Here is a 280,279-nt window from a genome sequence, read left to right as displayed (position 1 = left end):
GCATACACGAACTGGACCAGCGCATTGCCTAGCATGCTCAGGAGACTAGGCTACAAGTTGAACAATCAGCGAATGAAGTAAGGGCACATGCTAGAGAGATTGTTGATGAGCAGAGTCTGCGACAAAAGCAAGTCATGGAGGCCATCGCGAACCAAACCAAGCATACTGCATCATAATTTGCAGCTCTTTGCAACGAGGGGTCTAACCTTGCTACTCAAGTTGCCATGCATAAGGCTGAATTAGACCAGGCTAAAGAGGTTCTGAATAAAGCATTGGGAGATCCTAATGCCATCCTTGGATCTCTTGGTCAGCCCTCTAGATCCGGCAAGTATATACCATCGAATGCTCGGGAGCAGGCTAACAATAGCACCGCTATGCCTTCTACAGCCGCATCAGCTAAGAGTAAGGAAAAAGCCCTGGTAATTGGCTGCAGAGACAAGACCACTCCACCGGTCGTGCAGAATAGCAGAACTCTGAAATTCGGTGAGGGCACTCCTGCTGATCCTGTCGTGTTTACTCAATATGATAGCGATGGAGCAGAAAATGTCTACCAAGAGCTGCCAGGGAATTACTACAGGATTGATCAGGCGGGCAATCCGATCAAGATAACGGCTTTGGCAAAAGATGTGACTGCACCAGCGATTACTCTTCAACAGCCTAGTTTTTCCAAAACCATTCGCCTTGGGGAAGGAACAGAGACTACTAGCCAAGCTGCACCTCCTTTGCAAATCGCCCATCAGACTATGGCTGCGCCTCCTCCTCCTGGTCCAGATTATGTAAGACGCGAAGAGGTCAAGGAGATGATCAGGTTGGCTAATCCTAGGGCCCACCTTGATGAGGTATATGAGGGGCCTTTCCCGCCACATATAATGCTCGCGCCTTTTCCTAGAGGCTATAAAAATATCATATTCTCTACTTTTTCAGGAGAGATACTGAGAATGCAGCAACTCATCTGGCCAGGTACAAGGTGCAATGCGGCCAGTACCAGAATGATGACAGCCTCAAGTGCAAAATCTTTGGCACTTCTCTGTCTGGAGCCGCCTTTACATAGTTCTCCAAGCTTCGACTAGGGTCAGATGCAAATTGGCTAGCGATGGAAAAACTCTTCCGGGAAACCTTCGGAGCTATAGAGCCTGAAGTTGATTTGGCTTCCCTCACCTAAATGGCCCAATAGCCTATGGAGTCTGCTGTTGCTTATCTTCAAAGATTCCAGATTCAGAAGGCTAAGCTGAACATGGTCCTGCCAGAAAAAGAATTAGTTAAGATGGCAATTAAGGGCTTGGAACCACACCAGCTAAAAAAGAAACATGGCAACATGATCAAGTCAATGGGGGAGCTTATTACTGAAGTAGGCAGCTTTGAGCATCTTCTCAGAGAAACAGATGCCAGGAAGAACGGGTCCAAAGGGACGTATGTCTCCCGAAAACACGGTATAATGGCTGCCCTGAGCTACCAGCTAGCCACCTATGATCCCTATTATCATGGCGAAGATGTTTCCCAAGACGAAGATGAAGAGGAGGAGAATGATGTCTCCGCTTTTGAGCTGACCGGAAGAAAGAACTCGGCCCTGAAGCAGTTGAAATTAACTAAAGAACCAATCAAACTCAAGTCCGTAGCCTTCACCAAACCTGAGTTCGCGACGTATACATACGATGCCAATAAGGCACATGAGATTTTAGATGAGATGATAGCAGCGAAGATGGAGAAGACAGACTTTGGACCCCCAGACCAGAACAGCTAAAAGGAAAAAAGTATTGCAAGTTTCATAAAATGTGGAATCATAACATAGCTGACTGTGTAAAGCTGAAGGATCAGATTCAGGTATGGCTCAATAATGGTAGTTTGCAGGTAGAAGCTCCAGCGAAGGCGGTAACACTGGTGGATCTGAACCCTTTCCCTGACACCGGGGTCAATATGGTTGACGTGACTTGGACTAGAAAAAGCCAGAGGAAACTAAACCTAGATCTGACTACCAAGGGTCAGGAAATGAAGAATAAGGAGGACGAGGTCCTAGTGAAGAAGAAGGCCAGACCTATCAGCGAGGCCTCACTAGTGGTTCTATGCTCGCGATGTAAAGATGAGTGTGGCATCCAAGTGTCACATGAAGAGGTCGAGCAGACATTTTGTTTTGGCTCGCTCCCGCTAATCAAGTGGGCTTCGCCTTCGTGAAATTATCAACCTTCTAGCCCCAGAGCAAAAGGCAGGACAGAATCACCGCCATCCCCAAGGGATTCTAACTTGTTCAAGAAATTGAAAGCGGCTGCGGTCGAACAGAAACAAGAGGCGAAGGCTGGAAGCGAGCGCAAAGATATCTTGACCAAACCATACATACTGCCCTCCTCAACATCCTCTATCAAGGAGGGCAAGTGGTACACCAGAGAGAAGGGGAAGGCGGTAGAGATCAACCCTTCTAAGAAGAGGAAATTACAGCGCATGTTTGGAGAGGCTAAGCGAACACTAGAGGCTCTGGATCAGGGTCTGATCAAGCCTTCACAATTGATCAAATCTCCTGAACAATATCAGAAAGAGATGGAGGCGCTAGCCGCTAAGCCTGTAGTGGCTCCCCGTACCTTTCAGAAACAAGCAAGTTCGGCGTCAGGGACATCTAGGCCCAGTGTTTTCTGCAGGATCACCAAAGAAATGACACCACCGCCAGCTAGGAAGGAAAGTTTGCCATCCAGGCGGTCAAGCGTCTGATGCAGGTTATTCCGCGAAGAGCCTGAAACCAAATCCTCAGTTTTTGAGAGACTGGGGGGCGAGGACAACACTTCAGACACCTTGCAGTGGAGACCTAAGAAAGTTCAAAGCATGGTGGTCGCATCCCCAAAATAGGTCCCAGCAGCGGAACAAAAGCCGGGCCCACCAAGGCAAGCCGCCAAGATACAGGAACACAAGCAGGATGAGAAGTTGATCCCTGCGAAAGAGTCTTTGGTGGCTAAACAGTTCAACACCGAAATCCCAATTGATGAACCCAAGCTCAACCTTGAAGATGACATGGATGAGACGGAAGTAGTGGACACCACCTGCAATATGGTTTATATGCTTCTCGCCAAGTACGCTCTGCCAGTCGCCACCCAGGAGTGTATAGAAGTTGAGGAAGGCAGCGAGCAGCTTCTGCAGATCATTTCAGCAGCAATAACACATGTGGAAGAGGCGGTGTTCCTCGAGACTGAGGATGCTAATAGCAAGGGTCTCTTCATGAGCTTTACAAGACCAACTCTTACTATGGTACAACACATGAGGCCTTTGTATATCACGGCAGAGATTGGTGGCACAAAGGTCAGCAAAATCATGGTCGATACTGGAGCCGCCGTCAACATCGTTACGACAAGAACTATGTGGTTGCTTGGGATCAAGAAAGAGAAGATTCAGTCCACCTTTCTAACTCTAAAGAACTTTGCAGGGACTGTAACGAAGATATTGGGCCTACTGTTCCTGCCCATCAAGGTCAGCCCCGCAAATAGTGTTTACGCTTTTTTTTGCAACAGACTGCCACGCCTCCTACAGCGCCATCTTAGGCCGAGACTGGATTCACTGGAGCTATTGTGTTCCGTCAACTCTCCATCAGGAGTTGATCATGTGGAATCGAGTAACAAATAAAGCAGAGGTGATTAAGGCAGATCCTCGAACTTTCCTTGTATCCGCAAACTATAGATGCCAGGTACTACTTGGAGTCAATTACTCCATTGCAGGTCAGTGACATCGACAATAAGGGCCGCCCCACAGGGGTGAAGGCCTCTGAATTGGTACAGTGAGGGCTCAAGCTCAAAAAAAGACCTGGAAAGGCCTGGCCACGCTGTGCCCCATACACTGAATAATTAATGGCTTACGACCTTCCAGAGGAAGGGATACAGGCCTTTCATTCTCTGTACGAAAGGCTATCCTCGTAATTGGTGGAAAAAGAGGCCTATGATCGAGTCATGACTTTAGAAACTATTAATGAAGAGTTCTCTGACTATGAAGAGGAAGAAGAGGACATTCAACTCGCCCCAGCGACACTGGATGAGACGCCTCCAAAGGTTAGGGACCCTACTGAGAAAGTCAATCTGGGAACAACTGATGAGCCCATGGAAGTGGTTATCAACACATACTTAGAGCCTAGCTAGAAACAGAGACTCATTGAATTGTTGTTGGAATACAAAGACTGTTTCGAGGAAAAGTACGAAGACATGCCAGGCCTATTGCCAGACTTGGTTTGCCACCAACTGTCAACGCTGCCTGATAAGAGGCCTGTTAAGCAAGAGTCGCGAAGGATGAACTCTGAGACCCAAGTTCTGGTCAAAGAAGAGGTTGAAAAGATGCACAAGTCAAGCATTATTATGGTGGCTAAGTACAATCAGTGGCTATCCAATATAGTGCCCGTTCGCAAGAAAAACGGCAAAATCATGGTCTGCGTAGATTACAGGGACCTTAATTTGACTACACCTAAAGACGTCTATCCCATGCCGGTCGCGGATATGTTGGTAGATGCAGTAGCAGGGCATGAACTATTATCCTTTATGGACAAGACCGCAGGGTATCACCAGATTCCAGTCGCGGAGGAGGATAGACACAAGATCGCTTTCCGTTGCCCAGGTTTCGCCGGAGTTTTTGAATATGTGGTCATGCCCTTTGGTCTAAAGAATGCTAGGGCCATCTATCAGAGAGCTATGTACCTGATCTTCCATGACGTACTTGGAAAGATCTTAGAGGTTTACATTGATGACCTAGTTGTGAAGTCCAGGAAGCGAGGGGACCACATTACAGACCTTAGAAAGGTTTTCGAGCGCATGCGGCTACACAAACTCAAGATGAACCCTGCTAAATGCGTTTTCGGAGTTCAGGCAGGTGACTTTGTGGGTTTCATTATCCACCAAAGGGGCATTGAGGTCTCTGAGGATAAAGCGAACGCAGTCATCAATGTGTCTCCTCCCCGAACGTAGAAAGAGCTTCAGCGGCTACTGGGCAAGATCAATTTTCTGTGGCGGTTCATCTCTAATTCCGCTGGCAAGATTTAGCCCTTCTCCCCTTTGCTGGAGCTACAAGGACAAAATGAATTCATCTGGGAGCCTAAACATCAAGAGGCTTTTGACAAAATCAAGGCCTATTTAGTAAGCCCGCCTGTACTTATTCCTCCCAGGCCTGGATTCCCGCTAAAATTATATATTTCAACAGCTGAGGCTTCCATTGGCAGCCTACTCGCTCAGGACGATGAGGATGGCATCGAACATGCTATCTTTTACCTCAGCAGGACACTCACGGATTGTGAAACGAGGTACACTCCAATGGAAAAGCTATGTCTCACGCTATACTTCTCAGCATGCAAGCTGTGACATTACATATTATCCTTTACCACTTGCATCATCTCTCAGACCGATCTAGTCAAATATATGCTGTCGTGACCTATCCTGAGAGGTCGCATTGGCAAGTGGGTGCTCGCTTTGTCAGAATTTTCCCTACAGTATGTTCCGCATAAGGCAGTTAAGGGCCAAGCAATCGCGGACTTTTTGGCCCATCACCCTATGTTGGACGTCCCAGCAATGTGAGATTTAGAGGTTGCTGCTGAAATAGTAGATCGCCCAAACTTGGCGTGCTTGCTAGAATACGCTGCATTGTATCAAGCCACAATCTCCCTCCAACCCTGGGTGCTATATTTTGACGGTTTAAGAACGGATACACTGGCTGGGGCAGGGGTTGTTTTGGAGAACCCAGCTGGCAATCGGTTTTCCTATTATTTCCAGCTAGAGTTCTAGTACACTAATAACCAGGCTGAGTATAAGGCCCTTATCATAGGCCTAGAGGTGCTGCTGGAACTAGGAGTCAGAGACATCCAGGTCCGCGGAGACTCTTTGCTTGTTATTAATCAGCTTCGCAAGAAGTTTAGGTGCACGAGCTACTTGCTTGCACTATACTTGGATTGTGCCATTGAGCTGCTGGACCAATTTGATGATGTGGACTTAGAACATATTCCTCGCGAGCATAACTTTGCTGCCAATGAACTCGCTCAACTGGCTACATGTATCACTCTAAAATATGGAGTTCGCGAGCGCATCTTAAAAGTCGAGCTCCGCACGTTGCCTTCCTGGCTCGCGAGGCCTGACCCACCTAATGAGCCAACAGTGGTTGTTTTAGACCCTATTGACGTGGACTGTCGGGTCCCCTAATCACATACCGTAAACAACTAGACGGTGCGACTGACAAGAAAATTCGTTTTCTCGCGCTCAATTACTTTCTCAAGAACGACGAGCTGCGATGTCGCGGGGAGGACGACATAGACTTCAGATGTGTTTATGGCTGCAAAGCTAAGCGCCTGATGCACGAAGCACACACAGGTGTGTGCGGGGCTCATCAAGCGGGCCCAAAGATGCGTTGGTTGATCTAGCGACATGGTTATTATTGGCCCAGCATATTAAAGGATTGTATCGCGTTTGCGAAGGGTTGCCAGGATTGCCAAGCCCACGGACCAGTCTAGTACATTCCCATGCAGTCTATTATTAAACCTTGGCTGGCACGCGGTTGGGCCTTGGACTTGATTGGGATGATTTACCCTTATTCGTCTCTTTAGCACAAGTTCATCATCGTCGCCTCTGACTTCTTTACTAAATGGGTAGAGGCTGAGCCTTTGAAGGAGGCTTCTGGTGCGACCATTTGACAATTTATCTTTAATTATATTATTTGCATGTTTGGCGTTCCAGAGGTTTTGGTCTCAGACAGGGGGGCAGCATTCATGGGCCGTGACATGGAGCAGCTCGTGGCTGACTTTGGCGTACAATTCATTCATAGCACTCTCTATTATGCTTAATCCAACTGCCAAGCAGAGGCCAGTAACAAGATCATCATTACTTTGCTAAAGAAAATGCTGGCAGAAAATCCTCGCCAGTGGCATGAGACATTGTATGAAACTCATTGGGCCTATCGCACCTCTAAGCATAGCCCCACGGCCACGACACCCTATGCTTTTATGTTTGGACACGACGCGGTTTTACCGTTGGAGATCAATGTTCAGTCTCTCCAAGTGCAGGACCAACACCATCTGATCAATGAAGATTATGTCCAGGCTATGTGGCAAGAGCATGAGGATCTTGGCGAACAGCGCTTGGCGGCTTTGGATAGCTTGGTGATGGAAAAACAATGAGTCGCTCGTGCCTATGATAAGAGGACACGTGGCCGTAGTTATAAGGAGGGCGAACTTGTTTGGAAAGCGGTGCCCCTGTTCAGTGAGAAGTTGACAGGCTGCAGCAAGTGGACTCCGCGCTGGGAGGGACCCTTTGTGATTCACAAAATTTTGGATAGAGGGGCCTTTCAATTTAAAGATTTGGATGGCAATATTCACCGCAACCCAATCAATGGCAGATTCTTGAAGAAATATTACCCTAGTGTTTGGGAATTTGAAGATCCACCGAGTACCCCAGTTTCTGGGACAGGGAGCAAACATAGTCTTACTTTGTTCGCATCCTCCTTTACATTTAGGCCTACTCAGGGGCCCCACTCTTCTGTACTCACTTCACCTAGTAAGACTAGGGGGGCAATCCTCTACACATATGGGCTTTATTTGAGCGGGCCTTTAAATTTTGCAGAACTTATTTTATTTGTTATTTTGCAAATTTTCAATGTTAGTCTATTCTTTTGACAATAAGTGTTAAAAATATATGCAACAAGGCCTATACTAGAGGCTTTATTATAGACAATAAGAGATTGAAAATAGCAGAATATCATTGTATTTATAAAGTTGCTTTGCGGCCAGAAGCAATAAAGTACATTCGCGAAAGTAACATTTGCAAATTACAAAGCCAAAAGTGGCTGAAAGTCACAGGATTTCAGATCTTCTAAGAGCTTCTGGATCTTCTTGATTTTCTTTCAGGAAGGAGTCAGAGGTGATTACTCTTACTCTTTCTCTCGTCACCCTCCTCTCTTGAACCTTAGCTGCAGGCCTGCAGCTGCTATTGTTTGTACTGGAAGGAGAGGGAAGGAAATAATCATCCCAACCCTTCTAGTTGTCCATCCTCTGGAATGGAAGCAAGCATCAGAGGAGAGCGCAGCTAAGTTGCCCCATTTATCTCAAGGACAAAACGGGAGTTTGGTCCTTTAAGTCCAGGAGATAGGGCGCTGAAGAAGAGTGTACGACCTTGGGTGGCTTCCCACCCTTCCTTGGTTTGCTTCGCACAAGGGAACCTAAGGAGGGAGACTCCTCAGAATGTGGTATCCCATGTTAGGAGAGCCGCATGTTCTTCAGCCTATCCGAAGTTTAGAAGTTCCATCCAGACTTTCTGAGGCCAAAGACATGCGGCTAGCCTGAGATTAAGCCATAAGACCTATCCAAGACTGAGATTTCGCCATAAAGCCTAATATTTAGAGGCTAAAAGTGAGATTGTGAGGAGAAGATTTCAGAAGATCGAAGGAACAGAAGCAGGGCTTGCAAGGCTATTTCTGGGTTTCTCTGAGAAAATAATGTGGAACAGGAAGGGTTTATGGCTTTAGGAGACTGGAAGAGTTTCTAATGTAACAGGTCTGAAATGGCGATGGGATTTAAATAAGAGATTTTGTGAGGGAAACGATACGACGAAAAGGCGTTTAACAACTGAACAGATGCAAGCCTTCATTTATGGCCTCGTTTCTATCATAAGTCGTGTCGCTTAAGTCCCCTTCGATCAGTTACAATTTAGTGGGCCTGATCTCGAGACCTGGGGGCAATATTTGAGCTCAAAAGTATTTTTTGGCAAGATCGCTTTAGGGGATTTAGCGTAGCGGGCCGATACCCACAGCCCAAAATTAAGTCTACTTGGGTTTGGGTTATAGTTTCGCCCATTCCGAGATCCGTAAGGAAAACGTGCCCTTATTGTAATCAAGTAGCAAAGATTGAATAGGAAACTTCAATCAATAATCCTTCTATGGCAAGGAACAATCGAAACCCTAAGGGTATAAATACCAGGTTTCAAGGACGGAAAAAGGAGAACTCTCCAATCAATCTCAACGATTATCAAAATCTCTCCAGAGCAAACCGACCTTCAACCTAGTTGAAACCAGTGAAGCAAGAGTAACGCCCTCGCAACCCAGCAAAGCTAAAGTCATGCTTTAACAAACCCCGTGCTTTCTCCTACTTCCCGGTGATTGCTCTACTCTACAATACTAAGTATTGACTCGGTGACGCAAGAGATCACAACACAAGCCCTTATCTGTAAGGCAAGAAGTCATTTTCCAAAAGGCATAGAGAAGAACCTGGTGACGAGGTTGATGCTCTCCACGTCCACAGCGTTTGAGAAGAAGTCAGGTTAAGAGACTCCCCGACGACTACACCCCACTGTGCTAGCACGCCTGCGCACGCTCAAAAGAGACTATTTGCAACTAGATTGGTTTTGGAGCCAAACAGGATCAAATCCCCCAACAAGCACAATCATAGTCGGAAAATCCACACCCAAAATATCCACTGCATTTGGCCCAAACACATTCTCCACCGAATGGTCCCAATCCGACCCCTTCAGCAAAAACGCCTTCTATATCCAGTCAGTCCGCTCTATGTTCACCAGTGGCACCCTCTTCAATCTTGTCTCCAATTCCGTCAGTTCTTCTCCACCGAAAAACGGCTTAATCGCCAACATTCAGCTCCCAAAACTCGTGCCCGCTCGCTCTAATCGCCACGTGGTGCGCTATGTTCTCACTGGCGCAATCCCCGACCAGAAAGCACTGCCCGAGATTCGCGCCCTCGAACAAGCTGCTGTCTTCGATGAACTTGAGGATGTCTAAACTGTCGTCGTATTGGCACGGATACTGATGCTCCAGTGCGAGGTTGTAGTTGAAGGAGATGACGACGGCGGGGGGCACCCAAGTGAGGAGTTGACAGAAGTCGTCGTAGGGTTTTGAAGTGGCGGACATGAAGACAAACCCGCCGCCGTGGAAGAAGACGATGATGGGGAGCTTGGTGGTAGCAGCGGTGGGAATGTAGAGGCGGAACCGGAGGTTGCAGGAAGGGTTGGCGACAACGACGACGTCAGAGCTCTTGAGGTTTTTGTGAGGTTTTGTTAAGGGAGATGGTTTGTAGTCGGTCAAGTTAAAGAGACGACGGTGAGGTTTGTGTGGCGAGAGGTGTCGATTGCGAAGGAAGAGGCGGAGACGAAGAGGCGGACGATCCATGGCAGATCTGGTGAGCTTTAGATTTCGGCCATCTTGTTTTGCTGTTGACTATGAACAAAGTAATTAAGAGTGAAGCAGTCAAGCAGTGAAGATGATGGCGGAATGGTTTTATAATCAACTATATATCTGTCTACATTATGGTGGACTAGCAAAAATACCTTATACGCTCTGGCGTAGTTATGTATGGGATTTGCGGTTAGTGACTTCAGTCTATTATTTCATCATAGTTTTGGGTCTTACTTTTATTGTTTTAGGAGAAACTATGAATCTAACACAAGAAATTGCACTCAAGTTCTTTTGGATATGAATAATTTTCTTTCAGGTAATAATTAACAAGGTCATGGTTTGGATTGGAGAGATTGGCATCATTGATTAGCTTGGAGGAGTGAAGTGCCTGTGCTTGATACATCCCATAGATGTGTATAGAGAGGGCTTAATATCTTTGGTTGAACTTGATTTCTCAACTGGTGGGTGCCAGCACCGTGGGGTACAGTCGTCGGAGAATCCCTTGACCTGACTTCTTGATCAAACGATGTGGTCGAGGAGAGCACCAACCTCGTCACAAGGTTCTTTTCTCTGCCTTTCGGAAAATGACTTCTTGCCTTACCGGTAAGGGCTTTGGTTGTGATCTCTTCGCGTCACCGAATCGATACTCAACTTTGGAGGTTGAGCAGAGCAATCACTAGGAAGTTTGGAGAAAGCACGGGTTTGCTAAAGCGTATCTTTAGTTTCGCTGGGTTGCGAGGGCGTTACCTTTGCTTCTCTGGTTGAGATAGTATCTGTGGCGGTGGTACTGGTAGTCGGCTCCTGGGGAGACTGAGACTGGAAGTACGGTCGCCGGGTTGGTTTGGTGGCACTGGAAGTCGGCTCTTGAGGAGACTGAGACTGGAGTGTGGTCACCGGTAAGAGAGGTTACTCCGGGGAGACTTGGATAATCGTAGAGATTAATTAGAGAGTTGTCCTTTGCTGTGTCGTCTTTAGCCTCTATATATAGGCTGCTGCAGATTCTCCTTTCAAATAGGAATGAAATACTATATTTTAGGCCACAGTTATTGGCCTTGAATCAAATCAAAACTCTTAATAGTTTTGATAACTATCGTAGGCAATTAATATTTATCCTCCTCTATCGCCGCTAGAATGTAGTAAAGGATAATTGCCTCTTGGAGTCCTGGACGTAATATTCTCGGACGCGAACTGTTCGTTGCCATGCTTCACATATGTCCATTATATCCTTTCCTTAATTGAACCATGCATGTATATATGTTCATATATATCTTCGCGAGGACTCCCAGTCCAACAATCATGTTTGTATATGTATATATATATATATATATATATATATATATATAGCCCACTGAGCCATGCAGCTTGCATAATTAACTTGTATATATATCTTCCTTGATATTCGCGAGCAAGCATGATTGTTCAGCACCATAATTCCTTGCATATATATATTGGCAGAAAATAGTTGATGGCCCACCATGCTATGCCTTCCTTAATTGCAATATGTGAGTAGCCTTGATTCTTGCATGGATCATGTACGTCCATGATCCTTTCCTTGATTACCACAATCAACCATGATTGCATGCTCCTATATATGCCATTGCACATTAATTGCATGGGAATATATGATTATTGCATGGCCACGTGATTGCTCTCTCTCTTTGCACAATCTTAGTAATCAACCAAATAAACCACCATTAATTACTAAATATATGATAATTAATAGTAGATCGATGAATATCCAGTCTTGCTTCAAAATTGCTTGGCCTCCAAAATAGGCTCTATTTAGCCTCTAAACAATATATTTCGAACTTGTCAGAAATATACTGCTTGGGCCACCGATATTGGCCTGATTTCTTCGAGTCCCCCTCGTTGGGAAAAAATATTAATTTTGGGTTCAATCATTGCCTCCCAGACCTCGAAGTCAAAGTTCCCCGTCTTGACTGAAGAGGTCTTGAGTCAGCACTAGTCTTGCAATAACGTCACTCTAAAGCCACTTGCATTGGCTTCACTGATATCACTGGACTGATCCTAGATAGGCCCCTGATTAGGCTCTGAAGTATGAATGTCATCAACGTGCCCCCCAAGTGAAGAAGGCTAGCTTTTTTTGATCGCGAACTGCTTGCTGAAGAGGATGGCGGTGATTATGAAGCAAACCGTTCGCGAACCGTGATCTTTCATCTCTTCGCGAAGTGCATGCTTTTCACATAAAGTGATATGCTAACTGCGCACTGAGATCATGATTGAACCATGACCATCCTCTTTATGACACGTGGTCACGTGAGCCCACCACCATAACATATGCAGGCGCCACACTTGCTGGTAATAACTGAGACCGCAAGGGTTTCCAATTATGCTTAATTAACAGCCACCAAGCCACTATGCTGGCTCCGCTAATAAATTAATCCCCAAATAAATCTAGGCCACAAGAACTTTTCCAAGTAGTTTTGGTTTGCGAGCTTTTATTCACTATATGTTCATCTTGTCTGGACCTGTAAATGGACCGGATTTTGATCCGGACCCGCTCCAGATCCGTAGCTATTAAACGGGTTTGGATCGAACATTTTGATCCGTTGATCCGTTAATGATCCGAATCCGTTAACCCGTTTAATAAACGGATCGGATTTGGATTTAGGTCGATCCGATCCGTTAATGATCCAACCCGTTTTAGTAATAAAAAAATATTATTTTTTATTAATATATTATTATTTTTTTAAAATATAAAATATAAAATATTAAAGATTTCTAATATTACTTTTTTGCAGAAATCTAAGAGGCAATCTTCGTAATTTTATTTTTGGTGATACTCTTCATGTAGATCATGTGATTTTAATATTTTATTAATATCTTATGAGATATTATGATATAAATTTAATATTACTATTTAAAATTTAAAAATATTTGAAATTATAAACGGATCGGATTAGCGGATCGGGTATCCGTTAATCCGACGGATATGGATTTGGATCAAGGTATCAATGATCCGCCGGGTTAACGGAGCGGGTTTGGATCGAATTTTTTTTTTAGTACATGGATTTGGATTTAGGTTGATCCGATCCGAACCCAGTCCATTTACAGGCCTAATCTTGTCTTAATTCGCAGATTTCATGCGATTAATAGCTTGCTGCGAGGACCTTGTCAAAAGCTGTCTACCATCATTCCAAAGTTTTTTCCTCTTACCGTGAAGGTTGTTCCAAAGAGTAGATTAAGGCACAGGTGTTGGCCCCAGTGATATTAAGACAAAACAAGCCTTTATGACACATGACCACATGAGTTTTAATCATGCTCAATTAAAACCATCCGTCCACTATGTGGGCCTTATGCTTGTAGGAACTTTGCTATCATTCAATTAAAGAGCAGGAGGTTCTGTTGAAATTTCACAACAATCTGATGATCACGTGACACCATTGTCCCACCTCCACAGGTTTACGGTCATGACTTGTTTAATGTATTAAACAACAGTGGTGTTCACCTGGTCAGTTGCTGACCAAAGAATTTATACTCAACAACCCTTAGATTTACATCCAATGGTGGAAAACAAAACACCTCAACTTAATAATAATTCTCTCTGCCCTTGGATTTACATCTAAAGGTAGTTGAGCATTATTTTCTTGGTCAATAACTGACCAGGTGAACATTTTCGATTAAACAAATAGGCTAATTAAGCTGCTTTAGGGTCATTTACTACCCACCACCATTTGTAGCTAATAGAAAGACTAGGCCATGACCCTAAATAATTGCCAACAGGGAGCTGCATGACCCCTTAACACGTGTCATGACTTGGAGAAAGAAAGCTGAGAGGCTAGATTATGGGCACGTGCTTTTGGCCATTAAAGAATGGTGATCATGACTCCATCTGATTAGCACAAGTCTCTAGCAAGATCAATCATATATTATTACCTGCCCCATATGTTGCTCCCCCAAGCGAAAGGGACACTTGTGGCCTCGAACATGTAGCCTTCGCGAATAATCTACAGCTCTCCTTCTTAATTATATATGAGCAGCGAACACACATATATCAATCACCAGTTTTCCTTCGCGAACCATTCTTCGCGGGCCATGTAATTAAAGCCACTTTGCTGGCTCTAAGCGCAGCCCTCTATTTTTGCCTCCAATTACTGGCAAAAATATTGATTTGACCTCTTTCATTGCCGATACCATACTAGGCATATTAAATGCCTCTTGTATATGTGCCTAGGCCAAAACCAATGGCCTCTAAGTATATCAGAAAGTTCAAGCCATTGTTAGGCAAGAACACAATTTTTGCATCCTCCGCGACGCACAAATTTGAAACTCTTTTTGTATTTTTTTTTAATTTTTTTTTTTAACTAACTAAAAGAAAGATGCAAACTGAAAATTGACAGAGAATTAAAAGCAAAGAAAGAAAGAAGCTAGTGGTGACTCATTTGGCTAACCTCCAGAAGGTCACGGGGGAGGCCATCTATGCTTCACTCCAAGCTCCAATGCATCAAAATTTATGGCATGAAAATCCCTCTTGCGGGAGCTTATAGGAAAATAACAAAGATACTTCGCGTCGAAAACTTGAAAGATATTTGGCTCATAGGAGGAGTAATATTGCCCCCCAAGTATCTTTGTTGGTTGACGAAGCAAGATCTTCAATTGCAATTTTGGAGATAATAATGTCCCAAGATCGGCTTTGTCGCCAACCACCATGTCATAGAACATGGTGTCTTCAGAATTAGCCACAGGTTGGCTTTTGCATTTGACCACTTGTTGGTCTGAATTCTCATAATCAAGAGCCGCAAAGAACTTGAACCCTTGCATATGATTTTTAGAACCAATAATTAAATTATAATTATCATCATACTCATCATATATTGGCTCCGTGTTGAGATCATACTTGGAGTCACCAAAAAGTGGTGAATTAATCTCCTCTTAAAAAATAGGCATATCAAATATTTGTTTGCCTCTATAATCTTTCCAGGCGTCATATTGAGACGCCTCTATGGGCTGTTTAGTATCATAAACAAATTTCTCTTGCAAGAAATTTAAAGCTAGATAATTATAAACAAGAGTTAACTTGTATTGATGATACTCAAACTTACAGTCGCGAAGGACAAATTGGCCACTAGAATAATTATTCTGACCATTCATGCAACGTGGGTTGCAGATGTATCCTCCACATATATCAAAGTCACCACCTGGCCTTGAAACACAGATGAAGAACTCCAAGTTGAATTTATTAATAAAGCCACAGATTGGCTTTCCAAGGCCATAACTTAATTCATAATTAAGTTGGCCATGATTATGGCCACCTTCACCATGACGTCTAGTAGCATGGCCAAGGCAAAATTGATGATAGTAAGGTGGACCATGCCTTAATTGATAATTAAATGGATCATGCTCTTGACCCTTTGCATGGTCATGACGTCCAGTAGCAAAATTATAATTAAATTGCTCATGCATATGTTTCTGACTATCAAGGGGGTGAACATGGGCAATATCTTGCCCCCCATGCATCTGATCAATAGCCACGTATTTGGCTTGATCAGTGGAGAAATCAAGTATTTGTTCAGAGACAATTTTCTTGACAGAAGAACAACCTTGTTGATGACCTTCTCCATGCACAGCCTCTATGTAAGGTTGTGATTCACCAGTGAGGTCCTTAGATTGATCACCACCTATAGGCAATTCAGTCTCAAAAACAACCTATTCGCGAGCGGCTTCTTGACGTTCCAATTCGTCTTGATGCGAACTGACTTGAGTAGCCAAGCTGGAACCTTCCTCGCGCAAGGTCGCAAACTCCGATGAGGTCTACTTGTGCTGGGTCTCAACGACACTCACCGACTGTTGGTGGTTTTCTTGGGTTGGTTGGGCCATGCCGGCCAGCTGCACCCAGGTCTACTGCGACTCTTGACAAAGCTCCCAGGTCTTTTGCCTCGCCTCCATCCTCTTTTGCATTTCCGCAAGGACCTTTTCAAACTTCGCATAGTACAAAGCATTGTTCTACTGAAAGATAGCCATTCGCTCCTCTATGCTCGCATTCTCTGGGACAGGAATGCGCACATAGCCTTCTATCGTCGCCTCGTCATTTGCAACAGCAGCGTCACCATTAGTTTTATGCAGCTCGTAACTGGAGGTCTTGCGCTTTGAGAAGTTTAGGAATTTGCACTTCTTCTTCTTGAAAAAAAGAGGCATGACTTCAGGAATTTCTTTTGGTAAAGATTTTCCTCTGGCATCCCAATGATGGTGAATACAAAAAGATTCTAGTGCAATCCCACTGGGCGTGCCAAAATGTTTGGCTCCAAAACCAGTATAGGTGCAAACTATCTCTTTTGAGCGTGTGCGCAGACGTGACAACACCGTGGGGTGCAGTCATCGGAAAATCCCTTGACTTGACTTCTTGATACAACGATGTGGACTAGGAGAGCACCAACCTTGTCACAAGGTTCTTTTCTCTGCCTTCTGGAAAAGGACTTCTTGCCTTATGGGTAAGGGTTTTGGTTTTGATATCTTGCGTTCACCAAATCGATACTCAATGTTGCAGGTTGAGCAGAGCAATCACTGGGAAGTTGGGAGAAAGCATAGGGTTTGCTAAAGCGTGACTTTAGCTTCGCTAGGTTGCAAGGTGATACGTCTAAAAGATGTACAACTTAAACCTTGCTCTCAAATACCATCGTTGGTAATATAGTGATCAAGCAAGAGTCATTACCCGCTGAAGATTGTTCCTAAACTGCTAAACAAATGTCACAAACTACTCTAAACCATGCTACTAAATAGTTAAAGAAAATAAATTATTTAACTAACCTAGACTCGATGTAATTTTCTATAAATTTTACAGGACACTAAAGACACATTTAGTAACACGCATACAAAATTTCAGAACAATCGGAGTTGATTTGATATATGAAATAATTCATGTAAAACTGAATACAGTAAGATAACAAAGCAGAAACAGATTTTATAACTTTAAAACTTTTGACAGAAACAAAGCTAAGGACTCATTCTCCACCACCAAACACACTCAATCATATCAAAGCTCATTTATGGAATCTTAATTCTCAATTAAATTTACCCGAAGTTAACTCACAAACTCGAATTAACCCATTACCTTTTCTTAGTTCCTCGTTAAGTGAATACAAGCTCACCACTTAATCTATTTCCGATTATGCAACCTAGACACAAGCTCGCTAAGTTTAACATATCAAAATCATTAAGCAATAAAAGGGTTTAGATAAATCTAGGGGCACAAGTACATTGGTAGTCATGCTAAACCTAGGGTTTAAGTCACATGTAATTCAAGAAAACATTTTGTTACTCAATTGGAATCAACACACGACATATACGAATCTAGTGTTACTCCTAGCATTAGAACCTAACCTATTCATTTAGCTGCGCACCTAAACAAACAAGCAAAGATTCATCTTGTAGACACAGTGAAACAAACACTCAATTGCTAATATAGAAAACCAAAAACTGAATTATCATCAATATGAATTGAACATGTTTGGGGCTTTGAAATCGCCCCTAGCTACAAAAGTATTTAGATAGACATAGTCATGAACAAAACAAAAACTAGAAGAAAGGAAGAGGAAGAGATGGCGGCTAGTTGATGGCAGAAGATGTCGTTCTTTCTTTCCCTTGTGCGGCCCTCTATGTCCAAACTAATCACGTCCCTCTTTTATTGCTTAGGTTAGGAGATTTTCACTTCTTTTCCCTTTAGGAATCAAGTAGGTTCTCCTTTAAGATTCCTAATAATTTTCACCCATAAAAATATGGCATATATCTCTAATAAACAGAGATATTCAGTTAATACTCGTCGGTGGGCTTCTAAAAGGAATTCGGGCCTCAAATCATGGATTTCCGTCAAAGTGTCAGATTCTCGGATTGCTCGACCTTGCTGTACTAAATCGGCCATAACTTTTTGTAGCGAAATGGTATGAATGAACCGTTAAAAGTTCTGGAAACTAGACATCCGTGCCAAATGCACTCCAAAGATACTCCAATAATGCTCAAAGTCATTAGGAAACATCACTTTTCACAAACTGATTTCAGCTAAAACCTTGCAGCAGCTCTACTTCCGAGGTTCATATCTCATCCAGTACAAACTGGAATCCAAAGGTTCCACTTGGAGATGAAAGTTCATATTCAAGGCTTTCCATACATATGTGGCACGCATTCCAACTCCAAGGGATGTAGAAACTAGAGACCTGCAAAGTTAGCAAAAAATTACAGAAAACTGGTAAATTAAATGCTGACAGAATGACCTTCATCCATTCAAACCGGAATACAGGAAGCTATAGGGGTCACATTCAGAAACCCTTTGGTAGAAGTGAAGTAGACATCCAGGGCTTCAAATCCGTATAAGTTTTGTCTCTTTTGGACTCCTGGAAGTATCCCCTGTTTTGCAGTTTATGTGGCTCTGATGCCCAATTTTCTGCTTTTCTGTTTCGACCCTCCTGTACTCAACTGGAAACTGCAGAAGCTGTGAAACTTGAAATTGAGATCTGCTAAAGCCATTAGGAAATAGACACCTGGGGCTTTTGATCCATATATGGTACACCTGTTGGTTCCAAAGGATCTATGAACGACAGCTGTTCAAAGTGGACTGAAATCTGGGCGTAAAAAAAACTGGTTTGATAAAAAGTGACTCCTCTAAATCTTTCTCAACTATGACACCTGCACACACACACAAAAACATAAAACCGAACAAAACAAGAAGCAACAAAAGAGAAGAAAAGGAATTAAGAAAATATCCCTTAGAAAAATACCGCAATCTTCCTCCTTCATTCATTGGGTTGCCTCCCAAGAAGCGCTTGGTTTAACGTCCTCAGCCTGACAGCCGGGCCAATTCTTTAAGAGTAATCAGGAGGTTTTGGTCTTGGTTCCATGAGATGCTTGACCTTTTTCAAAGATGCTAGGTGATCCCTTGTAAGCAACTTGTGCTCCTTGGTAACAATGGAAAGATAGGATTTCAACTTTCTCGTTTTCTTTCTCTTCTTCCATTGTCTCGTTCTCTTATTATGTCCCACAAGCACGGCCAAAAGAATCTTCTTATCAGAATTGGGATATTCAACTGTCACCATCTCCACATGATCTACAAACTCAAGAGTTTCTTGTATGGATGAAACAAATGTAAAGCTCGAATGTGGCAAGTAATGGTCAGGTGGTCAGGCATGTGATAGAATTAGAAGCCCGTTTATAGGAGATTTGCTGGACCCCTCTTCTAAGCAATCCTCCATGTCATCCTTGTATTCTTGATCTTTATGAGCTATGATGATTGCTTCCGGCACTTGGTACTCATTCGCATGAAACTGAACCTTATTTTCTTTAATGTAAAATTCCTCATCTGTCAAGGACTCTTCAATATCACTATCTTCATATGCTTCAAGCTCGGTTGTATGGTGTGACACATAATCCTCACACGTCCCAACCTCAAGTTTCTTTTCATAGGGCTCATCTAAATCTGTATCCTCATCCTCATCCAAAATTGACTAATGGAATACATTATGAGGTTGAGGTAAGGCTGTGACTTCAAGGGACAGACCTAAAGTTGTCGTAGGTGTAGGAGGGCACTCCATAAGTACCTTGGCCTCCAAAGGCTCATTAGCTTATGCCCAATCTTCTTCCTCACTCATCAACACCTCATGATATGACTCTTGAACCCAAGATTGTGTTTCTCGTTCCTCTGTTTCTTGGTTCAAAGAATTAATAATTTGTTGGATATGTCGCTCAATATTCTCCACGGATTTGTCCATATTCCTTGATGATTCTTCCGCACTTTTTGCAACTTTTTGTACAATTGCCTCAAGGGAGGGCTTCATTGGATCAACCAAGAGGACTGGTACTTGATCTTCGTATGTGATGCGGCTAAAATAGACTCACAATTTAACCCTGCAAAATGTAATTGTCAGTATAGGATAAGCAGGGATCGTTCAGTCCGGGGATTGTAGGGTACACCTACACTAAAAGGTCAATTAACAAATAAAAGAATAAAATGGGGGGTTTTGAGATTTGGTTCTAATCTACTTAAAATAAAAACAAAACAAATAAAATTATCTACAATGGTCGACTTCCGTAACCTAGACCACTACCACTCGAAAATTACTAAGTGTAAAAACAGAAAATCCTTTTCAACATGCTACAAAAATGTGCCCATCTTAAATGCCTAAATAAGAGTCCAAATGAAAAGCCTTAGCGGATCAATCCATTTATCTAATTAGTTCTAATGTGGCCTTGGATCAGAAAAGTCCTTACCAAGCCCAATACTACTAATTTTCGAAAACACTTAGCGTAATTCTCTTAACTAGTAGTATTATTTAACCCTCGAATCAACTCACACATGCAAATTAACCATTACACATAGAATTTAACACGTAATTTCCAGAATCGTTTAACCATTGAAACATGATTTTTACCACTTTTTAGAACTAATTGCTACTTGTTTAACTTAGCGCCTTAACAAATAGCAATTACTCTTGGCAAATGAAGCAACACACAAGAACTCTCACCTTTATTCTAGCATGCAAACTTATCAATCTAACTCTGAAAATTACCTAAACACATAAAAGGGCACAAGATTGTAATATGCATCATCAAAGAATTCTCAAAATTAACTTAATAATAAACTGAAAATCTCAAAAATATGAATAAAAATATTCTGAAAATCTCATGTCTCCAATTACACAACTCACAAATCCAAACAAACAAAACCGAAACAAAGATTGTAAGTAGAGTCATAGTTACACTTTGAAGCTTTCCTTAGCGGCTTGGCAACAAGGTGAAGAACTCGTCTCCGCTATGGTGGTGGATCGTCCTTGACTTAGCGCCTAAGAACTCGTAGATTGATGGAAGGATGATGGTCACGATCTTGTAGGTGATGGAGGTTTGAGAAGTGAATTGGGCAGAGCTATGGAATAATTTTTTTTATCTAAGAACTGATAGGCCAGGAAATGATCTTGGTCGGGAAGTGATCATTTTGGAGTAGAGAATGGCTGCTATTTATAGTGGAATTCTCATCTCTTGTGATGCAATCATGGCCAATCATCTTGAGGTGATTTCTCCTCCAAATTTGCTTGATTTTCTCTTGACAAAGTCATGAATTTTCTGATTTCTTTTCCCCTTAATGGCTCATTGTATATGCCTTGAATAGCGACCAGATACATCCCTTATTCTTCTCCTTTGATTTGCACTAATTTCTTCCAAGAATTGTGCACACAATAAACTCCTACAATCAAGAAAAATCATAATTTAATTAGAGTTTATAATCAATAAGAAATAAGATAATTAGGAATAAATATTGATTAACAACAATCCATTTAACTCCTCGAATTCTTCCTGATTAATCCTTCAATTTTTCTTGATTTCATCACTCAAGAGTTTTTAATGGGATGGACCCTCATTAAAATAGGAAAATCAGAAATAGAAAAGTTCAAATGAAGAAAGTTTCCTAAAACAAAATAGGAAATATTTCCTAAAATGAAAGAGGAAAGTTTCTAAAATGACTTGTCCTTAATTTATGCTCATTTATGCCCTTTTTTACCTATTTTCACCATTTCCGACCTTGAAGTAACCAAAAACATAAACTTTATTATAATTATTAATTTTAAGAGAATAACTTAGCCAAATGAGGAACAATATATATTAAAAACGTCACACTTTGTGCTCCTATCAGTATGACGACCACATGAATGAATCAATATTGTGATGATAAGGATCATACATAGGGACTTGATAAGGTTGCCATGAGTTGAATGCTTCCGGATTCCCTGAAGAGTTAGCATTAGTCCAACCATTGTTGTAAATGCTTGAGTTGGGATCCTCCCACATTACAGTAGCTTGCTCAAAATAATTTTGGTATTGCATTCCACAAACAAAACAAAACAAAAACTAAGTTAGTATATTACAAAATTGAAAAACACAAAAACAAAACAGATTAGCAATTAAGGAAAACAATCCCCGGCAATGGCGCCAAAAATTGATACGTCTAAAAGATGTACAACTTAAACCTTGCACTTAAATATCATCCTTGGTAATATAGTGATCAAGCAAGGGTCATTACCCGCTGAAGATTGTTCCTAAACTGCTAAACAAATGTCACAAGCTACTCTAAACCATGCTGCTGAACAGTTAACGAAAATAAATTATTTAACTAACCTAGACTCGATGAAATTTTCTATAAATTTTAAAGGACACTAAAGACACATTTAATAACACGCATACAAAATTTCAGAACAATCGGAGTTGATTTGATACATGAAATAATTCACAGAAAACTGAACACAGTAAGATAACAAAGCATAAACAGATTTTATAACTTTAAAACTATTGACAGAAACAAAGCTAAGGACTCATTCTCCACCACCAAACACACCCAATCATATCAAAGCTCAGTTATAGAATCTGAATTCTCAATTGAATTTACCCGAAGTTAACTCACAAGCTCGAATTAACCCATTACCCTTTCTTAGTTCCTCGTTAAGTGAATACAAGCTCACCACTTAATCTATTTCCGATTATGCAACCTAGACACAAGCTCGCTAAGTTTAACATATCAAAATCATTAAGCAATGAAAGGGTTTAGATAAATCTAGGGGCACAAGTACATTGGTAGTCTTCCTAAACCTAGGGTTTGAGTCGCATGTAATTCAAGAAAACATTTTGCTACTCAATTGGAATCAACACACGACATATACGAATCTAGTGTTACTCCTAGCATTAGAACCTAACCTATTCATTTAGCTGCGCACCTAAACAAACAAGCAAAGATTTATCTTGTAGACACGGTAAAACAAACACTCAATTGATAATATAGAAAACCAAAAACTGAATTATCATCAAAATGAATTGAACATGTTTGGGGCTTTGAAATCGCCCCTAGCTACAAAAGTATTTAGATAGACATAGTCATGAACAAAATAAAAACTAGAAGAAAGGAAGAGGAAGAGATGGCGGCTAGTTGATGGCAGAAGATGTCGTTCTTTCTTTCTCTTGTGCGGCCCTCTACGTCCAAACTGATCACGTCCCTCTTTTATTGCTTAGGTTAGGAGATTTTCACTTCTTTTCCTTTTAGGAATCAAGTAGCACTACTAGAAAAATTGAATCAGACGACGCCACTCAGACGACATACTAGAGTTTTCCGTCGTGTGATTGATTTTTATTTTTTTAGACGTTGTTTTTAGAAAATCTGTCGTCTGATATGGAATTATGAATCAATTCAGAAGACGTATAAGGAGAGAACCGTTGTATGACCCTAAAAAAAATTTGAGCGCCAAGTTTGCCACCAAGTTATGTCGTGCCAAACCCATCTGAAGCCCAAAATTTTCCCCAACATGTATCAGTCATACGACGATAAACAAAAAACCTGTCGTCTAATAAATATGTCCGACAGAAAGGAGGGAAATTTCCCTCCTCCATCTTTCACCAGCTCCTCAAGGCGGGAAGTCCAATTAATAAGAGACGAGGCCTTTGATTCTATTCAGACGACGTTCTTACGTAAACCCATTGTGTGATTCCTTCTAATAAATATGTCCGACAGAAAGGAGGGAATGTCCCTCCTCCATCTTTCACCAGCTCCTCAAGGCGGGAAGTCCAATTAATAAGAGACGAGGCCTTTGATTGTATTCAGACGACGTTCTTACGTAAACCCATTGTGTGATTCCTTGTCCAAATTGATAGGGCCTCACAAATCCGGGTGAAACCCCAACACTTAGAGAAAAAAACATAACAAAAAAGAACTAAAAATGGCAAAACGCGCGTACCCCTCGATCTTTTGACAGCTAGCCCTTGCTAGCTCTATGTTAATTGACTCACCGGCCTCACTGTCGACAGATCCAAAAACAAGACCTAGCTAGCTCTCGCCCAGTTGCCTCCCTCTCGACACACCTAATCCAAAACCGGAAGCCTCTCTATCTCAACATACCCAAAGCCAAACGAAATTCCTCACTCGATCTGTAGCCTAGACCTCACTCTCCCAAACCCTCATTCTTCTCTCTAAGCAATCTCATCTCTCTGAGAATGAGATTGAGTCGGTGAACTGAGATTGAGTCGATGAACTGAGATGATGCCAGTTCGGCCTCCCTAGATCTAGTCGATTCCCTTGGAACGAAGCACTGTTAGCCTCTCCGACTGGTTCTCGTCGAACCCAGGGGCAAGTGGAGACCAAATTGTTTCTTTTTCCCGTCGCACCCAGCTACAAGATCAAATTTCTGGTATGAAGCATGTTCTTTCTGTTGATTCTCTTCGATTCTGTAACTCGGTTTTGCTATTACATCTTGTTTTCACTTGGGTCCTCTCAAGTTACGATATATTGTTGTAATTATCATGCGGTTTTCTGGAATAGAGAAGGTAAATTCAACCCAAGACAGAAAGTCTGGTTTTCTGGAATACCCAGCTAATTGATGATAATAGAATAGAATAGATTCTTTCTGCTGTTTGATTGTGGGTCTATTGTGTGCTTGATTTTGGTTAGATATGATGGATCCTGCTGTTCTTGGTATGAATATTGGGTTATTTCGGCTATTCTGGTCGAATTTACAATGTGAATTGGTTTCTGATGTTGGGATACATTACTTTAACCATGAAGCTTAATTACTTTTGTGAATCTAGTAGCTTTCTGTAAGCATATAGTTCATATTTTCTGGAGGATTTGTGCAGATTTTCTATTCTGTTCTGCTCTGTAAAAATACTTCTCAATTCAAAATTTATAAAAGAAAATATAGGGATTGGTTAGTGATTATCATCTAGTCATGTATGACAATCTTCTTGAGTTTATGCAGTGGAAACCATATTACTGAATCCTGATTCAAAATGCATAGTTTAATTAGGTAATTTACAGTTAAATCAAAATGGAAGCTGAAAAGTGCAATCCTCCATCTCTGTGAAATTGGGTTTTTGGCTTTTAGCTTATATTGAAAATGAACTCTTTATTACAGATTGAACTTTTGAAAACCAGAATCAACATCTGCTTGCATTATTGTCAACTAAATTTTCAATGCATGCATAAATAAAAGAACAATGAATTTAAAACAGAAGTAGACATCTAGTTATCCATTTGAGTATCGAGGATTGTTGATATATAGTTCTTGCATCTTGTCATTGTGGACAAAATGGACAGATTCTTTCAATTTTAAAATTACTTGCGTTGATCTAATATTCAGTTTCAGAATTTAGAGCACTTACTAGTGTTGTGGGTTTGCTCAACAATTAGTAATCGTAAGAATTGTATACTCATCAGGAATCGATGAGATGAACTCATGAGCATAAAATACCTTTACATGTACAGCCCATTCTATATCTTCGTAACCATATCTTATTGTTGACTTGATGTTAATGTGAAATATATTTGGTTCAAGACGAAAAATTTTATTGTCAACTCAAGAAAGTTTTGCTCATGAGAGGGAAAGTAGCAATAGATATTAGTGGTTAGTGAGCCTTCCTGCTTAACTAACATATATATAAATGGTGACTATTGTAATAGCTCAAAATTTACCCTTGACTTAATCAACCCCATTGTGAACTGTAATGTCAATGTTTAAAGCAAATTAGCAATTAAGTATACGAGTTCCACGCTTCCTGTCAAACATTGGAGTTTCTCTGATTCGCAAGTTTAATTTTTTTTTTTTTTAATTTCCTGTCAATTGTTTTTGGTCCTGTGAGTTTGGTGATGTTTTAGGTAGATAGCAATGCTATAATAAACTGCTAAAGTGCTACTGATGTCACTTTAGAGGTATTATCTATTATGGAAGATACTAAAATTTGGTGCATGGATGCACTCGGAGTATTATTATTTATTTGAGAATGTCTTTTTTTTTTTAATATAATGGTATCTCATTTGGACAGTAAAGATAAGAACAAGAAGCCGAAAACCTGATTGTTGTTCAAGTTAAATTCAAGCCTTTCTATTGAAGGTTGGAGATTAATTTTGCAACATAATAGAACTGTTTGGTCTAGATGAGTTGATATTTGTTGCTTTATTAATTTAGATTGAATGATACAGGGAATTTAGTAACATTGTTCAGAACACATGTGGTTAATCTTTAGGTGCCATTTTGATCTCTTATTTGAAATTCTAACCAAGATACTTGATTGTTGTTCTATTTGAAGGTTTTCTCAAATTCAGCAAGAGTTGGAGGCTTAGATGGAGTATTGATACCTTGGGCAAGAAGATTAAACACGGTAACTTTACTTACTTTATGATGTTCTATTTTCATTTGGTTGGTTAATGATTGAACAATGAGAAGTTGATGAGGATACATCAACCCTATATTTTCATTGCACTTACCGGTAGAAATTGCTAATTAAATCTTGATATTGGTTCAATTTTATAGTGTTTTGCATCAGTTTTGCATACTGCTCTTACTAAGTAATGATTTTATTATAAGTAAACTCGAGAAGTTTAGAGATTTTTTTTTATCTATGAGTGTTGTTACTTTCTTCCAGTCCACTAACCAAGGTTTATTTAAATGCTAGGATCCTGTAAGCATCCGTTTTGCAATTGGTTATGTACTAAAGTACCTCTTTTGTTACATGAATGACAGGAAACTTGTGGAGATTGCAAGGGTAAGAGAGAAAGGGAGCTCAAAAAGCTGCTGGAAAATTTTAATAGCAAACGAAGGTTAGTAAATTCAACCCTACAATTGATTCTTTGAACTTGGTTAATTTAATGGGGTTGATAAGTTGCTTTGTTGAATGCTTAAACTTTGTGGCAAGATATAATATGGGTTGTTGATGAGAATTTTATCTATATATATATGCTTAAACTTTGGATTTTGAATGTTGTGTATTTGTATGTGTTGTGGAACAGCGGAATGATATGCTATTTGTTGTCTTCTTTATTTAGATGGAAGATAGGTCTTGGATGCATGCAGATAAAAGATCTTTAGCTTATGAGTTAGGGGTGGGAAGTTTCTTGAAGTTTGCTTTAGAAAATGTGAAAAATCCTAACAATGTTGCTTGTCCATGTTCAAAATGTGGCAATATGGATTTCTTTCCTATCTCTGTTATCAAGACTCATTTGTATTATAATGGGGTTGATGAAACTTATAAGGTATGGAAGTGGCATGGGGAGAGAGAAGATACGTCTTCGGGTAGTAGTGAAGATTCAGCCTCAGGTTCAATTGAATCTGAATCTGTGGGTGGGAATGTTGGGGTAGATTGTACAATGGATGGGTCTGATGAGGAGGATGAGTTTTCATCAGAGTGCAATGATTTTAAGGAGTTTGTTGAGGATGCAAATAAGCCATTATACCCTGGCTGTGTACGATTCACAAAGTTGAGTGTGTTGGTGAAGTTGTATAATTTAAAAGCTAAACATGGAATGAGCGATGCAGCTTATTCTGATTGGTTGATTGCTTTTGGTGAGCTTCTTCCCGAAGGTAATGAAATTCCTACATCTGTTTACGAGGCCAAGAAGACTTTGGGGGCACTAGGGATGGATTATAGGAAGATACATGCATGTCCTAATGACTGCATTTTGTACAGAAAACAGTACACAGATAATGTCAATTGTCCTACATGTGGCGTCTCTAGGTGGAAAGTGGGAAAAAATTCCAAGGAGAGAGAGGGTGTACCCGCTAAGGTACTCTGGTATTTTCCACCGATTCCTAGGTTTAAGAGAATGTTTCAATCTACAAAAACATCTAGTAGTTTGACTTGGCATGCCACTGATAGACTAAAAGATGGGTTAATGCGTCACCCGGCTGATGCGTTGACCTGGAAATCAGTTGATGAGAAGTGGCCCGAGTTTGGTTTAGAGTCAAGAAACCTTAGGCTTGCGCTATCATCAGATGGCTTTAATCCTCATAGTTCCCTAAGCAGCAAATACAGTTGTTGGCCAGTCATTCTTGTCAACTATAATCTTCCTCCTTGGCTTTGTATGAAAAGAAAATACATGATGTTAACGTTGTTGATTTCCGGGCCTAAACAACCTGGAAATGACATCGATGTCTATTTAGAACCATTAATCGAAGATTTGAAAGTTCTTTGGGAGGGAGTAAAGGGAGTTTATGATGCCTGCAGCAACGAGTATTTTACTCTTAAGGCTGCACTTTTTTGGACAATCAATGACTTCCCAGCCTATGGTAACTTGTCTGGGAGCATTGTTAAAGGGTATAATGCATGCCCAATATGTCTTGAAAAGACATTACCAAAGAGGTTGGTCCATGGAGGGAAGATGGCTTATATGAGGCATAGAAGGTGGAAAGCAAGAAACCATCCTTACCGAAAGCAACGGGCTGCTTTTGATAACCACCAAGAACTTGAGGCTGCTCCTGTTCCATTGAGTGGAGAAGAAGTTCTGAAAAGGATGGAAGATGAAGTGTTAAGTTGGCCATTTGGGAAGAAACATCCTTCTCCTCCGTACAAAGGGGATGAGGATGAAAATAGACCTTGTTGGAAGAAGAAGTCCATCTTTTTTGAACTTGAATACTGGAAATTTCTTCCGGTTCGCCACTGCCTAGATGTGATGCATATTGAAAAAAATGTTTGTGATAGTCTTTTAGGCACATTGTTAAACATTCCAGGAAAAACAAAAGATGGCATCAAGGCCCGTTTAGATCTGGTTGAGATGGGAATTAGAACTGAACTTGCACCTAATCTTGATGGTCCGAAAAAAAATCGCTTTCCATTAGCGAGTTGGAATCTGACCTTAGATGAGAAGAAATTAGTTTGTGGTTGTTTTTGTTGTATGAAGGTCCCTCATAACTACTGTTCGAACATTCACAATCTGGTTTCAATGGATGATCTAAGGCTTAGTGGGATGAAGTCTCATGATTGTCATGTGTTAATGCAACAACTCCTTCCCGTTGCATTAAGGGCTGTATTAGACAAACCGGTTAGAGTTGCTGTTATCAGGTTATGTCTTTTCTTTACTGAGATTTGCAGCAAATCATTTGAGGTATCTAAGCTGCCCAAAATTCAAAGTGATATTGTTGAGACATTGTGCTTGCTTGAGAAGTATTTTCCTCCTTCATTCTTCGACATAATGGTACATTTGACGGTTCACCTAGTGAGAGAAGTTGAATTATGTGGACCAGTTTTCTATCGGTGGATGTATCCGTTTGAAAGATACATGAAGGTTTGTAAGGGTTATGTTCGCAATAGAAATCGTCCTGAGGGTTGTATAGCAGAGAATTACATTGCAGAAGAAGCTGTGGAGTTTTTAGCCGAACGCTTATTGTCCGACCAAACTATTGGAATTCCAAAACAGTGTTCTAAGGAGTGCAAGCCTACTTCTGGTGCTAAAGTGTCCTCTCTCTATGGTAGTGAGTTCAACCAAGCACATCTTTGTGTTCTACAAAACACCGAAGAGTTCAGAGCCTACTTTATGTAAGTCCAATTTTTTGTTTATCTTTTCTCTTCTCTATATTTAATATTAATCTCTTCATAAGATATATTTAACCCTGCAACTTTTTTTGGCTTTTTGTCTGCAGCGAGCATATGGAATATTTGAAGGCAGCTTTTCCGAGGTTCAAAAAGAATAAGAAGTGGCTTAAAGACAAACAAAACAATTCATTTGCAAATTGGGTGAAGATAAGGGTAAGGCATGGGATGTATGAAGTTCTATATCATCTTTTAGCTGCTTTCAATTAGTTAAATGATGCTTGTTTATGTAGGCCTGACTTAGTAATAATTTATCTTTACAGGTGGGGCAACAATTGGATGATCCTGAAAGCAACATATCTGAAACAGTTCGGTGGATTGCGGAAGGACCAAGCCATGAAGTAGCAAGATTCAACAGTTACAAAATCGACGGAGTTCAGTTTTACACAAAGTCACTTGACAATGTTCGAGTGTGTCAGAATAGTGGCGTCTACCTAGAGGCTGAAGCTATGGTTGTTGCTAGTGCTAGGGACAGAAAACCTGTAGATGATGATATGAGCTTCTATGGGGTGATAGATGAAATTTGGGAGCTGGATTATGCTAAGTTTAGGCTGCCCCTCTTTAAGTGTGATTGGGTTGAGAGTTCAAAGGGTGTCAAGGTCGACGACCTTGGTTTCACGTTAGTGAATTTGAAAAGGATAGGCCATCTAAATGACATATTTGCTTTGGCTACATCTGTCTATCAAATTTTTTATGTCCAAGATCCTGTGGATCCTAGGTGGTCAGTTGTTCTAAGAGTCCCACAAAGGGATTACAATGACTTGGCTCATGATGATGAGCTTGGAGACACTATAATTGATCATCAGCCCTTCATTGATAGAATGCCATCTATTGAGAGTGGAGAGGGAGAAATAGGTTACATTAGAGCTGAAAGTGAGACCATTTTGGTTAATGAATAATAGAACTGCTCATTGTAATGTTACTTGAAGAATGATTAAGTTTGTTAATGCATGTAATGAATTTCATATTACTGTGCCTTATATGGTTGTTTGTACATGTTTATGTTGAAGTTGGAATCTGACCTGGGTTATTTAGCTAATTTGATTTTTCTTCATTGTACTTATATTCATGACTAATCGGTATTCATTTGAATGTATTTGGATGATGATTGATTTGTTTTTATTTAAATGCTTAGTAGGTAAGCGTCCATTTTGCCTAACTTTTGTACTAAAGTACCTATTTTGTTATATTTTGGCAGGAAACTTGTGGTGATTGAAGGGTAAGAGAGAATGAGAGCTTAACAAGCTACTGGAAAATTTTAATTGCAAAATAAGGTTTGTCAATTAAACTCTACAATTGATTCTATTAACTTTGCTTAATTTAATGGGGTGATAAGATACCAAGTTGAATGCTTAAACTTTGTGGCAGCATATAAAATGGATTCTATGTTGAAATGAAATTACTATTTTATATATATATGTTGTGCAGAGTATAAGTACTATAGTTTCAACTTATTGGTTTTTTGCTTGGTATAGATAATGGTGCATTCAAAGGCTGTGTCATCACCAACAAAGAAGACTTCAAAATCACATAAAGTAAGGAAGTCGAAGTCTTCAAAGACCAAGGATAGGGAATCTGTTTCACAAAGAGATTCTGCTGCAAGTGTGAGTAAAAGAAAGAAGCGCGGGAAGAAGAAGAAGACGCAGGAGGAGGATGAGGGATGTACTGGAGGGTTGAAGCTGCTCAAGCGTCACCGCGTTACAATGTCAAGGATGACAACGGGCAGGATTCTAAAGAAGAAACTTATTGTCCAATTTGATAAGAATGGGGATCCAATAGGGAATAATGCAGATGCACTACAATCCTACATCGGCGTTTTGGCAAGAACCAATATCCCAATTTCAATAGCATCTTGGCCTAATGTATCGAAGACAAAAAAAAACAGTCTATGGGAGAACGTTTTGGTAAGTGTTGATTAATTTTAGTGAGTTTTTAATGTTAGAGCATACTCTAATATTATTTATGCTACTGCAGCTTTCTTTGTTAATTCACATTCATGTTAGAGACATGTCCTAATATTATTTATGCAACTGAAGTTTCTTTTTATTAATTCACAAACATGTTAGAAGCATGTTCTTATATTTTTGCTGCCATCAATGCTTGTTTTTATGCAGACATCATTTGTATTGGGACCTGAATGCAAGAAGATGGTTTTAAAATCTGCTGGAACGAAATGGAGAGAATTTAAGTCAAGACTGACAACATTGTATGTGTTGCCATATTTAGATGCTCCTGAATCTTTACAATTTCCCCCAGATGACTATAGGTTTATAACGGTTGATGACTGGAATGTTTTTGTAAAGGAAAGGACAAGCGAGTCATTTTTGGTACGTTTCTTGATCAAATGTTTAACTACATTTCAGAAAGACATAAGAATAAGATGTGTGCTTATTTATGTAAATGAAATGCAGAAAAAGCATGAGGAACAAAAGGCAAGGCGCCGTAAAAATGTGTATGATCACCATATGTCGCGTAAGGGATACGCGGGATTGAGAGAAGAGCTGGTTAGTACAAATGTCAGATATTTTTAGCTGTAAGGCTACATCATATATCATTTTAATGTAAATCTGATGGAGCTTTTTTGAGATACAGTCTAAAATCGAGCCGGAGAAGGAAATCGATAGAGCAACGCTTTGGGTCAAAGCACGCCAAACCAAACAAGGAACTTTTAAACATGATGTGATTAAAGAAACTGCTGAAAAAATTGTATGTATCTCGTTTCATTTTGCTATTCTAGTTTGCTGTCATTATTGCATTTCTGATATTTAACCTGAAACCTATATTGCATATGGTAGGAGACACTGAAACGCAAGGAACGTGATGGTGAGCTGACCGTAAATGGAAGTAACGATGTGCTGACATTAGCTTTGGGGACTCCGGAGCACACGGGAAGAGTTAGAGGCATAGGGGGTTATGTGTGTAACCCAAATGGATACTTCAACCTTCCAAAACGCAGAAAGGACAACGTTAATGAGTCAATGAGACAAAGTGTGAGGAAGATACTTGAAGAAGAGAAACAGAAATTGGAGGATGAGTTGAGGGAGAAGATATATGCTGAAGAGAGGGAAGTGATAGCGGCCGAGGAGAGGGAAAAGATAGCGGCCGAGGAGAGGGAAAAGATAGGGGCTGAAGAGAGGGAAAAGATAGCAGCTGAAGAGAGGGAAAAGATAATGGCAACTGAAAGGGCAATCTTACTTTCTAGGATTGAACAATTGGAAGCAAGAGTAGATGTAAGGAGCCATGAGGCAGTTACCACTGTTGGCAAAGGAAAAGTTGTGGGCAATGACCACACATCTGGCCAAGCAAGTTGTTCACATGCAAAAGATTCATGTCTTAAGGCTGCTAACAAACAAGACAATGTTGTAGAAGATGGCGCAGTGAAAAATGTTTTGGATGCAATGGAGAAAGAGTTGCTGCAAAATCAGAGGAAGAAGACTTCCAAGGTCAAGGAGTCAGACATTGATTTTGAAGCAGCAATTGAAGAAGTTACCCATGAAGATAATGCCGGGAAGAATCAGTTGCATATTGATAGGGTGATAAATGATAAAGAGGAAATAGAATCGGTGGATTTGACCTTGCTTGATCAAAGAACAAAGGTATATTTAGCTGCATAATTATTTACATATTGTTCTAGTTGCATCTGTGTGTGATTTAATTCTGGAATTCAATAATTTCTAGGCTGGGTTTTTATTATAGTTGATATGTTGAATTGGGTAGCTGCCCAAAATCTGTTGATTGACCACTCATGCTAAAAACAGATTGTTCTTATATTGTTGAACGAGTTTCTGCATATATGTGTGCTCAAGACTGACAAGTGTGTATTATTATTTACTCAATTGTTGGTATATATAGGTAAATCCTACTGAGAAGAAATGCAAGTTAGCATTGGGTTCAACTGACCATATTGTTGCTCTTGCTACGGTTATCACAAGCGATGGTCCATTAGAAGTTTGTCATGGGACTTCATTGGGAGATGACAGATTACGTGTTTCTGTTTATGCTGCTTTGGAGGAAAAGGCTGTGATTCCATTTGTTGTGGAAGATGAGATAACAACAGTAAAGCAAGCTATGGGGAGCTGGGTAATGTGGCCAAAAAAACTGATCATATTTGATGAAAAGGTACATATATTTGTAAATGAACAGCGAGTTTTTATTTTGATATTGTGAGGATTTTCCTATTGGTAACTATCTTGTTTGTTCATTTAGAAAAAAACAAGTGGTAAAGCAAGTAGGAAGCAGAAAAGGAATCATTTTGCGGAAGATGTAGAAGAAGAGTTTGACTTGCAGTCACTCGAATCAAGCTTGCCAGCCGCATTGCAGAAGTTATATGAGTGGGGAAAAGAAGGATTCAAAGATCGGAAAGCTGTTTGCTTTTATAAAGAAGAGCTCGTGTTCGGTATTAATGCTAAGAGCTATCTACTTGGCTTGGATGTTAAAAGGCTTGCAAACATGGCGGAAGTAACAGGAACCATCATAGTGCTGTACATGAGGTAAATTTATTAAGGTAACATGAAGTTTAGAACATTTTTTAGTTATTCGTTAGTATGTGATATATGTATGTTCCCTGTGCTTTAGGTACTTATATGATGTGCTAAAAAAGTCCAAAATGGTAGACATGGTTGGTTTCGTTGACCCAGCCTTGACTGGTGAGATAGGGTGTGGGAGTGCAACAACGAGGTCCCGAAGTATAAAAGATCGCCTCATAAGTGCTTCTCCAAACCAGATTTTCTTAGTGCCTTACAATGCATCGTATGTATATGCTTAGACCAAAGCTTTATTATTCATATATTTGCCGCTTTTACATGCACATGGTTATTTTCCTAAAATGATTTTAATGAACTGTAGTGCTCATTGGGTATTAACTGTGATCGATCCGGACAATGACACTGTCTATTTCATGGATCCGTTAAAAAGACGCCTTGGAGGTAACGGAGAATGGAAAGATATTGTTGACACGTAAGTTGCTCAAAACTTACTTGTTCACTGGAAGTTTGTTCAACTATGCTAGTCCTTTCTATTGTTGGTCACCTTATACATTAATTGTTGGTCTTTTCTAATGTTGATCTGCTTATATATAGTGCCATATCAATGTTTAGAGCGGACCGCAACAAGAAAGGACGAGGTTTTCCTCAATGGAAGAACATGGCAGTATGTGTTTGATATATTCATTTACTTTTGAATAATACTTCAGTCAATAATGAGTAATATATGTATATGTTGTTAATTGATGTTGCACGTTGTGTATTTTTGAAGGGTATTCCATCACAGCCAAATGACAAACAGTGTGGCTATTTTGTGATGAGATATATGAGGGACATCATACATGATACAAACTTGGGTTTTGCAGAAAAGGTAACTGAAGCTTTTCATTTTGAAATAACAAAGTCTACAGGTTTGCTGTTAGTTTTCAAAGTAGTTCGTAGTATAGTTTCAGTTTATCAAATGGCATGGCATGAGTTTAATTTGTGATTTTTAAACTATTACAGTGGGGTAGGAGAGCTAACCATGTTTATAGTCAAGTGGAAATTGATGAAGTCCGTAATGAACTCGCAAGTCATGTGTTGAAGAACATCCTGAAGTTGTAAAGTCTGCAGTTGCTCATGGCCTACACCCTCTGATGTGAAATAGGCAAGAAATGTGTTTTTGTGGTCTGAAGTGATGATTTAAAGTACATTTCTTCACTTATTTTTCCATTGGAGTAGCATATATAGATGTGCTCCTTATTTTGCTATTGGAGTAGCATATACAGATGTGCTCCTTATTTTGCATTGTGTAATCCATTTAGGTACAATCATGTGGGTTATAACAATATTAGATTGATCTATATATACATTAATCTAATTACTGTTCATTTGGTAATTACTGATTTTGGGACTGTCGTGTGAAAGCCTACATCTAGCCAATTTTCTATTATCTGAGTTCAAAACAGACAATGGATGCTTACAAGCAAAAAGAGTGGTGTGAGTAAAAGTCCGACAACGCGCACAAAAAATAAACAACCGTCGTCTGAAAACAAAACAGACAATGGATGCTTACAAGCAAAAAGAGTGGTGTGAGTAAAAGTCCGACAACGCGCACAAAAATAAACAACCGTCGTCTGAAAACAAAACAGACAATGGATGCTTACAAGCAAAAAGAGTGGTGTGAATGAAAGTCCCACAACGCGCACAAAAATAAACAACCGTCGTCTGAAAACAAAACAGACAATGGATGCTTACAAGCAAAAAGAGTGGTGTGAATAAAAGTCCCACAACGCGCACAAAATAAACAACCGTCGTCTGAATTCAAAACAGATAACAGCTGCCTTGTAAAGAGCGTTGTGTGACTTAAACTCACACAACGGCCACAAAATAAAGCGACGTGTAATTTGCAATCACACAACAGCTGCTAAGTGTACCCGTTGTCTGAATAATAGTCACACAACAGCTAATGCTGTCGACAGGCTGCCCACATGCTGCCGGCACGCTGCCGAGCCCTTCACACGACGGTTCTCTACAATCGATCTTCATCAGACGGCGCCTCGATAGACGACGCTTTACCTCCATATCAGACGACGGTTTTTAGCCGTCGTCTGATTCAATTTTTGTAGTAGTGTAGGTTTTCCTTTAAGATTCCTAATAATTTTCACCCATAAAAATATGTCATATATCTCTAATAAACAGAGATATTCAGTTAATACTCGTCGGTGGGTTTCTAAAAGGAATTCGGGCCTCAAATCATGGATTTCCGTCAAAGTGTCAGATTCTCGGACTGCTCGACCTTGCTGTACTAAATCGGCCATAACTTTTTGTAGCAAAATGGTATGAATGAACCGTTAAAAGTTCTGGAAATTAGACATCCGAAGCTTTCCAAGCATATAAAGTTCACTGTCTGATTCATGCTGAGATGCTCTCAGCTTCATGTCGAAGTTGATTGATCTGCACAGGCAGATTTATTGATTTAGCTTCCTTTCTTCTACTTTGCTCCATAACACCTACAAAACATAAAAGTAAAGTAAATGACTCAAATAGATGGAAAACTAGCTAAGAAAACTTGAAGAAATCAACACAAAATCATGTACATTTATGAGCGTATCACGAGGGCGTTACCCTTGCTTCACTGGTTCGCAACTAGGTTGCAGGTAGGTTTGCTCCGGAGAGGCTTTGATAATCTGTTTGATTGATTGAAGAGTTGTCCTTTGTTGTGTCGTCTTTAGCCTCTATATATAGGCTGCTGCAGATTCTCCTTCTAAATAGGAATGCAATACTATATTTTAGGCCACAATTATTGGCCTTGAATCAAATCAAAACTCTTAATAGTTTTGATAACTATCGTAGGCAATTAATAATTATCCTCCTCTGTCGCCGAAAGGATAATTGCCTCTTGGAGTCCTGGACGTAATATTCTCTGATGCGAACTGTTATATATATATATTGCCCACTGAGCCATGCAGCTTGCCTAATTAACTTGTATATATATCTTCTTTGATATTCGCGAGCAAGCATATATATATATTGGCAACAAATAGTTGATGGTCTACCATGCTATGCCTTCCTTAATTGCAATATGTGAGTAGCCTTGATTCTTGCATGGCTCATGTACGTCCATGATCCTTTCCTTGATTACCACAATCAACCATGATTGCATGCTCCTATATATGCCATTGCACATTAATTGCACGGGAATATATGAATATTGCAGGGCCACGTGATTGCTCTCTCTTTGCACAATCTTGGTAATCAACCAAATAAACCACCATTAATTAGTAAATATATGATAATTAATAGTAGATCGATGAATATCCAGTCTTGCTTCAAAATTGCTTGGCCTCCAAATAGGCTTTATTTAGCCTCTAAACAATATATTTCGAACTCGTCAGAAATATACTGCTTAGGCCACCGATATTGGCCCGATTTCTTCGAGTCCCCCTCATCGGGAAAAAATGTTAATTTTGGATTCAAACAGTGGGATTGGGAAAATGAAGACAATGGAGGTACCATGGAATACTTTATGCAACATCTGATAGTTGAGGTTCTGTCTGGTAATGTTCTTATTTTTGTTTCTAAATGAGGTTTGAGGAGAAAATGTGTGAATGATAATAACGGGATTGGAGAAGAAAGATGATGGACACGAGGAAGGAGCAAAAATAAATGTATATGCAAGTCATAGAATAAAAATGAAAATTAATTGAAGGATGATCATGGGTTACCACAGTAGAGAATATTAGACAATGGAGAAAATCTGCTAAACCTTCCCGCTGCTCACCCAGTTCGGACCCATCCATACTCTTCTAGATTTCTAGTCTTCTTCTAGAAAGCACTGCGTTCCAACATTACTGCTCAGGCCGGTTCTTAGTTAAGCGTTTCAATTTCAAAGGTGTTGCCTTTTCCAAACATAGTAGCAGGTTATCTGGTTTGGCTTCCGAATTCCCACTACCACTGCCGAATTTCCAAACATAGTAGCAGGTTATCAGTAGAATGATATGTAAATGGGCAATAAATGAAAAATCAGTAACTGTTTTTAAAGGTTTTAATTTTCTAATGTGTGCAATGATTTCACATTCTCAACAGTCACAGGAGTAACATTGGTAGTTTGGTACGGTGTTGGGATATAACTCTTGGATGCTATAAATGACTTTAGGACATTTTTGAAAAAAATTTACTATATACTAAAGCTCCTACACTATTCATTTTACTGTTTATCTTGGGGGTGAGAAATGACGCTTTTGTCCTCTATTTTTCCTCAACTTACGGCGCTGCCATGATCGTACGAATATCTGTTTTCAATTGTTCTGGAAACCTCCATTTACACCGACTTCAATTATCTCGATCTCTAACTGAGTCGGCGATGTGAGTGATGGGTTAGACTTTCAACTCTCGCGTCTGTTTCTGATCTTCTTTCTTTTTTTATAAGGGATTATTAGTCTTTGTCCTATCTGATCCAAGATAGGCTTGATGTATTTCTCTTTGTGAGCTCTTTTGGGAATTGGAGGAGGACGAACACAATATTAAAACAAATTGATTGAGGTATGAAGCTGTGTTTTTGTTTCTGTTTTAGAACTGGGTATTTGGTTCAAACTTATCAATAAAGCATCAAAATTTTGACCACAATTGATTTTGATTTTGATCATCAAGATTGAGATTTTATTGATTTTGATAGGTCATTGAAAGGGTTTCCATATTTTTGTTTTTGCAGGCAATGGAAGAGATGAGTTTTGTAGGCAATGGAAGTCTCGCTTTATATATAGAGTTTTAAGCCAAAGCAGCCACCGAGGCCTCTCCATTTCCATTGATTCAGTCTCCCCAAGCTAAAACTCCCCCTCTGAGGTAAATACCCATTTTTCCCTTTCTTTATTTACATTTCAAGGTATGTGCTTTTGTTCTATTGCTCTGTTTGGCTGCTCAGAAACTGAAATAACTGTAATTTGGATTTCACAGCACTTGGGAATTCATCAAAGTTTGGTTTTTGATTAAAGGTTTCAACTTCCTTGCCTCTAGAACTGAAATGAATGAGTATATTCATAGTGTTTAGTGATAATTGGACATACAGTTGCTTAGTAATTACTGTAAATTGTGATCATAGGAAACAAGAACAGCATAATGTTATGATTTTGGACAAAAATTGTTTACTTTTAATGAGAATTGATTTCAAATTATTCCTTCAACAACAACAAATAGTGATAACCTTTATGCCCAAGATTTAGATATAAGAAAGAAATTATCTGCATTCTAGGTGTTTAATAATTAAATGGGTAAGGTTGGGGGATCTCACAAAGTTCAATTTCTTTATTACTTGACAGAATTATTTGTTTGCTTTTAAGAATCTTATATTATTTCTCTCCAACAACAATTATTAGATTTGTAATTGGAATTGAATAATAGCATAAATGGCATAAACAAAACCACAAAGGAACCTAGCTAGCTCAATGACAATGTCTTTCTATTGTGGGGACTGTGAACAGAGCCTTTGAATCGTTTTGTTCGATGAGTTGGTCCAGGATAAAGCCGTCAAGATATTGATCAATCTAATGGCTCTCATGCATGTTATTGGAACTTCCTCTCAGGTTGGCCTCCTCAAAATTCATTTGGGTTAACTGAAATTGTGGGTATTTCAGGTTCATTTATTATTCGGAACTAAATACTATCTTCAAATTTTACTGGTATGACACATCAGCAACTTATTGATCATGGACACCAAATGATGGATGAGACTGATCAAGCGATTGATAGAGCACAAAGGTTGGTTCATCTTCAATATCTGATTTCATCACTAGACAAACATTTGTTCCTTCTCCGAGGCATTGTTATAACTTTAATTCATTTTTAAGTTGAACTTTCCTTCTCTCTCTTTATAATAGGTTCTTCATCAGACTATCAACTGAGGACTATGACTTTGAATGCTTTTGGGGTTTTCTACAGTATATGCAGGTTTTAAGTTCTGATTTTTAGTGAAGATACTACTAAGGTAAAGACATACTAATTTCTCTATTTCCATCATTTTTCCTCTTTTTTCCCCCTAATTCCTTTCGAATTTTTATTTTTGTCAGCTGGTTTCGATATTTTTTGTTATTAGTATATGTTTATTTCTCAACTGTTTTTATGTTGTTACCTTTTCTACAGCTTCCTCTGCCATATCTTAAAGTCTGATATCTTACTGTACGACCAGTATGGAAACCAATTGCATGTCATAGTGATTGGCTATGATCACAATTTATTTTTAACAATGAAGGGATTCAACAGGTAATTCTTTATATCGATTCATAATTCTTCATTTATTTAGTGTGTGTATTAAGAAAAGAAAAATTACGTGCACACCTAAACCCTATCTAAATCCCTTCAGCAGGTCACCAAGGGTGACGAAAAGCAAGCAGAAGATCAGGAGATACAGTTATGAAAGTTAATATTCTAGATATATGTTCTGTTACAGTTTGGCACCAGATATGAGATCAATGAAATTTATGTAACGTTTTTCTCCTTGATTGATAAAATGATTAATCACTGCAGCTATTGGTCTCTGTTACTATACTTTGATAACATTGCAGACTAGAAATTGTCCCTCTCTCCTTCTCTCGCTCTGTTCAACATTTTCTTTCTTTCTTTCTGGGCTTTGTGCTCTGAATTTGAGTTTGTTTTCTAATTGGTTCTTTGATTTTTATAAGGGATACCAAAGTTCTTGGTTTATGGACCCAAAGCAGGGATACAAAGAAGAATGAAAATCCTAAAAAGGCTTGCATTTAGGTTATTTGGAAGCCTAAAACATGCCAGAGTGGTGAGTTTTTGCAACTATGTTTGTGCTTTAATTTGTTGTAATTTGCATATAGTAGCTAAGTTTGCTAACTAATTTTGGTGAGTCTTGTTATTGCTATCAAAGTTTTGCTAGATTTTTTGTGCATGATATAGGAAAAACATAAAGGGAATATGAGATGATATTGAAAAAGACCTTGCAAAGCATCTGTATACTGACTCTCAATCCAAACACTACGACCTCAGTTATTATCCAGGTGCGGTGGTCTTATATCATGCAAAATAATTTATTCCTTTGAATCGTGAACATTTTGATTTCCACTTGAAGTGACTGTAACTGAGGACTTATAGTGAAAATTCCTTTTCGTTAACACACAAGTTTTGTTTATCTAAATTAGTCCATTCTTTTGAAAATCATTTTTAAAGATTGTTACTTTGATGGGGCTACTGATGGTAAATATGTTGTGAATATGGATATTGGACTATGTTACTTAGAAGGTAAGAGTTGCCAAGAACTGGAACTCTGTTTTGGTTTTAAGCCTTGGCATGGAAATGCTTCTGCCAATTCAAAGTTATGTATTAAAGACAAATAAGCAAGATACTACTGTACTTTCTCCAACCCATAAGATTATTGATTCTGCATTAGAATATTATGCGTTATGAAAAAGGAAATGATGAAGGAAAGCCCACATTACACTGATGGGGTTCACTCCTCTCTTAGAGCGTGGTGATTCTTCATATATTTTTGAACCTGATCAGTCTGATCTTTCCCAAGATGAGGAAGAAAACTTGTGCAAAACCCTATTGCCACCATACATCTTTCCAAAGCTTGAAGATGTCGTTTATACAGACCCTCCTGCAAATTCATATAATTTTGGGTTCCCAATGGAAGATCATGCCTTTTGGTCCTGGTCTGACTAGGATTTCTTTGGTATATATAATTCATGCGCTATAGTGTTCTTATTTGATAGTATGTCATATAAGTGAGAATAAGTAATGAAGCTAGCCAAGCAGCATCAATGGCACCCTGATCTAGATGTGGTGGTGGGTTTAGGTTTCAGTTGAAAGAGAAAAATTACCGTGCTTGCCCCATTTGTAATCTTATCAAGGAATTGCGGTTCTGTAGTGTTTCATCGCTTCATGTACCATTATTGTATGAAATGTAATTAAATAAAAGTTCTCTTATGTAAGTTAAGCTTGATAGAAATGCCATTTCATTTCAGCTCCACACCTCCATTTCTCATGTCTCATTTCTTAAGCTCCCTTGATCAATTGCCTTTTTGTTGTAAATTAGTCAATAATGTTTAACCAAATAAGGAACATGTAGATGATTGAGATCCATGATTTTTTGTATTAGTGGGATACCATTATTGTTTAGTAGTGTTCTTAAGCTTATGTTATGATATCATTGGATCTGGTCTGTAATATTGAAGCAGAGTGTCACATGTACATATACATCCAAACTCTCACATCTGTGTGATGCTTCTGTAAAACAATACAATGGAGTGCCATTTGTTATCATTATTACTAGTCTCTTGATCTTGACAAATGAATGCATTCGATTTATTGTCATGCTTCAACTAGATGAATGAACTCATGAACAAGTCTTGCATACAAAATTGTTAACAACAACAAATCCCGCAGCAATGCGCGGGTATCATTTCTAGTATCTTACTATACTACATGAAGAGCGAGGAACAGGAGGGAATCCGCACCATTTTTACCACACTTAGGCCCAGTTTGGCATTGCTTCCTGAGCTGCTTTTGAGATCAAAAGTGCTTTTGAGCCTAATCTAAGCTGTTTGGTAAAACTCCTTAAAGCTGATTTTGATCGAAGTAGCTTCTCCCAACCGCTGTTTCTGAGAAGCAGCAATTCCTAGCTTTTAGGATTTGCTTATGCGGAACCGCTCCGACAAAACACGGAGCTTTTAATGAAATATATTCAACTACTTATTTTGTTCCTGTCCTTTCTGAAAATCACGTTGAACCCAGCAACTCAATCTTCTCTCTTCATCGCAGATTCGCAGATGCATCGTTCTTCAGTTCTTCTGCTCCTCTCTTTGTCGTCAATCCCTAATCCTTATCGGAACAAATGGGAAGAGAGGGCCTCTACTTCCCTCCTCTCTCTAAGAAGTATCGTTCTCATCAGAAACACGAGAGGAACTCTATTTGTGATTGTCGTCTCCTTCTTTTTCCTCTACGGTCATTGAACTGTTAAAGCATCAATTATCCTCATCAAAAACTGGGTAGAGCAGCGTTGTCCCCCAATTCTAAAAGGTAAAACCTCTTACCAACTCTTTTACAGAAATATTTGGTCTGATTTAGATTTGATTTTTTTTTTCTGGGTTTGCTAGATTTTGGGCTTATCACTCTTTGAGCTTTTTTTGTCTTCTGTTAATGCAAAACGTATTTTATGCCTTTCAATAGTTGATTTCTTCATCTTTCATATATACGGGCCAAATGAAGGACCACTCTTTCATTGCAAGAATTGTTTATGGCGTGTACTGTCCATGAGAATTACATGAGAAAGAAGGGGGGACTCTGGGGTGGAGAAAAGTACGGAAGATTCCTGAATTGCATTGTTGCAAATGTGCAATTAAAAAGGGGAAATGTTTGTTTGATTGTTTGGACGGGGAAATGTTTTGCTGTAAACTTGAATCAATTTTTGTGCTTCTTAATTGAGAATGCTGTAAGAAGGATGACTTCTTTGAGTATGCTTTGGTCTTTGTACAAGTCTGTGTGATAATTTAATTGAGAATCCTGTTTGTGCTAATGGAGGGAAATGGTCTTAACTTTTTCTAGAGGCAAATCTGACGATTCCTGGCTGTGTACGGTATGGTCTAACCTGCAAGTGCTGTTCTAGGTTGAGTTATGGTTAAATGTGTCCTCTAATTATTTGTATTTACTGGTACTAGTTGCAAGCACTGAAGGAATGGATGGATTTCAAAACTTTTTAATTAGTGCGGAATTAGTTTAACCATTAAACTACTAACTAAACATAAAATTCATTCCTTTAACCCATGATCTTGGCTTATTGTGATATGTATATAAACATAGCATGCATAGTAAGGAAGAACAAAGAGGTAGTTTATGTTCTACTCACCCTTGGAGCGTGATTTTAATCCGATCCAAGTGAACTACCAAAGTTCCTCTCCTTGATCTCTCCTTGTGTGTGTTTCCTCCACCTTGAAGCACCTTGAATTAAGAACTCCTTCTTGTGCTTGTAATCTTCTCTTTGATGTAACAAGTAAAGCCACAAAATGATATGGCCTCTAAGGATCTTCACCAAGTGAATCAAGAGATGAAGAAAGATGAAAGAAAAGAAGAAATTATGCAAGTGTTCTTCTTTCCTTTAATTTTGTGATGGACCAAGAGAGAACTCTCTCTCTCTCTCTCTCTCTCAAAGCTGAAAATAATAGTGTGGAGACACTCTTATTATTATGTCCATGCTTTCACTTTTATATAATAGGAAATAACTCCAATTACTAAAAGAAAAATATTGGCTTTCATAAAGCCAATATGTTGGCTGGTCCATACATGTTATTGGGCACTAAAAATGTGTCTTGGGCTTTCATTTAAATCTCATTTAGTGAAGCCCAAGTCCACACCAAAAACCCGACAATCGTTTAGGCCTAATAGGTTCGGTTTTACCCGAAAATCCTAATTATGTCCAAATAATAAATCTAATTAATTATTTGGTCATAACCAACTCTTGTTTAATCTTCTTCATATACAATCTCAATGATCCACTTATATGGTGTGCGATCTCTTAGGTTCTAATTAACAAGGCAGTGAAGTTTATAGAAACCATTCTATTTTGTTTACGAATCAAAAACTCCATTTTTGATTCTCCCTTGTTATTAGGATTATAAATGTTTATTAATCCTCGGGGACTTCACAAGTCATGAGTGACGTCTTGCAACATATCATGACTACCCTAGTTAATGTAGAATGACAAAGAACCTATTCAATTGGAATTACAATACAATACGGTCATTCTCTAACACTATGTTCTAAATCACATCATCGGGGTATGGAATTGATATGTCAATCCCCTAATGTGATTTTCATTCTTATGTGATTCTTAGAATGTGATTAGAAACTCCTTTTTAATCTCATTCAATGCTTTGGCCAAAGACTCATTGAATCACATCTTTGAACATACACTTTATTTACTTAAGGATAGAGATTCCTTATTGTACACTCACATGTCTCCATGACCGAATTGATTATACCAATGAATGCATCTATTATATCCATTAAGGGACACAATATTATTGCATCATCAAGAAATAATCAATTCACTCATAAGACAACTATGGTGTCTCAGGTCAAAGGACTAATTTGTATTATTGCAATTTAGAGTTCAAGTTTGACATGTAAGTAAGACTCCATACAAGAACTCTAATGATCGCGTTCAGTGTACTCTTTAAATTAAGAGCACCCACATACTTGTATTAGTGTCTCCACACAAATGACAAGAGACATATCATCCTCCATATTGAGCATACATAGTATGTGCTAGTCTTTCCGGATTATCAATGTCCAAGTGATAATCCTATGACTAGGAACCTTTTAGGATAAGAGTGTGAAAGAGTAAAGGTCTCACACATCTAACTCTTTAGATTACTTTCTCTTTAACTCATATTCCTTGGACCTTGTTCAATCAAATATCAAATATAAGCAATGAACAATAAACTTGCCCTTTTGATTAATAATAATTACAATAATAATTACATCAAAATGATTGTTTTAGGACACAATTCCTTCAAGCACTGATCGGGGAACAGTTTGATCATGGAGATGAAATATGTGGAGCAATTGTCAATGTCAGAAATAGGCAAGAAAAAATTGCTCTTTGGACCAAGAATGCAGCAAATGAGGCTGCTCAGGTAATTGCTATGTCCTACTCTGTGTGTTTGTTGGGCTGATCAAAGTGAATTCATTTATCTAATCACCAACTACCTATTGCCTTTCAACTATTTCCTTATTACAAATGATGAGATACTTCTAGGCGAATCACATACAATCCTTTTCATTTATTGCACAAATACAATATTGATCAGCTAAGGTGTAAATATAAGATCCCAAAAACTACTGTGAAATTATATCTTTGTTGCTTTATGGTATTTGCATATTTGCATTCTATTTTCCCAAAAACCAAGTATTACTGGTTAATATGGGCACCATAAAGTTTCACTTATTTATACCTACGAGTTGGATTTTCTTAACTGAAGTTTGGAGATATATCATATCCTCTTTCTTGCACTGGTGAGCATTGGAAAACAGTGGAAGGGCATTCTGGAGAGCAACGAAACTATAGGGTTCATATTTCATGTAAGGATTTCTATACATGTATGTTATCTGTTGATTTATTCAAATCATGTTAAGTTATATAAGTAATAATTTATGTTTTGGTCTGATTGGTTCTGCAGGAAGATGCAAGGCAAGATGAGAGCAGTGCTAAGAATAGATACAGAGTGTAGTCTCTGTAGTGCTCTGTGCTAGTAGATGTTTTCTGAACTTGAGCATTGTCGACTTTAGATGCGAGAAAATGTAGTACTTTGCTCTAGGAGCTTCTAATTTTGTTGTTTTACAATCTAAGCTTACTTTGTGCTTAGTTTACAACCTAGGTTGACTGTGGTTCATTTGGTACAAATGTCAATCCCAGCCCAACTATTCATTAATTAAAATCAAGGTTCAGGAATGTGTTTGCCAAACATCAATGGAAATGTATTCATGGTACTGTTCTAAGAAACCATATTTATTGGCCAAGCTCTTCAATAACTCATAAACCTGATGCATATAAGGCCTATCATTCTCCATTTCTTATTCGATCTTCAATTTTCATTAGAAATTCTTGTAGTTGTATTTGTAATGGATTTTTCAATTTTATATTTGGATTTCTAATCAATCCCCTCCCTCCTTTTTCTCTTTGCCCACTACATGGCCTCGCTCTGTCCACCTCCGTCATCATCACATGCCTCCTGATCTCCTTCCCTTTGTTGTCAAAGATCGTAGTGTTTTTTTTTTTTTTTTTCACTTAGAAGGGTTGGGGGTGAAATAGGAATATAAAAATGTAAAAAAAAAATGGGATGTGTATTTAGCATAAAGGATTGTGTATATAAAATTTCTCAAAACAAAATTATGGATTTTAGTATCATATATTAGCATGTATGACAATTTTGGTAATTATACCCAATCAAAGCACTTTTGTCTTGCAACTTACCACACACCTAGAAATTGCTTTTCATTCTCACAGCACTTTTAAAAACAGTTTACCAAACACCTCAGCTGCTTCTTCTCACAGCAAGTTCGGAAGTGCTTCCTCTTACAGCAAGTTCGGAAGTGCTTCTTCTCACAGCACAGCGATCCCAAACTAAGCCTTACTCTCAAGAAAAAAAAAAAAAAAAAAAAAAAGACAGGGAACCACACTAAAATATACTTTTTGACTGAAAAAGGAAACACTTTTTTTTTTTTTTTTTTTTTTTGGGTCAAAAAGGAACCTCACTGGGAAATACATTTCTGTTTTCGGAGAAATTAAGCAAGGATATCATTCTATCCTTTTGTAGTTTTCTCTGAGCCAGTCTTCTGCCAGTCTCGCCCGTTGCTTGCTTGCTTCTCGATCGATCAACTACTGCTTATCGGGACAAATTAAGCAATACCTGTTCATTTATCGATCAACTACTGCTGCTTCGTGAATCGTGATTCGAATGTTTGAAGTCTGAACCGCAACTTCAAATTGACCCCAAACTCAGGTTAAAGCTTCATTTATCTTTATTTTTCAGCATAATATTTGGTCTTTTTCTTTGCTAGTATTTCTGCATCTCTGCTGATGATTTATTGTAAAAGAGGCTTCAATGCCAATTGTCGATGAATTTCTATTCAAATTTTCTTATAATAAAATTAGTTTCCCACCACAAAGCAAAGCAACTAATGTTTGTCGATTCGTTTATTAGAATGAATGTTCATATATAGTGGATTTACAAAGAAATCCATCATTATTTCTATTTTCTATGCAGCAGGACAGTAGGTTCAATTGGAAATGAGCACAGAGAGCTCCTCAACTCCTCGGTGGAAATATGATGTCTTTTTGAGTTTTAGAGGCGAGGATACTCGAAAGGGTTTTACAGACCATCTATACACTGCATTGGATGACAAAGGAATCACAACTTTCAGGGATGATCCTGAAATTCACGAAGGGGAAGCTATTTCTCCAGCACTTTCTGCTGCAATTGAAAAATAAAAATTTGCCCTCGTTGTTCTCTCACAAAATTATGCATCGTCAACATGATGCTTGGATGAACTTGTAAGAATTCTTGAATGCATGAAAGCAAGAGAAACGGTGCTGCCAATTTTCTATGATGTCGATCCCTCTGATGTACGAAAGCAAACAAGGAGTTTTAAAAAAGCCTTCGAAAATCATGAAAAAAGGTTTTGGGATGACGAAGAGCAAGTGCAAAGGTGGAGATATGCTTTAACAGAAGTGGCAAGTTTCTCAGGGTGGAATTCAAAGGAACAGTATGCATATACTCTTTTCTTTTTGTCTCTTTCCATTTCATTAATTTACAATAGTTGATTTTGCACTGTTTAATCTTTATTATATTGTTCAAAAATAATATAGGCAGATGACCAATTGAGCTTATGAGGCTTTTTAAATGTCATTCTCAGAATATATAAGAAATCAAGTCTAATGTGGATACATTTTCATAAACTGAATCTTCATATCAATAACCTGATGAGTTTAGTCTATTCTGTGTTGTAGGTATGAATCAAAGCTCATCAGAGATATTGTTCAAGTTATATGGGGAAAATTGCAATCTACATCGTTCAGTTATGCAAGAAATCTAGTTGGAATTTACCCAAGATACCAGCAGCCACTCAATTTTCTTTTAGGTGTAGGGGTGGATGATGTCTGCTTCATTGGGATATGGGCAATGGGCGGGATTGGTAAGACAACTATGGTAAGAGCGGTGTATGAGATAATCTCTCGTGAATTTGAAGTTAGTTTCCTTCTTACTGATGTTAGAGAATCAGTTGAAAAAAGTGGTCTACTTAATCTGCAAAAGCAACTTCTCTCTGGGATTTGGACAGAAGAGGCTGACATATCAGACCTTCATGAAGGAGCCACCATAATAAGGAGGTTGCTACGCCACAGAAAAGTTCTTCTCATTCTCGATGATGTGGACCATTCAAGTATTGAACCGTTGTGATTTTGCTGCGATTATTGGAATACAAGTTCTTACCAGAAAATCTCTCTTGACTGTTTCATATGGAAGACTACGAATGCACGATTTGCTCCAAGAAATGGGTCGGGAAATTGTCCGCTGGGAATCTTCTAACGAGCCAGGCAGGCGCAGTAGGTTATGGCTTCCTGAAGACGTCAAACACGTCTTGACAAAATACTGTAAGAGATTTAGTTTAAGACAACTTTAGTTATATTTGCTAATGAAAAGGTAGTCTAATATTCTTAATTTCTTAGCCCTAATATTTTATATTGGTGATGTTTAATAGGGAACTGAAGCAATAGAAGGCATTGTTCTCGACTCAAGTGAGCCTAGAGTAAAGGTGGACGTGAATGCTAAATCCTTTTCGATGATGAACAGATTGAGATACCTTATCATTAAGAATGGGAACCTATCAAATGGGCTTGAATGTCTCCCTAATAGTTTATGAATTCTTGAATGGACAGGATATCCCCTGAAATCTCTCCCATCACATTTTAACCCTGAGAAGCTACTAGAACTGAACATGTGCCATAGTTGCATTGAACATTTTCTGTTGGGAATAAAGGTATCAAGTACTAAGTTGCATATTATTTCATTACTTACAGAAGAAATCGTTGAATATAAAAAGCTAATTTTCTTATGCTTTTACTTGACAGTATTTATACCAGTTGAAAACCATTAAACTCAGCAACTCTTTGAATCTTGTCAACACCCCAAACTTTCAAGTTATGCCGTATCTTGATCTTCTGTTTCTTGATGGTTGTACAAGATTGTATGAGGTTGACCCAGGAGTTGAAGTGCTTGAAAGACTTACGATGCTGAACTTAAAAGATTGCAAGAATCTCGTGCATTTTGCAAGCAGTGTACGTGGCTTAAAATCTCTCAAGGTTCTTAATCTTTCTGGTTGCTCAAAGCTTAAAAAACTACCGGATGACGTGGGTCATTTAGAAAGTTTGGAGGAGCTTCAAGTGAATGGCACTGGCATAAGAAAATTACCTTTCTCTATTGGAATGCTTGAAATACTTCCTCTGCTCAAAATGGAAGATTGCAAAGATCTCGTGTGTCTTCCAATTAGTGTAGGTGGCTTAAAATCTCTCAAAGTTGTTAATATTTCTGGTTGCTCAAAGCTTGACAAATTGCCAGAGGACATGTAGCGTGTTTGGAAGAGTTTGATGTGAGTGGAACTTCTATACGAGAACTACCTTGCTCTATTGGCATGCTTGAAGGACTTGTTTCTATGTCCTTGAGAGATTGCAAACATCTTGTGTGTCTTCCAAGCAGTGTAAGTGGCTTAAAATCTCTCAAAGATCTCAATCTTTCTGGTTGCTCAAAGCTTGATATATTGCCAGATGAGTTGGGTCTTGTTGCCTGTTTGGAGAAGCTTGATGCGAGTGGAAGTGGCATAAGTGCTCTTCATTAGATACATTGTCCAATCCAATAGGACAAAGCAATGCGGTGCTAGAAGCAACATGTGTTAACTGTTTCGAACTGGTGAAGAATGAAAGATGTAAGAGTATAGCACTTTCATTGCTAACATGCTACCTGAAGTTTCAACAATGTGGTTCTTTTGTACATCCTGAAAAAGCTAGATTTCACTTTGTTGCTCCTGGAAATGAAATTCCTGAGTGGGACAATTACCAAAGAGTGGGGTCTCTGATAATTGTACTGCTGCATCCAGGTTGGTTTAGTAACAAGTTTATGGGATTCGCCTTGTGTGTTGTTTTTGGACTCCTGAAACCACTCCCGCCTTTGGCCGAGTGGTCCGTTAGTTGCTCACTGAGGGTCAACGGACAATTCTTGGGGCCTTTTGGTATATTGTTTGGGGGAAAGTGGGGTCAACCTGTTTCGGATCACATTTGGTTCTTCTATGTGCACCGTGATGAATGCTGTAAACAAGTGTGGCAGGATATCTACTATGAGCTTGTATTCTCATTTAAATCCATGTATCAGGTGGAAAAATTTGGTGATGAAATTGTGCAAGTGAAGAAATGTGGGTCCGTATGATATATGAGGGGGATGTTGAGGAGCTTTGGGAAACATTATTGAAGCAGAGCAGTACCAAGCAAGGCCTTCAACACTACTATGATGATGATGATGCAGCATCTAGTAGTACTGGCAATACCAAGCGAGGCCGTCAACACTACTATGATAATGTTAGTTACTGACTACTGTATATTTTGTATCGAATTAATCTCTAGGTGGAGTTAAAGGTTTCAAAGTATCAAAATCAAGTCCTTGTATATGGCATAGAGGGAGGCTTTCCTATGTTTTTTGATATTGACGGGCGTGGCAGAGAAATATTTCCCACAGTTATCATGTCCTTGTTTTCCGTTCTCTTGTCCTTATTTCTTCTTGCATGTCTTGCATATTTTTTTCCTTTCTTTCCCTTTTTTGTAGTATGTGGTCTGCCACACTTGACTAATTAGTTATTTTGAATGACATTGGTCTTAGCTTGACCTTAAATGGGTCTCAAGACTATTTGAGAGGAATAGAAATATTGGGTCAACATAACATAGGCATTAATCTCACTTCCTGCTTTGGGCAATGAAAATATGAAAAAGCTCTGCTAGCATATCTGCAAGTTATTTACAGCTTTGTTTGGTTGATTGTTTTCTGTTTCAGTTTATGCCCTCTGGAAGGTCCCTGATATATTGCCTTCTTTCATGCTGAAAGGGGGCGAGGTTTCTCGATATGTTATTGGAGGGGCGGATTTGATGTTTCCTGGTATCAGCATAGCTGCTGAAGGTCTACCATCATTTATAGCATGGGCGGTTAAAGTTCCAGGAAATCCAGCTCCCATTGCTGTAAGCTTCTGTGCAAATGGTATATGCTATGTTTTGAGACAACCGTTGGTTCATCTATTTATGTAACTAAAGATTGGTCATAATCTTCTTACTGGTCAATATCTTTACAGGTGGGAACTACTACTATGAGCTGCACAGAAGCATTAAAAGCTGGGTTGCGTGGAAAAGCCTTAAAAATTGCTCACTATTATGGTGACTTACTTTGGTAAGTATCTGTGGGAATTGACATAGAGATATGAATCATATGATCAACACAGAAAAAATTTCTGTTGGTTAACATTGTTATGGAATATTTTTTTTTCAGGGAATCAGTTGAGGGCCCTTATGTGCCAAATGCAGGTTTCTGAGAAGATGCTGTTTTTGAGGATCCTACCTTGTCATCAGCTCAAATTTCTGATTCATATAATGGTGCAAATGATGGATCACATGATCAACTGAATGGCATTGATGATAAAGAAATGGGGAAACATGTTGATGTTGCTGATGTGCAGTCTGAACCAAGTTCTGCTTCGGTTGCACCGATTGATGTTAGGAATGAGATTGCTGAGGAAGTAACTGCAAATGTAGGTGATCTGAAGCTAACAGATGATGATTCTGCTGATCAGTCGACTGGGGAGGATCAATATCCTCTTTCTGCTGAGGATGTGGACATGCTTTTGGAAAAATGCCTTTTGCAAGCATTGCATACAACTGTCAAAGACAAAGACCTTCTCATGCCTGGAAGCACTCTATGGTATGGTAAAGATATAATCTTTGTGAAACTTTGCATGATCTCTCTCTACCCTCTTTGTGCATATACTTCATTTATAAGAACTTGTGATTGGTTTTGTGGTTCTGCAGGTCAAACATAAAACTATGTTTTACCTTGTAGGCCCTCAGGCATCACACTAGACATCAAGAAATCATCATACAAGAAATTATCAAAGTGGTTGCAAGCTAAATGTTCTACAGGATTGTTGCGTTATGCTTTCATTTTCCTCTTTCTCATAAGTGACCACTTTTTCAGTTTTAACCTAGTCATTTTGAGGGTTATCTATATTGGTATTTTGGTAGTTTTGATTCTGAACACATTCCGCACATCCTTATGGTGTTGTCAGCCATCAGCACCTTTATGTATTAATGCATGGTTTTGTTGCTCTGTATCCTTGACAATATTTGAAAATTTCATTTTTCTTTTATATTTCTACCAATTACTGATCAAGTTATAGTATAAATCTTTATTATATTAAGGCTTCCTGAAGAATTGGGTTATAGTATTTGAGAAGTATGCACAAAATTGTTGAAATGATTTTGAGCATCAGGAAAGGCATTATTGGTTTTACCTCCACTCAAATTCTCCCTTTGTATATGTTTGTAAAAGTATTTTATGCCAAATTTGTATGAGCTTTCTGAAGTTAATACATATGAGTTAAAAAACTATAGAATCTTTTGTTACAAATAACCAGTTGTATAGTCAATAACCTTTACCTTATTATTCAGCAGTATTTTTTCTTTTTAGTGATTCTTCATTGTATTTGATAGTCATAGTATATAATTGGGTTGTTTAAACTTTTAGACATGTGCAAACTTTGTCAGTTTAGTTTAATAATGATTCATGCACAACTACTGTTTAAACTTTCTTCTGTTTAGTGTATTTGGTAGTGGCAACTTGTGAAGACTTCCGAATCTTGTTAATAATGATCTATACAATAGAAGACCACTGTGTAAACTTTCTTCAGTTTAGTGTATTTGGTAGTAGTAACTTGTGACAACTGTAGAGACTCTTTCATATCTCAGCTTAACTCTCTGATACATTCTAAAAGGGGCTGAGGTTTGTAGCCAGAGTAGAGAGTGACAGAGACTGGTTGAAGTAAGCTTCCTGTGATTTAAATCCATATTGTCTTCGCTGTTGGTTTTCTTAATGTTGGCACCCAAACATCTCTGCAGATTAGAGTGAAGGAAGATAAATATAAGGAGTCTGTATTACTTTCTGTTAACCGCAGCCATCCAGATTACTCATCTTTCAAGCCAGAGAAACGACAAGTTGAAGAAGCTGTTCAAACTGGTATTCCTGCTGTCAGTGAAAGTCGGTCGGTCAAAATCCTTGAAGTGGCTGAGATCTATAAACCAAGTGTACATGCAAACCCAGTAGATGCTTCTGTAGGTGCACAGGCGAGCATTACAGTGCTTCGGATGCCACTGACATTGTGTTTAAATATGTTGAAAAGGAAAACTTGGTTAAGCCGACAGATAAATCCATTGTGATTTTGGATGCAATATTGTGTGATGCACTGTTCAAGGGGGCCATAAAGAAAGGTTCAACATACCCTACAGAAATCCATAAAAGAGACATAGGAGCAGCATTTGTGAACCGGATGCAAGCCCATCACATTGTGTCAAGGGGAAATGATTCGGTTGTTCGTAAAGGTGTCTGAAAACAGTCCAGATAATGACAGAAAGGCGGCAAGGTAATAAGAAAATGACTAAGTTATCAGGACTGGAAACATTTTTAGTGGATCCTGAAGCTTTGGCATCAGAGCTGCAAAAGAAGTTTGCTTGCAGTACAACGGTGGCAGAACTACCAGGTGTGTACTGTGTGGCACAAATATTCACACTGAATTAGTTTTTTGAGTATCTTTTCTCTCTTGACTCATTATGTGGACTGCAGTATTTTATTAGACCGGTTAACATTTGTGAAAATTTTAGTGTAGATTATGCGTTTATTTATATATTTTTTTCATGTGACATAGAAGTGATTGTTTGTATATTTTTTTTTAATTTTATGTACTTATTATTATTTTTTAATATTGAATTATGGTTTACACATGTACTTGTATATATACACATATAACAACCTTTCTCCCATACTCCAAATGCTGTCTAGTCGATTTGATTGTCTGGGGATAATATTTATTGTCACATTATGAGGATTCCTTCTGAGAATTACTGATGATACACTTGTGTTTTTCCTTTAGGTAAGAAGGGGCAGGAGGTTCTGGTTCAAGGTGGAGTGATTGAGAATCTGGTAACACACTTGATTGAACAATAGGGGATCCCAAAGAGATTCATTGAGGTTCTTGACAAAACCAGCAGATGAGAGGTGGAGAAAGGTTAGTATACTTCATTCTTCTTGATGGTAATGAATGAGAGGCAAGTTGGGAAATTTTTTTCTTTGGCATGTGGAGAAATTGTTGCTTATCAATTGTAAGAACCTTTTTGGTTTATGTTTATGATTTTTGAAGAGGAAGAAAAAGGGAGACACGACTTTTTTATTAATAAGAACAAAGTTCGAATGGTTTTTTGTTTTTTTTATTTTATGTACTCTCATCCTCTCCCCCACCCCTTTTTCACTCATCTCCTTTTCTTTCCTTAATACGAAACAAAAATGTTATTAGTGGCTTCCTTAAAATTATTGGATTTGCATTGTCCAAAAAATAAAAATTATAGGAAGCTCTCTTTCCCCTTGTCTTTATTGTTCTGCTGGCATCTGTGGACTGGCAAAAATACCTGATACGCTCTTGCGTGGTTATCTATGGGATTTGTGGTTCAGTGACTTCAGTCTATTATTTCATCATAGTTTTGGTTCTTACTTTTATTGTTTTAGGAGAAACTCTGAATCTAACACTAGAAATTGCGCTCAAGTTCTTTTTTTCTTTCAGGTAATAATTAACAAGGTCATGGTTTGAATTGGAGAGATTGGCATCATTGATTAGAGTGGAGGAGTGAAGTGCATGTGCTCGATACATCCCATAGATGTGTATAAAGAGGGCTTAATATCTTTTGTTGAACTTGGTTTCTCTACTGTGGGATTTGGAGAATGAAGAGAATGGAGGTACCATGGAATACTTTATGCAACATATTATAGTTGTCTATTGAGAGAGCATAATATTGTAGTTGAGGTTCTGTCTGGTAATGTTCTTATTTTTGTTTCTAAGTGAGGTCTGAGGTGAAAATGTGTGAATGATAAGAACAGGATTGGTGCAGAAGGATGATGAATAGGAGGAAAGGAGAACAAATGAATGTATATGGAAGTCATAGAATAAAAATAAAAATTAATTGAAGGATTATCATTAGTTATGACAGAAGAAAAATATTAGAGAATGGAGAAAATCTGCTGAACCTTTCCCAGCTCATCCAGTTTGGAATCACCCATACTCGACGAAACTGACTGCTCAGGCTAGTTCTCAGTGGAGCTTTTAAGTTTTAAAGATGTTGCCTAATGTTGCGTCTTCCAAACATAGTAGCAGTTTATCGGGTTTGGCCTCCGCACCCCCACAACTGCTGCCATAGCTGATGGGCAGTGCCCATTCGCTTGTGGACTAACCCGCTTTATTTTCATGATATATAATGAGCATAAATCAATGGGCAATAAACGGAAAAACCCAAACTCTTTTGCAAGGCTCTTGGAAAGAACATGAAGAGCGAGGATGACATGAGGGAATCCGAACTTATTTTCTCTTTCCCTCTTGTTAAAGGCAACCCCACTAGTTGTTTTATCGTCCTTTTGTCAAAAGGTAACGTGAGCGATTGACATAGGTTCGAGCCTGCTTGCAACAACAAAACAAATGCGGTGGGCCCCAGCTGACTTGGATCGCATTGATTGACTGGTAAAGTCTGAAGACTGGAGTCTCCTCCTGCTAAAGTCTTTCACGATCTAGATCCATCCTCACCCATCTCTTTCTGCTAGTCTCTCTCTAATCTCACTAAATCTACATCTTGTTATATTTTCTGTTCAAGTACTGCTGCTACGTGATTCCCATATTTGAAGAGTGACGACTGAACCTCAACTTCAAATTGACCCCAAACTCAGGTTAAAGCTCCATTAATTTCTCCTTACGTTGTTTTGCTATATATCTACTATTCCTTCCAGTATAATATTTGGTGTTTTTTTTTTTTTTTTCCCTAGTATTTCAGCAGATCTGCTGATGATTTATTGTAAAAGAGGCTTTAATGCCAATTGTTTATGAATTTCTATTCAAAATTACTTGTGATCAAATTAATTTCCGACCAAAAAGCAAAGCAACTAATGTTTGTCACTTCATATTCGATTCGTATATTAGAATGAATGTTCATATATAGTGGATTTACAAAGAAATCCATCATTATTTCTATTTTCTATGCAACAGGACAGTAGGTTCAATTGGAAATGAGCACAGAGAGTTCTTCACCTCCTCGGTGGAAATATGATGTCTTTGAGTTTTAGAGGCGAGGAGCCGAGGATACTCGAAAGACTTTTACAGACCATCTATACACTGCATTGTATCATCATGGAATCACAACTTTCAGGGATGATCCTGAACTTCACAAAGGGGAAGCTATTTCTCCGGCACGTTTTGCTGCAATTGAAGAATCAAGATTTGCTCTCATTGTTCTCTCACAAAATTATGCATCGGCAACATGGTGCTTGGATGAACTTGTAAGAATTCTTGAATGCATGAAAGCAAGAGGACCTGTGCTGCCAATTTTCTATGATGTTGATCCCTCTGATGTACGAAAGCAAACAGGGAGTTTTGGAGAAGCCTTTGCTAATCATGAAGAAAGGTTTAGGGATGACAAAGAGAAAGTGCAAAGCTGGAGATATGCTTTAACTGAAGTGGCAACTTTCTCTGGGTGGAATTCAAAGGAATGGTATACAAATACTCTTTTTCTTTTTTGTCTCTTTCCATTGCATTAATTTTCAAATAATTAATTTTTGCGCTCTTCATTATGTTATTCAGAAGTAACATAGGCAGATGATCAATTGAGCTTCTGATGCTCTTTAAATGTCACTACAAAAATATAAAAGAAATCGAGTCCAATGCAGATACATTTTCATAAACTAAATCTTCATATCAATAAACTGATGAGTTTGGTCTATTCTGTATTGTAGGTATGAATCAAAGCTCATTAGAGATATTGTTGAAGTAATATGGAAAAAACTGCAACCTACATCATTCAGTTTTGCAGAAAATCTAGTTGGAATTTACTCCAGATTGCAGCCACTCAATTTGCTTTTAGGTGTAGGGGTGGATGACGTCCGTTTCACTGGGATATGGGGAATGGGCAGGATTGGTAAGACAACTATGGTAAGAGTGGTGTATGAGAGAATCTCTCGTGAATTTGAATTTAGTTTCCTTCTTACCGATGTTAGAAGCTCCGTGGGAAAAAGTGGTCTACTTAAACTACAAAAGCAACTTCTCTCTGGAATTTGGACAAAAAAGGCTGACATATCAGACATTCATGAAGGAGCCACCATAATAAGGAGGTTGTTAGGCCACAAAAGAGTTGTTCTCATTCTCGATGATGTGAACCGCTCTATCCATTTGAAATATTTGGCAGGAAACCAAGAGTGGTTTGGTTCAGGGAGTAGAGTTCTCATCACAACTAGAAATGAGCATTTGTTGATCGAACATGGAGTGGAGAGAAGATTGAAGGTCGAGGAATTTAATAATGATGATTCTCTTCAGCTTTTCAGCTAGAAAGCATTCAAAAAAGATTACCCTGAAGAACAGTTTCTTGGTTTGTCTAAATCTGTTATAAATTATGCCAAAGGTCTTCCTTTAGCTCTTGAAGTACTGGGTTCTTTTTTGCATGGAAGAGATCTAAGTGAATGGAACAGTGCATTAAGAAAACTAGGAAGAGTTTGTAACTTGGAAATTTTTGACATACTTAAAATAGGTTATGATGGTCTAGATGATGAAGAGAAGAGAGTATTCCTAGACATTTCATGCTTCTTTTGCGGAAAGAAAAAAGATCGAGTAACAGAAATGTTGATCAGTTGCGATGTCTCTGCAATTATTGGAATAAAAGTTCTTACCTAAAGATCTCTCTTGACTGTTTCACATGGAAGACTACGGATGCATGATTTGATCCAAGAAATGGGTCGCAGGGGCGGATTTACATAGAGCCCAGATTAGGCAGTTGCCTAGACTGGGTTTTGGGTTTTCGAGTTTACACTGATTTGGTGTAGGCAAGGTATGTGAAAATGGCAGAAATTGGGCAAAAACATGGCAAAATCTTCATAATTGCCTCACAAAAGCATGGAAATTGTCGGTCGGGAATCTCCAAATGAGCCAGGCAGGCGCAGTAGGTTATTGCTTCCTGAAGACATCAAACATGTCTTGACCAAAAATACTGTAAGAGATTTAGTACAAGAACAATTTTAGTTACCATTTCCTAATGACAAGTTAGTCTAATATTCTCAATTTCTTAGTCCTAATATTTTTTATTGGTGGTTTTTAATAGGGAACAGAAGCAATAGATGTCATTGTTCTGGACTCCACTGTGTCTGGAGTAAAGGTGGACGTGAGTGCTAAATCCTTTTCAATGATGAATAGATTGAGATACCTTGTCATTGAGAATGGGAACCTATTGAATGGGCTTGATTATCTTCCTAATAGTTTACAAATTCTTAAATGGACTGGGTATCCCTTGAAATCTCTCCCAGCGCATTTCAACCCTGAGAAGCTACAAGAACATAACATGTGCCATAGTTGCATTGAACTTTTTCCGTTGGAAATAGAGGTATCAAGTACTTGCATAATATTTGATTACTTAATGAAGAAATTGTTGAATATAAAGCTAATTTTCTTATGCTTTTACTTGACAGCCTTTATACAATTTGAAAACCCTTAAACTCAGCAACTCTTTGAATCTTGTCAACACCCCAAACTTTCAAGGTATGCCACATCTTGAGCTTCTGTTTCTAGGAAGTTGTACAAGATTATGTGAGGTTGACCCAGGAGTTGAAGTGCTTGAAAAACTTACGATACTGAACTTAAAAGAGTGCAAGAATCTCGTGCATTTTGCAAGCAGTGTACGTGGCTTAAAATCTCTCAAAGTTCTTAATCTTTCTGGTTGCTCAAAGCTTAAAAAACTACCAAATGACATGGGTCATTTAGAAAGTTTGGTCAAAGTTGATGCAAGTGGAACTTCTATACGAGAACTACCTTGCTCTATTGGGATGCTTGAAGGACTTGTTTCTATGTCCTTGAGAGATTGCAAACATCATGTGTGTCTTCCAAGCAGTGTAGGTGGCTTAAAATCTCTTAAATATCTCAATCTTTCTGGTTGCTCAAAGCTTGATAAATTGCCAGATGAGTTGGGTCTTGTTGCCTGTTTGGAGAAGCTTGATGTGAGTGGAAGTGGCTTAAGAGAAGTGCCCTCCTTTATTGGTCTTTTGAAGAACCTCGAAGAATTATCTCTTGGTGGATGTAAAGGGCAGTCACCTAAATCATGGAATATGACGTCGTTCAACCCTTTTCAGTTTTTTCGAGAAAGAAGTCACATTCCAGCAGGATTGTCGTTGGCTAGTTTGTCTGGTATGCATTCATTAACCAAACTGGATCTAAGTGACTGCAATCTTTCTGAAATCCCCAGTGATTTTGGATGCTTGTCCTTGCTAAGAGATTTAGATTTGAGCAAAAATCAATTTGTTAGACTACCTGAGAGCATTGGCCCAACTCTCTAGACTTGAATTTATTCACTTGAATTGGTGCCGCAAGCTTCAGAAATTGTCAAAGCTTCCAACTCGTTCATGGGTAAACATCAATAACTGCATTTCATTAGACACATTGTCCAATCAAATAGGAAAATTGATGGGGGTTGACTGTTTGAAAATGGTGGAGAGTGAAAGCTGTAAGAGTACAGCACTTTCATTGCTAACACGCTAACCGTGATAATAGATTTCACTTTGTTGCTCCTGGAGATGAAATTCCAGAGTGTTACAGTCACCAAAGTGTGGGGTCCTTGATAACTGTAGAGCTGTTTCCAGGTTGGTTTACTAACAAGTGGATGGGATTCACCATCTGTGTCGTTTTTGGACCCCTCAAACCATCCCAAGGCTCGGGTCTTAGGTTCGTTGGATGCTACTTGAGAGCCAATGGAATCCATGGGTCACGTTCCTCTAGCTCTTGGGGAAAAGTGTGGTCAACTTGTGTTTGATCACATTTGGTTCTTCTATGTGCCCCGTGATGGATTCTCTAGAAAATGCGAGTGGCAGGATATCTACTTTCAGCTTGAATTCCTTTTTTTATTGGACTGCGGTCTGCGGGTGAGTGAGGAAGTGTGGGGTCCGTATGATATATGAGGAAGATGATTATTGAAGCAGAGCAATCCCAAGCGAGGCCTTCAACTTTATGATGATGATGCAGCATCTAGTACTGCAACTCGTGCAAGTCTGGAAGAAGAAGAAGAAGAACCTCATCCAAAAAGATTTAAACGACTCGAGCTAGACGGTGCAGGACCTAGTGACCAGAAACATGGTTAATGCTTTTTTCTCATCTTTTTTCTTTTTGGAAACACTACCAGCTCCGCGTGTTTCCCGCGTTCCTTCGATCCCTCGTAGTACCTCTCCTGCCAATCCTGCAACGGATCAAATCCCCCAACAAACACAATGGTCGCCGGAAAATCCACCCCCGAAATATCCACCGCGTTCGGCCCGAACACATTCACCACTGGGTGGTCCCGATTCCGACCCTTCCGGCAAAAACGTTTTCCACATCAGTCCGTGAGCTCTATGTTCACCAGCGGCACACTCTTCAGTCTGGTCTTCCGATTCCGTCCGCTCCTCCGCCGAAAAACGGCTGAATCGCCAACATTCCGACCACTTTCAGATCCCGAAACTCGTGCCCGCTCGCTCTGATCGCCACGTGGTGCACTATGTTCCCGCCGGCGCTGTCCCCTGCCAGAAAACACTGCCCGAGATTCACGCCCTCGAACAAGCTGCTTTGACTGTCGTTGATGAACTTGAGGACGTCGAAACACTGCACGGATACCGATTCTCCGGCGCGAGGCGGTAGTTGACGGAGAGGACGACGGCGGGGAGCTCGCGAGCGAGGCGTTCAAGAAGGGAGTGGAAGCTCGGTCGCACCAGAGACTGTCAGGAAGAAGCTCAAGAGGACCGTCAAGGAAAGATTTCCCAGAGCTTTCGACGCCGATATCGATGCTTTATTCCCCCCAAGGTACCTCTTACCACTTTTTCCTTCTGAATCATTATGCTTCATTGGTTATGTCCTTGCTTCTTTTGCATTTCTCCAGCTGCGAATGGTTTCACTCTGATTCTGGGTTTCATTCCAGGAAACCGTATATATGTTGTATTCATCTCTTGCAAAATTTCATGATTTTTAACTTGCGATTAGTTGGTTTTAGTTTAGTTTGATTGCCAACTTAGGGTAGACATGTAGATTACCGGAGTTTACACTGTTATTTGGGTTTTACCACACTTCTTTATCCTGTATGATTCTCCGTTATGTATGCTTGTCATTGGAATAATTCCTGTACCATTTTCCACCTACAGTGTTCATTGCAATCAGGTTGCACCAAAATACAGACGAAATAAGTTGGACAAGTTTTGGTATAGGATTTATTTATTTTGGAATGGTTTGAACTGGGCATCATGTAATGTTAGTTACTCACTACCGTATATTTTGTATCAAATTAATCTCTAGGTGGAGATAAAGGTTTCAAAGTATCAAAATCGAGTCCTTGTATATGGCATAGAGGGAGGCTTTCATTTGACATGGGTTCGAACCTGCTTGCAACAACAATACAAACGCGGTGGGCCCCTGCTGACTTGATTGCATTGACTAACTAGTAAAGTCTGAACTCTGAAGACCGGAGCCTCCTCCTGCTAAAGTCTTCATGATCTAGATTTATCCTCACATTTCAGCTAGTCTCTCTAATCTCACTAAATCTACACTTTTTGATCTCTGTCTCGCCCTTGCTTGCTTCTCAATCTTGTTATATTTTCTGTTCAAGTACTGCTGCTATGTGATTCCCATGTTTGAACACTGAACCGCAACTTCAAATTGATCCCAAACTCAGGTTAAAAGCTCCATTAATTTCTCCTTATTTATGTTGTTTTGCTATATATCTACTATATATCTACTATTCCTTTCAGTATAGCATTTGGCGTTTTTTTTTCCTAGTATTTCTGCAGCTCTTTCTGATGATTTGTTGTAAAAGAGGCTTTAATGCCAATTGTTTATGAATTTCTATTCAAAATTACTTGTGATCAAATTAGTTTCCCACCAAAAAGCAAAGCAACTAATGTTTGTCGCTTCATAGTTCATACTCAATTCGTTTATTAGAATGAATGTTCATATATAGTGGATTTACAAAGACATCCATCATTATTTCTGTTTTCTATGCAACAGGACAGTAGGTTCAATTGGAAATGAGCACAGAGAGCTCTTCACCTCCTCGGTGGAAATATGATGTCTTTTTGAGTTTTAGAGGCAAGGATACTCGAAAGGCTTTTACAGACCATTTATACACTGCATTGGATCATCAAGGAATCACAACTTTCAGGGATGATCCTGAACTTCACAAAGGGGAAGCTATTTCTCCGGCAGTTTTTGCTGCAATTGAAGAATCAAGATTTGCCCTCATTGTTCTCTCACAAAATTATGCATCGTCAACGTGGTGCTTGGATGAACTTGTAAGAATTATTGAATGCATGAAAGCAAGAGAAACAGTGCTGCCAATATTCTATGACGTTGATCCCTCTGATGTACGAAAGCAAACAGGGAGTTTTGGAGAAGCCTTTGCTAATCATGAAGAAAGGTTTAGGATTGACAAAGAAAAAGTGCGTAGGTGGAGATATGCTTTAACTGAAGTGGCAAGTTTCTCTGGGTGGAATTCAAAGGAATGGTATGCATATACTCTTTTCTTTTTGTCTCTTTACATTGCTTGAATATACATATAGTTAATTTTTGCGCTCTTCATTAGGTTATCGCAAATAATATAGGCAGATAATCAATAAAGCTTATGAGGCTTTTTAAATGTCATTACAATAATATAAAAGAAATCGAGTCCAATGCAGAGACATTTTCATAAACTAAATCTTCATATCCAATGCAGAGATATTTTCATAAACTAAATCTTCATATCAATAACCTGATGATTTAGTCTATTCTGTGTTGTAGGTATGAATCAAAGCTCATTAGAGATATTGTTGAAGTAATATGGACAAAACTGCAACCTACATCATTCAGTTATGCAGAAAATCTAGTTGGAATTTACTCAAGATTGCAGCCACTCAATTTGCTTTTAGCTGCAGGGGTGGATGATGTCCGCTTCATTGGGATATGGGGAATGGGCGGGATTGGTAAGACAACTATGGTTAGAGCGGTGTATGAGAGAATCTCTCGTGAATTTGAAGTTAGCTTCCTTCTTACCGATGTTAGAGACTCCGTTGAAAGAAGTGGTCTACTAAATCTACAAAAGCAACTTTTCTCTGGGATTTGGACAAAAAAGGCTGACATATCAGACCTTCACGAAGGAGCCACCATAATAAGGAGGTTGTTAGGTCATAAAAAGGTTCTTCTCATTCTTGATGATGTGAACCATTCAAGCCATTTGAAATATTTGGCAGGAAGTGAAGAGTGGTTTGGTTCAGGGAGTAGAGTTCTCATCACAACTAGAAATGAGCGTTTGTTGATCGAACATGGAGTAGAGAGAAGATTGAAGGTCAAGGAATTTAATAATGAGGATTCTCTTCAGCTTTTCAGCCTGAAAGCATTCAAAAGAGGTTACCCTGAAGAAGATTTTCTTGATTTGTCTAAATCTGTTATATATTATGCCAAAGGTCTCCCTTTAGCTCTTGAAGTACTGGGTTCTTTTTTGCATAGAAGAGATCGAAGTGAATGGAAAAGTACATTGAGAAAACAAGGAAAAGTTTGTAACTTGGAAATTTTTGACATACTCAAAACAAGTTATGATGGTCTAGATGATGAAGAGGAGAATATTCCTAGACATTGCATGCTTCTTTTGTGGAAAGAAAAAAGATCGAGTAACAGAAATACTGATCAGTTGCGATGTTTCTGCAATTATTGGAATAAAAGTTCTTACCGAAAGATCTCTCTTGACTGTTTCACATGGAAGATTATGGATGCACGATTTGATCCAAGAAATGGGTCGGGAAATTGTCCGTCGGGAATCTCCTAATGAGCCAGGCAGGCGCAGTAGGTTATTGCTTCCTGAAGACATCAAACATGTCTTGACAAAAAATACTGTAAGAGATTTAGTACCAGAACAATTTTAGTTACCATTTGCTAATGACAAGTTAGTCTAATATTCTCAATTTCTTAGTCCTAATATTTTTTATTGGTGGTTTTTAATAGGGAACAGAAGCAATAGAAGTCATTGTTCTGGACTCAACTGAGTCTGGAGTAAAGGTGGACGTGAATGCTAAATCCTTTTCAATGATGAATAGATTGAGATACCTTGTCATTGAGAATGGGAACCTATTGAATGGGCTTGATTATCTTCCTAATAGTTTACGAATTCTTAAATGGACTGGGTATCCCTTGAAATCTCTCCCAGCGGATTTCAGCCCTGAGACGCTACTAGAACTTAACATGTGCCATAGTTGCATTGAACATTTTCCGTTGGAAATTGAGGTATCAAGTACTTATATAATATGTGATTACTTAAAGAAGAAATTGTTGAATATAAAGCTAATTTTCTTATGCTTTTACTTGACAGCCTTTATACAATTTGAAAACCCTTAAACTCTGCAACTCTTTGAATCTTGTCAACACCCCAAACTTCAAAGGTATGCCACATCTTGAGCTTCTGTTTCTAGAAGGTTGTACAAGATTATGTGAGGTTGACCCAGGAGTTGAAGTGCTTGAAAAACTTACGATACTGAACTTAAAAGATTGCAAGAATCTTGTGCATTTTGCAAGCAATTTATGTGGCTTAAAATCTCTCAAAGTTCTTAATCTTTCTGGTTGCTCAAAGCTTAAAAAACTACCAAATGACATGGGTCATTTAGAAAGTTTGGTCGATTTTGATGCAAGTGGAACTTCTATACGAGAACTTCCTTGCTCTAGTGGGATGCTTGAAGGACTTGTTTCTATGTCCTTGAGAGATTGCAAACATCTTGTGTTCCTTCCAAGCAGTGTAGGTGGCTTAAAATCTCTTAAATATCTCAATCTTTCTGGTTGCTCAAAGCTTGATAAATTGCCAGATGAGTTGGGTCTTGTTGCCTATTTGGAGAAGCTTGATGTGAGTGGAAGTGGCATAAGAGAAGTGCCCTCCTTTATTGGTCTTTTGAAAAACCTCAAAAAATTATGTCTTGGTGGATGTAAAGGGCAGTCACCTAAATCATGGAATATGATGTTCAACCCTTTTCAGTTATTTCGAAAAAGAAGTCACGTTCCGGCAGGATTGTCGTTGGCTAGTTTGTCTGGTTTGCATTCATTAACCAAACTGAATCTAAGTGACTGCAATCTTTCTGAAATCCCCAGTGATTTTGGATGCTTGTCCTTGTTAAGAGATTTAGATTTGAGCAAAAATCAATTTGTTAGACTACCTGAGAGTATCGGCCAACTCTCTAGACTTGAATTTATTCACTTGAATTGGTGCCGCAAGCTTCAGACATTGCCAGAGCTTCCAACTCGTTCATGGGTAAACGTCAGCAACTGCATTTCATTAGACACATTGTCCAATCAAATAGGAAAATTGATGGGGGTTAACTGTTTGAAAATGGTGGAGAATGAAAGCTGTAAGAGTACAGCACTTTCATTGCTGACACGCTACCTGAAGTTTCAACATTGGACTTCTCCCGGATGTACGGGGTGTTTTAACTTTGTTGCTCCTGGAGATGAAATTCCAGAGTGGTACAATCACCAAAGTGTGGGGTCCTTGATAACTGTAGAGCTGCATCCAGGTTGGTTTACTAACAAGTGGATGGGGTTCACCTTCTGTGTCGTTTTTGGACCCCTCAATCCACCCCCGCCTTCGGGTCATGGGTTCGTTGGATGCTACTTGACAGCCAATGGAGAATCCTTGGGTGACGTTTGGCTAACTTTTGGGGAAAAGTGGGGTCAAGCTGTGTTGGATCACATTTGGTTCTTCTATCCGCACCGTAATGATTACTTGATGCGGGATCATGCGTGGCAGGATATCTACTATCAGCTTGAATTCTCATTTAAATTGGACTGGGGGCAAGTGAAGAAGTGTGGGCTCCGTATGGTATATGAGGAAGATGTGGATGTGCTTTGGCAAACATTATTGAAGCAGAGCAATACCAAGCGAGGCCTTCAACACGACTATGATGAAGATGCAGCATGTAGTAGTACTGCAACTGGTGCAAGTCAGGAAGAGGAAGAAGAACCTTATCCAAAAAGATTTAAACGACCCGGGCTTGACGGTGCAGGACCTAGTGACCAGAAACATGGTTAATGCTTTTTTTTTGTTTGTGAATCTTGCAATCTTGCAACGGATTAAATCCCCCAACAATCACCATTGTCGCTGGAGCGATGATGGTGATTGTCGGGCAGTAGTTGACGGAGACGAAGACGGCGGGGGGGGAGAGAGAGAGGACTGTCAAGGAAAGATTTCCTAGAGCTTCCAACGCCGATATCAATGCTTTACTCCCTCTCAAGGTACCTCTTACCACTTTTTCCTTCTGAATCATTATGCTTCAGTGGTTATGGCCTTGCTTTTTTGCATTTACCCAGCCGCTAATGGGTTCACTCTGATTCTGGGTTTCATTCTAAGAAACCGTATATGTGTGTTATATTCATCTGTTACAAAATTTGATGATCTTTAACTTGCGATTAGTTGGTTATAGTATAGTTTGATTGCTGCCAACTTAAGGTAGACATGTAGATTACCGGAGTTCACACTGTTATTTGGGTTTTACTACACTTCTTTATCCTGTATGATTCTCCGTTATGTATGCTTCTCATTGGAATAATTCTTATACCATTTTCCACCTACAGTGCCAATTTCAATCAGGTTGCACCAAATTACAGAAGAAATAAGTTGGACAAGTTCAGGGATAGGATTTATTTTTTATTTTGGAATGGTTGGAACTGGGCATCATATAATGTTAGTTACTCACTACTGGAATTAATCTCTAGGTGGAGATAAAGGTTTCAAAGCATCAAAATCGAGTCCTTGTATATGGCATAGAGGGAGGCTTTCCTATGTTTTTTGATATTGATGGGTTTGGCAAAGAAATTTTTCCACAGGTATCATGTCCTTGTTTTCCGTTCTCTTCTCCTTATTTGTTCTTGCAAGTCTTGCATATTTTGTCTTTTTTTTTCCCCTTTTTCTAGTATGTGGTGACTTAACTAGTTAGTTATTTTGAATGAAGTTGGTCTTAGCTTGACCTTAAAGGGGTCTCAAGACTATTTGAGAGGAGCAGAAATATTGGGTCAATATAACAGACATTAATCTCACTTCCTGCTTTGGGTCAGTGAAAATATGAAGAAGCTCTTCTATGATATCTGCAGGCTATTCACAGCTTTGTTTGGTTGATTGTTTTCCGTTTCAGTTTATGCCCTCTGGGAGGTCCCTGATATCTTGCCTTCTTTCATGCTGAAAGGGGGCGAGGTTTCTCGATATGTTATTGGAGGGGCGGATTTGATGTTCCTGGTATCACCATACCTGCTGAAGGTCTACCATCATTCATAGCTGGGGAAGCATGGGCGGTTAAAGTTCCAGGAAATCCAGCTCCCATTGCTGTAAGCTTCTGTGCGAATAGTATATTCTATGTTTTGAGACAACTGTTGGTTCATCTACTTATGTAACCAAAGTTATGTCATAATCTTCTTACTGGTCAATATCTTTACAGGTGGGAACTACTACTATGAGTTGCACTGAAGCATTAAAAGCTGGATTGCGTGGAAAAGCCTTAAAAATTGCTCACTATTATGGTGACTTACTTTGGCAAGTATCTGTGGGAATTGACATAGAGATATGAATTATATAATTGACAAATAGAAAACTTCTGTTGGTTAACATTGTCGTTGAATATATTTTTTTTCCTCAGGGAATCAGTTGAGGGCCCTTATGTGCCAAATGCAGGTTTCTTAGAAGATGCTGTTTTTGAGGATCCTACCTTGTCATCAGCTCAAATTTCTGATTCATATGATGGTGCAAATGATGGATCACATGATCAACTGAATGGCATTGATGATAAGGAAATGGGGCAACATGTTGACGTTGCTGATGTGCAGTCTGAACAAAGTTCTGCTTCAGTTGCACCGATTGATGTTAGGAATGAGATTGCTGAGGAAGTAACTGCAAATGTAGGTGATCTGAAGCTAACAGATGATGATTCTGCTAATCAGTCGACTGGGGAGGATCAACATCATCTTTCTGCCAAGGATGTGGACATGCTTTTGGAAAAATGCCTTTTGCAAGCATTGCATACAACTGTCAAAGACAAAGACCTTCCCATGCCCGGAAGCACTCTATGGTATGGTAAAGATATAATCTTTGTGAAACTTTGCATGATCTCTCTCTACCCTCCCTGTGCATACGCTTAAAAGAACTCATGATTTGTTTTGTGGTTCTGGAGGTCAAACTATGTTTTACCTTGTAGGCCTTCAGGCATCACACTAGACATCAAGAAATCATCACACAAGAAATTATCAAAGTGGTTACAAGCTAAATGTTCTACAGGATTGGTGCGTTATGCTTTCATTTTCCTCTTTCTCATAAGTGACCACTTTTTTAGTTTTAACCTAGTCATTTTGAGGGTTAGCTCTATTGGTATTTTTGTAGTTTTGATTCTGAACACATTCTGCACATCCTTATGGTGCTGTCAGCGGTCAGCACCTTTATGTATTAATTCATGGTTTTGTTGCTCTGTATTCTTGACAATATTTGAAAATTTTATTTTTCTTTTATATTTCTACCAATTACTGATCAAGTTATATTATAAATCTCTATTATATTCAGGGCTCCTGGAGAATTGGGTTATAGTATTTGAGATGTATACACACAATTGTTCAAAAGATTTTCAGCATCAAGAAAGGCATTATTGGTTTTACCTCCAATTCTCCCTTTGTATATGTTTGTAAAAGTATTTTATGCCAGATTTCTATGAGCTTTCTGAAGTTAATACATTCAAGTAAAAAAACAATAGAATCTTCTGTTCTAAATAACCAGTTGTATAGTCAATAACCTTTACCTAATTATTCAGCAGTATTTTTTCTTTTTGGGGATTCTTCATTGTATTTGATAGTCATAGTGCATACGTGGTTTGTTTATCATAGTGCATACGTGGTTTGTTTAAACTTTTAGACATGGGCAAACTTTGTCAGTGTAGTTTAATAATGATCCATACACAACTACTGTTTTAACTTTCTTCAGTTGAGTGTATTTGGTAGTGGTAACTTGTGAAGACTTCCGAGTCTTGTTAATAATGATCTACACAATAGAAGACCACTGTTTAAACCTTCTTCAGTTTAGTGTATTTGGTAGTAGTAACTTGTGAAGACTTTTGAGTCTCTTTCATATCTCACCTTAACTCTCTGATACATTCTAAAAGGGGGTGAGGTTTATAGCCATAGTAGAGAGTGACAGAGACTGGTTGAATTAAGCTTCCTGTGATTTAAATCCATATTGTCTTTGCTTGTGGTTTTCATAATGTTGGCACCGAAACATCCCTGCAGATTAGAGTGAAGGAAGATAAATATAAGGAGTCTATTACTTTCTATTGACTGCAGCCATCCAGATTACTCATCTTTCAAGCCAGAGAAACGACAAGTTGAAGAAGCTGTTCAAACTGGTGTTCCTGCTGTCAGTGAAAGTCGGTCGGTCAAAATCCTTGAAGTGGCTGAGATCTATAAACCAAGTGTACAGTAAATCCAGTTTTTGCTTCACTAGGTGCTGACACTGGCGAGCTTTACAGTGCTTCGGATGCCACTGACATTGTGTTTAAATATGTTGAAAAGGAAAACCTGGTTAAGCCGACAGATAAATCCATTGTGATTTTGGATGCGATATTGTGTGATGCACTGTTCAAGGGGGCCATAAAGAAAGGTTCAACATACCCTACAGAAATTCATAAAAGAGACTTAGGAGCAGCGTTTGTGAACCGGATGCAAGCCCATCACATTGTGACAAGGGGAAATGACTCTGTTGTTCGTAAAGGTGGTTTGAAAACAATCCAGATAATGACAGAAAGGCGGCAAGGTAATAAGAAAATGACCAAGTTATCAGGACTGGAAACATTTTTAGTGGATCCTGAAGCTTTGGCATCAGAGCTACAGAAGAAGTTCGCTTGTAGTACAACGGTGGCAGAACTACCAGGTGTGTGGCACAAATATGCACACTGAATTAGTTTTTATTGAAGAGTATCTTTTCTCTCTTGACTCATTATGTGGACTGTAGTATTTTATTAGACCGGTTAACATTTGTGAAAGTTTTAGTGTAGATTCTGCCTTTATTTATTAATTTTTCATTGAGACATGGAGGTGATTATTGGTACATTTTTTGTTTATTTTATTTACTTATTTTTTAATATTGAATTATGGTTTACATATATACTTGTATATATACACATATAACAACATTTTACCCATACTCCATATGCGCTTTAATCGATTTGATTGTCTGGGGATAATATTTATTGTCACATCATGAGGACTCCTTCCGAGAGTTACTGATGATACACTTACGTTTTCCCTTTAGGTAAGAAGGGGCTGGAGGTTCTGGTTCAAGGTGGAGTGATTGAGAATCTGGCAAAACACTTGATTGAACAATGTGGGATCCCAAAGAGATACATTGAAGTTCTTGACAAAACCAGGAGATGAGAGGTTGAGAAAGGTTAGTATATCTTCTTGATGGTAATGAATGAGAGGCAAGCTGGGAAAAATTGTTCTTTAGCATGTGGAGAAATGGTTGTTTATCAATTGTAAGAACCTGTTTGGTTTATGTTTATGATTTTTGAAGAGGAAGAAAAAGGGAGACACGACTTTTTTAGAAATAAGAACAAAGTTCAAATGGTTTTTTGTTTTTAATTTTATGTACTCTCATCCTCTCCCCCACCCGTTTTTCACTCATCTCCCTTTTTTCTGCAGTACAAAACAAAAATGTTATTAGTGGCTCCCTTAAAATTATTGGATTTGCATTGTCCAAAAAATAAAAATTATTGGAACCTCTCTTTCCCCCTTTCTTTATTGTTTTGGTGGCATCTGTGGACTGGCAAAAATACCTGATGCGCTCTTGCGTAGTTATCTATGGGATTTGTGGTTCGGTGACTTCAGTCTATTATTTCATCATAGTTTTGGTTCGTACTTTTATTGCTTTAGGAGAAACTATGAATCTAACACAAGAAATTGTGCTCAAGTACTTTTATCTATGGGATTTGCGGTTCAGTGACTTCAGTGTATTATTTCATCATAGTTTTGGTTCTTACTTTTATTGTTTTTGGTTCTTATTTCATCATAGTTTTGGTCCTCCTCATTATTATTTTCTTCTTTTTGAATTTTGAATTTTCGAGCAGCAGCAGTGTATCCGAGTAAGTAACTCCAAGATTCTTCCATAATTGCACAGATTTTTCATTTTTCATTTTTGATTTTTCGAATTTTGAATTCCTTTTCCTGTTGAATTTATTTGCTTCCACTGCTGGTTTATTTTTCTTGACCGTTTGGAAAAAAAAGAAAGAAAAAGGAATCTCCGAGAACCTTTCTTCGTTTTCCTTTTTCTGCTTTGGCTGCTCAGAAATCTGAGCAGATTGACTGATTGAGATCGAAATTTCTCTCGTAAAGAAATTTTTACGAGACTTGGCTGGTGATTTTTCTGTAATTCTTGGCTGAAATCGCTGCAAGTGTGAGTATCTTTAAGTTTCCTTGGAAGTTGATCAGTTGTTGAATTTGTTGAACTGAAGAATTTCTTGATTTTCTTGATTTTTCGAGGTCTAAGTTGCAGAAATCGTGTGCAAAATAGTGTCGAAACTATTTTATTTTTTATTTTTTATGTTTCAATTTTCTGGAAATGTTGATTTAATTGATTGTATATGAGTGATTTAGATATCCGGATCTAACACAAGAAATTGCGCTCAAGTTCTTTTTTTCTTTCAGGTAATAATTAACAAGGTCATGGTTTGAATTGGAGAGATTGGCATCATTGATTAGCGTGGAGGAGTGAAGTGCATGTGCTTGATACATCCCATAGATGTGTATGGAGAGGGCTTAATATCTTTTGTTGAACTTGATTTCTCAACTGGTGGGATTGGGAAAATGAAGAGAATGGATTACTTTATGCAACATTTTGTAGTTGTCAACGGAGGGGTACCATGGATTACTTTATGCAACATTTTGTAGTTGTCTACTGAAGTATTGAGAGAGGAAAATATTGTAGTTTATGTTTTGTCTGGTAATGTTGTTATTTTTGTTTCTAAATGAGGTTTGAGGAGAACATGTGTGAATAATAAGAGCAGGATTGGAGCAGAAGGATGATGAATAGGAGGCAAGGATAACAAATAAATGTATATGCAAGTCATAGAATAAAAATAAAAATTAATTGAAGGATGATCGTTAGTTATGACAGAAGAAAAATATTAGAGAATGGAGAAAATAAAAATAAAAATTAATTGAAGGATAACATATCTGCTGAACCTTTCCCATCTCATCCAGTTTGGAATCACCCATACTCCAAACTGGCTGCTCAGGCTAGTTCTCAGTTGAGCTTTTAAAGTTTTAAAGATGTTGCCTAATGTTGCCTCTTCCAAACATAGTAGCAGTTTATGATGGGTGGACTAAGCCAACCCGCTTTATGTTCATGATATATAATGAGCATAAATCAATGGGCAATAAACGGAAAAACCCAAACTCTTTTGCAAGGTTTTATTTTTCTAATGCGTGCAGCGATTTCACATTCTCAACAGTAATGGCTCTTGGAAAGAACATGAAGAGCGAGGATTACATGAGGCAAGCCCACTAGAATACATGTGACTGGAAAAGGTAATGTGAGCGATTGACAGGGGTTCGAACCTGCTTGCAACAATAAAACAAATATTGCGGTGGGCCCCAGCTGACTTGGATCGCATTGATTGACTGCAAATGTCTTCACGATCTAGATCCATCCTCGCCCATTAGAGTCTCTCTAATCTCACTAAATCTACACTCGTCGATCTCAGTCTCGATCTTGTTATAGTTTCTGTTCAAGTACTGCTGCTACGTGATTCCCATATTTGAACACTGCACCGCAACTTCAAATTGACCCCAAACTCAGGTTAAAGCTCCATTAATTTCTCCTGATGATTTGTTGTAAAAGAGGCTTTAATGCCATTTGTTTATGAATTTCTATTCAAAATTACTAGTGATCAAATTAATTTCCCACCAAAAAGCAAAGCAACTAATGTTTATCGCTTCATACTCGATTCGTTTCTTAAAATGAATGTTCCTATATAGTGGATTTACAAAGAAATCCATCATTATTTCTGTTTTCTATGCAACAGGATTTTGGAAATGAGCACCGAGAGCTCTTCACCTCCTCGGTGGAAATATGATGTCTTTTTGAGTTTTAGAGGCGAGGATACTCGAAAGGGTTTTACAGACCATCTATACACTGCATTGGATGATAAAGGAATCACAACTTTCAGGGATGATCCTGAGCTTCACAAAGGGGAAGATATTTCTCCAGCACTTTTTGCTGCAATTAAGGAATCGAGATTTGCTCTCATTGTTCTCTCACAAAATTATGCATCGTCGACATGGTGCTTGGAGGAACTTGTCAGAATTCTTGAATGTATGAAAGCAAGAGAAGCTGTGCTGCCAATTTTTTATGATATTGATCCCTCTGTTGTACGAAAGCAAACAGGGATTTTTGGTGAAGCCTTTGCTAATCTTGAAGAAAGGTTTAGCGATGACAAGGAGAAAGTGCGGAGGTGGAGATCTGCATTAACTGAAGTGGCAAGTTTCTCAGGGTGGAATTCAAAGGAATGGTATACGTATACTCTTTTCTTCTTGTCTCTTTTTATTGCTTTAATATACATATAGTTAATTTTTTGCGCTCTTCATTAGGTTATCACAAATAAATAGGCAGATAATTAATTAAGCTTATGTTTAAATGTCATTACAAGAATATAAAAGAAATCAAGTCCAACGCAGAGAGATCTTCATAAACCAAATCTTCATATCAATAACCTGATGTGTTTTGTCTATTCTGTGTTGTAGGTATGAATCAAAGCTCATTAGAGATATTGTTGAAGTAATATGGAAAAAACTGCAACCTACATCATTCAGTTATGCAGAAAATTTAGTTGGAATTTACTTAAGATTGCAGCCGGTCAATTTGCTTTTAGGTGCAGGGGTGGATGACGTCCGATTCATAGGAATATGGGGAATGGGCGGGATTGGTAAGACTACTATAGTAAGAGCGGTGTATGAGAGAATCTCTCGTCAATTTGAATTTAGTTTCCTTCTTACCAATGTTAGAGACTTCGTTGAGAAAAGTGGTCTACTTAATCTACAAAAGCAACTTCTATCTGGGATTTGGACAAAAAAGGCTGATATATCGGACCTTCATGAAGGAGCCACCATAATAAGGAGGTTGTTAGGTCACAGGAAAGTTCTTCTCATTCTTGATGATGTGAACCATTCAAGCCATTTAAAATTTTTGGCAGGAAACCAAGAGTGGTTTGGTTCAGGGAGTAGAGTTCTCATCACAACTAGAGATGAGCATTTGTTGATCGAGCATGAAGTGGAGAGAAGATTGAAGGTTGAGGAACTTAATGATGAGGATTCTCTTCTGCTTTTCAGCCGGAAAGCATTCAAAAAAGGTTATCCTGAAGAAGATTTTCTTGATTTGTCTAAATCTTTCATAAATTATGCCAAAGGTCTCCCTTTAGCTCTTGAAGTACTGGGCTCTTTTTTGTATGGAAGAGATCTAAGTGAATGGAAAAGTGCATTGAGAAAACTAGGAACAGTTTGTAACTTGGAAATTTTTGACATACTTAAGACTAGCTATGATGGTCTAGATGATGAAGAGAAGAAAATATTCCTAGACATTTCATGCTTCTTTTGTGGAGAAGAAAAAGATCGAGTAACAGAAATACTGATCAGTTGCGATGTTTCTGCGACTATTGGAATAAAAGTTCTTATGGAAAGATCTCTCTTGACTATTTTGCATGGAAGACTATGGATGCACGATTTGCTAAAAAAAATGGGTCGGGAAATTGTCCGCCAGGAATCTACTAAAGAGCCAGGCAGGCGCAGTAGGTTATGGCTTCTTGAAGACGTCAAACACGTCTTGACCAAAAATACTGTAAGAGATTTAGTATAAGACAATTTTAGTTATATTTGCTAATGAAAAGGTAGTGTAATATTCTCATTTTCTTAGCCCTAATAGTTTATATTGGTGATGTTTAATAGGGAACAGAAGCAATAGAAGGCATTATTCTGGACTCAACTGAGCTTGGAGTAACGGCGAGGGTAAATGCTAAATCCTTTTTGATGATGAACAGATTGAGATACCTTGTCATTAAGAATGGGAACCTACCGAATGGGCTTGAATGTCTTCCTGATAGTTTACGGATTCTTAACTGGACCGGGTATCCCTTGAAATCTCTCCCGTCGCATTTCAACCCTGAGAAGCTACTAGAACTTAACATGTGCCATAGTTGCATTGAACATTTTCCGATGGAAATAGAGGTATCAAGTATTTACATAATATTTCATTACTTACAGGAGAAATTGTTGAATATAAAAGCTAATTTTCTTATGCTTTTACTTGACAGCCTTTATACAATTTGAAAACCGTTAAACTCAACAACTCATTGAATCTTGTCAACACCCCAAGCTTTAAAGGTATGCCACATCTTGAGCTTCTGTTTCTAGAAGGTTGTACAAGACTATATGAGGTTGACCCAGGAATTGAAGTGCTTGACAAACTTACGATGTTGAACTTAAAAGATTGCAAGAATGTCGTGCATTTTGCAAGCAGTGTACGTGGCTTAAAATCTCTCAAAGTTCTTAATCTTTCTGGTTGCTCAAAGCTTAAAAAACTACCGGGTGACATGGGTCATTTGGAAAGTTTGGAGGAGCTCCGTGTGAATGGCACCGGCATAAGAGAACTACCTTCCTCTGATGGAATGCTTGAAAGACTTGCTCTGCTGAAAATGGTAGATTGCACAGATCTCGTGTGTCTTCCAGTTAGTGTAGGGGGCTTAAAATCTCTGAAAGTTGTTAATATTTCTGGTTGCTTAAAGCTTGACAAATTGCCGAAGGAGTTGGGCCGTATAGCGTGTTTGGAAGAGGTTGATGCGAGTGGGACTTCTATACGAGAACTACCTTGCTCAATTGGCATGCTTGAAGGACTTGTTTCTATGTCCTTGAGAGATTGCAAACATCTTGTATGTCTTCCAAGCAGTGTAGGTGGCTTAAAATCTCTCAAAGATCTCAATCTTTCTGGTTGCTCAAAGCTTGACAAATTGCCAAATGAGTTCGGTTTTGTTGCCTGTTTGGAGAAGCTTGATGTGAGTGGAAGTCGCATAAGAGAACTACCTTGCTCTATTGGCATGCTTGAAGGACTTGTTTCTATGTCCTTGAGAGATTGCAAACATCTTGAGTGTCTTCCAAGCAGTGTAGGTGGCTTAAAATCTCTCAAAGATCTCAATCTTTCTGGCTGCTCAAAGCTTGATAAATTGCCAGATGAGTTGGGTCTTGTTGCCTGTTTGGAGAAGTTTGATGTGAGTGGAAGTGGCATAAGAGAAGTGCCATCCTTTGTTGGTCTTTTGAAAAACCTCAAAGAATTTTCTCTTGCTGGATGTAAGGGACAGTCACCTCAATCATGGAACATGATGTTGAATCCTTTTCAGTTATTGCGAAAAAGAAGTCACACTCCGGCAGGATTGTCGTTGGCCAGTTTGTCTGGTTTGCATTCATTAACCAAACTGAATCTAAGTGATTGCAATCTTTATGAAATCCCCAGTGATTTTGGATGCTTGTCCTTGTTAAGAGAATTAAATTTGAGCAAAAATCAATTTGTTAGACTACCTGAGAGCATCGGCCAGCTCTCTAGACTTGAATGGCTTTACTTGGATTCGTGCTGCAAGCTTCAGACACTGCCGGAGCTTCCAACTCATCCATGGGTAAACACCAGCAACTGCATTTCATTACACACATTGTCCAATCAAATAGGAAAATTGATGGGTGTTAATTGTTTCAAAATGGTGGAGAATGAAAGCTGTAAGAGTACAGCACTTTCATTGCTAACACGCTACCTGAAGTTTCAACATTGTACTTCTTCCGGATTTACCCGTGATTTTCACTTTGTTGCTCCTGGAGATGAAATTCCAGAGTGGTACAATCACCAAAGTATGGGGTCTTGGATAACTGTAGAGTTGCATCCAGGTTGGTTTACTAACAAGTGGATGGGATTCGCATTCTGTGTCGTTTTTAGAGTCCTCAAACCACTCCCGCCTTTGGTTCGGTGGTCAATTCAGTGCTCATTGAAACTTGAAAGCCAACGGAAAAGTCTATGCTGTTTCTGGTCTAGGTTTTGGGGGACAGTGGGGTCAACCAGTGTTGGATCACATTTGGTTCTTCTGTGGGCACCGTGATAAAGACTCCCATCAACTTGGGTGGCAGGATATCTATCAGCTCGAATTGGACTTCTCCACAGGAATGAAATTTGTGCAAGTGAAGAAGTGTGGGGTCCGTATGGTATATGAGGAAGATGTGGAGGAGCTTTATTAAAGCCGAGAAATACCAAGCGTGGCCTTCAACACTACTATGATGATGATGATGCAGCATCTAGTAGTACTGCAACTGGTGCAAGTCAGGAAGAGGAAGAAGAACCTCATCCAAAAGATTTAAACGACTCGAGCTTGACGGTGCAGGACCCGGTGACCAGAAACATGATTAAAGCATGTTTTTTGTTTGTGAAAATTTCTTCTTGTCTTCTAATGAACACATGCATGTTGATGCTCCTTATTTTTCATTTGGTTAATTATGCCTACCGGTGTGATTGATCCTTTGCTCCATGAAGCAGCGATATTTAGTTAATCCCAAATTGTGATTTGTCTCTTTTATTTTATTTTATTACCATTCAGGCATTCATATATCCTGGCAAAGCAAATTGGTAACATTAACTGATTGCAATTGCACGAAATCCCTGACTCTGTTAATAAAAGCAGAAGAGTCATCCAACTCAGGATAAGCATAGAAAGAATGAATGGCATTCGGAAACACCACCAGCATAGAAAGTATATATGTTCCTGCAATCCCTCGTAGTTCCTCTTCTGCCAATCCTGCAATGGATCAAATCCCCCAACAACCACAATCGTCGCCGGAAAATCCACCCCCGAAATATCCACCGCCTTCGGCCCGAACAAATTCACCACCGGGTGGTCCCGATCCGACCCCTCCGGCAAAAAACGCGTTCCACATCCATTCCGTCCGCTCTATGTTCACCAGCGGCACACTCTTCGGTCTCGTCTCCGATTCCGTCCGCTCCTCTCCTCGCTCTCTCTGATCGCCACGTGGCGCGCTATGTTCCCAAGGTACCTCTCTTACCACTTTTTCCTTCTGAATCATTATGCTTAATTGGTTATGGCCTTGCTTTTTTTTTTTTGCATTTCCCCAGCTGCGAATGGTTTCACTCTGATTCTGGGAGTTTACACTGTTACTTGGGTTTTTACCACACTTCTTTATCCTCGATGATTCTCCGTTATGTATGCTTGTCATTGGAATAATTCTTATACCATTTTCCACCTACATAGTGTCAATTTCAATCAGGCTGCACCGAATTACAGAAGAATAAGTTGGACAAGTTTTGGTATAGGATTTATTTATTTTGGAATGGTTGGAACTGGGCATCATATGATGTTAGTTACTCACTACTGTATATTTTGTATTGAATTAATCCCTAGGTGGAGATCAAGGTTTCAAAGTATCAAAATCGAGTCCTTGTATATGGCATAGAGGGAGGCTTTCCTATGTTTTATGATATTGACGGGCGTGGCAAAGAAATTTTTCCCACAGGTATCATGTCCTTGTTTTCCGTTCTCTTGTCCCTATCTGTTCTTGCATATTTTTCCTTTCTTTCCCTTTTTTCTAGTATGTGGTCTGCCACACTTTACTAGTTAGTTATTTTCAATGAAGTTGGTCTTAGCTTGACCGTAAAGAGGTCAATATAAGATAGGCATTAATCTCACTTCCTGCTTTGGGTCAATGAAAATACGAAAAAGCTTTGCTAGCATATCTGCAGGTTATTCACATCTTTGTTTGGTTGATTGTCTTCCGTTTCAGTTTATGCCCTCTGGAAGGTCCCTGATCTCTTGCCTTCTTTCATGCTGTAAGGGGGCGAGGTTTCTCGATATGTTATTGGAGGGGCAGATTTGATGTTTCCCGGTATCAGCATACCTGCTGAAGGTTTACCATCGTTTATGGCTGGGGAAGCATGGGCGGTTAAAGTTCCAGGAAATCCAGCTCCCATTGCTGTAAGCTGCTGTGCAAATAGTATATGCTATGTTTTGAGACAACGTTGGTTCATCTATTTATGTAACTAAGGTTAGGTCATAATCTTCTTACTGGTCAATATCTTTACAGGTGGGAACTACTACTATGAGTTGCACTGAAGCATTAAAAGCTGGATTGCCTGGAAAAGCCTTAAAAATTGCTCACTATTATGGTGACTTACTTTGGCAAGTATCTGTGGGAATTGACATAGGGATATGAATTATTCAATTATATGATTGACACATAGAAATCTTCTGTTAGTTAACATTGTTGTGGAATATATTTTTTTTCTTCAGGGAATCAGTTGAGGGCCCTTATGTGCCAAATGCAGGTTTCTTAGAAGATGCTGTTTTTGAGGATCCAACATTGTCATCAGCTCAAATTTCTGCTTCATTTGATGGTGCAAATGATGGATCACAGGATCAACTGAATGGCATTGATGATGAGGAAATGGGGCAACATGTTGATGTTGCTGATGTGAAGTCTGAACCAAGTTCTGCTTCGGTTGCATTGCTGAGGAAGTAACTGCAAATGTAGGTGATCTGAAGCTAACAGATGATGATTCTGCTAATCAGTCGACTGGGGAGAATCAGCATCCTCTTTCTGCCGAGGATGTGGACATGCTTTTGGAAAAATGCCTTTTGCAAGCATTGCATACAACAGTCAAAGACAAAGACCTTCCCATGCCCGGAAGCACTCTATGGTTTGGTAAAGATATAATCTTTGTGGAACTTTGCGTGATCTCTCTCTACCCTCCCTGTGCATATACTTCATTTATAAGAACTCATGATTTATTTTGTGGTTCTGCAGGTCAAACTATGTTTTACCTTGTAGGCCTTCAGGCATCACACTAGACATCAAGAAATCATCACACAAGAAATTATCAAAGTGGTTACAAGCTAAATGTTCTACAGGATTGGTGCGTTATGCTTTCATTTTCCTCTTTCTCATAAGTGGCCACTTTTTTAGTTTTAACCTAGTCATTTTGAGGGTTAGCTGTATTGGTATTTTTGTAGTTTTGATTCTGAACACATTCTGCACATCCTTATGGTGTTGTCAGCGGTCAGCACCTTTATGTATTAATGCATGGTTTTGCTGCTCTATTCTTGACTCTGGTGATTCTTCATTGTATTTGATAGTCATAGTGCATACGTGGTTTGTTTAAACTTTTAGACATGGGCAAACTTTGTCCGTTTATCCATACACAACTACTGTTTAAACTTTCTTCAGTTTAGTGTATTTGGTTGTGGTAACTTGTGTATTTAGTGTATTCAGTTTAGTGATTATTTGTATATTTTTTGTTTATTTTATTTACTTATTTTTTACTATTGAACTATGGTTTACATATATACTTGTATATATACACATATAACAACATTTTACCCATACTCCATATGCACTTTAGTCGATTTGATTGTCTGGGGATAATATTTCTCGTCACATTATTGAGGATTCCTTCCGAGAGTTACTGATGATACACTTATGTTTTTCCTTAAGGTAAGAAGGGGCTGGAGGTTCTGGTTCAAGGTGGAGTGATTGAGAATCTGGCAAAGCACTTTATTGAACAATATGGGATCCCAAAGAGATACATTGAGGTTCTTGACAAAACAAGGAGATGAGAGGTTGAGAAAGGTTAGTATATCTTCTTGATGGTAATGAATGAGAGGCAAGCTGGGAAAAATTGTTCTTTAGCATGTGGAGAAATTGTTGTTCATCAATTCTAAGAACCTGTTTGGTTTATGTTTATGATTTTTGAAGAAGAAGAAAAAGGGAGACACGAGTTTTTTAGAAATAAGAACAAAGTTCAAATGGTTTTTGTTTTTAATGTTATGTACTCTCATCCTCTGCCTCACCCCTTTTTCACTCATCTCCTTTTTTTTCTGTAGTACGAAACAAAAATCTTGTTAGTGCCTCCCTTAAAATTATTGGATTTGCATTGTCCAAAAAATAAAAAGTATTGGAACCTCTCTTTCCCCCTGTCTTTATTGTTTTGCTGGCATCTGTGGACTGGCAAAAATACCTGATACGCTCTTGCGTAGTTATCTATGGGATTTGTGGTTCAGTGACTTCAGTCTATTATTTCATCATAGTTTTGGTTCGTTCTTTTTTTGTTTTAGGAGAAACTATGAATCTAACACAAGAAATTGCGCTCAAGTTCTTTTTTTCTTTCAGGTAATAATTAAGAAGGTCATGGTTTGAATTGGAGAGATGGGCATCATTGATTAGAGTGGAGGAATGAAGTGCATGTGCTTGATACATCCCGTAGATGTGTATAGAGAGGGCTTAATATCTTTTGTTGAACTTGATTTCTCAACTGGTGGGGTTGGGAAAAGGAAGAGAATGGAGGGTACCATGGATTACTTTATGCAACATTTTGTGGTTGTCTGTTGAAGTATTGAGAGAGGAAACTACAATAGTTTTGTCTGGTAATGTTCTTATTTTTGTTTCTATTGAAGGATGATCATTAGTTATGACAAAAGAAAAATATTAGAGAATGGAAAATCTGCTGAACCTTTCCCAGCTCATCCAGTTTGGAATCACCCATACTCGAAACCGACTGCTCCGGCTAGTTCTCAGTGGAGCTTTTAAGTTTTAAAGATGTTGCCTAATGTTGCCTCTTCCAAACATAGTAGCAGTTTATCTGGTTTGGCCTTCGTACCCCCACTACTGCTGCCATAGCTGATGGGCAGTGCCCATTCGCGTGTGGACTAACCCGCTTTATTTTCATAAACGGAATAACCCAAACTCTTTTGCAAGGTTTTATTTTTCTAATCCGGGCAACGATTTCACATTCTCAACAGTCGGCAAGAGTAACAATGGCTCTTGGAAAGAACATGAAGAGCGAGGAGCATGAGGAAATCCGCACTTATTCTCTCTTCCCCTTTTGTTAAAGGCAACCCCCACTAGAATACACCTTTTGACTGGAAAGGAGCACTTTAGTTCTTTTTATCTTCCTTTTGTCAAAAGGAATCCGCAATGAACGGTTTGGGGACAAACTAAGCAATACCTAATGTGAGCGACTGACATGGGTTCGAGCCTGCTTGCAACAACAAAACAAATGCGGTGGGCCCCAGGTGACTTGGATCGCATTGACTGACTGGTAAGGTCTGGAGACCAGTCTCCTTCTGCTAAAGTCTTCTCGATCTACAACCATCCTCACCCATTTCTTTCACCTAGTCTCTCTCTAATCTCACTAAATCTACACTTCTCGATCTCAGTCTCGTCCTCAGTCTCATCCTTGCTTGCTTCTCGATCTTGTTATAGTTTCTGTTCAAGTACTGCGGCTACGTGATTCTCATATTTTAACACTGAACCGCAACTTCAAATTGACCCCAAACTCAGGTTAAAGCTCCATTAATTTCTCCTTATTTACGTTGTTTTGCTATATATCTACTAATCCATTCGTTTCAGTATAATATTTGGCGTTTATTTTTTTTCCTAGTATTTTATGCAGCTCTACTGATGATTTTTTTTTGTAAAAGAGGCTTTAATGCCAATTGTTTATGAATTTCTATTCAAAATTACTTGTGATCAAATTAGTTTCCCACCAAAAAGCAAAGCAACTAATGTTTATCGCTTCATACTCGATTCGTTTATTAGAATGAACGTTCATATATAGTGGATTTACAAGGAAATCCATCATTGTTTCTATTTTCTAAGCAGCAGGACAGTAGGTTCAATTGGAAATGAGCACAGAGAGCTCTTCACCTCCTCGGTGGAAATATGATGTCTTTTTGAGTTTTAGAGGTGAGGATACTCGAAAGGGTTTTACAGACCATTTATACACTGCATTGGATCATCAAGGAATCACAACTTTCAGGGATGATCCTGAACTTCACAAAGGGGAAGCTATTTCTCCAGCACTTTCTGCTGCAATTGAAGAATCAAGATTTGCCCTCATTGTTCTCTCACAAAATTATGCATCGTCAACGTGGTGCTTGGATGAACTTGTGAGAATTCTTGAATGCATGAAAGCAAGAAAAACTGTGCTGCCAATTTTCTATGATGTTGATCCCTCTGATGTACGAAAGCAAACAGGGAGTTATAGAGAAGCCTTTGCTAATCATGAAGAAAGGTTTAGGAATGACGAAGAGAAAGTGCGGAGGTGGAGATATGCTTTAACAGAAGCGGCTAGTTTCTCAGGGTGGAATTCAGAGGAATGGTATGCATATACTCTTTTGTCTAATTTACGCATAGTCGAGTTTTGTGCTTTTCATTGTGTTATTCAGAAATAAAATAGGCAGATAATCAACTGAGCTTATGAGGCTTTTTAAATGCCATTACAAGAATATAAAGAAATCAAGTCCAATGCAGAGACATTTTCATAAACTAAATTCCTGATAAGTTTAGTCTATTCTATGTTGTAGGTATGAATCAAAGCTCATAAGAGATATTGTTGAAGTTATATGGACAAAATTGCAACCTGCATCATTCAGTTATGCAGAAAATCTAGTTGGAATTTACTCAAGATTGCAGCCGCTCAATTTGCTTTTAGGTGCAGGGGTGGATGACGTCCGCTTCATTGGTATATGGGGAATGGGCGGGATTGGTAAGACTACTATGGTAAGAGCGGTGTATGAGAGAATCTCTCGTGAATTTGAATTTAGTTTCCTTCTTACCGATATTAGAGACTCCGTTGAAAAAAGTGGTTTACTTAATCTACAAAAGCACCTTCTCTCTGGGATTTGGACAAAAAAGGCCGACATTTTAGACCTTCATGAAGGAGCCACCATAATAAGGAGGTTGTTAGGTCACAAGAAAGTTCTTCTCATTCTTGATGATGTGATCCATTCAAGCCATTTGAAATATTTGGCAGGAAACCAAGATTGGTTTGGTTCAGGGAGTAGAGTTCTCATTACAACTAGAAATGAGCATTTATTGATCGAACATGGAGTCGAGAGAAGATTGAAGGTTGAGGAATTTAATGATGAGGATTCTCTTCAGCTTTTCAGCTGGAAAGCATTCAAAAGAGGTTACCCTGAAGAGGATTTTCTTGATCTGTCTAAATCTGTCATAAATTATGCCAAAGGTCTCCCTTTAGCTCTTGAAGTACTGGGCTCTTTTTTGCATGGAAGAGATCTAAGTGAATGGAACAGTGCATTGAGAAAACTAGGAAGAGTCTGTAACTTGGAAATTTTTGACATACTTAAAACAAGTTATGATGGTCTAGATGATGAAGAGAAGACAATATTCCTAGACATTTCATGCTTTTTTTGCGGAAAGAAAAAAGATCGAGTAACAGAAATACTGATAAGTTGCGATGTTTCTGCAATTATTGGAATAAAAGTCCTTATTGAAAGATCTCTTTTGACTGTTTCATATGGAAGACTACAGATGCACGATTTGCTGCAAGAAATGGGTCGGGAAATTGTCCGTCGGGAATCTACTAAGGAGCCAGGCAGGCGCAGCAGGTTATGGCTTCCAGAAGATGTCAAACATGTCTTGACCAAAAATACTGTAAGAGATTTAGTACAAGAACAATTTTAGTTACTGTTTGCTAATGATAAGTTAGTATAATATTCTCAAATTCTTAGTCCTAATATTTTTTATTGGTGATGTTTAATAGGGAACAGAAGAAATAGAAGGCATTGTTCTGCACTCAACTGAGGCTGGAGTAAAGGTGGACGTGAATGCTAAATCCTTTTCAATGATGAATAGATTGAGATATCTTGTCATTAAGAATGTGAACCTATCGAATGGGCTTGAATGTCTTCCCAATAGTTTACGGATTCTTAACTGGACCGGGTATCCCTTGAAATCTCTCCCAACACATTTCAACCCTGAGAAGCTACTAGAACTTAACTTGTGCCATAGTTGCATTGAACATTTTCCGTTGGAAATAGAGGTATCAATTACTTACATAATATTTGATTACTTACAGCAGAAATTGTTGCACGTAAAAGCTAATTTTCTTATGCTTTTCCTTGACAGCCTTTATACAATTTGAAAACTATTAAACTCAGTGACTCTTTGAATCTTGTCAACACCCCAAACTTTAAAGGTATGCCACATCTTGAGGTTCTGTTTCTAGAAGGTTGTACAAGATTATATGAGGTTGACCCAGGAGTTGAAGTGCTCAAAAAACTTACGATGCTGAACTTAAAAAATTGCAAGAATCTCGTGCATTTTGCAAGCAGTGTACGTGGCTTAAAATCTCTCAAAGTTCTTAATCTTTATGGTTGCTCAAAGCTCAAAAAGCTACCAAATGACATGGGTCATTTACAAAGTTTGGTCGAGGTTGATGTGAGTGGAACTTCTATACGAGAACTACCGTGCTCTATCGGCATGCTTGAAGGACTTGTTTCTATGTCCTTGAGAGATTGCAAACATCTGGTGTGTCTTCCAAGCAGTGTAGGTGGCTTAAAATGTCTCAAAGATCTCAATCTTTCTGGTTGCTCAAAGCTCAAAAAACTACCGAATGACATGGGTCATTTAGCAAGTTTGGTCGAGGTTGATGTGAGTGGAACTTCTATAATAGAACTACCTTGCTCTATTGACATGCTTGAAGGACTTGTTTCTATGTCCTTGAGAGATTGCAAACATCTGGTCTGTCTTCCAAGCAGTGTAGGTAGATTAAAATGTCTCAAAGATCTTAATCTTTCTGGTTGCTTAAAGCTTGACAAATTGCCAGAGGAGTTGGGCCATATAGAGTGTTTGGTAGAGATTGATGCGAGTGGAACTCCTATACGAGAACTACCTTGGTCAATTGGCATGCTTGAAGGACTTGTTTCTATGTCCTTGAGAGATTGTAAACATCTTGTGTGTCTTCCAAGCAGTGTAGGTGGCTTAAAATCTCTCGAAGATCTCAATCTTTCTGGCTGCTCAAAGCTTGATAAATTGCCAGATGAGTTGGGTCTTGTTGCCTGTTTGGAGAAGTTTGATGTGAGTGGAAGTGGCATAAAAGAAGTGCCATCCTCTATTGGTCTTTTGAAAAACCTCAAAAAATTATCTCTTGCTAGATGTAAAGGAGAGTCACCTCAATCATGGAACATGATGTTGAATCCTTTTCAGTTATTGCGAAAAAGAAGTCACACTTCGGCAGGATTGTCGTTGGCCAATTTGTCTGGTTTGCATTCATTAACCAAACTGGATCTAAGTGACTGCAATCTTTCTGAAGAAGCAATCCCCAGTGATTTTGGATGCTTGTCCTTGTTAAGAGAATTAGATTTGAGCAAAAATCAATTTGTTAGACTACCTGAGAGCATCGGCCAACTCTCTAGACTTGATTATCTCCACTTGGATTGGTGCTGCAAGCTTCAGACATTGCCAGATCTTCGAACTGGTTTATGGGTAAACATCAGCAACTGCATTTCATTAGACACATTGCCCAATCAAATAGGAAAATTGAAGTGTGTTAACTGTTTGAAAATGGTGGAGGATGAAAGCTGTAAGAGTACAGCACTTTCATTGCTAACACGCTACCTGAAGTTTCAACATTGGACTTCTTCCGGATTTACCCGTAATTTTCACTTTGTTGCTCCTGGAGATGAAATTCCAGAGTGGTACAATCACCAAAATGTGGGGTCCTTGATAACTGTAGAGCTGCATCCAGGCTGGTTTACCAACAAGTGGTTGGGATTCACCTTCTCTGTCGTTTTTAGACCACTCCCGCCTTCGGGTGATTGGTCCGTTGCATGCTTCTTGACAGCCAATGGAAAATCCGTGGCTCGCTTTGCTCTATCTTATGGGGAAAAGTGGGGTCGACCTGTGTTGGATCACATTTGGTTCTTCTGTTGGCACCGTGATAATCCCGATAATTATTATTACGTTGGGGGTCAGCTTAATGAGTGGCAAGATAGCTACTATCGGCTTGAATTCTCATTTAAATTGGAGGGGGACTGCTGTAGAGCATGTGATGGGAAAATTATGCTAGCGAAGAAGTGCGGGGTCCGTATGATATATGAGGAAGATGTGGAAGAGCTTTGGCAAACATTATTGAAGCAGAGCAATCCCAAGCGAGGCCGTCAACTCTATGATGATGATGCAGCATCTAGTAGTACTGCAACTGGTGCAAGTCTGGAAGAAGAAGAAGAAGAACCGCATCCAAAAAGATTTAAACGACTGGAGCTTGACGGTGCAGGACCTAGTGACCAGAAAAATGATTAATGCAATTTTTTGTTTCTGAAAATGTCTTCTTGTCTTCGAATGAACACATGCTTGTTGATCCCCTCCTATTTTTTATTTGATTAATTATGCCTACTGGTGTGATTGATCCTTTGCTCCATGAAGCAGCAATATTTAGTTAGTCCCAAATTGTGAATGTCTCTTTTATTTTATGACCACTTATATATCCTGGCAAACAAATTGGTACAGAATTGGAAATCGAAAAACAACAAAGGTCATTGTCTTGTTTCAGTAACATGAACTGATTGCAATTGCACGAAATGCTTGACTTTGTTAATAAATGCAGAAGAGTCATCCAACTCAGGATAAGCATAGAAAGTATGAATGGCATTTGGAAACACCACCAGCTCCGCTTGTTTCCCGCGTTCTTCAATCCCTCGTAGTATCTCTTCTGCCAATCCTGCAACGGATCAAATCCCCCAACAAACACAATCGTCGCCGGAAAATCCACCCCCGAAATATCCACCGCGTTCGGCCCGAACACATTCACCACCGGGTGGTCCCGATCCGATCCGCCTTCCACATCCAGTCCGTCCGCTCTACGTTCACCAGCGGCACACTCTTCAGTCTCTTCTCCGATTCGGTCCGGTCTTCTCCTCCGAAAAACAGCTGAATCGCCAAGATCCCGACCACCTTCAGATCCCGAAACTCGTGCCCGCTCGCTCTGATCGCCACGTGATGCGCTATGTGTTGAGAATATATACATCCCACATGGGAAAAATGGGACCTTGCCTATGCGTTTATAAGGGTTTGGGCCACTCCATCCATTGCCAATTGGTTTTGGATGTGAACCCCAGACTACTTTATCATGGTATCATCATGGTGAATATAGAAACTCTGTAAAAATCTGAAGAAAAACTAAGAACAAAGCCTAAATTGCAGATGGAGAAGATGAAGAACAATGAGAGAGAACAGAGGAAACTGATAATGGTTTTTCTCTAGGAAAATCTTTACACAAATGACTTGCTTACATATAGTAAAGCTTAACTCCCTATTTATACTAACTTGATATTGTTGACTTTGACCCTATACTCTTTAACATCCCCCCTCAAACTAGTTCTTGGTTAGTGCTTGGAGAACCAAGAACTAGTTTGGAACAGAGTAAATTTGACAAAAGTTTCAACCAGGAGAAATGAGTGGTAATTGCCATAGCTTCATAGGCCGACAAGCCTGCCTACAGTTCAGTAGAGGTCTTTCAAGAGAAGTACAAGGAAGCTGCCATGTGCCTTTTATCAATAGAGTGTCAATCCAACTTCCATCATTCGCCTCGTGGAGCTTGTACATGTTATTGCTCAAACAACTGAAGCTGCTCTCATCACTAACATCACTTTCAGTTTCTGCTTCTATGAAAGGAACCTCCGTCATATTACTCCCATTTTGCTTATTTATTTCTACAATTCCATCGGCATTAGTTGCAAGCTTGACCTGATCCTCAAATTTTTCACCCCTTTTTGAAATATCTGTATGGTTCACATCCATGGAATCATCGTCACTCTCAAGACTAAAAGAAACTACACCTTTAATTTGGTCTGATGTGTTCCCTGTACTTTTTGTAACCAGATCTTTAGAAAGATCTTCTGATGATGTCACAGAAGCTGGCTGATCATTACTGTTCACCACAGTGGTCTCCAATCGGGATGAAAATGTTGTTTTACCTGGAGTAGTTTCAAAGAAAATAGGAGATGAAGCGCCAAATTGAGTGCTACCAAAGGTTGAACTTGATTGGCCAAATGCAGGAACACTTGTTGTAGTACCAAAAGTCGAGCTACATTGACCAAAAGCTGGGTTGGTGTAGGTACTAAAGGCTGTGGTATTCGTTGAACCAAAGGCTGGGAGACTATTAATGTCAAATGCAGGTTGAGTTCCAGAGGTGGTGCCAAACATATTGGAGAACCCTTGCTGCTGCGAATAGTTGTGGTGAAGAGCAGGAGCATAACCACTATTTTGAGCTATGTGTCCACCATTTTGGGCCATAAATCCACCATTTTGAACCATAGAATTATCATTTTGAGGTGCATAACCATAAGAGGAAGCAGATGATGAAAAGTAATTTCCATTTCCAACACTATTATGTAGCATATATCCAGAATTAGATATTGACTGTGGAACATCAACATTGGTAGTGAATGGGAGCAGGTCTTGACAAATTGGGGGAGCATTAGGCACACTAAGAGCTGAACTTGATAACATGCTATTCTGTGGTATCCCAAAAAGTGTAGTAGAGCTAGGTGATGGAGCATTATAATGATGAGCATTACAGGCACAAGATGAGGTATCATAATGGTTATAAGCAGGTACACCAGGAATCAGATTAGTATTGGTAACATTAGGCAAGGAACCAACATTTGATGCAGCAGTGTGTAGAGCATGTGTCATAGAATGTTGGAAAGTAGAGCAAAATTAGCATCTTGTATAGCTGTTAACATTTAACACATTCACTCTATATCATCACATTGATTCTATATTATTAGACATTAATAGGGCTAGAATAGCTTTCTTGTTTTGTATCCTAGAATCAAGCTGTGTTATTGTATATATGTGCTACAGATCAATAGAGCAATTATCTCTCCAGCAAATCTGTCTTTGTTGTTTTTCATGGTATCAGAGCAGGACTCACAATCCTGACTCTTCTCTAGCCTTCCTAGCAACAAATTCACAAAAGCCATAATCACCATGGCTGGTGATAACGTCCCATTACCACCACCCAATTCCACCAAGTCAAATAATCCAACATCTGATATCTCAAATCCATTCTTCACTCACCATTCAGATCATCCTGGATTGGTCTTAGTCTCCAAACCATTGAATGGAGACAATTACACAGGTTGGAAGAGGGCTATGACAATGGCTCTCAATTCTAAAAACAAGCTCGGTTTTGTGAATGGTTCAATCAAAGTTCCATCACCCGAAGCTGACCCAGAAGGATATGCAACCTGGTCAAGATGCAATGACATGGTCCATTCATGGATCGTTAACACAGTCAGTTCTGAAATTGCTAACAGTATCATCTACTATGCTACAGCTCATGAGGTATGGGAAGATCTAAGTGAGCGTTTTTCACAAGGCAATGCACCTCGCATATTTGAAATTCAGCGAGACATCGCTTCACTCAGGCAAGAACAACAATCAGTTTCTGCATACTACACGAAACTGAAAAGTTTATGGGATGAATTGGCATCCTATTCAGAAGCATCACAAGGAGCACAGACAGATCAACAAAAGCTCATGCAATTCTTGATGGGATTAAATGAGACTTACAGTGCAACCCGCGGTCAAATCCTCTTGATGAATCCCCTTCCAAGTGTCAGACAAGCATATGCTGCAGTTGCACAAGAAGAAAAACAACGTTTCGTTGCAGCGGCGGAGTCCAGTTCAAGCACCGCCGCTATGGCTGTCCGGAGTGGCGGCCGGCCGAACCAGATCTGCAGCAGAGGAGGTCGTGGTGACCGACCGAATCTTCAGACCGGTCGAGATGCCAAACGCGGCTTCACCGCTCGTTTTGGTTCAGGTCGAGGAAGGGGAAGGCCGCATTGTACCTATTGTGGTGATCCAGGACATTGGGTCCAAACATGTTTTCACCTAATTGGTTTTCCTCCAGGTCATCCCAAAGCAAAGCACGGATCGGGAAATTTCCCCAAGAAGCACACCGCCACACCAGTCGCGCCTTCTATCGCACCCTCTCCTTCTGCTAACCAGGTTCATGCGACAGGCATCGTAGAAGAGGAGAATGGATCAGCAATTACTTTATCTGAGGCCCAATTCAAACAGTTTTTAGCTGCTCTCCAACAAGCCCAAAAGCCCAATCCAAATACTGACTCGAGTTCTAAGGCAAATGCAGTAACGCAGCCAGGTTTGTCTAGAGTCGCTTCCCGCAATTGGATAATTGATAGCGGGGCGACAGATCATATTACTTCGTGCTCTAAATTATTGCTTCCCAGGTCCCTCCCACGCGTCCTTCCTGTCCTGCCATAGACGCCAATCTTGGCGCTTCCTCTTTACCACCTCCACCTCCGCCTCCTCCTCCCATCCGTCAGTATTCCAGGCGTCCCAAGCCGCCTGCCCCACCGCCCCTTGTCCCACCTCCTTCGTCCTTCTCCACCCCTGTTCCTACCCCCCTGTCGTCCCCGGTGCCAGGATGGGCCCCATCCCCACCATCTTCTCCGTCTCCTCCTCCCTCACCTCCACCTGCAGCTATTTCCGACCCTCCTCCTCCAGGCCCACCACCGATCTGTCGCTCCACCCGCTCCACTGCACCGCCTGCTCGGTTCGCCGATATCGACTTCTCCAAGCCTCAATCCAATGCTTGCTCTTACCAATCGCCCTCTTTCCTGCCAGGTCCTTCCAAAGGTACGCGGTATCCATTGGCAAATTATGTCTCTTATCATCGTTACACTCCTGCCTACTCCTCTTTTGTGGCTCAGCTTAGTGCCGTCTGTGAACCGACCTCTTATTCTGAGGCGGTTACTGTTCCGGAATGGAGGGATGCCATGAGTTCTGAATTGGAGGCCTTGCAGGCCAACGGTACCTGGACCCTTACCACGTTGCCCCCTGGGAAGATCCCTATTGGTTGTAGGTGGGTTTACAAGGTCAAGCACAAGTCTGATGGTTCGATTGAAAGATACAAGGCTAGGTTGGTGGCCAAAGGCTTCACACAGTTAGCAGGTATTGACTATCAGGACACCTTCTCTCCTACTGCTAAAATTGTTACAGTCCGTTGTCTCCTTGCTTTCGCTGCGTCTCGTGGTTGGTCCCTTTATCAACTCGATGTTAATAATGCCTTTCTCCATGGCAACCTGGATGAAGAAATTTATATGTCTCCACCGCCTGGGCTCCGGAGACAGGGGGAGGAGCATTTGGTTTGTCGGTTGCATAAATCATTGTACGGTCTGAAACAGGCTTCAAGGCAGTGGTTTTCTAGATTTTCAGAAGTTATTCGGTCTGCTGGCTTTGTGCAATCTAGAGCAGACTACTCTCTTTTTACCAGGAGACAAGGCAAGTCTTTTACAGTCTTATTGATATATGTTGATGATATATTAATTACTGGCAATGATCCTGTGAGTATAGCTGATGTCAAGAAATTTTTGCATAAAACATTTCGTTTGAAAGATCTTGGCAATTTAAAGTATTTTCTTGGCATTGAAGTGTCAGCATCTAAGAGAGGGATATTTATTTGTCAGCGCAAGTATGCGTTAGAAATTATAAAAGATGCAGGATTATTGGGTGCTGCTCCTATTGACACACCCATGGAACGTGGATTAAAGTTGTCAGATAAGACTGAGTTACTCAAAGATCCAGAGAAGTATAGGTGTTTGGTTGGAAGATTGATTTATCTCACAGTGTCAAGGCCGGATATTACATATCCTGTTCATATATTAAGCAGGTTTATGCATTAGCCTCGAAAAGCTCATTGGGAAACAGCTTTGCAAGTGGTACGCTACCTCAAGTCAGCTCCTGGTCAAGGCTTGTTCTTTTCCTCAAATAGTGATCTTCGACTACGAGCTTTTTCTGACTCAGATTGGGCAGGATGTCCACTTACAAGAAGGTCTACTACAGGGTATTGTGTGTTCCTAGGGCCTTCTTTAATTTCATGGAAGTCAAAACGTCAGAAAACAGTCTCTCTTTCTTCAGCTGAAGCAGAGTATGGTGCTATGACAGGAGCTTGCTGTGAATTAACTTGGCTACGTTATTTGCTTCAAGACTTGGGGATTTTACACCAGGAAACGGCATTGCTCTATTGTGACAACAAGGCTGCTTTACATATAGCAGCAAATCCAGTGTTTCATGAACGTACAAGGCATATAGAAATGGATTGTCACTATATCAGGGATAAGATTCAAGATGGTTCAGTGGAGACACAATTTGTGAGTTCTGGAAATCAACTGGCTGATGTTCTAACTAAAGCTCTTGGCAAGGAGGACTTCGAACTTATGATTCGCAAGTTGGGTGTGCAGGATATCCACTCTCCAACTTGAGGGGGAGTGTTGGAAAGTAGAGCAAAATTAGCATCTTGTATAGCTGTTAACATTTAACACATTCACTCTATATCATCACATTGATTCTATATTATTAGACATTAATAGGGCTAGAATAGCTTTCTTGTTTTGTATCCTAGAATCAAGCTGTGTTATTGTATATATGTGCTACAGATCAATAGAGGAATTATCTCTCCAGCAAATCTGTCTTTGTTGTTTTTCATAGAACAATTTCCAATATAATGAGATGGAAAGATGGCTTGAGATGATGTCCCTGTACTTGATATCCCATATTGCATACTTTGAGATGAATTGGCAAGACTATTTTGTGCAATCATAGCAGCAAGAGTGGACAATGACAAAGCTTTATGCTTTAATTCAATCTCATACTCAGCAGATAATAACAAAGACCTAACTTCCTCCATTCCAATATCATTTTTGCCTCTGATAATCTGTCTAGTGGGACCATATTCAATAGGAAGACCAGCAAGAATCAAACCTTTAACATCTTGATCTGATATTCTAACACCAACAGAAGCTAATTGATCTCTAGCACTCTTAAATTTCAGCAAATATTTTTCTATACAGTCAGAACCCTTCTGAATACTTTGCAATGTAGACTTTAATTTCATAATATGCAACTCTGAAGTACTAGCATATCTTTGTTTAAGAGTAAGCCATACCTCCATTGATGTCAGACAACCAACAACTAAAGTAAGAGCGTCTGGAGAGAGTGTAATGATAATCACAGAAATAACATAACTATCTTGCTTCATCCATTTTTCTCGATCAACAGAGTTATTCTGGAGAGAGCCATCATCAGCAATGAGAAATTGAGGTGGACAGGGATGAGACCCATCAACATATTTCAGTAGACCATGGCCACGAAGGTAGTGATGCATCTGGAAAACCCAGGTGGGGTAGTTTGTTTCGTCAAGTCGAACAGAGATAGCATTACAAAGTTGATTCGAGGTCGCCATTTCAGATCTTGATGAGAACAGCTACAAGATTGAATCTTGAAGAAGAATGGACTTGAATCTTTGAACGAACTTCGTGAAAAGTAAAGCAACTGAGAAATTGAGAATGAACAGCTACAAATCTATTAGAAACTTTGAGATTTCTTCACTGGTAATTATACAAATCGTGCTTTGCTTGATGATTTTGCTTCGTAGTTGTACAGGGAATTTGGTATTTGTACAAATGATGAAAAAGATGCAATTTCTAGGGTTCTCAATTCGGTGATTTGGGAATTTATGTTTGGTAATCAAAGAAAAAAGAAGAAGATTGCAGCGGAAAGAAACGAGATGAGCACAGGTCAGGCCACCATGAGCTTTGATCATGTTAAAAATCATGGTGAATATAGAAACTCTGTAAAAATCTGAAGAAAAACTAAGAACAAAGCCTAAATTGCAGATGGAGAAGATGAAGAACAATGAGAGAGAACAGAGGAAACTGATAATGGTTTTTCTCTAGGAAAATCTTTACACAAATGACTTGCTTACATATAGTAAAGCTTAAGTCCCTATTTATACTAACTTGATATTGTTGACTTTGACCCTATACTCTTTAACACTATGTTCCCGCCGGAGCTGTCCCCGGCCAGAAAACACTGCGCAAGATTCGCGCCCTCGAACAAGCTGCTTTGACTGTCGTCGATGAACTTGAGGAGGTCGAAACCGTCGTCGTACTGGCACGGATACCGATGCTCCAGCGCGAGGCGGTAGTTGACGGAGACGACGACAGCAGGGATCTCCCGAGCGAGGCGTTGACAGAAGTCGTCGTATGGTTTTGAAGAGGCGGACATGAAGGCGAACCCGCCGCCGTGGAAGAAGACGATGATGGGGAGTTTGGTGGTAGCGGCGGTGGGAGTGTAGAGGCGGAACCAGAGGTTGCGGGAAGGGTCAGCGGCGACGACGACGTCGGAGCTCTTGAGGTTTTGTTACGAGAGAGGGTTTGTAGTCGAACAAGTTAAAGAGGCGACGGTTGATGGTGAGGTTTGAGCGGCGAGAGGCGTCGGCTGCGAAGGAAGCGGCGGAGACGAAAAGGCGTACGGTCCATGGCAGATCTGGTGAGCTTTGGATTTCGGCCATCTCCCCTGTTTTGCTGTTGACTATGGACAACGTAATATTTAAGAGTGAAGTATAAGCGAAGGTGATGGCGGATTTGTCTACATTATGAGGATGGATGGATGGATGGATAGGATATTCAAAATGTAGCCCCACCCGCCACAAAGTCCGGATTGATGACAAATAGACGATCCCCGTAGGCACGACTTTGCTTCCACTTGACGAGCACGCTTTGCATCGGTCAAGTGCAAATAAACTGTGAAAGAGTAAAGGCGTAATTCTCCACTTCCAGTACAAATTATTATTCTACTGCATGCAACAGCAAGCATTCATCACAGAATTTAATTAGCAATGCGCTGCTATCTAAATTTTGGCCAACACCAACAATTTGATTTCAGGGGACACCGTGCCAGTAAAAGAGATTGTTAGTGTGATCAAGTTTTTTATCAGATTTGTCACAACAACTTATCTGAATCTAGAAACGGACGAGATTGATCATCATAGTTCTCCAAATCACAAAACGGATGATCTCTTTACTGATCATCAAGACATCAACTACTGACCAGTTTTTCCTCAACTCCAAAATTATGCTCTCTCAATAGACAACTACAAAATGTTGCATAAAGTATTCCATGGTACCTCCGCTCTCTTCATTTCCCAAATCCCACAGCAGAGAAATCAAGTTCAACAAAAGATATTAAGCCCTCTCTATACACATCTGTGGGATGTATAAGCACATGCACTTCTTTTGCTCCACTCTAATCAATGATGTCAATCCAATCCAAACCATGACCTTGTTAATTGTTACCTAGAAGAAAAAATGAACTTGAGCGCAATTTCTTGTGTTAGATTCATAGTTTCTCCTAAAACAATTGAAGTAAGAACCAAAACTATGATGAAATAATAGACTGAAGTCACTGAACCACAATCCCACAGATAACTACACCAGAGCGTATCAGGTATTTAAAAAAAATAATAATAAAAGAGTAAATGAGGGAGTCGGCACCAATTTTCTTTCCCCTTTTGTGACTGTCAGAACTCAGAAGGGAGCTGCACTAAAATGGGAACACTTTTTTTTTGTCAAAAGGGAATCCACACTGAGAAATCTCCTTTTGTTTTCTGACAAGTTCCACGTGGTTTTTGACAGATTTGTTCTCAATAATTTTCTCTTCAGCCTTATCAAAACCATATATCGATGATCCAATTTTTTTCCGATGACATATTGATGATCCAATTTGCTATCGAATCTTGTTCGAAATCAGGGAGATACAATTAGATATTGATTAAATTAACACACATGCTAATGACATTGAGATTATCTCAATAAGAATAAAAAAAAAATGTAGCTAGAAAACATAAAGCATGTGAGAGTAATTCAGAGGTTAGTGGGATCCTAGATATAGGCTTTGCCTATATGCAAGCTTTTTTGATTTTATTAAAATTCGACATGTATATCCTGAAGAGTGTAGCTCATCTGAGGCTCCTGCATTCTTGCAAGGTGTACTTTATGAAGACAACTGTAATGCTTCTATACCATGGGGTATAGATATTACGTCCTGCCCGTTGCAACAAAATTTACTTAATAAATAACATGGACGTGGGGAGCCTTCCAGTTTGACTGAGTTCTAAACCCTATTATTCAAAAAAAAAAAAAAAGCATTTCCTATGCAATTTCATTAAGAAAGAGAACAAATGAAACCGTGTTAGTGTTTTGTATCCTCTCTATAGTCATCTTGTGTGTTTTGCTATGTGAGTCATATTCGAGACTTGAGAGCTTGTGTTACTTGTAAGCTGTAACCTTCTTATAAGCTTTTATCATAAGTCATGAAAATTGCTTTGTTGAATGTTTCTTTAATCTGAATCCATCTAGCTTGTTTAAACCGGCAAGTTAGAAGGAAGCCTGTTTCCTTCAAAATTACACATCACTAAGTCAAAGACTACCACTAACAATTTGATCCCCACATTTCTTGGTCAATCATATCTATAACTTGATCAGAACCAGAACCAATTCTTGGCTGGCGCGGAACCATAACCCATTTCCCTTCTCTTTCTTTCTGCGAAGCAAAGAAGGAGACTCTCACTTATATGTAACTAACCCAAACATTATTGAAGCAGAGCAATACCAAGCAAAGGCCTTCAACACTACTATGATGATGATGATGCAGCATCCAGTGCTACTGGCAATACCAAGCGAGGCATTCAACACTACTACTATGATGATGATGATGATGCAGCATCTAGTAGTATTGCTACCGGTGCAAGTCAGCAAGAGGAAGAAGAACCTCATCCAAGAGGATTTAAACGACTCAAGCTTCTTTTATTTATTTTATGTTTTATTTTTTATTTTTTAAAAGATGACTCGAACTAGGCCTCATCATTTGACTCGCGAATTAAGTGAGCCAATGGAGACCCGCAAGGCCCGCAGGCTTAAAGCCCGGCCCGACCCGCCTCGGTGGGTAGATGGCCAGGCTTGGGTTAGGGGTTTAAAACCCGGCCCGACCCATCAAAATCTCCTCAAAGCCCGCCAGGCCCTGCCTATAAAATCCAGCCAAGCTCGGCCCTGAAAAGCCAGTAAATTAATTTAATTAGCTTAATTTTATTTACTTTACACTTCCATAAATTGTTAAAAATAGCTCGGGTGTCCAAAATAATCAAAGAAAAATTTCACAAACTCGTCATGTAGTGCGTGTTATTATTGTATCCGAAGCCTCTTATCCGCGATCATCACGCCATCGGTCAACTAAGAAGGAATGCAAGTGACGACGGTTGACCAATTCGATTGAATTCGAAAATATAGTGAAATTAGCTAAATTTTTTACCACACTCATAAATTATTAATAATCTCATCCAACGGTCGGTTTTTCTGTTTTCTTTAAATTGATAGAGATTGCTCTTTGGAGTGTATGATATATATAAATATAGGTTTATAAAAGTAACCAAGTTTGACGTAATTGATCGAATTCGAAACGATAACCAAATTGGCTGGATTTTTTTCAACAACCATAAAACATTACAATCTCTCCATCGAGCGGTTGGTTTCTCCAAATTCATTTTCCACTTCATGGTTGCTTTAGAATGAACCTCAACAATTTAAATGCAATGTATAAGTCATACAACTGTAAAAGGCAAATTGGTATAGGCTAACGTCTTTGTAATTAAAATTGAAATTTTTATCTTATGTCCACTCACATCCATAAATGAAATATTTACAAACGTGATGTGAAAAAATAAGCACGTTTCGCAGTCGCCACGCCATCTGTCAACCAAGAAGGAATGTAAATGACGATGGTTGACCTATTCGATCGGACTAAAAAATATAGTGAAATTGGCTAAATTTTTTACCACACTCATAAATTATTGTAATAATCTCATCCAACGGTTGGTTTTTTCATTTTCTTCGAATTGATAGAGATTGCTCTTTGGAGTGTATGATATATAAATATAGGTTTATAAAAGTAACCAGGTTTGACCAAATTGATCGAATTCGAAACGAGAACCAAATTGACTGAATTTTTTACAACCACCATAAAACATTACAATTTCCCATCGAGCGGTTGGTTTCTCCGAATTCATTTTCCACATCATGGTTGCTTTAGAATGAACCTCAACAATTTAAATGCAATGTATAAGTCATACAACTTTAGGTGGCAAATTGGTATAGGCCAACGTCTTTATCATTAAAATTGAAATTTTTATCTTATGTCCACACGCATCAATCCATGGAATATTTACAATCATAGGGAAAAATTCACCAACAGTGTCTGGACACTTTGGTGACTTTCACAATGATACCTGAACTCTAAATGTTATCAATGTGATACCTGGACTCATTTTTTCATATCAACGTCGTACCTACGACCAATTTCCGTCACGGAGCAGTTAAATTTTGCATGTGCAATGCACGTGAGTCACTTAATAAAGACAAAAAACCGATTTACCCTCGGTAAAAATCACTAACGGTGTCTGGACACTTAGGGGACATTCAGAATGATACCTGAATTTACAAAGTTATCAATGTGATACCTGGACTCATTTTTTCATATCAACGTCGTACCTACGATCAATTTTCGTCACGGAGTCATTAAATTTTGCACGTGCGATGCACATGAGTCACTTAATGAAGACAAAAAGACCGATTTACCCTCAAAAGTTTTTTTTTTCCTTTTCTTTTCTTTTCTTTCTTTCTTTCTTTCTTTATTCTTCTTCTTTTTCGGTTTCTTTATTCTCTCCTTCTCTCCTTGCCAAAACGACCGTTTTCGGAGAACCCACCATCGAATATGCAGGAAGAAAAATGGGGGAGAGCCACAACAACCTCCACCACTAGCGAAATCGTGGAGGCTCGAGGCCACATTCTAAGGGCCACCGGCCGGAAGGACCGCCACAGCAAGGTCTGCACCGCCAAAGGCCCCAGGGACCATCGCGTCTAGCTCGCCACCCACACCACCATTCAATTCTACAACGTGCAAGACCAGCTGAGATACGACCAGCCCAGCAAGGCCGTCGATTGGCTCATCAAGAAAGCCAAGGCCGCAATCGACGAGCTCGACGAGCTGCCGCCGTGGAACCCGAACTCAACTTCTGTTCAGACAACATCTTCTCCGACAGTGCCGATATCCGCCGAGCAGGACACGCAGAACGAGACCCTCCATTTCTCAATGGTGGAGGCTCCGAGTTCTTTGTCTGTTAATCGGCGAGGAGCAATGGTGGGTAGCAACGGAGTGGCGAGCTGGTGAATCAGAACAGCTCGAATTTTCTGCAGGTGAGGATGGTGTGGAGGCTGAAGTTGTTAATCTTTGGCTGCCTACAATTACCTCTTATCGAAGTTGGGCTAGAGGCCGAAGTTGTCGGATAAACAGATGAAGTTGCAGGTGAGGATGGTGTGGAGATGGTGTTGCATGTCGGGAACGACGGAGAGGATGGGGGGGTGGGATTGGAGCTGTGATTTGAGAGTAGAGGGCTCGTGAGGTCTGAGTTTCTGATCAATGGTGTATAAAAGGGGGTCGAAGGAGAGAATGAGAGTGGTGATGGCTAAGTCGTCGGCGGTGGCAGCGGGGATGAACTTGGAGCGAGCGGCGAAGCCTCAGTGCACAATTGCAATTTGCTGTAGGATTTGAAGTGGGTGGAACCAAAAACATCTGCGGTGCATGAAGGTGGATTGAGACGCAGCAGCGGTGTTTGATCAGCAATCGGCGGTGGGAATCAGACAAGCAAGCTGATGATGATTCAAATCAGGGGAAGAAGAAAGAAAGAAAGAAAGAAAGAAAGAAGAAGAATAAAGAAAGAAAGAAAGAAAAGAAAAAGAAAAAAAAAAAAACTTTTGAGGGTACATCGGTCATTTTTGTTTTCATTAAGTTACTCACGTGTAAAATTTAACGGCTCCGTAACTGAAATTGGTAGTATGTACAACGTTGATACGAAAAAATGAGTCCAGGTATCACATTGATAACTTTGTAAGTTTAGGTATCATTCTGAAAGTCTCCTAAGTGTCCAGACACCGTTGGTGAATTTTTTCCTAAAACAAACTGAGGGCAAAAAAGTTTTTGCCCTCATTTTTGAGCTCATGTGAGTCACACGTGCTCACAGTTGACTGAGACGTGATGGAAGTTCGCCAGAGGTACGACGATAATACGAAAAGTAAAGTCTAGGTATCACATTGATAACGTTTAGAGTTCAGGTATCATTTTGAAAGTCACTAAATTGTCCAGACACCGTTGGTGAATTTTTCCCACAATCATAATGTAAAAATCAATTCTGGATCAAATCCCCCAACAAACACAATCGTCGCCGGAAAATCAACCCCCGAAATATCCACCGCGTTCGGCCCGAATACATTGACCACCGGGTGGTCCCGATCCGACCCCTCCGGCAAAAACGCCTTCCACATCCAGCCTGTCCGCTCTATGTTGACCAGCGGCACCCTCGTCAATCTCGTCTCCGATTCCGTCCGCTCCTCTCCACCGAAAAACAGCTGTATCGCCAACATTCCGACCACCTTCAGCTCCCGAAACTCGTGCCTGCTCGCTCCGATCGCCACGTGGTGCGCTATGTTCCCGCCGGCGCTGTCCCCGGCCAGAAAACACTGCCCGAGATTCGAGCCCTCGAACAAGCTACTTTGACTGTCTTCGATGAACTTGAGGACTTCGAAACCATCGTCGTACTGGCACGGATATCGATGCTCCGGCGCGAGGCTGTAGTTGACGGAGACGACGACGGCGGGGAGCTCGCGAGCGAGGCGTTGACAGAAGTCGTCGTAGGGTTCAAGAGAGAGAGAGGGAGGACTAAGGAGAGATGTTCAAGAAGGGAGTGGAAGCTCGGTCGCACCAGAGGCTGTCAGGGGCTGACAGGAAGAAGCTCAAGAGGACCGTCAAGGAAAGATTTCCCAGAGCTTCCGACACCGATGTTGATGCTTTACTCCCTCCCAAGGTACCTATCTTACCACTTTTTCCTTCTGAATCATTATGCTTCATTGGTTATGCCCTTGCTTTTTTTCATTTCCCAGCTGCGAATGGTTTCACTCTGATTCTGCGTTTCATTCCAGGAAGCCGTATATGTGTGTTATATTCATCTCTTGCAAAATTTCATGATCTTTAACTTGCGATTAGTTTGCTGCCAATTTGTTTACGCTGTTACTTGGGTTTTTACCACACTTTTTTATCCTCGATGATTCTCCGTTTTGTATGCTTGTCATTGGAATAATTCTTGTACTATTTTCCAACTAGATAGTGTCAATTTCAATCAGGTTGCACCAAAATACAGAAGAAATAAGTTGGACAAGTTTTGGTATAGGATTTATTTATTTTGGAATGGTTGGAACTGGCATCATATGATGTTAGTTACTCACTACTGTATATTTTGTATTGAATTAATCTCTAGGTGGAGATAAAGGTTTCAAAGTATCAAAATTGAGTCCTTGTATATGGCATAGAGGGAGGCTTTCCTATGTTTTTTGATATTGATGGGCGTGGCAAAGAAATTTTTTCCCACAGGTATCATGTCCTTGTTTCCATCTCTTGTCCTTATTTGTTCTTGCATGTCTTGCATGTTTTTTTTTTTTTCCTTCTTTGTTTCCCTTTTTTCTAGTATGTGGTCTGCCACACTTTACTAGTTAGTTATTTTGAATGAAGTTGGTCTTAGCTTGACCTTAAAGGGTCTCAAGACTATTTGAGAGCAACAGAAATGATGGGTTAATATAACATAGGCATTAATCTCACTTCCTGCTTTGGGTCAATGAAAATATGAAGAAGCTCTGCTACCATATCTGCAGGTTATTCATAGCTTTGTTTTTTTTTTTTTTTTTGGCATTGAAACAAAGCAACGAAACAACCGAACAAAAACGAAAATAAGCAAAGAAACTAAAAAACACAGAAAACTGAAACTCCAGCAGAGACTTCAGTGGGGAGGACCCGCTGCATCAAAGAGAAGAATTCGCATTAGGGAGGGGGGAGGATTGGACACCCAGTCATCCGTGCACACCCTGCGAGATGCCAGAGCCGCAATAGAGTCCGCAGCACAATTAGCATGTCTACTGGTCCAAAGCCAGTTAACACGATCGAAGTGGCCAGCCATAGCTCGAATCCGAGAGACGATTTGAGTTGCAGACCAATCAATCGAAGAAAGAGGGTTTAACAAATGTGAAATCAAAACCAAGGAGTCTGATTCCAACTGAAAAGAAGAAAGGGAGAGGGATGAGGCAAGAGAGAGACCAAGGACAATAGCCATGGCTTCTGCTGCCAGAGAGGACATCGCATGTGATGATTTGGCTAACCCCCCAAGAACAGCACCCTTAGAATCACGAATCAGGGTACCCAGACCACAAGATAAGGAATCCGCATTCCAAGCCGCATCAGTGTTTATCTTGAACATACCAACGGGAGGGGGTTTCCAAATTGCCGAAACAGATGATTCAGAGGAGGAGGATCTCACATCACCACGAATGGAGAGGCATTTGGGGATCGATAGAAATTCCATGGAAGCAGAGAAGGCTCGAGAAGCAGTAAGAATAGAATCCGAGGTATCATGGTTGAATACACAATTGCACCTATGTTTCCAAATAGACCACAGTAAGAACAACACATGAGTTTGGGAAACCAGATCAGGTAGAGATGATGACGAATCCGGGGAGAAGATCGCGGAAATCCAAATATCAAGAGAAGTCACGGCTTGGGGGTCAATCCTGTAAGAGAGGGGATGGCAGAACCACGTTCTTCTTGCCCAAGGGCATAATAAAAGAACATGTTCAATTGTTTCAGGATGAGCCTCACAGAAGGTGCAGAGTGGGGAAGATGCAAGGTGCCTTTGATGTCTGTTGTGGTTTGTTGCTAAAGCACCCGAAAGAGCTCGCCATAGGAAGTGTTTGATTCTTGGTGTAACCTTAAGATTCCAGAGCCAATTCCAAGTGCTTGAGGGGATTGAGTGCGACCTGTGAGGATGAACAACAAGTGAGGGCATGGAGTCTTTGATTTTTGCTTCATAACCCGTCCTAACGGAGTAAATGCCCGATGAGGTTGGCGGCCAAAGAATAGAGTCTTCATCTTCCGGATTTCCGAAAGGGGTAGCGTTAATAGCTCTGATAGCATCCACTGAGAGGAAAGGAGAGACCGCATCCAGATTCCATGTGTGATTCAGAGAGTCGACAAACAAACTGACCGGGGTTTCCGGGGTGTTGAGAGGCATAAAGTCTTTCAAATTGCAAGACGGTAGTCGGGGGATCCAATTGTCTCTCCAGAAATCAATAGAAAGACCAGATCCAACCTGCCAAATACAACCATCCGAGAGAATATGCCTGGCATCCAAAATGCTGGCCCAAGCCCAAGATGGTGAGGATCCCCGAGTTGCTTCAAAGAAGGTGCAGGAGGGGAAGTAACGACTCTTCAGAACACGGACCCAGAGTGCATTGGGATTGGCAAGGATTCTCCAACCCTGTTTGGCAAGAAGGGCATAATTGAAAGATTCAATACTACGAAAACCCATACCTCCACAAGATTTAGGCAACCCCAGAGAAGACCAATTTTTCCAGTGTATACCCGTAGTGGTGTCATTTCCCCACCAGAAATTTGCAAGCGCAGAGTTGATTTGGTTGCAGAGAGAAGAAGGGAATTTGAAGATCGACATTGGGTAGGCAGGGATTGCCATTGCCACTGATTTGATCATGATTTCTTTTCCAGCTTGGGATAAAGTGGAAGTATTCCACCCCGAAATTTTCTTTTCGATGTGCTCTTTAACATAAGCCAAAGCCGAAACTTTTGATCGGCCCCAGATGGTCGGCAGACCAAGATAAAAGCCCGGATTCAAAACTGGTTGCATACCCAACACCATGCTGATGAGGTTAACAATTTCTGGAGTGGTGTTGGGACTAAAGAAGAGAGAAGATTTGTGGAGATTAATGGATTGACCAGAGGCACTACAATAGTGATGCAAAGTATCGGAGAGTACTTCGCAATTGTACAGTGTAGCTTTGAGGAAAAAGATGGAATCATCTGCAAAGAAAAGATGACTAACCATTGGACCATTCGAGCTCAATTTAACAGCATCCAGTAAGTTAGCGTCACATATTTTCCGGATCATGGTAGATAAAACATCATTGATAAAAAGGAAGAGGAAAGGGGAGAGAGGATCTCCCTGCCTGAGACCACGGGTTGGTTTGAATTTGTGACCAGGAGCTCCGTTGACAATAATAGCCATTGAGACAGAGGTAACACAAGACATTACCAATCTCACCCAATTTTGGTGGAATCCCATCTTCAGAAGAACCAGCTCCAAAAACTTCCAGTCCACACGATCATAGGCCTTGTTCATGTCCAGTTTAATTGCAAATTCCCCGACTGAACCTGACTTGAGTAACTTGAGGTGGTGAAACATTTCATGGGCCACCAAAATGTTGTCCTGAATCTGTCTACCAGAGACAAAAGCAGACTGATTCTCAGAAATTAGGGATGGCATAAAAGGCCGTAATCTGGTAGAAATGATCTTCGTCAGGATCTTGTAAGCAAAGTTGCAGAGAGCAATAGGGCGAAAATGGGAAGCTTGCTGAGGGGTTTCCACCTTTGGAATCAAAGCAATGAAGGTAGCATTGAACTGGTTCAAGACAGAGGCAGAAGCAAAGGAATGAGACGTTGCTTCAAAAACAACTTTTTTGACAATTTCCCAATAAGATTGGTAGAAGGTACCAGGGAAGCCATCGGGGCCCGGTGCTTTAAGTGCACCCATGTCAAAAACTGCATCCCTTACTTCTGCAATGGTAATTTCGGACAACAGAGCATTGTTCATATCGGAGGTTACCACCGGGTCAACAAAATCCAGAACAGTTTGCACGTGGTCAGTTGGAGAAGAAACATACATGTCACGAAAGAAGTTATTGAGATGATCAACAATATCTCTCTCATTTGTTAACCAGTGGCCAAAATCGTTTTGGAGTCTCAGAATCTTATTTCTTCGACGACGCAGAATTGTTGCTTGGTGGAAGAAACGGGTGTTGAGGTCGCCATGGGCTAGCCACGAGACTCGTGATCTCTGTTTCCAATATAATTCCTCCAAGGCCCAATGGGAAGCAATTTCATCAGACACAGCAGTGATTTGTTGATGGGCATCAGGAAGATCAGAGTCCAAAAGAGATTGGATTCTACTTTGGCCATCAGATGCAAGTTTGCCAAAATTGGGAAAGGTATTTTTTGCCCAAGAGGATAGAGAAGTTTGGCACTCATTGAGATTTGAAACCCAGTTTGTAGCCTGAGATGGGGAGGAAGAGTTCTGCCAGTTGGCTTGGACAATCTGAGTGCTAGTTGGATGTGTGGTCCACAAGTGTTCGAACCGGAAGATAGGCGGAGTCAGACGCTCTGTGGGTTTAGTGTCCAGCATGATTGGGCGATGATCAGAACCAAGTAAAGGAAGGTGAAAAACCTGGGAAGTCGGCTGATTTGCAATCCAAGCATTGTTGCCAAAGGCGCGGTCCAACCTCTCCTTGATAACGACCTTGCCATGTTGGAAGCAGTACCAGGTGTAATCTGGCCCTTGAAAAAGAAGATCCATTAGGTGGGCATGGTTCAGGAAGTTTTTAAACAGATTAATCCTCCACCGAGGCTGAGGAAGGCCACCCCATTTTTCATGCAGCCACATGATTTCGTTAAAATCCCCCAAGCACAACCAATGTAAAACATGAGGGGAGAAGACAGTGTACAAAGAACGCCAGAAGACCGATTTTTGATTAACATGGGGGTTCCCATACAACCAAGACACATTACAATGGAAATTTTCAGAAATAAAATACAGACTAGTATTAATATAATTAACCGTGCCGATAATACTGGAGACTTGGACCGAGTTGTCCCAAAAGAGAGCAAGACCACCACCCCCATTGTCAGTAGGATCAACGACAAAGTAATGGTCAAAACAAAGTTGACGCATCCAAAACTTGAGCACTGACTCTTGCTGACGAGTCTCCATAAGAAAAAGCATAGAGGGGCTATGACGTTTAACCAAACGTCGGAGAGACTTTCCAGTCAGGGCCGCCCCCAGACCCTGACAATTCCACGATAATAGCCTCATGATGGGCCCGTGGCTGCATCAGGCCAGCCACCGGTGCCTTGATCCCCCGGAGGATCGGGATCAGATTGAGGGTTAGAAGACATTGCAGCTTCAACAGTGAGAGTAGGAGTTGCAGAGACATGAATGGAGTTGACCACCTCTTCCAAAGCAAGGACAGGTGGGGGTAATATTTGTCCATCTTGCACATCGGTAGAAAGAATGTAAGTCTGGGCCGGAAATTGATCCAGAGGGGAGGTGAGAGGGACTCCATCAAGAGCAGAGCTAATAGGTGGAGTGTTGTGATTGAGAGACTGATAGCTTGATAAGTTGAGATCCCATGGGAGTCCAGTAGAAAGAGAGTTTTCTGCAAGAATTTGATGAACAGCAGAAACACCCTCAGCAGTAGCAAGGGCTTCCCTGAGAATAGTGTCCCTCTGAACTGGGGGTAATGGTGACACAGGGGTTGTCTTCCGACGACTACCGCGACCACCTCCTCTAGCACCCCGACCCCGGGGCCTAGTCCTACCAGAGGAGTGGGATTTTCCCAGTGGAGTAGAGCCCGTTAGAGCCTGATTAGTGAAGTTACTATCCGAAGTAGGGGCAAGAGAGAGCTGCGGATCAAGGGAGGCAATGGATCTGATCCTTGGTTTCTTCACTTTCAGATCAGATGAGGAAGGAGTGTCATCGGCAATGCGCTTTAGGCGTAACTGGTCCAAGAATTTTGCAACCCCTGAAATGGTATTATCCTCCGATGGTGATTCAGGAAAAGTGGGGTAGGTAGAGGCAGAGGAGCATGGATTTGCACCGAAATCGGAGCCACCAAAGCTTCCAGAGAATCCTTTGCATAGGACTGAGAGTTTGGTGTGGGAGGTAGTTGAGAAGGTGAGTAAAGGGTATGAAGTGGGGTTTGGGTATGATTGAAAGGATAAGGTTGTAGTGGTGTAGGGATCGGAACAAAGTCACTAAGAGAGTTGTCAAAAAAGAACTGAGTGTGGCCCAAATTTATTTCCCCCGAAAGGCCCAAGGTTGGGTATAGAGTTTGGTCAGATCCAATGGGCAAACACGGCTCTGCAAAATCAACATTATTCACAACTAAATCCTCCGCCGGAAACAACTTTGCCTTTCCTTTATCCCGGGGGCCGGAAGAGGAAGAGGCGACAAAGGTGGTTGGAGGCAAATCAGGTGTGGGGGCGTCCCTCACAGGTGAAGGGGACTTCTCAGATAAGACCAGAGTGGAACGGTACTGTGGTGGACCCCGGAAAAATGTCTGACTCGCAGCTTGAAGAAGGGGTTGGGTAGATGGGTTTGAGGCAGAATACTGTTGGCTATTTTGTCGAGATTGGAAGCATTGTCTCTGGAATCTATCCCAACCTCGCTCTCCATCAGGTTGGGGGCCCGAAGTAAGACGTCTAGCCGCAGGAGTAATCATCCAAACTCCCAGTCTCTCAGCTCTTGGGGACCGAGGTTGATTGCAAAAACGTTCACTATGACTGAGGCGGCCACAGTTATAGCAGAAGAGAGAAATCCTCTCATATCTAAACTCCACCCACAATGGAGGGTTAGATCCGCACCTGATCCAGACACCCGGAACCAGTGGGTGTTGGGTATTGATGTTCACTCGGACTCGGACAAAACCCCTCCAACCATTGACCGTGTTGGAATTCTCCACCGAAAGAACGGTACCGGCAACAGCACCCAGCAGATGAGCATTGGCATGAGTCATCTGACCTCGCGGAAGACCATGGGCTTGGATCCAGATAGCCAGCTGGTGGACCGGAACATCCTCTAGTCTATCATCAAGGGGCCAAATGTTGATGCAGATTGTATGTCCCATAACAGACCAGGGACCACGATTAAGGATTTGCTGTCCAGTTTCCCACTCCATTAGAGTAATGGTGAAGGTACGGTGGTCACGGATAGCCTCGATATGAACCTCGCCAAACTCAGACCAGGCTCGAGTGAGGATGCGGATCACAGCCGCAACATTGAGAAATTTGTCAGCTATCAGAAAGCCGAGAAGAGTAAGAGGTTGATCAGCATGAGGGTCAGGTTGATTGAGGTCCAGAACCTGATCAGCATTCAGCAGGATTTGGTTTGGCCAGATTTGGATTATCTGGGTTTGGGTTTGGATTGCCAAAGTGATCTGGTTCCATGGAATGGTGTGATATTTGTGAGATCTTAAGAGGGAACAGATGGAATAGGTTTTGTGGCGAAGTAAACTGGCTGTGCCTTGACCGGATGAGGTATATTTTTGCAGGTTGTGACAAACGAGATCTATCCCTTAAATAGGGGAGCAAATCCTGATGGGTAGAGAACATTAAGTGAAGTGAGAAGATAAAGGTGGAAGGATGATTATGCCTGGAGAATGGATCTTCGAGCAGATTGTGCCGAAGTAAAGGCAATTGTGTACTTGGACTGAAAATTGAAGAGCGTTGGTTCATCTTGTAGGGGACAGATGGTAAGTGATGAATAAAGACTTGAAATGATAGTCTGCAAACAGAGAATTTGCAGAGGAATTGAAAGCTAAATGGAGAAAAATCTGGGTATTGACATGACCTGAAAAACAGAGGAAAAAAGCGAGTGGTGGATCTCTTAGTATTGAAGCCGGATTTCAGGATTGAAAGATCTCATGCATTGAGGCTGGGTGACAGGAGGAGATCTGTGTTACAGAGTGAGATCTGGGAAAGATTGAGATAGGGACGCAAAGGTATTATGGTGGAGAGAGAAAGCAGAAGATGAACTGATTTGTGGGTGGTAGTAGTAGATCATAGAGAAGAAATGGCGGATTTGATTGATAGGACCGATAACAAACTCCGAGTTTTGCAATTAAGCTCGGTGGTCGGAAAGAAAAATTCCGGGAAGTCCACTGTTACGTGGGGAGTCTCTAAAACTTAGAGAGAGACGCTCTCAACCTTAGTGAGAGGAACTAGCCTTGGACCATATGGCTATTGGTTAGAGGGTTTTTATTCACAGCTTTGTTTGGTTGATTGTTTTCCGTTTCAGTTTATGCCCTCTGGAAGGTCCCTGATATCTTACCTTCTTTCATGCTGAAAGGGGGAGAGGTTTCTCAATATGTTATTGGAGGGGCGGATTTGATGTTTCCTGGTATCAGCATACCTGCTGAAGGTCTACCACCATTTATAGCTGCGGAAGCATGGGCTGTTAAAGTTCCAGGAAATCCAGCTCCCATTGCTGTAAGCTTCTGTGCGAATAGTATATGCTACGTTTTGAGACAACCGTTGGTTCATCTATTTATGTAACTAAAGTTAGGTCATAATCTTCTCATTGGTGAATATCTTTACAGGTGGGAACTACTGGTATGATCTTCACTGAAGCATTAAAAGCTAGGTTGCGTGGAAAAGCCTTAAAAATTGCTCACTATTATGGTGACTTACTTTGGCAAGTATCTGTGGGAATTGACATAGAGATATGAATCTTATGATTGACACATAGAAAACCTCTGTTGGTTAACATTGTTGTGGAATTTTTTTTTTTTTTTTTTTTGGAGAATCTGTTGTGGGCCCCAGCTGACTTGGATCGCATTGACCGACTGGTAAAGTCTGAAGACCGGAGTCTCCTCCTGCTAAAAGTCTTCACGATCTAGATCTATCCTCACCCATTTCTTTCAGCCAGTCTCTCTAATCTCACTAAATCTACACTTGTCGATCTTAGTCTGGTCCTTGCTTGCTTCTCGATCTTGTTATATTTTCTGTTCAAGACTTCAAGTTGCTGCTACAGTGCTACGTGATTCCCATATTTGAACACTGAACCGCAACTTCAAATTGACCCCAAACTCAGGTTCAAGCTCCATTAAATACGTTGTTTTGCTATAATATTTGGTGTTTTTTTTTTCCCTAGTATTTAAGCAGATCTGCTGATGATTTGTTGTAAAAGAGGCTTTAATGCCAATTGTTTATGAATTTCTATTCAAAATTACTTTGTGATCAAATTAATTTCCCACCAAAAAGCAAAGCAACTAATGTTTATCGCTTCATACTGGATTCGTTTATTAAAATGAATGTTCATATATAGTGGATTTACAAGGAAATCCGTAATCATTTCTATTTTCTATGCCACAGGACAGTAGGTTCAATTGGAAATGAGCACAGAGAGCTCTTCACCTCCTCGGTGGAAATATGATGTCTTTTTGAGTTTTAGAGGCGTGGATACTCGAAAGGCTTTTACAGACCATTTATACACTGCATTGGACCATCAAGGAATCACAACTTTCAGGGATGATCCTGAACTTCACAAAGGGGAAGCTATTTCTCCAGCACTTTCTGCTGCAATTGAAGAATCAAGATTTGCCCTCATTGTTCTCTCACAAAATTATGCATCGTCAACGTGGTGCTTAGATGAACTTGTAAGAATTATTGAATGCATGAAAGTAAGAGAAACAGTGCTGCCAATATTCTATTACGTTGATCCCTCTGATGTACGAAAGCAAACAGGGAGTTTTGGAGAAGCCTTTGCTAATCATGAAGAAAGGTTTAGGGATGACAAAGAAAAAGTGCGAAGGTGGAGATATGCTTTAACTGAAGTGGCAAGTTTCTCTGGGTGGAATTCAAAGGAATGGTATACATATACTCTTTTCTTTAATATACATATAGTTGATTGTTTGCGCTCTTCATTAGGTTATCACAAATAATATAGGCAGATAATCAATTAAGCTTATGAGGCTTTTTAAGTGTCATTACAAGAATATGAAAGAAATCAAGTCCAATGCAGAGACATTTTCATTAACTAAATCTTCATATCAATAACCTGATGAGTTTTGTCTATTCTGTGTTGTAGGTATGAATCAAAGCTCATTAGAGATATTGTTGAAGTAATATGGACAAAACTGCAACCTACATCATTCAGTTATGCAGAAAATCTAGTTGGAATTTACTCAAGATTGCAGCCAGTCAATTTGCTTTTAGGTGCAGGGGTGGATGACGTCCGCTTCATTGGGATATGGGGAATGGGCGGGATTGGTAAGACAACTATGGTAAGAGCGGTGTATGAGAGAATCTCTTGTCAATTTGAATTTAGTTTCCTTCTTACCGATGTTAGAGACTCTGTTGAAAAAAGTGGTCTACTTAATCTACAAAAGCAACTTCTCTCTGGGATTTGGACAAAAAAGGCAGACATATCAGACCTTCATGAAGGAGCCACCATAATAAGGAGGTTGTTAGGTCACAAAAAAGTTCTTCTCATTCTTGATGATGTGACCCATTTAAGCCATTTGAAATATTTGGCAGGAAACCAAGAGTGGTTTGGTTCAGGGAGTAGAGTTCTCATCACAACTAGAAATGAGCATTTATTGATCGAACATGGAGTGGAGAGAAGATTGAAGGTTGAGGGATTTGATGATGAGGATTCTCTTCATCTTTTCAGCTGGAAAGCATTCAAAAGAGGTTACCCTGAAGAAGATTTTCTTGATTTGTCTAAATCTGTCATAAATTATGCCAAAGGTCTCCCTTTAGCTCTTGAAGTACTGGGCTCTTTTTTGCATGGAAGAGATCTAAGTGAATGGAATAGTGCATTGAGAAAACTAGGAAGAGTTTGTAACATAGAAATTTTTGATATACTCAAAACAAGTTATGATGGTCTAGATGATGAAGAGAAGAAAATATTCCTAGACATTTCATGCTTCTTTTGTGGAGAGGACAAAGATAGAGTAACAGAAGTACTGATCAGTTGCGATGTTTCTGCGATTATTGGAATAAAAGTTCTTAGTGAAAGATCTCTCTTGACTGTTTTACATGGAAGACTACGGATGCACAATTTGATCCAAGAAATGGGTTGGGAAATTGTCCGCCGGGAATCTCCTGATGAGCCAGGCAGGCGCAGTAGGTTATGGCTTCCTCAAGACGTCAAACATGTCGTGACCAAAAATACTGTAAGAGATTTAGTACAAGAACAATTTTAGTTATTATTGGCTAATGACAAGTTAGTCTGATATTATCAATTTCTTAGACCTAATATTTTATATTGGTGATGTTTAATAGGGAACAGAGCAATAGAAGGCATTGTTCTGGACTCAACTGAGCTCGGAGTAAAGGTGGAGGTGAATGCTAAATCCTTTTCAATGATGAACAGATTGAGATACCTTGTCATTAAGAATGGGAACCTATCGAATGGGCTTGAATGTCTTCCTAATAGTTTACGGATTCTTAAATGGACCGGGTATCCCTCGAAATCTCTCCCATCACATTTCAACCTTGAGAAGCTACTAGAACTTGAAATGTGCCATAGTTGCATTGAACATTTTCCTTTGGAAATAGAGGTATCAAGTACTTGCATAATATTTGATTACTTACAGAAGAAATTGTTGAATATAAAAGCTAATTTTCTTATGCTTTTACCTGACAGCCTTTATACAATTTGAATACTATTAAACTCAGCGACTCTTTGAATCTTGTCAACACCCCAAACTTTAAAGGTATGCCACATCTTGAAGTTCTGTTTCTAGACGGTTGTACAAGAATATATGAGGTTGACCTAGGAGTTGAAATGCTTGAAAAACTTACGATGCTGAACTTAAAAGATTGCAAGAATCTCGTGCATTTTGCAAGCAGTGTACGTGCCTTAAAATCTCTCAAAGTTCTTATCTTTCTGGTTGCTCAAAGCTTAAAAAACTATCGAATGACATGGGTCATTTAGAAAGTTTGGTCGAGGTTGATGCGAGTAGAACTTCTATACGAGAACTACCTTGCTCTATTGGAATGCTTGAAGGACTTGTTTGTATGTTGTTGAGAGATTGCAAACATCTGGTGTGTCTTCCAAGCAGTTTAGGTGGCTTAAAATGTCTCAAAGATCTCAGTCTTTCTGGTTGCTTAAAGCTTGCCAAATTGCCAAATGAATTGGGTCATATTGCCAGTTTAAAGAGGCTTCATGTGAGTGTAACTTCTGTACGAGAACTACCTTGCTCTATTGGCATGCTTGAAGGACTTGTTTCTATGTCCTTGAGAGACTGCAAACATCTTGTGTGTCTTCCAAGCAGTGTACGTGGCTTAAAATCTCTCACAGATCTCAATCTTTCTGGTTGCTCAAAGCTTGATAAATTGCCAGATGAGTTGGGTCTTGTTGCCTGTTTGGAGAAGCTTGATGTGAGTGGAAGTGGCATAACAGAAGTGCCCTCCTTTATTGGTCTTTTGAAAAACATCAAAGAATTATCTCTTGGTGGATGTAAAGGACAGTCACCTAAATCATGGAATATGATGTTCAACCCTTTTTAGTTATTGCAAAAAAGAAGTCGCATTCCGGTAGGATTGTCGTTGGCTAGTTTGTTTGGTGTGCATTCATTAACCAAATTGGATGTAAGTGACTGCAATCTTTCTGAAATCCCTAGTGATTTTGGATGCTTGTCCTTGTTAACAGTGTTAGATTTGAGCAAAAATGAATTTGTTAGAATACCTGAGAGCATCGGACAACTCTCTAGACTTGAATATCTTCACTTGGATTGGTGCCACAAGCTTCAGACATTGCCAGAGCTTCCAACTCGTTTATGGGTAAACATCAGCAACTGCATTTCATTAAACACATTGTCCAATCAAATAGGAAAATTGATGGGTGTTAACTGTTTCAAAATGGTGGAGAATGAAAGCTGTAAGAGTACAACACTTTCATTGCTGACACGCTACCTGAAGTTTCAACCTCGGGTTCTTCCAAATATTCTCCCCCTTATTTTAACTTTGTTGGTCCTGGAAATGAAATACCAGAGTGGTACAATTACCAAAGTGTGGGGTCTTTGATAACTGTAGAGCTGCATCCAGGTTGGTGTACTAACAAGTGCATGGGATTCGCCTGGTGTGTCGTTTTTAGACTTCTCAAACCACTCTCGCCTTTGGTTCGCTGGTCCATTAATTGCGATTTGACGGTCAATAAACAATTGCGTCCTAACATTAGTCTATGGTTGGGGGGAAAGTGGGGTGAACCAGTAGTCGATCACATTTGGTTCTTCTGTGCGCACCGTGATGAATACTCTCATCAACATGAGTGGCAGGATATCTACTATCAGCTTGAATTCTCATTTAAACTCACCATGGACGAGGAGGACGGGGATGCAGTGGAAATTCCGCAAGTGAAGAAGTGTGGGGTCCGTGTGATATATGAGGAAGATGTGGAGGAGCTTTGGCAAACATTGTCAAAGCAGAGCAATACCAAGCGATGCCTTCAACACTATGATGATGATGATGCAGCATCTATGACCAGTCAGGAAGAGGAAGAAGAACCTCCTCCAAAAAGATTTAAACGACTCAAGCTTGACGGTGCAGGACCTAGTGACCAGAAACATGGTTAATGCATATTTTTGTTTGTGAAACTTTCTTCTTGTCTTCAAATGAACACATGCATTTTTGTTTGTGAAGGTTGAGGAACTTAATGATGAGGATTCTCTTCTGCTTTTCAGCCGGAAAGCATTCAAAAAAGGTTGCCCTGAAGAAGATTTTCTTGATTTGTCTAAATCTTTCATAAATTATGCCAAAGGTCTCCCTTTAGCTCTTAAAGTACTGGGCTCTTTTTTGTATGGAAGAGATCTAAGTGAATGGAACAGTGCATTGAGAAAACTAAGAACAGTTTGTAACTTGGAAATTTTTGACATACTTAAGACTAGCTACGATGGTCTAGATGATGAAGAGAAGAAAATATTCCTAGACATTTCATGCTTCTTTTGTGGAGAAGAAAAAGATCGAGTAACAAAAGTACTGATCAGTTGTGATGTTTCTGCGATTATTGGAATAAAAGTTCTTACCGAAAGATCTCTCTTGACTGTTTTGCATGGAAGACTATGGATGCACGATTTGCTCCAAGAAATGGGTCGGGAAATTGTCCGCCGGGAATCTACTAATGAGCCAGGCAGGCGCAGTAGGTTATGGCTTTTTGAAGACGTCAAGCATGTCTTGACCAAAAATACTGTAAGAGATTTAGTATAAGGCAATTTTAGTTATATTTGCTAATGAAAAGGTAGTGTAATATTCTCATTTTCTTAGCCCTAATAGTTTATATTGGTGATGTTTAATAGGGAACAGAAGCAATAGAAGGCATTATTCTGGACTCAACTGAGCTTGGAGTAACGCTGAGGGTAAATGCTAAATCCTTTTTGATGATGAACAGATTGAGGTACCTTGTCATTAAGAATGGGAACCTACCGAATGGGCTTGAATGTCTTCCTGATAGTTTACGGATTCTTAACTGGACCGGGTATCCCTCGAAATCTCTCCCGTTGCATTTCAACCCTGAGAAGCTACTAGAACTTAACATGTGCCATAGTTGCATTGAACATTTTCCGTTGAAAATAGAGGTATCAAGTATTTACATAATATTTCATTACTTACAGAAGAAATTGTTGAATATAAAAGCTAATTTTCTTATGCTTTTACTTGACAGCCTTCAGACAATCTGAAAACCGTTAGACTCAGCAACTCATTGAATCTTGTCAACACCCCAAACTTTAAAGATATGCCAAATCTTGAGGTTCTGTTTCTAGATGGTTGTACAAGATTATATGAGGTTGACCCAGGAGTTGAAGTGCTTGGAAAACTTACGATGCTGAACTTAAAAGATTGCAAGAATCTCGTGCATTTTGCAAGCAGCGTGTGTGGCTTAAAATCTCTCAAAGTTCTTAATCTTTCTGGTTGCTCAAAGCTTAAAAAACTACCGAATGACATGGGTCATTTAGAAAGTTTGGTCGAGGTTGATGCAAGTGGAACTTCTATACGAGAACTACCCTGCTCTATTGGCATGCTTGAAGGACTTGTTTCTATGTCCTTGAGAGATTGCAATCATCTGGTGTGTCTTCCAAGCAGTGTAGGTGGCTTAAAAGCTCTCAAATGTCTCAATCTTTCTGGTTGCTCAAAGCTTGATAAATTGCCCGATGAGTTGGGTCTTGTTGCATGTTTGGAGAAGCTTGATGTGAGTGGAAGTGGCATAGGAGAAGTGCCCTCCTCTGTTGGTCTTTTGAAAAACCTCAAAGAATTATCTCTTCGTGGATGTAAGGGACGGTCACGTAAATCATGGAATATGATGTTCAACCGTTTTCAGTTATTCCAACAGTTATTCCGAAAAAGAAGTCACATTCCGGCAGGATTGTCGTTGCCCAGTTTGTCTGGTTTGCATTCATTAACCCACTTGGATCTAAGTGACTGCAATCTTTCTGAAATCCCCGGTGATATTGGATGCTTGTCCTTGTTAACATATTTATATATGAGCAATAATCAATTTGTTAGACTACCTGAGAGCATCGGCCAACTCTCTAGACTTGAAGTTCTTCACTTGGATTGGTGCCGCAAGCTTCAGACATTGCCAGAGCTTCGAACTGGTTTATGGGTAAACATCAGCAACTGCATTTCATTAGACACATTGTCCAATCAAATAGGAAGAGTGTCGAGTGTTAACTGTTTCAAAATGGTGGAGAATGAAAGCTGTAAGAGTACAGCACTTTCATTGCTAACACGCTACATGAAGTTTCAACATTGGACTTCTTCCGGATATACCCGTAAATTCAGTAATTTTCACTTTGTTGCTCCTGGAGATGAAATTCCAAAGTGGTACAATCACCAGAGTATGGGGTCTTTGATGACTGTAGAGTTGCATCCGGGTTGGTTTACTAACAAGTGGATCGGGTTCGCATTCTGTGTCGTTTTTAGAATCTTCAAAGCACCCCCGCCTTTGCTTTGGCGGGACACTTATTGCTCATTGAAGGCCAACGGAAAATCCTGTGGTTATGTTTCTCTAGGTTTTGGGGGAAAGTCGGGTCAACCAATGTCGGATCACATTTGGTTCGGCTGTTGGTACCGCGATCATAACTTTCATTCTCATGAGTGGCAGGATATCTACTATCAGCTTGAATTCTCATTTGAATTGGTCGATGGAGAAAAGGATATGGATTTCTTTTTTACCGAAGTCCACAGTGCAATGGATGGGGAAGTGAAGAAGTGTGGGGTCCGCATGATATATGAGGAAGATGTGGAGGAGCAGGGAAATACCAAGCGAGGCCTTCAACACTACGATGATGATGATGCAGCATCTAGTAGTACTGCAACTGGTTCAAGTCAGGAAGAGGAAGAAGAACCTCATCCAAAAAGATTTAAACGACTCGAGCTTGACGGTGCAGGACCTAGTGACCAGAAACATGATTAAAGCATTTTTTTTTTTTTTTTGTGAAAATTTCTTCTTGTCTTCGAATGAACACATGCATGTTGATGCGCTCCTTATTTTTCATTTGGTTAATTATGCCTACTGGTGTGATTGATCCTTTGCTCCATGAAGCAGCAATATTTAGTTAATCCCAAATTGTGATTTGTCTCTTTTAAAACCATTCAAGCAAAGCAAATTGGTACAGAATTAGAAATCGAAAAACAACAAGGGTCATTGTCTTGTTTCAGTAACATTAACTGATTGCAATTGCACGAAATCCCTGACTCTGTTAATAAACATAGAAGAGTCATCCAACTCAATCGCTCCGCTTTTCTTCAATCGCTCGTAGTAAGGGATCGAATCCACCGCGTTCGGCCCGAACACATTCACCACCGGGCGGTCCCGATCCGACCCCTCCGGCAAAAACGCCTTCCACATCCAGTCCGTCCGCTCTACGTTCACCAGCGGCACTCTCTTCAGTCTCGTCACCGATTCTGTCCGCTCTTCTCCGCCAAAAAACGGCTGAATCGCCAACATTCTGACCACTTTCAGATCCCGAAACTCGTGCCCGCTCGCTCTGATCGCCACGTGGTGCGCTATGTTCCCGCCGGCGCTGTCCCCGGCCAGAAAGCACTGCCCGAGATTCGCGCCCTCGAACAAGCTGCTTTGACTGTTGTCGATGAACTTGAGGACGTCGAATCCGTCGTCGTACTGGTACGGATACCGATGCTCCGGCGCGAGGCGGTAGTTGAAGGAGACGACGACGGCGGGGAGCTGGAGAGCGAGGCGTTGACAGAAGTCGTCGTAGGGTTTTGAAGTGGCGGACATGAATACAATCCCGCCGCCGTGGAAGAAGACGATGATGGGGAGCTTGGTGGTAGTCGCGGAGGTGGGAGTGTAGAGGCGGAACCAGAGGTTGCGGGAAGGGTCGGCGACGGCGACGACGTCGGAGCTCTTGAGGTTTTTGTGAGGTTTTGTTAAGGGAGAGGGTTTGTAGTCGAACAAGTTAAAGAGGTTTCTCGATATGTTATTGGAGGGGCGGATTTGATGTTTCCTGGTACCAGCATACCTGCTGCTGAAGGTCTACCATCACATGATCAACTGAATGGCATTGATAATAAGAAATGGGGCAACATGTTGATGTTGCTGATGTGCAGTCTGAACCAAGTTCTGCTTCAGTTGCACCGATTGATGCTAGGAATGAGATCGCTGAGGAAGTAACTGCAAATGTAGGTGATCTGAAGCTAACAGATGATGATTCCACCGATCAGTCAACTGGGGGGGATCAACATCCTCCTTCCACCGAGGATGTGGACATGCTTTTGGAAAAGTGTCTTTTGCAAGCATTGCATACAACTGTCAAAGACAAAGACCTTCCCATACCCGGAAGCACTCTATGGTATGGTAAAGGTATAATCTTTGTGAAAATTTGCGTGATCTGTCTCTACTCTCCCTGTGCATATACTTCATTTATAAGATCTCATGATTTTTTTTGTGGTTCTGCAGGTCAAACTATGTTTTACCTTGTAGGCCTTCAGGCATCACACTAGACATCAAGAAATCATCATACAAGAAATTATCAAAGTGGTTACAAGCTAAATGTTCTACAGGATTGGTACGTTATGCTTTCATTTCCACTTTCTCCAAAGTGACCACTTTTTCAGTTTTAACCTAGTCATTTTGAGGGTTATCTATATTGGTCTTTTTGTAGTGTGGATTCTGAACACATTCTGCGCATCCTTATGGTGTTGTCAACAGTCGGCACCTTTATGTATTTAATGCATGGTTTTGTTGCTCTGTGTTCTTGACGATATTTGAAAATTTCATTGTTCTTTTATATTTATACCAATTACTGATCAAGTTATAGTATAAATCTCTATTGTATTAAGGGCTCATGAAAAATTGGATTATAGTAATTGAGATGTATGCCCAAATTTGTGCAATTGATTTTTGAGCATCATGTTTGGCATTGTTGGTTTTATCTTCACTCGAATTCTTTCCCTTTGTATATGTTTGTAATCTCTTTGCATTGGGGCTTGAAAAAACAGGCTTGTAAAAGTATCTTATGCCAGATTTCTATGAGCTTTCGGAAGATTAATACATATGAGTAAAAAAAACAATAGAATCTCTTGTTGTATAGTCAATAACCTTTACCTAATTATTCAGCAGTATTTTTTTCTTTTTGGCGATTCTTCATTGTATTTCGATAGTCATAGTGTATACGTGGTTTGTTTACTTTCAGACATGGCCAAACTTTCTTCAGTTTAGTTTAATAATGATCCATGCAATTACTGTTTAAGCTTTCTTCAGTTTAGTGTATTTGGTAGTGGTAACTTGTAAAGACTTCTGAGTCTCACTAATAATGATCTATACAATAGGAGACCACTGTTTAAACTTTCTTGAGTTTAGTGTATTTGGTATTAGTTAACTTGTGAAGACTTTCGAGTCTCTTTCATATCTCAGCTTAACTCTGATACATTCTGAAAGGGGGTGATAACTTGGTTTATAGCCAGAGTAGAGAGTGACAGAGACTGGGTGAATTAAGCTTCCTGTTATTTAAATCAATATTGTCTTTGTTATTGGTGTTGTTAATGTCGGCACCCAAACATCTCTGCAGATTAGAGTGAAGGAAGATAAATATAAGGAGTCTGTATTACTTTCTGTTAACCGCAGCCATCCAGATTACTCATCTTTCAAGCCAGAGAAACGACAAGTTGAAGAAGCTGTTCAAACTGGTGTTCCTTCTGTCAGTGAAAGTCGGTCGGTCAAAATCCTGAAAGTGGCTGTGATCTATAAACCAAGTGTACATGTAAATCCAGTATTTGCTTCTGTAGGTGCTGACACAGGCGAGCTTTACAGTGCTTCAGATGCCACTGACATTGTGTTTAAATATGTTGAAAAGGAAAACCTGGTTAAGCCGACAGATAAATCCATTGTGATTTTGGATGTGATATTGTGTGATGCACTGTTCAAGGGAGCCATAAAGAAAGGTTCAACGTACCCTACAGAAATCCATAAAAGAGACTTAGGAGCAGCATTTGTGAACCGGATGCAAGCCCATCACATTGTGACAAGGGGAAATGACTCAGTTGTTCGTAAAGGTGGTTTGAAAACAGTCCAGATAATGACAGAAAGGCGGCAAGGTAATAAGAAAATGACCAAGTTATCAGGACTGGAAACATTTTTAGTGGATCCTGAAGCTTTGGCATCAGAGCTGCAAAAGAAGTTCGCTTGCAGTACAACGGTGGAAGAACTACCAGGTGTGTGGCACAAATATGCACGGTGAATTAGTTTTTATTGGAGACTATCTTTCCTCCCTTGACTCATTATTTGGACTGTAGTATTTCATTCGACAGGTTAACATTTGTGAAAATTTTAGTGCAGATTCTGCCTTTATATTTATTTTTTTCAATGAGACATGGAAGTGATTGTTTGTATCTTTTTTTTAAAAAAAAAAAAACTTATTTTGTTAATATTGGATTCTGGTTTGCATATAGACATAGTGAGTAGTGTTCACCTGGTCAGTTGCTGACCAAAGAATTTATACTCAATAACCCTTAGATGTAAATCTAAGGGTGGAAAACAAAACACTTAAACTTAATAATAATTCTCTCTGTCATTGGATTTACATCCAAGGGTGGTTGAGCATTATTTTCTTGGTCAATAACTGACCAGGTGAACATTTTTGTAGACATAGTATACACATTTAACAACCTTTCTCCCATACTCCAATTGCTCTCTAGTCAATTTGATTGTCTGGGGATAATATTTATTGTCACATTATGAGGATTCCTTCCGAGCGTTACTGATGCATACACTAATGTTTTTCCTTTAGGTAAGAAGGGGCAGGAGGTTCTGGTTCAAGGTGGAGTGATTGAGAATCAGGCAAAACACTTGATTGAACAATATGGGATTCCAAAGAGATACATTAAGGTTCTTGACAAAACCAGGAGATGAGAGGTTGAGAAAGGTCAGTCCTTGTTAACAAATTTAGATTTGAGCAAAAATGAATTTGTTAGACTACCTGAGAGCATCAGACAACTCTCTAGACTTGAATTTCTTCACTTGGATCGGTGCCGCAAGCTTCAGACATTGCCAGAGCTTCCAACTGGTTCATGGGTAAATAGCAGCGACTGCATTTCATTAGACACATTGTCTAATCAAATAGGAAAATTTTTGGGTGTTAACTGTTTCAAAATGGTGGAGAATGAAAGCTATAAGAGTACAGCCCTTTCATTGCTAACACGCTACCTGAAGTTTCAACATTGGACTTCTTCCGTACGTTTTCATGTCCCTAATTTTAACTTTGTTGCTCCTGGAGATGAAATTCCAAAGTGGTACAATCACCAAAGTCTCGGGTCATTGATAACTATAGAGCTGCATCCAGGTTGGTTTACTAATAAGTGGATGGGATTCACCTTCTGTGTCGTTTTTAGACTCCTCAATCCACTCCCACCTTTGTTTCAGTGGTCAATTAAGTGCTCATTGAAGTCCAACGGAAAAGTCTATGGTAGATGTGGTACAAGTTTCGGGCGACAGTGGGGTCAACCAGTGTTGGATCACATTTGGTTCTTCTGTGGGCACCGTGATTACTTTATACATCGACTTGAGTGGCAGGATATCTATCAGCATCTTGAATTCTCATTTAAATTCAACCCTGGGGAATGTCAGCAAGTGAAGAAGTGTGGGGTCCGTATGATATATGAGGAAGATGTGGAGGAGCTTTGGCATGTTGAAGGAAAATCAACTTAGTGTGTCTTATCAAACTAGGAGTAGTAATAGGAGAGAAGGTTCTAGAATTCCTAATCCTAGACGGATTAGTATTCCTTGTAATATTAAAATATGTACTTTGGAATCCCTTTATATAGGGCTCCTATTCTCAATAATAATATACAATTCTCTCATCAATTCTCTCTCGAATCTATTTTACTTAAACACGTTATCAGCACGACTCTAACCACAATAGCAAAAAACCAATAACCCGGAAGTCCTTTTTCACCACCGCAGCCCCTAGCCCCTTGCTAGCCCTCCTGCTCCTGCAGCTCTCTCGGTCAGCATACCTCCTGGCCTGCTCGCCTGCCTGCCAGCTCTCTCCCGCGCCCAGCCGGCTGACCTGTAGCCCCGCGCCCATGCGCCTGCTCCGCGCTGCCCCTGCAGCGTTCTTGTAACTTTGCCGCAAGTCTACTGCCCCTGCAGCCCGCTTCCAGCCATCTGCCACGATTAGGATTGCAAACTGGTTGCAATCCTAACTTAGGATTGAACTGCTACTGTAATCCTAACTCCGGATTGTAGCCCCGTCCGCCAGCAACGCAACCTACCGGCCACACTCTCGGCCCCATCCCATTTGTGCACAAGCCTAGCACCGCCGAGCCATTAGCCACGACCAGGATTGTAAACAAGTTACAATCCCAGGTTAGGATCGAACATCCACTTCAATCCTACCTTAGGATTGAAGCAGCATATGCAATCCCGACCCAGGATCGATAGCACACCTGCAATCCTACACGTCTGCATCAACACGCGCGTGTATTGAGAATTTCAAATTCTGAAATTCATGAGTAAGTTTTCACTAGTAAATTGTTCCCATTTTTGAAATTTAAATTTATTTTAATTTTTCCGGGGACTTACAAAATCCTTTCTTCTACATCCCACCTTTCTGTAACGTGGGTTCGATTTGCTAAAAGCGGAATCGTGGGGATTCACGCTATATACGAACTAAGAGCGTTCGTGATCTTCGGACTAAGAGCGTCCTTGAGCATCAATTTTTACGAACTAAGAGCATTCGTAAGCATAAAAATTTGACCATATAAACGTCATTGGTTTCAATCCAAATCCAAAAAATTTGGAAACTATCAACAAAGACAGTGGTTATAACTCTTTCTCACTAGGCGTACTCAAGAGTAATTGTGATGTCTAAGAAAGGTTTGAACTGAGAGAAAGGTTTAAAAGTGAGCAACGCTCCACCAAAATCTCGCCTTACCTTACCTGGTCACAACCAAATTGGAATTACCAAACAGATTGAGTCACTACTACTTGTCTATGCTTGATTATCCTTTTTGGATTAAATTTAGAAACTTTGACGTAGTCATTGGCTTTCATTGCAATAAAGTGTCGATTTTGATTCGAACTTTATTCATTCAAGTATGTTTCCCGAAGAGCTAGAATGCCTCGTGGATAGTGCTACTACGCACACCATACTTCGAAATAGGCAGTTACTTCTTGAGATGATGCCTACTCAATCTTCAGTGACTACGATGGCAGGGTCATCTAAATTGATTCATGGTCGAGGACCAGCTCAATTCTTGTTGCCACATGGCACAATCATTAATGTCACTGAAGCTCTCTACGCTCCTAGGGCTGAAAGAACCCTTTTGAGCTTCAAAGATATAAGAGCCAATGATTTTCATGTGGAAACACATTGTGAGAATGGACAAGAGTTCTTTTGCATCACCTCTAATCAGGGCCGGTCCTGAGAATTCAGAGACCTAGTGCGAAAATTTGATAGAGGCCTTATGTTCATTGCATAATGATTTAAAAAAAAAAAAATGGGTAAAATAAAAAAATGTTATGACAAGATCATTCAATAATATAAAAATTATTCTCAAACAACTAATCAAAATAACTAAGAAAGTTTCAAATAATGTTAGACGAGACTATAACTCCTAATTCATTCATGATGATAACAAACTTCATATGTATCCCTCTCCTCCGTAAGCACTTGTTTGCTGCACCACCCAATAAGCTACCATACGTCCTGCCTTTTATTTGAAGAACTAAAACTCTTAGTAAACATTTGTACCAAAAGAAAAAGATAGAGAGGCACAGCCAATGCAATATTAAATTCTGAACATTGATCTTCTTGCATTTTTTGCAGCAAAGTCATCAATAAGACTTTCATAATCAAGGATATCTAAAAATGCACTTTCAATTGAGATCAGAGCTAATCCATTTAATCTCTTCTGCAACATGGTTGATCTCAAATAAGATTTTAATAGTTTTAGTTTTGAAAAACTTCTCTCTGCAGATGCAATAGTAACAGGAATAGTTAGTAATATTCTGTATGCAATGCATGCATTTGGAAAACAATTCATCTTTTTCAAAATATTTAATATTGCAATGGCTGTATTTTGCTCTTTTGGTAAATGGTTTTTCAAGAGTTTCAATTCTGCAAATAAGTCATTCCCATCTATATCAGACTCGTCATTTTTCAATTTGCTTTCAAGATGTAAGCAACGCTTCTTCAAGTCATCATCATCCAAAGAACATAACTTATCTGATGTAAATAGGAACCCAAAAATATCCTCATATTCTTGATATTGTTCAAACCTTCTCTTCAAAGAACCAATAGCTTGATCAATTATGAAAAAAAAATAGTGTACTCGAAAGGATTCTTCAGCAGATTCAGGAGGAGCTGATCGGGACGACTCATTAGCAATCTCATCAAAGTGTCTTTTTCTACGTATTTGTCTTTTTTCAGGAAAGACGGGATCAACTTCCATTCTAGCTGCAATTTCTTTAGCTCTAGTCATTGCTTGTGAAAAGCCTGTTTCTCTGTATTCTTCAAAAAAGCTAATCAACTTTTGTACTAAATCCATAGCGACATCAATAAGCATGTTTGCAGACTGTAGTTTCTTGCTAACTATGTTAACTTCGGCCAAAATGTCATACCAAATGACCATGCCTAGTAAAAACTCGAAATTCCCAAGTTCATTTGTTGCCAGAGAATTAGCTTCACTTGTTATTTTGGAGTCATTGTCACTTTCTGCCAATTGAAGTAAAGCTTCTCTTATTTCTAGAGCTTGAAATCTTATTGCTTTGACACTCTCAATACGACTTTCCCAACGAGTAGCTGACAATGATTTAAGAGTCAAACCTTTGGCGGTAACATTATCTTTTAGAATCTTCCATCGCTTTGTAGAATGAGCAAACAAAGTATAAACACGTTGTATCACTCCAAAAAAATCTTTTGCCTTACCACAGGAGTTTGCCACATCACAAAGTGTTAAGTTAAGAGAATGACAACCACATGGCATGTAAAATGCTCTAGGATTTATCTCTAAGAGTTTCTTTTGTACACCTTGGTGTTTTCCTCTCATATTTGATCCATTGTCATATCCTTGCCCTCTTACATTGTCGATATCAAGATCAAGACTTTTTAACACATCTTGCAACTTTTCAAAAAGTCCTTGTCCAGTTGTATCATGCACGTTCATAAATTCCAAAAAGTACTCTTCTATTTTAACCGAAATCGCAGAGACATTCACACATCTTATTATCAAGGTCATTTGTTCTTGATGGCTAACATCCGGAGTACAATCAAGTATCACAGAAAAATATTTAGCTTCCTTAATTTTCTTAATGATGACACTTTTGATTTCAGAAGCTATCAAACTTATCAACTCATTTTGGATCTTATGACTAAGATAATGATAATGTATCTCATTTTGTTCCCTTCGCTGATCGAAGATGTTCCTTCATCAATAAATCCCACTCTGCAATCATTTCAACTTGGCCCATAAAATTTCCATTACTCTCTTCATAAATCTTCTCTTTTGTTCGACGAAATGCCAAATTCTGCTTTGCAAGATATTTCACAATTGAAATCAATCTTCGCAATAAATTTCTCCAATGTTCTTTCTCTTTCTTGATCCGTTCTTGAACAACCTTATCAATAGTTTTATTGTTTTTCAGTCTAATTCATAAATCAATCCAAATGCTCATATGATTGACATGCTCAACACTTGCCTCATGATCTTTCAGCTTAGTACTCAAATGTGCCCAATCTTTAGATCCTTCGTTTGCCAATTGAGTATGTTGAGGCCTAGTTTTGAATAATTTACAACAAAAGCAGAACACTTTATCAAGCTCCTTTGAGTACACTAGCCATTCTCTATCATGCTTTTCTCCATTCGCTAAATAGCGAATATAACAATTTGAATTGAAACGCCTACTTAATTGATCTTTAGGACCTTTCCCTGTTAACAGGTCCCTGACAGGACCTTTTTCCACTAAAAGATCTCTCCACTTGGTATCAAGAGTTTCCCAATTTCTTGGATCAAAAATGTCTACAGGGATGCGCTGACTTGATTCTTCATTCACTAAATTAGTATCAACCTCATCTTCATACCCATCACTATCAAATTCTTCATCATCAAAAATTTCGTTGTGATCACTATCACTATGGCCAAGATCATCTACATCTTCTTCAACATTGATATCGGTATCATCTACTTCCTCAACAACATCAGTTTGTTCTTCATTCACTATATCTGCACTTCCTTGATTCTGAGGTTGTTTAACAATAAATCTATCTAGTGCTCCTCTTTGGGATTCCAAAAATTGTTTGGCTTTTCTCCTTTTCACTCGTTTCTCGTGGCCAGATTGAAATTTTCTAGTAGGAGCCATTAAAACTTGGTATTAAGGGTAAAGCACAGCTTCAAATTTGTGTTGGGTTTAGTTTTATTTCTTTGCACATGTCCCTCTTATAAGGTTAATAAAAACCTAGTAACAAAAGGAAAAAAAAGAAATCTGATTTGCTGACTTACCAAAAAAAAAATCTACTAACAAAAGGAAAAACAAAATCCTAAAGGAATGTGAGATGTTAAAAAAGACAAAGAAAAAGAGAATCAAGGACACGGGGAGTGAAAGAAAAAAGGAAGATTAAAAAGAAAAAGAGAAAAGAAAAAAAAAAAAGGGACACGGAAGGTTTAAAAAAAAAAAAAAAAAGGAAGAGAAAAGAAGATTAAAAATGGAAGTCTGGGATTCGAACCCGTGACAGGATATAAAAACCAACGCACACCTTGGCCAGGTTACCAACTGGACTACACAAGATTGTATGTATGGATAGGGAACTAAATTAATTATATTCATTTATACCTATATATACTAGAAACTCAAAGTCGGAGGCCTCCAATTTTCGGAGGCCTTGTGCGGCGGCACTACCTGCACACCCTCAAGGCCGCCCCTGCCTCTAATGTCTACGGACATAAACGAGTATTAGAGAAACTTATGTGTCGATCTAGTGGGTTGTATGCAACCTCTATTCGAGTCATTAAATCCAACCATGTCATGAGAGATGATTTATGAGATTCTGACACATATAGGCTTTGGCATGACCGTTTGGGACACCCAGGTCGTGATATGATGATCCGTATATTAAAGACTTCACACGGACATCCATTTTTCAGAACGAAAAGAAGTAAAAATCGGTTTTTGGACACCGAAAGAGCCTCTGCGCATCACGGCGCCGTTCACCCCCAAAACCGGCCATCCTTGGCCGGCGCCGTCGTCCCCCTGCGGCCTCAAGGTGGCATTGACGCCACCAATGCTCTTTCTACTCCAAATTTTGCTTCTAAAGTCAATTGTGACGTCGTGACTCAACCAAAATCCTCATTGATTGTTTCTAAAGCCCATCATTTGTTCTGCAAAGCCTGCTCTTTAGCAAAATTAGGATCGAGACCATCCTATGCAAATGACACTAAAGAAAATATACCATTCTTGCAACTAATCCAAGGTGATATTTGTGGACATATTCAACCACCATGCGGACCATTTATATATTTTATGGTGTTGGTTGATGCATCGACACGCTAGTCACATGTCATGCTATTGTCCACTAGGAACGCTGCATTTGCTAAACTCCTAGCCCAAATTATTAAGCTAAGGGCTCACCACCCTGATCATCCTATTAAGTCTATAAGGTTAGACAATGCTGGAGAGTTTACATCAAAAAATTTTGATGATTATTGCATGTCCATTGGGATTGAAGTTGAACATACAGTTCCTCATGTTCACACCCAAAATGGTCTCGCAGAAGCCGCCATTAATTTACTACAAATGGTTGCTAGGCATTGGTAATGCGCACCAATCTCCTTATTTCTGCTTGGGGCTATGCAATATTGCATGCAACTGTGCTTATCCGTCTGAGACCCACTGCCACTCAACCCTTATCTGCATCCCAGATGGTGACTGGGTATGAGCCTAATGTCTCACACTTACGCATATTTGGGTGTGCAGTTTATGTGCCTATTGCTCCGCCACAGCGCACCAAAATGGGTCCTCAACGACGATTAAGCATTTATGTTGGATATGATTCTCCAACGATTAGCCGCTACATAGAACCCTTGACAGGCGATCTCTTTACCGCTAGATTTGCGGATTATCACTTCGATGAGACAGTCTTCTCGTCGTTAGGGGAGATAAGAACATCAATGTTCAACAGGAACGACAGGAATTGTCGTGGTCTATCCCCATTCTGTCTCATCTTGATCTCCGAACCGCACAGTCCGAAATTGAAGTGCGGAGAATTCTCGATCTCCAGAACGTAGCAGAATCGATGACTGATGTGTTTTTTGATATCACTAAAGTGACGAGATCACATATACCTGCTGCAAACGTGCCTGCAATGATTGATGTCCCTAGAATTAGAGGACATGACGCCACCTCAAGAGTACATGAGTCTGGCGCCAACGTCCCTACACTTGGTGGCGTTGTGGCTAGGCCCATGGCTCCTGCCAGGAAGCGCGGGAGGCCCATAGGTTCGATGGATTCTATCCCAAGAAAGAAAGCGAGTTTGGCACAAAATAATCCATTAATCATCGATGTAAATAATCCATCTCATGAGAATATTCCGGATTATGGTTATGTCCAAGAGACATCATTGGGGGACGCTCTAATGTCAGAACCAATTCCAGAGAATAGAGAGATCTCCATGAATTACACTAGTGTACATGAGATGATGGATAGAAATTCTATGGAAATTGATGATGCATTTGCATATCATGTTGCAAAAGGAATCATAGAATATGATGATATCGAACCTCGCTCTGTCGAAGAATGTCAACGAAGAGCGGATTGGCCTAAATGGAAAGATGCGATCCAGGCTGAATTGGATTCACTAACAAAGAGACAGGTATTTGGGCCTATAACGCAGACACCCCCAGATGTAAAACCTGTTGGCCATAAATGGGTCTTTGTTAGAAAGCGTAATGAGAAAAATGAGGTGGTTAGATATAAAGCCCGCCTCATGGCCCAAGGTTTCTCACAATGCCCTGGAATCGACTACGAGGAGACGTATTCTCCCGTAATGGACGTTATAAAGTTCCGCCACCTTGTCAGTTTGGTAGTTTCCGAAAAACTTGACATGCAGCTTATGGATGTGGTTACAACATATCTCTATGGGGATCTAGATTCAGAGATATATATGTAGGTTCCAGATGGACTTCAATTACCCAAATCAAGTGGCTCTAAACCACGGAGCGCGTTTTCAATAAGATTAAAACGCTCACTATATGCATTAAAACAATCCGGACGGACGTGGTATAACCGTCTAAGTGACTACTTGATTGGGAAGGGATATATTAATAATGAAATATGCTCATGCGTGTTCATTAAAAGAACAAGTTATGGATTTGCAATCGTAGCAGTTTATGTCGATGACATGAACCTAATTGGAACTCTAGATGGGTTAAAGGAAACTGCTAAATACTTGAAATCTGAATTTGAGATGAAAGATCTTGGGAAAACACAGTTTTGTCTCGATTTAGAACTCGAGCACCGTAGTGATGGAATTTTGATCCATCAGTCTGCATACACTCAGAAAATCCTAAGGCTCTTTAATGAAGATAAAGGAAAGACTGTGAGTACTCCCATGATTGGTCATAGTCTTGAACCCGGAAAAGATCCGTTCCGTCCAAAGGATGAGGACGAAGAATCATTAGAGGCCGAAGTGCCCTATTTAAGTGCAATAGGCGCATTATTGTACTTAGCTCAATGCACAAGACCGGATATCTCATTAGCAGTGAACTTGTTAGCTAGACATAGCTCTACGCCAACACGATGCCATTGGATTGGTGTAAAGACAATCTTTCGATACCTAAGAGGTACGATTGATATGAGTCTATTTTATCCCTACAGAGAGAATAGGAATAATGGAAGGATGGGATTGGACCATATTGGATCAAGAACCAACGTCCAAAACGCCATGGTTGGTGACATTGCCGCCACCGCCACCAAGGGTGGCCGGCCTCATCCTACTCCCCTCCATCAAAACGACAATGATGTTTTGATGGGTTTTGCTGATGCAGGGTACCTCTCTGACCCTCACAAAGGTCGCTCCCAAACAGGTTATGTCTTTACCATGGGAAGCACTGCGATATCTTGGAGGTCTACAAAACAGACCCTTGTTGCTACTTCCTCAAATCATGTAGAGATTATTGCTCTACATGAAGCTGTGCGTGAATGCATATGGCTAAGGTCTGTAATTAGACATATTCAAGGAAGTTGTGGTTTGAAGTCTACCATGGATGAACCTACATGCATTTATGAGGATAATGCAGCTTGTATTGAACAAATGAAGTTAGGTTTCATCAAGGGCGACAACACCAAGCATATATCGCCTAAGTTCTTTTATAATCAGTAACAACAATCACTTCTAAAGATTGAAGTGAATCAAATCCGATCAGAGGATAATGTAGCGGACTTATTCACTAAGTTGTTACCTAAATCCACCTTCGAGAAACATGTGAAGAGCATCGGATTGAGAAAATTATCCGAAATCCCACGATTGTAGCAATCAGGGGGAGATATTGACATCAGTGGGAGTTATGATGTCTACATGTTCGATCTTGAAGAGTGAAGGACGTGTTGTGCTCTTTTTGTCCTTCGACCAAGGTTATTTTTATCCCACAGGGTTTTTGTTACCTGGCAAGGTTTTTAACGAGGCAACGGATGAAGCGTCACCACCAAGTTTGAGCGGCACAGGGGGAGTGTTGAAGGAAAATCAACTTAGTGTGCCTTATCAAACTAGGAGTAGTAATAGGAGAGAAGGTTCTAGAATTCCTAATCCTAGACAGATTAGTATTCCTTGTAACATTAGAATATGTACTTTGTAATCCCTATATATAGGGCTCCTATTCTCAATAATAATACACAATTCTCTCATCAATTCTCTCTCGAATCTATTTTACTTAAACATGGCAAACATTTTTGAAGCAGAGCAATCCCAAGCGAAGCCTTGAACTCTATGATGATGATGTAGCATCTAGTAGTACTGCAACTAGTGCAAGTCAGGGAGAAGAAGAACCTCATCCAAAAAGATTTAAACGACTCGAGCTTGACGGTGCAGGACCTAGTGACCAGAAACATGGTTAATGCTTTTTTTTTTTTGTGAAAATTTCTTCTTGTCTTCGAATGAACACATGCATGTTGATGCACTTCTTATTTTTCATTTGGTTAATTATGCCTACCGGTGTGATTGATCCTTTGCTCCATGAAGCAGCAATATTTAGTTAGTCCCAAATTGGCAAATTGTGAATGTCTCTTTTATTTATTGGGTAGTGAAATTTGCAGTTTTTACAAACCACACTCCTTAGCTACTGAAATTCATAATTTGCTTCTATATTATCTCCCTCATTTTTGGACCGTCCCACTTCTTCCCCAGTGTTCCGTTTACTCTCTACCATATGCCTCTGCTTCATCATCTCAATAGTCATGGGTGTGAAGACGAACAGATTGGTGAGGTTGAAGGCCAACAAAGATAGCAAAAGCCGAGCTAGTACTTGTCTGCTATTGTGGAAGAGTTCCATGGATGCAAATACCCAAATAAAACTACTGATATTGCACAACAAATCCCCACCATTGTAAAATAAGATGGAAGCATCTTGCTTTGCAGATTACCGAACTGATGCCTCAGAAGTCTTGAACATGATTGTGTCACCGAGGAAGGTGACCTTGAGACTGGCGCCGAACGCGATGGAGAAGCTGAGCAGATGAGCCAGCTTCAGGTAGGTGGAAATCGAGTGCCGAAGACTTGGGACCGACCGATTTGGATCCAAAGGTCTACTGTGAGAAAATCACTCTGAAGGCTAAGAAACCCATAGCTGCTAGAAATCGAGTCAGCGAACCCAGACCTCAAATTTGTCTATGAAAGATTCCAATTCCCAAAATTTTTAGGGATTTAGCAGAGCAATGCATTGGATTGGTGGTAACCGTAGTACTCCAAATCTGAAAGAATCAAAACTTCGGTGTTTTTAGATGGGATTTTCTACGCAATTGTCATAGCTTAGGTGTTTTTAAATGTGAAAGAACAAAGATTGCCTCTTCAAGCAGCATATATGCTATTATGGCTTATGTTTCTTGAAGGTGGATGGAAAGAGTAGAACACCAGACACGAAGAAGAAGAAGAAGAGATGGGGAGTAGATTCAGGGGTAGTCATGGAAATAAAAATATTAAAATGAAAATAGGAGTGTAGTTTGTAAAAAGAGAAAAATGCACAAACAGTTCCTCAACTCTTGTGCACCGGCCAGTTTGATACCCAGACTCACAAAGATATCAATATGATACCTGGAGTCTTATATTGCCATCAATGACATACCTCCGTCAAATTTTTGTGACTGTTCTGTTAACAAATGACGTGGCAAGCACGTGAAAGGAAAAAAAAGGACAAACATGTCTTTTTACCCAAATGACAGAACTAATCAAATTTTTTTATTTATTGTTTTTATTTTTTATTGACAGACATATCAATAAAGGATAAAAAAGGAATAAATGGGCTGAAGTCTTCTTGGAGACCCGAAAGTAGACCCGAAATCGGCCCTTCATTTCAGCAAAACGCCGTCGTCTGTGCCCAACTTGCCGGAGGACTCCGATTCACTTTCTCGACAACCCCATGGTATGCTATGGCGATAGCCAAATAGAGACCTAGGACTCGTCGCTGACCCAAATCTACGACCAGGGCTCTACCTACTTTGGAGACCACTCCCAGAACCAAGATCTCAAGGCTATTACTGGGTTCCAATCCTTTTCGGCTAACTCGGGCTCGGATGTCGAGGACTTGGCTTCCATGGCCAGGACTTAGTTCGCTGGTACCTAGTTTACAGGTCACTTGGTTGAGTCAATTGGGTAAGCTTGGTATTCTGGGTATTCTGGGAAGTCAGAAGAAAGGAAGAACTGAGAAGTCTTGGTATTCTTGGTAAGCTTCTTGCTCCTGATCGATTCACCTATATTCAATCAAACCCATCTCTGATTTCACTTGAAACCAAAGGAAGCCGCAAACTTCAGATCAGATTTAGAGACCAGCAAAGACATTCAGGTCGATTTCGTTTCTGTTATCCAGTCTATATCAAGCTTGCTTGATTGGAAATCTGGGCAAGTCGTACTTAATCAAACAGTTGATAACATCAATTCCTGGGATCCTTACCTTAGAATCACGTTAACATTTTCTTCAACGAAGGTACAAATCACATTGACCAAAGCTTAATCGCAGATTCAACAATTGTCGAAGAGGGTGAAGGCCATCCCAATTCCATGATTACCTGTGCATTTTCTTGCTGCAGTGCTCGACATCAAGTTTGGTTTTCTGCGAATTGGACATGCCGTAACAGATTGTCTTGACTTCTTCTCTCTATTGGGTTAGTTGCTCTGCTTCTGCGATATCCGTCTCTCTATTGGGTTCCTCTGCTCCTACGATTAAGCTTTAGTATTTTCTTGATTCATCCTTCTTGGTTTCAATTGTTGAATCTGGGTCGAAGTCCACAAAGTTGTCAATTATCCAATAAACAACAATGATTACGAACTGAATCAAACCAATTCCCTCGTCCTTTCGTATACTTCCACTCACTTACTCTACCTTGAACCTTGAAGAATGAAAAGAACTCCGAGAATGAGGTAGGAAACGAAAAATGATAGAATAGGAGTGGGTGATACCGTGATAGTCATTCCAAAAAAAAAAAGGAGAGAGAGAGAAAAAAAAGAATTATCTAAATAAATAAATAATTTTAAGGGCAGATAAGTCATTTCTTCCTTTATTTTTCTCCATGTGTTTGCCACGTCAGTTTTTTAACAGAGACGTCACCGATTTTTGACGAAAGTATGTCGTTGGTAGTAATATAAGACTTCAGGTATCACATTGATAGCTTTGTGAGTCTGGGTATCAAACTGACCGGTGCACAAGAGTTAAGGGACTGTTGGTGCATTTTTCTCTTGTAAAAAAGGAAGTGCAACTTTCACTCTCCATATTTTATTACCATGCATATGTTCTGGCAAACAAATTGGTACAGAATTGGAAATCGAAAAACAACAAAGGTCATTGTCTTGTTTCAGCAACATTAACTGATTGCAATTGCACGAAATCCCTGACTTTGTTAATAAACACAGAAGAGTCATCCAACTCGGGATACGCATAGAAAGTATGAATGGCATTTGGAAACACCACCAGCTCCGCTTGTTTCCCGCGTTTCTTCAATCCCTCGTAGTACCTCTTCTGCCAATCCTGCAACGGATCAAATCCCCCAACAACCACAATCGTCGCCGGAAAATCCACACCCGAAATATCCACCGCGTTCGGCCCGAACACATTCACCACCGGATGGTCCCGATCCGACCCCTCCGGCAAAAACGCCTTCCACATCCAGTCCGTCCGCTCTATGTTCACCAGCGGCACACTCTTCAGTCTCGTCTCCGATTCCGTCCGCTCCTCTCCACCGAAAAACGGCTGAATCGCCAACATTCCGACCACCTGCAGCTCCCGAAACTCGTGCCCGCTCGCTCTGATCGCCACTTGGTGCGCTATGTTCCCGCCGGCGCTGTCCCCTGCCAGAAAGCATTGCCCGAGATTCGCGCCCTCGAACAAGCTGCTTTGACTGTCGTCGATGAACTTGAGGACGTCGAAACCGTCGTCGTACTGGCACGGATACCGATGCTCCGGCGCGAGGCGGTAGTTGACGGAGACGACGACGGCGGGGAGCTCCCGAGCGAGGCGTTGACAGAAGTCGTCGTAGGGTTTTGAAGCGGCGGACATGAAGACGAACCCGCCGCCGTGGAAGTAGACGATGATGGGGAGCTTGGTGGTAGCGGCGGTGGGAGTGTAGAGGCGGAACCAGAGGTTGCGGGAAGGGTCGGCGGCGACGACGACGTCGGAGCTCTTGATGTTTTTGTGAGGTTTTGTTAAGGGAGAGAGTTTGTAGTCGAACAAGTTAAAGAGGCAACGGTTGACGGTGAAGTTTGAGCGGCGAGAGGCGTCGACTGCAAAGGAAGCGGCGGAGACGAAGAGGCGGACGGTCCATGGCAGATCTGGTGTGCTTTGGATTTCGGCCATCTCCCTTGTTTTGCTTGCTGTTGCCTATGGACCAGGTAATATTTAAGAGTGAAGCAGCGAAGTCTGTGGATGGAGGGATAGGATATTGATATTCAAAATGTAGGCCCGCCCGCCCACCCACCACTAAACTTGGATGGATGACAAATTGAAGATAGCTGTGAGCGCGAGACGAGCTTGCACTGCGTCGGTCACATTCAAATAAATTGTGAAACGGTAGAGAGATAGTCCATCGCTTGGATTTAAATCATTTAATCCATCAACTTTAATTCATATTGATGGAAAGTGGTAGGTGCTGTGTGCCACTTTCCCTTGGCGCACACGACGCATTTCCTCCACAACTGATTGTGTCGCAACCAAACTTTTCATAGAGATCATAACTTGAGTTTGTAATTAACTCGAGGTTACTCCTTTGTCAAATTGCAGTACAAATTGTTATTCTTCTGCATGCAACAGCAAGCATTCATCACAGAATTTTGGCCAACATCCTAGTAAAAGAGTGTTGGTGTGATCAAATTTTATATCAGATTTGTCACAACAACTTATCTGAATCAAGAAACGGACCTTTTTCTTTTTATTATGCCAAAATGGTATTTTTGTTACTAGTTTTTCCAGTGAGATTGATCATCATAGTCTCCAAATCACAAAACGGATGATCTATTTACTGATTTATATTCAATATATTTAATCTTTCTAGATAATGGCAAAGGTCTCTCCCTCAGTGTCTCTACATTAAAGTAAAAATTCTATTTATTTCCTACAATCTTTTCTTACTATGTAGTTCCTAAAATTCATTTTTTCAAGACAATGAATGTAACATTTTCCTATTATGATTATGGGGTTAGGTGCTCTGCAACAACCTTGTTGATTACTAATAAGTGTAAGAAGTAATTTGGACAAACAAATTAATTACCTCAAGCATTGACAGTAATTGTGACTAAGCAGAATAAGTTACTAAGAGATCGATTTGTAATTTTGAACCTTGACTAAGTCTTGTGTTATCTGGATAGAATGCAGGATAAGGTAACTTGAAATGGCCTTAATATCAGGTCAGTTATAGGTAATGTGGTTATGGGATAGAGTTAGAGTAGGACTCAAACACTTTTGATGGGTTAGTGGATTGACATACTCTAAGCACTATATAAAGGGGGTCCCTGCAGTAGCTACAGTACGTGAGTTAAGCACTCTTCCCATTGAGAGTTCACATAAAGCATTCTGCAGAAGATCTTCTTTCTTACTAGCTCCAGTCTTCATCCTAGTTAGCTGCCTCAGTTCATCATAATGGATCCTCAAGGTTTGCTTCTATTACCTTAGGCTTAAGCTTGGATATTTTGAGTTACTTTTGTATTGGTCGTAATGGCTGTTGTGTTTAAATGTTTTGTGGCTTAACTTGATTGTAATATAAGGTTTTAACATGTGGTATCAGAGCCAAACCACAAAACTCTAAACCATTCAGATTACTTCAACCTTTTCCTTTTGAAAAATTGATTTAATACAAAAGCCAAAGCAAAAAGGACAAAAGGTCTGTTCCCCATGACCCGAATTTAAAAAAAAAAAAAAAAAAAAAAAAAAAAAAAAAAAGGAAGGCCCAAACCAAATATGTTTCTAAAGCCACAGAATGCGACGTTGTTTTTACAACGTCATTTTTTTTCTTCCCCAAACGTCTTCTTCAGACCTAGGTTTTAGGTTCTTCAAATAAACAGTTTCAATTAAGAAATTCGATGGGGATTTTGGCTGAATTTGTTTGTCTGAGCTTAAAATTGAATTGGAAAAGGCATTGTAGACATGAATTGCATCATGCTAACCTTTGTTTTGCAGCGCGGGAAAGCAATCTGGTATGTTTGTCTTTCAAAACTAAGATTACATATATATTCTTCTGCATAATCTATTGTAAGAACCCTAGAGCTCTCCTGGGGGGCATTTAAGATATTAGGTTGGTGCCCAGATGAAACTTACATTTATATTGTTTCACTACTACATAAAAACATTTAATGACGTTTGAAAAACGTCATAAAATGGTTTTCATGACATTTTTCAAACGTCATGCAGAACGTCGTCTCTACTGGTGCCGTCTTATGTGGCATGAATTGATGACAATCGGAAAACGTCATAGAAAGTATTTCTATGACATTTAGAAAACGCCATAGAAAAATTTTCCATGACGTTGGATAAACGCCATGAAAAGTATTTCCATGACGTTTCATAAATGTCATCAAAACTATTTCATGACGTTTATGAATAGCCATAAAAACTATTTCCATGATGGTTTTCAATTGTCATCTAAAGTGTCAAAGATGACATTTATAGAGTGCCATAAAAATAGCTTTAATGGCGGTTAGGAGTCGTCATGGAATAATTTCCATGACATTTTTTAGTTGCCATTGAAATGTTTTCATGACGTTTTGTGAATGGCATTCTATATTTTCATGACGTTTAGTGAATGCTATGCTCATATGTTCAATGACATTGACAAAGTGTCATAAAATAAATAAAATTTTGAAAAAAAAAATTATTCAATTTATTTAATATTTAATTAAAAAAATATTACATAAATCTGTCATCAAATATATCAAACATTGTTATTGAATTCAAAATACAAGATAGCTATATATATATAGCTAGCTAGCTGCTTATGCCTCGTCCAAAAAAGAGCTAGTTGCCTATACTTTGTCAATTGTCACAAAGAATAGGCTACTAAGTCAATTGTCACAAAGAATATACTTAATCATACTTAATCGGCCAAGTAACAATACTTCCAAGTGCATCTTCCATAGTCACAAATTCGGGCTGACTTCGATAGAATACAACATCAGGCATGACAACTTCCTCAATAGCAATTTTATAATAATCAGGTCCAAGTTTGTAGCCATGCACTTTTGATTCTGGGTGAATATCAGAAATGTGTCCTCTAGCCACTACTTCACTTGTACCCTCCCAGTTTAGCAACTTGCATATATCATTGATATAAAGTTGGGTGCTATCGTGTCCTGACTACAAAATCCAAAATGGGATATACACAATCCAAAGTTAACAACAGTTTCAAAACACGTTCCAAAATGGAGAAATATTACACAATCTCATAAACATGTTTCGGGGCTGGATACTATGAGATGAAAGTTTACACAATCTCATAATAGACCAAAGCAACATCACACAAAACCTCACCAAAGTAAAGCAAGAACAATCTCATAACAGCCAAAGCAATGTATCACATTTCAGCAAAGCAACAGAACACAAAACCTCACCAAAGAAAAACACAAATTCCAGTAAATATTTGATTGTCCAAATGTAAATGTACCTTAGAATTTCTAGTACCAGGTTCACCATGTCCATGTCCATTCTAATTTATATAAACAATGAGAACAGTATATATATGTGTAAATCAGATTCCAAGTAACAAAGTGGAATGCACCAAATTCTTACTTGTGAAGTACCAACAGGATCAGCATGCATATTTTCACCATCACCACCACCACAACCACGATGGCCATTTTGGCTCTTTCAAAACAATCACAAACAATTTCAGTTCGTATAATTACACCAAAGCAAGGGTTATGATCAGTTTAAATTTCATGATTAATCTCATCAAACACTGAATTCTATTGCTAACATAGAACTCAATCTTCACAGCCAAAGAAAGTAATTCAGACCAATATGGTTACGGAATTAGGAGAATCTGGAAAGTATCAAACTAATATGCATAACGCAGACTCAATCTGGACAGACAATACATAGATAATAAATACATCGTCCAATACAAAGTAATGAAAACTTACAGCTTTTTAAGACTTTCGCCGACAGAGGATAATGCAGATCTGCAGTACTTTATCAACCAATGAAGGAATCAAATAGGAAATAGAGCAAGAGGGGAGAGAATCCAGAGAGTTTGCGTTTTCTATATTCTGTGATTTCAAAAACATAATTAGAAGGGACTATAATAACAAGCCTAAGTTGAAGGCATAACATAGAACAAGCACATATAGGCATACAGCAACTGGTTAAGCATAAAATGTAACAAATACATTTAAAAAGAGATTTGGCTTACTTGAGCATTGATTTCTGTGATAGTGGTTGCACCTGAGTTATCGGAAGATGCCTTCTCGTACCTGTCTATAGTTTTCTTATGCTGCTATATGTCAAACAATATTCAAGACAATGTGTCAAAATCAATATTTCAGATATGAAACTTGAATGGTAAAGAAAATTACATTCACCAATCACTAACTCTGGGCCTTAATGCAAGTATTTTCATGTCCAAAAAAAAATAAATCACCAACTCTAAATCCAAATGAAATTGGAAGCATCGATTGGAACAACCCCCAACTAGAAATATCAGTGTGGGGATACTTGAGCATTGGAAGTAATCTTTATTATCATATGTTTTACATGAATATCTGAAGCTATCTAATAGACCAGATAGAAATAACTTCAAGTGTCTTAATCCTAGGAAATGATCAGAAGAGTAAACAGAAAGCGCACTACTCACTCAAGAAATACATGATATATCTCAATTGATAGTCATCTATCCTTTTGTGGAGGGCAATGGTATGCACTACTGGCCACCACAGCCACATGTATATGTGTCAATAAACTTACAAAAAGGCCAACAAATATTGATTTTTGACATTGAAAAATGGACATTAAGAATGAAGAAAGATATGGAACAATGAACTGGGTAACTGCAATTCCAGTACATGCAAAATGATGCAAGGAAGCTCTAGCATGTGGATATATAGAAGGGGGTCATCCCAATTGGTATGTATTATCTATTACTCTTTGCTGGTTCACTTTTACATTTGGAGAGCTTTTGTTAATACTTCAGACTTGAACTTGTCAATTGAATAAACTGTGATCACCATAAAGTCAACAAGAAACTAAACTAAAGGCAATGAAAAAAATGAAGAAAATTAGAAGGGTAAGTATGCATACCAGGGGAAATAGAAACAGTAGAAACCATCTAAATGTATTTGCATTTTCAAATCTAGGCTTTACTGGCTATATTTCTACTGAAACCTCACCGGGAAAAACAAATTGCATATACTAAATGGTATACAAAAGTACTACTTCCTTTAGCTGACATGAACCAGTAACTAGTATAATCATTTCTATCTATTATGGTATACAAAAGACCTACCTTAACTACAAAATTTAAAAACAAAAACAATTATGAAATAAAAGAAAAGATGGATAGTTTCTTTCGATCTGGTCTCCAGGTATGAACTTCACTCCAGAAAGCATATTCATAATAATCGACTCGGTACAATAAAAAGATCCACAGACCAACCAAAATCATCGGTATTTGCTAAAAGTGTACTAGTATTCTCATGAGTAAGATGAGAATCAATCTTACTAATAATCGGTCCGTATCAATCATACTAAAGTGTGCTTCTTGAGTTTTTGAATCAAATAAATCCAAGTAATTCAAAGACTATAACAATCAGTAAGAAACATATAGAATATCGGTCCAATAGAAAACCCAATTGATACAGCTAATCCAATTCCCAATCTGAAAATTAGGGTTCTTACCTGACCACGGTGAGAGAGACAATGAAGGTGATGGAGAGAACAGAGACGGACGATGGTGAGAACGAAGAAAGCGATAGAGAGAGCCCTTCACACAGTGTGGAGGAGATTCAGACCAAAGTAGAGACCAGAGAGAACAGAGTTCTGTTTCTTCTCTTTTTTAGTGAACCAGAACATAGATCGAGTTCTTTTCGAGATGAATTTTTCTTTTGTTGGTTTATCCGGCTAAGTGTCTTTCTTAGAATGGAAAGGCATAAAAAAATTAATAATAAAATAAAAAGGGCTATACATCAGATACATGAAATGGGTTAAGGCGCGAGGTGAAAATTTCGGCGCGGGATTTTTAAATTTTGGGCCAAATTGTTTTATGACCTTTATTAAACGCCATGATCCATTTCAGAAGTAATGGCACTTAACAAACGTCATATAAAATGCTTTCACGACATATCCCAAACGCCATGGCCCATTTCAGTCATGACATTTTTCAAACGTCATGAAAACATTTTTAATGACGTTTTCCAAATGCCATAGCCCTATGTCATTTATGGCATTTACTAAACGTCATGAGAACATTTTTCATGACGTTTTCCAAATGCCATAGCCCTATGTCATTCATGGCATTTACTAAATGTCATGAAAAGTATTTTCATGACGTTTTACAAACGCCATAGTCCATTGTCATTCATGGCATTTATCAAACGTCATAGAAATATTTTCCATGACTATTGAAAAACGTCATAAGGACAATGACAGTTAGAAAACGTCATCAAATAGTAAGACATACAATGACATTTGAAAAATGCCATAAAATTAAGACGAAATTTTGATCCATGACGTTTTCTAATGAAAATGTCATTAAAAGGGTATTTAATGACATTTTCGAGCAAATGTCATCTAAACATTGTCATTAAAAGTCATATTTGTAGTAGTGTTTGATGATTATTCACTGATTGATGTGTGCAATTGAATTGTTGTCTTTTTGGTGAAATTTTCTTACAATATGAGATGTGTAATTGTACCATGTTCTTATAAAGATTGTGCTAATGATTTTGTGGAATTTCTGGCATGAAATTGTTATAACTATTCTCCCAAGTTGATAATTATTACGTGTTCAGACTTTAGTCACAAAATAAGATTGAAAAATTTTCTAGCAGATAATCACTGTGGAATGAGAATGTCAGGAACATCAATCTAAGAGTTTTTCAAAATCGTCTTAATGTTTTGAGATATATATATTGCATACAGCAACATATTTTGAGATATTAACATGATTATCAAGTTTGAAAAACTGAAACTTGCTTTTGCTACTTAAAACTAAGTTTGTATCTTCAACAGAAGCTTTTAAACATTCATGGCTTTAACTTAGCAAAAAGGGCACTTAACATTGCAGCATGGGTCATATAAGGCTTAATTAGTTTATTTCTTCTTACTGTACATGTATTGAATGGACTAATTTTTAACATGATCTCTACTGCAATGGTTATGTGAAAAGGAAAAATGGAATAACATGTGCTTTGCCAAACAGGTAGACTTGTTATTGGAAATGTATGCAAATTTATTGAAATGTATTCTATGTTCTTTTCTTGGTTGGAAGACATAGTTCTTTGAATGTTTTATGAAATTCATATTTAAATTGAATACATTTCATACATAAAACTTAAAACATAAAACTTAGTGTGTTTTTGTTTCATCATTTCAGCGATGAACATGACAGCTCCCATTAGCATCCACACCATAATTCCCCTCAGTGGTAGCAACTATAAGAAATGGAGGGAGGACATAGATCTCTACTTCATTAATCAAAGTGTAGACTGGGTTTTGACTGTGGCTGCACCACCTGCACTCACTGATGAAAGCTCAGACCAGGACAAGGCTTACTACAAAGATTGGAGTAGAGCAAACAGAATCTGTAGGTTGACCATCTTAAAAACCATGTCTGACACCATCAAGGGTGGCATCCCTGATAAAGAGTTAGCTGGTGAGCTCTTGCAGGCTGTTGCAGAGAGATTTACGGTTAGTGAAAAAGCTGAGACCAGCATGCTGCTGGGAAAACTAATGACTATGAAGTATAACATGAACACCAACATCAGAGAGTATATCATGCAGATGATAAATATCTCAAACCAGTTAGCTGCCTTGAACATGGGTCTGGATGAACAAGTTATCATCACCCTTGCACTTAAATCTCTGCCAAACCAGTTTGATAACCTGCAAACTACCTACAACACCCAAAAGGACAAGTGGTCCTTGAATGAGCTGATTGCAGTCTTGGTTCAAGAAGATGAGAGAATTAGAAAGAATAAGGAGTACACTGCAACTGTGAATCTGATTGCAAAACCTCAGTGGAAATTTGGAAAGGGAAAAGGGAAAGTCTCTGCCTCTACTGCAAATACCTTTGCTGCTAGCTCCTCTAAGAACCCTAAGAAGGTAGTAAACATGAAAAAGAAGAGCTTTAAGTGCTTCTTCTGCAAAAAAGAAGGCCACATGAAGAGAAACTGTGAGGCATACAAAAACTGGGCAGTAAAGAAAGGTAATGACTCAACCTTTTTTATTGAGGTTAATTTAGTTAATGTTCAGCCTCATACTTGGACTTTAGACACTGCCTCACCTGTGCATATTTCAAACTCTATGCAGGGGTTCATAAGGAGCAGATTGCCAAAGAAAAATGAAGTGACGATTAGTGTGGGAAATGGGATGAAGGTAGCTGTGAAGGCTATTGGAGATGTTAGATTGGATTTAGGCTTTGGACAATTTTTCATTCTAGAGAATGTCTATTATGTTCCCTCTATGAAGAGGAGTTTAGTTTCTGTTGCTTTGTTGGCTAGAAAACATTTCAGCTTTTTTGTTGATTTCAATGGAATAAAGATATCCCATGGTTCCCGAGTTATTGGATCTGGTTCTTTTGTGAATGATTATTGGCTTTTGAACTGCTCTTATCCTAAAGAAGTAATGATGATTGAAAGCATAGAAAACTTAAGAGGTAAAAAGAGGAAGTTCAATGATAAATCAGCCTTTTTGTGGCACAGGAGGCTAGGCCATGCATCAAAAGATAGGCTGAAACAACTAGTTAAGCAGAATGTGTTACCTGAGTTAGATTTCACAGATCTCACAGAGTGTATTGAATGCATTAAAGGGAAATTTGTTAACCACAAGAAGAAAACAGCAGTAAGAAGCACTGGCTTGCTAGAGTTGATACACACTGATATTTGTGGTCCCTTCAATATAGAAACAGTGTGTAAGAATAGATATTTCATCACTTTTATTGACGATTTTTCTAGGTTTTGCTATGTCTATCTCATATCAGACAAGTCACAAGCCTTAGAAAAATTTAAGATTTTTAAAGCAGAAGCTGAAAAAGAGTTGAATGTGGAGATTAAAGTGGTGAGGTCAGATAGGGGAGGAGAGTACTTTGGGAGATATACCGAAAGTGGACAACACAAGGGACCTTTTGCATTGTTTTTAGAAGAAAATGGGATTAAGGCACAATACACAACTCCTGGAACACCTGAGCAGAATGGTGTTGCTGAGAGGAGGAATAGGACACTTTTAAACATGATCAGAAGCATGATGTGCGCTTCTGGCCTGCCTATTTTTCTATGGGGTGAAGCACTTAAGACTGCAAACTACTTGACAAATAGAATCCCAAGCAAGGCAGTGGATTTGATTCCTTTTGAAGCTTGGAAAAACAGAAAACCTAGTGTTGGCCACACACATGTATGGGGCTGCAAGGCTGAAGCAAGGCCCTATAATCCAAAAGAGAGCAAGCTCGATTCCAAAACAGTTTCAGGTTTCTTTATAGGGTATCCAGAACACTCAAGAGGCTACAAATTTTATTGTCCTTCACATTCCACTCGAATCATTGAGACTAACAAGGCTGTTTTTCTCAATGAGATTGAGTATTCTCATAGTTTTGAGGAATTAGAACTTGTTCTACAAGAGGAACCGGAAGTCACATTAACTGAAACTGAAATTTCAGCTCACCTAGAACCACTTCAAATGCCTGAAATACAAACAACTGCAGCAACAACAGCTCCCATTGTTCAAAATCACCATTTTGAGCATGAACAGAACATTGAACCAGTAGTGCAGCAAGAATTACAAGCTGAACCAGAAACTCAAGTTCAGAATGAGGCACAAGTTATTGCTGAACCACAACCTTTAAGAAGGTCACAAAGAGAAAGAAAATCAGCTCTTGCAACACTTGCAACTGATTTTCAGATTTATCTTCAAGAGGCTGATTATGATATTGGGGAAGTCACAGATCCTACCTCTTTTAGACAAGCTATAGAAAGTGAACAGAGTGAACAATGGAAGAAAGCAATGGTTGCTGAGATAGAGTCAATGGAAGCTAACCAAGTTTGGACACTAGTTGAGCCCTTCGAAGCACACAAACCCATTGGCTGCAAATGGGTGTTCAAAACCAAACTTTGTGCAGATGGAAGCATCGAAAGGTATAAGGCCAGGTTAGTAGCCAAAGGCTTCACACAGCGAGAAGGGGTGGACTTTAATGAAACATTCTCACCAGTGTCAACAAAGGACTCTTTTAGGGTGATCATGGCACTAGTAGCTCATTTCGACATGGAGCTACATCAAATGGATGTCAAGACTGCTTTTCTAAATGGTGAGTTGCAAGAAGAAATTTATATGAAACAACCAGAAGGTTTCATTGAGGCTGGAAAGGAGCATATGGTTTGCAAGCTGAACAGATCCATCTATGGGTTGAAACAAGCTTCAAGGCAGTGGTACTTGAAATTTGATTCTGTGATTAGTAGTTTTGGCTTTATAGAGAATCAAGTAGATGAATGTGTTTATATGAAATCAGAAGGTAAAAACTTTACTTTTCTGGTTTTATATGTTGATGATATACTTTTGGCTAGCACGGATATGAACATGCTGAAGAAGACTAAGTCTTTCTTGTCTAAAAAGTTCGACATGAAGGATTTAGGTGAGGCATCCTTTGTACTAGGGATTAAAGTACAGAGAGATAGAGCTAGAAAAGTTTTGGGGTTGTGCCAAGAGAATTACATTAACAAGGTGCTGAAACGTTTTGACATGTCAAACTGTTCTGGAGGATCAGTACCTATGTCTAAAGGTGACAAGCTGAACAAGGATCAATGTCCTAAAACTGAAAGTGAGAAAGAAAGCATGAAGAACAAGCCTTACGCTCAGTTGGTTGGTAGTTTGATGTATGCACAAGTGTGCACAAGACCTGACTTGGCATATGTAGTTGGCATCTTGTCGAGGTTTCAGTCAAATCCAGGCTGTGAGCACTGGATTGGGGGGAAGAAAGTGCTTAGATACCTTCAAAAGACCAAAGGTCATATGCTAGTCTATAGAAGAGTTAAGGAATTGGAGGTGATTGGCTATACAGACTCTGATTTTGCTAGTAACTATCCACATTCAGGAAAGTCTACTTCAGGTTATGTGTTTATGCTTGCTGGAGGAGCTATAGCGTGGAGAAGTGTTAAACAAACACTTACAGCAACTTCAACTATGCAAGCTGAGTTCATAGCAATATATGAGGGTGTATGTGAAGGCTTATGGTTGAAAAATTTTCTGGTGCAAACAAACACAGTGGACAGCATTGTTTCAAGGCCATTGAAAATTTACTGTGACAATTCAGCAGCTGTTTATTTTACCAGAAATAATAAGAGGTCAACTAACTCCAAGCATATTGATCTTAAATATTACAGTGTTAGGGAGAGAGTTAAGCATGGAGAGATTGAAGTGTTGAAGATTAACACTTTATCTCAACTAGCTGACCCCTTCACCAAGGCTTTGACAGTTGCAGCTTTCACTCAACATATCACTGAATTGGGAATTTTACCTGCTTTGGATTTTTGATTCTAGTGGGAGCAATCGCAGGATTAGTGGGAGTAATATTGCCATGTTTTTTGGATTGTATGTTTATCTTTTCAGTTGTTTTCATTGTATTCTTGAACTGAAAATTGTTACTGAGATTTTCTTTTCTCAGTTTTGAAGTTAATAAAGCTGATATTTTTATCCATCATTGCTGCAGCATATTGTTTTTGTTTTGAGCTCATGTTTTAAGTTATTCCTCCGTGAACAATCTGTGTTTGATAATTTTTTGGTTGATTGTTTTGAATTCAGAAGGAATAGTTCAGTCTAGAACTGAATGAACACATACGGAAGCTTTCGTATTGGAAGCTGTGTTGAGGCTCAGCATACAGAGCCATAAGGAGGACCAATTGTACATGCAAAATGTGAGTCCAGTTCGTATGTACTTACAGTTCGCATTACCAGAAGTGATATATAGTTTGATATCTACATTGTTAGTGATGCTAAATGAGCTGCATTTTATAATGCAGTTTTCTTTCACATTCTGCATTGTGGTTGTTGAACTTGAGTACCACTGGTTTACAAGTTATAAAATTGCATTGAAGTCTCATGTGCACTAAGGATAGTGACTACATCTGATCTAACATGATTTCTTGTCAAGTAATTAATAGTTGTCCAAGTGGGAGAATGTAAGAAGTAATTTGGACAAACAAATTAATTACCTCAAGCATTGACAGTAATTGTGACTAAGCAGAATAAGTTACTAAGAGATCGATTTGTAATTTTGAACCTTGACTAAGTCTTGTGTTATCTGGATAGAATGCAGGATAAGGTAACTTGAAATGGCCTTAATATCAGGTCAGTTATAGGTAATGTGGTTATGGGATAGAGTTAGAGTAGGACTCAAACACTTTTGATGGGTTAGTGGATTGACATACTCTAAGCACTATATAAAGGGGGTCCCTGCAGTAGCTACAGTACGTGAGTTAAGCACTCTTCCCATTGAGAGTTCACATAAAGCATTCTGCAGAAGATCTTCTTTCTTACTAGCTCCAGTCTTCATCCTAGTTAGCTGCCTCAGTTCATCATAATGGATCCTCAAGGTTTGCTTCTATTACCTTAGGCTTAAGCTTGGATATTTTGAGTTACTTTTGTATTGGTCGTAATGGCTGTTGTGTTTAAATGTTTTGTGGCTTAACTTGATTGTAATATAAGGTTTTAACAATAAGTAGGTCGGTTCCAAATTCCCCATATTCTTCCAACCAGACTCCATGTGCGCACATGCCTCGATCATCAATTCAACCCATGAACCCAATATTATAGTTAGCAAAATCATTCCAAAACCTCCACTTCTTCTTCTTCTTCTACTTCTACTTCTTCTTCTTCTTCTTCTTCTTTTTTGAGATCAATCTCAGATTCAATTCTCCGGCCAGTAACTATGATTTTGTCTGCAACGAAATCAGCAACGACGACATTCCTGCTGTCCATATCGTTGGCATCTCTCCTAGTACTATTTTACAGCGAGTACCATATCACAATGTCATGCTTGTTACTCATCGGAGCGTCCCTGGTTTTCGCATTGGTCGTGATCGCGGCCCGTGCCAGCATGATCGCCTGGATCACGGTGTTGGTGATGCTCACCTTCGCCGGAAATCGACGTCGGGTTTTGGTTCGACGGGGAAGCCTCATCACCTCCGATGTCGCAGTCCACTTGTTCAGGGTCGTCATCAAAGAGAGAGGGCTTCTCGCCGTCGCTTGTGCCGCACTTCTCAGTCTCACCGCCGTGCTCGGCTTAACGCTCTGAATATGCCATTGATTTTGTGCGATCGTTCGAGACAAAATGTTTCTGAATTTGAAATGCGTCCTAGAATGTAAAACCGGCATTCGATTCAGAATGTTGTCTTGTATAGTGTAGGTACTTCGAGTTGTTCTGCTACCAGCACATAACATACAACTATATATGCAAACTTGAATAGAAATCTGTACTGTTTTGTGGAATTACGCATCTCCTATGCTATCGATCGGATATTGCAACTCTTTTGGTTCCAGTTATTTCCTTCAGAAATTGACAATATATTCAGTGTACTAGTCGACATAAAATTAGGTGATTTTCGGCTCGAATGCTCAATATATATACAAAGTTAATTATACATGTAAGGATTGAATCTCAATATACTTGAAGTTTGTTTGGGCATACCCCAAAAGATTCTCAATGAGATGGTTGGTTTACCCTATACTCTGCAAGACTATTGGATACCACATTGTGGGCACCAGTACTTGCTCGGGTCAAAGTCGGTAGGTATTCGCATGCCCATATCTAAATTATTACAGAGAAAAGCATCAGACATCAGAATTTGGTTAGCAAAATGTTAATTTTCTTTACCAACCCATGAACTACACATATAACTAGCACAGGGAGAAAGATCATAGGCTACCTCCCACGCTTTAGAGTATCCGCCGGAGCTTTTAGTCAAGGCTCGACAAAGGGCATCCATATTGCAATACAGAAAAGCAAGGGCACTTCCTCCCCAATTATATTTAGCAATACTGCTGATCTTCTTCAAACTCGGGAGATAATACAAGTAAACCCTATTACCTATATCGCGAAAAATTGTTGACCCAAGAAACACGAGGATGAATACTCGTGTTAAAATTTCCTCTTATTTAGCCGTAGAACATTCATAGTTTTGATATAGGTAGTGTATCCATGGATACGTGACTCTTTTCTTTCCCAAGTTTGCCAGTGGATCCCCAACCAATGTTTTCATCTTGTTGGGCTTATTGTAAATTTTCATGTCATATTTTAGTCGTCTGCCGTTGACTAATCCAGTAATTGTACTGAAATCTTTAGGAGTTAGGATTAATTCTTCAATATTATCTAAACGAAAAATGTGGGTCGTGTCCCACCATTTCTCAGATAGAGCTGCAAGCAAGTATTTGTTACTTGCATTTCGATAACTTGTACAAATGGTTGAAATCCTGTTTCTCTAATTCTGTTCTTCACTCATTGGGGTAACTGTTCATACCATTCAACACATAGCCGTGCATTTCCATATTGTCTCGCGATCCAAGATTTACTCTGTTTGATAGATTGCAGAATGTAAAATGAGTACTAGAATTGTATATCATTAAACCAATAGTTCTAAAAAAAAATATATCAAAAAGGAAAAAAAAAAAGAATTTCAAACTAGGATCCCATATATTAATTTACTCCTACACTATATATTATATATATATATATATGTGTGTGTTAATTTTCAATGACCAAATAATTATAGATTTGGTTGATTTTTTGTAGACGCAGATTTGTATAAAAATCTAAATTATTAATGATTAAAATTGTTGAATTAGGTCGTATATTACTGAAAAATAGTAAAAATCATTAAATTTTAAGAGGAGGTCATTTATAAAACAGAAAGGTTAAGATGTGAATATGTAATCAAACGATTTCTATTTTAGTGACTTTTTGTACCTTAGAAGATAAATGATTCAAATATTATGCATCATATATGTAGATGAGTTTGGATGAACCAATGATAGGTTAAAAGTAGAAAATAAGTAATAAAGTAAAATACTGCAGTACTATGAAATTAGTAAACATAAGTGAAGCTTTTCTGAAGTAAATCTTTGAAAACATGCCGCTTACAAACACACTGATTGGTAAAAGAAATATACTCACAGAAACTAGGTAGTCTTCAACATATCCATGCTTGCATAGGAATCATCGATCTGCACCTCAATTTCTCTGTGCATGCAATTGAGCAATAAATTGAAAGAGCTAGCTAAGCGATCGATGACTAGTTCATTGATAGCAGCTAGTCCAGAATAATCGTCTATGTGCTAATGGATCAACGGGAGGCTGCAGGGCAGCTTCTCCACGAAGCCAGAGCTATTTTTATATAAATATGGAGGGATATCAGAAGCCGCTAATTCATTAAGGCCCAGTTTGACCCCGAGGTCTAAGCTGCTTAAGCTAGAGCTACTTATTCAATAATTTAAGCTGGATGAGGTGTTTGGTAAAACAAGAGATTATGGATTATAATTTAATCTCCCACTTCCCAATGTTATAATCCACAAGTTGCAAAAGTGATGCTTCTAATTAACAGATTTTAGAAGTTGAGATCATTTACCTATATTGCCCTCATCTCATCTATATTCCAGCTCCGAACTCAGTTTCCCAACACTGCCGAAACTAGTTTGAAGATGGACTGAGGATTCGATACCTACAACCCAGCAAGTTCGTGACTTCCAACTCCAATCGTGGTCAGCTTTCTTCCACAGATGCAACGAAGCCAGGACTAAGCCGAGAAGAGCCGGAAAAGTCGCCGGCATCAAGGAACCGCGACGGAGCAGTCTGAACTTCTCACCGTCGATTGTTCTTCGTCGTCTGGTGCATGGACGATCAAAGGCCACAAGCGTGACGGGTACGAGGAGATGAAGAGGATGGTGCCCGTGCGCCGTTGTGGGGTGGCCGGAGGTGAAAGTTTCGGTCAGGCTTCTCTTCCGGTAGGTGGCCTTCTGACTCCAAGCTCCCTCTCGCCTCGCTCGACAACCTGGTCTGTTTCCTTTCCTTTTAAAGCCAAATCAACGGACCAGATTGGATGGTGGAGGAAGTTGACGGCTCAGATCGCGCCACTTGATTTCTATTTCCTTAAATAAATTTTCAAAACCCCAGAACATCGGAAAGTCACGATAAATGGTCCGAGTATCCGAAAAATTCTCTGAAAATTTCCCAGAACTTCAGAAAGTCACGATAAATGAATGAGTAGAGTATAACTTATAAAGATAATAAATGTTATTATTTCTAAAAATATATATAAGTAACATCATTTTAACATCATGTCCTTTTTGGTCATTTTCGAAACTCACAGCACTTTTACACTAAAGTTTACCAAACACTTAAACACTGCTTTTGTACTCACAGCACTTTTAAAAGCACAGTTTACCAAACACCCCGCTACTTAATTTCACAGCTGATTATTCTCACAGCACAGCTAAAGCCGATTTTAAATTAATCACCTCGGGGCCAAACTCGCCCTAAGTTGATTTGGGTACCAATATTAATTAATAATTAATGTAGCGCATGCGATGAGTTTGATCCAGCGACTGGGCATTGGAAACCTGCATTATAAATTTATAACGAGAAATTCTTAGGTGGGGGTTTCCCTACCACGTAGCTTTAGGGCCCTCCAATAAAAAATCAGAAATTTTTTCTACTTTTCTAAAACTGCCTCTGCTTTTTAAATATACAATACCAAAAGACCCTCTGCTGGGCAGTGATTGGTCTGCCGGACCATGTGGCGGTGCGGGTGTCCCACGCAAGTCTCTCATTTATAACAATTAACACACCTCAGTACTCAACAGTCATATACTTAGAAACAAGAGCCTATTTCTAATTACATGCATGTAATGCTAGGTACCCAACTACCCAAATAAATATATAAATACAATCTCACAACAAATTCTTTTTCATAATTTAATACATTGTTAAATATTTATAGAAATTCATTGCATATTTGCATGATAGAAATTCAACTAAGTCATCGTTTGGTTCACGAAATTGGAGTTTGACAAATGAAACCTAATTTTTCTTTTTTTGTGTTTGTGATTCATTCCCTTTTGTAACACTTTTTTGAAGATAGAGAAAATATGAGGAAACATGTTTAATTCCATACCTCCTAGGGATTTATTTTCTTTATTCTTTTCCTTGCATTTATTACTCACATCTCATTATTTCATTAATTCCGAACTTTGTTATTAGTTTCTCGATAACTTTCCTTATATTACCGAACACCGGAAATGAAAATAGAAAATTACATGTAAGTGTCATTTTAAAACTTTAATTAGCCATAAGGCCACCTAATTTTTTGTACATATAAAGCCACTTCTATCTTCAAATTATTTTGTCTATGACAATTATGCCCTTCCACAATTTCTGACATCTCAATTTTTAATATCTCTCTCTGGTTTAAAAAAAATATCTCTCACTCTCTCTCTCTCTCTCACTCTCTCTCTCTCTCTCTCTCTCTCTCTCTCTCTCTCTCTCTCTCTCTCTCTCTCTCTCTCTCTCTCTCTCTCTCTCTCTCTCTCTCTCTCTCTCTCTATCAAGATGCTGTTGCAGACCTTACGAGAACGTCGACGACGACCTGGAGGCATGGCGCTACTATCCCTCACAAACCAAATCGATGTCGTTGCAGCCTCACGAGCTCGCCGGTGACGACTTAGAGGCAAGGCGCAACCGAAACGATGTCGTTGCATACCTCACAATCGCCGGTGATGACTTGAACACATGACGCGATCTACACGACTCCGGCTCTTCGACGAGGCCCTCCACCACCAATATCGCCTCCTCCTCTGCCTCACCTGCATCCGGTGACAACGACAAGACCCTCGACTTCTTCATCCCTAATCGAAAATCCCAACCGGAAAGTCTCTCCGGCTCTTTGAGATGGCCTATAGGTCAGACGGTGACTACGACTACCTCTTCAAGTTCGTCTTCCTCGGTGATTCCGACGTCGGCAAATCCAACCTCTTGTCCAGGTTCATTTCGCAACGAGTTCAACCTCGAGTCTATATCCACCATCGGTGTCGAGTTCGCCACTCGGAGCATCCATGTCAATGATAAGATCGTCAAGGCCCAGATTTGGGACACCACCGGCCAAGAAAGGTGATAAGCCTTTGAATTCCATTCATATTGTCATTGGATTTGGTTTAGTTAGTTTATCTGGATTTAATGAATTGAATCGAGATCTATGACGTCCAAGTCTCAGCCTCATTGTATAATCTTGAACTATTGAGCTTTATGTATTTTGGAAATGAAGGATTCTAATGTCTATAACTATGAAAAGTTTAATCCAATGATGGATTCTAAGGTCCTCTATCAGTGTTTTTGATTATTTTGTTGTGAAGGAGATGGAGTCAAATGGCCACCATTATGATTTTGTCTTTGATTTTTGGTGTCATTCCAATTGCAGAGCTTTTGTTTTGTATAGACTTTTTTCTTCTTCTTTTTGTCAGTGTTTTGTACAGCTTTTAATTGCTTCTTCTAATTGGGGAGGGGACATATGAAGCCTTGGTATTGCTTGTGTTGTGATGTATTTTGATTGATGAATAATGAACCATTTCTTGTATGTTATTTGTAATTTGTTGCAGTTAGTAACTCTCTATAATTGTTATAGCGGCTTTTCAACATAATGATAGTATCTTTTCAACATGATGTCAGTAGCCTCTATTTTCATTTTCATTATTTCAAGTTAGCATCTCCGTGTAATTGTTCTAGTGGCTTTTCAATATAATGATAGTAGCTTTATGTGTCTATGTTAGTATCTTTTCAAGCTAATGTCAATAGCTTTTGCTTTCAAATTAGTAGCTCTTTGTAACTATTATAGTGGTTTTCATCATAGCGATTGTAGCTTTCTGTACCTATGTTAGTATCTTATCAAGCAGATGTCAGTAGCTTTTCTATTTTCATTTTGATTGATTTTAAGTTTTTTTTATGTCAATAGTTTATCAAATTGGAAAATTAGGATTTTGTATGAAATTCAGTTTTCTTTATGTTGTGATTTCGTATCTCTAGCATTTCTTGTTTGAGATTTCTGTTACACTATCAACATGGATAATCAATTGGTTTTGTTGCAATTAGTATATATATCCGTAGCTTTTTATTACCAGTCTAGTACTTTTTTACATGTGTTATATTAGCTTTCTGTTTCTATGTGAATAGCTTTTCATTACTGATTTAGTAGTTTTTTCCGTGTTATAGTAGCTTTCTGTTTCTATGTCCGTAGCTTTTAGATTTCCGGTGAGGTCACAAAAGCTACGCTGGTGACAGTAGCTTTTGTGACATCGTTGGAAATCTCACCAGCGTAGCTTTTGTTTGTGACAGTAGCTTTTGTTGCTAGTGATATTAGTTTTGTGACCGCACCGGAAATCTCACCAGCGTAGCTTTTGTTGCTGGTGATAGTAACTTTTATTGCTAGTGATAGTAGCTTTTGTGACCTCGCCGGAGGTTGCCGGAAATCTCATTAGTGTAGTTTTTGTTGCTGGCCACAGTAGATTTTGATGTTAGTGACAGTAGCTTTTGTGGTCGCCGAAAGTTGGTCGGAGTCCCGCCGAAGGTCGGCCGGAGACCCGCCGGAGTTGGTCGGAGACCTCGCCGGAGAAGAGAGAGAGAGAGAGAATGGTTGTTGACTTTTTACTCTAGTGGCATTTATGTAAATATGTTGGTTTTTATATCCAAAATATAACACCATTTTTAATCTAGTGGCCTCATGAGGGAAAAAATTAGTTTGTGGCCTTATGACTAAAAAAACATTCAAATGTGCACTTATATGTAATTAACTCAAATGAAAATTCAAAGTAAATTTAATTTCTCATATCATGAGAAAGACAAATGAATTAGTTTCCTATAGGCTTTTTTGGATCACAAAGAAGAACGCTACACTCTCTCTATCTCTCTAGGGTTAGGGTTTTCACGTTCTGTTCAAGTTTCAACTGCCTCATCATGAGTTCCGTTGATGCCATGGCTGCCCGACTAGCCTCCTCTCTTGCACTGGCAGAGGGGAAGAAGAAGGTAGATCTCCGTCCATCGCAAGGCAAGGGCTTGCGACAATCTGAAGTTTTTATGGTTGGAAAACTCCTCACTGCTAGGGAGTTCAAGGTCCGTTCCTTCCTAGGTATGTTTCGATCTACCTGGAGGGTCAATGGGACGCTACAAGTTGAAGAACCTGAAGGAGGTAGGGTTTTGTTCACTTTTTCAGATCCTACAAACCAAGCTAGGGTTTGGAGGGGCGCACCATGGGGTTTTAACCGTGCTCATGTGGCTTTGGCTGAGTATGATGGGGTTATGCTAATTGAGAAGGTGTCATTGGTGAAATCCTCCTATTGGATCACGCTGCAGGGTATTCCACCTGCGTTTAGATCTGAAAGGGTGATAACGATGATCAGATATACGTTGGGAGATTTTCAGGAGATTGATAAGCAGGGGAAGAAGGTTGGCAAGTACCGGATTAGGGTTGATATTCCTCTGATCAAGCCATTGTCCTTTCAACGTTGGTATTGGGTGGAGGACACGGTGGAGTTTCTATGCAAATTCAGGTATGATAAGTTGTTTGGGAGGTGTGGAGTGTGTGGGTTGATCACCCATGTTGGACTGTAGTGCTCGGGGCCGCCGTTGAACGAAGAAGATGATGCTGCAGAGCGCATGGTATTAGGGCCGCCGCCGGTGGCGCAGGGTAATGCCATGCAGGTCGGGATAGGCGGCTTGACTACGGGATTGGGTTCTGAAGGTTGCAGCCATGAAGCTGCGTTCAATCCTAGGGCTTCTTTCAATGGGCACAGTTTGATCTTCAAGACTCAACTCCCTAGGATGATCCCGGAGCAACTCCTGTGCAATCCTACATATTTGGTGCAAAAACCACGTCGTAAGGTAAGCATTAGAGAGATAGATAAATCTTCTGGTATGGTGGAATCATTAACAGGCAAGTGTCGTTCTAGGGTTGAGGCTGAAATCACCATATCTCCAAAGAAACTCAAATTGAGTTTGGCAGTTGGTAAAAAAAATCTAGAGCCTGCTGATATGGGGATGGTCTCACTGCCACAGAATGTTCAAGGCATGGTGAAGACGAAGAGAGGGAGGCCAGTGGGAAGCAAAAATAAAATCCCATCTGGTACTGCGGCAAAGATGAAGGACTTGAAGGTAGATGGTGTTGGGAAGCGGCAGTCTGCTAAAAAGAGTCTGTTGTCTAACCTGAATGGTGCAGATGCTACTGCAAGCTCTAATCCGAAAGGAAAGGAGCTAGTTGTGGCATAGATCTTCCTTGCCTAGGGTTTCAAGCCTATGTAGGTTGGGAGAGCTTCTATAAGTTTTCTGAGACGTTTCTAGTTACTTGCTTGTACCACAATAGCGTGATTGGCGGGTAGGGACTAGTTGAATGATTTCCTTTCCTTAGAAGACGAGGTAATCCTTTCTTGTATAGGCTTGCATCAAGCGAGAGCTTTTAGAACTTTAATTGTTTGCATTTTCTTAGATAGGTTGTACCGGTTGTTACTTACCGGGGTTCTTATTTGAGGGTTTGTAGACTCTGGCCTTTTCATGGCTATTGATTCTAATGATATTAATTTCTATTAAAAAAAATAGAACTAGTTTCATTTTAGCAAACCAAACGAGCTCTAAATTAAATTTATTTGAAGACTTAAAGCTGATAACTAGATATTTTTAGAGGCAAATGAATTCATTCTAATTTCCTCCTTTTTATTCTTAAAAAAAAAAAAAAAAAAAAATCCTCGTTTTCTTTGTCATTGGATTTAAATCCAAAATTGAGCCCAAATGGGAAAATTTTGGGAACGTAATGAAATCATAGTTCTAAAAATAATAGGAAAAATTGGCGAGGCTGAAAGTGGGGCCAACAGGCCAAATTCATTAGGCAGGCCGGTAGTTTTGGTAGCACCGGAACCGGATCCGACGTGGCAAGAAGGTAAGGACCAACGGATTTCGTTTGTTTCTGAAGGACTGTACGTAACTCTCTCTCGCGCTCTCCGGAAGCAAGGAGAATGGAGACTGGAGAGTGAGAACGACCCCGTCAAGTTCCATCTCATATCCATTCCCTACTGAAATCCACGCCCTTCCTATATTATTAGTATACTCTGTCCAAACCAATCCTCTCCTCCTTCCCCTCTTCTTCTTCTCATTCCTTCCCTTGTTCAATTAATTCTCAACCAGTTTCCCAAGATCCGATTCAACCTACAGCTACCAATAATGGATCCGAACCCGTCCAACTTCCCCATCCTCTCCTACGTCATGGACCGCCTTTCCACCGTAGGATCCAAGTCCCCCGTCGACGACATCTCCGACCTCGAGTCCATTCAAATCGACGATGGCCAGCCCCAGTTGATCAAACCCCACCAATCATCCTCATCCTCTGCCCTCCTCCACCAGATGCCCCACCTCTCCGACCCCAAAGTCATCGCCGCCATGACCCGCGCCGTCTCCGACGTCGCCCAGACCCGCTCCGTCCTCCACGCCCTCGGCGACCGTCCCGACCACGAGGCCGTCGACGCCGCCAAGGCCAAGCTCGCCCACATCGAGTCCGCTCTCTCCAAGAAGCTCGAGGACCTCGTCCTCTCCCCCCGCCCCTCCGACGTCGACCGCTTCCAGTGGCGGGCCCACCTCGCCGAGCGCGAGCAGGAGTGCCGCGACGCCGCCGAGAAGGAGAAGCGCGACTGCAAGGCCATTCTCCAGCTCGACGAGCTCCACGCCTCCTACGAGAAGCTTCTCAAGGACGCCGAGGACAGGCTCACCAAGATTTATCGCTCCGCCGAGGACGGAATCGTCGAGGAGCCGCCGCCGGTCACCGACCAAGTTCATGAGGAGGTCGTCGGCATTCTGCAGCAGGCTTCCGGCACTGCGCTCGACCGGATCAACCTCTCCGGCCGCCGCCTCCGGTGCTTGCCGGAGGCATTTGGCAGGATCACCGGATTGCTACACCTTGATGTTTCCAACAATGAGCTCCAGGTTAGAAAATTCTTTTCTTGCAAAGAAATAGAAATTGTTACTTAGTCTATCGTGGTTGATTGATTTAGTGTGATTATGATTAAGAAAGAGGGGATTGTATATAGATTATGAATCAAGAAGCATTTTTCAACAGGTTATTCCTGATACAATATCTGGATTGGAGAAGCTACAAGAGCTTAACTTGTCTTCCAATCTGTTGGAGACACTGCCCGACACCATTGGCCTGCTGCAAAATTTGAAGGTTCTGAATGTCTCCGGCAACAAGCTGGCTGCTCTTCCTGACTCTATCTGTCATTGCAGGTAAAATTTCTCGGTTCTGAAGCATCTATGTTTAGTATTTATTTTCTGAATCATTACTATAGCCTATAGGATTGAGTTATGAGTGAGAAACATCTGATATACTTAAAATGAAATGTGATGGAATAAGGAAAGGATAAATTGAAGTTTTGTAAAACTTTAGGTCATTGGTGGAGTTGGATGTGAGTTTCAACAACCTCACATACTTGCCAACCAACATTGGTTATGAGTTGGTCAATCTTCAGAAGCTTTCCATGCAATTAAACAAAATCCGTTCCCTTCCCACCTCTGTTTGTGAGCTGAGGTCTCTGCGCTCCTTGGATGCTCACTTCAATGAGCTTCGGGGCCTTCCACTGGCTTTTGGCCGATTGGCCAATCTCCAAAGTCTGAACCTTGCCAGCAACTTTACTGACCTTACTGAGCTGCCCGATACTTTTGGTGATCTAACCAACCTCAAGGAACTTGATCTCAGTAACAATCAGATTCATGCTCTGCCAGATACATTTGGCCGCCTTGACAATTTGACCAAACTTAACTTGGACGGAAACCCTCTTGTGCTTCCACCCCCTGACGTAGTTCAACAAGGTGTTGACGCAGTCAAGCTCTTTATGGCCAAGAGGTGGTTGGAGATACTGGTGGAAGAAGAAAGGAAAAGCATGCTTCAAGTACAAGAAGAAGCAGAAACTGGATGGTTGACACGCAGCACTTCCTGGTTGACACGCAGCCTTTCAGGTGTTTCTGGATATCTGTCTCCAAGATCTCCAAGAGACCCTATTCTTGATCAGCAGCTATAATTTCATGGAATGGCTTTCTGCTGCACATAATTGTGCCAAACATTCTTTTTTTTCCTTGCTTCTTTTTGTTTACTTGTTTTGTTTCCTTTCCAGCTTGAAAAAGGTTAACACCTTGACAAATTTTGCTCCTTCGGTTGAATAGTTGGGAAGTTGAATGTTCACTTTACTCTCTGTAAAAAGCTTGTTCATTAAATTTTGATAGTTTGTTGACACATTTGTTGAATCTGAGGCCTCCAATTGTTGCTTAGTTTTGATGCAATCCCTTATTGAGCTCTTACAAACTGCTGCAATGACAGCCATATATAAATTTTCTGTCTTTTGTCAAGTATCTTTTGTCAACCTGCAAAGCTGTTCAAATATATAACTTGCTTCCTTGGCATAGCTATGATGCCTTGACAATAACCAAGGATTCAAATGATTGGGGATCAATATTAACCATGTTGGGATGAGAAAGGTGACGACATTGTTTTCTATTTCCTTATAGTTTGCTTGAGCTAAACTATGATGTTAACACAGGTTTCTCGTACTGAAGTTTCTACTCAGACTGTAATTCCTTTCAAGGTGTGCTTGCATAGGTTTTTTTTTTTTAGGAGGAGGTGTGCTTGCATAGTTGCATGCTTAACAATGTTATTGAACCTAAAGATTGGTGTAGTTTTATTTCAAAAAAAAAAAAAAAAAAACAAACAAAACAGAAGTTAGTGTAGTTTTATGATAAATCTGTATATTGGTTATTGAAATTTGAACTAGCGAGTATAGAAGTTCAGCAGTCTATATTCCTGTTTGGGTTGCTGCCTGTTTCTTTATTTGAGTAGTGATTATACGGTTTGATATTTTGGACTGATTGATTTCTGAAAGTTGCCTGTTCTCTGTTCGATCCGTTGCTTCTTATTCACTAATGACAATCAGTTTTTAGTAGAAGACATGCACAAAGAGAATTTCACAGCTAGAAATACGTTGTTAGGATGATTCCAAATTAGAATGCTGGCTTCCAAAATGTGGTTTTTAGCTCTGTCAAAAAAAAAAAAAAAAAAAAACGGATGAGTCTTGGCCGTATGCATGCCCACAGCACACCACCACGTTTATGCCAATCAGTTTGAAATGCTTCCCTATCATTTCCCTCTGTTAATACTATTCAAAACCCAGCGAGTATCTTAAGGATTGTCGAAGGAATTTAGAATGAAGCATTCCCGTGTTGGGGCCTGCAGGCTTTAGCAAGATGGAAAACAAGAAAGTCATTAGGTTGTCGTATTATTTGCAGAACTTGAACTCATAAAAGTAGTTATTAGCACAACTTGGTCGAGTAATAGGCCGTGTGTGCATGATGAGATATATTAAGACTTAAGAGAAAAGGTCACTTAATACTTGTGGGAGTTGTGGCGGCTGCTCCACCCAACGAAGCATCGACTATGCTTACCAATTAGCCGGCACTCACCCAGAAAGAGGAGGAGAGCATGTAGCTAGAAAAAGTCAAAATCTGCGTTAGGCTTTGGGGCCTTAATATAAAGCCTTATAATGAATCCTAGTCCTTTCAAGGCTCAATAATTAATCATTTGTTTAAGATTACTTAGGTGCACCGAGCAGCCTGATGTATTATGCATGGCGTTTGAGGTGTACGTACGTGCCGGTAATCTGCTTCACATGCAATTAGAGCGGATGATGGAGTCTCAAGTGTGTAACAATCAACTTGACATTAGCTTTCACTTGCTATGTCCAAGTGTGAAATGTTTCTTATAATTTCTCATTTTAAACTACTAACATATAGTATTTCATACACCAAATATTCCTCATCGATCAGTTTGCAGATAGTTTTACGCATCAAGAAAGGAACCTAATATTACTATCCACTTTAATTACTTGGTTTTCTCAAAACCTAAAATTCTGTGATGTCCCATCGGAACATGGAACATCTACCTGTTTGCATGCACTGATCCAGGACCAAATAACACCTTTTTGGTACGTCTCATCCCTAAACCTTGTGACTAATGTATTACTGATCGATCATAAATATGTAGCAACCTACTTTATTCCAAGCTAGCGGGCGAGGTTGATTCAACATCATTATCATGCATAGGGATCTTGTGACTCCTCTTGAGATCGAAAAGTACGTTCTGATTCTTCGTAAACTAATAGATCAGAATATAGAGACACATATTTAGAGTGGATGGCCTAGATGTGCATTCTATAAATATCAAGCAAAAGCTGGAATTATAAAAACAAGATCAAACCGTGCAGGCGTGCTAGCAATAGTAGACAATTAATTAATCGAGCATATACACAAGCATATATTCAAGGCTTTGAAGCCTACCCATTTAAGTGGCTGTAATGTCAAATAAGTGCACAAGTGGCTTAGATCGATTAGATATGGGAGCTCCATCGAGGCATCGATCAGGTTTGGAATTGAAGATAGAAAGAATTGGATGGCCAGAAATATGATAGACCTCCTAACCACATTGGATATTCCTGGAAATATCCAATTTCAATGGCATTTTTGCCTTTCTGTTTTCAGCCCCATATCTTATTATATGCTCTTCTTTGCCCGCCACTTCATCTATCATCTATTTTATGATTTTTATCATTCTGATGTCTACTTTCCCGACTCCCATCTTCATACACTACATCTCTTATTTCCACGTACGCCCTTTGATTTCCTTTTTTTTTTTTTTTCCCTTTATTTCCTTTTACTTCTAATGACTTTATGTAGTGTTTTGATTTTATTTTGTATTTTAAAATTTTTTATATTTTGAGCACTATAAAAATTTAGACAATTCTTAGGTTGACCCCTTGGAAAATTTTGGGATTAAATTAAAAAAAAATATATATATATTTTTAGGTACTGTGTTTTTTTTAACCTACAATACAACTACTACAATTACAATGTTTTTTTCCGCCAGCTTGATTATGATAATTTTGAAGCCTCTAGCTATAGCTAGGCTAGGCTCAGCCCTAGTGGTAGTGCACTCTTGTGGTGCTAATTGCCTTTTAAGGTATCTGATGCCTAGCCAACAGGATTACCTACTTCATTGATCAACTCATTCATCCATGGCAATTTGGTAGAATATTGGAAAGGTTTTATCTATCTACACATAACCAACGTCTAACTTTATTTCATAAACCAAAAGAATTTTAGGAACACTTCAACTTGATCATTTGGAACATTTAACTCTGAGACCTTCTTCCATCCCGATCTTAGCTTGAAAACATAGATAGATGCATGACAAGCAGTTAACTGAAAGTAATAAAATCTGAAACCATGCATGATAAAAGTGAATTGAAGCAACATCCTCGAAAAATTATTCTTATAGACTGATGGGTAGAGTATAAGATTCTTTCTTAGATCAATCAATATCACATGTCAGTTCTAGCTAGTTTAGGTTTTCTAAGCCAACTCAATAATTCTTGAGTGTTGTGATTGCCCAAATCTTAGTTTGTTAAGTAAACAAGGCAGTGATCCATACATAGACATCGAGCTAGAATAGAAAGAACTGTCAGTTATTGGGATTAAGACAAAAGGGTGAATTGAGTGTGTCTTCGTCGTCATGCAAAAATATTGCAAATTATGCATGTCACAACAAAACCTACATTAAAGCACGAAAGCGCCCGCCCCCTCCCTGGCCAATATGTTGCCCTTGGCTGATTCTGGCACAAATTTGTGAAAATGAGAATTTTTCAAAGATATTGATATTTAAGCGCGCATAGCTTTTCAAGATTCCTAAAAGGAGAAACACTCGAGGAGAAATTTAGCTCTTCTGAAATTTTGATCTCCTCTCTTTTTGACAAAAATGTACTTTAGGCTAACCAACATCGTGTAGTTTGTTATGCTCGAAACGATGTTAAGATGACAAACTGATGTTAAGTTGATCATGAATGATATCAATCTGAAACTTCAAGAAGTGTATGTAATTTATCTTTTTTGGCGCTCTACATAGGGTAAATTGTGAAATTGTAAATGAATTCTCGTAGTCAATATATTCTTTATTTTTAGGGTCAATTCTTATACTAGCTAGATTTGAACTAGAGAATACTAAAAGAACGAGGATGTATGTGTAATATAGGTTATACAGCTCTAAAAGGAAATGAGAGAACCAAAACCACCCAATCCATATTCACAAATTTGTCGACATGAATTTTTGAAAATGTTGTGGCCAAAAATTTAAAAGAGCGAAGCCTTTATAAAGAGCCTTGCTTATTCATCCAAGCTGGTTTCAAAGTTGAAGCTTAGCTTATTTGAAACCATCTCTGTTTCTATCCATCTCTTCCTTAGCATTAAAGTTTTTCAAGAGAGCATCAAACTATACATATTCTCCAATATTTTCAAGTATTCTATTTTTCTAATTGGAATTATAAGATTCCTGCCAAGAATTAAACTTTACATACAAGTATTTTTCTCATTTCTCAGTTCCTTTCTGGTAACATGAACTGATATATAAGCCATTCATACATATCTAGTTTTCACATACCAAAGCAGAGAGAGAGAGAGAGAGAGAGAGAGAGCTTCAAAGTCATCATTCTTCAACTTTCTGCATCAATAATCTCTTTTAAATCAACAGCGAGTTAAGATGGCGGGAAACGACTGGTTAAACGGTTATCTCGAGGCGATTCTGGATGCAGGAATTAATACAAGGAAAACGAACGATGGGAAGCAGAAGATTGCCAAGTTTGAAGAGCAAGTCAAGGAGGAGAAGTTGTTTAGTCCCACAAAGTACTTCGTGGAAGAAGTAGTTAGCAGCTTTGATGAGTCTGACCTCCACAGGACGTGGGTTAAGGTCTCTTCTCTTCCCTTTCTTCTTCACTCTGTCTCTGAAATTTCAATTGATTAGTAAGTTCATGTCAAATTGAGATTAGGGGAAATTAATCAAGCTCTTCAACTTGAAGCATTGCAATAACTCATGTCTCTTCCGTGCTAGCATTAACGGTGTTCATTATATTAGAAGTAGTAGCTCATACCTCACATGTCCTGCAACACATTCAGTCTAACCAAGTTTGGTTTGCCAAAACAGAGGTGTGTTTGCAGAGAATATATGTGGGAGGCAATGTTTGCTGAAATAGTGGTTATTATTCTTCTTGTAGCTTTTAGACCCCATCCTCATGATAATAATTTCGTTTAGGGGACCGCACATATAGAAAGATATGCTCCCATCTTCTTGGATCCAATAATTAAGCTTACATTCATGAAGAACAAATCAGTACTAGGAAGTTTCATTTATCAGTGTTTGCATTGATTGAAATCCTGAACTCAGGTACAAAATAATTTGACTTCTGATATTGAGTTGACTACGTACATATTGTACCCTTCTCTGATTGTTATCATGAACTTTGTTGTCTATTTCGAGTTTAATGGAACTCAGAGCCGGTTCTAAGAAAAATGACATTCAATAATATACGGGATGTTTGGCCGGCTTGGTGAATCTAATTAAACCCGAAAAACTAAAAAAGAACAATTAAGAAGGGAAAAGAGAAACAGAGAAAGGTAACTGCATTTACTTTACTTAACTGTGTGATGGTTGCACTTGCAGGTAGTAGCTACAAGGAATACCCGTGAACGCAGCAATAGGCTTGAGAATATGTGCTGGCGCATTTGGCATCTCGCTCGTAAGAAGAAACAGGTCAGTGTGACTCACAGAGTGCATATCATCGAGAATCATATTTCATTCTCAAGCATAAAGCTAAGGCTATAGCAAATTTTTCTACCCACTTACATATTCCGATCCTGATTCCATTCCCAATTTCAACTATGGAAAATGAAACCGCTAAATTTACTTACTGAATGACGTGTAAGCATACATGTATTACTGAAAATAGATGAAGTCAAAGCGAGCCTAAATTTGAAAAAAGATGAGAGTAATAGAACAAAATTTCTTACAAAAATTTGCAGATAGCATGGGATGATGCTCGCAGACTTGCAAGACGACGTCTGGAGAGGGAGCAAGGCCGCCATGATGCTGCGGAGGACCTTTCAGAGCTGTCTGAAGGGGAGAAGGAAAAAGGTGACACCAATTTTACAGAACCGCCTGTCAAGCAAATTGCAAGAATCAACTCAGAAATGCGATTGTGGTCTGAGGATGACAACAAGACTAGGCATCTTTACATTGTCTTAATCAGGTAACAAATTAAAGGAAGTATTTAGTCGAGTGTAACAACTGAGTTGATGGGTCATACAATTTGATCACTCTGTGTCCATGTTTTTACGTTGTAGTATGCATGGGTTGGTTCGTGGAGAAAACATGGAACTTGGAAGAGATTCTGATACAGGTGGTCAGGTAATAATCAATCAACAAAATCAGGTTGGACCATAGTTTCATAAACTAAGGGACTTGGACTTGATCATATTTATGTTTTCAGGTGAAGTATGTAGTGGAACTTGCTCGTGCTCTGGCCAATACAAAAGGAGTCTATAGAGTTGATCTGTTAACAAGGCAAATCACTTCACCGGAGGTAGACTCCAGCTACGGTGAACCTAATGAGATGCTCATTTGCCCACCTGATGGCAGCGGGAGCTGTGGAGCCTACATTGTCCGCCTTCCATGTGGACCCCGCGACAAGTACTTATAACTAGGATTTCTTCTCAAGCCTAGAGCATATGTGCTCAATATGAGCATTCATTTGATGATGCACATATGCTGCACTGCAGGTACATACCGAAAGAGTCACTATGGCCTCACATACCTGAATTTATTGACGGGGCTCTCGGCCACATTGTGAACATGGCAAGAGCTCTAGGCGATGAGGTCAATGGTGGGAAACCAACATGGCCTTATGTCATCCACGGCCACTATGCTGATGCAGGGGAGGTGGCTGCTCAGTTGTCTGGTGCCTTGAATGTGCCAATGGTGCTGACGGGGCATTCCCTAGGAAGAAACAAGTTTGAACAACTGCTCAAACAGGGGAGATTGTCGAGGGAGGACATCAATGCAACCTACAAGATTATAAAGAGGATCGAGGCTGAGGAGCTGGCTTTGGATGCTGCTGAAATGGTGGTGACTAGTACTAGGCAAGAGATTGAAGAGCAGTGGGGACTGTATGATGGGTTCGATCTCAAGTTGGAGAGGAAGCTCAGGGTTAGGAGACGCCGGGGAGTTAGTTGCCTTGGACGATACATGCCAAGAATGGTGGTATGTGAAAGTTTAATGACTAACACATCATGTCCTTAAGACTTTCTATTGTTTCCCAAAGTCTTGGGCATACTAACAAAAATTTCTATGTGAATAAGGTTATACCGCCAGGCATGGACTTCAGCTATGTTACAGTGCAAGATACTGAAGGAGATGGAGATCTCAAATCCCTGATTGGTTCTGACAGAGCTCAAAGCAAAAGGAATCTCCCTCCAATATGGTCTGAGGTAGCATACCCTTCCTCCACCCCTTTCACATCTCCCATTGCCTTCATTTGGTTAACTGTGTGTGTGCATATACACAATATACCACCTCCATAGTATTTCAATTGACCCGAAGCAAATGAGTGAAGTGAAATAAAAGAAAGATCCTTTTACATAACAGAACCTAGTCATATGCATGATATCGGTAACAAGTTACAAACTTACAAACATATTTAGTTTCGCTTCCATTTGGGGAACGAATAAAATAATTAGAACAGTTTGCCACTGATAATGGGTGATGCAATGCAGGTAATGCGATTTTTCACTAATCCTCACAAGCCCACTATACTTGCATTGTCTCGTCCTGACCCAAAGAAAAATGTCACTACATTGCTGAAGGCCTTTGGGGAATGCAAACCGCTTCGGGAGCTAGCCAACCTGGTAAAGTTCACACCAGTTCCCCCACAACTGAAACCCTCAATGCAGTAAAAGACTAAAAGGTATAGGAGAGAAATGACTACCAAGTATTGATCCCCTATTGTTTATGCAGGCACTGATACTTGGTAACAGAGATGACATTGAAGAAATGCCAAATAGCAGTTCGGTTGTTCTAACAACTGTGCTCAAGCTGATCGACAGGTATGATCTGTATGGTCAAGTGGCCTATCCTAAACATCACAAGCAATCAGATGTCCCTGACATATATCGTCTAGCTGCAAAAACAAAGGTACATATCGTGTGATGAGTGAGCAAATGAATGGTTCTCATGATCACTGACCTGTTATGTTACGCTAACACTAGTAATCACATGACCCTGATTATTGGTTTTATAGTTTGCATAACTTACCTCCTAGCCCTTTTCTTTGCAATACCTAGATTTCTAAAAGTGACACCCTATGGGGATTTCTTTTGAAGGGAGTGTTTATCAACCCAGCTCTTGTGGAACCTTTCGGTCTCACCATTATAGAGGTTAGTTTTCCACACTCAACTGGTGGAAATTCAGTGATGCTGTCATAATAGACTTGAATCTCCCCACCCCAATACGTTTTTTTTGTTTTTTTATATTCCTGTGGTTTTGCTTTCAGGCAGCTGCTTATGGTTTACCAGTGGTTGCCACCAGAAACGGAGGACCTGTGGACATTCTGAAGGTAACCAATACATGTCCTACACTCCAAAGTCAAGGAATGCTTTGTGATTTACCCTAACCTTTATATGCTTATGGTACTAATGGTGACCTAACCATGTATTACTAGGCACTAAACAATGGCCTCCTAGTTGACCCACATGACCAGAAGGCCATAGAAGAAGCACTGCTGAAGCTTGTTGCAGATAAAAACCTCTGGTTGGAATGCAGAAAGAATGGCCTGAAGAACATCCACCGCTTTTCATGGCCAGAACACTGCCGAAACTACCTCTCCCATGTTGAACACTCCCGAAACCGCCACCCTACCACCCGCCTTCAGATCGTACCAATTCCTGAAGAACCAATGAGTGACTCTCTAAAAGACGTGGAGGACCTTTCTTTGAGATTCTCTGTAGACGGAGATTTCAAGCATAATAGTGAGCTTGATGCAGCAACTAGACAGAGGGAACTCATTGAAGCTATAACCAAAATGGCTTCATCCAATAGCAATGCTGGTGCTACTTACTGTCCTGGTAGGAGGCAGAGGCTGTTTGTAATAGCCGTGGACTGTTATGACCAGAATGGAGATGGTACTCAGACGTTTCAGGAAATTATAATGAGTGTCAAGAAAGCAGCAAGCTTAGGATTTGGCCAGGGTCGTGTAGGCTTCGTATTGTTAACTAGTTCCAGCTTACAAGAAACCGTGAAGGCATTTAAAGGGTGCCAAGTAAGCATAGAAGAATTTGATGCGGTGGTCTGCAAAAGTGGCAGTGAAATGTATTACCCATGGAGAGATTTGGCAGCTGATGCAGATTTTGAAAGTCATATCGAGTACAGATGGCCTGGAGAGAATGTGAGGTCCATGGTGCCAAGGCTGGCCATTTTAGAAGGTGGGGCTGAGGATGACATCACGGAGTATGGAGGATCAAGTAGCTCAAGGTGCTACTCTTATAATGTGAAACCAGGAGCCAAGGTGAGAAACTTGCTATTCTGTATAAAAAAAAAGACTGACCTCAGCTTGCTACTCATAAATTTATGCTAATGACTGGTGTAAAAATTGCAGACTCGGCGAATCGATGACCTGCGCCAAAGGCTGCGGATGCGAGGCTTCCGATGCAACCTTTTCTACACTCGTGCAGCATCAAGGTTAAATGTTGTACCACTCTTTGCATCAAGAGTACAAGCACTGAGGTTAGATTTCCTTTGCTTACTATATTTTAGAACTCTATACTGATGACAGTTACCAGAATGTTTAGTACTGATCACTCATCACTGTTCTATCGTGTTATGTAGATATCTTTCGGTCAGGTGGGGAACTGATTTATCCAAAGTGGTTATGTTTGTGGGGGAAAAAGGAGATACAGATAATGAAGACCTGCTGGCTGGTCTCCATAAGACACTAGTTTTAAGAGGATCCGTTGAGTATGGCAGTGAGAAGCTTCTTCATAGTGAAGATGGTTTCAGAAGAGATGATGTAGTCCCACAAGATAGCCCCAACATTGCCCTTGTAGAGAGCTATCAACCCCACGATATCTCAGCCACTCTTGAAGCTCTTAGGATAAAGGGACTTTAGTTTTGCCTTTATCTCCCCTATACTATTATATTATATTTCGAAAACTCGAGAAAGAACGAGTGCTACACAGAAGAGAATATACATCTCAGCTTCTTGCAAGTAATTTCATTTATAAAAACTAACGGAAGCTTTATTTTTCTTCCCATGTATCCAAATATCGAATAGTTCCGTTTCTATATAATACACAAGGAGCTCCTGTTATAAAAATGCTGTTTAGCAGGCATTGGAACATACCCTATAGTTGTTTTCTTACACATTTGTGAGGCCATATGAGCATTTAATATAAAAACTTTCCTACTACATTGGGGGAAAAAAAATCAGACCAATATACAGGTGTAGAATAAATGGAAGATAGTTGGCTACAGGCTCTGTGCCTGTCACATAAGACATCAATTTTCCATAATGGTTAAGCTAGACTTATCGCAACTAACAGGAATCAATTCATACTTGGGATGTGACGGCATTTCATGTATTATAGAGTTTTCATGAGCAATCTGTCCATAGTTCAACCAACATCTATTCACAAATTACATTCAAGTTGCATTTACCAGCTGCTGAAGTAATGTCAATATGTTCCTACTGCAGATAGTTATACAATCAGTTTTGATTTTTTGTTTGCATGGTTACCTGAAAAGAATTCTAGCCAAGAGAAGCTTTCATTTCTGAGCCGCCCATCTTACCCCAATTCATGCTCGTGTTTCAAGTTTTTTCATACACAAGAGTCCAGTTCCACTTTGTATTCCTCTCCGCAAGCACATTTAAGCACATGAGATATACCCTGTAAAAAGCAGAGCACCACTGAGAGAAAGGATCCAGTTCTTTTAAGTCTTCTTTTCCATGAAATATGCACAGACCATAACCTCAATTGTTAAAAGTTCTAAAGCATGGAATTTCAATGCAACTATCAACATCTGCTAGATAAATTCTATTATTTCATGTCTGTCAGTGAGAACCCTTTCATGGAACTAGCCTTGACCATATCATCTAATGACAATATGGTTACTACATTCTATAAATATTTAAACACCCGAAGAAAGCACCTGCTATATAATTTACCTTTATTTTATCAATTTGGTCCTGCAGAGACTTCAAGTATTCAGTTTCTCCAGCTTTATCTGATAAAAGGGCACTGTATTCGTCCTCCAGGGTCTTTATGTCCAATGCCCTTAGCTCTGGCTAGAATGACCCATAACGAGAAGGGAAATGAAAAATTAAATTAGTGCTATCAGATCAACAAAACTGTACATTTCTGGGCAATAAAACTGAGGATACAAAGTCGGCATTAAACAAAGCAATCTTATGAATTATGATGCTAACCTCAGGTAGTAAGTTTAGCTTAAAATTTTAAATTTATGATTATTTGTCTGACATCTGCAATACATCTGACTAAACTAACCTGTATTGAGCAAACAACTGACCTTAAAATCATTTTCCCTGCAATTTAGTTGCTCAATAGCCTGCTTCGTCTGAATTGGCATCACAAAACAACATGAGAATATTAATATTTTAGAAAATATCTGTTTCAATAAGTTTATTTTGTCTGTTGTGTTTGCCTTTTGCTTTTAGAGCATGTGTTAAATGTAATTGAAAACAATACCTCTGCAAAAAACTACACATACATTACTTTTGTTTTCAAGTAGGAAATGTAAAGCCAACTAAGGTCAGTAAATACTGTTTCAAGGGAATAAGTTCAAATGGAAAACTGAAAAGAAGCTTTACAATGAAGAAAAATCACAGCTTGAGTTGTAAAACAGAAATCTCACACAGGTGTGAAACTTTAATTTATTTACTAAAAGGAAACAGTATTTTTCCAGGATGTGAGAAATAGAACAAACACCCTCACGTGGAAAGTTATCAATTTATCATACCCATTCAAAAGAAAGAATCAGCATATATTACTTCCAATGGAAAATAAGAATCCAATTTTAGAGGCAACCTTGTAATTCTCTCCGATAAGTTCAGATTTCATTCGTAGAATCTCATCAAGCTTGACTTTAGCAGAGTCAACCATCGCCATTAGGTTCTTTCTTGCATCATTGTCCTGTTATTTTAAAAATAAATCCAAGGATCTCTACTCCATACATCTGAAGGATCAATGGAAGTAAGTTCTTACCTGATCATCCATGTAGAGGTGGTCACCAATGCTAGCCTTGCCTGCAAAGAATTCCAGTAAGAATAAAATGAATTCATTAATCACTACGCATCAAAGTCTTCATCCCGAATAGAAAAAAAAAAAATAATAATAAAAAATTCCCCCTTTTGCATCACATAGAGGATGCCTTTCCCTATATTAGTGTTTACTTGCTTCAACTTAAACAAGTTTCCTTAACAATACCTATTTTGTTCAGCTGGTTTTATAAACCAGAATTTATATACTACCCAAGTATGGGATATCATGCAATTGTTGCATATCATTTTGTCCAGAAAAGCCTTGCTTCATTCTTAGACTGAATGATTAATACATAGCTGCATTTGGCAGAAAGCTTCTAAGGCATCGCAAACCACTCACAAACAAGTCTCATCAGTTTCAGCATTCCTTTAGGTCTAAAGGTGTTGCGACATAACCAGATTTCAGAAGGAACAATAGTTTAAGTGCAATGGGTTAGGAATTCCCAGCTTGCATTCACATGGGCTTAGAATTACAAGGCATATATAACCTTTAGCTAACAGTAGCAATTTTATTTTTCTCATCACTATTATATATATTACAGAATTTGGTCATAGAGACACCAAACTAAGAAAGTTTGTATTAAGAAGCTTAAAAGACACACCTTGAATATCAACTCTTTGCTCATCAATTGTATCCTTAACCTGCATAGATTGTAAAAAAATGGCACAACTAATTTCTGCATGACTTTAAACCTTTGAAGCAGAAGCAACAAATAAAAAGCTAAAGAACTCAGAGGCAATTACATGGTTTGGGTCTACACAAGAGTTTTATATCTTCAGAAGAAACTGTATTCCATAAAACAGGAGTGAGGAGATTTACTTAGTCAAAGTCTGGGGATTTATGCAAGTGGATTTTTATTGCAAATATGGGATTCACCATTAATGGACTCGCTACATGTAGTAGATGCATGCCTTGTTACCTTCAAAAAGTATAAGGAAATAACCTCCCTAGTGCTACATTACCACAAAATAGAAGCAAACGAGGAAGAATTCCAGCAATACCAAAGAAGCAATCTCACATATGTAAATAAAGAAGACTAAAAAATCCGATGGTTTACCATTCCAGGTTCTCCAAGTTCTGTAGTAGTCTGGTGACCACTAATCCAATCCTGACCAAAATTCAGAAAGGAAACTATAAGTACAATGAACGTAGAAGACAAATATCCATGAAGGGAGCTCCAACAATCAAACCTGTTGTTGCTGCAATTTGGCATTGATATCACCTGACACTTTCAAGTAGTAAGTGCTGTTACGAAAACCAAGGCAAGTGTTATATTTTTAAACTAGGTGATTGTCAATCAATTCAGCAAGAAGATTGAGTTACCTCTTCTGAATAAGCTTGGCAGCCAAGTTGATCCTTTCTTGTTCAATAAGCTCCAGAGTCTACTTATTGCAGAAATTTTTGGGGGAAAGAGGAAGAAAACAAGAAAGGCATCCAATTATATTTATACCGCGCAATCAAGCATGTTATGAACTTATTCATTTTCTTGTTAAATAGACTTTTAGTCAGGCAATTGAAGTGATAAACAATACATGCTTGATGCAACTCATCTCTCTGCCCTTTACCCCTAGTCCCCTATACCTACTGCATTTAAGAAATAGAAAGAAAAACATCTTATGAAGCAAGCTTGTCTGTATAAACAGAAAACTTGGACTCTTGAATGCCATACATGAGGAGGTGCAAACCAACAAAGACACAAAATGTCATCATAAAAACATTTGAAAATGTTGAATTGTAAAAGACTCGGCATTTTTGCACCATGTTAGCCATGCATGCTTGACTAGTATAGTAAATAAAGCTCATCCTATAGAGAAGGTACAAACAAGCACACTAATTTACACACTTGAAGCATAAGCAAGGCTACAGAATGTTATAAAGAAGAAAGAAATACTGATTAAAACTTAGATTGTTGATATAGTTAAAGCAGAAAAATGATCAAAGTCCAAGTGTTGACTTGCAAATGGATCCCCAATCACAAGAGAAGTATTATATGGGCATTTTCTTGGATATGAGAAAATGGTGAGGCAACTCATGAGAAGAAACACAAAGCAGGTCTATGTGTTTCACTATTTTGCTTTCAAGTAAATTTTAAGCCTCAAGTATAATGTATAATCATAAATTCTTTTTCAAAGGAGTAGTAGCTTATAAGATGAATTTTAACAAAAGACACAAGGACAATGATGCAACTGTCACATTGTTCTGAAATCTTACATTTTGATTTACTTTTCCTATTTTGATTATTAGTCTATTACACCAAGTTTGAACCCTTACAGCCTACTTATATTCCACCCACTCCCTCCTCATCACACACATATAGACTGTACCTGGATAAGGGTGGATGAATCTGACTCCAAACAAAGTATCTTTCTCTGTCTTTCCAGGATCCGTGAGCATACTTGACCCTTAGCATTCTTCATCTGCTCAATGTCTTCCATGAATCGTTTTGTTTCGGATATTGCTGGAAAAATAATGAGTATACGGTTCAAAAGTGTTGAAAAATGAGGATCATAGAAAGGAAGCTTTGTTATGCAAAAATTAAATAAGAACATAGATTCACATTTGAGTTGATACTCAATACATCCAAAATATGTTTAATTACGAATCAACCAACTAACTGAAAAATAAAAGGAAAAATTTTATGAATGAGACATCCAGATAAATTTCTGAAGTTGAAAATTGAGAAAACCAAAAGGCTTACAGCTTGTCATGGTCTGTAAAATGATACTAAAGTGAACAACTCAACCCTTGCAATGCAAGGCTTATAAATAACTACAAGATTCAAACAAGTAGAACACAGTTCCATCTGAGCGTAGAGTAAATATATTTCACAATCCCAAACAACAACTTGGCACGACTCATGTAGCAGAAAACCAAGGGTAGCCAGTTTTTAGTATGGAATCAACACAGACTGCATCCACCGTTTCAAGTTCTCATGAGCATATGCATTTTTTGTTCATATGAACAGCTAAAAATTCACTTGAAAAGAGTGTACTGCAGTGAGGCGCTGAGAGCCAAAGTTGATGATGTAGCATATTCTAGAAGCAATAATACACTCACAACCTTGCTAACAAGTTAATTTTGATTGGATTATTTTCACAACAAAACGCATAAATCGAAGGGAAAGAAGCATAAATAAGCTTGTTTTAAAAAGATTTCGAGTAAAATAAAAAAGAGAATATAAGAGCGTTGAATAGGAGGAGGAGGAGGAAGAAGAACCAGAATTGAGATCGTTGTCTAAGGTCTGGATGGTGGTTAATTGCATTTGCTCCTCCACTGAGACCTTCGCTGCTTGATCCTCCACATCTGTTAAGTTCATAATCGAAGCAAAATTAAGAGAGAAGCGATGGATGAGATTTGTGCAATAATATATAGCAAACAGAGATCGGAATGCTCACCGTTCATTTGAGAGCGCAATGTCTTCATGTACTGCAGATACTCCTCCATTTTCTTTCTTCAGAGATCGAGATCGAGAGCGAGAATGGCTTCAGCAATTTTGGAGGGAAAGCAGAGGAGACGGTGATGATCAAGCTTTGGGTTGGGCTCGGGAGTGTGTGTCTGCTATTTATACCTATGAAAGCCTCTGTGAAATGTTGAAAAAGACATAATTGACCTTCTAATGATAATAAAGATCAAACACCTAAGGCTCCAGGCTCGGGGGATGTTTATGTAATTAACCGAAGCAGGACCTCTCTTCTTCTTCTTCGTCTTCTCTGCTGTGGGTATCCAAATCGAAATCGAAATGGCGATCTCAACGAGAGTGGGAAGGAGGCAATCCTTACATCAACAACAGCGGAGGTTTCCGATCAGGTTTTCTTCAAAGAGACTCTTCCGGACGATTCTCATCAGCCTCGCCTTCATCGCTCTCGTCCCTCCCCTTTTCTTCATCTTCAAGCTCAAGACCTTTCGTCTCGTAATCTCTCTCTCTCTTTCTTTCACTCTCTTTGTTTTTGTTATACTAATGATGATAAATGTGCCTTGAGCTCGTTTTGATTTATGGATGTGTGAGCTTGTAGTTTCAGTAAACCTGAGAAAATTACATGTTTGGAGTATTCGGCATCCAAGGAAATATGAGAAAGAGAGTAATGCTGGGTTCTGTGATGATCTCATGAATCGTTTTCTTTGCTAGGTCTTTTAGCTAGGCTTCCAACTTCTCCATTTAGTTTGGCTTCTAGTTAAGTAGCTTAGCTAGCTAGTGGCGCCAACAATCTGATTCTAAAATGGTTCATGCTAAAGTTGATTATTACTAGGCATATCACATTCTATATTGGTGCTGCCTCATGAGCAGCTGCTCTCTCTCTGAATTTTCTGCAAGATACATATACCATGGAAACAAAAATTATCTTCTACTCTTTGAGATTAATGTCAGGGGGAAAGAGAAATGACAACTTGTATTGTGGATACTTTCAGTCTACACTCAAATATTTACTTCACAAGTTTTTTTTTTTCTACAGACTCAGTTGCGAAAGTGTGGTTGGCTAAATAGTCCTCCTCTTGTATGTGCGCATGGCGGTGACTCAAGTTCCGCCTTTCCAAACACGGTAAGTTTGGGTCCTGACACATAGCAAGTTAGCAAGTCAAATAGATTCTAAACTCATGTTGTTGATTTATTCAGCCATAAACTGATTACATGCTTATCTTGTAAAGGACCATAATCTGCCTGATTCTCATCTTACTTCCATTGAATACGAACTTTGAGGATTCAAATTTAGTTTACCTTTTTTGCCTGCAACAGGTTATTTTCCAAAGGCCTGATTGTTGAGTGCCCCATCTCTCTTACAACTATTTTGTTGTTTTCCACAGATGGCTGCATATCACTCTGCTCTTAATTCTCAAGTAGACTGCATTGAGATTGATGTTTCTCGTTCTTCAGATGGAGTTCTGCTTGCGCTTCATGACAGGTGCAGTGTTCTCAGAGTTCTCTGGTTTCACCTCTAAGCTGTTGATTGTCATCTTACATCATTTGACTACCATTATTAACAATTGCTTTACACTTTTTTTTTTACCTCAAAGAACATGGAATCTACAATGTATTCCTCCTTATTGTTCTGTTTGATAGTTCATCAAGTATTGGATCGATTTCTTTAATTTGTCATCATATCATACCTTAGATAATTCCAATGGGTAATTTCAAAATATACATACTTATCAGAGTTTATCTAATAAAAGTACGGAATGTGCTTTTTTTTTTTTGTTATTCCGGCTGATTCAGTATCTAAAATATCAATGACATGTGGTTTTAATCAGTAATTATTCTTCCTTTTTCTGTTGAAAGGTGTTTGGCCTTGTTTACATTAATGATGAAGCTTATGCTTGTCAGTGCACTATTTACTAATTCAGTGTGCTACTTTAATTTGTACACACTCCTGTTTTGTTTAATGGAGGTTTTAGCAACTAAGAGTCCGTAAGGAGTGCAGATATATGGAAAGTGGTTTGGAAAATTCAGTTTCACCTTTGCAGAAAGAAAGAATGTAAAGAACTGGAACATGTTAAAGCCTTCTTTTGAGGTTGATCTATTTACAAACAAAAGATAGGGATTTAGGTGAATGGTACATCTTATTATTGATTTGCATATATTTACTAGTTTCAATTAAACAAACCCTTGCAAATAGCAAAAGACCTTTTAATATTGAATTGTTTTTTGCCATTGATAATATCACGAGTCAAAGTCAAGCTCCAAAATAAAGTTTTATATGTAAACTGCCCAATACTGCTTGCTTGGTATCAATGTTCATGACCAAGCTTGTATTCTAAGGATTTGTTGAATCTCTGATATGTCATCAAAACATTATATTCACTAGAATTTGTTCCTTTGGACCTTCATTATATTAGGTAGCATATTCAGAGTTTTATTTGAAATTGCTGGTAGATTTGATTCTCAAATGACACAGGCAGGGATTTGCAGCGGATATCTGGAAACAATACTTCGAAGGTTGGACACTTCAGCATGAAAGAGGTGAGTTTGCAGTCTATCTTTCTTGTAAATTATATTTAGCAACTTCTTACCAGGATTTGGTTAGAGGACTAGCTTATCTATATATTTTAGCTCTAAAGCTACGCAGTTAGGTATTTGTGATAATGTTGATTGAGAATATAGATTTAGTTTGTTGTTGTAGATAAAACATCTTGGTTCGGTGCATCAATCTGCAAAGTTCCACGATGCAAATATTCCTACAATTGAAGAGGCTCTTAAGGTAAGTTTGAAGATCCGCTTTAGTCATCTCTCTATCTCCCTCTTTCATAGAAAATACGATGTCCTCTTTGTAGGAGACTCTGTGTGTTTATCTGATAGTTTTGGTAAACATATACATCTATCCCATTGATCCTTTTGGTGTGCCTTAGCAGAAGAGGCCACTATCCATTGACTTCCATATACAAGTTTTTGTTGTTTTTATTATTATTATTATTATTTCAGTGTTTTTCTCTTTAGGCAGTCCACCCACATGGGTCTGATCTCTGACCATTGTGTTGATTAACGTTTCAGTTGGTATCAAGTTCAGTTAGGCAGGTGGTTTTAGATGTAAAAGTCGGGCCTCCATCGTATGAAAAAGGTCTTGCAAGGGATGTTCTTGCTGTTGTAAGTCTGTTTGCATCACCTTTCTCATTTGGATCATTTTAATTTTAGTTGACATGTTTTCCCAAGTTACCTACCTCAAGGTTGTCCTGTTTAACTTTTGCCAGATTGAGAGGATCCAGTGTAGGAATTGCGTTGTATGGGCCAAAAGCGACAATTTAGCAAGGGATGTGATCAGACTATCCTCAGATGTCATGGTAACAAGCAACTTACTCTTTCCTTTTCCTAATCTCTAGCATCGATTTCTCAGGGGGCATGCTGGAGTTTAGCATATGATGGGATAACAATTGCATTTGTTAATTTGATTGGTAGGGGAAGATTTGAAAGCGTGGTTTCTATATGTGCAATTTTGGTCAAGTTTCCTTAAGGGAAAGTGCTTGTCATAGCCAAACAAATCATCACTTCTGTTGACAAATGTAAATACTTATGGCAAGATTTTGAGATGATAAAGATGGCATCAGCATGTAGTTTTAAAACAGTTTTCCATATCCCTTTCTGATTCGGTTTCTAAACTTTTGGACCTCATTTGCATTCGAACCGTTTTCTTACTGATCAGGTTTAATCTATTTTGTTCCTCACCACAATGAATTTAGCAGTTTTTTGTAGGTTGGCTATCTTATTGTTTCTTTCTTTTTGTGCTTTTGCAAGTCTTTTTTGTATTATATGATATTATTAAAATAAGAGAGTTGAAGACCAATTTACACTTTCACCACATTACCCCTCTTGCCTAAATCTTCAGATACGTACATAGTTGGTGAACAATCAAGTATGGTGGCTCATCCAAAACATGTTTTCGTCAAGTGCAAAAGCTTTCGTGGCCTTTAGAGGCAACTTTAAGTTTGTAGAATCTTTTGCTTCAGTTTCTTCATGCACGTTGCCACAGGGCTTAGTCATGAAACTGCAGGGATTCTCATTAATAACATATAATGTCAAATTACTTGCAGAGATGATATTAACTACAAGTGAAAGCATTCGATACTAATGCCAGATTTCTCAGTACAAAAGGCGGTGACCTTCTGAGTTTATTGTTAATGTGATATTAATTATTGCAGGTGGGGTATATTGTTATGATTGATCAGTCAACCGGGGCTAGGACCAACTTACTGAGAATGAGAGATGCGCGTGTTGTTGGCGTTTACCATCCCTTGATTGATGAAAAGCTTGTGAGAATTCTGCATGGGTATGTCTTTAACTTGATGCATTAGAACATGTAGGGTACCTGTTATGAGAATTTGAGATTCACATGTGGGTATCAACAGGAGAAATAAGAAGGTATATGCGTGGACTGTTGACGATGCGGAGTCCATGGAAAATATGTTGTTTGAGCAGGTCGATGCGATTGTCACAAGCAAACCGAGGATGCTTCAAGCTCTAATGCAAGATACCAGAAGACAGTGTCTTGAGCATGGTTTCTCATTATCAGAATAACATCCATTTGATTGACGATAGACTTGAGATTTTTTGAAACTGTGAAAGTTACCAGTGTACAGAAAAACAAGGTGTTTCTCAACTACTTACTACTTGAAAGGTGATGGTTGTTGTATGAAGACGATTAGTTGCATAATATATGCATACTCCAATTCCGGTGATCATAAGTACCCTATCAGAATCAATGCTTTGAATTTCAGAAATGCGAAAACTTTGACAAATTATTTCATATCAGGGTAGAGTTTTGGCTGATCCATGCTGCAGAACATACTGAACAAGGGCATACTTAACAAGATTTGAAAATAACATTTTTCTTTTATAAAAATTGTACATGTCCATGGAAAAGCAAGCTCTACTTGGGATATATCACATAACATGGATTTGCAGATATTTCCACTCCCTGCCCTGATGTCACTCCAAGCCTAGGACTTCAATCTCAAAAACCAACACTGAATTAGGTCGTATCCCCCATGCAGTAAATCCACCAGATCCATAAGCATAGTCTGGAGAGCACTGCAAAATCATAGTCAATGTCGGGTAAGGTGCTTTATAATACCTCATATACAAGATGCATCCAAATGAAATGAAAAGATCTTACATCTTAAAGCAATTACTTTTGAAATGCCATCAGAAAAAAGAAAAAAGAAAAAAAAAATGATGCCAGAAAAATTATAGAAACCAAATGATGAGGACATCATAGTCAAACCTTTTAAGTTTAGAAGTTTTAAATTTTCCTTTATGAAATCTTTTAAGCTTCAGGTTCGGGAGTCAAGTCTTACTATGATTCTTTAATGCTAGTTAAATGTGAACTATCTGCTCAAGTATAAATAAGTGTAACCAAATGACCAGCTATGTCTTGATGAATAAATTTTTTTAGAGTATTTCTGAGTTTTCCTGAGATGGGAGTGTTGGTGTGAAGCCTAGTTTGGGTGAGAAGCCTGGGAGTGATTCCTAACTAGTTTCCTATTCCTATCCTACAAAATCTGTGTTATAAGCTCTGAACTTTAGAGTTTGTTGATCCTGGTGTCCAAGCAGTGAGTATACTGCATCACCAAAAGTTATAAATGAGATTATTAGAATCAAGAGAATGCTGGTATCATGTATTACAGACCATTCTTACATTTCACACATATTTTTGTATTGGGGGTGCTTTACGCAGACACGATTCTTGTTCTTTGGGGTGAAAATATACCATGAAGAATATAGAGATCTATTGCAAAACTAGGGAATCAAATTCATGATTTTGTCCCTTTTCCTATACAAAAAAAAATATATAAAAAGTTGATGTCAATTCCCAATGAGAAGAGTATTCTTATCCTAGAAAAGTAGGTCATCAACAACTTCACCAAATGATTTCCTCTACATTCACTGTACTTCAAAATCTAATAAATCATTGGATGTAAATATTAATAAATAAACTCAAATAAGCACAGAAGTTAAAATACCCTCAGACGAGCAACTTCTCCAACTTGCATTCCAAGGACGCCTTCATCCCACCCTGCAAATGGGTTCCAAAAAATAGTGAAAAAACACACCTGTGTGCGTTTGTATAATTACCTATACACCCAACACGCATTTGTGTACATCTACACACAAGCACACCCACACACACACACACACACATATATATATATATAAACAGGAAACAATGTAGTTTACCTTTTATAACAGAGCCTTGGCCAATTTTGAAGCTGAAAGGCTGCTGCCCAGGGTCCTTGGTGCTAAAAAAAAACAGAAGAAAAACGAAACACGATTTAATTTGACCAAATGGAAAAGCCAGAGAAATTGTAAATTAACTCTTTCCTTGAAACGGAATGCTCTCACCTCCAAAACTTGAGATTGAGATCACCATTTTTTCCTACAAAGAAGCACAGTAAATTAACCCACAAAAAACAAATCAAACATGGAGCAATTCAGAATTATAGACATGATCCATTCTTAGTTCAATGCAAAAGGAGGAAGTTTTAACGAAGAAACTGAACAACTAACCATAACCAGTGCAGTGAACGGTGACCTTTTGACCTGGCACCGGTTTGGGACCAGTTCCAGCGCTCAGAACTTCCTTCTCCACTCCCATCTTCTTTTCTCGCTGCTGCTTGCTCACTCTTCGATTTAGGGTTTCGGCCAGGCCACCTCACCTCTTTTAGATAATCTAATTGGGCTTTCGAACTAAAATCGGCCTCGGCCAGGCCCAGTATGTGTACTATTACTTGTACAATGGTCGGGTCGTTTTCTTGTTAGGAAGAAGAAGAATCCTATCTACCTGTCAACTATAATCCAGAAAATTGTACCCGATCCAGAAAAACAAATCATACAAACCTATCTGTATCACGTGAGTTAAATCGGGGCATTCCAACTTCCACGTTGCTCGATCTATTTACAGTTTCAATCATAGAGGGTGGTGACCTGGCTCAACATAAGTGGTTGATGTAGGCGCGAAGCCGTGTAATTCCCGCACCCGAACGCAACTGCTTCCCCTCCATAAAAGAAAAAAGAAAACTTGGTAGTCTGATCTCTATCAGCACAAACCGAACCAGAAAAGATCTCTCTTGATTTCGAAAAATCTCTCCAGATCTGAGCCGCAGTTTTCAATTCCCGCAATTTAAATATCTCAGAATGTGGAAAACCGAGAGAGGACACTAATATCTCAATTCTGCCCCATTTTGTTTATATTCTTTTCTCTTTCTTTTGTATACAAGAAAGGGGAGAGAGAGAGAGAGAGAGAGAGAGAGAAAGGAAGGAAGGAATTTGTGGAGATGGCAAATATTGGGCTGCTCACCATTTGGCTCAACAAGAAGATCGTCGAGCCTCTACTCGAAATCCTTCGCAAGTACTACTCTTCTAACTTCTATTGGGTCTTGCGAGCTGAGCTTGCTTCATTCGCATTCGAAATTTATTGGTAATCTTTTATTTCACTTTTTACAGGGGTGCCGAGCCTAAGCTGTTGGCCTTCTCTGCAGCTCTTGGCTTCACCATTGGATTGTTTCCAATCTGTGGTAATTATTCTCACTTCGGATTTTTTGGATTACCCCTGTATTCATATTTAGTTGTTCTATAAATAACTCATTACTCAAGAGGCAAAAGAGGTCTACCCGCACTCTATTAGTATGGTATGCAGAACTGGGTGCTAATATTGTTACTGGCTGAGGTTATGCTGGATTTCAAAAGGTTAACTTGCATACCCTAATCTCTCATTAACAGGGACAACTGTGATTATCTGTGGGTTGGCTATTGCATCTCTTGGATCCCACTGCCATGCGCCAACTGTCATGGTGATTAATCTCATTGCTACACCAATCGAACTGAGGTACTTTTGTGCTTTTCTATTAAGGATCTTGGTAGCTTATAGTTGAAAGGTTGAGTATGTTATGCTTTGTCATCGTCTGTGCATGTGCAAGTTTCTGTTTGTGTGACCTTGATCATGTGTTCGAACAATGGCAGTGTGTGGATTAGCGTCAGACTTGGTATTTCATTTGTTCAAACAGAATTCCATGTTTTACAGAGAATAAAACAACTCTCACAGCTTTCAGTTTCTCTCGTACCATGTCTTCCAACATTTCATGTTACATCTATGATTATATCCTGATTGCTGTTGTCTTTTGCTTTCAAGTTTAATGGTACCGTTCCTGCGCTTTGGTGAATACGTCTCTGGTGGACCTCATTTTCCATTGACTTCTGATGCTTTGAAGAAAGTTTTAACCCTCCAAGCTTCGCATGAAGTCTTATTAAGTATTGCACATGCGGTAGGTGGCCAACTTAACATCTTGTAATCATAACTCTTTCCCTCACACTGACAACTACACACACACGCACCCCTGCATATTCACTTTCATTAACGCTAGAGAAAGCGCACAATTTATCAATTCTATTCTTAAATTGTGATCTATTGTGATGTTTCTTTGGCATCTTAATGAAAGACAATAGTGTCTAATATCTTCTATCAATCTTTGCAGTTGTTGGGATGGCTTGTTGCGGCTCCTTTTATTTTTGCCGCAGTGTATATACTCTCTTTACCATTGTTTAAGGTGTTGGTTCACAAGTTTAGCACGCGTCCTTTAAGCCCAAAGAGATCACTTTCACCAACAGAAGGCAGGCTTAAGGTAAGGGATGCCTGATTAACATTGTAGTAACAATGCATTTGCTTGTCATCCCATAAATTGGTAACTTTCCTTACATGTTTATGACACTATAATACCACCTGTACATGTAACATCACTGACATTCTGCTCTCTCCCAATGTGTGTAAGTATCATGCTTTATGATCTTGTTGTCTTCATATTGGAATTGAACCGAGTTAGTTGAGTCCATGAAAATTTCACATCAACCAAACTAATGCATCTGTTTTCTATGCATCATCTGATGTATTCCGCTGAAAAATTAACTTAAGGGTTGGGTAAAATGAACCTTTTGCTAAAGTTGATTGCTGACTGCTTGAAGATTGGGGTTTGATTGTTTTTGCATTTAAGAGTTTACGTTCAAACGGTCAAAGGACAATATCCCCAATTGTTTCTTGACTTGGATAAAATATTTTTGAGAAGATTTAAGGACATACCAGACCCTTTGGTTATTTTACAGAGCTTCTTGCAAGAGGGAAGGCAAGAGACAATGGAGGAGTTGGAAGAGCTTCTGTTATGATTATATTGGAAAAGATCTTACATTGTGTAGATGGAAGTATTTAGTTCTAATAATCAAGTGTTCGATATTACCCTTCCGTACGTGATATATCATTTAACAGTATACGTACTAATGTCTTCCGAAATTCCCAAATCTGTCAAAAATTGTTCATTTTTAACAGAAATGTCCAAATTCTAACTTCTCTTGCTTCTTTTGACAGAAATGTGTGAGTCACTGACAAGGGATTTTTTATTTTTTATTTTTTTTTTTTTTTTTTTATTTTTTTTATAATTCCACTTGGTCTTTATCCCCAATTTTTATCTAATCAACCAGAAATGAAAAATTTTTACCCCAAATTCATTTGGTGATAATTCCTTCTGCATCATTAGAGATGGTGCCAATAGCAATGGAAATTATTCTATGCACCGACGGTGTAAGTGACCCAATCCTTATAAAATAATCTCAACTCTTGATATTTATTATCAACTTTATTTTTAATAAACAAAAAGTGTATTTAATGCAATCTAACCATTCATTTATGTTGGTGCAAGTGCACGGCGGTGCACTGAATAATCTCTCTTCAATTGCCCCACTTTTTTGGTTCATTCCCAGAGTACGCCTCACGATTTCACTCAGCTCGTAGTCCAAGGAAAAATCAAATAACCAAACTCTTGTTTCCTAATTAGAATTCATTCGGCAACGAGTATTAGGGCATTGGGTGTTCGAATATGTGTCTCAGTGGGATTCTAGACGGCTATCAACTTTTTTTTTATTTGTGTGTAATTATGTGGAGATATATAATGTTTAGTTATTTCACTCTCAGGATGACGAAAAAGAAATTTGATTGACAAGGTTGGAGGCTGAATGCATAGGGAGATGCTGACAAAGTTGATGATGCTAATCACGTGGTTTAATGATTGGGCAGGATTGATGAAGACGAGGGTTTGGTCATTAACTGTGCCATCATTTGGGCATTATATATTACTAGCCTCGTTAGCCTCGTTACCCGTACGATGTATGTATTGTTGGTGAAGGGATGAAGACGAGGGTTTGGTCATTAACTGTGCCATCATTTGGGCATTATATATTACTAGCCTCGTTACCCGTACGATGTATGTAATAATGTATTATTGGTGAAGGAATGAAGAACGTTGAAGTTTGAAATGACTTAATACCTCGAAAGAACAAATGTAGCACATCAAAATGCATTTCTCCTCCAAGTACCCTGCGATCACCGTTTTGTATGTATTGTTGCTGCATAGAAAAGTTGAAGAAGAGATTTCAAGTAGCATTCAAAGAATAGAAAAAGAAACCCCAAAAGGCCAAAACAAATGGCTCACCGTTCAATAATTTTTCTTCTCCTGCTCTTTGCTGATCTAAAAATGGGAAAACATGGGTTTGATTATTGATCTGAACTTCAGAAATATGGAATTGATTTGAACGTGGTTAGGTCTTTCATGGGATAAATGTTCAATTTTTGAATGATCATGGAAAACTGTGTTTGTCTTCTGATAAAATCATTTAAATTTAATATTTCTCCGAATTTTATCTCATTTGTGCAAGGGTATATTGGACAAATCATATTTTGGTGAAGTCTTTGACACTAAAACAGGTGCCTGCATTTATCAGTATATTTTCTCCCGAAATAATTTTAAAATAAGTTTTTTTTTTTTAATAAATGATAATTTCATTAATATAAAACTCATGTCAAGAATGTCATTACATGCCCTTCCGCAGTCTTGCTATCTACATATCAAGGATTTGTGATGAAGACCACAGTGGTACATAGGTATACACCAATTATATTCGAACTTAGCGCTCACTTATTTAAAGCAAGTCTATATACTATGGTAATACTAGAACAAAGTAAATAGACAAAGTAAAAAATCTTAAATACAACCCAGCCCCAAAAGGCTAGCCCACTTTCTTTGAGGCCCAGAGGCCTCAACCCTGACCCATATAAAGTAAGCCTGCCCAATGGGTGAGCTTGACTGTAGCTGTGACCCTGTGTCATCAACGCCACTAAGACTTTCGAGACCACAAGAGCCATTGTGCCATATTTTGGAGTGCCGACTTGCTGCACCTCCTCCGAGAAAGTTGGTGTACTTTTGAGCAAAGAACAGTTTGGTAAAGTGTTAATGCTATTATGGGCTATATGGAAGAATCGTAATACACAAGCATGGGATGATGTTAATAATACACAAGTATGGAATGATGTTAAACAACACCCTTGTGATGCAGCTTTGATGGCGTTAAGCTGGCTAGCAAAGTATGTGCAGGCCACTACCACCATAAAGCAGGCAAGAGCAGGCCGAGGCAGCTGGATAGTGGGTGCACTGGGCTGGATGAAATGTAATGTGGACGGGGCCTTTCTAGCATAGAATAATAGGGGAGCAGTAAGCATGGTTATTCAGGACAATGTAAGCTAATTCAAGGCTGCAGCAATAGCACTATTAAGGCACCTTACGTCACCATTCGATGCAGAACTATTGGCTCTCTTTGAGGGAGTAAAGATGGTTGAGTCAATGCGCCTTGATATAGTCATTTTTGAAACTGATTTCTCTAGATTGGCAACAGCTGTGAACCAAGAAGAACATAATTTTTCCATGCTTAGTTTTGTGTTAGAAGATTTGAAGGATCATATTAGTAGACATGCTAATTTTAAAGTTGTGTATGCTTCCCGTGAAGCCAATAAAGTCGCTCTTACTCTACCAACTAAAGCTCTTTGTAATAGTGATAGCCAAAATTAGTTTGATACTACTCCTGAATTTATAATGGATGTCACTCTAAACAAGTGTACTCGTTAAAAGTTACAATGAAATTCAGTTTCAAAAAAATAATAATAATAATAAGCAATGGCCCAAGAAGGGTACAAGGTCCATAATGGACGGAGTCTAAAAAGCATTACAACAGTGGGAACAAGAGAGTAAACAGAGGCCCAAAAATGGCACAATTAAAAAACTCCATGCCAGCATCAAAACAAAGAACCACCGACCCTCGTCATGTGTGACAGTGAGAAATAACAGCCAAAACCCGTTGAGTCTCTGTGGCAGAGGTGATTCCATGTCGACGTCAATGATCCATAGATCTCTGTCATCTAGATATATAACTCCATCTCAGGTCTCATCACAACATAAATCGGATGTCCCAGCAAGAAGTCAAATTGCTGATCTCATGGTGAGATCTCCAGCGAGATGTCAAACCAATAACCTCAAAGAGAGTTCTCGTCGTCCATATTCCCCTTCAGGGACTCCACAAGGGAGATTTTGGATCGAGCTGGCAACCAAGTTATCTTCTTTGTCTGCAAATGAGAGAAATTGCTAAATGAAAAGAAATAGGAGAAGATTAGAAGTCATTTTCCAAGAGAATCGATCCAACCAAGAAACGAGGTGTGGGAAAGAAAAAAAAAGTATGGAGGAATGACAAGAAAGTTTGTGGCATTTTGGTTCGAAAATCTGAAACAAAGAGGATGGATTGATATAGAAGCCCAAATAATGAAAGCCGCCCCAACTCTCAGACCTATTGATCTAGATTTGGTGGTATCTAGATCTAGGCAAGAGAGAAATGGGAGGAAGATGGTTTCATATCTATTTTCTCTCTCTAGGTTTTAGAGAAATAGAGAGATTCCCGATATTGTTTGCCTATGATCTAATTAATTAGTCATGTCAGGGATGAAAAGCTTTCCTACTTGAATGAACAATGTGGCATTAGCAGATTAGAGCTATAGAGTCTCCCAACTTGCTTGTGTTCATGTCAAAATTTGGTTCAATAAATAGGACGCATTGAAATGTCAAAAAGTTTATGTAGGACGCTGTTAGCATTGAAGCCACCCTCAAGTGCAAGAGGTGCAAGTTATAGAATAGGGGAATAAGTAAGGATGTCGAACCCATGAGGATTGGTAAATCCTTTCCTAGCTAGGAAAAACCTAAAGGAAAACTAGAAGAATATGCAAATGTACAATCACAAACAAAGGCCCACAAGTGAACCAAAGTTCATGGTGAGTATGTGCAAGATGGTGTGTAGAGATTTGATTTTGATTTTGAAATTGGTTTCTATTCAAATTGAAACACTGAAAGCAAGTAATATAAACTAAGCTAAACTAAACAAGTTGTTATCAAATGGATGGGAGTTAGGGCATTGGGTTTCACCTTTTGCCTCCCTTGCAAGCATTAAAGCAATTGAATATGAATGATACAAAGTTAATTGTCCAACTACCCTCTTAGCATCCGGATAGGACTACTAAGGCTTAAACCCCTTGTTTGATCCCAAAATGAGCATTTTGGCCTGACAAGGCGTGTCTTGGAGAAATTGAGCCAATGTCAGTGGCTCAAGCTATATATTGTCGACGAGTTTGAAATATATTATTTAGAGACTAAATAAATCCTACTTGCAGAATTATGGAAGATTAGGCGAGCTGCAAGAAAAGGACATGATGGAAGCATGGAAATGAAAAGTCAACTTTAGCACATTTTCCTACTTTGGCTAGGAGAAATCGAGCTAAACAAGGAAGAAGGGGCTGCAGACTAACCAAACGAAATCCAAATGAGCTAAAACTTTTCAGATTCATTCTACACATCACAAGAATCATTTCTTATGAATTGTTCAAGAGCTAGTTTGGAGTGGAAAACTTTCAAAAAATCAGTCAAGTTTTCTGAAAGACAAAACTGAAAAACCGGACATGCAAGGAGTCCAGCAGCGTTTCCGGCCCAACCACATGGAAGTAAGCTCTGAAATTTTATCAGAATGATCTAAACTTATGGTGGATCATTTGATATGAAGAAGTCGAAGACCCATTCTGAATTCTTGGTTGAGATATAATTGAAGGAATAAAGGAGCAGAAAGTGACTCAAAACCACTCCAAAACTCATTATTTTCAACTCCATTATCTCCATTTAGTGCTCCACTATCTCATTTAGTGCTCCACTATCTCATTTGTTTAAGGCCAACCACTATGGCTTGGTAACCTATATATAGAGGCTACAACAAGTAACAAGACAATTCATCAACAATAATCTCTAAGATTATCCAAGCCTCTCCAGAGCAACCCCTCTCCTTCTCTTACCAGTGACCACACTCCAGTCCCAAAATCCTCAGGAGCCGACTGTCAGTGCCACCAAACCCTCTGTCAATGTGCTTCGGTCCTAGTCTCCTCAAGAGCCGACTGTAGTACCGCGACCACAATGGTTACGGAACCAGCCAAGCAAGGGTAATGCCCTCGCAAACTAGCCAAGCTAAAGTCACGTTTTAGCAAGTTCTCCTCATTTCCTAGTGATTGTCGCTCTGCTCGATCTACGACATCGAGTATCGATTGTGATTTTGAAGAAGCTCAGCAAAAGTCCTCGCCACGAGGCACAAAGAATACCACGATGAGGTTGGTGCTCTCCTCGTCCACAATCGCTTGAAAGAATTCGGGACAAGGGACACCCCCGACGACCACACCCGAACGGTGCTGGCACGCCGATGCAAGAAAAGAGTCTGTTGACCAGCTCAACAAAAACTGGAGCCAAACATTTTTGGCACACCCAGTGGGACCTACTGCATAGCGTTTCTTCGCAACCATTGGTTAAGGGCGGAGTATTTGACAGAGGCTCTTAAGGTTGAACTGTCTTCACACTTATGACCTTTCTCATCTTAGAAAGTATAGCCTATGTGAAATGGTGTCTAGAAAGGGGACAACGTTCATGACAGGTTCTTGAATCCAGAAGTGCGTGCAAATGGGTCTAAACCACTATGTGGGAGTAGCTCATGCCAAAATGGATTCTGCCTCTCTTGTTCGCCCTCCCCCACCTGGCCATTTTCAGTAAGGTTGCCCAAAGAATTTGAAAGAAAATTTGTGTCTAGGCGACTATACTTGGGCCGCATGTCTAAACCTTGATTCACAATGTCTTATTGAATTCAGCTACTTATTCAATTCAGACTTCCAAAAGCCATTGGGAAGTCAAGCGCAAACCCCTACCAAAAGGTTTACGTTAACTGCCCGAAACACAAGACCTCCAGTTACAGTCCGCACTCTCGTGCAGACTGTCGCGGTCTTTCTGAAGAACAAGTAACTCAAATATTTTCTCTCAACTTGCAATCACCAGACATGTCAACTGAGCAGGGAGGAAGTAAGCTGCCCGCTACTGAGGGCAAGAATTCTATTACTAGCAAGGTGGCCAATGTCCCCGCTACCACAGTAGCCGCTGCGATTAGCGAAACAATTGAGACCAACGAGTTCACGCCCCTCGTCATCCCAGAGGATGCTAGCATCGATGAACGACTCCGCATCCTTACGGTCAACAACGACAACTATAGGAGGCACCTAGCCACGTCAATCGCAAGTACTGAGCAGCGGCTTCGCGATTTCGATCGACGAATGAACTAGAATGCCCAGAAGGCTGAGGAACATGCACAAAATCTTGCCAATGAAGCCAGGATTCACGCAGATAAGATTGCTGACACGAATCTCACACAATATCAGGAGCTTCTGAGTGCTGTTAACACCTTTAACACACAAAGCAAGGATACTGCAGCTGACATCGCGGCAATGAGCAAAAAGGGGTCCAATCTCGCGACCCAAGTAGCCATGCAGCAAGCCGAATTGGGACAGGCCAAAGAGATTCTGAATAAAGCATTAGGAGCTCCCAACGCCATCCTCGGTTCCCTTGGCCAACCCTCTGCATCCGGCAAGTACATTCCACTGAATGCCCGTGAGAAGGCTAGCAGCACTATTTCCACACCCTCTGCAGCCGCCACCGCGACGTCTACCAAATCCAAGGACAGAGCGTTGTTGATTGGTGGCAAATACAAAGCAACACTATCGATTGCACAAAAGAGCAAAACTCTGAAATTCGGTGACAGTACCCTGGCTGATCCTGTTGTATTTGCTCAATATGATAGTGATGGGGCAGAGAATGTCTACCAAGAGCTCCTAGGGAACTACTATGGGATTGATCAGACGAGCACTCTAATCAAAATCACTGCTTTGGCCAAGGATGTGTCTGCACCAGCGATTACTCTTCAATAGCCCAGTATTCCCTAGATCGTTCGCCTGGAAGATAGAACAGCGACGACTAGCCACGCGGTGCCTCCTTTGCAAACGGCCCATCAGACGGTGGCTGCACCACCTCCTCCTAGCCCAGATTATGTGCGACGTGACGAGGTGGAGGAGATGATTAGGTTGGCTAACCCTAGGGCCCACCTCGATGGGGTTTATAAGGAGCCTTTCCCGCCACACATCATGCTCGCACCTTTCCCCAGAGGCTATAAGAATATCATATTTTCTACTTTTTCAGGGGAAGACACCGAGAACGCGGCAACTCATCTGGCCAGGTTCAAGGTGCAATGCGGCCAGTACCAGAATGATGACAGCCTCAAGTGCAAAATCTTTGGCACTTCTCTGTCTGGAGCTGCTTTTACCATGTACAGAGTTTAGAGAACCATGTAATATAGGAGGCACCTTATGGTTGAGTTGTAATTTTCCTTATTGGGTTTATTTGTACTTGGGCCTTGTTTTGGGCACCTTCCATTGAGTTTACTCTCATTGGTAATTATTAATGAAATTTCATTAATATAAAAAAAAAGGGCCGTGACCACTTACCCAATTTTAACCAAAAAATTGCCCACTTGCTCCACTAAGGGTTTTTTGACCCCATTTACCCAATCTAACTTCTACTGACATAATTACCCTCATTTTAATCTCTCTCCTCCCCCCTCACCGATCTCTCTCTCTCTCTCTCTCTCTCTCTCTCTCTCTCTCTCTCTCTCTCTCTCTCTCTCTCTCTCTCTCTCTCTCTCTCTCTCTCTCTCTCTCTCTCTCTCTCTCTCTCTCTCTCTCTCCCCACATCTGCACCTCTGGTGCGGCGTCGAAATTAGGATTAGCGCTTTCTCTCTCCAGTGCGGCGTCGAACTCCAGATCATGCCTGAAGCTCTCTCTCCGGTGTGGCGGTGCGGCATCGAACTCCGAATCACGCCTGAAGCTCTCTCTCTCCACCGGCGGGGCGGCCTCGAACTCCAGATCTTGCCTGAAGCTCTCTTTTCACCTCCGGTGCCGCGTCGAACTCCGGAATCACCCTGAAGCTCCAGTCGGAACTATCAGAGTTTAACTAATTCTAGATGCAGAGCGTCGACGGCAAGGCCGATAACAGGTTGGTGTAGACCATTGCTTTGCTTATGCTGCTCTTCGCAATTCTGTTCACTGTTTCTGCTATGGGTATCGGGCCTCACCCATCTTCAATCTGTTTTGTCCATGGCAATTCCCTTCACTGCTTCTGCAATAGGTCTCGGGCCTCACCCATTGAAGTCGGAGAAGGGAGATCCGCAACCGTCGAAGTCAATGATGGGAGGAGAAGAAGAAGTGGGTGCCCAGAGCATTTTCTGGGTGCCCGGACTTTTTTTTTTTCCGACATCCTGAGTTTTTTTATTTTTTTTTTATTTTTTTCGGCAGTAGACACATTATTGGCCCCCAGTAGACTTTGATACGATGGACAGGGATCACTATAGTGTGGTGTTTTGATAAGTTACCTGTTGTTTTCTGTGTATTAAAGTCAAATTATCTGTGAATCCTACAAAATGGTGCATTTTTGGTGGTCTATTGGGAGGCAGTAGAGACATTGGACTTTGTATTGGGGGGCAATAATATGATTACTGGGGGGCAGTAATATGATTATAAATTGATCAATTGTGCCTGTAGTGTATTCATTTTGGTTTTGGGAGTTCATACAATTCACTGAACGACAATAATATGATTTTTGGAAGGCAATAATATGATTACTGAGGGGCAATAATATGATTACTGGGGGGCAGTAATAGCCGGATTCCAGTCATCAGTCGCCGGATTTCGGTTACCGGTTTCCGGAATCCGGTCTCCGGTCGCCGGAATCCGGTTACCGTTCGCCGGTGTCCGGTCACCTGTCGCCGGAGACCGCGCCGGCCACTGGTCACCGGAGCACAGCAAGGTGGAAGGTGACTTCTCTCTCTAAGTGAGAAAGAAGGAGAGGGCAAAAAAGTCTAAAAAAAAAAAAAAAAAAAATTAATTGGGTAAAGGGGAAATAATCCCTTAGAGTGTTTTGGGTAAATGGGGTTAAAAAACAGTTGGTGGAGCAAGTGGGCAATTTTTAGCCTAAAATCGGGTAAATGATCATTTCCCCTAAAAAAAAAGGTATTTGGGAGAGCTCTTCTTTAATTCAAGTTTTGGCTATACTACCAATATTGAGGGATTGGTAAGTTTAATATGGGGTGGATTGTTGATCACTACAGTCTATGATGAGTCTCAGTCTCAGTATACGTGCATGATGAGTATCATAATTGAGTGTTTTGGTTAGTTGTACGTGTTGTTGTGGTGGGATGATAATAGTTTTGATCGATTTTTTTAGCTCTTGTTTTACTTTAAAGCAATCTCGAATGAGTTAGTTCAAAAATCTAAATATCATAAAAATCGATCTAGTTATCTTCGAGATATTGATGTCTTATTTTTGGATGACTACTATTGTTTACATTGTTGCCTGCGTTTTATTGTATTAAAACAAATTATTGATGTAGTATATTTTGTAATTTGTTCTACATTAACTCTTAACTCTAAGATCAAGTCAATTTGGATACTCCCACCTTTACACAGAATGGCCTCTTAAGTGATTTTAATCACCAACATTTCAGTGAATTCTTCCTTGAGTGAATTCACCAACATTTCATTTTAGAGGAGAAAAATTCAACTTTTCCGTATTATTAACTAGCAGAAAGAAAAAAAGAAAAAAAAAATTTAGAAACTTTTCCTTCAGTGAGAGAGAACTAATGAGATTGTTATGTTTGTGTGTGCGCACTTTTGCAGAGAGAGCGAGCACTACTAGGGCTTGTGTTGTGGTGATAACACGTGTAGTCGAGGGAAAGTTTCGCAAGATCTGTCATCTACTGAATTATCGAACAATCATCTCATGGGGGAGGTCTCTCCAGTCCACTTCACTCTTGAGTCTTGAGTCTTGAGTCTTGACCTACCAATCCATAGCTACTGCCTTCAATCTCCATTCCCACTTACTTCCCACTACATAGTACAAACTATCTCTCTCTCACTTTCTAAACAAGCACCCATGTTCTGAATCTTGCTGCTGCTCCTTTCATCTACCTCAAAATCGAATCTTTCTCTCACCTCAACCATTCCATTCCATTGCGATTTGATCTGTTGTGCCACTTTTAAGAGTGACCGGGTCATTTCTGGTGATCATTATGTCTTACAATCACGTCTATCCCAGATGTTGCACACTCTCTCCAGAACCCAACAAGCCAAACGACAAACCTTCGGGTTCGGGTGCAGGTGAATTCAAGCTCTACCAATTTTTCGTCTTTTGTGTCCCTATCTTCTTCACTTTCATCCTCCTCTTTGTCTTCTACTTGTTCTATCTCCGCCCTCGACGTGTCAATTGGTCCTCTATTCGAATGAGGACGGCTCCACAAAATGATGACATTAATGACATTGCCACAGTAAGCCCCCCGGTTTCTGTTGTGTCTGTGCCTCTTTCTTCACTTTTGTGCATTTTGTGTGTTTAATTGGTAATTCATTTTTTTTTTCGCAGGTTGAATTGGGCTTGCAAAAAGAACACAGAGAGATGCTACCCATTGTTGTATATAACGAAAGCTTCTCTGTCAGAGATACACAGTGAGTGGGGCTTTGCTTCTTTCTTTTTATTAATTCTCAAACTATTATTTGCTGATAAGTTTGTTGGCCAGAAACAAAAGAAAGAACTTGGGTTCAATTTGGAATTGAGAGGGAAATGCTATTTCACATAAGTGGTAGTTTGCAGGCAGTTTTGATTTAGGGATAATTGAAACTGATTGGATATAAGGGTTCCGGCTGCAACACATTCTGTGTTAATGTAATTACTGAAAAGACTTACTTTTAAGGCTTGGAAGAATCTTAGGAAAGTAAGGGATTCAATGACTGATATGATCTCTCTCATATTGTAGAAAGAAGCCAGGGGCTAACGAATTTGTTAGGCATTGCCTTTTTTTATGAACAAGTATGATTGAATTTATCTCTGTTTTCCACCTTTTGACAATGAGTTACCTTGTGAATGTCAACTGTTTATGAAAAATTGAAAATTGCTTTTCTGGTAGTTTAAAATATCTGTATCTGAGGTAACATTGGAGCCGTCCCCCCAGCATGAGTTAGGCACCACCAGTTTCAACTGACACCAGCGGTTACTTGTTCTATGTCTTCCATCTTCACATCTCACCAGTTCTACCTGTACAATCTTTGCCACGAAGGCCAGACTGATATCCCCTTTAAGTGCAAACGTATTTGGAGAACTAGCATTGTTGTTATATGTTAAAACTCAATGATTGAAAAATTTACACAAAATTAATATCATATTAAAACTAGCATGCTGCACTCCATATATGTTTATGAAAGAAGAAGTACAACCATAGTTTACCGCACAATGTAACTGGTTAAACCAGTGCAGTATGTTGTTTTTAGGTGAAATAGAGTTTTTGAATCTTTAGCTTTTTGTAATTAAATGTTTTTTGTTCTTTTCAGATGTGCAGTATGCCTGGGGGACTATCAATCAGATGATAGGCTTCAACAAATACCAGCCTGTGGCCACACGTTTCACATTGCTTGCATTGATAGCTGGCTATCCATGCACACCACCTGTCCACTCTGCCGCTTATCCCTCCTTTCGTCTCATAAATCCCAAAATGAATCACCTGATGTAACTCTAGAATTGAGTCATGCGTCTTCTGTTGCAGAGAATGATGCACCATCTCTTGCACCGACACCTCAAGCTTGTGAAGAAACAGAAGCTTCACAGTTCTCTGGGTTAAGGAATGGGGAACCAAGAACTGTCCAAAACAGTTCTGAAGAAGATGCAAGAGGTTGTCAATGTGCAGATCACACCAGAGAATTAAGGGATGCCAGAATTGAAAATGAAGTGCATGAGCATAGTGGTGGATCTTCTGGTAAGTTTGACTATCACATGTCCACTGGATATTGCTATAATTTGTGAACTACTGTGCCTTTTCTTATATTGTGCTTTTTCAACTATAAGTTTTTCTACTGAACCTTATTGGTGAAAATGTTTAAATAATGTGTATCATTTGCACTTTCTGGTAGCACTACTGTTATCAGTCTTTCATATCTCCGAAGTCAACTTCTCTAACCGTTCTGCATGGGTATGAATAAACTAATGGCCACTGGTAATTGTTTTCATTTGTGAAAAAGAAAAAGAAAAAAAAATTACAGGTGTAGCCATTATGTCGACGCCATTTGTCAGGATCATTCAAGTAGTCACCTAGAATATTTGATGTCACACTTGTTCAAAAGTCTGTATATATGCCGTTGTATTACATATGATAAACTTTCAACTAGTGATTATCTCTTTGGTTGTCTCTATCAACAGCCTGACAGGTCAATTACATTGAGGCAACGGAGCTAACAACACCATCCTCCTCACACTAGTATTCCTGAGATGCAGCACTGAGTATAAACGCTTCAAAAACATGCGATATATTGACAGAATATCTGGTTGACTTCTCCTACTGAAGGCATTATGCAGCTAAAGTGAATCATTACCACGACATTGCATGCTTCTGTTGATCCGAGAAGATGAAGAAGCTGCTCATAAAAAAGGATTTGCCAAAAATGTACAATCAGTCATGTTTCTGTATTATTATAGAAGAATAATAGTGACACTTATGTCTTCAGTTTCTTTTTATGGTCTAGGAGTAATTTTAGGTTGTGAGCTAGTTAAGGAGATGAGGAAGGCAGCAGCTGCTCCATCACCTTATGTAGGCTACCACAGCAGGCAATGCACCAGATGTATATATCAGCAGTAGTTATGAAGGAGCATGTCCTCAATTACGCATGGAAATTAGATAGCATAGTTAAATTAGTTACAACAGGCTGTTAATTATTTCGTCAAACATGTTTATTTCCTGTTAGATGTATCTTGATCAAGATTTTTGTGATTGAAATTTTGCTCGATCTAGTGGTATCGAATACACTACCCTAAATGTCAACTACTTAAGACCGCAACGCACAAGTTGTGGTTTTGATTTTGGGGGGTGCTAACGATGGCGATAGTATGGGAATGCATTTCTGAATAATGGAACAAGTAGCAGGCACTGAAATTGGAACATATATTAGGGAGACTTTTTGTACCAAAAAGAAATCACTGCTCTAGTATACTAGTCTCCTGGTCTAGTGAGATGACTCCAAAGATGCAGAAACTACTTGTGGTCAATATGGTAAATTTCCTTTCCTCTTCTTTTTTTAATTTTTTTATTTCCTTGTAGTTATTTACTTGTAGGAAAAAAGTAAGTTAAGAAAAAATAAATAAAAAAGGGTAAGAGAGAGAGAAGGAGAAGTCATTTTGACAAGTGGAATATAAACAAAGGGGGTCCTGTTTGCCGTTGAAACAGAAGTTGTCTTCTCTTACATGGTCCGACTCCCATACGGCTTCTCATGTTCCAGCTTTCAACTTTGACGCCTTCATTTCTTTCAGGTAAATCTCTCCTCTAGTTCTCTTGTGAAATTTATCGAAAGATTAAGCATTTTGCGTTTTACAAAATCTGCTGCTAAAGCTCACACCAGTAGTTTGCACGGGAATCGAGTTTTTCCCGATGCCTAAATGATCTTTGACTGGTGGTTGACCCTCAATAGATCTTTCTACTTCTGCTCTAGAATCAATCTAATCTAAAACTTTGGATGCACTTTCTGTTTCCATTGATTGTACGCGTTTGAATTTCGCAATTCTGGATCGACTTCTCAATATCTTGACTTTGAACTAGAGCTGATGCTAATGAATTATTATTTATGGGTTTATCTTGAATTCTTGAAAGGTATACTTGCACTGATCGTTTCTTTCTTTTGTTCTATTTACAAGGTAGGATCTTCAGAGAGAGAGAGAGAGAGAGTCTTGCTTTTTTATGTTATGTGGGTGGTTGAAGAGGCATGGTGGACTTCCTTTTCGACTTTGAATTCTTAGCTGAAGAACTCTTCTGGTATTTCTTGGAAGCTCTTGATCTTATAGTGGAACTCTTGTTTAAACTATACCTGCTACTGGCTTCTTTGATTGAGGATTTTGTTGAATTCTTCTTTTGCCAAATCCTAATTACTTAGGTTCTTCCTATCATTTAATTCGACACAATCGAGGGCAAGAAATATTCTGTTTATCATCTACCTCCGGAACAAAGAATGATAAATCATTCCTAGAATTCGGTCACAGGTAGAATTGGTTGTGGACTAGTTTTGAGGGTTAAGAGTTATGGGCACAATGATGGATTCGATTCAAACTACCGTCTATTACTGTTGTGTATCAAAGAGTAACCGGATCCTCTATGCATATAGCGGTGGAGATCACGAAATTGAGAATTTGGCTACTTTGTGCTTGGAGAAGGCTCCTCCTTTCCATAAATGGTATATTGAAACCTCGGGTAAGAGGACTTATGGGTTTCTAATTGAAGATGGATATGTTTATTTGACTATTGTCGATGAGAGTCTTGGAACTCCTGGGGTTCTTCAGTTTCTAGATCATTTGAGGGACGAGTTCAAGAATATAGCCAAGAAGGGTTCAAGGGGAAGTTTGTCGAGTATGAACTCCGTTGGCATCCAAGAACAGTTAGTTCCTGTTATCAATCGATTGATAACCTCCTTAGAAAGTGTTTCTCAGGTTGGTAGTAATTGGACAGCTGAAACTCACCCATCGCTTCATGCTGGTCTTTCTCCATCACCAGGTACTGCAAACGGACAAATTGAAGTTGCCAGTTCTACAAAAGCGCCTCTACTCGGGAAGTCTAATAAGCAAGAGAAGAAGAAGGCAAAAGAACATGTTATTGCGATGAGAGACATTGAGTTGGAGGAACATAGGAGATCTGCTGACAGAGCAGTCAATCTAGATCCATTGACTTTGGATTCTAATAACCATGGTGTAGCAGGTTCTTCAGTTGCCTTACAAAAGGATTCAGGCTCAATGAGGATTAGATCAGGCTCTCAGAGCATTCGAAAGAAGTGGTGCCGCCAAGTGCGAATTATCCTTGCTATTGATGCGGCTGTTTGTGTAGCACTGCTTGTAATTTGGTTATTGGTTTGTCATGGCATTGAGTGCATCCGTTGAATATCCTGCCTGCCTGCCTGCCATTTAAATATGCTTCCAAGATCTATCAGTTTCTGAATGGAGCAATTATGACTTGAAAGCCTGGTAACAGAGAGTAGGGGAGTGTGTAGGGGTATGGAGAGGAGCAGAAACCTTGTTAACATTCTCTAGATACTTTTACTCCTAGTTGGAGGTATGTGCTCAAAATACGCATTGTCTAGGAATTTGTTGTATAGTTCTATAGTGTCTGTGCCTATGTATATGCAGATTTATGAAATTTATGAACTTTTTTGAGTTGGAGAAGTTCTAGAGTCTAGACTTTTTTGCAATGGCATAATATACTGTATTTTTTGGGATTTGGTGATGTTGTGTCATTTCAATATTTACCATTGGTTTGCTTGCATTCATGTCATGCATGTAATCATTTTATTGGAGTGTTGGTTTAAGGGGAGAAATTTTGCATTACAGTTTCCCTGAACACGTCATGTGATTATAGTTGGCATTGATCATTCACCTATTATGTTTATGTTAGGATTAAAATAAGAATTTTAGTGCACTTTGTTGTAATTGTAGCAGAGGTAGGATTGGCTGGGTGCCATATTGGTCAAATTGGAAACATGAAGATTAAATGTCTATAGTGCATTCTTCTTCATGTTCTGTTACCGGAGTTGGCTGTAACTATTAGGGAATGATGACATTGACGTCATTGATCAGCATGCAAATGAAGGAATGTGATTTTCACACTAACCAACTAAATCTCCACTTACACTCGTTGTCAATACCCCATTGTACATCGTTATTCTTTTTTCCCCTCTCATTCACTCACTCATCAATACCATCCTCACCAAGGCCACCCCTTTCACAACTATATATGCAATCCGACTTCCATTCTCCATCACTCTTATGTTAAGTGGTACCTTTCATCTCCAAGTACTGTAAAGGAGACGCTTGATTTTTGGCTACTTTGAGGAGTTCAGCTGTGGGTTGATATTCGTTTTTGTAGGGGATTTTTCACTTCATTTGTTTAGTTGGTCTAATACCACTATAGTTTCCGAAGTTGCACTAAGCATTTACCTCCATGTCATATCCATGGATTTGAGACTGGAACTCGAAGCTAGAATATCATCAGAAGAACGGGAAAGAGGGTAATCAGTTGGTGATGATACTCAATGGAAGTAATTTGAGGCAAATAGAATCACCCAATTTTGGAATGTCACATTTATGTCCAACTCAATTTGCATCTTACTATCTCATACAATTCCCAAATTTATCAAAGGACTTATCACCTGAGCAAATTTGGACTTTTGGGGCTCAAAAAGATTCATATTCATTTCTTACAATGCTCCTTTTTTTTTTTATTGAGGGGAATGAGAGACTGAGAAAAAAAAGAATCATATTCATTTCTCACAATGCTCCTTTTAATGAACAGCAAAGAGAGATGTCCCATTATCTTGATTAAGGGCACAGTTCAACTGTACAGGCAAAATGAACTCTAATGGCGATGCTTGCGCATCTCATACAACCCAAAATTTCACATCCGTACTAATGCAAATCAGTTCAAGATAACCAAACCCAAAATTGAAAACTATGTATTTTACTGTTCATAGAGTTACAGAAGTAAGAACAAAGGAAAAGTGTGAACTGGAATTCATGTAAATGGAGCTTCTCAAGGATATGCTCAGCAGCTCATCCAGTCTGTTTGACAGTCAGTCACTCAGTCACTGTCAGTTGTACTCAGCAGCCGCAGTTTCATCCCTACTAAGGACTTCTTCAGGAACCAAGACCCTAAATACAGCATAGTGATGGTTTAAGCTTCTTTCCCCTTGTAGTCTGTGAACAGTGCCCAATGCCCCTGCATTTGGGTTCGGAAAAGCAAAGAATATGCGCCTAATTCTTTGATGCACAAGTGCCATTGCACACCTTCAATGATAATTGAATATTAGAATATCGAACATAACAGAGAGAGAGAGGAGCAATAACAGGAGACAAGGAAGAAAAAGAATAGACGCATTTTTATGACTGCAAGACATATGAGGATAAAAAAGAAAAGAACAACTATGAATCATATTTCAGATCAAAACATTAACCAATAAATGTTGAGAAATAAAGTGCTACTGAAAAGTCCCTATCAGCAACCATCAGGAGATGTATTATAAAGGTGCAAAGAGATTAGAAAGAAACAATGGGGAACAAAGTGTCTTTTTTACTAACAATTAGGTACAAACACTTCATTGTGATGCATCCCATGCAAACTACGAGGAACAAAGCAAATGGAACTCTACCCTTTTCTTGGTACCATAACTTAATAAGATAAGTACACCCATTGCAGTTAAAAAATTCATTATTACCACGATACCTAAAAGATTGAAGGGACAAAAGAGAAATAAAACTGAGAGAACAGTAAGCTCAGTTTCAAGAACTTACATTATGCAGGGCTCCCAAGCAAGGTAAATGTCAAAACCTGTACATAGATAAGGTCTCACTGATAAAGAACTGGAACCTTCATCATTACTGTCCAGATGAGCCTCATCATTAACCTGAAAAGATGGCAAGATTCTTGAGAACTAATTTGAACAGTAAAAATCACCCAAAAACTTAGTGTTCAAAAACAATATCCTCATGTACTGTTGATGAATGTGTGAAAATGAGATACTTAAAATGTGCAATATTCACAAGGTTCAAGTTCTTTTTTTTTTTTTTTTTTTTTTTTTTTTTGGTAAACCAGGCTTCATGTTCGAAACAATACATAACTTACAGTAAATGCCCAATTTATTGAAATTGTAAAAGGTTTCATAAGATAAAATATATCAGGGGGATTATCAGAGAAATGAGTGATTAGACTAGAGTACAAAAAAGAAGAAACAAACTTGGTTAAAATATAAATCATCTCGTACAATATGCAAGAGACTGGACATAGGCAAGAGAAAATCTTTAGGGGGGCATCATAAAGATGTCAGCACCACGATAAAAAACAAAAATAACAATGTAAAACTAGTAAATGATGGGAAGTGAATAATGCCAAACCAACGGGTCAGGGCTATATAGTCATCTTCACAAAAAAGTCCAATTTGAAGGCTGAAACACAAAATAACTCACTTTTGTAGAATGGGTCTTTTGTCTTTTGGCTGGAGAGCCTACAGAAGAAGAGTGTATGTGCTCCGTTTCAGCATACTTATCTTGGATTTTCCCCAAACTGGGGAAAAGATGTATGTCCCTGGCAGCAGAAGATTCAATAGCAACAATAGCAGCATGACGTAAAGGGTGCCAAGAGCAGGAATTAGTGTCTGATTGTTGCTCAGCCCATCCCCATGGATATAAACAACAAACACCAGTATTTAATTGTTTTGGAAAATGTGGCAAACTGTTTGAATGCAGAGTTTCATAGCTGAATACTCCATCTGATTGGCTCTGGGAAACAGAAGCTTCTGTCTTTTCAAAGCAGTATGTTTCAAGGGTGGTGTTGTTCGCAGGAGTATACCAAGGGCAAGTTTGATCACATGCAGTAGTAATTACCTGTTTAACTGAAGGATCTACTATAACTGCAGCATTGACTACCTGCACGGAGGGTGAATGTGGAGCATGCAAATACACTATGAGGAGGTATACAGGAAACATAATAATACAAATAACGGAGATAAAAAAGCTAACACAAAGAAGTACGAAAGCTACCATTTTATCACCAGACTTCGCCAACTGAATAGCATATTTCATAAAGCCAAACACTGACTGTGAGTCCTCTTCACTGAATCCAGTAATGCCATCGATATTACTGTATTTTAAAGGTAAAGGAGAAAGAAAACAAGAATCAGGGAGAATGTAAAACAAACAATTATTTTACACCTTTGTATTTGAAGATTGCAGAACCATCACCCAGGCCTTGGGAAAGGAAGTAGCAGCAATCCACACTAAAAAGGATGCTTATGTAATCATGCAATATGATATTCAACCAAAACTGAATTTGATGCTACTATTAGCTTAACTTTCTCTGAAGAGTAGACAAACATGCTGCTATAGACACATTAACTATAGGAGTGTAAACTAACATTCTGGTAGTTTTAACATGAACCTGTTCCATCACTTATGTTGAAGAAAAGAATTCAAGGTTTACTATAGATCCTGGAATGGAAAAACTAAAGACCCTTCACATCAATTACTGAACTCACTATCTGTAAAGAAAATGCTAGTATACTATTAAGAAGAAAATGTGTGCTAAAATAGAATAAGGTTTAGGCAAGAACTAACCAGAATTTAACCCATAGTTTTGTAAGGAGAAAGGAGCTTACTAGGTTGGTGGATGATAAGATGTTGGCCATAGCTTGCATTGTTCCTCCCACTCTTCTTTTGATAATGCTGCATACTTGCAGACCTAAAAATGCGTGGATTAAATGTGAAAACATGGCTATCTTGTAAGACAAAGAAAAAAAACACAATCATAGCAAGTCTGGAGACAACAGCAGAAGAATAGGTTTTTGAAAAGGAATAGTATCTCAAACAAATCAAAATGCAATATTCAAAACAGCTAGCAAGTACATATGAAAGGGATCAATAAAAGAAGTTTAACATGGATGCATTTGTATCTACAAGGCAATGTCTGAGTGCAGCTACACGAATTGCAAAACTTAATAAAAGAAAGTCTAACAGGCTGAGCATTAAATAAAACGCAACTAAAATTGGGTTCAATTTTTATATCATATAAAGATAACAGATGGTGGTAATTAATGAATTACATAATCCACCAACTATTGGTCCTAAGCTACTTTTTAAGGAAACACTTCTGCCAAACTTCCTCAGAAGCCAGTAACTTCTCACATGGTATAGGAATACTTGAGCCAAATAATACCTTCACGACCAGAAAACAGAGAAAAGAGCAAACAGTTTTGAATGCACTGAGAACACTTGCACTCATGTAAGAGTAGAAGAGAAACCATAAGAGGTGGGGTGTTGGAAACCAAGAAAAAAAAAATTGTTAATCAAGTACAAAAGTATCCATCTCTATTGTAAACCAACAAAATGCATAAAATCCAGTGGAAAGAAAAAAGTTATGATTTGAACCGTTCACATAAACAATATGAACTGTGATTATGTAATGAAGGTCATGTTTATAATCTAAAATTAATTATCCAAATGCAATTAAGATTTTAAATATTAAAACAATACAATAGTATCTATCATGTGAATATAACAAAATAAAATTCTACAAACATACTAAGGATACTCTCTATGTTTTCAACTCGTTTGTATTCTGCACTTTGTATTACTTTCAGAAACAGCACTAATTAAACAAAATAAAAATACTGGTGGAAAAAAAAAACGATTAAAACAGAAAAAGACCCACTTTTGTGATAAAAGGACTCAACTGGTAGGAATTCATAAGCTCCTGTACATCGTGGGGTATGCTCTCCAACGGATTACCAATTTCAGAAGCTAAACATAAGATCACGGATAACTGAGTCCTTCCTGTCAAGAACATCAATAGTCATTCCCATATTTTTGACATACCCTAATGATCAGAAAGCAAGAGCAATATGGTGTCACAGTCTAAGGAAAACACCGTTTTTATATAAATATCAATTCTTCCCAGAAAACCCCTATATCAGTGCAATATCACTTACTGCATCCAAGTAAGAGTTGACAAGTTGGTAAAAGGATCCTACTAATATGCTAAACTAACAAGAGGTTCATACCCATAGAGTGATTCAGACGTTTCAAATCATATTGAGGTGAAGTTATAGAAGCCCCGAGGCTCCCCAATAGGGAGGTACAGTTTTCTTTGACTAATTACATTGTAGGCAAATAAACATAATCCCAGATTAGTGATTTGTTCTGTTTGACCAAGTGTAATAACTAAGACTTCCCTTGTTTGTTACACATTAACATCTCAACTTCACAATGCCAACGAACCCTTAGGATTCTGGTCAAGATCACAGGCTAACGTACACCATTCTCAATCCACTAGATCTAGATATAGTTTGCCTTCAGAATCATCACAGAAATTGATAGATAAGAGAAATAAACCCCTTCATTGAGTAATCAAAAGAACACTTTTTGCAATCAAAAGCCTTCAATATGACAGACAGTAATGACTGTAGTACAATATGAAGGGATATAACTATTGCTCAGTGTTAACTGATGTATTAGTTGAGAGGTATATATTGCTAGAGTGGACATGTAGGTCACGTAATCTTCATTTGGAGTGAGATTTCATCCATTCTACACCATAATCATAACTAGGAAAGGAAATGCAATATAGTGAGAACTGAGAATATGACAGAACAGACCTCCTTCAACAAATTTCTTCTTGACCCGCTTCACGTGCCTTAGATTTTCCAGTTGTGCTATTTGGTTTAGACGCCTAAATGATTTGGTCAAGACGCAGAAACACCCAATAACATGTTTTGCTACAAAAAAAAAAAATTGTAGGGAAGAAAAAGAAAACAAGAAATATGAGTAGGAGGCAACCTTACAAGAGTGTTGGCAACTTTTGGGTCTACAAATGAAGCAATCACATCCACTGTGGGCTGTTGGTCAGGAGGGATTGGGGGATTGTCTGGCACGTGCACGATCTCCCAATTCTCCATGTTCCCTATTCCTAACAACAAGAACAACAACAATTTGATTTACTACTAAAATCACAAGGACAACTCCGTTAAGCTAAAGTTTTAATTTTGATTAAGAATAAGCTTTAATCACAAGGAAACAACCCAAGCCATCAGCAAATACTCCATAGCAGAAGAACCCAGATTCAAGAACCCACTACAACACTTTGAACACAAATCCATAATTCAAGAACCCAATGAAACACAGAATCCAACTCTACTTACAGAGACTATTGGGTATCTCGGGCAGGGCTGCGTTGCTAACCGTAATCTGAATTTCAAGGAAACGAACCCAAGCCGTTATTTAGGGTTTTAGAGTTTGGCGGGAGTAATTTAACAACTTCACCCCAAGATAAACCAAAACATTTATCCCCTCCCTATTTCTACCCGTGTTTTTTTTTTTTATCCGACTCTACCCTACATCAATAAGAGAACCAAAATAAATAAAAACTTTTTTTTTATTTTTTTTTATCGAGATTACATGATGTTTTTAATAGCTTTTTAAGCCTAGAGACTAATCCATGCGTAGAGAGTCATGTTAAAACGCTTCCTCCCTATGACCACCAAAAATCTATTGGGATTTAAACTCCAATCAACATCAGCGGTGTGAACATTCCACACCTAGAGGCTCTTACCAACTCGATCACCTTTGATGATTGAAATGAGAGTAAAGTTCAAATGACATTGTCACAATGTTACATGATTATTTTTCGAATTCAAAAGTACTTTTAAAAATTGATAAAAAAAAAAATAAAAAAAAAGGAAACAAACGCTTTTGCCAGAATTGAAAAGCATTTTTAGGCATTTTTATAAACAGTCTCAATAAATCTTTAAGCTTGGTGTTCATTTGGTAATCATTCATAGAATAAGGCTCTCCTTGGTCACTTTTATTTGACTCAACAATATTAATTCATTAGGCACAACCGAATCCATTTAGTGTCTATTTCCAGAGAATTTAAGCACAACCCATGAATCATACTCCGTTAATACAAGTTTAAAACCATCACAGACTGAATTTGGTTTACAAATGACCACTTGTAAGCATCTTAAGCCAAATACAAACTCAGACAAGATCAGCTGCTACTAAAACTACCCAGTTAGCAGCACCAGCTAACTCTGCCAATTTTACTCAAAGCAGCAGCATAAATGTCTACCCAAGTGAAATAAGATTTTGGCAACAGCTCAAAATACATTATATACAATAAGTCGATAAGTACACAAAAAGAGCACCAAGCAGACAATCTTGAAAATCCAAGTTCCTTAAGCTTGATAAAGACAAGATTGAGGTGGACTTCATCTCTCCCATTCATCCAGAAGTTGTGGTTCTGCCATCTCTGATTTGTGCACTTCTATGCCTCTTGGCACCTTATTTGTCAACCGATCCCAACCCATGATGTGGGGAAGTGCAAACTGCACAATAACAATATTTATGTAGACATTAAAATGGATATAAACATGATTCTTACAGGAACTTTAAATTTATTGTCATGTCTTACACTGCAAGCAGTCTTCATTACAGCAAATTCAGCCGTTGTGACAGGAACTGAGAAACTCTCTCTGGTTTTCAGTAGGTTGTTGACAACAGCTGCCACCAAAAGATAAGGCAATGTCAACTTTAACTTTTACATAGCTTCAAAACACAACTTAGTTTGAGATTGAGCAACCCAACCAACCTCTTTAACGAAATCCCAAATCCCTTGAAGATAAATATACTTATTCAAAACTTCGCATTTACTTAACCACACAGAATTATAAGAAAAAGTAGCACTTACTCAAAGAAATAAAATAGCCATCTGCATGAGGCTTGATTGATAAGCTCTTCCTCACTTGACCAGCATTACTGTAAAACGAAGTGCTCATGAAGGCCAACTACTATGTATTTCCTCAAAATAATAAACTTTTTATGTGAAAATAAGAAAAGAAAAACTGATGCTTTGCTTTCACAATGAAACATTTAGAAGTAAAGAAAAGAGAAGAAAAAAGGTTGTTTCCACAAAAAGAGTATGGCAGCAAAATCTAACCTTGATTGCATAGAGGGATCATGAAATAATTCACATGAATCTTTGGGACCCAAGCTGATTAGAGACCCAACCTCTGTTGCCGATAAAGCAAACAACTGGAAGGAAACAAATATGAGTAAGATGAGAGTGAATGAATATGAAAGAAGGGGCACTAAAATCTCCCACAAGAATTATTTTTGGGAAGTAAACAATAATGAAATCCAAAAATTGTAGATGAAAACAGCTGTGGAAATTACCTGTTTCTTCTCCGAGTCATATTTGCGCTCACCAATTGCAGGCATGAACTTTAACATCACGGAACCACGTCGCTCAACCACAACACTTCCAGACTATGCAATATATATAGAGATGAATGATGAGATATATTGTCGACTTCGTTCAAAAATATATGAGCTAATGACATTATGATTGAAAGAGAAAAGTACATACTTCCAATTTAGTGAATGTTGGGAGAACAGGACTCAAGGAGAGTGCAGCTTTGCCTTTGTAGATAGAAAAAGGAGCATATACTTGATCACCGATTCTTCCTGCAGGTTCAGAAACAAAAGGAAAAGGATTTAGAGCAAACTTTTTCCATGAGGGACGGTAGAATCTGAAAATCATATGTATAAACAGATTACCTTTAGCAGAAAAATTCTGCCTGGCAGTTGAAAAGCTGGTGCTTTGTGTAAAAGAATCCAACGATAAAGCAGCTCTCTTTGACAACTGGTTCCTTTTTTCAGAAAAATAAAAATCAGATGAGGGATTACTTGCAGGAGATCGTCCTAGGGAATATGAATGATTATAAAGATTGTCGGTCGACAATCCAGTATATTCATATTAACAAAGACAAATGCTATAGCTACGTAACATGATTTGTGCAATAATGTAAGGACATAGGATAAGCGTGGATCTACTACAGAAATTGGATTTTAGGAATAACTTTTGGTAATATTACAAAATCGGGAAACTGATAGTGCCTTTACAGCAAGAAATGGAAGTACTGAAGAGTTTCAGGCATATGCTTTCTTATTAATGTCAAAAGTAACCAATCAACAGTCAAGTAGAAATTATAAAAAAAAAATTTTAATAACTCAATAATACAGATATACCAGTTCTTTTTTAGAAGAAACAGAACTTTATTGAAAAGACCGGAAGAATTACAAAGACGTGGACAATTCATACACTGAAAAACTCTGGAAACAATAACAGATAAAACTAAAACTATACAATTGCTGCATTCCAATATAAGTGAATAGCCAAAAAGAGCCATTCGTAATCCCCGAAAAAAATGAGGCCATAAAGCCCATAATGATGCCCATAGACGGACTCTATCCCACATCATATATCCACCTTCTCCGTATTCATATTCTCAAAAACTGTTTGCTTCCTCCAACCAGATAACCTAAAACCAGCCATCATAGCAGAACCAACTACTTCCTACCTCGGAAAAAAAAAATTATTGAACCTTTCAGACAATAAGGTCAAACAATCAACTGGAATGTTCTCAGATCACATTTCACATTTGAACCTCCCAAAGAGGTAAGGCAATTGGACAGTGCAAACACAGATGATTCATATTCTCAGCCCCTCTTTGCAGAAAATACACAACTGAAGGGAAAGACAAGCAGACAGTCATATCCTCTAAACCACATCGTAAGTATCTACCTTCTCATGAGTAATGATCCAAACTAACACCCAAACAATAGGAGGGACTTGACCCCTTCTAAGTTCTAGAATAGGAAATGAACTGAGCACGAGAATGTGTCCATTAGCATGTTTGAGTAGAATTTACAACAAAAAACAAAAAAAACAAAAAAAAAAAATTCCTCGTAACCTCCAACATCCAACTTCTCTTATCTAGTCTGGGTGAAACTAGCGTCCTCAAGCCGAGATAATAAGGACAAAAGGTCCCCCACTTCCAAGTCATTCAAGTTCCTTGTAAATGCAAAATCCCAACTTAGAGGAAGGAAATATAACCATTAGTACACATCCTGGAAACTGTATAGTTATGAAACAATGATAAGTCATATAAACGAGGATATGAATGGCAAGAGGCGGTGTTTCCCAAGCCAATCTGCCTTCCCAAAACCATAACCTTTCCTCATTTTCCACCACTGAAACATGGGAAGAAGCCAAATACTTACTTCCCTGGATCAAAATATTGGAACCCAGCCATTTGCATGTAGCCTACATTACTTGTCATAACATAACAACATACTACAGGGACTGTCTTTCTTCCTGAAATCTCCTTACCCCTACCTCTCCAGAATAGCCTCATTCCCACATACCTAGTTCTTTCTATATACATAGCACCCTAACAGAGTTTAACCCATTCACCGCATAAACACATGTAAAGAAAAGCAAGAGCAGAGTAAAATTTCACCGTTTACAATGTATTTGTTCCAACCCTTAATTTCCATAAACCCATACACAAAATTGAACTCAGCCATGGATAAAGGAATGGGTTTTTCATTTCTTCAAAGCTAGCTAGACCGTAAATTCTATGTTGGAGCTTTCACGGAGCTATAGTTTTTAGGGTTTAAGGAAAATCAAAAGAATACTAAAAGTAAAAAAAAGGAAGGAAAAATGAATAGAGAGGGAAATGATGGGTGATGGGTACCTGGAGGAGGAGGAGAAGACGCGCAAAAGCTGCATCATGTTGGCTTAAGAGCACACTCCACCTTTCACCTCTCAAACTCAAACTCTTTAATCTTTGATTTAATTTCGGGAGGGAGCGAAATGATTTTGTTTTCCGGCTCAACTTTTACATTCTAGGTATTTTTACTTTGCCAATAATACCCATCTGCCTCAATTCTAACTATTAGTTTCCGCCGGGGGGGCGGGGGGAATGAACTGAACCGGCGGTTCAAAATCGGGCCGAAAAATCAGATCGGATACCAAACCGGACAAAGCAGAGCACAAAACTTCAATTTTCGAACCGGACTGTTTCAATCCGGTTTGAAAGCGGGTTATGGAACCTTAAAAAAAAAAAACCAAATTGGCCGAATATTTATATTAGGATATTTAAATATTTTTATTTTTCTTAAATTCATCTCTCATCTTTCTCGCCGTTTTGATTTCACTTTTTCGGTTTCGTCTTTGGTATCTGGGATAGACTCGGTACTTCTCTAGCTTTTGAAATTGGGGTTTTTGAAAATTTGATTTCAAAATGTTGATTTCCAGTTTTGATTTTAGGGTTGTGGATTAGAAAAAGTGTAATGATTTCATTTTCAACTTTAATTTCAAAAGGGTTTCGGTTGTCTGGGGATGCCAATTTCAAATTAGGGTTTCAATTTTTTGTTTCGAGGTTTCGAATTTAGGGTTGGGGCTTTATAAAGACTGTTTTGATTTCATTTTCAATTTGGATTTCAAAGGGGGTTCTCAACTTCTCATTCATGTTCTTGGAGATTTCAAGTTAGGGCTCTAAGCTGTCAAACTACCAATTTTGAATTAGGGTTTCAATTTAGGGTTTTTTGATTTGATATGTTCTAACAGGTGTTTCTCTTCTTGTTTTCGCTTTCCAATTTATGGAAGGAGCATCACAAACTTCAATTCGACACCAACTAAGTCGAGCATCGAAATAACACCCATTGCTACCAGTGAAACTATTGCACCACTTCTTCTTCTTCCTCCTTCCCCTCCTCAATCTGGGCCTGTTGCCCAACCTCCTACTCCAACCAGTAAAGCTAAATATGTGAAGAGGAAGAACTAGTCTATAGCATCAGACCGTTTCGTGAGGATGACAAATCTATATGGTTCGAAGATGGCGAAACCAAGAGTAAATTGCAAGTATTGTCCCCAAACCTATGCATGGCAACTCCAAAGCAAAAGAGATGACATCGATAAGGACTCATATTAACAGAACCCGACCCAAGTTCCACCCCGAAACCCGGATACGAGCATGTGGGGCCCACTTTAAGTGAAATCCTACCGAAAAATCGGCAGAACCTCCCCTAAAGTAGGCTACCCAAATAATCACAAAACCTGGACATGATTAAAATTTAAACTTCTACCCAAACACACAATACAATATTTACATTTCAAGCGTATATGTTACATTCAGAAGGTACGAATTCCATCACAACCTCAGTATGATAAACATCAACTCAAACAAAAGCATTCTCCAAATTTAAAAGGGTTATCAGAGCAATACTAATAGCTAAGCCGATATCAAACAAGGTAGGTCAAGTAATAACCTACGGACAAAACGGAAGCGCCAATTCCAAAGCCTCTAGTTCCTGGACGAGATCTCGGCCAAACTGAAATCTGGGCAATTGAAAACGAAAGGCCCAGGGGAAAACATATAAAATCCATTAGAGTGAGTGTACAAAACTGAAACAAAATCTGAAACAATAAATGGAATGCTTCCCCATTTCTCTTTTCAACAAAACCAACATGTAGCGAGATTACACACTATTTCCAACTCAATCCTTTTTCAAGAAAACTCATTTGATGATTAGGAAGGACTACTTCCTAGTCATCTCATGCCATCTGGGAGGGACTGCCACTCAGATGACGCATCGAAAATGACTGCCAACAGGAATAGGAGGCGGTGGGTAGATGAGACTGCCAACTAGCCACAGGTAGTTAGAAGGGACTGCCAACTAACTACCTCATGTCATCTGGAAGGGACTGCCAACCAAGTGACGCATCAGATGGGACTGCAAACCAGACTGTAGTCTGGAAGGGACTGCCAACCAGACTATTACCTAGAAGGGACTGCCAACGAGGTAAGTTACGCATGCGCCAAAGATAGCCTCCTTGTCAACTGCTTTCTTTTTAAATCCTTTTCTTTCCACAAAATCACATATACTCAAGTAGTATTCCACTAAAAACTTAATACCATGCTGCATGCTTTATTTAAATAAAATAAAAGTCCACTCACAGATGAGTCTCGCAGCTAACCCTACTGTCTGCCTGTATCCTCCTCACTCGAGGGCTCAGCACGTCCTGTAGTAATTGATAGGATAAAGTTAAGCTCAATAAGGAAGTAATCTAATAAACAAAGCTTAATCCTTTTGGAAAAATAATACTCACTACCCATAATTCCTCTAACAATCAAATTCTCCAATTTTAGAATTTCCTTTAACCTTCACAAGGATCGCTCAACAACTTGGCCAATTTAATCCCAACTCCTGAACTATACTTAACCACCATATTATAAAATTATCCCTTTTCAAAATTTCCAAATTCATTCTTCAATTTCTCCACCAACAATTAGCCAACAAGGTTACAACAAAACATTTTCTTCCAAAATTCCAATTTCTCTTTTGACATTCGAAACCCAATTCACTTCTCCAATCTCTCAACAATCTCAACTCAACACTAAAAATATGACAACAAGTTCTCAACCCAAGATTAAAATCTTAACACCCTTAGAACTACAACCAACATCAAAACTCCAAGGAAACTCACTATCCAACAACCTTAAATCTAACACAAAATTCATAGATTAAATCTAACAGTTCCTATACCTGCAACAACAACCAAATTCAAGTAGAAATGTCTGGAAAAATCAAACAAGAATCCAAGAATTCGACAGTTACTGTTCACGGTACTGTTCACAATATCCACATATAGTCTTGCTACCTTATCTACACTAAAAATTTCTTTAACCGCCAGAAAATGAGTTGATTTGGTGAGTCGATCCACAATCACCCAAATACCATCATTACCATCCTGGGTACGAGGCAACTTATACGTTAAGTCCTTCTGACTTGGGTAGCTTTGGTTTTTGAGATTTGAAGAGGAAATTTCCAGAAATGGGAAAAATTGGTTTTTGCTTTGATCTTCGGTTTCCGGCGATTTCCGGCCGGATTCTTTGGGGGTTTTGGTTGTTGGGGAAGTGCTGAACGTGTTCCTAACCTTGTTGCAGCTCGTTTTGATCAGTGGAGGAAGATTTGAAGGTGTTTGAGACTATGAACCTGCAACAACAACCAAATTCAAGTAGAAATGTCTGGAAAAATCAAACAAGAACCCAAGAATTCGACAGTAACTGTTCACAGTCTCAAACACCTTCAAATCTTCCTCCACCGATCAAAACGGGCTGCAACAAGGTTAGGAACACGTTGAGCACTTCCCCAACAACCAAAACCCCCAAAGAATCCGGCCGGAAATCGTCGGAAACTAAAGATCAAAGCAAAAACCAATTTTTCCCATTTCTGGAAATTTCCTCTTCAAATCTCAAAAACCAAAGCTACCCAAGTCAGAAATCTTACCTTAGATGCAAGAGGAGGAAGAGAAGATCCTCTAATGGCTGGTGGAGGTGGTTTCACCGGAAAAAGGGGTTCCGGTTTACAGAAAAGAGAAAGAAAAGAAAGAAGAGAAAAAGAAATAAGGAAGAAGGAGGGGGGGGGGGCTGGAATCGGGTTTATCGATTTCTCTCTCTTCCTTTTCTGTTTTTATTTTCTCCTTTCCACAATTAGAAACTCACCTAAAAAAAATAACCAAGCTGTGAATAGTACTTTCTATTTTTGATCATAACTTTTCCGTAGAAACTCCTATTTAAACAAACTACGTGTCCACGAACTCGATTTTAAGTATTCTACGACATTCTCAAAGAAATTTCCTAATTTACTGGACTAAAGAAAAGTCACTTTTTGGTCAACCACGGTAAAAAGTAACTAGTAAAAACTTTAAGGTACGGGGCATAACACATATGTTGTATCAGTGCAAAAAGTGCCCAATATATATCCCAGCTAAAAGGCAAAGGTACCTTGCTTTTGATTTGCTGATAGTGGTGGTAAATTAGTGGATGTTGCTTTCGATAAAGACAATTGTAGAAGAGCATGTGCTAGGATGTGATGCACCTAAGATTGGTGTACAAAAATAACCCTGCAATCACAATGTTAGTCATTGGTATTATAAGAAAGTAGGGGTCTCCCGCAAAAGATTGTATTTAAATTACTAATTTATGATTCAATCTTAAACTAAAAACCTAATTTGTCCACTACAAAAGAACTGAGTGGCAGACGACTCTAAATGCAAAGAAATTTACATACACTATCTAGACACACTGAATTAATTACTGACCAAGTTTCACCTTTTTTTGGGTTGAATTGCTATGCTAAATAAATAAAACAAAAAAGTGACGAAAATAAAAAACTGTTTTTAAGTTTCAAAATAGATGATAAAAGGCTAGCTAGAAACTGCTTCTCACCACTAAACAATGATGATTACACTTATGATATGTTTACTAACGTGTTTCTCTTCATTTGAATGCCTTTACTCAAATTAAGTCAATGATGTGGTGTACTTAACCTATTTAACCTTTCGTAATTGGTATGTTACGTGCATGATTTATGCATCCTAATTAACTTAGCTTCTAACATGGAACCTAAAGTGATGTCCTCTCATAGCTCTCACGTACATAGAAGTCATTAGGAACAAAATGATTTTGAGTCAAGCTAGGCAATTTCGGTACTGATGACGTCCTAATCTACCTTGATATCGATTCATAAGAATGTGGCTCAAGTCATTCAATTGCTACTCTAGAATGCCTATAAACATGGATGATCATACAAACATTCATAGCAATATAACATAGCATGCTTACTAATGTTGTAAACCACTAACAAACACACAAGATTAATCAATGAGAAGCCAATAAATCAATAAACATTCAAAATCTTAGAAACATATTAGATAAACGCCAATATCAAAGATTACATCTTGTGTAGGGCTGAAAGCAGCTCCTAACTATCAAAATCTATTAGCAAGACATAGAATAAAATATATATATATATATATATATATATATAAAGGGAGGGAGGAGAGGATGGTGGCAATGGAATGATGTTGTGCATTCAAAGATGTGTAGAATGATTGACGTAAAATCTTCCCTTTATATTAGTCCTCAAGTCCTTTTAAGTTTCCTTCTTGGTTTAGAACTCCAAATCTTTTGAGAATCATCTCTCCAATTAAGTTTTCTTCCAAAATTAAGACTCCATGATTTCGTCTTTATGACTCCAAGATGTAATGTAATCCATGTAAATCTAGGATTCCTTCAATATTACGCATTCACCTTGATTTTCTCTTCTTTTCCTCTGTTTTGCATCGAACCCCTATTAAATATAAGGGTTCTTGATCAAAAGCACCAAAATAAACAAAAATTATCCCACTTACCCCAGCAACATATTTTTGTTCTGACTTACACAATTTAATGTCAAATGACTATTTTACCCTAAACTCAATTAAAGAATTACAGCCACGCTACTCTGTCTCATCTCTCTCATCCCAATCTCTCTCTCTCTCTCTCTCTCTCTCTCTCTCTCTCTCTCTCTCTCTCTCTCTCTCTCTCTCTCTCTCTCTCTCTCTCTCTCTCCTACTGACCTCCGGCTCCGGCGACTTACCTTATCATTCGGCTCCGGCTCTGGCGCTCGACCCAGGACATCTCTCTCTCTCTCTCTCTCTCTCTCTCTCTCTCTCTCTCTCTCTCTCTCTCTCCACATCGACTCCAGACCAGTCTCTCTATCTTCATATCAACCCCAGACCAGAAGTCGGTGGCGCCGGTGACGTGGAGCTGCTGTCCAGGGTGAGCCGGAGACATTAGTGCCCTGGCAGGGACCTTCGCTCTTGGCCTATATTAGCATTTTTGCTTCAATTTGGTGCCCAGTCTCTCTATCTTCATATCGGTCCCAGACCAGAAGTCGGCGATGCCGGTGACGTGGAGGTGCTGTCCAGGCTGAGGTGGAGACATTGGCGCCCTAGCAGAGACCTTCACTCTTGGCCTATGTTAGCATTTCGAGGATCAGAGGGAGCAGCAAGCACGTCCACTGGTGACATCTGACCAGATTTCTGGGTTTCCTTCGATTTAGTGCCAGAGTATTTCTCTGGGTGCCCAAATCAGATTTTTTTTTGTTTTTTTTTCAAGTAATGGGGTAGAAGGAAAGGAAAAAAAAAGTTTTGAATGTCTATTAAGGGGCAGTAGACGTTTTGAATTAATGTAATCTCTTTATTTTTTTTTCTGTAATCAAAGTTTTATTTGTCTAAATTTAGGGAGATTAGTTCCCATTCTGGAGACTGAAAGTCCTATTGAGGGGCAATAGACGTCTATTGGGGGCAATAAACCTTTCCGGTGAGGTTTTCAGAAAAGTCCGTTGGGCGGTGGCCGGTGGACGATGACCGGATTCCGGCGACAGTGATCGGAATCGGGCAAAAGTTGGCCGGATTCCGGCGGCCGGTGACCGGGCTCCGGTGAAGTCCCTTATTGTTTCTCGCTCTTCCATTTTCTCTCTCTCTCTCTCAAAGTAACAAAGGTGAGGGTAAAATGGTATTTAAAAAAAAAAATCTTAATGGGTTATTAGGGAAGACCTCCTTAGAGTGTTTTGGATAAGAGAGAATTAAAAAAACTTAATGGGGTAAGTGGGAAAAAAATCTCTAGAAATGGGTAAATGGACAAAAATCCTAAATATAAAATATAAGTAATTAAATAACTCCTTATAACGAGAATCTAGCCAAATAATTATATAGAATTTGAAATTAGAATATAAACAAATAAGCACATATCAAATACCCCAACATTTAAGCTTCTGCTATAGTCTCCAAGCAAAAAAAAGAAAAGAAAAAGACACCGACTTAATATCTTCCAAACATCTCGTAGAACTTGTAATGTCCGGACATATGGTTAATCAATATTCAAGCAATCATATTTTCATATTCACAACTTCACTTAAAGGTTAATTTAGTATTAACCATCATACTCAAAATTTAATGCAAGGAGAATCAAACCAATGCAACAAAAGAAACCCAACAACCAAGTTCAAACAGGTATCAACTTAATTTCTCACAATGATGCACTCAATTTCTTTTTACTCATGATTCTCAGACTGCAAGCACATAATCCTAACATGTTACGTGAGAGAGAATAATATGCATGCAAAAAAAAAGCTCATGTAAACAATTTGACAAAAAGCTTTTTAAGAATATTTTTTTTTCAACAAGATTTCACGAATGATACTAGTCAAGTAGTCATTGACCTAATGAACCCAAGCCATAGGCTCATCTCCACACACAAATCTTCAACAAGCCAGCTGCCATACCTTTTCAATAAAATAGGTCTTAAAAATCAAGGTTGTAATAGGGCCAAGGGTTTAGGTTTCAGGAAATAAAGGGTAAGGAAAACGCAAGATCTTAAGGAAATTTAGTATAGCACTATGATAATAATGCAGGGATGTAAGAATCTTGATAAATTTCCTCAAGGCAATCACCTCAATACATTTCAAAAAAAAAAAAAAAAACAAACTTAGCCAACCTCACCCTTACATATATCTATGAGAATAGAACCCATGGCCTTTACAATGTTGAAATTATAACTTACCAACATATCACAGGTCACTTCAATACATATATAAAGCAAGTAATAATACTTTTTTTTTAAGCCGGATGTCATCTTTTTGTAGTTCCAGCCTTTGTTACTACCCCTCGGTAGAGTTAGTCTACTTAGCGAATTGGCAGGACGTGGACCATTCTAACCTTCCCAAATACACCAAACAATGTATCAAATCCAAGAAAATTTTCTACCTTTCGCATCTTTTAATTTTTTTTTTCCACAAAGTACGTATTATTCTTTTTTTTTCTTTTTTTTTACGATAGCCATAATTTTTTTTTCCATCCCTCTTGTAGACATCCCAAAGCACAGAACATTTGGAGATGAACTAAAGACACCAACCTCAAGTCTATTAAGCCTTGACTTCCTAATATAAGCTCCATACTAAATCCGCTCCAAAGATACTCCAATAATGCTCAAAGACAATAGGGGACATCACTTTTCACAAACTAATTTCAGCTAAAACCTTGTAGTAACCCATCTTTTGATGCTCATAATTCACCCATAAAGAATCGGAATCCAGATTTTCCACTTGAATATTAAAGTTCACATTCAAAAGTTTCCACACATATGTAGCACAAATTCCAACACCAAGGAATATTAGATATTGAGATCTACAAAGTTAGCTAAGAATATGAAAACTGACAGAATTAAGGCAGACTAACCTTTGTCCATTCAAACCTGAATAACAGAAGATCTAGATGTCATATTGGAAAACCCTTTTATAGGAATTAATTAGACATTCCGGAGTTTTAATCCATATAAATAACACCTCCATTGAACCCCGGGAAGTATTTTTTTTTTTTTGCAATTAATTAGCCTAAGATGCTGCCAAATTTTCTGTTTTTTTCTAACGAAAAACCCTAGAAGAGTTTTTCTCTCAACCTAGTCTTCAACGGCACCCTAGCCTCCTTCCCTAGTTTTTTGCTATTGCTCTCTTCTCGACTTCTCTCTATCCAATGGATTCCATTGATGTTGTCATGTCTCTTGCCCTTATTGAAGGAGGCAGCGCTCCTGACCTAGGAAAGGTTGGTGGTGGCCTCATTAGCAGGTCTTCCCAACCTTTTTTGATTGGAAAACCTCTGACCCGCAAGCCGATTGATCCTAAGGCAGAATTTAGGGTTCAGGAATGGGCTGGAGATTTATTCTTATTCTCCTTTGAATCAGTGCGTGATTGCAACAAGGTACGTACTCCGAGGTGGGGGTTGGTGTTTTGATTGAGCCCTGGTTTGCTTTGAAGAGTATGATGGCGTGAAACCTCTTCATGAAAATCCTGCAGCTATTGGTACTGTTTCTAGCCTAGAGACAAGGGCAAAGGAAAGTTTTATACTTTCTTAGTTTTCTTGCCTAGTACTAGAAGTATGGTCTTCTACTACTTTCATCTTAGTTTCTTGTTGAACACCAATTAAGGTTTCCAGGCGACTAGGTTACTGTTCAAAGGGAGGTCAGTAGTGAGGATTTTGTTTCTTTGTTGTTAGGCTCAATAAGTGAGCGTATGTGTTAACAGTGAGGGTCACCTGTCTTTTGCTTGGCAGCTTGTGCCATTTATGATTTTGGTATGAGACAGCATCTGATGTACGTGCCTCCTAGGTATGGATAAGTAATGAAATTATCTATTCTTCAAAAAAAAAAAAGTTTTCTGTTTTTCTGCTCCGACCCTATGTTGTAGAACTTACAATCTAGATATGTCAATGACATTGAAAAGTAGACTCTTGGAGCATTGGATCTTTATGTGGTACTTCTTCTGGTTCTAAGTAAGTTGTGAACAACAACCATTCAAAGTGAACTGATCCACAAAGTAAAAAAATTGTTTCGCTGAAAGTGAACTTCTTCTGTCTTTTCTCAACTATATGACATGCACACAAACATACACACATATTAAAAATATAAAAATGAATAATAAAAGAAGCAAAGAAATAGAAAAGAAGATTAAGTTAAAAGATAATATCCTTTTGATATAGAAGTTTCCAATGTCGTTGCCACCTCCTCATCCATGTGTTGGGTTGCCTCATAAGAAGTGCTTGATTTAACGTCCTCAGCCTGATGGTGCTACCAACTCATCAAGAGTAACAAGAAGGTTTAGGACGTGGTTTAATGAGATATTTTCCATTTTCAATGATGTTAGATGGTCCCTTGTTAGCAAATTTGGTTCCTTGGTAACAATACAAAGATAGTGATCCAAGCTTTTCTTCTTTCTCTTCTTAGGTCCACGAAGAATGACCAAAATGATCTCCTTATCAGATTTGGAATGTTCACGTATCACCATCTCTGCATGATCTTGGTACCTTGGTGATTCCTTTTGTATTTCCTCAATTACTTCTTTGATGGAAGAAACGTATGCATAGCTTGAGGGTGGCAAGGAATAATTAGGTGACCTTTTCTATGCCAAAATTAGAGGCTTAACTACATTAACTTTGATGGACTCCTTCCACATCATTGTTATGACATCGTTGTTCTTCATGAGGGATAACTATTGCTTTCGGCATTGGGAACCCAATAAGCTCAATCTTACTTCCTCCATCATAGAAATCCTCGTCTTCACTCACAAACTTCAAGCTCGGTTATGTAGTACATTGCATAACCCTCACAAGTCTCAACCTCAAGTTGCTCGATCTTCATATGGTTCATCCGTATCTGTGTCCTCATTCTCATCAAAACTTGAATCATCATGTTGTTCAAGTGAGGCTGTGATTTCTTCCCATGCTCCATATATTGGTGCTTCCTCTTGCTCTGACTGTTGAGTCAAAGCCACAATAATTTGGTACACATATCGTCTTGTCTCAATGGATTTCTGTAACAAGCATCTGATTTCCACTTATAAGTATTCATCTCTTGTTCAAAAATATTCATCTCATGCGCAATAGTTTGAACATTTAGAGCCAAAGATGCAACTAAATTTTCAAGAGATCGAATTACCTTGAGATGTTTGAAATTGATGATCATGGTATGAGTATGGGAAAGCTTCAATTCTATTGAATGATTTGTCAAACTTCCTTTATGATTTTGTCCGTCTTCTATGATGATACTTCTATTTGTTGGATGAGATCTTGTATGACCGCCTCAAGGGAAGGCTCTATTGGCTCATCCATAGGGACATGCTCTTGGTCTTGGTATGATGAACACATGAATAAATTGAAATCATGAAGATAGGGATGATCCCTAGGAGCTTGCAAAGAAACCATGAGTTGTAAACTTGCGGATTGGGATTGTGAAACCATGAACCCTATACCCTTGGTTGTAGACACCTGAGTATGGATCCTCCCACATCATGTTACCTTGCTCGAAATAACTTGGATATTGCATCTTAAGACAAAACAAAACTAAGTTACAAATTGAGAAGCACATAAAGAAAAGAAACTAGATTAGCAATTACGAAAAACAATCCCCGGCGACATGACTCTAAAATTTGATACACTTAAAATAGGCGTACAAAAATAACTCTGCAATCACAATTCTTTATAGCAGACCAACAACGGCAGTGTGGTAAAATCGATCGAAGAAAACCAAAAGCAATCCGCCACACTACCCCTTGAGCCTTCAAACTCAAAAAAGATCAAGGGTCCCTTCCAAACCACTGATCTCTGACGCACCACCACAATCATAGTAATCCACCTAATTTTGACCACACCCACACTGAGACCATAAAGAATCCAAAAAAGAACTTCGATCAAAGAGAAATTTGAGGCGCCCCTTGTGTGGTTGTATCCGCAAGGAAATTATTCTACGCACCGATGGTGTAAGTGACCCGACAGTCAGTACATAATCTCAGCCATTCATTTGATCTAGCCTTCCACACGGCACTAACAACCAGACTAACGCCGTTAACAGAATTGAAACCTGAAAAAGCTAGTCAAGTGTTTCTGACACACCTCCACATGAGATGATTAAGTACCCAATTTATCTAATTTATCTGGAAGTAGGATGCAATCAAAGAGGAGGTTATCTGAATATGGGCTTAATCTGATCGGATCAAAAATGAAAAGGAGTGGAGTGAATTGAGGGTTTCCGGTCATCATTCTCATATTTGTGGCTCCAATCACAGCGACTCCCGCCATCTTCTCCGCCGGCACCGTTGCTTCCATTACCGCCGGAAAACAAAACGTCAGGCCTTCGTTCCAACTGGGTTTGGGGCTGAAGGATAGAGCACGTATAGATTCTTCTTCTCAAAGTTAACAGAATCTTTGCTCATCTCTCATGGATTCCAATGGCATTTAGAAAACGCATTACCTCATCGGACATCAGCGATGAGGAGCCAAGAAATCGAGGGAATTGCATAGATTTATGCAAGCGTTTCTTGATATATCGGACATGGCCATTGAATTTGGGATTATGGTGAGGTAGAGGTGGGTTCAGGGATCTCTACTGTGTTGGTGATGGTGAGGAGGTCGAAGAAATTAATCATATGCATGTCTGGGTTTGTGGGGATTCTGGGTATATACAGTTCATCATATTCATATTCTGATGCAAGAGACAGAGAGGTGAGAGAACAACTAACGTCGTTATTCAACTGTTAGTGCACGTGACTTGCATAGTGTTGGTGCAAGTGAACCGCGGTGCATGGAATCCTCTCCGGTATCCGCAAGCCCAAAAACTGCACCTGCATAGAATCGATTCCCACCAAATCCGCCTATCGATCACCATCATCGTCACCCAATTGCTCCGCCGAGAAACTGTTTCAGTGATACTGAAGTTAGCACAAAGCGCTTGGCTTTGATGGTCAATTGCCGAAAGAAATAGATGTTGGAGGGCTAGTATTCGATAGCGAGATGTGAGGAGTGGTCCTCCACTTAGAAGGGAGACTGAGACCGTCACCATGGTTGAAAAACCAAACCCTGGCTATTAGGTCTTGGGAGTACGTAGCCGAAGCATGGGTAATTTCCTTTTTTCTTTTTTAAGGAAGAACAACCAAAACAAATTGATAGATTATTATCACACATTATTGATATTATATGGGAAGAAATCCACACTTCCCCTTTTACAATCCACACTCTATGTAACTTTTTTTTGTAATTGAAATTTTGTCTTTAGTAACTTAAATTTTGTCTTTTGTTAAGAATTTCAACAAAATAATGAAGAATGAGTGTGGATCGTAAATTAGGGAGTCTAGATTTCATTTTCCTATCATATTACATAGCAAACTAATCTTGATCAAAGAGTGATGAACACGTGCATTGCTACAATTTATATGACCCATAAATAGCAATGCACGTGTAAATAAGGTGTATCTAGCTTAACTGTTTCATCCAAAATATATATACAAACACACAGATGGAGAAGCGAGAGATCGAGAAGCAGGAGGGTAAAATCTTTCTTCTTCATTTTTTTTTCTTTTTGGAAAATGGGTGAAAGCATTTTATACTTTACATCAAACTGAACACTATTGTGAAAAATTAACATTAATTAACTCATCGTTGTGGGAGGTTGACAATTAATGTAACATGGAAACTTTTTTTTTTTTTTCTCCTTTTGTTTTCGAAAGAGAACAAAGATTTTTAGCTAGGGCTGACACGCCAAGTAGCGATACGTCCAATCAATCATTGCCTATGCAGAGAGTGTTTTGGGTATTTCATTATAATTAAACATGAGTTGTTTTGGAATATAATTAAAAAATAAAGAGACATGATTGATTGGGCGTATCACGTGGTTGGTACATTTGTCCTACGTACCTCAGAATTTCTTGAACACGGAAAGATTTGTTCATGTCTTGGAAACATACACGTGACGTAACCAATTTGTCCGCTAATTTACTAATTACAATACATTCACTGTCCCACAATTTGAATCGAAACAAGAACAAACAGAGACAGAGAGAAAAACACGATGATAATATTACCGATGAATAATTTTTTTAAAAATTCACAATTAATTAATATCACAAAGATGTACGTCAAATTAATAAAGTGTACCCCTGGAAGGAACAATTATATGTTACTCCCTTCCAATATTACTTTCGATTTTGGTATGTAATTTTTTTTACATACGCATGGTTAGAGCCATATTTTGATTCTCTTTAGCTAGGTTAATAGCAACACGTACGCATATATGCAGGCATGCATGCACGAGCTACTATTTTGCATAGCCCCAAAAATCCATCTCTCCACGCAAAGAGAGCTGCTGTTGCTGCTGCTGGTTAATCTGGTTGACAGTGGAGGATCCATTCCTGTCCTGATCATACCTCGCACCTGCAGAAGCTCCACCTTTGGACGTTGAATCTTCATTTCCAAGATGAGAAGTTACAAGCCGGTCCAGCATAGCCCATTCGCTCATGCCTTGATCATCTGATGATCTTCCTCCTGCATTAACTATCGCTTGCTGATTTGTTTCGCACGTGGTGTCGTTAACTTCCAAGCCCGGTTCACAAGCTTGGTACCGGAGGCTCTCGCTGCCAGTGCTCTCGCAGTCTCTGGGGTTGGTCATGAGCTGCTTGACCATGCCATGGCCAGGTGACGAATCGGAAGGGAGGGTAGAATAGTCATTATAGGCAGCAAGGGTTTTGTGGGAGTTAGTTGGTACATTAAGGGCTTGAGAGTGGAAAAGAGAGTATTGAGGAGGCGGCTGCAAATTGAGGTGGGCATAGTGGAGGGCGGGTGGCAACTGATCCTGATCTTGATCAGGATCATGAGGTCTGTTTAGTTCAAAGGCTTGTTGGCGTAGTAAGTATTGGTTGGTATCTGATCTGCTGCTATGCGTATGCATGAAGGTGCGAGCTTGCAATTGGTTGGTGTTCATAGTCAGCTGTTGATGATGGTGATGATCTGATGAGTTCATGCTAGAGCTTCCTCCTTCATTATTCCCAGTTACCTTGAATAAATTCTTCTTTTTAAACACCCTACATATCACCCATCCATCTTCCTACACATGCATAAATATCAACATATATCAAATCTCTGAATACAATGGTCATCTTAAACATAGTTATGCATATTATATATCAAACTACGATTTTAATTTACACCTGCAATTAGAATATTTCTTACCACAAAACCCTAAATCTAATTGACATGTTTAATTAACCCTAATCAGAAACAACGTTGTTTCAGGGATCAGGAGAATAACAGCATAAACATAGAAACAAAAACCTCCGGCTGAGCGAGTGATCTAAAAGACTCACACTAGATAGATTTCCTTGAGGATCATCGCCATCTTCAAGGCGGTACTCATGCATAATCCAATCAGTCTTTTGGCCATGGGGTGCTCTTCCTCTGTAGAAAACCAGGGTTTTCCTCATTCCAATCTTCTTATAGGTGTTTCTGATGCACTTGTCTCTCCCTGTTGCCTTCCAAAACCCAGCATTTGTTGCCCTATTCGTCCTTGACCCTGTCGGGTACTTCCTGTCTTTGTGGCTGAAAAAGTACCACTCATTTTGCGGAGTCGACCCAATTCTACATCTCTCTACACCAAAAAAAAAAAAAAATCTTTTAGCTTGAGAAATTAACATAATTAATTACCGAAATCTATATATGAGAACTCATGTACTCACGGGTTTACTTCCCCAATGTGTACGTGTGCAAGAAATTGTTTAGAATTATTTTATGAGTTTTTCTATTGGAACCTCTAAATTTACTCACTTGACCTCTATGCGTTTTACACCTCCTATCAAATTTTTAAATACTAAATTTACTCATTAAACCTCACTAAAGTTCCTCAAATAATCTCACACATATAATTTACAAACAAATTAAGATCTTTATAATAAAAAACTTAGTCATTTCAATGATTTAATTACTCTATAAATCTTAATTACATCTCCATTCCTTAATCAGACAATATAAATCTCTTATCCAATAAAAAAAAATCAAACACAAGGTATTGAGTTTTAAAAATTAATAAAAATAAAATAACATGAACTATTATGTGATTTTTTTTCTTTACTTTTTCTTTTTTAGTTACTTTTTCTTTTTTAGTTGTGCAAAAAAAAAAAACAGATTAATCATTTTTACTTGATGTTTCTCTATTTTCTGTACCTCATGATTAATTATTTAAATATTTTTATTTGCTAGCTCTATTTTTTTTCTTCTTTTTGCAAATATAATGGATAGATTTAGATTTAGGTCATAATACAATTTATTTTGTTCTCCCTGACCAATATGTGTTCAATATGCATATCATACATTTTTATCTTAATCATAATTTTATTTCTTATTAAATATATATGAATGCTTTAATGAGTATGTAGTGAAATTGGAGAATGAAAATAGATAGGGAAAATAATAAAGAATGCAAAATAAAAAAATATTTAAATAATTAATAGAAACTCTCAATAGAAACTCTCTTCTTTTATCTTTTCTTGTTTTAACTATTCATTCATTAATTCTCCTGTTATTCGAAAGTGCATGCCCAAGTGCTCGATCTGAATATTCTAATTGCCAGTAAAACTAACAGCTAAGCTAGATACTTATAATTGTGTAGATCACTGGTGAGTAGTCAACAAAAATCTTGAGGAATTTGTGGTTCTAATCTGAAAATATATATAATATCTCTAGTAACTTTCATTTCATCACATTAACCACTCTTTTTTTTTTTTTTTTTTTGAAGCTTCATTCTTCTTCTATGTGAAATCAAGAAATTATGCCCTTTAGTTACCAACTTACCATAATTGAAGGACTCCTTTCTAGTCACAAAACTAAAGTACATGCATTAGGATTGTATTCAGGAAAGAAAGAAATCATCCAACGAAAACCAACTGATAGTAAGAAATTAATCTTCATAATATCAATTTAATTATTTAAGCATCAATCCCATGCCAGTAAATAAGAACTGATCAATGATCATTATACATAATTAAACTCAAACAACAATATTACTGCATAAATGCATTAAGAAGTTTGTAATTGTTCGGGAAAAAAAAATGTTTAGAAGTTTGTAATTGGACGTAGCAAGTACCTTGCAACTCCCAAGGTTCCATTCTGTTCAAGTCGACCTCTCTGATGACCTCCATGTCAAACTTCTGAAAGGACACCTTCTTCTTCAAATAATAGTGAAGCAGCTCTTCGTCGGTAGGGTGGAATCGGAACCCTGGGGGAACACCTCCACTTGATGTTGCCATTAGTAACCTAGAAATTTCAGTTTTTAAATATCTCCAAGAAGATCGGTTAACTCACAAGTTAGCTGCGCGTTGCAGGCTGTAGCTAGCACTCCTCAAAGTCTGTAGAACCCTTTGTTTTGAGGAGCAATCAAAGTTTTACGTGGGAATGGTGTAATGGGGCTTAAATACCATGATGGTTGTCAACGGGGCTATGCAATGCTTTAATGGTTTTGGTGAAAAAAGTTGACGGCCGGTGACTACGCCGACGGGGATGCTTAAAGCTATCGTAAAAAGCAAGTCTAATATTTGTGGAATAAGACTCCCAGCGATCCATGGATTTTCTACTGTAATTTACCTTTTTCTGGGATCCTCTTCACCTGCTTATCAGGAGCGTGGCTACACTCGAATCAATTAAAACCGCCCTAGAGAGCTAGCTCCTCCACTGGTGGAGATTTTAGTATACATTGAATCATCTACATGTTCCTCTTCGCTAGCTACCACCTTTTTTTCCTTACATTTCTCACTATCTATGATCATGCATGATTGACATGTTATCATTGAATAATGTACTTATTCGTTGCATTATAAAGTTTCAATTAGCACAATTCTCTACGACAAAATAGACAAGTGATCAAGAAATTATCATCTGCTTGTTCTATTTATTGGATGTTGATATCAAAATTAACGTGTTACTCTTTGAAGGATATTTTTAAAGCAAAAATTATATTACAATTACATTTCGATGCAGATTTTATAATGATAATTTCCGACAACTATTTTAACAAATTATTATGCACATGTCGTAATTGTCTAATATAGAAATTGATTAATGTTATGCAAAATATGTTGTTAAATGAAAGTAAGATCTTCTAGGACATAATCTTGCACGGATATTTACAGGGTGGTTAATTAAATGATGACTAATATTACTGCAAAAGTGAAGGTGCAATAGGAGTATACATGTATTGATGGTTCATCTGCATTAATCAGAAGTTTTGCATCCCATTTAGAAATTAGAATGCAACTGGATCAATGAAGCCGTATATGCATGTAGTACGTACTCTACCAAGTACAAGCTTGAACGTTGAGATAGATGGTTAAGAATTATACACCTAAATGTATGATCAACATGTATCTTAGTTTGACCTAGCTAGCTAGAATGATCTTTGATGGAATATTCATTTAACACAATCCACGCGCTCCACAGTGACTTCGGGCTACCTCTTCTTATTTCATTTCCAACTAGTATGAAACAAGTATTTAAAGCAATAACGATCCCGAGAAAATAAGAAGTAATATAATTATGCGATACTTGATTGTTTCCAAAGCAAGTCTTGGAAAAACAGCTGCTAAACCTTCTTGGGATTTTCGCAATTGATTGGACGGTCGAAATTTTATAAGCATTATTAGCATTCATATTAGCTAGCTTAGCTTAGCTTAGCTTTAATAATTTAGGGTTTGGTCTTAGACGTACTCGATCTTAATTCTTAATATCAAACAGTTGGAGTCGCGGTCACCATAGCTTTGGGCTCGATAGCACATGTATGTTTATATGCAGCAACTTATTGAAAGGCTTCTGATTGAGTCATTTGATTGAATTGCACTCTTCCTTTCTGTTTTATTGTGGTTTTTATCATCCTTTCTATACGGGTCTACCCTCTGTATATGATTAAAATTTTAGGGCTGTTTAATATTAAAGGATTTATCTCAGGCTCTATATGAAGTGATGATTTTCTTTGACGTACAATGTCATCAACTATCAAGTCAAGTCATGAGACCAGCCCCAAGTGTAGGCTTAGACTTCGCTGGCTATCAATCTATGCCACATGCATATGACGGTTTAATAAGCTCCATAGTTTTGATGGTGGATATTTCATGGAAAGTCCGTTTCTCCTGAGGTTCATGAATGTTCATCATCATCGATCTCGATCATGATCTTAATCTTGGCTCTGTATTCTCACATATACGATCGCAAGAAAATCAATCAACGTACTCTAGAATTATAAAGCCTAATTGATACACAATTATAACTCTGTAAGTAATAAATGTAATTAATACAAATTTCACAATTGATGGTATTACTCCCCCTTCAAGTTGTAGCTGACTTCAAATACCTGAGGAAATGGTAGTCTGCATTCATGTGAACTGTTGGGTCTGATAAAACTCTATTGCATGTTAATCTGGGAGATTGCTCTTCCATCACACAGCTACTGGATCAGCCAGGGTTCCTTACTGTACAGTTGCAGCGTTCCAACACCCTCTCCCTCGTATAATTGATTTGGATTTCTTTTGTCACAATCTATTTTCTTTACCAATACAGCATGCTTATTCATGTTGTTGTAGCACTTGTAATCTATTTTCTTATCACGCCATATTAATATGGCATTTTACATTCTAAAATTTAATATTTGCATGTAGTTGTAGCACTTAAAAACATTAGTTTTTCGCCCAACATTATATTTAATAAGTAAAACTAAAACTACTAAGCTCACAAAGGAGTACTAAATAGAACTATAGAAACCAAAAATATACTGGCTTCTTAATTAAGTAGGGTATTTAATTAATTAAGTGTTTCAACCATTTTCGGATGCGTAATGGCTTGATTCCATTTTCTTTTACTCTGTTTCTGTCAAAAACAGAAGTGTAATCAATAGGACCAATTATACAGAAGTCATATATGGATAACGACTAGCTAGCTACTATAATTATCTAATTAAATTCTAGTTGTGTATATTGTTTCTTAGCTGAAACGGGTTAGTGGATCTATTTCTTACTTTAACTGTATATATATAAGCTTTCGAAGAGTAGTATATATACCACATAGGCAAAATAAATGTTTGATGAAGGACTAATTTAATAAAGTAAAGCAGGGTGCAAGATATTTCAAGTTGCTCAAGAAAGAGAAATCCTAAAATTTACTGCTGGAATGATATTACCTATATTTTGACTTGCATAAGTATCTTGTATTTGTACTCTAGTACTCATAAGTTATAATTGTGTTTCAACGACGTAGGGAGTTTCTTTTTTCCTTAATGTAGTTAACTTCTCATATATATCTCTCTCTGTCACAAAGAAGTTCCAGCAGTACTCCTACAGGTTAATAGATATAAGGTCGAGGCCTTACTTTTGGAGTTTTGGTGATAATGAAAAGCTAGTAGAATACAACAAACAAACATTATAACATACAGAAGGTTACAATTTGGATTGGTCCAAATTTTACTCTTCGAATTAAATTAAGAACAAACCAAGGCAGCTAGCTGGTTGTTGTTGCATCCGATGTGATGTTTCTTTTAGAATAAAAGTTTTTAGTTCACATTGGGAAGAACACTTCAAGAAACTTGCTTTGTCTCTTGGCTCACCCTTTACCCCAAGTTATTCATAATATTTGTTCATTTTAAATCTCTCAGCAATCACAGCTCACAAGAACGGGAGGGAGGGAGAAGGTGGCTACCTTAGCTACAGCTAGATTTCAAAATCAAAACTATCATGAGCATGACGATCATTGAACGATAAACTTCTTTTAGCCTTTTACGTACTTTATAATGGCGGACTCTTTTGAATTCAAATTGGAGCCAAATAAGGGAATATCTAGCTTTAAGAAAGCTAAAAAATTAAGGGCCCCAGGAGTGCCGAAAGTCCATCGTGTTTATAAAACTTTATATAATTAATAACAAGTAGTGTGGCATTAGTTAGTGTTTAAATTAAAATTAACTAGATTAACATTGCATAAAATATATACCTGCTGCTGCCTGTCGATCTAGTTATATATCACTTGCCTCTTCTTTCTTTCTTGCTCTTAGTTAGTAGTACACCACTTACATGTGTGCATATCATAATGTCAATGAGTAATTACAGTAAGATGAGTAGTAGCTCTGTGTGGCAGTTGTCAGTTACTACTCGTAAGGATGATGTACTACAATATCATGATGATCCGGAGGTCATGGCCTCCCGAGAAGCTGATCATGATCAGTATCAAACAGGGACAGCAGCAACAAGAGTAGCACTGATTGACAATCAATTGATGCAAATGACTACTACTGCCGCAGAATACTCAGATGATGAAGATCATAATAAGAAGGATTATTATTATCGTTATGGAAAGAGTAGTAGTTCCAATTTGAAGAACAACAACAATATGAGTTATGCGGCATTGAAATGGTTAGAAATGAAATTAGGCGGCGTGCAGGCTGTGCAGCATAACAATAAGTCCCTTCATTACTATGTGCAGCAACAGCAGCAGCAGAGTGATAGTGAGAGTAGTGAGATGATGAGCAGTAGTCATGACAATGATTATTGTTATTACAATAAGCAGCAGCAGGTGTGGCATAAGACGCTGCCTCAGGCTGAAATGCTGCCTAGAAATGAAGTCTTGGGAGGTTACATTTTTGTATGCAACAACGAAACCATGCAAGAGGATCTCCACCGTCAACTCTTCGGTACGTAATTCCATACTTAATTTCCTATTGATATTGTTGTTCTTGTTCTTTAACTTACACACACACACACACACACACACACACACACACACACATATTGGTTTTCTTTTTGTCATGGTTCATTTCAAGGATCATAATTTACAGGTTTTTTCTTTCTTTCTTCTTGTTTCTTCGAACAATTCGGATTGCAACAAGGAATGCAATTAAAATGTTACAGATTTTGTTAACAAATTCTCAGGACTCCCTCAAAAGTACAAGGACTCCGTAAGGGCAATTACCCCAGGCTTACCCCTTTTTCTTTACAACTACACAGCCCACCAGCTCCATGGAGTTTTTCAGGTTCATTAATTTGCTCACTACTTAACTATATATGTCAATATACTGCCTGGGATGTTTGAGCTTCCTACTATAGGTAGATTGACTTGTTTCTAACTTTTTGAAAGGCTGTGAGTTTTGGAGGATCAAACATCGATCCAACAGCGTGGGAAGACAAGAAATCCAAAGGAGAATCAAGATTTCCAGCACAAGTTAGTACATATATATATATATATATATATATACATCGATCCTCGAGCTTAATAGAGTTTGTCGATTGGTTTTTGAAACATAGAACATATCATGTATAATTCATCATTCATTTCAGGTTAGAATTCGAGCCAAGGAAAGGTGCAAACCACTAGAAGAGGATGCTTTTAGGCCAATACTCTACCACTATGATGGCCCGAAGTTTCGTTTACAACTCTCTGTGCCTGAGGTACCTACTAGCTACTAATTCTTCATTTCAATCAATCCTCATTGATAACGTTGATAAAAAATCTAGTTAGTCGAACTTAATTATGTTTCGGGCCTTTGGTCTCAACTTATTGCTTTTAGAACTCTGGAAGTAACTGGAACATCATCCATTGATCGCAGGTGCTTGCATTGTTAGACTTATTCAAAGAAGATCACCGGCTCTAAATGTAAGGGGCGTGCAGCTTCAGAAACCAATTACGTACAGCCACACGCCATGTCCATTAAGTTGTATAATGGGAGTAGAAAAATCATCCCCCAAAAACAAAAATTATATATATTACATATATATGTATATATATGTTTGTATAATACTATAATATAGTGGTAACATGAACGTGAAAAGGATGGCAGAGCAGAGCCGCAGAAGCATGCAATGGTTACTTTCACAAAAATCGTATCGTAATAATTAAATATGATGATCAGAAGTGAAGATTAAAAGCTAAACTAAGCAACATTAGCAATTAGCAATGGGACATACAGTCATGCATAAATATGTTTGAAAGGTCATGCGTAGGCTTCCATTAATCAAAGAATATTTAATACAATCAGAAAGATTTTTAAATTTGAAGTAGTTGATCTTAATTCACGCTGAAAGCTCATTAAACTTGATTATTTATGGTTAGCATCAATAAGTATTCTTTTTTAAGATTTTAAGTGAATAGATTGTCCCATGAAATAAACAAGACGCACACATTAAAAAAAAAAAAGTATATAAAAACAAAAAGAAAAACGCGAGATAAATTCCATAGAATTGTTCATTAGGGATTGATGTACATGCATCGCTTGAATGTAAACTTGAATGCAAACTCTTAGAGCCTCCGGCGTCACCCCTACATTATACTTATCAATCGAAAGGAACTTCTCTAGTGTAGCACCAATAGCTTTTGCAACCTTATTCGACCAAAAAGATGGATGAAGTTTATGCAATTAGACGGGGTGAGTGGAGCCTTTACCAAATCAGAAACACCATCATACAATCAAACTTTTTTCTTTTTTTTTTGAGAATGCATCATACAATCAAACTAGAACCATGACTTAATTGAAAAACCATGGACCACTACTTAAGCATCTATTGAAAAAAAAAAAAAAGTCCCTGGTATGTCATGGCTAATAAAACAACAAACTTTTTCCATTTTAACTATGAATACAAATTATGTGAGATTACCATGGCAATAAATGCAACAAAAAAAAAACTATTGAAGAAATATACGGAGTAAAGCAGCAGATTCACAAAAAATGAATCCATAAGTAGAGCAAGTTTGGAAGCCGAACTAGCATACATGGACTCGATATTGATCATAACCTTAAGCTTAAGATGTTACAAGGTAAATGGTATTTTGATTGGAAAAAAATGGATTATTATCTTATTTTGGAAATATACGTATATTGTCGGTATGATGGTCGTATATAAGAGTTAACAGCAAGTAAACTATATATCACGTGCCAAACCTAACAGTCTTCATTCTTCTCTTATTCTTTGCGTCTCTTGTTGGTGGTGACTAATACTATGCTGCTGCTTCAATCTCAAATTGGTGACGGTGGTGGTGGCCGTCGTCCTCTAAATTGGTCTCACATCAATCAAGGAGCTGACGGAGAATGGAGGGATCCTCCTCCTCCCCCTCCTCTTCCTATTCCTCGCCGTCTTCGGCCATCTTCTATGACTTTCTCGACCGAATGCGAAACCCTGCTTCCCTCGATCTCGTCCGGTCCATAAAAAGGTGCTTCTCTCTAAACCCTAACAACTCATAGACACTTTTACTTGTTAATTCTTGATTTTAACTTGGCTTGTTTCTCGGGGCAGCTTTATTGTATCGTTTTCGTTTTACCCTGCCAACCCTGAAAATGATGGCAAAAGAGTTCAAGAGTTCTTCGCGACAATGGAAGATTCAATTAGGGATCATCCCTTGTGGGCAGGTGCCACTGATCAAGAAGTTGAAAGTGCAATGGAGGTACTCTCCCCACTTTATCCTCAAATTCTCAATCCATTTAGTTTCTGATTGGTTTCATAAGAATTTTACCATTATCTCTACTCTCAGAAATCCACTGCTCTCAGTTTATGATGGTTTTATTGTGTTTCCTTTACCCTCAAACTTACTCATTGAATCTTTTTCTAAAATCTCTGCAGGGTTTGGAGAAGTATGTCATGACGAAATTGTTCTCCCGGACCTTTTCTTCATCTCCTGAGGATGCAAAGATTGACCTTGAAGTCTCACAGAAAATACAGTTGTTGCAGACTTTCTTGAAGCCTGAGCATCTCGATATTCCGCTAGTTCTACGCAATGAAGCTTCATGGCTGGTAAGCGTGCTGCATCTCCACTCATGTTTGGGGACCCTTCCTCATTAACTTGTATTGCCACCACATTAGTTTTGAGTTTTACTTAGTTCTGTGTAATTATACTAATCACATGCCTTGTAGATCATTGCATTATTAGATTTAGTGCTGTTAGGCTCATGGTTATTCTTACTGTAATACTGTTCATTGTAGTAGAGTACTAGAGTTATTATATTTCAGGGCTATGATTTCCAGCCAAATTGTCTTTTGTCCCTCTTTATTCCTCTTGAACAAGTAGATTGACCATAATTGACGTCATTTATGCCCGCATTTGGGTTTCTGTATATTGTAATGCTTCTAATTAATATTTACCTGGAATGTTGAGTAGATTATTTCTTGCTACATTTTAATATACTCGTATATATATATATATATATATTTTCAATTAGATTTATGCTATATAGATACCTCAGTTAAAGAGTGGGTATACTCATTAAGAATAGTTATTAGATATGTTAGTAGTCAACTGAATTCGTAACAACTTATTTTCTAGAAGTGGAGCTCTAACTCTCTGTATTAGTTATACACTAAATTAGCATCCTGTTGTCCTGTCTGATACACGACTGATATATGAATAATGAGCGTAATATGGAATGCAAAATTTTCAACACAAATGTAGATATTTCCCTTTTGAGTTTCAAAGTGTACTTTCTTATTTATATTAATCATTGCTACTTATAAGGAAAACAGGGCATTTCTCTCTGTTTTTTCCCCTATTTACTTTGGAAGGGAAGGAAAATTTATCTCTGAACACACACACACAGAGATATGAGAGCCAAACAAAGTAATGGAAGGTTACAGTCATAATTGATTTCAACAGTAGATAAAGTTGTTCTTCACTATAAATACATCCAGAAAGCTAAAAGGGGATATATGTTATAATTTCACAGCATTAATAGTTACAGTTGACACACTGAAGCTTATGTATTCTTTAGTTTGAGATAATAAATAATCCGAAAAATTCCTAATAATTGCATAGGATCTTGAATACCTATCCTTCCCATTGCATCTTTGTTGAAAATACTGATTTTATAAGTTCACGTGCCCATCCCGAGAAGTAGATCCTAAGAGGTTATTAGTAACTGTATTCAGCTTTTCTCTTATATATCCTTTGTATTAGTCACTGTTTCTGGAAATAATTTTGTTTCTTCCTTGTCAATGTCAAGGAGTAGCCATAATTTTTCTTTTTTCAACCCAGCTTGCAGAAAAAGAGTTGCAGAAAATCAATGCTTTCAAAGCCCCTCGTGAGAAGCTTCTCTGTATCATGAATTGTTGCAAGGTCATTAACAATCTGTTGCTCAATGCATCAATGTCAGAAAAACATGTACTAGCTGGAGCTGATGACTTCCTTCCTGTCCTTATATATGTTACGATCAAGGCAAGCTCTCCTTGGTAATAAGCCATTATTGATCATGTGCAGTGTTAACTTTGGTTCATATATTTGTTCACATGTCAGTGGCAAATGAACTTCTGTCTTTTTTCATTACCTCATTTTTAGTGCTCATGGGGTGCCTCTGTGATATCATGTTCTTAATATTGATTGTCTTCTTTGTTTTTCTAACCTCAGACAAATTTATTGAACCACTGTATAATGTTTTCTTTCTGATTGAGGGTTGATGGAGTGTCTATACTTTCTGTGTGTTATTCTTGTTTCTTAATTACATGAGAATTGATTTTTATGCCTGATGCATAAGGGATTGCTTATCAACAGATTAATAGCTACTTTACACATGCAGTTTGTGCTTGCAGTTTTAAGTTGTCTAATTACGATGTAGATGTTGTCCAAAGTTGATATCCATTGTACTACATCGGAAGATACTAAGTCTTTTACCTTTGTGCTATTTTACAGGCCAATCCTCCACAATTACATTCCAACCTCAAATTTATCCAGTTATATCGAAGGCAGGCAAAACTTGTGTCAGAAGCGGCCTATTACCTCACCAATCTTGTCTCAGCTAAAACATTTATCTCTGAGTTAAATGCTAAATCTCTTTCGATTGATGAAATCGAATTTGAAGAGAATATGCAAGCAGCGAGACTGACCAATAAAGAGACACAAAAGGAGGCCACACCCACTCTGGAAGAAATGACAACCTCACAAGATCATGAAGATCCTGGCCCTTCATTGAGATCGCATGATAAAGAAACAAGGGGTAAGTTTCAAACTATAACAATTTTCATTTTCCTATATGTTAGCCCTCACACCTGCCTCCCTTATAACTTTTATTGGTCTAGGATTGGTAACCAACATCCAATCACAGGCTCAACTAGTATGCGTTTTTTTTTTTTTTTTTCAAACCATATTACTTGGTTCAGTAGAAACAACCAATTTATTGCAATTTGAACCTATGGCTTAGTATCACTTATAGGTGCTCCCTCTAGAGACAGATAGAATTGGACTTTACTTGCTTGTGTTTCACTCTTTGTTTCATATATTTTGAATGCTAGGATAATTTTACCCTGTAAGGAATATAGTTGCAACATTTTTGAATGCTTCATGTATGCATGGATGCATCCTCTATTGTAAGAAAGTTTCTCTTTTGTTTTATCAATGCTGGTTTACCCTTCCAGTCACCTGGTAGTATCGAGTGGATCTAAAATGGCTAATGATCGATTGCTACAGGTGGGTCAAATTACCCCTATATGGACAAAGAAGCTGGGGATTTGACAGTTGGAGATGTGGAGAGGTTGCTGAGTGTGTACAAGGAAGTTGTTACCAAGTATACTAGCTTGTGCACCGCTTTTAGGCAGCTTTCATTATCTAGGATAGAAAACCATGTCACTAATATAGAAGATAGAAACGTCTCATCAACACAATCGGCAGAAACAGGTATGAATTCAGGTCAAAGAGATGGAGAGTGAAGAGGTAGATGTAATTTTGCTAGATCAATTACCAAATCATGACACAAATTTCATTGGATTACAATAAATATTTTTGTTTTTCTTTCCATTTAACTGCTATGTACACACAACTTCTTGGCGAGGGGAGAATGTCCTCAAAGAAATCCTAAAACGAGAAAATTCTTCGCCCCATCTAAAAAACCAACAAAGGCTACTTTACAAAAGTACTACAGTCAACGTACACTAGAAGTCATATTTAAGTTAGATGCTACGTCCGGACCAGCAGCCTTGGCTCTGCAAGTTGTGTTGGACAAAGGAACACAATTAGCTTCCTTGGCAGAATCACAGGTGCTCTGGTTTTTCTCCCGATATGAGCTCATACATATCAGGCAAACAAACTTTGCAGGGATCTCATCGGAGCAATGAATGCCAGCACACCTGGTGTGCTGCCAAACACCACAAGTATCACAAGCCAACATTCTCTCCCCATCATCATCCTTTGTCCCACATATGCAATCAACAATCCAGCTTTCAATTCCTCGCTCCATCCGGAAACGGTTAAGACCATGTTTTGCAGGGCATTTCCCTTTCATATCAACCGAGCCAGTCGTTCCAACCAGCAGTTTTGCTGTAATTGAATCATTTATAGAGCCACATCCAAACAACTCCACAACTTCAAACCTTTTAAACATGGCATATACTTCCTGAAAGGCTTTGGTAGCTTCGCTTTTAAGGTCAGCAAGAGTAGCATTCAGGGGCAATACAATTAATTCTGGAGGCAGAACAAAATCATCTTTTGGGTGGTCTGAAAGCTGTACATGACACCAAAGGTGAATACCAGACGGGTCTGCTGCTAACATTTTATCGGGCTTGAAGTCCTTGATGAATTGCTTGCAATCAAGAAGCTTAGTTGCTGCATCAACAACATTCTCCCTCACTGCTTGAGGTGCATAGCTTAACATGGTGTCAGGGTGGAGTATGGAATCATACAAAAATTTGAGGTCACCGAGGATTTGCTGTTCGGGTGGAAAATTTGGCTTCAACTCGGATCTTCCAACAGTCAGTGGCTCAAGTCTGTTACCATAGTTAATGTTAGCGCTTGTATTAAATGTCTGTAATAGAACGGAATGAAACCAAACAAACGGCAACAGTTTACCTGTATTCAACATCAGTAGAATCAGGATTGCATCGAGTCTCAATTACCATGTTATTGGCTACCAACTGCCCTCCCAAGTGTTTAAGGGAGTAATCAAGAAGCTCTGGGGAGAAAGTCTTGTATAATGCACCCCTGAGAGCACGTTTTGACACCCAATTGGGCTCACGAACTGCTGAAAGCAGCTTGATCATAGCCTGTTGCACATGCTGGACATCATTGGCCGTCCACACGCATAAAACATTGGAAGTGTCATGCTTGGGTTTCTTAGATGCAGTAGGCGCATGTGATTTAGGAATTAGACTTAACATAAATGTAAAAAGATCTTTGGTTGTTTGGAGTCGGGCATCGGAGAAAGATTGGTAAAAGGCAATAACAGATTGCAGGCGAGTCCTGGGTCTCCTAGGTTGGAATTGAAAAGGGTGTAGGGGCAAGGTGGAGATGGTCTCCACTGCCTTGTGGTATGAATCTTGTGTGAGAGCATAGCTCCCAGAACGAAACTCATAACCCCAATTCCCATACCAAGAACGACCATGGGTGACAGCATGCAGCAATCGGTACTCCATCCCATACTTTTTGGATACATCCATCACACTCACCTTCCTGTTTAGTTCAAGTTCAAGAATTCAGTATGCCATTTCAGATTTGTTACAATATGTCCATTTCGATTGACAAATAATAAAGAGATGTTTTAAAGGATTTTGACCTGACGGAGAGGGCTTGACAGAGCCTATCCCACAAGTCGAGAATGTGACGACCGGAGAGTGTGGTGGAACCTCCTTGTCGCCCATTGAGGGTAAGCAGGTGGGCGAAGCCATTGGAGTGAACGACAGCATGAAGAAGATGAGTGTTGTCATGTAATTGGTTATAGGCCCACTCTTCGACATCATCGGCAGTGTCCTCCGCCGCGGTGGCACTAATAGAGTTGCACCACTTCTCTTGTTGTGGCTGCTGCTGCTGGAACTGGAACGGGGTCTCACTATCACAACTCTCAGCGTTGCTTCTTATAATGAAGTGATATCGCTTTCGGCACACTGGATGCCCACTCCAACCTAACAACAACATTATCCAAACTCCTCTAAATAAATAACAAAAAAAAATGAAAAAAAAGAAGAAGATGGAGACGGGGATGACTGGACTCACCAACGACTCGGCACTGGTCGCAGTAGACGGATCGCCTGGAGCGCGTGACGTCCTCCTCGACGATATCCAAGGGAAGGACGACGGCGGGGTCGACCCGGAGGGCGATCTGCCAGGTCAGCAGGGAGGGGAAGAGCGAGGAAGACGGGAGCGTGACGCGCGCGTGGCGGCCGAGGAAGCCGCGCACGTTGTCACGGAAGGCTTCCGGAGACTCCGGAGGGGGAGGGAAGGTGAAGAGGTCGGGCAGATCGGCGGCGACCTTCCTCCTGGCTCTCTTGGCAGCCCTCTCGTTCACAACCATGGTAGATCTGAGAACCTAGCTTGTTGGTATTCGTGTCAATTTTTGTCTCAATATATGTTTGGTGTTTTGAATTTCAAAATTTTGACAGATTCACCCAAGAAATACAGGACAGGCAAGGATAAATTAAGTTAGATCTGTACAGATAAAAGAGTGAGGGGACTCACTGGTCTCTTAAACCCAGAAGGGATTAGGACTCTTTAGATAAGAAACAGAAGAGAAGAGACGAGAACAGAAGAGAAGAGGGCTTTAGATAAACCTCTGTGTGTTTGATCTGAGCTGCTGCGTTTTGGATTCCCCTATTACCTTTATTTATATGGAATCCTAACCTAAACTCCTAATATGCTTATGTTTCGTAAGGCGGTTCCTGATATTTCTCTTTCTTTTCCTAATTTTTCCCTCTTTTTTAATTAATAATTTCTCACCGATTTCCTCACTTTTTAAATTTTATTTTTGTATTTAAAGTGGGAAAACCAAAGTCCGTCAGAGTCCTTGGTGCAGATGGGGACTAATAATATTGCACAACCCTTTTGGACCTTCTTGTCCCCATAAATGTCTGTGACTGGTCCCACGGTCTTATGGTATAAATGGAATTCTACTTTTTTATATTTTGATTACAAAAGCTAGTATTATATTTAGGGGGGAGTTTCTAGGGTATTCACCTTCAATTATTCATGAATACGAATATAGATTTTTTTTTTCCCTTTTCAGCCAATTTTCTTTTCTCTTTTCCAGAAGAAATTAACGAAAATTCAAAATTACACGGTGATTTTATTCATAGTAAAGACTTTATTTAATTTTTATAAAATTTTATTTCCTAGGTAGGGAGAAGAAAAAGAATGTTGATACCGGGTATATGGGTGTATGAATATTCTATATAGGAAAAGATTTTTATTCATAAACGAGTTTCGAAAGAGAAGAAAAAGAAGAAGGAAAAAAAACAAAAAGTAGGCGGGAGAGACTCTTACCTTCCCGCTCAAATCTCAATAGAAATTTAAAGAAATTAAAAATAAGGTCACATTTGTCAGCATGTGCCAGCAGTCCAGGAAAAAAAAAAAAAAGTAGCATTAGCGGGGTACGCTGCTTTGGCTTTTGTCCAAACTGTCCTCGATAGACAGAGGTAGAGACATTAGACATCATATCCCTGTTATGGTGGTCTATTCCTGTGCTGAAGCCGTCGTTTGCCTTTGTAAAAATTCAAAGAAATGTATACATTTATGTTTGCATAATCCTCAGATTTATTGAACAATAGAAAAATTTAGATAAACGTCAACAAAACAAAAAGAGGAACAGGTCCAAAATATTTGGAAAAATTCATCAAGTCATCCGTGTGGATCATCATGCGAATGAATTAGAGGTCAAGGTTCCAAACAGCTCCAGTTCCTTCGCCACATGAGTTATGCACGTCTTTCATCCTCTCAACCGAGTTGCATATCCCGCTACACTTCCAGTCAAATGACGCCACACAAACATTCCCCGCTTGTGCCATCCGTTCACAATCTAAATCAATACACCAATTCGGTCGGAATATGAATCCCGAAAATAGCACAAGTTCAAAATTTCAATCAACCTTGTACTTGTACATACCTGGAGAGGTGGCACAACACATAGAACGTTCATCGATGTGCTCAACTTCAAGTCCAATAAACCATGAGCCCAGCGACACATCCTCATTCGCATACCTATGCAATATGGGCCTGTCCCAGCCCAAAACCCAAACCCTACTTGTCAGTCCAACAGAATTAATCAAAATTAATAATGACTTGAGCAAGGGAAAGTTGGTAGGTCTCACAAATTGGTGGAAATGTAGGCAGCGAGGTCCTTAGAGATGGCATAGATTTGGCCGGTGGCATGCCTGAAATACTTGTTCCCTTCTTCCCCGAATTTCCAGTACTCCGGCTCGTGATATTTCACCCCTCTGTTCACATCACATCCCATGAACATAAGAGTACGTAGTGAACAAGTAGATCTAATTAGGGTAGAACTAGTCTAGTGATTGATCGAGATCTCACGCACTTTTGATATAGAACTGGGCCTGACTTCATGCAACCAATGTAAATTCTGGGTTTGGACCGGTGCCTTGCAAGTGTAGTCGCTAGCATACCTGCATACAGTAGGCGTCAAAGTAAATAATGACAATTACTCGTAATTATCCTTAATAATATATGGTTGGTACATTACCGAGATTGAGATGCACATCATCGTCGACCTTGACATAAAACTCGGCATCCCAAATGGAGATGGCGGTGGTGAAATAGAGGCGGGTCTTGGTGGAGAGCTCGTGGTAGCCCTCCACATGGTTGAGCCTAAGAAAGTCGTTGTGCTCCGCCTCTTCTGCCTCAATCGCTCTGTCAAGTAACCCTCCAGGAGTCGCGCTCCGTCCTATCACAAACCGTATTACGATCCCTTTCTCCTTCTCCAACTTATTCAGCTCACCTCCTGCCATGCATGAGCGCACGCAATTTCAATTTAATTGGGCTAGAATATTAATTAACCCAGCCAACAGCTAGCACTGGATTTAGTAATTCACCATTTCATCAAGGACCGACCTGTAGGCATCCAGGTTTCTCGAACTGATTTTCGCCGTTTCTTGCTGCTAAAGGCGGTATTGATTCCGATGACAACAAAAGCCTTCTGTCTTTTAGGATTAAATTTAGATGATGAACTCATTCTCTGGTTTGATGCTCGAGCTGCCGCCAATTCCATCTCCAGTGTTGAAATTGTCCTATCCAGTGATCTGTGTACGTAGGTACGTCCATCCAGTTTTAGTTTCAATATATATTAGTCATACAGACAAAAATTATGGTATTAAGTAAAAATCCAAATGACAGTTGATGTGGTAATTTTTTACTTGATAGCTTGATGAGTCTTTGCCACCTCCCCCATAATATCATCACCAGATTTTCCTTCATCCAGTTTCTGCTTATTCAGAGATTAAGAAATGTTACAAACTAATACTTCTTTAGTCACAAACATAGCTAGTTACGTGCTGGTGATAAACTGAAAACTAATAGCATTAGTACGTACTCGCTTGTGATCATCATTGCAATTAGTTTGTGTGACTAGTGCTGCTGCCCTTTTGGAATTGGCTGTTTCGTCTAGGTGGTTGTGGATGTGGTACTTGGAAACGATGGGAAATGGATGAGCTTCACGGCCGCCATTAGGTTGATCATCATCACCATCTAGACTAGTACTAGTACTACTCCATGTGCGGCTTGTAGTACTGAACAGTGATCCTGCAAAAAAACTTGCAATACATAGAATCAGCATCGCCTTTCCTGAAACCTGTTTCCCCCTCATTTTGATCGATATTGGTCGGATGATGATGAGCTTGTCCCACGAATCCTTTTTGAACTATTAAGTTACCGCAATCCCTGCTGCCCGCCCGCGATGATTAGAGTCCTTGCTGATCATATGCATGAGAGATGAAATTAATTAAAGTAAGATGAAGTATGGATAGGTATTAATAATGTGGCTAATTAGTTATCTGAATCAGATCAGACGAATGGTGCTTAATTGATGTCATCGGCCACCAAAATTCTTATATAGTACGTAATTACTAACTCTGGCTCGATCTATGTACGTAGGACTACGGAATCCCTAGCTAGAGCTAGATGTTAATTAGACTAGAATGCAAGAAGTAGTATCCGTATGTTCAATCGTCTTTGTATAATTCAGCTGATGAATTTGTATAAGCTTTTCCAAGCCTCCGCGTAGCCATTACTATTAGTGCGTGCTACATATCATGTGATAAAAAATGGGAGGTCGAGGGAGAGGTTAGACCAACTAGTTATTACATTATACATTTTGGAGGGAAACTTTTACCCCAATTGGCATCTCTAGATAGCCTTCTGCTCTTCTTGGTACGATTTTTCCAACTTGAACACGAAGAATCTGAAATGATGATCGAGGAGAGGTTGATTTCAAGGGAAATCTGCCTCATCCCACCCAATTATGCATCAGCAGTCACTGTTTTGTCTATAATTTATGTGTATGGAATCAAATGTCAAGCATGCAAGTACATTATCAATATGTTGTTTCAGATCCAGTTGAATTTGATCGATGGAGGAGAGTAAGTTCGTCACATGCAGTGCTACATTTTTATTAGATTCATGAATATAGACGCATGCATACACACACAAACACATAAAAAGGACAGAATTCTCGTTCTCATAGAGCAAAAACTTTTATTTTGTTGAAGGACCATAGTTAAGGAAAATAACACGTACTTAGGTGTATTTGCAGAATTTCAACATAATAGGACAGGAAAAGTCATCAATTCAGCTGGCTAGAACCCATCTATAGCTAGCTAAAGTTAGAATGATTATTTAATGTGAACAAAACAAGTTAAATGTATACCTTAATCAGAATAGAAACAAAGAGATTACCTCAATAAAAAGTAATATGATGTACTTACTTGGACGTGGAGATTCTTGATATGTGGAAGTAGCTAGCTAGGATGATCAAACTAATCACATACTGATTGAATTACTCTACATGGAAGTGATGGAACAGTCTAAATCTTTCTTGATCTGTATAATATGTATTCAGCCCTGTTTTAATTTGTAATATGTTGATGCATGATTGGTATCATATAATATATATAACAGGGAGGGAGGGTTGGCAGTTCAATCATGTGAATTTCGTGACTCAACAAATTGTCTGTAACAGAAAATCCCAATGAGAAAATAGAAAAAGAAAAGAAGAACAAAGTATACTTCCTCCTGCGATCCATTTAATTGTTTAGTCCATTTGGGTTTCCTAATGGCTAATGCCCGACATGACGCAAGTAGAGAAGTTGATCTCTGTAGCTATACATTTACATATATAAAGTTGGAGATCTTCAATGTAATTATTTAATTATATCATAAATAATTTCCAATCTATACGTACATAATAGGTTGGATTGGGGCATGGACCTTATTTTCCTGAGATGCTGTTATAATTAGAGATCGACTAGACGCCTAATTATATATTCAGAACAGATGAGAGCTAGCTAGGTTGGCTCTCTGCACATGCTCTCGTACAAGTTAGTCTAACTCTTAATTGCCATTTAATTTGAATTGATTTTATCATTGTGGTCAGGAAGCAATGATGTCACGTACACTGTTCGATCGATCAAGATCCACATGAATCATCACGCACTACATATTTTATCAAACTTGACCATTAGTGGATACAACATACTTAAAGAGTGTAAATAGCTTGATCATTCAGTTCAAGTTGTAGATACTACGCCATTCCCCATTATAGCAAGAAAATCACTGGGCCGCTGTTTTACCTTCTTGCACTCAATCACGTATATTATTCGAATTCAAATGGTCAATTGGTGGGTGGTACATACAACAAATGTGAGATGGGGCAATGGGAACCTAGTCTTTTAGCTCAACAAAACAAAAAATTATACCGAAAAATCCTGCGTATAACTCCCGCCCAGCTTATCTAAATGAAATATTGGCTGACAATTAAATCACAAAAATGCGCTATTAAACTTATGTCCAAGATGGGCAAGTTCATTGGCAACAAAATTGCCTCTATAAATATGACGAAAGTAATAGAGGAGAATCTAGTAGCAAGAGTTTTAATGTTCTCAATCAATATCTTAATACGCCAAGGAATAGATCATCCACCATTTAACGAATCGATAAGCATTTTAGAATCCCCTTGAAATGTTGATCAAGAATTTGGGCTCCATTATGATATATAGGAATCAAATGGGATGTCAAAAATCGATGAAGGCTGGTTATGACATTGCTTGTGTCAGTTATGTGATCTAACGAAAAGTTCATTTGCTATACGCATTATCAAAAGTAGAACCTCTCTAATTTCTTGTGACTTTAAACACTTGAGACAACCAATTCAATCAATTTTTTTGGGACAATTCTTAGGTTCACCCAAGAATTTATTGTCGATTAACATATTTTTACTTAATAATTTATCATCCAACGGTCCATATCTTAAATTAGTCTTTAAAGATCATCTCTGTAAAAAATAAATCGAATCAGAAATTGTTTAATTATCTAATTGAATCAAACAGGTATTTTCATCCAATTCCTACTTCCCAAATCGGATCTGTGGGAATTCGTGGCAAGAGATTCGATTGACACTGGCGCAGCAGTCCGTAGGTGATGGTGGTGTGACAGTCCGACGCAGGTTTGGGACGGAGGTGAAGCAGTCAGGTGCCTCTACCCCATCTGCTTCATCTGATACGAGGACCTCTACCCCGTCTCCGAGGAGCTCCAATTCTTGCAAGGCGAATGATGCAGGCCGGATTTGTTTCCAGTCGGTGGATCGGAGTACCACTGGGGCGGGTGGCGGCGCTTGATTCGACCATATAGGTCTAAGAAGGGAGGTCTCTGGCGAGGCATAACGGCGCAACGCCTGGGGTTGAGGGCAGAGCAGGTCTGGGTGCCCAGAGAAATTTAGGGTGACCAACTGTGGGCCTGGGCTCCTCTTTGTTTGGGCTACTCAAGATGGGCCTTTGTTTGGGCCTTGTTTTCTGTTTAGATTCGCATCTGGGATCCAAGAGAATGTTTGTGGATTTCTTTTTCTGCTACACTCTGGAATTGGAATTTCTGCTACTTAGGTAGAAGATTGCTCTCTACTCGATGTATTAATTAGCGTGGAGTGGGCAAGGTCGGTCACACTACCGCCGGTTACCTTGATAGAAGGTTACCCTTTATTTGACGCATTTTTTGTGTGTGGAAGCATGGTTGACCATACTATTGGTACCGTTTTACATAACCCAAGGTCTGCCTGGTGCCTCATCAAATGCTTTTTAGCATCCCTTCCTATCCTCGCTAGATTTTATTTCTGATGTCTTGTTGCATCTAGTATTGTTTATGTTATTTTTTATTTTGATGTAGTCTCTACATCTACAAGTTGTAATCGCTCTTATTATTATTATTATTATTATTATTATTATTATTATTATTATTATTATTATTATTAATAAAATGATTGACTATTACTCTAAAAAAAAAAAAAAAAGCTTGAGCTAAAACTTCTTTTTTTCCGGAAAACCCAAACCAGAAAAAAAAAACCCCTGAGCTAGTCTCTGTTTCCCCTCATATGTGAGAGTTTCTTGAGCTAGTCTCAGTCCCCGCGAGATCATCTCCCTCATTAATTTAGCTCTGTCTACATAGAACCATTCCATCAACCACCTGGTTTCAATTATCATAACCACCCCCAACATTTCAATTCTTTTTGTCTTGTCCTGCTTAGCTTTATTTCCAGATCATTCAATTATCATAACCAACCTCTGTCCTTAACTTGATATCCCAGAATCTTTGTTTCTGAAATCTCGCAACCTTAACTCACAAGCTTCCTTCAGCATCCCATCAATGCAACCAAGCTAGTCCTTTTTGCCTCTCCACAGTATCAAACCTACCCTGCCAATGTCTATTAATTAATCTTTCCCCTTTCTTACTTCCCTATTTCTAGTGTTTGGCTATGAATACTTAGAGTCTCATATCAATGAAGCAAGCAAGTCTTTTCCCTTTGCTATTCTGGTGATACAATGTAAATTTTGCTTGTGACCTCCTTAAATCGAAGCCACTCAGCCCTCTATCTATCCAACGCTCAGTCACTCCAATTGAATTGTCATCAACTCTTTCAAACCAAGGTGAGAACCTCAATGCCTCCTTTCTTCCCCATCGACTCAAACCCACAACATCTACCTTCCTTCTATTTCTCTACCTTATCACAGCCCTACACCACTCTCCTGTCACATAAACCTCCCAAGCTTTAGCTATGGAAACTAAAAATCCTAATGCTCAAGACCTTATTATCCGAATGAGAGAAAAACTCTGCCTTCGAACATTAGACCATTTTGGTCGTCTTGCAGCTGTAATATTTGCATATAAAGTCCCCCAAGGATGGCTGGAACTATGCCTTCGAACATTAGACCGTTCTGGAGCCTCTAGGATGGCTAGAACGGGTCTTTTGCACACATGGGTTTTGGACCATGCCTTGTCGTAGTTGAAATAAAGGCCTTTGGTCCTTCTCTCTCTCTGCTCATTGGGTTGTAAGTGGCGGAATGGGACCGTTGAATTTTTTCTAGTAGTTGAGGTGGCAGCATAGGGAACGATTTGGTTATTGGTAGGGTGAGTTTGGTTTTGGCCTGAAGTGAGGGCAGGATGCAGGTTGGAAGAGGTGTGTGGTTGATGGTAGAGATACGGGGTTGTCGGGAAGCACGTATTCAGCTAATTTGAGCTCAAATCGGCGTGCTAGACGCTGAGCTGAGGCCAGCGAACGTGGTTCAAGTGCAATCACGTCATGCTAAATTTCTGGCTCAAGGGCGCCGAGAAAGATAGGTAGCAGCTGTGAATCCAACCAATTCAAATCCCGGATGAGAGCTTGGTGAAGGAGATGATAAACTCGTTCACTGAGGCGGTGTGCCGTAATTGGGAGAGGGAAGTTTGGATGTCGGCATCGTTGCCGGCACTGTAATGCTCCAAGAAAGCTGAAGCAAATTGATTCCAAGTCTCCATGGGATGTCTCTGCTCAAAGCCATTCATCCACATACAAGCATCTGGCCTAAAGTGTGAGGCGACGATGGAGATGAGTTCCGATTTTGAAATGCACTGAGTGTATAGGTGTCTTTCCGCCATTAAGAGTCAGCCAAGGGCGTCGTCGTCAGTGAACCTGGGTACGTCAATCTTGGGTGGTCGAAAGTGGTGCGAGTCCTAGAAGTAATGGCGGTTGGAAAATTATCTGGGAAGGGTGTGGGTGGTAGAGTGGGGAATCCATAATTCGGGAAGGGAGGTTTGAGGCTATGTAGTTGTGGTAGTTGTAGAATGTGGTGGTTGTGGAACAGAGGTTAGAGTTGAATAATGAGGAGGGGATGAGTACGGTAGTGGTGGTGTGTGAGGAGAAGTAATCATGGCTGTGGAGACTTGTGATGTTGAGGGGGTGGGTGGGATGGGTAGAGTTAGGCTCGGCCAAGCTGAGGCTGGGGCGGAGATGGTGCCAAAGGTGATGGCAGGTGAACTGGTTTTGGTTTGCGATGGTGGTGGTTGGCTTTGGGCGCTGCCATTTGGGTTGAAGGTTTTGGAATGAGTCTTGTTTTTTATTCATGGCATCTATAAAGTGATGGAACTCTGCTTGTAGCAGCTCGAAGGACTGGTGGAGTTCTTCCACATGGAATGGTGTAATTTCCTCAAGTTGGTATGAAGAAGAGGCAAGGAGTTGTGTTTGTGGTGTTTCGGTTATTGGGGTGATGAAGGCAGAGGTGGTTAGGGTGGTGGAGGGATTTAAAACCTAAAGGTTTCTTGCCGGAGCCATCCGGCTCTGATACCAGATGTTGGGAACCAAATTAAGAGAATTGGAAAATCAGGAATTCAAAGATTAATCATATTTTTCATAGCCAATCTTGGGCAATTCGTTTACAACATATAGGAGTTGCTGCAACTAGACAAAAGAGAAAGAAGACAACAATGGTACATGACCACCATTGCATACTTCCAAAGATTAGCATCTGGGCCTATTGGGGAGATAAAGGGTTATTAGCTGGGCTACTCCTAACAGATTATCAGTAACTTTGTTATTTGGTTTCCAATTTGTTTTGGGTCTTATGTTATCTTCATGTCGTGATTGTATGCACTTTTCTTCGATTTAGGATTTATTTGTTGGGATTTTTTTTAAAGAATTTCTTAAAATTCACTTTGAATCTTTGTATGTGACTGATTTGGGGTTTCGATGATGCAGGAGAAGAGAGGCGATTCTGGGTTATTGGTTTGCTAAATCCGAGCCCACCGCCAACAATACTTCCAATTACGAGGTAAACTATTTCAATTTCTTGGTAATTGATTGTTGGGTTCTTCAAAATTGAATATTTAGTTTTGATTTGTGCATATGACTTTGGTTTTGTGGGTGATTGAGTATTTTTCTTCAAAAAATTACAGTTATGCTTTTTGGCTAGACTTGCACAAGGAGAGAACAAGGTGTGGACTGCTATTCTCCATCAAATTCTGACGCAAATTCTTTTTCCAAACTTGGTTATGTATAAGATAAATTATGGGTTTGTACACCCTCTAGATAAAACCCTTTGAGCCTACATTAAGCCTTTTCTTTCATCACCCTCATAATCCTTAACCCCTAAACCTTAGTATAGTTTTATCCTTACCCATGTTCTAAAGACTTAGTGGAGCTAATTTTTGAGACATACAAGAGGTTTTTGGCGTCAAGAATGAAGATAGAGAAGAGAAGGAAGTTCCAAGTGTGGGGGTAAGACTTGTTTGTAGAAAAAAAAATATATATATATATATATATATATATGTATATATATGCAGTTAAGAGGAAAAAAAAAAACAAAAAAAAAAAATTTTAAAAAAATTATATGTGACAGCAAAAGAAAAAAAAGAGTAAGTGTTTATGGATTTTAGTCCCCCCATTGTGGATTTGGAGTTTGCTTTAAAGTGAATGCCTATTCAAGAAAATTCGGTCTTTGTCTAATTTATAAGTGTTCAAAGGATGTTTAGAATGAAGCATGAGCCCTACATGATGACATTTATCCCTTTATGAAGACTTTGAAGGAGTCTATGACGTTTCTATTTGGTGGAATTTCAAGATTGTCTCTCTACATCAACAAGAGCTCTACTAAGTTTTTAGGATACTTTGTGATTTTCCTATCCCTTTGTTTCTATAAACCCTAAACCTTGGCCCCATTACAACCTTAATTATAAGACCTCTTTGGTGCAAAAACTTGTTGTGAAATTTTAATTAAAACTCGCAAGCGCACGAATCGTCGTTAGTATAGTGTGCAAGTGCGAGGTCATTCCAACTGAGGATTGATAATCAATTTAAATCCTAACTCAATTAATCCAAACACAAAATCATATAAACAATCAAACTAAAAAAAGATATGGTTTTGAGGTTTTCGACTAAACAAATAATGTGAAAATTAAAGAAAGAAAGAAAGAAACAAATAATGATAAAACCTAGGGTTTCAGAATCAACTGCTAACAATCCTATTATGTTTCAATGCAATTAATAGATTCCTTTGTTTCTCTAGATGATAATTCCCGTATCTAAGTCCTTCTTAGGTACTCTAGACCATAGTTTTCCTTGAGTGTATGATGCTCTCCCTCTCGGGTAAAGATCTTATATCCTAACTATGCAGTTTATCTTTCTCAGGTATAAATTTAACATGCAAGACTCATTACGTTTTAGAAAATAAGGGAATCAAGCAAACCATTATTCTTTTTCAAGTAATAATGTAATTTACCACACTTAATTAATCACAAGAAGCTAATCAAATTATATTGCATCTCTGCTTCAAATTCATCTTCCAATTACTATATGCAAAGCCCTAAGGTGATCAATCAAAGAACTTAAACATAAAGCATCAATTCAAATAGTAATTAAGCATTCATCACAAAGAAACTATAAATCCATCAATACAACATCAAAATACATAAACAATCATGATAGGGCATCATCCTAACCCTAGAAAAGGTTTAACAAAAGATAACTAAGTAAAACATAGGAAAAACATAAAAAGAATGGAAGGGGAAAAAGAAGGGAAAGATGGATGAGTCGTCTCCGCTCCTTAGACATCTACATTGTGCTCCCAAGACTCCCTCTCTCATGTAAAATTCGTGCTCCCTTATATAGGGAAGATTTCTGCTCATCTTTGGCTTCATGTTTCCTTGTAAGACTTGGATTTGGATTTCTTTCTCGATTTGGAATGGGAAAACCTTGAAATATCTTTTGTAGAAGTAGGAATACATGTATTCTTGAATCCTTATCTGAATTAACTTCCTTGAAACATTAGGATTGATGATCTTGTGCCACGTAACTTGAGTTCTCCACGAATGGTTGTAAATTCCTGAGCAGATTTCCTGTCCGACCTATCTTCACTTAAATAATCATAACTTTCTCCAGAAGTATCGAAATTGAGATCCGTAAAATTCTACAGAAAATAAACATCCATAGCTTTCCATGTATATAAGGCTCATTATCTGATTCGATCTGAGTAACTCCCAGTAATTCGGTGAAGTTGGGTGTTCTGCACAGACAGATTATGGGACCTGGGCGTCTTTCAATCCTAATTAACTCATTTTGGCTTCTTTTCTTCTCTCTTTGAAAAAAACCTACAAAAGACTAAAACATGTAAATGAATCATAAATCAGGAGAACTAAACAAAAATATCAAGATTAAGAGGCACAAAAATATAGGAAAATATGAGCACATCAGGGTTCTGGTGATTATCTTTTGCAAGTGTCCCGATCATCTTTTGTGTTTTGATTTCAATTATAGGGTTTTCTTGATAGTTTTGATGTTTTTTAAGCTGAAATGGTCACTTTCTTAACTATTGTAGAAAATTGTTGTTCATGTAAAACATTTCTATGTTTGATTCAATTTCAGGGTTGGAACTTATTTTCAAGTTTGCGGCTTTATAATCCTTAAAGCCAGAAGAGTTTTAAGGCTTGACATAATCTAAAAGCCATGTAACACCGTGTTTCAGTGTGTCTCTAACAATATCAGTATGTTCTAATTCCAATATTCTCAAACATGTTTGGTCTTTCCTTTCATGGTATGCATTTTTCACATTTTTGATTTTTTTTTCTTTATGTGATTTTAGTCTTGAGCTGCAATAGTGCCATATATAAGCTTATTTAATTAGCTGGCAATTTGAGTAGTTCTTTGTTTTTGGTAAAATTCTGGGGTTCTGTCAAACAAAGTAATGTGTTATAAGCCTAACTCTGTTTTCAAGAATTGACCCTATAATTTGAGGAAAGCTGTGATTGATTGTGGCTGTGTTTTGTAGGAGGGTAAGCATTTGAGAGGGAGATTTGAATAAGGAGATGAAGAACTTGGTGATGGTCTTGAACGGCCCATAGGCTTTAGGCTTCGATGGCTACTTGAAGGACGCAAATTGGGAAGTTGGTTGTGGTCCATTGCGCATTGTGCAGACACCCCTATCGCACAAGGTATGCATAAATTTGTGTTTGTGTGTGAGTGTAGACCAGGTGTTTATGGAAAATACTGATTGAGTTTTTTGAGTTGCAACAAGTTTCACAGTTTGATTTGTTTACACTGGATGATATTGATTCTACTTTCCAAAATGTCACCAGGCTGACCAATGCTCAGCATCATCATCTTACTGGTATGGTTTGTTCATTGCAATTAGTATAGAATGTTCTGGAGGGAATGTGTGTGTTTGTATAGGGCACATTTGGTCATTTGGTCACATTTTCAAGTTCCAAATCAGCGAAACACGCAATTCATTTCGATAATCTGCTATACAACAGTTGACAGTTCACAACTATTCCATTGTTAGTGACATTTTTAATATTAAAAAATAAGGTCCATGAATTACTTAGCAGCTGCTTTGAATAAAGAAGAATAATTGGATTTACTTCTCAAACTAGTTTTCTGCATCATCTACAACTCTAAATTTTACGTTCTATTGCATGACTCGGTTGACATTCACTTCCCATTTCAACTCTTTCGCATTCTATTTCTAGCCTGCAACCTATAATAATAGGGGCCGTGACCACTTACCCAATTTTAGACTAAAAATTGTCCACTTACTCCACTAAGAGTTTTTTAACCCCATTTACCCAATTTAACAGTGTTTGACAATATTACCCTCATACTCCTCTCTCTCTCTCTCTCTCTCTCTCTCTCTCTCTCTCTCTCTCTCTCTCTCTCTCACTGCTTCACACTTCGGTGAGGTTGGACAAGCGAGGTGTCATTGTCGAGAGCGACCATCTGGACGCTTTGGACTTCCTCACCTTGACGTGGAGCTTGTTGTCGTCACCGATCTCGACGTCGGTTTCGAGGAAGTTGCGGCTGTCGAGGGACATGACGTCGGAGTCGACCTTGAAGGAGACGATGGAGGTAGCGGTCTCCAGGAACTACTCCATTATCAGCAGCTTGGCGTCGTAGTACTCGAAGAGGAAGAGTAACAGGGTGTACCAAATGATGCACTGGAGCACGACGACCTGGACCATCAGGCTGCCGGACTCTGGGATTCGGTGGCCGTACATTGCGATCAGCAACGGGATTCCCATGACCAGAGTATTGGGAAGCGTGGAGAGTGAGAAATTCGTGATCATCCACTCGAGGCTTCCATTTCGGGTGAAGTTGGTCCAGAGGGCCAGGGCGAAGAGCATGATGATCTTCTGGAGAGTGTCAGCGGTGATGAAGCGGAAGTTCATGGTGTAAGGCTTGTTGGTGGAGATGAAGTGGAAGGAGAGAAGAGGAACTGCGAAGATTGTGACGAAGCGGTTGATTTTAGAGCATTGGTCCGGGGAGAAGATCTTCCACCACCGGACGGAGCCGTAGGCTAAGATCATGGCCACGTAGGCTAAGATTTTTTTTTTTTTTGGGTAAATTTGGCAGAAGGCTTATAAGGAAAGAAGAAAGAAGAATGAAAAAACAAGTTTTTGAATGGTTATACATGTCTATTGCGGGCAATAATATGATTATTGGGAGGCAATAATATGAGTATTGGGGGGCAATAATATGCATATAAATTGATCAATTGTGCATGTAGTATATTCATTTTTGTTTTGGAAGTTTATGCAATAAACTGGGAGGGCAATAATATGAGTATTGGGGGGCAATAATATGCATATAAATTGATCACTTGTGCCTGTAGTATATTTATTTTTGTTTTGGGAGTTTATGCAATAAACTGGGAGGGCAATAATATGATTATTGGGAGGCAATAATATGATTATTGGGAGGCAATAATATGAGTATTAGGGGGCAATAATATGGTTACTGGATATTATTAAGGGGCAATAAATTCAGACGCCGGAATCCGATCACCAGTTCGGTAGCCGGATTCCGGTCACCGGAGTCGGGTCACCAGACGCCGAAGTCCGCCACCGGAGTCAAGTAAGGTCTCCAATGACTTCTTTCTCTAAGTGACAAAGAAGGAGAGGGCAAAATTGTCCCAAAATAAAAATGAATAAAAAAAATACTTAATTGGGTATTAGGAAAATAATCTCTTAGAGTGTTTGGGCAAGTGGGCAATCTCTTAGAGTGTTTGGGTAAGTGGGCAATTTTTAAGCTAAAATTGGGTAAATGATCACTTTCCCTTTAATAATATTACACATATCGCCATGTGTTTGTTCTTACTATAACATATATGCATTAATGGCATGTATTTGAATATTTTTATCCATGCAACTAAAGAGTTGTTCTCATTGAGTAGGAGACTGATTAGACTGCTACTGTATTGATGTGGAGGACAACGTAGGAGCTCTTTGGAGTCTCATGTGAGGATATGATCATAAAAAGAATAAATTAAAATATAAAATAAAAATAGGAATCGACATATATATATATATTTTTTCTAGAAAAAAGATTTATTAAAAATAACGGGAAATACAAGCAAGAAGAGAGGACATATCCTACACCTTCAAGAAGTAAAGTACCACTGAGAGGAATGACAGACAACATCCCGCCTTCCAAAACAAAAGAAATCATCTAAAACGAAAGGGTGCGGCTATTGCCACCCTACTATTTTTTTTGTTTACCCTACTTGCTCATTACACCATACATTTTAATTTTAATTATTAAAATTAATTATCTAACCCATTTCTCTTTTCAAGAATATCCTTATATGACAAATCCAATTAATTTTTTTTTTCAAGGAAAATCTCTCATTTAATTTATACCAAAAAAAAAAAACTAAAATATATTCAAGTTTTCTAATAAAACCATGATATGATTTACTTCTATTTTTTTTTGTTTTTTTGTTTTTGTTTTAATGTTTGTTTATTTTAATTTATGTCAAAAGATTAGTAAGTTAACAGCTATGAGCAATAAAAAAGAGATTGATTTTTTTTTCATGTTTTAAATTTTTACTTTCGCTGTTCACAAATGGTATTGCAAAGATTTTGATGAAGTTAACACTAATGGTTTTGTGAATTGAATAACGAATTAACGATGAGGATGCAACAAAAAGACAAGAAAAGAGTAATAAATTCAAATTTGGGTGGAGAAGATGAAAATTATTGTTATCCAACGAGGAATTAAGTAATTTGTGTATTTAATTAGGGCTAAATACAAATTACTACCCTATGGTTTAGGTCCAAAATCAATTCAGTCCATGAACTTCTAATTTCATCAAAAACACCCCTGCACTTTCAATTTTGATCTAATAAGTCCAATTTGTTAGTTTTCCGACAAGTGAGTTATTTAACTTGTTAATATGGCTCATATATGACCTATATTTTATGATGTGGTGTCGAGGTGGTCTGCATAGTCAATTTAGGAGTGAGTCCTACTATTAAATATAAATAGTTTTTCAACAAATAATCCAACTATAACTTGAACGCATAACAGAATATTAACGAATTGGACCTATTAGATCAAAATTGAAAGTGCATGGATGTTTTTGATGAAATTAGAAGTCCAGGGACTAAATTGATTTTGGACCTAAACCACAGGGTACTAACTAGTATTTAGCCCATTTAATTAATTGGTTATCTATTTATTTTTCTTACAGAGATTTAGATTTTAGAAAATTAGTATATTTATTAGTCATTTTGTACTTGGATAATATAGTCTTTCTATAATTCAAAAGTTTGTAGGGTGAACTAAGAAAATGGTAGGGTGACAATAGCCGCACCCAAAATGAAAACTAGGAAGACCCAGCTTATCTCTTAAACAAAATTCATTAATGAAGTTTGGAGATGAATCAAATCAAGTAATGTTGAAGGATATCGACATTGAGTGTGCCTCTTCAAACTAGGGTTTAGTTCTAGAGTTGTAATAGGAGAGAAGGTCCTAGATTTTCTAATTATATTCGGATTCTATTTCCTTGTATGACAAGATTATGTACTTTGTAAATCCTTATATAAAGGGCTCCTATTATCAATAATAGAACACACACAATTCTCCCATCTATTCTCTCTGCAATTTCATTTTCACTACAACACGTTATCAGCACGAGCCCTAACTCTAGCCCTAAAAACCAAAAAGCTGCCACAAACCCTAGCAAACCCTAACACCAGAAATTTCTTTCACCAAAAGCTGCCGTAAGCTCCTAGCCCTTGCTAGCCATATCATGCGCTGCTCCTGTAGCCCTTGCCCACCCGTGTGTCGCCTGCTGCCCCTGCAGCATCGTCGCACGCCTGCTGCCCCTGCAGCATCGTCGCACGCCTGCTGCCCCTGCAGCATCGTCACACGCCTGCTGCCCCTGCAACATAGCAGCACGCTCGTTCTTGTGCAGATCAACATGTTTGCACACCCCGAAACGTCTTGATTGGGACCTCAGATCAAATTCTTCCTTCATAAAAGTTGTTCGTCTCTGTCTCTTCTATCTGACCTCTAAATTTAAGCCACATTGGAGTCGTTTTGAGACCTGTACACCATTCAAAGTGGGAGCTATTCAGAAGAGAATCTGCTCCGAATTTCAACAAGTAAGTTTTAAAGATTAAAGTTCTTGCTTTCTTGTCTTTTAAATTTCTTTATTTGCTACAGCATTTTCCATATACGAACATGAGTTCGATTATTTAATAAGCGGAATTGTAGGGATTCACGCTAAACGAACTAAGAGCGTTCGTAATCAATGAACTAAGAGTGTTCATAATCTTCAGACTAAGAGAGTCCGCAAGCATCTATTTTTGACCATATTAAACATCATTGTTTCGGTCTAATCCAAATTTTTTGAAAATTGATTTTTTGGTAGCATTAAGGCTCGGAAATCTTAATATTAGTTTTCGGGGAAGCATTGACTCCGAAACTAATCCGTTCTTGTTTCTCCTTTTTGGATATCAAACTTGAACGAGCTCGATTTTACTCCATTGGATTCTACGGGCATGAGATATTTATTACCTACAATCCAAGAGCCCTGTTTTAAAGGAACCGCTCAAGACTCACAAACTGAGATAGATAATTCTAGGGCACTTACCCTGATGAAGCGCCACATGGAGATGACATTCCAGTTTGAGTACATGAATGAGGATAGCGCTAGAAACCTTTGGGTAGCGCTTTGTGAATGTTTTAACAACATTCACAATTTTCCGAACTTAGAAGCATGATGGAATTATCTCTGCTTCCCTAACTTTGACAAAGTTATGGAATATTGTTTGGAAGCTCTCCGCATCAGATATTGATGCATGCCTGTGAAAAACTATCACAGAAGAACAATTGATTGAGAAAACCCTCAATACCTTCCTCGTCTATGCTATGAGGTCCTCTGATTTATTCCAGACTCATGTAAACGCAAGACAGATCACAAATTTCCATCAGCTAATTGGAGCAATGACATGTGTTGAAAGGCACAGCCACGAACTTTGTGAATGAAAAATATGGTAGGCCTCAAGATGACTACCATGAGCACCGTTCAATGGCTAGAAGATGTTGCCATGGATGATATGATCAACATGCTCATGAAAGTCATCCCCAAAGTTGGCAAATACATGACCAAAGGAGTCATGACGTTGAGGGTTGAGGGTTGGACACCATGGCGCCACTTTTGGCCATGGTAACACTATTCCAACGCCAATGGTCCTAGGGACCATTTATATTGCGTCAATACGCCTCAATCAAGAGAGCATCCTCTACATTATGTTTAATGGAGTACTTGATCAATGGTGATTAAGACATCGAGTTCAAAAAGACTTTGAATCTGGCGATGAAGACAAAATGCCGCGGATTTTTATTTCGAATAGTCTTTTATTTTTCCAAGAATTATGTAATGGCAATTATGCCTTAATCAATAAATGACAATTTTGTCTTAACTCTTTCTCAAGTGGCGCATCCAATGAAGTATGATGTTTAAGAAAGTGATTGAGATTAGTGGTACTGAAGAGAGCCTCGTTCCACCGACATCTCTCTCTACTTCCCTGGTCATATTTGATTGGAGTTACCAAACAGATTGAGTAACTACGATTTGTCTAAGTTTGATTTTTATTTTGGATTAGACTTTGGATAAGAAACTTTGATGTAATCATTGGCTTTTAATAAAGTGACGATTCTTTTACTTAATGTCTTGGACATACCTTAATTCGAACTTTATTTGAAAGATATAAAAGCCAATGGTTTTCATATGGAAACACATTGTGAGAATGGACAAGAATTCCTTTGCATCACCTCTAATGACTACGGGCATAAACGAGTATTATAGAAACTTATGTGTCACTCTAGTGGGTTGTATACCACCACTATTCAAGTAATTGAATCCAACCATGTCATGAGAGAAGACTTATGGGATTCTGACACATATAGGCTTTGACATGACCGTTTGGGACACCCAAGTCATGATATGATGATCCGTGATACTAAAGACTTCACACGGACATCTCTTCTTCAGAACGAAGAGAAGTGAGAATCAAAAGTCGATTCAAAGAGAGCATTGCACCGCCGATGAGCCTTGGGTGCCGCCGCCATGCACCACCGACCGGCCAACGCCTACGCTATGATCCCCCTGTGGCAAAATCATGGCTTTGACGCCATGTATGGAGACTTGGTTACTTTCTCTACTTCTCAAAGTAAATTGTGACATTGTGGCTCAACCAAAACCTTCATTGGTTGATTATAAGGCCAATCTTTCGTTCTGTAAAGCTTGTTTTTTTCTTAGGATCAAGACCATCCTATGCAAAGGACACTAAAGAAATAATTCCATTCTTACATAGAATCCAAGGGGATTTTGTGGATCGATTCAACCAACTTGCGGACTGCTTAGATGTTTTATGGTGTTGGTTAATGTGCGAACACGCTGGTCACGTGTCGCGCTATCATCCACTCGTAATGCTGCTTATGATGAACTCCTAGCCCAGAACATATGGCTACGGGCTCACTACCCAGATCATCCCATTCAGTCAATTTGACTTGATAATGCTAGAGAGTTTACATCGAAATTTTTTGATGACTATTGCATATCATTGGGTATTGATATCAAGTATCATATTCCCATGAACACACCCAATTGGTCTCGTGGAAAAGCCACCATTAAAAGACTATGATGGTAGCCCGGACTTTGGTAATGCGCACCAATATTTCCGCTTGGGTTATGCAATATCTCATCATGCAGCTATGCTAATTCGTCTACGACTCATAGCAGCCACTCAACGTTTATTTGCGTTACAGCTAGTGACTGGGTTCGAGTCTAATACCTCGTACTTATGCATATTTGAGTGTGCGGTTTATGTGCCAATTGCGGCGCCACGACGCATCAACATGAGTCATTGCAACGAATGCATATATATATATATATATATATATATATATTTATGTTGGACATAAGTCTCCAACCATAAGTCCGCTATGTAAAACCCTTGACAGGCGATCTCTTTTTCGCTGGATTTGCGAATTGTTACTTTGATGAGACAGTCTTCCCGTCGTTAGGGGGAGATTAGAACGTCAATGTTCAACAGTAACGACAGGAATTGTCGTGGTCTGTTCCCACTATGTCTCATCTTGATCCCCTAAAAGTGACTAGATCACATATACCTGCTGCAAACATGTCTACAAGGATTGATGTCCCCACAAGAGGACATGGTGCCACCTAGAGGAGATGGGTACGACACCACTACCATGGATGGTGGTATGGTGACGCCACAAAGGTGGCATAATGGCGTCATAGGCCATGGGTTCCACTAGAGAGCGTAGGAGACCCATAAGTTCGATGGATTCTCGCCCTAAGAAGAGAGCGAGTTTGACACAACTTGATCCATTGATCATTGATACTCAAAATCCGTCTCATGAGAATATTTTGGATTGTGGTTATGTCTAAGAGACATCGTTGGGGGACACCTTAATGTTAGAACCAATTCCTGAGAATATAGAGATATCTACGAATTACACTAGTGTACATGAAGACGTGGAATTATTGAGACCAATGACATCGAACCTTACTTTGTTGAAGAATGCCAACGTAGAGAAAATTGGCCTAAATGGAAAGATGCAATCAAGGTTGAATTGGATTCACTAACGAAGAGGAAGGATTTCGGGCCTGAGATGCCAATACCTCCTAACATAAAACCTGTTGACATTAATAGGTCTTCGTTAGATAGCGTGATGAGAAAAAGATATGGTAATCTCACCTTATGGCGCAAGGCTTCTCACAAAACGCCCTGGAATCGACTACGAGAAGACATATTCTCTCATAATGGATGTCATTGCACTCCACTACCTTGTCAGTTTCTGAATAACTGAACATGCAGCTTATGAATATGGTCACTACGTATCTTTATGGGGATCTAGGTACGGAATATAATAAAGGTTATTGTGAACTTCATTTACCCAAGTCAAGTGGCTCTAGACCATGGAGCACGTTGGCAACGAGATTAAAACGCTCACTAAAGTGACTGTTTGATTGGGAAGGGATATGATGAACTATGCCCACACGTTTCCATGACAAGTTCCGAATTTGCAATTGTCGCGGTTTATGTTGGAACCCATGAGAGTTAAGGGAAACCGCTGAATACCTGAAATTCGAGTTTGAGAGGAAGGACCTTGGGAGAACACGGTTTTGTCTAGATTCAGAACTTGTATACTGTGTTAATAAATGCTTAGGCATTTTTATAAAGTCAAAGATGCACTCCCATGGTCGTCCGTAGTCTTGGCCTTAAGAGGGATCTGTTTCGTCCCAGGGTTGATGACGAAAACGTGTTAATAGCAAAAGTGCTTACCTGAGTACAATATCCGCATTATTGTACTTATCACAATACAAGATCGGACATCTCAATTGTTACGAACTTGTTGGCTAGATATAGCCCCGCGCTAACGCAACGTCATCGGACTGGTATAAAGACAATCTTTCGTTACTTAAAATGTACGATAGATATGGGCTTGTTCTATCCCTACAGAGAGAAAAGAATGACGGAAGAATGAGAGCGGATTTCATTAGCCCAAGAGGCGCAGTCCAAGACGCCATGACTTGCAAAGCTGCCACCACCAAGGGTGGCCGGCGTCATCCTCCTCCCTTACACCAAAATGATGGTGATGTTTGCTGATGCAGGGTATCTCTCTGACCCTCACAAAGGTCTCTCCTAAATGGGTTATGTCTTTACCATGGGAAGCACCGCGATATCTTGGAGGTCTACAGTGTTGCTACTTCCTCTAATCATGCAGAGACTATTGCTCTACATGAAGCTATGCGTGAATGCATATGGCTAAGGTTGGTAATTAGACATATTCGACGAACTTGTGGTTTGAAGTCTACCACAGATGAACCTACATGCATTTATGAGGATAATGCAGCTTGTATTAAGCAAATGAAGTTAGGTTTCATCAACGGCGACAACACCAAGCATATATCGCCTAAGATCTTTTACAATCAGCAACAACAATCACTTCTAATCCGATTAGAGGATAATGTAGCGGACTTATTCACTAAGTCGTTACCTAAATCCACCTTCGAGAAACATGTGAAAAGCCTCAGATTGAGAAAATTATCCGAACTCCCATGATTGTAGCTATCAGGGGGAGATGTCGACATCAGGGGGAGGAATGATGTCTATATGATCGATCTTGAAGAGTGAAGGACGTGTTGTGCTCTTTTTGTCCTTCGACCAGAGTTATTTTCGTTCCACAAGGTTTTTATTACCTGGCAAGGTTTTTACTGAGGCAACGATCAAAGCGTCATCACCAAGTTTGAGCGGCACAAGTGAGAGTGTTGAAGGATATCGACATTGAGTGTGCCTCTTCAAACTAGGGTTTAGTTCTAGAGTTGTAATAGGAGATACGGTCCTAGATTTCCTAATTATATTCAGAATCTATTTCCTTGTATGACAAGATTATGTCCTTTGTAAATCCTTATATAAAGGGCTCCTATTATCAATAATAGAACACACACAATTTTCCTATCTATTCTCTCTGCAATTCCATTTTCACTACAACAAGTAAAGCCCGTACCTGAAGCACCAAAATTGGTCAATACATCTGCCACTTGATTTCCTTCATGAAATATATGTGAACAACGAAATTGTATCATTGAAATGCGATGCACACAATACTTCCATGCCACCTGAAATCCACATATTCTACCACAAGAGATTCTGGAAGTAGAGGGACATATTTAATCTTAAGTTTTGTAACCTATGTAAATAAAGATCTTTGCGGCTATGTAACACATTTCAACCTAGCTAGAATGTGTTAATACAATTGAGTCAATTGATTATAAAACCCGCAGCAACGCGCAGGCAGTATTTCTAGTATAATAGAAGGAAATAAGGGACATGACCTTTACTAACAAAAGAATCGTACATGTAAAATTATGAGGATACAAGTAATTAAGTAAGGAATCAATGTCTTTAAAACTATCGCTAGGCTTCCCTGTTAATGAAGCTATTGCATACCTTATTTGCCTGAATGTGAATCTCTGGTTTAATCGATCATGTGAGTGATAATGCCCTATATGATGAACCGTGATTTAGTCATAGAATTAGAGAGGTAATTAAGCATTGGGCCAACTTTGTTGGTAAAGATTGTTGCTTCTGGGGACCATTGGAGTCTTTTGGCAAATAAAAAAGTTAAAACTAAATTGAAACAAATGAACCCAGAAGCAGTAGTGGTGTGGAAGATAATGATGCAAATGGGCATTAGCGAGACAGGGGCCTACAGCGCTCAAACAAAAGACATGTATGAGACATGTTTCCTGCTGAAGGTGAAAGTGATTTTGAGAAAGAGACTTTCGACTACAGAAACACTTAACTCTAGGACACCATAACAGGCCAAACTTGCTTTCCATTTTCTGAGCTTAACTTTTGACTGTTATTACTCTAATTATGGAGGCTCGGAAGCAAAGACTTAAACGTAACATACATCACCATGGCTAGATTTAGCTTTGCTTTTGTAAATTGAATCTTCTTTTAACTACTAACCAAAGCATAAAGCAACAACCCCACCACCACTCACGGAAAGAAAATTTAGAACCCTCCTTTCACATGATCAACAGAAAGACGCATTGAGGAAAAAAGGTGGAGAAGGGTAGGATAGGGTTCATTGAATCTTGTGGTTTATGGGTTTAGACTTTTAGACCTAACTTCCTGACTAGCTAGCTAATACGTTCTTGGAATAGACTCAAAGAACTAGCTAGGTGACTCCATCTTAGACAGGTGATTATATATAAATAAAGAGATTCCGCAGTTGTACATCTAATTCAGGGGTTTTGCCTTTTAATTCTATACATATATATAAGAAGAGACCTTGCAATAAATATTACAATTTATCTTAATATTAGGGGCCGGGGCTCAAGTTATAATAATATTATGAGAAACTTCAATATGCCTTGAAGGGTACTTGAAGTTGCTGCTGTTTTCCAGGTCTTTTCCATCTTCTCGGGGTGAATTAGTATTAGTGGGTGATAGAGTGGGGTTGTAACAATACCAATTTGACCAGAAGAGATAATTGAAGAAGTTCATAAGACTGAGAGCAGCCAGCAGCCAATAGAAACGGTCCAGCCTATCCTTGTTGAGATCATTGTCACTGAGCCACCCTCCCCTTGAAGAAGTTGAGGTAACTTTGTTCACAAGAGAAACAAGGAGTGAGCTCAAATAGAAGCCAAATGAGTATGAGCAGTATGTCATGGCAGTTAGAAATGATTGCATTCCTTCCAATGACTGCTTGTAGAAGAACTCTATAAGCCCTACTGCAGTGAACATCTCTGACAGGCCGAAGATGAGAAACTGTGGAGCAATCCAAAAGATTGAAAGAGCTTCATTGTGCAAGGCCGAGTTTCTTCTCTTTCTCTCAATAACTGCAGCTGAAACCATTGAAAAGGTGGCAATAAAAAGGCCAGTGCCAACTCTTTGTAAAGGAGAAATCCCAGAGTCCCTTCCGGTGACTTTTCGAGCAGTCGGTACAAAGACGGTTTCATAGAGAGGGACAAGAAAGATTAGCATGATGTAAGGGATGGCTTGGAGTGAAGCTGGGGGGATTTTGAAGCTTTCGGTGATCCTTGCGTTCATTGTACTTCCTTGTTGGACTGAAAATGTTTGGAGTTGAGCCAAAATTGTGTTGAAGATGATGGTACAGGCAAAAATGGGCACAACTGAGATAATTATTTTGACTTGCTCCACCTGAGACACGGTGCATAATCTCCATGGACTTTCGGTCCTCTCAGTTCCATCTTCTGTTTTGATGCATGCCTTGTCTAGGAATCTGCAGTTTCAATTACTAGAGTCATTAGCTACAAATTATGCTAGCTTCTTCCTAGCTACCACACAAGCAGAGTGGATGATGCAGGTGTACTCTTCTTTGTCTTCTTTTGCTAGTAGATGTATATTTCACATCACAGAAAGATGGTGACATTGACATTAGCAAAACAAAATATATCTTGATTTGATACAGTTAAAAGCTTCAAAAGTCTACCTGATTCATGAAGAGGGCAGGCATAAAATCACACAGAAAAAAGAAACCGAGTAGTTATGTCTGTTGCTTTATTAGCTTTACTACATTATTAATCAATGTTTATTGGTGGTATGTCTGGTCTGCTAGAAAAGTTTGTAGCCCACTCACCTGAACTTTTCGGTGTGGAGGAGAGTGGTGACGTTAGGCGACATGGTGACAAAGAGGTGGTTTGGCACATTGTTTTGGTTTCCATGAAGCATTTCTGTATTTGAGGGGCATATTTGCTTTCTCTTCGTAAATGCAGCAACGAAAACCTGATGATCGATCAAGCAGATTATGAATAAATTAGTTGAAAGGCAAAGGGTTGAGAAGATATATGAATTCAGTAATATTGACAACGGCATCCGCGCGCTTTCATAATTTTAAGTACGGTCGGTGCCAAATTAATCCCAACTCCATTTTTAATATAGCTAGATAGGGATATTTTCTTAGGACTCGTACAAGAACCACAAAACTGTTTGATCTAAAATATACAAATTTTCCACTTAATTTGATGGAAAGCATCAGATTCGAATAAAGAGTATGTCAGAAAGCTTGTACGTCGATAGAGTAATGCAAATTGTTAATGAATATCAGCAAAGTCATAAATACTCAGAACTACACTATGGTCTTAAAATGAATCGACAGGCTAGAGTTAGGCAAATCACGCAATTTCATTTTTGGTAGTCACCGAAAGCATCTTTTTGGAACAGAGAAAGATTGTGAATACTATATGTTAATGAGACAGAAAAATTTAGAATATAACAGAAAAGTAACAAGAAAGACTCATAATTAAACATCACAGCTACACACAGCCACAAACACATAAAAATAGAGAGACAGTTATTGAGGAGCAATTAGTTTAAACGAAAAGAACTTCCTTTAATTCCGTTACCAAATTAGCGAATTAAATAGCTTATAAGATTGTAACTTACAACAAAAGCATATAGCTCAGCATAACATACTGAATGGAAAATAAGTTAATATATGTAAAAAGGCTCCTCAATTCCCAAAGTAAAAGTATATAGGAAAAAAAAAACAGTAAAGCTAGCAGCAGAAAGTTAAGTGAGCTTACTTGAGCAATTGGAGTGAAAATGCTTCCGCGAGGTGGTTTGTTCCGATACAGAGACGTACCAAACACCAAGCTAATTAGTCCTAGTGTCATGGCAGCTGCAGAGACTCCAAATCCAGCATCCATGCCGGAGTGTGTTTGGACCCAAACAAGGACAGTTAATGCAATGAGTTCTCCCATGCAGAAGGCAAAGTATGCACAATTGAAGTAAGTTGATAACTTCTTGGATTGCTTGGTATCCTCCTTCCTGAATTGGTCAGCTCCATGAGAGATTATGTTTGGTTTTAGACAACCACTTCCTAAGGCCACCAAGTAAATTGCAGCAAAGAATATGAGAGCCTTGTAGCCCTTTGCCTCCTGACAGTACTCGGATGACATAACCTTGCAGGAGGGTGGCCTTAACTGGGGCAGATGGGCTTGAACAGAGAGTAGTATAAAACCCTGTGAGCAATTTCAACCAAAATTTAAAAAAAAAAATCATGTGTTAGGCAACAAGAAAGTATATAGTGATATCTGTTTCTCATTATGTTGAACCATTTCAGGATATGATATTGATCCATAAGGGATAAGCCCTGCAACACAATGGGCTGTAGAAACCATCACTCAAACACAGACAATCTTTTTGTTGAATTGTGTATAGGTATTAAATAATAAGAATCAGCTACTTTTGAGTCTTTATGGATTCGGTGTTATAATAAGACTAGGCTTGAGAATTTAATAAGATAAACTTAGATTTCAGGACAGACAAGAATCTAGAATATGCAAATTGCAAGATAGTGCTTAAAAATTGAAAATCATGATGAGAGATCAATAGAAGAAAAAAAGAAAAGAAATGAAAAGGGACATATATGCATCACATTCATGCATGTATGAGAAAAGACTTACAGAAAGCTCCACAAACCCAAAGATTAACATGGTCCAGAAGCTCCCAAGATAAGAATCTGATAGGAACCCTCCAAAGAGGGAGAGGAGGAAGACTGTCCCTATAAAGTTGGTCACTATGTTTGCAGACTTTGACAGTGGAAAGTGCATCTCATTTAGTACATAGGTGATGAGATTGTTCCCAACAGCTGCTATTGCCATCATCTCAAAACCTTGTAGACCTGTATATCATCCATCAACAAAATTAATTAAAATGTGTAGGTACGTACGTTATAATCGATCATCCGGCCACCAATTTGTCAGCAGAAATCCATGTGTCTAGTTTTTTTGAGTTCATGATACACTACATAAGAGATTCATATTCAAAGTTGATTGATACTAACAAATAGTGAATACTACATCAGATATATAGGCGCGCGTAGTATGAACATGGAGAAAGACATGATATAAAAAACCGAGAGCGAGAGAGAGAGAGAGACCTAGGACAAAAACAGCAGCCTTCATTCCACCATGTTTGGTTGGCTTACAGGGTCTGCCTCTCCAATCAACAGAGATATCCCCCACCGCATCTGCAGCCTCAGAGATGGACATGGAATCTCCTCTCAGTTTCATAATATTTGTCTTTTTCAGTACTCTCTCTCTTACTTGACGGTAGCTAGCTATAAACTACGAATGTATCTTTAATTTGTGAATTCAAAGACCGGCCCTCACTTCCTTAAAACAAACTTGTATTGTGATTCTTTGAGACAATCCTACAAGTGCGTTGCTCCCACATATATAATGTCCACCAGGCAATTCCTCGGGGCCGATCTTTTGGAGTTTTTCATATTCCTCGGAAGTTGACTCAGCAGTATTGAGTAGTGGTATGGCCCATGCATAGAGATATAGATATTGTGCTCAAAACTAAGCTAAGCAAAGTCAGCTCCCACAGCTGCAAAACTCGGTATGCATGGCGGTACTTCCACCGTGGATTTGTGGCTCCGCCGCTCCGGGTACCGTGGATGTACTTTTCGCCACTCGTGAATCATGAATTCATGATCATGATCGCTCCATTCTTATTAGCATATCATCTCTCCGGTAGGCCATAGCCCCCAACTCCCCAAGTCATACATAAACACAGCTAGTGGACCATTACTTCTATTACTGTTAAAAAATGTTTGAGAATGCAAAGAAAATTTTGTTGAAAATGAGTATCATTATTTATTAACTTGATTATATGATTGTTGGAATTTTATTGTAATTGATAGGTTACAAATCTAGCAATTAATATTGTCATATCTTGTTGTAATTATAGACTGATTGTATAGCTGATTCTCAGCCTCTAGAATCTTTCTTTTTCTTTGTATATAATTATAACACATTCTACTAAACAGATATGAGAAAATAGAGAATTATTCTCTGCAATCTTTATTCTCAATCACCATTTTTAACATGGTATTAGAGCACTGATTTTGGTTGCTCTAGACATTTTCACCTTTTGTTAAAGTTATTCTATCATCTTAGCTATTCAGCATGGCAAAGCTTTTGAGAAGTGCCCTTATTTCCCAGTTGAAGTCTATTTGGGAGGAACTGGTGTTCAACAATGAAGTTCCACCCTGCACATGTGGAGTTATAAAGAATCTCAGGGAGGTCGAAACAATTCAATCAGATATAGAAAATTGTACATTCTTTCCTTCTTGTCATTCCGCTCGCTCTTTATCACAACAATCTCAAAATTGGATAATTGATAATGGTGCAACCGACCACATCGTGTTATCACCCAAACTCTTTAACAAATCATCATCAAAATCTTCTTTTGTAAACCTACCCAATGGTTCTAGGGTAGGAATCACTTTTGCTGGGTCAGTAGAACTCAATTCGAACTTGTCTATCCTTTCAAGTCAATTTACTTTCTGTTAGCAAATTTACTCGTCAACTCCGTTGTATTATCCTCTTTCACCCAAATTTTTGTGTCTTACAGGATTTGGCAATGAAGAAGATGATTGATATAAGGAAGCATTATAATGGCTATACCACTTGTCCCAAAACACCGCGGTCCAACCACCACCCGCAACACATAATATCTCTATTACCCATGATTTGTGGCAACGTCATCTTGGTCATCCATCTACTGCACCATCCCAATTTTTAGAAAAACAACATCGGGTATAACTTTTGACTTTAACTCTCATTGTGATGTGTGTCCCATGGCTAAACAAACTCGGTTATCCTTTCCTTTAAGTTCTATTTCAACAAGTGCACCTTTCGATTTGATACATTGTGATATCTGGGGTCCACATCGAGAGCCTTCTCACACTGATGCTTGTTATTTTTTAACCATTGTTGATGATTTTTCATGATACACTTGGATTCACCTCATGCATTTTAAATATGAAACTCAAGGGTTGTTAAAAACTTTCATTTCGTTTGTCAAAACTCAAATTCAGCGTAATGTCAAACAGATTCGTGCTGATAATGGTGCTGAGTTCATTTCTATGCGTTCATTTTTCAATGATTCGAGAATTCTTTTTCAACATTCTTGCACCTCAACGCCTAACAAAATGATGTTGTTGAGCGCAAACATCGTCATCTTCTAAATGTTGCCCGTACTTTTGTGCTTCCAGGCACATCTCCATTTAACTTTTTTAGGGAGAGTGTGTCCAAACAACTACATATATGATTAATCGTTTGCCCAAATTACTTCCTTCAAAGTGTTCACCTTTTGATGTACTTTACCAAAGAGCACCTGAGTACCAACATTTTCATGTAGTTGGTTGTTTATGTTATGCCACTAACCCTAAACCTTCTCAAAAGTTTGATTCACGAGCTAGAAAATGTATTTTTGTGGGCTGCCCTTTGGGTCAAAAAGCTTACCGGTTGTATGATTTAATATCTAAAACAATTTTCTCTAGTCGTGATGTTGTTTTTCATGAAAATATATTCCCCTATTCCACCATGCCACACTACCTATGCGATGATGCAATGTTACCGCTACCTGTACCTGATGTCTCTCAACCATCTCCTACTATCACTCTACCTCCACCTACAAATCCTCCTACCACTACTTCACCTACAGATCCTCCAACTATCACTTCACCACAGATACTTCAACTACAAATCCTCATGCTATCACTCTGCCTCTACCTACAAATACACCTACCATCACTCTAAATGAATCTTCCCAATGAACCCACACCTATCCTTCCTCTAAATAAACCTTTGGACCCATCATCACCTCTTTCTGAAGTTGTACCCTGCCGTAGTACTCACAAGCCTCATCCATCAATACTTCTCCGTGATTTTTATTGCTAACAAGTTATTTTTGATGCTCATAGGTCAACATCTTCTTTGGGGTCAAGTATTCATGATCTTTTATCCCATTTTATTTCATATGCTGCTTTATCTCCATCTCACCATTCCTTTGTTGCTAGTATTTCTAGTCTTGTCGAACCTAAAACCTTTTCTCAGGCTGAGCTTGATCCTACTTGGAGGAAAGCTATGCAAGCAGAACTTTTGGCCCTTGAATAGAACAAAACTTAGACACTTACCTCTTTGCCCCCGGGGAAGAATGCAATTGGTTGCAAGTGGATGTACAAAATTAAATACAACTTTGATGGCTCCATTGAACGCTACAAAGCCCATTTAGTTGCCAAAGGGTATACATACTCAGAGGGAAGAACTAGATTATAAAGAGACATTTGCTTTTGTTGCCAAACTTTTTACTGTTAGGTGCCTCTTAACTATTGCCTCCATTCGCAATTGGCCATTGCATCAACTTGATGTTCAAAATGCATTCCTCTATGGTGAGTTGGTTGAAGAAGTTTACATGGTCCCACCTCCAAGCCTATGTTGACATGGGAAGAACATGGTGTGTCGACTTAACAAATCTTTATATGGGTTGAAACAGGCATCTCGCAATTGGTTTTCAAAATTTGCACATGCCTTACAAAATGCAGGGTTTCGACAATCAAGGGTAGATTATTCATTATTCACTTGGTTACATGAAAATTTATTTATAGTTATTTTGATTTATGTTGGCGACATGATCATTATAGGGAATGATGAATCTACCATCCATAATCTCAAAAGTTTCTTGAGTAGCAACTTTTGCATCAAAGACCTTGGAAATTTGAAATATTTTCTTGGTGTGGAAGTTGCTCATTCTAAGAAAGGCATTCCTATCTCCCAAAGAAAATATACTCTTGATCTTCTTGATGATGCTGGTTTACTTGATGCACGTCCAGCAAAATTTCCTATGGAGCAGAACTTGAAATTGATTGCAACAAATGGAGAGATTCTCAAAGACCCCTCACGATATAGGAGGTTGGTTAGTCATCTCATTTATCTCACAGCCACAAGGCCCGACATCACGTATTCAATTCATATCCTCAGTCAGTTCATGCATCAACCTAGAAAACGACATTTTGAGGCAGTGCTAGGAGTTTTAAGATATTTAAAAGGCACACCAGGTCATAGTTTATTATTTCCATCACAAAGTTCTTTAAAGCTAAATGGCTATTGTGATGCAGATTGTGGTGGTTGTCCTACAATAAGGAGATCAGTTTCTGGTTATTGTGTTTTCCTTGGTGATTATCTTATCTCTTGGAAATCTAAGAAGCAAAGTGTTATATCTCGCTCATCGGCAGAAGCAGAGTATCGTTCCATGGCCTCTGCTACTTGTGAACTCACTTGGTTGAAATATCTTCTTCAAGATTTACAAGTACATCATCCAGAACTTGCAAGGTTGGTTTGTGACAACCAAGCTGCTCTATATATAGCAGCAAATCCTATATTTCATGAGCACACTAAACACATTGAAATGGATTGTCATATTGTTCATGAAAGAATTCAAGTGGGAGTGATTTTAACAGCCTATACGCCATCTACCCAACAAGTTGCAGACTTATTTACCAAGCCCCTAGGTGCTACACTTTTCTGTTCACATTCACACAATTTGGGCATTCTAGACATTCATGCTCTGAGTTGAGGTAATGGAGTGTTGAAAATCACAATGAGTATCATTGATTTATTAGCTTGATTACATGAGACTAATTGCTGGGATTTTATTGTAATTAATTGATACGTTACAAATCTGACAATTAATATTGTCATATCTTGTTGTAATTATAGGCGGATTGTATTGCTGATTCTCCGCCTCTAGAATCTTCTTTTTCTTTGTATATAATTGTAACGCATTCTACTAAACAGATATGAGAAAATAGAGAATTATTCTCTGCAATCTTTATTCTCAATCACCATTTTTAACAAATTTCACATTGAAAAATATGATCTTTTGCCTATAAGTTTATAAATATAATACATAGCTAGTGGATCGTTACTTCTATTACTGTTAAAAATGTTTGAGAATACAAAAAAAAAATTTCACATTGAAAAATATGATATTCCCTATAGATTTATAAACATTTGTTCTTTTTTATCAATGTCAACTGTTTTTAGTTATGATGAAGCGCAGGTCAATCACGTGTATATTTTGAGAAATTGTTACGCATGTTCTACATCACCTAAAAAAAATACTCTTCATGGTTGTGACCTCATTAATACTGATGGTGCATGGCAAAGTAGTGTTTAAGAAAGAGCGGGTTTTGGTGGAGTTTTTAGAGATTTTTGGGCTTCTTCCTTAGTGCTTTTGCTTCAAACCTTGGCATTCCTTCTCAATTGAGAGGTCATGGCGGTACTTCAAGCTATTGAGCTGGCTTGGGTTAGGGAATGGAATCATATTTTGCTTGAGGTGGTGGATTCAACACATGTTCTTAATTTTCGTGGTGATCTAATCTTCTTCTATGGCGTTTACGAGTGGTAGAGGTAATTGTTTGCATCACATATCTTTGCCGAACTTTCGATCTTCTCATATTTTTAGGGATGTTAATCAAGTGGCAGATACTCTTGCTAATACTGGTATGTCGTTATCTCCATTGACTTGGAAGGACAATCACTTCATTCTTGACCAATGTCGACGAAATAATCTTGGTCTCCCTAACTTTCATTTTCATTGATTTGTTCTTTCTCTCTGTGCTGGTTGCATTGTTTAAATTTGATGTCATTCTTTTTGTTCTTCAGGGGTGTGACTGTTGTGTCACCCTATTAAATTGTACATTACCTTTATTTCCAATGAATTTGGGGTGGGAGAGCACTCTGCTATTCCTGGCTTATCTTTTAACAAAAAAAAAAAAAAATTTCATCTTGCATCCCTAGAATATAATAGTTCACATTGCAATATTTATTATTTTAGAAAGTACAATTGCTAATCTAGACCTAACTCCAAGCCCAGATCTATAATCAACTTGAGTTCCTAGTGTGGACCCGACCCCAAACTAGAAGTACAATGTTGACAATCTTTTGCAGCAGTTCCATGACAACAAAAGCATGCACCAAATACTTTCTCTTCAAATCCCGCTAGCTAGTTAGTAAGAGTCCAAGCGATATGGTAAGTGGTTTCTTTTACCACCCATGTCTGACTAGCCAAATTGGCTATCCACCATCTTTCCTTGGGATAGTCTGTGCAAACCATCTACAATCATCCTATCACTCAATTGCTACATTGGAATCACCAAAGAACTATATATGGGGATGACTCGAGTAGGATGACCATGAGCCAGTTGAAATGAAGATACCCACGAGGACGCCACCAAAATGCAGAAGACAAGATTCCAACCACTAGCTCTTGGGATGAACTCAAGAAAAGGGAGAGATAGAAAGACCTTATCTCAAGGAGTGCAACACGAGTGATGTAGACAAATATTTCCATGGATGATAGAGGAAGGTTCTCGACACCAACTCATAAGGCAGTGTTCTCGAAATCATAGCAAAGAGGGGTTGCTATTTTTTGTTTTTTTTTGTTTTTTGGTTTTTTTACCTATGACAATGCTTATTTGATGTTTTAGTAACTTCAGTTGTTTTTAATTCAAGTCCAACTTCCTTTAAAATCAAAATAGCATAAGCATAATTAAAGAATTCAACTTTCAAATATATTAATTGTTGAAGCAAACCCAATTTGTGTGTATCTGGCTCAAACATAATTACTTATTCCAGATGTAATAAGGTAGGCTATTCTAGATCTCCTAATCCGTATTTGAGTAGAATACCTTGTACTCCAAGATATTGTACATGTAAACCTCTATATAAAGAGGTCTCTATTATCAATGAAAGCATCTTTGTATTATCCCAAAGTCTCTTATTTTGCAACACCTTATCAACGTGAAACCCTAACCCTGAATCAATAGTCAAAAACCCTAGAAGAAGAAAAACCAAAATTGAAATCTGTTAGCCTAGCTAGCCTCAACCTATGCATACCCTTTGCACAGCTAGCCTCGCTAGCGTAGCCCTCCTGCACAAGCCCTACCAGCATCCTACCGAGCCTGCAAGCCTCGCTAGCCTAGCGCCCCTCAGCCTCTGCATACCCTTTGCACAGCTAGCCTCGCTATCGCAGCCCTCCTGCACAAGCCTCACTAGCCCAGCGTCCCCCAGCAGCTAGCCCAGCCTAGCGCACCCATATGCCTTCTGCTAGCCTCGCTAGGCTCTTCCTCTACTCAAGCCCCGTACATCTACAAGCACAGCACCCTGCACGCTTTATCGCACATCCTGCAATAGCCCTCGCAAGCCTCCGCACACAATTAGCCTCACTAGCATCCCCGGTTAGCCTCACTAGCAATTTTTCAATGTAAATTTTTATAAAAGTTGCTGCTTTGATTTAAAATTCTTGCTTTCTCGCACTTAGGGATTCTAATATCCCTTCTTCTACCTCCCACCTTTCTTATTAGGTGGGATTGAGTTGAGCTGTGAGGGTTCGTGCTATCTCCGAACATTGGTTCGTTGAGAGTGTTTTAACGATCAACCATTATACATCACTATTTAGATCTAATCCAATATCTCTTGAAAATCGAATTTCTTGACTGCGAATTACGCTAAAAAATCCATATTATTTTCATTTTTAGCTTTTAGGCTCTGAAGCTAACCTTGTTCTTGTTTTTCCTTTCAGGATGTCGAACTTGAACAAGCTTTATTTTGCTCCATTGGACACGATGAACATTAGATATCACATGGGTTTGTGATGTCCAAAATCACCTCAAAGCCCAAGGGATCCTATCTGCGATCCAAGAGCGCACTACTGATGTGCTCACCAAAAATGCCTCTGATGCTTTGGAGACCAATTGTGCAAGAGCAATCATTCTGATGATAGGTCATATGAACAAGTCTCTTTAATTTGATTACCTAAATGAAGAAGATCCTAGAAAGATATGGTTCTTACTTGAGGAGCGTTTTGGGAATGCTCTTGACTCCCTATTTCCGATTTTAGAAGTGCGATGGCATAATCTCCACTTATATGATTTCAAGTCTGTTCTTGACTACAATTCGAAAGTTTTACACATCAAATCTTTGATGGATTTTTGTGGTAAAGATATCACAGATACTATGTTGATTGAGATGACTCTCTCCACCTTCCTCGTTTCTACATTGATGGTTACTAAGAATTGTCATATTGAAGTGAATGGGAGACGGATTACAAGGTTTTATGAGCTCATTGGAGCTATGTAGATCTGTTGCTGAAAAGCACGACAATATCCTTGTGAAGAATTATAATTCAAGACCCATAGGAACCAAGTCTATTCTGGAGTCCAATTATAATGGCGCCCCTAAAGGAGGACGCCATGAGTGAAATCATAAATCTAGGGATCAATTTAGACGTTTTGGTCATATAGTCGCTTTGCTCAGGAAGGTACGTAGCTGCTAAAATAAGTGGACACGGAGCCAACAAGGCCGCCATGGGAAGTGAGATGCTGCCGCCACCGGGAAACATCATCTTCAATGTATGCATATTTTTCCCTCTAGTTACCTTATATTTAATTATTGATGAAGCTACTTTTCATTGTTATATTTTTACAAAAATATATTGGATGAAGTGGTTGTAACACATCATATGAACCATATATTAACCATGATGATAATGTTTCTCTATTGTAGCCAGTAATGGAGGAGGAAATCTAGGATGCTGTTAAAGCAATTGGCCTCTTCAAGGCACTTGGACCTGATAGACTACATGCTGCCTTTTATCAAAGCGGCTGGAATGAACCATGAGGTAAAAAGCACTATCATTCCCATGGTTAAAAATTTCTTTCTTAATAATACACCCCTAAACTTAATCAACCACACAAATATTACCCTTATTCCTAAAATTGAAAACCCTGAAACAATTTCAGATTTCAGGCCTATTAGCCTTTGCAATGTTTCTTATAAAATAATCACCAGATTATTGTTAAAAGGTTAATTAAGACCTTTATTACATAAATGTATCTCTCAAAACCAAGGTGCTTTTGCACCTGATAGAGCCATCCAGGATAATATCCTAATAACTCATCAACTTTTCTCAGATTTTCAAAAGAAAAGAGGCACAGTGGGAGCAATGGCTGTCAAACATGACCTAGAAAAGGCTTATGACTTCCTTAATTGGAACTACATTATGCACTGCCTTAAACAATTTAGTTTCCATGTAGACTAGATACGTCAAATTGTGAACTGCATCATTTCAGTGTCCTTTTCTATTCTTGTCAATGGAAATGTTACAGGTTGCTTCAAACTATCTAGAGGAATAGGGTGACCCTCTCTTACCTTACATTTTTATTTTAGCCATGGAACCTATGATTAGGCACCTTAACGATTTAGCTAGCAACTACAAGTCACAAGTAGGCATTTTATCCTCCCCTTTAGGATCTAGAATCTCTAATTTGATGTTTGCTGATGACTGCCTCATTTTTGGTAAGGCCACGAAAAAAGCAGCTAAACATATTTTTAAATTTATTTCTAATTTCTCTTTGGCCTCTGGACAACGTATTAATTTTCACAAATCTTCTCTTTACTTCTCTCCTAAGGTCCTAAGCAGCCTTAAGTTGGACATTGTTAATGTTCATAATATCCAACAGAAAGCTACAATTGGTATGTACTTAGGAATACATAATGTTATCTTATGGAAAGACCCTATAAATGCTAAGGAACTTTTGCTGAAAATTTCATATAAGTTAGCAGGGTGGAAGAAAGGGACACTTTCAAGAGCTGGCAGATTAACCCTCATGAAATCTAATCTTGCTAGTATGCCTAACTATGTCATGTCTTGTTTTAAATTTCCACAGAAATTACTAGTAACATAGACAAGCAAGCTATAACTTTCTTTTGGGTTCAAAAAAATGCCCTCCAGTTGCCTAGGACAAGGTGGGCACCCCTAAAAGTATAGGGGATTGGGTATCAGGCCTAGTGCCTTTGTTAATAATGCAGCCATTGCAAAACTAGCTTGGAAAATAATTACAGACCATGATAATTGGTGGTCTCAAATAGTAATAAAGAAATATCATCTTAGAAACTGCTCTTTCTTTTAGGTTAAGAAGAAGCAATCAAATTCTCTTGCTTGGAAAGGAACATTGGACGCAAGGCCTCTCCTTCTTAAAGGTATGAGATGGACTGTTGGAAATGGTCGGTCTAAAAAGTTCTAGACTTTTAATTGGGTGTTTGATTACCCTCTTTTTGATATTATCCCAGATCATCTAAAAGATAGAATTGATTTAAATGAAACAGTACCTGATTATATTGGTAATGGTGTTTGGAATAAAACTAAACTTTTAAACTATCTGGACCATGTTAATGTTAACCATATTACTGACATTCCTATTCCCTACACATATAAGGAAGATGAGTTTGTTTGGGGACCCTTTTCTAATGGTCAGTTCATTATTAAGTCTGCAACTTGGTTGCAACTTGTTAGCATGGAAAAGCATAGCAATATTAAGCTTCTGAGTAAGCTGTGGAAGCTTAATATTCCTCCGAAAGTTAAAATTTTTGGCTGGCTTTTATTAAGAGAGAGCTTGAAAACAAAAGATAGACTTTCCAGGTTTGGCTACATTGATGATAATTCTTGCCCTTTATGTAACAATGATAATGAAACTGCTAACCACTTGTTTGCCTTTTGTGAGTTCACTAGTGAATTCTGGAGATTAGCCCAAGCTCAGACCCCAATTAGTTGAGAGGAAGGCTACTTAAAGGTTTTTCAAGGGACGTTTGGTAATCAATCTTATGACAGTTAAAGATTTGCCAAGATGATAACAATTTGTTGGCAAGTGTGAAAACCAGAAATGAAACTGTCTTTAGAGGAACTATTAGCTTCCCAAATGCAGTTTTAGCAGCCTCAGCATGGTTCACCCAAGTGGAGGGATGGCTTCACAAAACCATCCAGCCACTATCCTATGGCAATCTCCCTCCAAAGACTATGTCAAGACTAATTTTGATGGATCTGGACAAAGAGACTCTTCAGCAGGTGGATTCATCATTACAGATGCTGCTGGTAAACCAATTTATGCAGCTGCCAGAGATTTTGGAAGCACAACAGTCCTAGTGGCAGAAGCAACAACGCTACGAAATAGCCGTATTAGTGCACAACAAGAAGGATTTACAAACCTTCAAGTTGAAGGCTATTCAAAAATGTTCATTGATGCAGTAAGAGTGATTGTTCTACCACCATGGAGGATAGCAAAGATAATCCAAGACATTC

At 39.1% G+C, this 280,279-nt stretch overlaps 28 protein-coding genes, 5 long non-coding RNA genes and 7 pseudogenes across 48 annotated transcripts; 25 read left to right on the top strand and 15 right to left on the bottom strand.

Annotated features, from left to right (window-relative positions):
• Positions 1-9,561: 9,561 nt before the first annotated feature.
• Positions 9,562-10,107, bottom strand: LOC112170659 (probable carboxylesterase 18). The gene has a single exon (XM_024307994.1). It carries the CDS (start codon positions 10,105-10,107, stop codon positions 9,562-9,564), a length of 546 nt encoding a protein of 181 aa, XP_024163762.1.
• A 16,069-nt stretch (positions 10,108-26,176) lies between these two features.
• On the top strand, positions 26,177-27,012 carry LOC121050053. The gene is made up of 3 exons (XR_005801664.1): positions 26,177-26,247; positions 26,610-26,686; positions 26,912-27,012. It is a non-coding gene; the product is annotated as an uncharacterized LOC121050053 (long non-coding RNA).
• A 37-nt stretch (positions 27,013-27,049) lies between these two features.
• On the top strand, positions 27,050-30,350 carry LOC112170658. The gene is made up of 3 exons (XM_024307993.2): positions 27,050-29,397; positions 29,502-29,607; positions 29,715-30,350. The coding sequence occupies exons 1-3, from the start codon at positions 27,050-27,052 to the stop codon at positions 30,348-30,350; spliced, it is 3,090 nt and encodes a 1,029-aa protein (XP_024163761.2).
• Positions 30,351-31,856: 1,506 nt separating this feature from the next.
• On the top strand, positions 31,857-32,832 carry LOC112170657 (caldesmon-like). Its single transcript, XM_024307992.1, has 4 exons — positions 31,857-31,955; positions 32,044-32,157; positions 32,247-32,753; positions 32,818-32,832. Exons 1-4 carry the CDS (start codon positions 31,857-31,859, stop codon positions 32,830-32,832), a joined length of 735 nt encoding a protein of 244 aa, XP_024163760.1.
• Positions 32,833-33,519: 687 nt separating this feature from the next.
• Positions 33,520-35,036, top strand: LOC112170656. Its single transcript, XM_024307991.2, has 7 exons — positions 33,520-33,570; positions 33,658-33,941; positions 34,027-34,200; positions 34,297-34,407; positions 34,530-34,599; positions 34,705-34,803; positions 34,938-35,036. The coding sequence occupies exons 1-7, from the start codon at positions 33,520-33,522 to the stop codon at positions 35,034-35,036; spliced, it is 888 nt and encodes a 295-aa protein (XP_024163759.1).
• Positions 35,037-38,700: 3,664 nt separating this feature from the next.
• Positions 38,701-40,468, top strand: LOC112174042. Of its 3 annotated transcripts, XR_005802535.1 has the most exons (7): positions 38,701-38,756; positions 38,868-38,905; positions 39,392-39,493; positions 39,604-39,668; positions 39,788-39,894; positions 40,050-40,169; positions 40,270-40,468. It is a non-coding gene; the product is annotated as an uncharacterized LOC112174042 (long non-coding RNA). The 3 variants fall into 3 exon arrangements; XR_005802536.1 differs by lacking the exon at positions 38,868-38,905 and having other exon boundaries at positions 40,273-40,468; XR_005802534.1 differs by lacking the exon at positions 38,868-38,905.
• A 277-nt stretch (positions 40,469-40,745) lies between these two features.
• Positions 40,746-41,909, top strand: LOC121049650. The gene is made up of 2 exons (XR_005800965.1): positions 40,746-40,930; positions 41,342-41,909. It is a non-coding gene; the product is annotated as an uncharacterized LOC121049650 (long non-coding RNA).
• A 9,151-nt stretch (positions 41,910-51,060) lies between these two features.
• Positions 51,061-54,781, top strand: LOC112170330 (annotated as a pseudogene).
• Positions 54,782-55,345: 564 nt separating this feature from the next.
• LOC121048969 (disease resistance protein RUN1-like) lies at positions 55,346-58,173 on the top strand. Its single transcript, XM_040509643.1, has 3 exons — positions 55,346-56,494; positions 56,811-57,312; positions 57,554-58,173. The coding sequence occupies exons 2-3, from the start codon at positions 57,119-57,121 to the stop codon at positions 58,140-58,142; spliced, it is 783 nt and encodes a 260-aa protein (XP_040365577.1). The 5' UTR covers positions 55,346-56,494; positions 56,811-57,118; the 3' UTR covers positions 58,143-58,173.
• Positions 58,174-58,663: 490 nt separating this feature from the next.
• On the top strand, positions 58,664-60,738 carry LOC112170332 (TMV resistance protein N). The gene is made up of 3 exons (XM_024307587.2): positions 58,664-58,799; positions 58,909-59,187; positions 59,273-60,738. Exons 1-3 carry the CDS (start codon positions 58,704-58,706, stop codon positions 60,131-60,133), a joined length of 1,236 nt encoding a protein of 411 aa, XP_024163355.1. The 5' UTR covers positions 58,664-58,703; the 3' UTR covers positions 60,134-60,738.
• A 153-nt stretch (positions 60,739-60,891) lies between these two features.
• LOC121048927 (disease resistance protein RUN1-like) lies at positions 60,892-64,929 on the top strand. Its single transcript, XM_040509642.1, has 5 exons — positions 60,892-61,625; positions 62,112-62,487; positions 62,820-63,315; positions 63,591-64,678; positions 64,788-64,929. Exons 3-4 carry the CDS (start codon positions 62,840-62,842, stop codon positions 64,609-64,611), a joined length of 1,497 nt encoding a protein of 498 aa, XP_040365576.1. The 5' UTR covers positions 60,892-61,625; positions 62,112-62,487; positions 62,820-62,839; the 3' UTR covers positions 64,612-64,678; positions 64,788-64,929.
• LOC112170653 lies at positions 60,928-61,504 on the bottom strand (annotated as a pseudogene).
• LOC112170651 lies at positions 61,508-72,944 on the top strand (annotated as a pseudogene).
• A 619-nt stretch (positions 72,945-73,563) lies between these two features.
• Positions 73,564-78,435, top strand: LOC112170329 (disease resistance protein RPV1). Its single transcript, XM_024307585.2, has 5 exons — positions 73,564-73,647; positions 73,874-74,359; positions 74,592-75,681; positions 75,789-76,067; positions 76,154-78,435. Exons 2-5 carry the CDS (start codon positions 73,884-73,886, stop codon positions 77,975-77,977), a joined length of 3,669 nt encoding a protein of 1,222 aa, XP_024163353.1. The 5' UTR covers positions 73,564-73,647; positions 73,874-73,883; the 3' UTR covers positions 77,978-78,435.
• Positions 78,028-123,556, top strand: LOC112170331 (annotated as a pseudogene).
• LOC112170328 (TMV resistance protein N) lies at positions 82,989-88,076 on the top strand. 3 transcript variants are annotated; one of them, XM_024307583.2, is made up of 5 exons: positions 82,989-83,219; positions 83,544-84,039; positions 84,245-85,334; positions 85,444-85,722; positions 85,809-88,076. In XM_024307583.2, exons 2-5 carry the CDS (start codon positions 83,564-83,566, stop codon positions 87,981-87,983), a joined length of 4,020 nt encoding a protein of 1,339 aa, XP_024163351.1. In that variant the 5' UTR covers positions 82,989-83,219; positions 83,544-83,563; the 3' UTR covers positions 87,984-88,076. The 3 variants fall into 3 exon arrangements, with proteins under 3 accessions (XP_024163351.1, XP_024163352.1, XP_040365571.1); XM_024307584.2 differs by having other exon boundaries at positions 83,541-84,039; XM_040509637.1 differs by having other exon boundaries at positions 82,989-84,039.
• On the bottom strand, positions 88,134-96,161 carry LOC112170333 (annotated as a pseudogene).
• On the top strand, positions 101,901-118,722 carry LOC112173715 (TMV resistance protein N). 4 transcript variants are annotated; one of them, XM_040509639.1, is made up of 9 exons: positions 101,901-102,462; positions 102,913-103,025; positions 110,563-110,753; positions 110,864-111,357; positions 111,639-112,134; positions 112,354-112,897; positions 115,914-116,459; positions 116,567-116,845; positions 116,932-118,722. In XM_040509639.1, exons 5-9 carry the CDS (start codon positions 111,659-111,661, stop codon positions 118,681-118,683), a joined length of 3,597 nt encoding a protein of 1,198 aa, XP_040365573.1. In that variant the 5' UTR covers positions 101,901-102,462; positions 102,913-103,025; positions 110,563-110,753; positions 110,864-111,357; positions 111,639-111,658; the 3' UTR covers positions 118,684-118,722. The 4 variants fall into 4 exon arrangements, with proteins under 4 accessions (XP_040365573.1, XP_040365572.1, XP_040365575.1 ...); XM_040509638.1 differs by lacking the exon at positions 115,914-116,459 and having other exon boundaries at positions 112,354-113,443; positions 116,932-118,721; XM_040509640.1 differs by lacking the exons at positions 101,901-102,462; positions 115,914-116,459 and adding an exon at positions 102,507-102,589 and having other exon boundaries at positions 112,354-113,443; positions 116,932-118,721.
• A 1,960-nt stretch (positions 123,557-125,516) lies between the features above and the next one.
• On the bottom strand, positions 125,517-128,085 carry LOC112170646 (annotated as a pseudogene).
• Positions 128,086-135,653: 7,568 nt separating this feature from the next.
• LOC112173875 (probable carboxylesterase 18) lies at positions 135,654-136,871 on the bottom strand. The gene has a single exon (XM_024311558.2). It carries the CDS (start codon positions 136,773-136,775, stop codon positions 135,765-135,767), a length of 1,011 nt encoding a protein of 336 aa, XP_024167326.1. The 5' UTR covers positions 136,776-136,871; the 3' UTR covers positions 135,654-135,764.
• Positions 136,872-139,310: 2,439 nt separating this feature from the next.
• On the bottom strand, positions 139,311-142,522 carry LOC112169678. The gene is made up of 4 exons (XR_002924828.2): positions 142,299-142,522; positions 140,818-140,898; positions 140,549-140,674; positions 139,311-139,763 (listed from the first exon to the last, which is right to left on the bottom strand). It is a non-coding gene; the product is annotated as an uncharacterized LOC112169678 (long non-coding RNA).
• A 14,093-nt stretch (positions 142,523-156,615) lies between these two features.
• LOC112170645 lies at positions 156,616-157,251 on the top strand. Its single transcript, XM_024307983.1, has one exon. The coding sequence runs from the start codon at positions 156,616-156,618 to the stop codon at positions 157,249-157,251; it is 636 nt and encodes a 211-aa protein (XP_024163751.1).
• A 1,358-nt stretch (positions 157,252-158,609) lies between these two features.
• Positions 158,610-160,944, top strand: LOC112169499 (plant intracellular Ras-group-related LRR protein 9). The gene is made up of 3 exons (XM_024306534.2): positions 158,610-159,606; positions 159,740-159,906; positions 160,067-160,944. Exons 1-3 carry the CDS (start codon positions 158,851-158,853, stop codon positions 160,695-160,697), a joined length of 1,554 nt encoding a protein of 517 aa, XP_024162302.1. The 5' UTR covers positions 158,610-158,850; the 3' UTR covers positions 160,698-160,944.
• A 3,948-nt stretch (positions 160,945-164,892) lies between these two features.
• Positions 164,893-170,844, top strand: LOC112169498 (probable sucrose-phosphate synthase 4). 2 transcript variants are annotated; one of them, XM_040509147.1, is made up of 14 exons: positions 164,893-165,460; positions 166,211-166,300; positions 166,570-166,796; positions 166,891-166,954; positions 167,037-167,236; positions 167,326-167,806; positions 167,905-168,033; positions 168,319-168,450; positions 168,560-168,736; positions 168,886-168,978; positions 169,095-169,157; positions 169,263-170,105; positions 170,196-170,323; positions 170,426-170,844. In XM_040509147.1, the coding sequence occupies exons 1-14, from the start codon at positions 165,254-165,256 to the stop codon at positions 170,703-170,705; spliced, it is 3,114 nt and encodes a 1,037-aa protein (XP_040365081.1). In that variant the 5' UTR covers positions 164,893-165,253; the 3' UTR covers positions 170,706-170,844. The 2 variants fall into 2 exon arrangements, with proteins under 2 accessions (XP_040365081.1, XP_024162301.1); XM_024306533.2 differs by having other exon boundaries at positions 164,894-165,460; positions 168,925-168,978.
• Positions 170,845-171,168: 324 nt separating this feature from the next.
• LOC112169500 (coiled-coil domain-containing protein 158) lies at positions 171,169-176,435 on the bottom strand. Of its 2 annotated transcripts, none has more exons than XR_002924692.2 (12): positions 176,271-176,435; positions 176,092-176,178; positions 175,200-175,333; positions 174,199-174,257; positions 174,066-174,120; positions 173,933-173,983; positions 173,477-173,516; positions 172,819-172,859; positions 172,642-172,746; positions 172,102-172,171; positions 171,762-171,881; positions 171,169-171,483 (listed from the first exon to the last, which is right to left on the bottom strand). XR_002924692.2 is itself a non-coding variant. In XM_024306535.2 (12 exons), the coding sequence occupies exons 1-12, from the start codon at positions 176,317-176,319 to the stop codon at positions 171,415-171,417; spliced, it is 858 nt and encodes a 285-aa protein (XP_024162303.1). In that variant the 5' UTR covers positions 176,320-176,435; the 3' UTR covers positions 171,169-171,414. The 2 variants fall into 2 exon arrangements, 1 of the variants encoding a protein (XP_024162303.1); XM_024306535.2 differs by having other exon boundaries at positions 172,124-172,171.
• Positions 176,436-176,534: 99 nt separating this feature from the next.
• LOC112170446 (glycerophosphodiester phosphodiesterase GDPD4) lies at positions 176,535-180,973 on the top strand. Its single transcript, XM_024307740.2, has 9 exons — positions 176,535-176,785; positions 177,327-177,413; positions 177,676-177,773; positions 178,768-178,828; positions 178,989-179,066; positions 179,357-179,449; positions 179,554-179,643; positions 180,499-180,626; positions 180,706-180,973. Exons 1-9 carry the CDS (start codon positions 176,615-176,617, stop codon positions 180,872-180,874), a joined length of 975 nt encoding a protein of 324 aa, XP_024163508.1. The 5' UTR covers positions 176,535-176,614; the 3' UTR covers positions 180,875-180,973.
• A 104-nt stretch (positions 180,974-181,077) lies between these two features.
• LOC112170449 (peptidyl-prolyl cis-trans isomerase FKBP12) lies at positions 181,078-183,025 on the bottom strand. Its single transcript, XM_024307744.2, has 5 exons — positions 182,864-183,025; positions 182,699-182,732; positions 182,534-182,595; positions 182,320-182,372; positions 181,078-181,387 (listed from the first exon to the last, which is right to left on the bottom strand). The coding sequence occupies exons 1-5, from the start codon at positions 182,949-182,951 to the stop codon at positions 181,286-181,288; spliced, it is 339 nt and encodes a 112-aa protein (XP_024163512.1). The 5' UTR covers positions 182,952-183,025; the 3' UTR covers positions 181,078-181,285.
• A 349-nt stretch (positions 183,026-183,374) lies between these two features.
• LOC112170447 lies at positions 183,375-186,889 on the top strand. 3 transcript variants are annotated; one of them, XM_024307741.2, is made up of 6 exons: positions 183,375-183,704; positions 183,800-183,870; positions 184,076-184,181; positions 184,485-184,617; positions 184,828-184,974; positions 185,450-185,690. In XM_024307741.2, exons 1-6 carry the CDS (start codon positions 183,631-183,633, stop codon positions 185,507-185,509), a joined length of 591 nt encoding a protein of 196 aa, XP_024163509.1. In that variant the 5' UTR covers positions 183,375-183,630; the 3' UTR covers positions 185,510-185,690. The 3 variants fall into 3 exon arrangements, with proteins under 3 accessions (XP_024163509.1, XP_024163511.1, XP_024163510.1); XM_024307743.2 differs by lacking the exon at positions 185,450-185,690 and adding an exon at positions 186,414-186,889 and having other exon boundaries at positions 183,376-183,704; XM_024307742.2 differs by lacking the exon at positions 185,450-185,690 and adding an exon at positions 186,312-186,889 and having other exon boundaries at positions 183,376-183,704.
• An 8,395-nt stretch (positions 186,890-195,284) lies between these two features.
• LOC112173077 (RING-H2 finger protein ATL7) lies at positions 195,285-198,424 on the top strand. The gene is made up of 4 exons (XM_024310623.2): positions 195,285-195,940; positions 196,033-196,115; positions 196,995-197,416; positions 197,857-198,424. Exons 1-4 carry the CDS (start codon positions 195,686-195,688, stop codon positions 197,859-197,861), a joined length of 765 nt encoding a protein of 254 aa, XP_024166391.1. The 5' UTR covers positions 195,285-195,685; the 3' UTR covers positions 197,862-198,424.
• Positions 198,425-198,807: 383 nt separating this feature from the next.
• LOC112172839 (phytolongin Phyl1.1) lies at positions 198,808-200,906 on the top strand. Of its 2 annotated transcripts, none has more exons than XM_024310335.2 (2): positions 198,808-198,960; positions 199,342-200,906. In XM_024310335.2, the coding sequence occupies exon 2, from the start codon at positions 199,723-199,725 to the stop codon at positions 200,569-200,571; it is 849 nt and encodes a 282-aa protein (XP_024166103.1). In that variant the 5' UTR covers positions 198,808-198,960; positions 199,342-199,722; the 3' UTR covers positions 200,572-200,906. The 2 variants fall into 2 exon arrangements, with proteins under 2 accessions (XP_024166103.1, XP_024166104.1); XM_024310336.2 differs by having other exon boundaries at positions 198,839-198,960; positions 199,346-200,906.
• Positions 200,907-201,972: 1,066 nt separating this feature from the next.
• On the bottom strand, positions 201,973-207,513 carry LOC112168800 (tRNA-specific adenosine deaminase TAD3). Of its 2 annotated transcripts, XM_024305721.2 has the most exons (10): positions 207,372-207,513; positions 207,010-207,139; positions 206,829-206,902; positions 205,886-206,007; positions 204,834-204,916; positions 204,220-204,319; positions 204,064-204,105; positions 203,647-203,979; positions 202,975-203,087; positions 201,973-202,470 (listed from the first exon to the last, which is right to left on the bottom strand). In XM_024305721.2, exons 2-10 carry the CDS (start codon positions 207,126-207,128, stop codon positions 202,275-202,277), a joined length of 1,182 nt encoding a protein of 393 aa, XP_024161489.1. In that variant the 5' UTR covers positions 207,129-207,139; positions 207,372-207,513; the 3' UTR covers positions 201,973-202,274. The 2 variants fall into 2 exon arrangements, with proteins under 2 accessions (XP_024161489.1, XP_024161488.1); XM_024305720.2 differs by having other exon boundaries at positions 203,647-204,105.
• Positions 207,514-208,066: 553 nt separating this feature from the next.
• On the bottom strand, positions 208,067-211,935 carry LOC112172725 (single-stranded DNA-binding protein WHY2, mitochondrial). Of its 2 annotated transcripts, none has more exons than XM_024310189.2 (8): positions 211,770-211,935; positions 209,788-209,879; positions 209,597-209,694; positions 209,404-209,496; positions 209,168-209,262; positions 208,919-208,986; positions 208,643-208,731; positions 208,067-208,556 (listed from the first exon to the last, which is right to left on the bottom strand). In XM_024310189.2, exons 1-8 carry the CDS (start codon positions 211,805-211,807, stop codon positions 208,440-208,442), a joined length of 690 nt encoding a protein of 229 aa, XP_024165957.1. In that variant the 5' UTR covers positions 211,808-211,935; the 3' UTR covers positions 208,067-208,439. The 2 variants fall into 2 exon arrangements, with proteins under 2 accessions (XP_024165957.1, XP_024165958.1); XM_024310190.2 differs by having other exon boundaries at positions 209,788-209,881; positions 211,775-211,935.
• Positions 211,936-225,404: 13,469 nt separating this feature from the next.
• Positions 225,405-228,638, bottom strand: LOC112168991 (protein BEARSKIN2). The gene is made up of 3 exons (XM_024305929.2): positions 228,360-228,638; positions 226,588-226,868; positions 225,405-226,328 (listed from the first exon to the last, which is right to left on the bottom strand). The coding sequence occupies exons 1-3, from the start codon at positions 228,520-228,522 to the stop codon at positions 225,543-225,545; spliced, it is 1,230 nt and encodes a 409-aa protein (XP_024161697.1). The 5' UTR covers positions 228,523-228,638; the 3' UTR covers positions 225,405-225,542.
• A 3,602-nt stretch (positions 228,639-232,240) lies between these two features.
• Positions 232,241-234,702, top strand: LOC112168797 (B2 protein). The gene is made up of 5 exons (XM_024305716.2): positions 232,241-232,937; positions 233,176-233,276; positions 233,381-233,464; positions 233,581-233,691; positions 233,850-234,702. The coding sequence occupies exons 1-5, from the start codon at positions 232,337-232,339 to the stop codon at positions 233,892-233,894; spliced, it is 942 nt and encodes a 313-aa protein (XP_024161484.1). The 5' UTR covers positions 232,241-232,336; the 3' UTR covers positions 233,895-234,702.
• A 501-nt stretch (positions 234,703-235,203) lies between these two features.
• LOC112172193 (vacuolar protein sorting-associated protein 9A) lies at positions 235,204-239,016 on the top strand. Its single transcript, XM_024309438.2, has 6 exons — positions 235,204-235,447; positions 235,531-235,678; positions 235,855-236,025; positions 237,260-237,439; positions 237,911-238,214; positions 238,685-239,016. Exons 1-6 carry the CDS (start codon positions 235,326-235,328, stop codon positions 238,921-238,923), a joined length of 1,164 nt encoding a protein of 387 aa, XP_024165206.1. The 5' UTR covers positions 235,204-235,325; the 3' UTR covers positions 238,924-239,016.
• Positions 238,982-241,797, bottom strand: LOC112172192 (PHD finger protein At1g33420). Its single transcript, XM_024309437.2, has 4 exons — positions 241,199-241,797; positions 240,762-241,107; positions 240,059-240,658; positions 238,982-239,976 (listed from the first exon to the last, which is right to left on the bottom strand). Exons 1-4 carry the CDS (start codon positions 241,494-241,496, stop codon positions 239,136-239,138), a joined length of 2,085 nt encoding a protein of 694 aa, XP_024165205.1. The 5' UTR covers positions 241,497-241,797; the 3' UTR covers positions 238,982-239,135.
• A 789-nt stretch (positions 241,798-242,586) lies between these two features.
• LOC112168954 (probable beta-1,3-galactosyltransferase 8) lies at positions 242,587-246,045 on the bottom strand. 2 transcript variants are annotated; one of them, XM_040509569.1, is made up of 9 exons: positions 245,911-246,045; positions 244,521-244,899; positions 244,345-244,412; positions 244,043-244,230; positions 243,675-243,932; positions 243,510-243,597; positions 243,286-243,411; positions 243,081-243,190; positions 242,587-242,993 (listed from the first exon to the last, which is right to left on the bottom strand). In XM_040509569.1, exons 2-9 carry the CDS (start codon positions 244,791-244,793, stop codon positions 242,845-242,847), a joined length of 1,260 nt encoding a protein of 419 aa, XP_040365503.1. In that variant the 5' UTR covers positions 244,794-244,899; positions 245,911-246,045; the 3' UTR covers positions 242,587-242,844. The 2 variants fall into 2 exon arrangements, with proteins under 2 accessions (XP_040365503.1, XP_024161654.1); XM_024305886.2 differs by having other exon boundaries at positions 245,882-246,035.
• Positions 246,046-250,272: 4,227 nt separating this feature from the next.
• Positions 250,273-251,684, top strand: LOC112169527. The gene is made up of 3 exons (XR_002924704.2): positions 250,273-250,933; positions 251,202-251,274; positions 251,399-251,684. It is a non-coding gene; the product is annotated as an uncharacterized LOC112169527 (long non-coding RNA).
• A 3,476-nt stretch (positions 251,685-255,160) lies between these two features.
• LOC112170644 lies at positions 255,161-256,913 on the bottom strand (annotated as a pseudogene).
• An 8,510-nt stretch (positions 256,914-265,423) lies between these two features.
• On the bottom strand, positions 265,424-269,476 carry LOC112173494 (protein NRT1/ PTR FAMILY 4.4). The gene is made up of 5 exons (XM_024311131.2): positions 269,229-269,476; positions 268,753-268,970; positions 267,871-268,308; positions 266,925-267,070; positions 265,424-266,567 (listed from the first exon to the last, which is right to left on the bottom strand). Exons 1-5 carry the CDS (start codon positions 269,359-269,361, stop codon positions 265,658-265,660), a joined length of 1,845 nt encoding a protein of 614 aa, XP_024166899.1. The 5' UTR covers positions 269,362-269,476; the 3' UTR covers positions 265,424-265,657.
• Positions 269,477-280,279: the final 10,803 nt, after the last annotated feature.

Source organism: Rosa chinensis, chromosome 6 (genome assembly GCF_002994745.2).
Source record: "Rosa chinensis cultivar Old Blush chromosome 6, RchiOBHm-V2, whole genome shotgun sequence".
In the NCBI taxonomy this organism is placed as follows: domain Eukaryota; kingdom Viridiplantae; phylum Streptophyta; class Magnoliopsida; order Rosales; family Rosaceae; genus Rosa; species Rosa chinensis.
Note: the sequence above shows the minus strand (reverse complement) of the source record. Positions and strands in the feature narration are given on the sequence as shown.

Bases quoted from the DNA above. Each gene is read 5' to 3' on its own strand.
- LOC112170659 (XM_024307994.1), bottom strand. From the start codon at position 10,107: ATGGATCGTCCGCCTCTTCGTCTCCGCCTCTTCCTTCGCAATCGACAC.
- LOC112170658 (XM_024307993.2), top strand. From the start codon at position 27,050: ATGGATTTCTTTCCTATCTCTGTTATCAAGACTCATTTGTATTATAAT. The intron at 29,398-29,501 runs GTAAGTCCAATT...TTTTGTCTGCAG, and splicing joins GAGTTCAGAGCCTACTTTAT to CGAGCATATGGAATATTTGA. The intron at 29,608-29,714 runs GTAAGGCATGGG...TTATCTTTACAG, and splicing joins CAAATTGGGTGAAGATAAGG to GTGGGGCAACAATTGGATGA.
- LOC112170657 (XM_024307992.1), top strand. From the start codon at position 31,857: ATGCAGAAAAAGCATGAGGAACAAAAGGCAAGGCGCCGTAAAAATGTG. The intron at 31,956-32,043 runs GTTAGTACAAAT...TTTGAGATACAG, and splicing joins CGGGATTGAGAGAAGAGCTG to TCTAAAATCGAGCCGGAGAA. The intron at 32,158-32,246 runs GTATGTATCTCG...TGCATATGGTAG, and splicing joins AAGAAACTGCTGAAAAAATT to GAGACACTGAAACGCAAGGA.
- LOC112170656 (XM_024307991.2), top strand. From the start codon at position 33,520: ATGGGGAGCTGGGTAATGTGGCCAAAAAAACTGATCATATTTGATGAA. The intron at 33,571-33,657 runs GTACATATATTT...TTGTTCATTTAG, and splicing joins TGATCATATTTGATGAAAAG to AAAAAAACAAGTGGTAAAGC. The intron at 34,201-34,296 runs GTATGTATATGC...AATGAACTGTAG, and splicing joins TTAGTGCCTTACAATGCATC to TGCTCATTGGGTATTAACTG.
- LOC121048969 (XM_040509643.1), top strand. From the start codon at position 57,119: ATGAAAGCAAGAGGACCTGTGCTGCCAATTTTCTATGATGTTGATCCC. The intron at 57,313-57,553 runs GTATACAAATAC...TCTGTATTGTAG, and splicing joins GGGTGGAATTCAAAGGAATG to GTATGAATCAAAGCTCATTA.
- LOC112170332 (XM_024307587.2), top strand. From the start codon at position 58,704: ATGGAAATTGTCGGTCGGGAATCTCCAAATGAGCCAGGCAGGCGCAGT. The intron at 58,800-58,908 runs GTAAGAGATTTA...GGTTTTTAATAG, and splicing joins ATGTCTTGACCAAAAATACT to GGAACAGAAGCAATAGATGT. The intron at 59,188-59,272 runs GTATCAAGTACT...TTTACTTGACAG, and splicing joins TTTTTCCGTTGGAAATAGAG to CCTTTATACAATTTGAAAAC.
- LOC121048927 (XM_040509642.1), top strand. From the start codon at position 62,840: ATGAGCACAGAGAGCTCTTCACCTCCTCGGTGGAAATATGATGTCTTT. The intron at 63,316-63,590 runs GTATGCATATAC...TCTGTGTTGTAG, and splicing joins GGGTGGAATTCAAAGGAATG to GTATGAATCAAAGCTCATTA.
- LOC112170329 (XM_024307585.2), top strand. From the start codon at position 73,884: ATGAGCACCGAGAGCTCTTCACCTCCTCGGTGGAAATATGATGTCTTT. The intron at 74,360-74,591 runs GTATACGTATAC...TCTGTGTTGTAG, and splicing joins GGGTGGAATTCAAAGGAATG to GTATGAATCAAAGCTCATTA. The intron at 75,682-75,788 runs GTAAGAGATTTA...GATGTTTAATAG, and splicing joins ACGTCTTGACCAAAAATACT to GGAACAGAAGCAATAGAAGG.
- LOC112170328 (XM_024307583.2), top strand. From the start codon at position 83,564: ATGAGCACAGAGAGCTCTTCACCTCCTCGGTGGAAATATGATGTCTTT. The intron at 85,335-85,443 runs GTAAGAGATTTA...GATGTTTAATAG, and splicing joins ATGTCTTGACCAAAAATACT to GGAACAGAAGAAATAGAAGG. The intron at 85,723-85,808 runs GTATCAATTACT...TTTCCTTGACAG, and splicing joins ATTTTCCGTTGGAAATAGAG to CCTTTATACAATTTGAAAAC.
- LOC112173715 (XM_040509639.1), top strand. From the start codon at position 111,659: ATGAGCACAGAGAGCTCTTCACCTCCTCGGTGGAAATATGATGTCTTT. The intron at 112,898-115,913 runs GTTGAGGGATTT...TTGTTTGTGAAG, and splicing joins GAGTGGAGAGAAGATTGAAG to GTTGAGGAACTTAATGATGA. The intron at 116,846-116,931 runs GTATCAAGTATT...TTTACTTGACAG, and splicing joins ATTTTCCGTTGAAAATAGAG to CCTTCAGACAATCTGAAAAC.
- LOC112173875 (XM_024311558.2), bottom strand. From the start codon at position 136,775: ATGGCCGAAATCCAAAGCACACCAGATCTGCCATGGACCGTCCGCCTC.
- LOC112170645 (XM_024307983.1), top strand. From the start codon at position 156,616: ATGGCTGCCCGACTAGCCTCCTCTCTTGCACTGGCAGAGGGGAAGAAG.
- LOC112169499 (XM_024306534.2), top strand. From the start codon at position 158,851: ATGGATCCGAACCCGTCCAACTTCCCCATCCTCTCCTACGTCATGGAC. The intron at 159,607-159,739 runs GTTAGAAAATTC...ATTTTTCAACAG, and splicing joins TTTCCAACAATGAGCTCCAG to GTTATTCCTGATACAATATC. The intron at 159,907-160,066 runs GTAAAATTTCTC...GTAAAACTTTAG, and splicing joins GACTCTATCTGTCATTGCAG to GTCATTGGTGGAGTTGGATG.
- LOC112169498 (XM_040509147.1), top strand. From the start codon at position 165,254: ATGGCGGGAAACGACTGGTTAAACGGTTATCTCGAGGCGATTCTGGAT. The intron at 165,461-166,210 runs GTCTCTTCTCTT...TTGCACTTGCAG, and splicing joins TCCACAGGACGTGGGTTAAG to GTAGTAGCTACAAGGAATAC. The intron at 168,451-168,559 runs GTAAAGTTCACA...TTGTTTATGCAG, and splicing joins TTCGGGAGCTAGCCAACCTG to GCACTGATACTTGGTAACAG.
- LOC112169500 (XM_024306535.2), bottom strand. From the start codon at position 176,319: ATGGAGGAGTATCTGCAGTACATGAAGACATTGCGCTCTCAAATGAAC. The intron at 176,179-176,270 runs GTGAGCATTCCG...TGAACTTAACAG, and splicing joins ATTGCGCTCTCAAATGAACG to ATGTGGAGGATCAAGCAGCG. The intron at 175,334-176,091 runs GTTCTTCTTCCT...TTATTTTTCCAG, and splicing joins AGACAACGATCTCAATTCTG to CAATATCCGAAACAAAACGA.
- LOC112170446 (XM_024307740.2), top strand. From the start codon at position 176,615: ATGGCGATCTCAACGAGAGTGGGAAGGAGGCAATCCTTACATCAACAA. The intron at 176,786-177,326 runs GTAATCTCTCTC...TTTTTTCTACAG, and splicing joins AGCTCAAGACCTTTCGTCTC to ACTCAGTTGCGAAAGTGTGG. The intron at 179,644-180,498 runs GTAACAAGCAAC...TAATTATTGCAG, and splicing joins GACTATCCTCAGATGTCATG to GTGGGGTATATTGTTATGAT.
- LOC112170449 (XM_024307744.2), bottom strand. From the start codon at position 182,951: ATGGGAGTGGAGAAGGAAGTTCTGAGCGCTGGAACTGGTCCCAAACCG. The intron at 182,596-182,698 runs GTGAGAGCATTC...GTTTTTTTTTAG, and splicing joins CTCAATCTCAAGTTTTGGAG to CACCAAGGACCCTGGGCAGC. The intron at 182,373-182,533 runs GTAAACTACATT...ACCCATTTGCAG, and splicing joins CCAAGGCTCTGTTATAAAAG to GGTGGGATGAAGGCGTCCTT.
- LOC112170447 (XM_024307741.2), top strand. From the start codon at position 183,631: ATGGCAAATATTGGGCTGCTCACCATTTGGCTCAACAAGAAGATCGTC. The intron at 183,871-184,075 runs GTAATTATTCTC...TCTCATTAACAG, and splicing joins TGGATTGTTTCCAATCTGTG to GGACAACTGTGATTATCTGT. The intron at 184,182-184,484 runs GTACTTTTGTGC...TTTGCTTTCAAG, and splicing joins GCTACACCAATCGAACTGAG to TTTAATGGTACCGTTCCTGC.
- LOC112173077 (XM_024310623.2), top strand. From the start codon at position 195,686: ATGTCTTACAATCACGTCTATCCCAGATGTTGCACACTCTCTCCAGAA. The intron at 195,941-196,032 runs GTAAGCCCCCCG...TTTTTTTCGCAG, and splicing joins ACATTAATGACATTGCCACA to GTTGAATTGGGCTTGCAAAA. The intron at 196,116-196,994 runs GTGAGTGGGGCT...TGTTCTTTTCAG, and splicing joins TTCTCTGTCAGAGATACACA to ATGTGCAGTATGCCTGGGGG.
- LOC112172839 (XM_024310335.2), top strand. From the start codon at position 199,723: ATGGGCACAATGATGGATTCGATTCAAACTACCGTCTATTACTGTTGT.
- LOC112168800 (XM_024305720.2), bottom strand. From the start codon at position 207,128: ATGGAGAATTGGGAGATCGTGCACGTGCCAGACAATCCCCCAATCCCT. The intron at 204,917-205,885 runs GTGGGTCTTTTT...ACGCATTTTTAG, and splicing joins TGAGTCCTTTTATCACAAAA to GTCTGCAAGTATGCAGCATT. The intron at 203,088-203,646 runs GTGAGTTATTTT...CCATCTTTTCAG, and splicing joins AAAAGACCCATTCTACAAAA to GTTAATGATGAGGCTCATCT.
- LOC112172725 (XM_024310189.2), bottom strand. From the start codon at position 211,807: ATGATGCAGCTTTTGCGCGTCTTCTCCTCCTCCTCCAG. The intron at 209,263-209,403 runs GTAATTTCCACA...GTTTCCTTCCAG, and splicing joins ATGACTCGGAGAAGAAACAG to TTGTTTGCTTTATCGGCAAC. The intron at 208,732-208,918 runs GTAAGTGCTACT...TTTTGGTGGCAG, and splicing joins TGGCTATTTTATTTCTTTGA to CTGTTGTCAACAACCTACTG.
- LOC112168991 (XM_024305929.2), bottom strand. From the start codon at position 228,522: ATGGCAACATCAAGTGGAGGTGTTCCCCCAGGGTTCCGATTCCACCCT. The intron at 226,869-228,359 runs GTACTTGCTACG...TTTTTGGTGTAG, and splicing joins GGAACCTTGGGAGTTGCAAG to AGAGATGTAGAATTGGGTCG. The intron at 226,329-226,587 runs GTGAGTCTTTTA...ATGCATGTGTAG, and splicing joins CTCAAGGAAATCTATCTAGT to GAAGATGGATGGGTGATATG.
- LOC112168797 (XM_024305716.2), top strand. From the start codon at position 232,337: ATGTCAATGAGTAATTACAGTAAGATGAGTAGTAGCTCTGTGTGGCAG. The intron at 233,277-233,380 runs GTTCATTAATTT...ACTTTTTGAAAG, and splicing joins AGCTCCATGGAGTTTTTCAG to GCTGTGAGTTTTGGAGGATC. The intron at 233,465-233,580 runs GTTAGTACATAT...CATTCATTTCAG, and splicing joins AATCAAGATTTCCAGCACAA to GTTAGAATTCGAGCCAAGGA.
- LOC112172193 (XM_024309438.2), top strand. From the start codon at position 235,326: ATGGAGGGATCCTCCTCCTCCCCCTCCTCTTCCTATTCCTCGCCGTCT. The intron at 235,679-235,854 runs GTACTCTCCCCA...AAATCTCTGCAG, and splicing joins AAGTTGAAAGTGCAATGGAG to GGTTTGGAGAAGTATGTCAT. The intron at 238,215-238,684 runs GTAAGTTTCAAA...CGATTGCTACAG, and splicing joins GCATGATAAAGAAACAAGGG to GTGGGTCAAATTACCCCTAT.
- LOC112172192 (XM_024309437.2), bottom strand. From the start codon at position 241,496: ATGGTTGTGAACGAGAGGGCTGCCAAGAGAGCCAGGAGGAAGGTCGCC. The intron at 241,108-241,198 runs GTGAGTCCAGTC...TGTTGTTGTTAG, and splicing joins CGACCAGTGCCGAGTCGTTG to GTTGGAGTGGGCATCCAGTG. The intron at 239,977-240,058 runs GTAAACTGTTGC...CTATGGTAACAG, and splicing joins TCTACTGATGTTGAATACAG to ACTTGAGCCACTGACTGTTG.
- LOC112168954 (XM_040509569.1), bottom strand. From the start codon at position 244,793: ATGAGGGGGAAACAGGTTTCAGGAAAGGCGATGCTGATTCTATGTATT. The intron at 243,933-244,042 runs GTCGGTCCTTGA...CATGCATGGCAG, and splicing joins AGAAACCTGGATGCCTACAG to GAGGTGAGCTGAATAAGTTG. The intron at 243,412-243,509 runs GTGCGTGAGATC...TGATGTGAACAG, and splicing joins GGCCCAGTTCTATATCAAAA to AGGGGTGAAATATCACGAGC.
- LOC112173494 (XM_024311131.2), bottom strand. From the start codon at position 269,361: ATGAAACTGAGAGGAGATTCCATGTCCATCTCTGAGGCTGCAGATGCG. The intron at 268,971-269,228 runs GTCTCTCTCTCT...GATGATATACAG, and splicing joins GGCTGCTGTTTTTGTCCTAG to GTCTACAAGGTTTTGAGATG. The intron at 267,071-267,870 runs GTAAGCTCACTT...ATCGATCATCAG, and splicing joins TTTTCACTCCAATTGCTCAA to GTTTTCGTTGCTGCATTTAC.